General features: G+C 42.3%; 4 protein-coding genes, 1 long non-coding RNA gene and 1 other non-coding gene across 16 annotated transcripts in view; 3 read left to right on the forward strand and 3 right to left on the reverse strand.

Moving 5' to 3' along the window:
* Window positions 1-30849: 30849 nt before the first annotated feature.
* Window positions 30850-94178, reverse strand: clip3 (CAP-GLY domain containing linker protein 3). Of its 3 annotated transcripts, none has more exons than XM_072549512.1 (14): window positions 94083-94178; window positions 73547-73712; window positions 72316-72455; window positions 60120-60213; window positions 58813-58974; window positions 57442-57560; window positions 56069-56305; window positions 54279-54414; window positions 52624-52752; window positions 48549-48683; window positions 46166-46289; window positions 45631-45695; window positions 44925-44997; window positions 30850-38246 (listed from the first exon to the last, which is right to left on the reverse strand). In XM_072549512.1, exons 2-14 carry the CDS (start codon window positions 73698-73700, stop codon window positions 38192-38194), a joined length of 1623 nt encoding a protein of 540 aa, XP_072405613.1. In that variant the 5' UTR covers window positions 73701-73712; window positions 94083-94178; the 3' UTR covers window positions 30850-38191. The 3 variants fall into 3 exon arrangements, with proteins under 3 accessions (XP_072405613.1, XP_072405612.1, XP_072405611.1); XM_072549511.1 differs by lacking the exon at window positions 94083-94178 and adding an exon at window positions 88287-88415; XM_072549510.1 differs by lacking the exon at window positions 94083-94178 and adding an exon at window positions 79467-79571.
* Window positions 93720-93848, reverse strand: LOC140454695 (U6atac minor spliceosomal RNA). The gene has a single exon (XR_011952742.1). It is a non-coding gene; the product is annotated as a U6atac minor spliceosomal RNA (small nuclear RNA).
* A 3975-nt stretch (window positions 94179-98153) lies between the features above and the next one.
* Window positions 98154-120568, forward strand: eif3k (eukaryotic translation initiation factor 3, subunit K). Its single transcript, XM_072549513.1, has 8 exons — window positions 98154-98331; window positions 104941-105039; window positions 105785-105905; window positions 107458-107532; window positions 110742-110808; window positions 111120-111197; window positions 119712-119837; window positions 120459-120568. Exons 1-8 carry the CDS (start codon window positions 98273-98275, stop codon window positions 120485-120487), a joined length of 654 nt encoding a protein of 217 aa, XP_072405614.1. The 5' UTR covers window positions 98154-98272; the 3' UTR covers window positions 120488-120568.
* Window positions 120569-129417: 8849 nt separating this feature from the next.
* On the forward strand, window positions 129418-189745 carry LOC140454621 (calpain-3-like). 4 transcript variants are annotated; one of them, XM_072549514.1, is made up of 20 exons: window positions 129420-129823; window positions 135155-135224; window positions 137144-137262; window positions 137496-137629; window positions 138481-138649; window positions 140118-140189; window positions 144644-144729; window positions 146449-146520; window positions 147165-147331; window positions 148542-148714; window positions 149308-149516; window positions 154351-154390; window positions 155456-155533; window positions 155875-155935; window positions 156596-156660; window positions 158209-158277; window positions 159345-159423; window positions 160195-160311; window positions 175276-175334; window positions 176499-178810. In XM_072549514.1, the coding sequence occupies exons 1-20, from the start codon at window positions 129578-129580 to the stop codon at window positions 176523-176525; spliced, it is 2112 nt and encodes a 703-aa protein (XP_072405615.1). In that variant the 5' UTR covers window positions 129420-129577; the 3' UTR covers window positions 176526-178810. The 4 variants fall into 4 exon arrangements, with proteins under 4 accessions (XP_072405616.1, XP_072405617.1, XP_072405615.1 ...); XM_072549517.1 differs by having other exon boundaries at window positions 129667-129823; window positions 135155-135243; XM_072549515.1 differs by lacking the exons at window positions 175276-175334; window positions 176499-178810 and adding an exon at window positions 189669-189745 and having other exon boundaries at window positions 129418-129823.
* Window positions 189746-224500: 34755 nt separating this feature from the next.
* On the reverse strand, window positions 224501-235505 carry LOC140454624 (uncharacterized). Of its 2 annotated transcripts, none has more exons than XR_011952727.1 (3): window positions 235383-235505; window positions 233274-233368; window positions 224501-228770 (listed from the first exon to the last, which is right to left on the reverse strand). It is a non-coding gene; the product is annotated as an uncharacterized lncRNA (long non-coding RNA). The 2 variants fall into 2 exon arrangements; XR_011952726.1 differs by lacking the exon at window positions 235383-235505 and adding an exon at window positions 234413-234498.
* LOC140454623 (alpha-actinin-1-like) overlaps window positions 234677-267429 on the forward strand; it is a 108182-nt gene continuing 75429 nt past the window's right edge. For 2 of the 5 annotated variants that reach the window (XM_072549518.1, XM_072549519.1), the window contains exon 1: window positions 234680-235183. In XM_072549518.1, the coding sequence (XP_072405619.1) occupies window positions 235058-235183 (126 nt within the window). In that variant the 5' untranslated portion in view covers window positions 234680-235057. Of the gene's footprint in view, window positions 235184-267429 lie in introns of all 5 variants that reach the window. The other 3 variants (XM_072549522.1, XM_072549521.1, XM_072549523.1) reach the window with 3 other exon arrangements.

Raw genomic sequence — 267429 nt, forward strand, 5'->3', positions numbered from 1 at the left:
TGTGCTTTTCCAACACCACATTTTTCGACTCTGATCTCCAGCATTTGCAGTCCTCACTTTCTCCAAACCTACTGTTTAACTTGGTTTCAACTTGGTTTGGTAGATTTGTATTTAATTTTCACACGTAGTTAACATGGTGGGTTCATCTCTGAAACTTATCACACGAGGCTGCAGATAGATTTTTAATAACCACATAAGTTTATTACGTAAAAGAAGAAACAAACAAACAAAGCTATATATATGAAGACAGAAAGATCTTAAATATTAAAACAAAGTGCTGAATTTTACCAAACAAAACTGGCTAAATGTCAAATTTAGGGAATTTCATGGAGGGTTTCTCTCTGTGAGTACAGTGGGTTATTTCATGCAATCCTCCACTCTCACCTCATTATGGATGCACTATACCTCTCTGCCTCTGTATTCCTGCCATTTTGTGCTGACCAGTGGCAGAAACATTCATCATTGCTGGGACATTCCAGCATTTCTGACACTGATGCCATATTTAAAGCCCAGCTGTGTACCAAGTCAACCACTGCCAGCCATGAATAGCCCCTTGCAGCAAATATAGTGAAGGGAAACTAAAACACAGCTTCTGAGGGCACGATTGTGGCATAAGTAACACTTAATTGGAAATAGAAGCTCACATTCATAAACATATTGCTACTTTGTATCACCACTTGTCTGATCAATTGTGATTGTAACTGCACCTACAAGAATGGAGCTGCATAGACTATATTAAAAAAAAACTGAGTTATAAATTATCAACTATTATAAATTAACATAAAAATGCATCTTGTTCATTAATGTCCTTTAGGAAAGGAAATCTGTTGTCCTTACCTGGATCTGGCCCTACATGTAACTCCAAATCCACAGCAAAAGTAGTTGACTCTTAACTTCCCTCTGAAACAGCCCTAGTAAGCAATTCAGTTCTGCTTTGAATTGAAACGATATGCAAAGTATGAGGAAAAGGCAGGGGAATGGTACTAAACTAAATACAGAAATTGCTGGAAAAACGCAGCAGGTTTGGTAGCATCTGTGGTGAGAAAGCAGAGATAACATTTCGGGTCCAGTGACCCTTCTTCAGAATTGCTCCAAACCAGTTCTACATTCAACCCTCCACGTAGAATCGTGCAGCATGGAAACAGACCTTTTGGTTCAGCTCAGATGCACCAACCAGACATCCCAATTTGATCTCGTCCCATTTGCCAGCATTTGGCCCATAACCCTCTAAACCCTCCCTATTAAATGTTGTAATTGTACCAGCCTCCACCACTTCCTCTGGCAGCTCGTTCCATTCATGCACCGTCCTCTCTGTGAAAATGTTACCCTTCAGGTCCCTTTTAAATCTTTCCCTGCTCACCTTAAATCTATGCCGTCTAGTTTTTAGACTCTCCCCATCCTAAGAAAAATACCTTGGCTATTCATTTTATCCGTGCCCCTCAGATTTTATAAACCTCCATAAGGTCACCCCTCAGCTCCAGTGAACAATACCTTAGCCTATTCAGCCTCTCCCTACAATTCAAACCCTCAAGTGCCAGAAACATCCTTGTAAATATTTTCTGCATCTTCTCAAGTTTAACAATATCCTTCCTGTAAAAAGGCAACCAGAATTGTACGCAGTATTCTAAAAGTGGCTTCACCAATGTCCTGTACAGCCACAACATGGCATCCCAACTGCTGTCCTTAATGTTCTGACTGATGAAAGCGAGGGTGTCAAATGCTTTCTTCACCACCCTGACTACCCGTGACTCCACTTTCAAGTATTTGTGCACCTGCACCCCTAGGTCTCTTTGTTCGGCAACACTCCCCAGGGACTGTATAAGTCCTGCTTTGGTTTGCCTTACCAAAATGCAACACCTCACATTATCTAAATTAAACACCATCTGAGTAATGAATAACTCTGCATCCTAACTCCCACCATATTTTGTTTATCTATCTCCCCGTGCTCTCCATTTACATTTAGTCAATGTTACGCCAGGCTTTTCTAACCTTAGACAAGCTGATTTCTCCATATCTGCACCTCATTGATTTTAAGGTTCTTAACCAAACCTTCAAACTTGCCTTCCTTCCCACCCACACCACCCATCCACCTGCCATTTCCATTCAGCCCTACAATTGCCACTCCACTAATTACTTTTTATTCATTCATAGACTTTGGGAATCATTGAGGGCAGTTAAGAATCAACTACATTGCTGTGAGTCTGGAGTCACGTGTAGGCCAAACCAGGTAAGGACAACAGATTTCCTTTCAAAAAGGACTTTAATGAACCAGATTGGCTTTTATGACAAAATTGCACTGAAAAAGGGTCACTGGAGCCGAAACATTATCTCTGCTTTTCTCTCCACAGATGTTGCCAGACTTGTTGTGTTTCTTCAGCTATTTCTGTTTTCATTTCTGATTTCCAGCATCGACAGTTCTTTGTTTTTTTGGGGGGGTGGTTGGGTGGATTATAATAATCATTAGTAGTTATGTGGGTGTCATTAGGCTAAACATTTTTTTAAAATCTAGATTTATTTTTGTTGAATTTAGTTTTCACCACCAGCCACAATGAGATTCAAACTTTTTTTATACAGAGAGTAGTTTGTGTGTGGAACGAACTTTGCAGGTATAGTTACAATATTTAAAAAACATTTGGATAAATACGTGAATAATGAATGTTTGGAGGGATATGGGTCAAATGCAGAAGAGACTAGTTTAATTTGAGATTATGGTCAGTATGGACTGAAGGGTCTGTTCCATGCTGTGTGACTCTATGACTCTTATGTGCCCAGGGCATTAGCCTGGAGTGTGGATAACTACACCACTTACACCACTGCCTCTCCCAGTTCTGGGATCTGACGCATTCCCGATTATAGTCTCTTCATCACTGTGGTAGTGGCATAAACTGCCAAAACCTTCAGCTCGGGAACTGTATATTTGCATCTCTTCCTCTCTTTCCTCCTTAAATACACTACTTAAAATTTATCACTTTTACCAAGCTTTTGGTTTTCTGGCCTACTAACTCCTTCTAACAGTATCAAAATTTGTTACTTAATAGTCTGTAAAGTACCTTGGGGCAGAGTAATTATGTTAAAGGTGCTTTGTAATCAAAAAATGATAATGTTGTTGTCTTTGTTCTTGAAATTATTGAGTAACTGGGAATGGTAGAAGGAGGGAATACATGTGATGAGAGTACAGGGCAGTAAGGAGCATGTCCAATTTCACATCAATTAAAAATTATTGGAAAGTCAGGTTCAAACCCCTAAAGTTCATTCAAACAAAAGTAACAAACCAGTTGTCATATAAAACTTTAGAACCAAACTCAAGTTCTAACTCATAATTCAAACAATTATTGCAGACATGAAACTAGCTCTGTACTTGTTCACGACACTTCCTCCAGTAACCTTATGCACTGTTGCACCAGAAAAACAGTCCATTAAATATTACCATTTTGTTTATGGAGCTTTTGCCAACAGATTTATTACCTGACCAAGTTCAGTCAGAGTTCAGTTGTTAAATAAGTTAGAATTTTTAAACATGAAACACTAGCTGCCATTGTAAAAAGTAATAGTTGCCTAAATGTAAGTTATATCCTTTGTTGTTAATGGTGGGTTTCTAATGGTTATAGTTCCAGACTAACTGTGATGGATGGTCAATAAATTTTGAGGACCCAAACAAGAATCTATGTTTTGTCAAATCACAATATGAGAGCATTATTTAGGGAGCAATAAAACCAGCTGGTTACCCATTGCTGAAAATACACAAATTGGACAAGTTTAGAATTAAGTGTGCTGACATATATAGTCAAATAACCTTTTGCCATTTATAGTCAAATTATCTCACTGCTGAATCCCAAACATGAAAAATGGCTTCTTGGGGAAAGTCATAGAGATGTACAGCACAGAAACAAACCTTTCCATCCAACTCTCCATGCTGACCAGATGTCCAAACTAAATCTTGTACAATTTGCCAGCATTTGGCCTTTATATCTCTAAAGCCTTCCTATTCACAGTTTAAAAATAAGGGGTAGGCCATTTAGAACAGAGTTGAGGAGAAACTTCTTCAACCAGAGAGTGGTGGATATATTGAATGCTGTGCCCCAGAGGCCAAGTCTCTGGATACTTTCAAGAAAGAGATGGATAGAGTTCTTAAAGATAGTGGATTGAAGGGTTATGGAGATAAGACAGGAAAGGATACTGATTGAGGATGATCAGCCATGATCATGATGAAAGGTGGTGCTGGCTCAAAGAGCTGAATGGCCTACTCCTGCACCTATTGTCTGTTGTCTATTTTCTATTGTCACATATCCAACCATATGCCTTTTAATTGTTGTAATATACCAGCCTCCACCACTTTCTCTGGCAGTTCATTCCATACACACACCACCCTCTGCATGAAAAAAGCTGTCCTTTAGGTCTCTTTAAATTTTTCTCCTCTCATCTTAAACCTATGCCCTCTAGTTTTTGACTCCCCTACCCTGGAGAAAAGACTTTGATAGCTTCTCTATTCATGCTCCTCCTTATAAACTTATATAAGTCACCCCTCAGTCTCCAATGCTCCCGGGAAAATAGCAAAAGCCTTTACAGCCTCTCCTTATAGCTCAAATTCTGCAACCCTGGCAGCTTTGTAAATCTTTTCTGGACTCTTTCAAGTTTCAGGACATCTTTCTTATAATGGGGAGACCAGAATTGAATGCAATATTCCAGAAGTGGCCTCACAAATGTCCTGATTAGTCACAGCGTGATCTGCCAACTCACATAGTCAATGCACCGACCAATAAAGGCGAGTCACTTTGCAGCTACAGCCTCCAGTAGCTGCATATCCAAAATCTTTCAATAGAATGTGATTCTAACTAAAGTTGTGAAAGTAGGACACAGGTTCAAACTAGTAGGTTAATTGTTAACATATAGAATCCACTCATAGATAAAGTAGGGAAAGCAGTGATCATAAAGTTAGTTAAAAATGAATTGATAATTGTACTGGAGGATTCTTGATCTTCAGCCAGCCACTTCAGGAGAATTTAGAAGCTCCAAAATAAAACAAAAATAGTGAGATTTTGAATGTTGAGGGATACCCCTCCATATGAAGGCTTTTAGCACACTTGACTTCATTGCTCAGACCTTTGAGTATAGGAGTTGGAATGTCATGTTGAAATTGTACAGGACATTGGCAAGACATCTTCTGGGGTATTGTGTGCAGTTCTGGTTGCCCTGATATAGGAAGGATATTATTAAACTGGAGAGGGTTCAGAAAAGATTTACCAGGATGTTGCTGGGAATGGAGGGTTTATGTTATATGGAACTTTTTCACTGAAGCATAGGAGATTGATGAGTGACCTTATAGAGATTTATAAAATCATGAGGGTCATAAATAAAGGGAATAGCAAGAATTTTTTTTCCTAGGGTGGGGGAAAGGATCTTTTTCCTAGGGTGGGGGAAAGGATCTTTTTCCTAGGGTGGGGGAAAGGATCTTTTTCCTAGGGTGGGGGAGTTCAAAATTAGGGAGCATATTTTTAAGGTGAGGAGAATGTTTTGGAAAGGAAATGAGAGGCAACTTTTGTCATAGAGAGTGGTTTGTGTGTGGAATGAACTGTAAAGGAAGTGGTGGATAAAGGTACAGTCACAACATTTAAAAGACATTTGGATGAGACATCAATAGGGAAGGTTTGAAGGGACATAGGTTAAATGCAGACAAGTGGGAACAGTTTAGTTTGGGAAATTGGTTGCTGTGGTCTACTTCGACTGAATGACTCAATGACTCTATACTCACTTTTTGAAGATTGATATGAAGTTCATTATGATCCATATACATTTTGCTGAACCATTCAGTGTCTGTATGTAACTGTTCTATAATTCCATGTTCTGCTGAAACTAATAAAGTTTCTATAATTTTCAAATTTCACATACTGCTACAATTTAGACATTTTAAATACTCCTTTCTTTTTCAAACCATTTGACTATACAGTTTCTGCAAAGTTACTTTTAAACTTCAGTCAACATCTCCTTCTTCTTAGTAATATACCTCAGCTCTAAAAGTAAGGTATGATTATGGCAGTTTACGTCCTGAAAGTTCCATAAATATTTATATTGCATCTTCAAATTATACGATGGTATAAAATATTACAGACTAAAGCAATCAATCCATTAGGATTTTAAGTACAGTGGCTGTGAATGATTCTAATGGTGTACTGGAATTAGCAGTTTTCCTCAGAAAGTTTCAGTTCTTTTATTCATTCATAAGACGTGAGCTTTGTTGGCTGACCAGTATTTATTGCCTGTCCCTAGTTGCCCTTGGAAGGTGGTGGTGAGCTGCCTTCTTGAACTGCTGTAGTCCAAGCACTGTGGGTTGACCCACAATGCCTTTGGGGAGGGAATTCCAGGAGTTTGACTCACGAACAGTGAAAGAACAGCAATATATTTCCAAGTCAGGACGATGAGTGGCTTGGAGGGGAACTGCAGATGGTGGTGTTTCCATGTATCTGCTGTCCTAGTCCTGTTAGATGGAAGTGGTCGTTGGCTTGGAAGGTGCTGCCTGAGGATCTTTGGTGAATTATGCAGTGTGTCTTGTAGATGGTACACTCTGTTGCTACTGAATGACGGTGGGGGAGGGAGTGGATGTTTGTGGGTGTGGTGCCAATCAAGTGGGGGCTGCTTTGATCTGGATAGTGTCAAGCTTCTTGAATGTTGTTGGGGCTGCATCCATCCAGGCAAGTGGGGAGTATTCCATCACACTCTTGACATAGTGCCTTGTAACTTGAAATATGTGACCTAAATACTTATAAAGCTCTTTAAATTGAACAATTATCAGAAAATAAAAACCATTAAATCCATAATTACTTTGAAGAAGGTGTTGTCAAGCAATTGTAATCAAAGCAATGAAAGCATGTTTACATATTACAAAAGTATCTCACAAATTCCCTAAAGGAAGATTGCAATATTATGACAAAGAAAGATGAGATACTGAAGAAAAGTGTTTGGAATTTTAGCAGGTTTTGTACCTCAGTGGCAGGATCACCTTGGAATCTCCAAGAATAGATGATTATTTTTCAGGATGCTGCTGAAAACGTTCCAGGAGTAAAAAATAACTTTGGGGAACTTTCAAAAATGTTTTTTTTCTTATAACTCTTTAATTTGTAAGTCATAAAATATAAAGATAACAGGGGTGAGAATTTAATGTGGAAGTAATGGTCCCACCTGCAGTATGGTGGTTTGGAGTGTGAGCCCAACCATCCTAGAATCTATGGCTAGACTTTACTCTCTCAGGCTGTTATTTGCCTGAGGTTATGGCATCAACTCTATGAGTGAGGATATCCACCTCTAGAACCTACCAGCTAATCCATTAGGGCCTCAATTGGCTCAAGAGAGGGAAGGCCACCCCTTAAATCCCCCACCTGGTCAAATTCCAGCAGAGGTGATAACCATGACACCCCACGACCCCACTCAAGTTTACATCCCTCCTCATCTCCAGCTCCCAGGCAGGGGGTGTAAAATGCTAACCAGGCTTTATTGACAGTCAAGTTTAATCCAATTGGGTAACAATGATCTTGGTTCCTTCCAACTGAAATGGGAAAGCCGTGCACCTTAAACATGAACCAATAGGAGGAGTGAGGTCCTTTGTGACATTATATCATATGACAAAACTTGCAAGAATTTGGACTGAATGGTCTTATTCTGTGCCATACTAGCTCTGGGAATACAGTCAGGCAGAGTTGGTAACAATACTGTATTCTACAATGTATAATCTAACAATCCATTTAAAATGATTATAACCAAGAAAATGTGTTTTAAGTGATAGTTTTAGCCCAAAAGTAAATTTTCATTTCATATGGGTTGCCACAGCAGTTAAACAAATGTAGGAAGCTGAGAGGACAAACTTTCTGTATTTATTATGGATTTTAAGGGGTGAACTCCATGTTCTCACTCAAAAAAGCAATACAATTTAGGACCCATTGAGCAATATGGCTAATGATTAACATGTGTTTAAACATGGAACTAGAGCAGAGGCTACAAGCTGCAGAATTACCACCTGATGAAGGAGTGGCGCTCCGAAAGCTAGTGCTTCCAATTAAACCTGTGGACTATAACCTGGTATTGTGTGATTTTTAACTTTGTACACCCCCCATCCTACACCGACATCTCCAAATCATGACTCTTCTTTGTGAAGTTCTATGAGACTTTAACACCATCTGAGAAGGCAGATTCATTCCACAAGGTGATGCGTATTACTAAGCTGCCTGGGTATTGCACTGAAGTTTCAGCTTACATTATGTCTTTAAGTTTCAACTGCTCTAAAGTCATGTCTTAACATCGTTGAATAGATTGATTAAAACTACCAACACTATGTATTCAGCCTCCACTCAAAACTTGAACCTGTGACCTTCTGACTCAAAAATGAAAAAGTGGCCATTGAGTCCAGATTACTTGCATGTTAGGGAAGATACTTTCTCATAATATTCGTGCAACATCACCTTCTGATTATTTGTAGGTGCCTTCTGCCAATTCAGCTCTGAACCTAAGACTTCTGGTTCCCAAATTTTCATTTCTCTTTTCCTATATATGCTGGAGGATAATTTTATATGTACAAGCAATCTCCTGCTACCTCATCCAAAGGAGCTTTTTATCCATTGTGAGAATAGTGAGTATTTGAATGGCAGTTCAAATTTATCAGCAGATCCAAACATGAACCTCACATCCACAGACTATCCTCATTTTCTGGTAGGAACAATGATCTGGTAGGAGACCTGGCTTATCCAAGCCCTCCTTATTCCACATTCTGCAATCTATTGAGCAATATGGCTAATGATTAAAATTTGTTTAAAATTGGAACTAGAGTAAAGGCCATAACCAGCAGGATTCTGTAATTGTTGGTCAGCTTCCATCCATTACCAAATAAGGAAGCAGTCTCAAAGTGAATCAATCAGATTTTCAAAATGCCACAACTCCTGCCAAGCTGAGTGGAATTAAATCAATACAGAGTGGGAATTCAACCTGCAGATCTGCACAGCAAGATTCATAAAAAAGTAATGAAATAACATGCAGATAATCTTTTTCTGCATTTCAATAAATTGGTTAAGATATAGTCGGAGGTCACTTTGTGCAACGGCATAAAATAGTTGAATGCAAATTGACAGCCCATTTTATCTTTCATGATTTTCATTTCCATTGATGGATAAATTCAGAGGAAATGTGAAACTGAATGCCAGTCGAAAGCAGGATGAATATCTGCTTATCATAATATTCAATGTAGAGGATAATACAAGTACTCTTCATCTTAGTTGAATGGAAACAGTCTACAGTGCCCTTATGCCTAGTCTAAGAATTGAACATTATCTCAAATTACGATCAACTTGTTTGTGATGTAAGGATAGGATATGGATTATATTACCCATGAAAACTAGCACATCGGGAATCAGCAGAGAACAAATTCACCAGAAAAGTATTGCAAACCAATGCAAACTAATAACGATAATTAGGCATTTAGAGAGAACACTGAAAACATCCTCTGTAACCTCCAATCCAATATGTCATAATCAATGGGTAATTATTTGTCATAACACACTACATTGCTCAATACATGGTTTAGGCTGCAGAGTTAAGTTCACTTATGAAAGCTTGCATACAGAAATTTTCCCACAAGCATTGGGAAAATTCTGAATTGCAACAGTGATTTCATGCTCACTTCTCTTGGTCTCATGTTGCCTTTTGAATTTTAATCTTTGATAATTAGAATTTAAGTGAAAAATGTCATTGAGATTGTATTGAAATTAAATGGTAGGGTCACCAGAAATGAATAATTTCCATTACTCGAGTCACAGGGTGGGGGCAGCAGGGGTCCAGAACGAAGGACTAGATTCATTACAAGTAAGAAGTTGATGTGAAGAACTACACTACACGTTAGTTTAAATGTGAAATTTGTTTCATCCCCAAACACCACCACCACCACCACCACCACTTCCCCCTCCACACCCCCCCCGTAACAACAACTGTTGAGACTGAAGATCAAAAAGGACCAACAGATTTTTGTTTGATAAAATTATTAAGGAATATGGAACTGAGACAAGTAAGTGGAGTTCAATTACAGATTAGCCAAGGGCAGGTTGGTCTAATACAGTTCCTGTGCCATTGTTGAGAGATACTGCATAAAAGCAGACACTGATCCACAGCATTTGAAAAGACTCGAGAAATATTCCTATCGGAAAGATGTGGTGAAACTTGAAAGGGTTCAGAAAAGACTTACAAGGATGTTGCCACCAGAGTTGGAGGATTTGAGCTATAGGGAGAGGCTGAACAAGTTGGGGCTGTGTTCCCTGGAACGTCGGAGGCGGAAGGGGTGACCTTATAGAGGTTTACAAAATTATGAGGGGCATGGATAAGGCAAATCGACAAAGTCTTTTCTCTGGGGTCGGGGAGTCCAGAACTAGAGGGCATAGGTTTAGGGTGAGTGGGGAAAGATATAAAAGAGACCTAAGGGGCAACTTTTTCACTCAGAGGGTGGTACGTGTATGGAATGAACTGCCAGAGGATGTGGTGGAGGCTGGTACAATTGCAACATTTAAGAGGCATTTGGATGGGTATATGAATAGGAAGGGTTTGGAGGGATATGGCCCATGTGCTGGCAGGTGGGACTAGATTGGGTTGGGATATCTGGGTCAGCATGGACGGGTTGGACCGAAGGGTTTGTTTCCATGCTGTACATCTCTATGACTCTATATGGGTTCAAAATTATGATGGATTACCATAGAACCAGAATTGCATAGAGCTCCAACTTGGTTGCTAACAAGAAGTCATAGACTTTAAGATAATTTAGTAAAAATACCAGGAGGAAAAATGAGGAAGATAAAATTTAGACAATGAGTTTTTGAAAATTAGAATGCCCTACCTGAAAAAGTAATGGTTGCAAATTCAGCAGGCACTTTCAGAAGTGAATTGGATAAATACTTGAAAAATTTTTTAAATTTGATAAATGAGCAGAAAAGTGGGACTATTGGATCAGCCTTTTAACTAGCCACTGCAATCAGGATGAGCCAAGTGGTCTCCTTCATTGTATGATTCTACAGTTTTCCTTTGGCCACTTTTCACATGGGCCCAGTTGGTGGCTGATCATTGATGTTTGGAAATTACTGGTAGTGCTCATTACCAGAGGGAGGAAGATAAAGGCATTATTTAGCACAGTGGTAAGTAATGATTATACCAATAAATTGATTGCAAGCTTTCCTGTTTGTCGTTTTCTCCTCATTTTCAGATGGCACTGATTCTTGCTGAAACACAGTGCTATGGGACTGCTGTTAGCTTCTGGTATCTCATCCAAGTGGCCATTCTTGGTGACTAAGCCAAAACAGTGAGTGTTGGCAGTGTTTTCAATCAGGAAAAAGATCACATACAATGTCTTTTCAGTACAGATTCACTTTCAACGCAGGGTGGCAAGGTGCTGCTGAATAGCAAATAGGAACGGTTAATTCTTTTCTTCTTCCACCTACAGAGGCATTGAAAACTAATATAGCTGAGCTTAATCCAAAGATCAAAGGTATGCCAGTGAACACAAACGGTCAACAGCTAATGTTCCGCAGAGCCAAAAATGAGTTGAACTTGATAGAGGATGACGGATTGACTCAGAAGGTACAAAAATAATCATGTCTTTTCAATACTTGATGAGACAAAAACTTTGGCCCAGCCATGCCTTGGAGTTTGTGGGACTGACAGAGATGGCACCAAGTATTCTGAGTGAGGAATTCCCATCAGTTTCAAGAAGAAGGCCTGACAGAAACAAGTTTCCCTCCAGCACTTAAATGGCCACCCACAACTGAGGTCTCCAGTTGGATGTGAGTCCTATATGATGAGAGCTGCCGACCAATTAGAAGCTGCCAGCTATTCATTTGCACCAGCACCATTAGGAATCTGAGACAAGGAAAGGAGGGGTTTTCAACAGGCCCTGCATTTCCTGATGGCTTCTCCCTGTGGGAGGCTCCTGCCATACCTGGAGCACAGGAAAGCAAAGTGACTCCTGTTAAATCCCCAAGGCACCAGCAAAGTGCTGTGGCTTCAGGGAAAAAGGGTGTCAATTGGCTCAGTAATTACATTAATGGACATCCTGCCATTGATGGCGAGGAATCCCACTCCTTTCACCCTCCACCTTCATTGGGGGAGATGCTGCATGAAATCTAGTCATAGGTTTCAAAGAGTCAACAGAGGATAGAAAACCATGAGCCATCCAAATCAACTTAGAGAACGTCCTCCTTAATTCTATCTGTCCTGCTTACTCCAATCCTCTAAGGTCATCTTGAAGGCCGCACTTTCTCAACTTTGTCCCGTATCTGATGTGCAGTGAGCCTCAGGTTAAACTCATCACCGCTGTCTGTCTCAAAAGAGAGAGCACGTCCTCTGAAGCTATAGTAACATACATTTGTGCTTCAAAACTGATGCAATACCTACCCCTTTGACCATTCTTTATACTCTCTTTCCTATTCCCTCTTTTCGATTTCCATGAATTGATTCCAGGCATTTGCACCATGCAAGGAACTACACAGATGCATATGGTGGTTATAACATGGGCACACATGGAAATATGTGGTTCCTATATTTCTTATCACAAGTTCACTGGCCTGCAAAGAGAAATACCAACTGAGATGAAATACACATGGGTCCTAGGCATACAGAATAGCTGAACCACAGGCAACAACAACAATGTGTGTTTATTTGGCACATTTATGTCGTAAAGTATCCCAAAGTCTTTCCTAAGAATGAAATCAAGCAATATTTGGCACTGAGTCACATAATGAGATATTGAGAAGGCTGACAAAAATCACAAAGAGGTAACTTTTAAGGAATGTATTAAAAGGAGGAGAGAGTGTTGGAGAGAGAGGCACTTTCAGATCTTAGGGCCCAGGCAGCTTATGTGTGGCTGTCAGTTGTGAAGTGATTAAAATAGAAAAACACAAGAAGCCAGAATTTGAGAGGTGCAGTATTTTCAGGGTTAGTTTTTCAGTTAAAGGAGGCTTCAGAGATTGCGCCAAGTGCAAGGTCATGGAAGGATTTGCAAACAGGAATAAGAATTTTAAAATTCAGGGTTTGCCAGACTGAGAACCAATGTGCATGCTAGCTGACGAGGGAGTGGTACTTGTTATAGTTTAGGACACAGGTAGCAGAGTATTGGATGAACTCATCTTTATGGAGAGTAGGAGAGTAGGAGATGGGAGGTCAGTCACCAATGTATTGGAATAGGAGACAGTGAGGTCTGTAGATGCTGGAGATCAGAGTTAAGAGTGTGTTGCTGGAAAAGCACAGCAGGTCAGGCAGCATGTGAAGAGCAGGAAAATTGACGTTTCGGGCCGGAGCACTTCATTGGCATGTGTTGGAATAGTCAAGTGACAAGGTAACAAGGGCATCAATAAAAGTTTCAGAAGGAGATGAGCTGAGGCAAGGGTAGAGTCAGATAATATTGTGGAAGTGCAAATGGAAGTAAGTAGTCTTGATGATGGTGCAAATATATGGTTATAAATTTATGTCAAAGTCAAATAGAACTTTTCTTTAGCAGACCATCAAGATCGAGGATGACTTGCCTCCACACTGGTTTTATGGGATCTGGGATAGCTGTAATATCCAAATTGCAAACTGTAGACTCTGCCTCATACAAGGCAAGTAATGTTTTAATTTCAAAAATATACATATTTCATAAAAATATCTTTATTTTATATATATATATATACACATTATCACTAAAATAGTTCTGTTCTGTACACTAGCCTATGATGTAAACTCTACCAAACAAACAAAGCAAGTAGTGCTTTAAGTGTTGGGTAATGTAGATGGGTTGTTTGGATTTTGTGATCTCCCTCAGGCACCTCAACTTCACCTCAGCACATTCCCATCAAAGTCTCTTTTTGTGGTCAATACCTTCTCTGTTTGATTGTGTGCAAAACTGCACATTTTCTCGTTCAACCTCAGACAGTGGCTAGCAGATTTTGATTACCAGCAAAGTAAATCACCTCCAGGCACCAGAATCCCCTTGACAGGATTACCTGATTGAATAATTAGTTTAGAAGCAGCATTATCTTGTGTGTATTCTGAATCACATTATGTGAGAGCTGTACAAACAACTACTTGGAATTTGACATGGAAGAACTCTTAAGAACTGCTTAAGTTACAAAGCCAAATCCTTTTAATAAAGTTATCCATCAATGCTTCACATAGTTAACAGTGACTCAGATACTTGTTTCCTGCTGATCTGTCCTTATACCATTAACTTCACATCCCATTGTTTGTGGTGTTCAGTTGCATTTAGTCATTCTTTTAACTGAGCTAGTGAACTCAATTAGAACAACTTGAAAAATTTCACAGGTGAGTTTTTAAACTCATTGTCTGCTCTGTTGCTACAGGAATACACCCTATTCACTTTGAATATTCTACAATTAATTCATATTGTCTAACAATTAAATTTTAGCGCTGTATTCCAACTTGGTTGCATTTATTTTGAGTCAAATTATTGTAGAGTCAAATTATTGTATTTATGCAAAGTAATTTCACATTTTCAATAACAGATTGGTTGACTTAAAAAGTACCCTTGGTTACAAATACACTGCCATATCTCGATAAATTTGAAAATCCTTGCAGAAACTGCTAACCGCTCTGATTTTGTTTGCTTTGGGGAATCTGTATCCACCCAAACAGGAGACATATGGTTTGTTGATCAAAATTGAGTTTTCTCAAAGATTTTCTGCTTTTTGCTGTTGATCCCAGCATGACTGAGAGCCCGATCTTTTCAGGCCATCAAATTCTTAATGGGGGCTTCAAGTGTCTTTCATGGAGGCCATCCAGAGTGAATGATTCACTTCTGTACTCCCAGGTGCATTCTAAGAATCTAACTAATTTCCAGTTATTAATTTTAAAAGAATAGAATAGAAAAGCAATTTATTGTCACAAGGTTTTTTTTCATAAAAATATATAGTGAAAAGATTTGTAAATCGACATACCATGGCACCTAAATTAATACAACTAATTAACTAATAGATGAAGTGGCTAATTAAGAAAAGGAACTGATTACATTTGCACAGTCTTCTGAAGTGTGTCTTGAGTGTGTCACTGGAGTGCATTGAGTGGTAATAGATTGTATAAACTTATCTTTCACCTGACCATAAACCTGACAGGATTCACAAGCTTTCTCCATCAACGCATCCTGTTTCGCCTACATTCTCCCTCTTCTATTGATGGTAATAATTCTAGTTAGAATAAAGTTCCTCAAAGATCAGCTGGCACCTTTTACCTCCCTTTAAAATAAAGGTAGGTAAATTATTTAAAGGTAAGAAAGATTTAAAGGTAAGGCACCTGAGGGAAAACGTTTTCACGCAGAGGGTGGTGTGTGTGTGGAATGAGCTGCTAGAGGAGGTTGGTACGATTACAACATTTAAAAAGCATCTGGATGGGTATATGAACAGGAAGGGTTTAGAGGGAGATGGGCCAAATACTGGCAAATGGGACTAGACTAATTTAGGACATCTGGTCAGGATGGACAAGTTAGATTGAAGGGTCTGTTTCCATACTGCACAGCTCTATGATTTTATGGCCATTTTTCATGTGAAGTCCATAAATTATTCAACTACGATGTGCTTCACAGTCTCTACATGATCCTCACCTATTCTCTACAAATGGTGTTTTTTTTTTCAAACCTGGTAATCTTCTTTCTCTAATTGATTCATTGCAACTGGCCATTCACCTCACTGGGTTGAGCTGTTGTAAGTGCTTCTTTCTCATTTTCATTAACTTCCTCAGTCAGTTATATTTTCCTTCCCTCCACCTCCTCAAATGCATTGTCTCCCTGGATAATAATTCCTATCAAAATGTTCAACCTCGTTGTAATAGTGACCAATATTTACATATCCATCATGTCATATCCACTATGATGTCAATTGCTGCAGAATAACTCAAAGGTGTATGTGAACACACTTCCCCAAGGGTTGAGAAATAGCAGTTGGAGTGGAATATTATGACTAACGCTCACTGTTAAGACCAGGGAACAGGTCAGGTTTACCATTGCTCTGACTGAGCTACCTAACTGATCATCAAACCACCCCTTAGCCCTACATTGAAGCCAGGGCCTTCATCAGACTCCTTAATACTCAAGCAGATAAGGCAGTATTAGCGAAGTGATAAACAGAGTTAATGGTTCAGTGTGATGACCTTTCATCACAATTGAATATCCCTTTTGTTTTTAATTCATGTTTCTTGTCTCGCTAACATTTCAAACTTCAGTATGTTAAACTGAAGTGGGCATGTTTGCAGAATTGGAATGTCCTCAGAGCTAACTGAGCTATTCCTTGCTGGGCAACTGTGTTGGAGGAGATGCCACTATTTCCGGAGGGGGAGGTTTTGATCCTTAACAATCTGAAGAATAAGGAATTCAGTAGCTTGGCTGACCTGGAGGAAGTGAAAAAGGAACAGAATGCTGATGTTAATGGCAGCTCTGAACCCACAGTGTTTCACCCCATGCCAAACACATCCCCATTAAGTGATCTTCTGGGCCTAGGATCAGTTCATTTATTGAACCCAGCTCCCATGTATCCATCTTCAGGTGGTTTATTGTTGAGCATGTTCTCAAGTGTGAGCCCTGGGGTGATCTTGCAGATTGCCAGCACTGATGACAACTTTGGCAGTAATGGCACTCAAGAGTTGGGTGACTTCCTGAGAGTCTGGCCTGGAAAAACTGCCAACATTTCGTGAGCAAAGAAGTGAAGTACTTTACAATTGCACAATGCTTTTCATATGACTTTTTGACTGATCAAATGAGATGGATTCCATAGGAGATTTCAAAACAGAACTGGATATTTATTTGAAAGTGAAGATGTTAGAGGACCACAGAGATAGAGCTGGAGAGTGGGCCCAACTGGGTAGTTCTTTTAGAAGTTGGTACAGGAATGATGGGTCAAATCGCCTCCTTCTGTACTATAAAATACTGCAATTCTATGAAGTATAGGTGATGTTTCATGCACATTCTCTCTTCCTCTTTATTTTTAAAGATTACAAATACATTGTATTCAAGATGAGTACATTCATATAATGATCAAGTTACTGAACCAATAATCCAATAAATGTTCAATTTCCATCAATGCAGTTTAGAATTTGAAATAACTTGAAAAATTATGAAAGTAACGATTGGATATCAGTAGAAGAGGCCTATCTGACTACTGTAAAAGAACGACTGCAGGGACAATTTTATTTTAACAAGTGGACAACTTGAAAGGGAGTGCAAGAGCAAAGAGACCTGGGTGTACATGCACTTAAACCATTAAAGGTGGCAGGACAAATAGAGAGTGTGGTTCATAAAGTATCTCATATCCTAACCTTTATTAATCAAGGCAGAGAATACAAGGGCGAGTAGTTTATGTTGAACTTGTACGAAAGCTTCTGCTGCTGTGCTACATTCAGTTCTACATGCTGCACTTTAGGAAAGATGTGAAGGCATTGGAGAGAGTATTGAAAGATCCACAAGAACAACTCCAGGCATGTTTATTTTCAGTTATGAAGAAATTGTAAGTCTCCTTGTAGAAAGCTCAGATCTGAGAGATGGATTCAAATTTGTGAGGGATCTGGCAGAGAAGATAGAAAGATATTGTTCCTATTTGATGGGCTCAAGAACAAGAAGGCACAGATTTAAAATTATTGATTTAGAAAGCTAAAGGAAGGTTGAGAAAAAACTTCTTCATTAAGCAAAATGCTTAAGGTCTAGAATGCACTGCCTGAATATGTGGTGAAGGCAGGTTCAAAAAATGTTTTCAAAAAGGGATGGCGTTTTGGGTTATAGGCAGTGGAATGGCTCCAAGTGAAATGCCCATTTGGAGAGTTCAGTGCAAATGCAAAGGGCCAAATGGCCTCCTACACTGTAACAATTCATTCTCAACATTAGAGTTCATCAAGGATAGAAACTTACCAGCCTTACGCAGTTTGGGCCTTTGTGATTTCAGTCCACATTTAGTTGACTCGACTACCTCTGAGGTCATAGAAGTCTACAGGGCGGGAGAAGACCCTTCAGCCTATTGTGTCTCTGCTGGTCGGGAACAACCACCTATTGTAATCACATTTTTCAGCCCTTGGCCCTGAGCCTTATTGGGCCTTGGCAGGACAAGTGACTTAACATTGACAAGTGACTCTGTTTAATGGCTTTCCCAGTCTTTCAGAACATTAGGCAATCAGCAAAAAGTGCTTGACAAGTGTCATTCCAGCCACAGAGAACTGTTGCTCATACCACTGTTTGAGGGTGTCAGCCTAGTTTAGTGCTTCACCCCCCCCCCCCCCCCCCAGCCCCCTGTTTCTGGGACCAGAAAATCAAGGGTTCAAATCTTATACTGGGACTTTAAACATGTAATTCAGTGCAGATTTGATCGAGAGCTGCATTGTATGATGTGTTGTCACTTGGATTGAGTCGCTAAACTGAGGCTCCGTCAACGTTTTTAGATGGACATAAAAGATTCCAGGGCGCTACTAAATGAAGGGGAGTGTTTTTCGATTTCTGCATTTTATTTCCTTTCCGATATATGGCCCTCAGCCACTAGAACAGATGAACCAGTGGTTACCAAATTAGTATTGCTATTTGCAAACAGCCTGTTTTTCTGAAGTACTTTATTGACGGTAAGGTATATGCCGATACAAAATCGAGTTCATCTCCCACCCTGACCCCTTTCAAAATTTACAACACACTAGAATAGGCAGCACATTACCCGTCAGTTTCCTTTGTTGAATTTTATCTGTTTATTGTTTGTCTATGCCAGTGACTGTCTCATAGAGTCAGTTTTAGCATTTTAATTGTCAATACATTGAGCCGGCGCATGGTTCTCATCAGAGGCAAAAAATAAAACCCCAAACTAAAGCTGCTGATGTGTTTCTGAGCTGGGCCGAGAGCAACCCGCACAAGTTTTCTGCAAAAACGGCCGAGCATCCTCCAGGTGTAAATGCACTCAGCAGCCTCCCGCTGCTCACGGCTCCATCTCACACCTTTTTCATTCGCGTTTCCTCTTCCCATCTGGACTCCCCAGTGAATCCCTTTTGTAAACTTTCGAAAAAAATCTCACATCCTGTTGTCTTGTGTCAGACGGATCTTAACACTTGTTACGAACCATTATTTCAGAGAGAGGGCGAGTGATTAGCGCGGTAGGGCATTCCATAATAATCCTCCCTTGTGTAGAGACCATATATCTTTCCAACTATAAAATGCTGTAAACTTTCTCTAAACCTACAATGATATTATCTCACTTCACCACACTGAGTTAAAAATCACTGTCGCCACGAATATGTATCCTTTTAAACCCTCATGCTGTTTGACCTCCTATAATTTCACTGGAAGCCTGGTGGAGAAATTAATATCACCAGCCTCGTAATTGAGCAGCCTGTGCAAACACTTTTTGGACATTATTTGGAAGCTGCCACAGTAGATGGAATTTAGTTAAAAACTCTGGGACTTTTTTTTAAAAAGCCAGGCATGATAACTGCTCCTGCTGCTTGTTGTAAAAACCCACCCTAAAATCCTTCACAGAAGGAAATCTGAGATTCCACAAGAAATCAAGTCGATTCTGAAATGATCTAAGTAGCCATTCAGCCCAAGAGCAATTAGGAATGGACCACAAATGCTGGCTTTGCTAGTTACACCCACGTTCCAGGAGTTCCAAATTAGCCTTCTCTTATAATCAGTGCATTACAAATCCTAGGCTAAATTAACAACTGGGGGTCAGTTGGTTATCACCACGTAAGGGCAGCACTGAGGCTCTGCTTAAAGAACCCCATCAGGTCCAAGTTGATATTGACTAACAGCTTATTGCAACAGCTTTGAGGGGTTGAATGGTCTACTTCTGCATCTGGCAAGTCTTTTTTATCTAGAAATATTATTTTAAAGTCAAATCATGACTGTCTCATGTGTTCCTAGTATTTCTGCTTAAATCCTGTTGCTACATCAGACCAGCAGACCCTATTAAGAGTGATTCAACAAGACAACTCAGCGCCTAAGTGGTCCGAATGTAATATCAAAAATGTCAGGAGCCACTGATTTCTTTAGTGCAAAAAAAACTTTATTCAGAACAAAAAAAAATCTATAGGTACAGACAAAAACCTTCTCATTCTGTTCTGTATAATCTTTCCAAAGATGAAAAATAAACACAAGTGATACATTGGAATTTTATATCCCACAGAGTTACTGTGCAGTTGCAAATAACAAGGGTATTTTTAATTCATGCAAGAAGGAAATATTTACTTATGAGGCAACAGGAGATCTGACAACTAAATGGAGTTCTGTTATAAGAAACACCTCAGACAGTGGCCTTTTTTCATTGCTCCTTGGCAACAGCCGGCCCACGCTTTAGTATATCCCTCAGCACATAGTTCTTGGAATGTGCCTTCAGCAACACTTGGTCAAGGTCACCTTCTTGCACGTGAAGACCAACAAGTTAAAGAGCATCTTTCACCAAATTAATGGTCCTCCAAGCAAAGATGATATTTGTCTCAGTGTGCATCCTGAGGAACAGCCTGTACAGCACAGAGTCCCATGTCATGGAACTGCTCAGGATGAACCTTGACCAAAACTACTGCATCTTTCTCGAGACCTTCTTTGCAAAGGCACAATGCAAAAGGAGCTGTGTGACAGTCTCTTCACTAGCACAACCACTTCTAGGGCAGCATGTGGTGGCAGAGAGAGTCTAGGTAGACATGAAGGATCTGATGGGCAGCACCTTTCTCACCACTAGCCAAGTGGTGTCTTGGTGCCTGTTGGAAAGTTCTAGCGATGAGGCATTCTGCCAAATGACTTTGACTGTCTGCTTGGGGAACCACATGACAGGATCAACCCTCTCTTTAACTTATGGATTTGTCTATTGTTCAGCACAATATACGTTATCTCCACCTGGTTAAGAAATCCTTTCGTATATTGTGAAATTCTATTTAACTGCAGTCCTCTCCCTTCTTCCCTCCCACCAAGTTAATACTATAAAACAAATATGAAAGCAAAGTTAAAAACTACTTTTTATGAAATGCAAAAACAATATACATTGAAAGAAATGGTACAATTTTCAAATGACTTTAAAAATTGCATGGAACCCTTTAGAAATATTTGTGGCATCCTGGTTGGTAAGGACTGACCACTGAATCACTGGGAGACGAATCACTGCACACTTCATGAACAACAAGTGCCTATGAAGTCATGTTTGATAGCTATTTCCAAAAGTATATGAAAACTGGTTGCAAAGAGAATACTACATACTCACCTGCATTGTTTGTGAAGGGTGTATGCCTGAAATGTTAACTCTCCTGCTCTTCAGATGCTGCCTGACCTGCTGTGCTTTTCCAATGTCACACTTTTCAACTCTGCTTTATTTGTAGCTTCAGAATCTGTGCAAAGCCCAAATGAATCGTTTTGTGTGTCTCTTAAGCTAAGTTCTACTTGTGCATAATTATCAAATATCTTAATCACATATTTCACAAGATGATTCAATACCTCAGCCCAACCATTGGTGAACATACATTTTGCCCTCTGAGGCCCTATGCTTCAGTTTAGAGTGTCCTCCCTAAATCTTTCTGCCTGACTCTCTCTCTCTCCTTTGAAATGCTCGTCAATGCTTAACACTGAAAAAACGTTTAGTCAGCTAAAACCACTTCTGTGTCAAATATTGCCAGACTACACCTTGGGAATTATTTCCATGACCGTGAAAACTGAAGTAAGAAAAGTATACATTTAATGCAGTCCCTTTTGACAATTTCAGGACTTACAGTCTATAAACTACGGCACAGAAACAGATCCTGCAGTCCAACTCATTTACGCTGCTCAGACATCCAAATCTGACCTAGTCCCATTTGACAGCATTTGGCCCATTTCACAAGATGATTCAATACCTCAGCCCAACCATTGGTGAACATACATTGAGCCCTCTGAGGCCCTATTGTCCCTCTAAACCCTTCCTATTCATATACCCATCCAGATGCCTTTTAAATATTGTAATTGTACCCACCTCCATCAGTTCCTCTGACAGCTTGTTCCATACATGCACCATCCTGTGTGAAAAAGTTACCCCTCAGGTCCTTTTTAAATCTTTTTCACCTTAAACCTATTGTCAACTGTCAAAAGTTTTGCTTTTGCAGAGCAGTCACTTTATAATGGAGAAATAAAGCAAACAAATAGTTACCAGTATAGGCCAGCACTGGTCTTGTTTTAACTAACTCCACAAGAATGAACAGAAGGGGCACAGGTGAAGTGGTGGAATATGTGTGTGGGTCCCAGAACTGCAAAACCTGGGATTGGGATCTGCAAAATAAGCTTGGCCACTCCCATTCTCCCTTTCCTTTGTAACTGTGGCCTGACTGTAAATAATTTTGATTTTGAGGGAGGGAGGGAAGAAAGAGTGTGCAAGAGGAGGTCTACCCAGCTTGAACGACGTGCCTCGAACAAATGAGCTGGCCTGGGACACGTTTGATGCTCAGGGCAGGGGGTTGGGGGCATAACTCTTTGGCTGCCGGTTCCCACTGCAATCCATACAGTCCTCCAGTCAATCACTGAAAGATTAAAATCAACTGTAATGGGTGTGGAGATTCACAAGGTTGTTATAGAATGGAAAAAAATAATGCAGAAGTCTGTACAAAAATGTCATGTTGCAGCAAACCAAGTGCCCTATCTACAAAATCAAAGTTTACATACTGTGTTTGAAACTTTCAAGAAAAGGTACCCGATCAAAGCTCAAAAGCTTATTCCTATGTTTTCTAATCTGTGACAGTATATACATGTTCTGAATAAGAGAGAATTTTGTAACAAATCAGGTCTTGTGGTTTGGAATGACTGTATTTATAGTTGTGCAGAAATGAAGATTTGATGTCCCTAACTGCTTTCAGATTAGGCGTCTTCTTCTTAAATACACAAGTTCTGTATGAACAATAGCCGATCACAGTTTGAAACGTCTGATCTGACTGATAAATATGAATACACAGGAGATCTGTCGGATAAGTGCCGGGGGATAGTCTGGGAGAACTAACCTTCAAGTGAAAGGAATATAAACACAGTGAGACATTTCACAATTTAGGATCACAAGGGAACAGTCTCATCTATGTTTGGAAGTGGACATTTGGAAGGACCGTGCACACCAGATTCTGATGTTTGCCAGTGATTTCAGTATTGACAGTATTCTGTCCAGCCAGGACACCAAATGTCCTGGTCAACTCCTCTGGCAGTGTTGCCCACTCCTACTCCATTCTGCGAATGGCTTTCTGCCCAGCTGGCACAATCTCGGTTATTCTGGACTTCACTCAGCTCCACGGCCAGTACCAACTGATGAAGACTTTTACTGTGGACACATGGAAAGGCAATCATGCTATTCAGACTGGGTCCATCAGCCCTCTCCACATTACTGTCTGAGACACACAGGTAACACAATGTGATTTGAACGGTTTAATATAGTAAACTTCATTTAATTTAGGAGGTACTGGCTTTAGATTTGGATCTGAAGTGTGGTAACAGATTTTGTGTGTTATTATGGGAGAGGAGAGTCAATCAAGGTCATTTTCATCAGAAGTACCTGGTTACAGATTTCCCCAAAATCAAAGACAGAGGGCAGATCCAAAATCATCTTTTTTCCACGTGGATGGGTTAGTTTCAATTATCCCAATTTTCTTCCCAACCTCTTACTAAGATTACACATACCTAACTGCAGCTCTTACTAAAGCAGCTTGCACTTGATACAGGATAAGACAGTGAATGTCAGCATTCTTCACAATTGTGTTGCCCTCCTGCAATGTTAAAGCATGTTGAGGTTTAATAATCAGAAAGAGGAGCTTCGGTCTTGATCAAGATTTTCTGAGGCAAATTACAGTGGCTTTGCCATGCTAACTGATGTCAGGGCAGATATTGAATCAGGGATTTACTTGGTCTGTTCCACACAGTACCTAATCAAGTGGATTTAAGGAGGAAATTTGCAAGTAATTCTCAGACTGTCAGACTTCCCTTTTCTTTAATTTCAAAAATATATTTTATTCATAAAAATATCTTTATGTACAGTCACTGAAGCAGTTTGGTCTGTTTTTTATTAAGCTAATGTACAAACGTTGGAGTTTGACTCTATCTAACTTGACAACTCAAAGACATTTCACAGTTCCCAGCTCCATTTTCTCATCTTAAATCAGAAGCTACTGTCAAGATTCAAACTGCAGTTCATGACCCAGTCTCATTTAATACACTTTTTCCAATGCTGCTTGTTTAATTTGCATCAAGGAAATAATCATTTGTCAGCTCCCAAATTTAAAAAATAATTAATCAGTGTTCATAAAACCCCTGCTTACAATCAGTAACATGTTCAAAACAGAAATTACTTGTGAAGTTCATTCAGTGTTATTATGTAACAAAACCCTTGGTAGCCCGTGTGTGCACAGCAAGATTCCATCAACCCTCAAGTGAAAAAAAAATCAGATACTCTGTTTTGGGTGCTGTTTGTTGAGGGAGAAAAGACACAGGGAACTCTCTCTCCTATTCTTTGCATGATGCTTTAATTCTCAGCAGACAAAACCAATTCTCTAGCCACCAACTCAAATCCTCTCACTGGCCAATGTTTGAAGCAGATGGTTTATTACCTGTTCTGAAAAAAGCCTTACATGGCTCAATGTTAAATTTTGCTTGATAACAATCCAGTAAAAATTCTTGGGACAGCTTACCAAATTAAAGATGTTATGTAAATGCAAGCGTTGTTGTGTAATGCCCCTGCCCCAGGTGTCTCAAGTCCTGCTGCTGTGCCACAGCTAGGGCTGCACTTGCTGAGTCAGGTTCAGAAGAGGAGACGGAGACACAGGACAGTCTTCACAGACAGACAGCTTCAGGAGTTGGAAAACCTCTTCAACAAGACCAGCTATCCGGACAGCAGCACCAGGGAGTCACTGGCCAGGAACAGCCACCTCTCCGAAGAAACAATCAAGGTACCAATCCTCCAGTTACAGGGTGGATAAACTACTGGGAAACAGCAATTGTAGTCAGTGTTTAAATGGTTGTGGATGGTCAAGTCAGTATTTACAACAGGCTAATTGGTTGCTGCCTGTTTTTGACTTCAGTGACCAATTTAAACACCTCCCCCCAACACCCTCCAAAGGTTTCTTAGAGCAGTAATTGGATCTCCTCTTCCAACTCCATTCCAATTTAGCCTCTTCTCCTCCCCCTTCCTCTCCCCCTTGAGGGTTTGCATTGCCCTGAATTGGCTTTTCACATAAATTAACCATTTTGAAAACAAAGTGATTTACTAGTAGTGGTTAAAAGGTGAATAAAGACCAAGGGTGGTTTGGTGATGGGAAAGAAAATGTTCACTTGCATGTAAGAGCTCATCTGGATTTAGAGAAAAGAAAGCAATTATTGCTACAGAAAGAAAAGAGCAGTGACTGGGGGCTCTTGCAGTGTAGTTCCCTTACCTCTGAGCCAGGGGGCCCACATTTAAGTCCTGTCTGTTGCAGAGTGTGTAATAACATCACTGAATAAGGTGATTAGAACATATTAAAGCAGTGGGATGTTGTCAGTATTTTCTAATCAAATCTGATCAGAGATGTTATCAAACACATCTAGAGCAGGTGGGACTTGAAAGCAGGCCTTCCTGGCTCAGAGGTTGGGACACTACCACAAGAGCCCCCTCATGATTGTTGTACACTAATATTCTAATTTCAGACAACATAAAATTTATTGACCATGAGAAAGGATTAATTTTACAAAGGTAAACTGAGTCAAACATAATTTTAATACATTATAATCTGGTTAGATAATTATCAGCCTAGTATCCAATGACTTTCATTGAACATGTATATTTGTAGATACTGGGGAAGGACATGATGGGATCATTCATGACAAATAGACAGGAGATACTGAAAGTACACGACAAATGGTAATTTTGTGGCAAATGCAGGAAATAGGCAAATCAGGAGCTGAGAGCTGAACAAGATAAGTAAGAGAATGGAAAAAGTAGAACCAGAGTATTACTTTTTTAAAGAGTAGTACAGGGCTGATAGGGGCTGATAGATGATTCAAATTAAAAAGTTAATTTAAGACAGACATCAGGAAACTGCTTTATGCACAAAATGATGTAATGGAAGAGGAAATTTTGGAATTGATTAATAAGAAACAATTATTTACATCAATGGGAGAAGCACATGTAAGGTGAGAATTGGTGAATTATTTCAATATGGGGGAATTTAAATGGGCTGAATGGCCTCCTGCACCTGTTACTGTCTTGATTCATGTGAAGATCCAGGTCATGGGTGCTCTGGTCCTGCAGTCTCAACCAACCAACCAAACAAACAACAAATGTATTAATTCCTGAAAGGTTTGGGTTTAGAGATTAATAAGGTAAAAACAATGACTGCAGATGCTGAAAATCAAATACTGGATTAGTGGTGCTGGAAGAGCACAGCAGTTCAGGCAGCATCCAACGAGCAGCGAAATCAACATTTCGGGCAAAAGGGCTTTTGCCCGAAACGTTGATTTTGCTGCTCGTTGGATGCTGCCTGAACTGCTGTGCCCTTCCAGCACCACTAATCCAGTTTAGAGATTAATATACTATTTCATGATAATCAAGATGTGAGCAGGTTTACAGTAAATTGTGCGACACCAGCTAAATGACCTGCTGAGTTGGATCTGTTGTTTGGAGAGGAGGTTGAGCCATCAACCAAATTTGCTAATCCAATAATGCAATGATATGTGTTCTTCAACACTGCCTGGTCAATTTACCTCACAGTTTAATGACTACATTCCCCATCCTGTCCTCTGCCATTGGCCCTATTGTTCCTGTAGTTATTTTAATTGACCTGTTCAGAAATGATGTTACACAAAATCAAGAGTGAGGAACTGGAACCTGGACGACCTAGCCTAGAGGTATAGATGCTACTACTGCACCACAAGATCCTTTTTCACATCCAAATGCAAGTAAAACCATGTTTTAGAAAATGGTGAAAAGCACCAAAAAGATAGCACTTTTACAGTGGATTGTAGAGAGAATTAGATTAGATTAGATTACATTCCCTACAGTGTGGAAGCAGGCCCTTCGGCCCAACCAGTCCACACCGACCTTTCGAAGAGTAACCCACCCAGACCCATTTCCCTCTGACTAATACACCTGACACAATTTAGCATGGCCAATTCACCTGACCTGCACATCTTTGGACTGTGGGAGGAAAAACTAGCATCTCAGTGAGAAATGATTCCTCCCCCAATCTTCCATTCTTGTTTTCAATTCCATGGCCTTACCCCTCCCTACCCCTGCAATTCCTCCAGCTCAGAAACGTTCTAAGGTTTCTGCACTTCTCTAATTCTGGCCTCTCCAACATCCCCAATTGGAATTGATCCACATTGGCTATAAGCCCTTGAATTCCTGCCCAAATCTCTCCAGTTCACGTTTCTTCTTTTAAATTAGCATTAAATCCTAACTCTTTGATTGTGTTTTGGTTGTCCACTGTTACCTTCCATATCTGGTTCTTGGGATACTCTGTGAGATGTCATATTATGTTAAAGATATGCTATATAAATACAAATTGTTATTGTTTGTGTCCTTATTTGTAACTCTCATCATATTTATATAGGTCTGGTTCAAAAACCGTCGGGCAAAGGTGAGGAAAGAAAAGATGTCTCTCTTGCAACAGCTGGACAGTTCGAGTGAGTGCAACAGCACAGAGACAGTGGAAGAATGCCCTAAACAGTTACTGCACAGCAACATCAATTCATGACAGCTGAGCACAGAGGGACTACTACAATACACATGCAGAAATACCCCTTTGTTCTCAATCTTATTTAAATCTTAGGGAAGCAAAATGTAAAAAGACTTTTGTATACAATCTATAAATGATCATGCAGAGGAACCATCTCTTGCCTCCACCATTTACTCCTAATTTTTCCCTAAAGTAACTTTGCATCAATGTGAAACTGCCCTATTGTTCTACTTTCATAGTTTAATTTGAAGTAGTCTTATCTATTTTGTACCTCATCCATATGGAGACCCACCTTAATCAACTTGTTTAAGATTCAAACTTTCCTTTGAGCAGATTCAGTTGAATTGTGTAGCACATATTTTTCTACTGCAAGAATAAAAGCAAAATAATTTTGGAGAATAATGGATTAATTTTCTTGAACCTAGAGAGCGAGTAAAACTATAAACTGTCCGGGAAAACCCAAGATCTTTCCAATCTTAGTCAACTAATCAAATGGTGTCTAAATTCTGGTCTTGGAACTCATGGCTGTATATTTATATACAAATACTTAATTTTATTGTCTTTGTTTGGTCATGGGTCCAATACGCAAGACTCTCTTTGTCACTATACTATTGAAGTTTTATTGATTGTTATGTTCCCCAGAAATTTTTTGTTAATGGTCCTCTCAATGAAATATTTTTAAGTGTCACGGTGGCTGTTTGTCCACCTCCTTGTGTATAATGTGAGAGGTTTAGTCTGTGATGGTCAGCCTTTGCAAGGACCAGGGGGCTACTGAAAGCACCACATAATGGCTGCTGTAGATTCAGAAAAGACTCTAACCTTAATATAAACCTTTCTGTAGAGCTCCATGGGAGCTGGAATTAGTTTGTAATCTATGCATTCTGGAATATGACATGGCAATAACAAGTTCTGAAGCTTCAATTTCATTTAACAACTGCTTTACTTTGCATTTGGTTGTATAACCTCACAAATCCAGTACCGATAGGTAATAAATTCCAGAGCAGAAATGGGAAATGTAATTTTTAAACATATTTCTACAGGAAAACTCTTCAATGAGTTATATAATGTCTACAAAGGCAGGAACATCTTGCATTCATTCCTTCTTTACATTTTCATGAACATCAGTGAATTTTGGCTTGAAAAAAAGTAGAAATTGTTTGAGAAACTCAGCAGGTCCGGCAGCATCTGTGGAGAGAAAGCAGTGTTAACATTTTGAGGCTAGTGTTCCAAAGAAAGGTCACTGGGCTCAAAACATTAACTGCTTTCTCTCCACAGATGCTGCCAGACCTGCAGAGTCTCTTCAGCAATTTCTGTTTTGTTTCAGATTTCCAGCATCTTGAATTTAGTCTTGAATAATCCATGCACTTTTCCTTCTCATTTCACTGGTGTTTTTTTCCTCTGTTGAAGGTGTCATCTATGGCTTCTCCCTCTAGTACTCACCAAATTGGTTGACGAGTATTCCAGATCACATTCTCAGCTTATCTGATTTCAGGAGCCATAATATTCTCTCCTGCTCCTACTACCAAACCTCCACAATTAAAATGTAAGAATTAACAGGTAGAAAGAAAGGTTAATTCTCCCTAGAGCCACAAAGACTAAGTGTTGAGGCCCTAAAATTACCTTGAGAACAGAAAACTTTACAAATGCTCATAGTATCTATAGCACCAGGAAGAATACAAAATATCAGGGCAAGACCCATCTGAACCATCCAGATCTGGTGCAATCTCTTCTCTCTGTAAACTCCTGGGACAGGAAGAACCAAATAAGAAAAAAACAAATGGCCAATTGGGAAAAACAAATCCTGTTGAATTCTTTCTTCATGAGACCACCGAGCTCTAGGAGAAAACAGTCATCACTGTTGGCTGTTCATAATCTTACGCAACGCCAAATGTCCTTCCAATCGCAGTTCTTAACGCAAATCCAATTCACATTGATGACTCTTTTCATTGGTGGTGGTTGGATGGTGCGGAGGGGGTGTATTACCCTAACTCCTTGCATCTCAACTTCCTCTTTTCTTATTTTGTATTGATAGATTTCCCCAGCTTCTCCAACTCAAATAACCCACCCACATGAACAAATTGTACTCCCTTCATTACCTCAATCACACTCTCAAAATCCATGGAGAGTTATTTCATCTTGGGCGACAGCCAGTCAATTGTTTACACTCCAGTGAGTTTATGCCCACCCCATTTACACACCTCTCTATTTATACTCTTTCCCTATTTTGTTTCTCATCAACTTCGAGTCAAGAATGTTGGGTAGACTGTAAAGGGAGATTGAATCCACATTGCACTGCCACCCAAAGAAATTTTATTCCCATGTTTCTCTAATGGAAAATAAACCAATAATTCTGATGATACGCTCTGAACATGGACATTGATATCACCCTACCCTGTTTTCTAAATGCAGCGTTAAATTCCTTCCTAAATATCTCCACGTCTCTCTCTCTTATTTTAAGATATTCCGTAAAATTTTTCACTTTGATCAATCTTATTAGACATCTATTCTACTAACTCCTTTTGTCATTCTGTGTCAAATTTTGTTTGAAGGTGTCCTCATGAAGCACCCTGGGATGTTATATCACATAAAAAGTGCAACATAAATGCAAGTTATTGTTAGTTTATTATCTTACTGATTTCACCACTCATCTCAAAGACCCATCTGATTTCTCTGCACTATCTTTGCGAAGTCAGTCTTAAACCTTTTGCGTATCTTGCATAACCCCTCACTACCTACCTCCCCATCTCAACCAAACAGGTGTTCTTCTCCTGCCTCTGGAAAATAACCCTGCATGGTTCACAAATACTAGGGATTACTGCCACCTAAATGTAAGTCTATTCTAGGAGTCTGTGTATTAATTACATCAAAACCTTTCCAAAGCTTGAGTCACAACACGAGCAGACAAAAGCAGCGAGAGCAAAATATAAGCCTAAAGTATACTTCCACTGATGGAAATTAGCTCAGGAGGCTTCAGGAGAGAAGACAAGCCTGGTGGAAAAGATTCAAACTGATTTAAATAACAAACTCCTTACTGGAGTTATTGGTAATTATTGTAAACTTAGCTATCAACCCACACATGATCTTCCATCAAAGCATTGGCAAGGAATTCAACGACCTAAAGATCAGGCCCTCTGTGAAGGTGGTGAGGAATTGGCATCTTGTATTACAAAGAGACACCATGGCCATTGATGGTAAAATGCACATAGAAATATGTTTATTTAAGCAACATCATAAATACATGCCCAGAGCAACAGATCATTCAGAAATACATGGTCTCCACAGAAAGAGAATATGCATCAGTTAGGCAGGAGCATGCAGTAACTCGCAGGACTGCGGACTTGAAGTTAAGACAAGAGAAGCAGAAAAACTCCAAGAAATAATAACGAGCAATGATATAAAAAGGGAAAATTTTGCTTTTTCGGTCCGCAAAAACAGCCATCCTTACCTACCTTCAAATGCCCATCTGGTTTGTACAGGCACCTTAATGCTTTATACACTGAAACTGCAAGAACACCGTTTAGAGAGAGAATTATAAAGCATACATCCCATAGAGCAGGGTAGTGGCTATTTGCTGTACTTGGTGATTCACCAAGTTACACAAGTCTGAACCTCCCAAGTTTGATTCCCAGCCTTGTATCCAGGGAGCTGATCTCAGCCAGGACAGTGTTTAACCCATTATAATTGGCTTCAGTTGTCCCCTTGGAATGAGAAACAAAGATTGGATAAAACACAGTCATGATCAGTACCTACTGACACCTCCTGAAGATGTGCATATATGAGCATTAGACCAAGGTTTCATGGATGCCTGGAATCTGTCAACTAACCCCCAGTTGGAGTAACTCAAGTAACTCATTGACTAGCTCTCATATGAAGGTACATAAGGGAAGGTCTCTGAATCATAGAATCTTACTGCACAGAAGACTGTTCAGCCCATCACACTTGTACTAGCACCTTGGAAGATGTATCTAATTAGTCCCACTCCTCCTTGAATATTTTTCCCATAGCCCTGAAAAACTTTCTCTTTCGAGTCAAAATTAGTGAACAAATAACAACCCTCTGTCTGGTCATTTTAATGTCTGCAGTGGACGGGCTAACTGACATGCTGCCAATTGGCAGCCATTTCTTCCCAAAATTGCAAAGATTTACATTTTTGTCAAGACTGAGCAGCATCACATCCGGGAGCACCTTTTGGAGACACCAACACTGCTACCTCTTAATGAGCAGATCCTAAAGTTGGGCAATTAGAAATTCCAGTGGGGACTTCAAAAACACAGTTCAGATAACATGAGCACATGTCACATTTACAAGGAAAAGTACATTCAGAATGGGGCCAATTTTCTGAAAACTTGGCAGGTTTGGAGTAGATCAGAAGTTGGGCAGAGTGTGAGCAAGATGGAGTGAGATTTACAATAGCAGGACAGGGACAGATGTGTAGACTAGGGATAGGTAATCAGCTGGTATTGAGGGGTAGCAAGACCAGGGACAAGATGTGATACAGAATGGTTTTGATTTATATAAATATCTTTGAATTGTGCAACACAATGGTGAGAACAAAATTAGCTTTCATTAAAATAGAAAAGCAACTGAATTTGTTAGCGATATTTCCAAACAACTCATTTAAAACCGCCTGATCAAAACATGTTCAAGCATCTTTGACCCATGCTATGAGCTCTGCTATAATCACACACAGCAAGACCTGGTCAAGACCAGGCTTGGGCTGACAGGTGACCTTCATGCCAAATAAGTGCCAGGCAATGTCCACCTCCAACAAGTCAGAATTATTCCCCCTGATTACTAATGGCATTACTGTCGTGAAATTCCTCACCATCAACATCCTGGGGTTTATCACTGACCAAAAACTGAATACTGTGGCTACAAGAGCAGATCAGATGTAGAATATTCTAGCCTCCTGACTCCCCCTTGCCTATTTACCACTAACAAGACACAAGTTAGAAACATGATTGAATACTCTCCACTTGCTAGAAATAAGTAAACATCCAAAACATTCAAAAAGCTCTACACAACCCTACACAAAGCAGCCTTTTGTGTACTATCTACAAGATGCATTGCAGTAATCCAGCAAGTTCCTTTACAGCACCTTCTAAACCTGTAAGTTTCCATCACCAAGAAGAGTAGATGGGTAATAGATGCATAGGAACACCACCCCCCTGCAAGGTCCCCTCCCAAGTTGCACACCATTCTGACTTGGGAATATATTGCTGTTCCTTCAATATTCTCCAATCCTGACAGCAGTGACTGCAGTAGCTCACCACCTCTTCCAGGACAATCAGGAATGGACAATAAATGCTGGCCTTGCCAATGATGCCTACATCATTTTTTGGGATGTGTCAGCTCTGTCTAGAGCACCTTCTCTATTTGTCACAGGGAAATCAGTTGTTGCTACAATACATGACCAGTCAGATACTTGAAAGTACTTTGATTATGCATTTACACTTCTAACCCTATCATTGGTGACCATGCCTTTAGTCATCTGGACCCGAAGCTCTGGAATTCTGTTTCTAAACTCACTCCCTCCCCCTTAAAATGGTCTTTAAAATTGACCTCTTTGACAAAGGTTGTGAGAATTCCTCCATATTGTAACTCAATATCAAATTTTATTTGCTGATATTCTGATAAAATACTTTTGAATATTTTTCATCCTTAAAGGTGCTATGTAAATGCAGAAGGTGTGTGTGTAGCAAAATAATTCTAATTGTAATTTAATAAATTTTCTCTAGGCTGAATTAATTTTGTAAGTTGCAAAAAGTCTGAACAAAAATTTAATTAATTAACCGACAGTTCATTATTGCACCCTTCACAACATGCATTGGTCAGAAGGGGAGGCCTGGTGGCTCAGTGGTTAGCACTGCTGCCTCACAGCGCCAGGGACTTGTGTTCCATTTCAGCCTCAGGCAACTGTCTGTGTGGAGTTTGCACATTCTCCCTGTGTCTGCATGGGTTTCCCCCAGGTACTCTGATTTCCTCCCACAATCCAAAGATGTGCAGGTTAGGTGAATTGGCCATGCTAAATTGCCCGTAGCTTTCAGGGATGTGTAGGTTAGGTGCATTAGTCAAGGGTAAATGTAGAGTAATGGGTAATGGGTTTGGGTGGGTTACTGTTTGGAGGGTCGGTGGAGACTTGTTGGGACAAAGGGCCTGTTTTCACACTGAAGAGATTCTATGATCTATTCTATACTATTAGACTCCCCCTGGTGGTTAGAGACAAGCAATACAACATTGAAGCTTAATGATAGGAAACTTGTGGTGTTTTATGAGTTAGGCAATTTGAGACTCAACATATAGTGTAAAGCTTGCACTAAACCGGTTTCTTTTGCTTCTGAACAGTGAAGGTTGGGACCAGGGCAGAATCTGGTCTTGCCACAGTGCCTTCATTGGTCAAACAGCCTTCCAGCTCATTGCCTAACTTTTCACAATAAAAATGGCTGCAGGGTTGCGTCTGAAGGGAGGAAACAGGGGACCGCATTTTTATAATGTAGAAAGAAAGACTTGCATTTCTATAGCACCTTTCACAACATAGATGGATGTTCCAAAATGTTTCACAGCCAATGAAGTGTACACAGTGATGTAATGTGGACAACCAGCCAATTAGCACCCAGGAAGCTCTACAATGACACCATGATAAATTATAATTAAAATCAGTGTTTGTGATTTAGCTAAGGTAATATCAGTTATAATTATAAAATACATTTCGAATTATTATGAAGAGGCAAGGTCATCTGTGAAAGTACATAGCTGGAGTAATTACAGACAGCACTGATCCCTTATTGGGCAGCCACATATGAACATAATCTAGATTAGACTGGTGCTGGAAAAGCACAACAGGTCAGACAGCATCCGAGGAGCAGGAAAATTGACGTTTCGGGCAAAAGCCCTTCATCAGCCCTTTCTACTCCAATCTTGACTCTGATCTCCAGCATCTGCAGTCCTCACTTTCGCCACACATGAACATAATATGTTTTAATACGGTTTGACTTCACTGAAGGGAACTTCGAGGGATTAGAATCATAGAAGCACAGGAGGAGGAGTCGGCCATTTAGCCCATTGAGCCGGTTCCACTCATTCAATAAAAAAGGCTGATCTTCTATCTCAACTCCATACTCCTGCTCTCTAGCCATACTCCTTGATGCCTTTAGTATCTAAAAATCTATCCATTTCTGTGTTTAACATACAGTAGTCAGTAATTTAGCCACCAACATTTTCTGTGCTGGAGAATTCTAAAAGTTCACCACTCTTGGTGAAATCATTCCTTGTATACAGTCCTAAATGGTTTACTCTATATCTCAAAAATGCAACCCCTTGCTCTAACACCCTCATCCACAGTCAGGCGAAACATCTTTCCTACATCTAGTCCATTCAGCCCTGCCTGAATTTTATACATTTCAAATGAAATCCATGGTTTTGTTATAAGTATTTGCAATAACTTTGACAGTGAAAGAGGGGGATGGCGAGGGGATAGCACAGGAAAGGGATAAGGGAAGCTCAGGTGGAAGAAGGGGATGGGAGCAGGCAAAGGAGAGGGAAAGGGAGATAATGCAATGAGGAGAGGGCTACAGTAAGAGGAGGGTGAAGTCAGAAGAGGGCAATAAGGGAAGGGACAGCTTATCATAAACATGAACACATTTCCAAGATCATTATTCTCAGGGGCAAGAGAAATTCCTTAAGATTTACATTAATTAACAATAGAATCAAGGGGATTAATAAAACACATGATTTTCTGCTTATTTCAGAGGAATAAATCCAGCAATCTTGTTACAAAAAACTTTTAGCACCAACCTCAATGCACTTATAGCACATTTATAAAACATCAGGAATTTCTAATGTTCCTCACTACACGTCTGTTCATGAGTTTGGTTTAATTCACCTTCCATCTTTTCACATTATTTTCTTTTCTTTAAAAAAAATCCAATCTTATAGCTGCCAAATTTACCATGACACACTCACTCTCTCACACATATTAATATAAGACTTTTTTTACACTGATTAGTACATTAAAGTAACAAGTCCAGAGAAAAGGTGGCTTGTGTTTCCAGCTTCCACTTCACATTTACAGCAGCTTTGCTCTTTAACTGCTAGATGACTGCTTTTTTGATACATTTAAAACTAAACATGGAGCAGAATAGAGGAGAGGATTATGACTGGGTGGGGGAGGCCCTTGCTTGGGGCCCTTACCTTCTCAGTGCTAATGATCAAAGCCGACTGAAATGTCAGAATCAAACTCTGATGTGGGAGGATTTCTGTTGGTGATCACTTCTTGTGATTCAGTGAAAACATTAAAATAAACCACAAGAGGCCTCTACAAAAAAAAATCACTAAACTTTAAATGAGGCCCTAGGCTTCAGTGCAACTGAAATGTCAATTTCTGGTTTCATAACGCAAGATTCCTGGATCTCAGTGACTATTTTTTTTAAGATTGCAGTCAGTCACTGGCACCCACAAATCAAAACCACCTTGCTGCAGGTGAAACATCTTTAAAAGGTTGTTTGACAGAAGCTCCCACATGACAAGGTTCTGTAATGATATGAATCAACCTTTAAAAAAAAAACACAATTGAAGACTTTAGGTGTCTGGTTTCCAATTTCCAAAATGTTCGGCTATCTGACCTGAAAATCTAAGTCAGATCTGGCTGCTAATGAGGCAACAGCCAGAAGCTACCTGTGTTCTCTCAGATCTTTTGATTTAAGTTTTCTGATAGAGGTTTTTTTGCTCACTGTTAGAATTATGGAAGACAAAACACCAGGTGTTTTCTGAAGTTGCATTTGTAGACTTTGATGTTCAGCGTGTTCTTGGTTAACCAGAAATCAGGACCCTGTCTTCACTTCTAAGCTGAAACCTGGTTATCCAACGGAGAACACTCTGCTCTCCAATGAATTTTTCCTGACAGACAGCAATCCCAAATCCAAGCAGAATGCTGCTTGGGTATGTGGACAGCCAAAGAAAGATTTCCTGCTCGACGATTTTCCCTTTTTCCCACACCTTCAATCAGTTATTTCCTATTGCTCCGATCAAGGTGAGGAATCCTTGTGCTGGGGATTGAGTAACTACCTCTGTGTTAGCAGCAAGTGCAGACAGGGTTGGGAGGACCATGGAGAAGATACAACATCCAGCTCCCTCTTTTCCAACCCTCACTGTATTGGCCATCCTCTGGCCTGTCTTCTAAAGTTTAGTACCAAGCCAGGAGCAGTTCTTGCTTGAGGTACTTCACCCTGAGACCCAAATTGAGACCAACAAGCCCATTTCATAGAGAGAGTGCTGGCTTCTGGTCAGTTGGAAGCTGAATGTGAGGGTGAAAGAGTTGGAAATAGAGGGATGAAATTCACCTTGAAGTAAAAGATAATCCCCTCCTCCCCCCATTGTAAAAGATGCTGCAAATCAAATCCTACGGAGAAGGCTGGAGAATACAAATGGGTTTAGGGATTGAAAAGATTAGTGCAAATTAAATTTAAATCATGTTGAAAACTGTTACAACATTCAACCTCAATATTAACACCACAGCGAAGCTTTCATCCAAATAGAAGATGGATAACTCCAAATGAAGTCTCCAATTAATCTTCATCCAATTTCAAATGATCAGAATGAAAGAAGAAATGAAATATTTCCCATCCCAGAATCTAGCAGTCCTTTGCACTCGGGTCTTGCCAAGATGGCTGTCCTCATTCATGCCTGCAGGAAATGATGGTGATGGTAGTGATGGTTGAAGGGGTGTGAGGGAAATTGGGGACTGTCAGTGGAGTTGGGGTTGGTGCAACATCACTCATTAATATTACGCAACACTTACCTAAAACGCCATATGGCAGAGTTCAGCTTGGACTAGCTTAAGTTGTGATGCCTCTGGTAGTTTAATGACATGTCCCCACTCAATGTTGAGGCTCACCTGTTAAACCAGACTTCAAGATATGGGGAGACGAGAAAGTGAGGAATGAATTATTGAAATCCTAAGCAGTGGTGCATATGTTAATTTTTCCTGAACTTTATTTTTGGTTTTTACTTCAACAGCATTTTATCTATTTATTCCCATCAGGCATTAACTGAAGCACTCAATAACTTATCCTTCCTGACCAGTCTCATGAAATCGCAAATACAATTTACATCCCTTAACACTCTAATATACAGCAAAGCAGTTGATAAACCAACATGACACATATTTCACTGCACAGGGAAGTTCTCATGTTCTCAGTATCATGGTTCAGGTCATAATTTTGACAGTAAACACACCTTTGGTTTTTACCAATCAAACAGACAGGAATCACAAACCATCTTTACGTTCATTTATATATAATTTTATATATATATATCTTTCAATCAGTATCAAAGGAAAGGTCATCTCATCTATTTAAACTACTGTGGAATGCAGGGATATTTAATTAAGGTACAAGGCACTAGAATCAACTATGACTGCATCTAGCTGAACTAGTATCTAAGATTGTGATTGGCAGTCTTTCTCCAAAGCACAAATAAAGAACCAAGTTGAGGAGGAAGAGTAGAGTCCGAGGAGGAGGGTGAGAAGGTTTTTTTTTTACGACTGCATTTCTGCTCTCAGCATCCAGGGGAACCAACAGCAGAACAGTAATCTGGAATGAGAAGAGACAAGAGAGGGAGGGGAGTTGAGATAAGGACATTCTGGAATATAAAGAGCAGCATGGATTCAGTAAGGGGTATTCAGACCCGAGACAAAACAGACGATGAGCTGAGTAAATCATCAGTCACCCATCCACCTTTTCCCAGTTGGTTGACATCGGTCTGAGAACAAATAATAAATTAGCAGCTTTATTTCTTTCTAAATTATTTCATCTTCAAGCATCTCAACTCTTTAAACTCACCAATTTCAAACTCCAGGTCTGAATTATAGTGCGTAAAAGCTAAGGTATAGAATTCCTCTTCCCAATATTTTTGTGTGTTTTATGCTGTCATTGAGAATGATAGAAATATTTCACAAAAAACAGGCAGAGATTGCAGCCTTAGGGACTTGCATTCACAGCTGCAAGATGCAGAATCCACACGGGTGGAGGTAAGAAATAATAAGAGCAGGAAAACACTGGTACTAAAGGTGCCCCAACATTAGCGACAGAGTAGGATAGAGAATAAACCAGGAGATGTAAAAAAGGACATGTAAAAAAAGGCAGGGCATTAATCATCGATGACTTTAATATTCACGTAGATTAGGAAAATCAGATTGCCAGATGTAGCCATTAGGAAGAATTTATTGTATATTTGGGGCAGATACCGAGAATAATATGTTGTAGATTTAACTAGGGATCAGGCTATTTCGGATCTGGTGATGTGCCAAACTCTAGTGTTGCAATGTCCTCTCCTTGTCTGATATCCTCTCCCCAGTCTCTCACTGCAAGCAGGCTACTGCTGCCAGACTTCAGCTGTGCCCAGGAGCAAAGACCGGTTCATCCAGGAGACTCCAAAGGGTGAAATGAAGGAAAAAAGTGGTGAGTCGGTGATTCTGAGAGCAGTTCAAATTGCAGCTTGAACAGCTTAAAGTTGTAGAGGCTGTTGAGGATAGTATCCCAATTTCACTAAGGAAGATGCTTTAACCTAGATTAGTAAGGGTCGTAGCGTGTGTGATATTCTCACCCTGTACTCTTTCCCAATCGTAACAAGGCACATTTTTTTCATTACCATGGCAATAACACTGAAATGGGGAGGAGGTGATAGTGTTAATGTCTCGAGTTTAAAAAAGTTGCCCGTGGGATGTGGGCATCACTGGCTAGGCCAGCATAATTGCCTATCCCCAAATCGGCTGGAGACCAAAAACTAGCCTTAATGGTGACCCTGAAACCATCCTCAATTGCTGTAAAAATCCATCTGGTTCACTAATGTCCTTTAGGGAAGGAAATCTGCCATCTTTACCCGGTCTGGCCTACATGTGACTCCAGACCCACATGTATCTCCTGACGTGGTCCCAGTGAGCCTCTCAGTCCAAGGGATGGACAATAAACATTGGCCTGACCAAAGTCCCCTACATCTCGCAGAAGAGAATAAATTGAAATCTGCTGAATGCTGATGACACATTGCTGAGGGAGTTGGAGACTGAAACTTAAATCCAGGCAAACCCAATAGTAACACACACATCTAGTTTGTTACAAAGTAAACATTCAAACACAAAGAACACATTGTGTGGAAATCCTCCCTATAAAATATTTTTTAAAATCTAGTGAATTAAAATGACAAAATGCACTTTCATTAACACACTGCTGTCAGAATCAAAGTATCTATGCAGAGATTATTTCATTAATTTGATTACCAATTCATAGATGGTTTAGTGAATACTTTAAAACCTGGTCAGTCTCCACAAGGCACTGGGTTCAGGAGTGAATTTAAGTCTTCAGATCTTTATTTTTTATATAATGCTATAATTTTAATATGTATTAGAATTAAGGCCAAAATTGGGAATTTAGGAAACGGGGGGCACAGTGGTTGGAGCTCAGACGTGGCACTCCAGCCTCTTCACATTTTGAGGGTATCATTAAAGCACAACTTCATGTGGCAACATCCGATGAAAACTTCCTACATCCACATTTTTTAATGGGAAAAGCTGAGACAAAAACATGTGAAGAATTTGTCAACTGGAAGTAATGTGCAAGTTGTAAGCGTGCAAAGAGACTAATAATTTTAAGATTTTCTAGAATAGTCTAGCATGGGTTTTTAATCCAGTTCCCTCACAAATAGAGACAGTACCCCCTTTCAAAACATTCCACGATCAGCTTTCTGCATTTTTCATAAATAACAATCAAAGCAGGGACTGAGAGAAAGAAGTTCTAACCCTGTGCTAAACATTTGATATTCAGATGGTTGCTGATGAGAAACATTTTCAATTAACCCTTTAAATTCTACATGATTTTTGTTTAAAAAAGTAAACACCAATAGTCTTTTATCATTTTATAATGACCTAATGGCAAATAACATCAGCCACAATATCAGGCAGCACGGTGGCTCAGTGGTTAGGACTGCTGCTTCACAGCACCAGGTACCTGGGTTCGATTCCAACCTCGGGCGACTGTCTGTGTGGAGTTTGCACATTCTCCCCGTGTCTGCATGGGTTTCCTCCCACAGTCCAAAGATGTGCCGGTTACGGTGAATTGGCCATAGTTTTAGATGCATCATTCAGAGGGAAATGGGTCTGGGTGGGTTACTCTTCGGAGGGTCTTTGTGGGCTTGTTGGGCTGAAGGGCCTGTTTCCACACTGTAGGGAATCTAATTTAATCACTATTGTGAAAACCTGCAAAGAGGAGTGGCCACCAGAAGACATTATTGTGAATCCTCAGGCCTTCAAAGCGTTAATTTATATCATCAGTCTCTGAACAAGAGAACAAATCATGTGAGGCAAAGAGAAACAACCATTGCAGGGAGCCCTGCAATGCTCCCAGGAACTTGCTTTATCTCACAGGACCTTGGGTTGTAGCTTTCACCTCATCGACATGGAGCTAATGATCCTCTGGGGCAGTGTCAGTGGAGGTTGACTGAACCTTGAGATTCTCTCCCCGATTTTCCCTCATTTTCCTGTTCACACTTATTGGCTGTCAAATTCGATCCTTGCCCTCTGTTTTCCTCACTCAAACTGGCCAACCTCCGCCAAGACCATGAGGGTGGTGACGAACTGGTGACCAACGTGAGGCATCACACTCAAACCCTGTTCTCACCAGACCTTCATAGGTGCAAATTAACCATTGGGCAATGGACAGGAGCAGGAATCCTTGCTGATTTCCCCCTTCACAGGCCCAGGACTGGGACACTCCACCTGACTGCTAACCTGGAGTCAACATCTTAAAGGTATAGTGTTGAAAACTGGGCGAAAAAGTGCAATAAACGATGTTTAAGACTCCTTTAGAGAACCATTAATCATGCCAAACCAGAATATTGGGGAAATCACTTAAAATGAAATTGTGAGATGTTTTAGTCTCTCTATAATGATTTCCCTAGGCACACTGAACAGTGACTTAGTGAGGGAACATCACACACTGATCTCTAAGATAATGAGTGTAGCCAGGAGGTTAGGGTGGCTGCTGTCTAAGAACGATACTGGAAAGAAGGAGAGACAAACAATTGTGGCAACTTCTAAACCTCCCTGTTATCAACAGGGATTGTCCATCCAACAGGTATCCCCATGGTCAACACCTCGCAGTCTGTTTTGGTGAATTGCTGACTTGAAATGACGTGTATAAATATCATAGAGAGGCGAGAAACCCACTTTATTTAGGTTCACACATTTCTGGCTGGCAACCAGAAACCAACTGAATTCAAATCAAACTATCCCTGTGGCTATACTCCCCTTCAAAATCCACTTGAGTTCCAAACCAGTTTGAACACAGACAAAGGCCAGTGACAGCTGCTACTTAAGAATTAATCAGCTGCAATGATTCACAGTGAGAGGTCAAATCTTGGAAAGACAAGAGATTGTTTCAAATCAAACTGCTGGGAATCAAACCTAAACTCAGTTCAAATTTTATGACAGCTTTGCTTTCGATATATATTTTTTAAAGTCACCTATCAAAATGGGTTAACGTAAAAAGCTAATGTTTCTCTTCTCATTTGGCAAGTTGCTTTCTCCACCTCAAGTATCTGCCCCAACCCCAACCCAATTCTCCAGTCTTTCTGGGCTGTTTTAGAAGATTTACAAAAAAATTATAAGGATGTTACCGAGACTGGAGGGCTTGAGTTATAAGGAGAGGCTGGATAGGTTGGGACTTCTTACCCTGGAGCGCTGGAGGCTGAGGGGTGACCTTATAGGGTTTATAGAATCACAAGGAGCATAGGAAAGGTAAATAACTAAGGTTTCCTCCCCCCAGAGTAGGGAAGTCCAAAGCCAGAGGGCATAGGTTTAGGGTGTGAGGGGAAAGATTTAAAAGGGACCTGAGGGGCACCTTTTTCACACAGGGGGTGGTGTGTGTATGGAATGAGCTGCCACAGGAAGTAGTAGAGGTGACAATTATAATATTTAAAAGACACTTGGACAGGTATATGGACAGAAAGGGTTTAGAGGGATATGGGCCAAAAGCAAGAAAATGGGACTAGTTCAGTTTAGGAAACCTGGCCGGCATTGACAAGTTGGGCCAAATGGCTTGTTTCCATGCTGTGTGACTCTAAGTTAGCTCTGCATTCCCCTAACCCAGATGCAACAGCAGTTTAAACATTAACTCAACTCTGTAACTTTCTATTACCTGAGGAACCTGCTGCATATGAAACTGTTACAGAATTGAACCTATTTGTTGTGTAATATGGAGAAGGTCTCTTTGTTATTTCAAACAGGTAGATGAAAAGCCCTCTGTCAGACAAGAGTAGACCTAACAATTCTGTAATTGATATTTTGAATGACCGATGTCATTAAAGATTAAATGTAATTGTTAAAAGCAAAAAAACTAAGATGATGTAAATCCAAAATACAACAGATGACATTTGGAACACATTTCATTTTGCTTCATGGTTTTTTTGTTGTTGTTGTTTTGTATTTTGATCAATTCTTCATGTCTCCAATTTCCATTTGGCCAGCTACCTTCCAGTCATTCACATCTCAACCCAACACATATTTTGTTTCATGACATTGACATCCCCTTCGGCACGTCTATCTTTCTTTCACCAGGACTAAAGGAAGGCCATCGACTCAAAATGCTGACTCGGTTAGTATTTTCACAATCACTATCAGACCTTTGAGTATTTCCAGAATTTTCTGTTGTTACTTGACGTAACTTTTATTGCCTGTCATTCACCAGTACAACGTACGTCCCTGAAATATACAAGCTGAAGATTCGACATCAAGTTCCGAGTCTCTGAGTTAATCCATCCAACGGGCTGCGGTTGATTATCTTTTGGCCTCAACACTGCAATAAGGCTGAAAATAAAAGGAGCTCCCCCCCCCCCACAAACACACACCCCCATGTTGACTGGGACTAGTGACACCTGATGGGGAAATGGGCATGGGTGGAGGTTGTTTAAGGGTAAGAATGAGCCTCTATGCTGAGTAACAGTGGCAGGAATACATACAATTTGTAACACCATTTCACAACCTTTTCCTCCTCATTTCCCTCTTGTGGGGCAATGGTTTAGTAGTATTATCGCTGGTCTATTAATCCAGAAATGTTCCAGCAAGGTAATGTTCTGGGGACCTGGGTTTAAATCCTGCCAAGGCAGATGGGGAATATTGAATTCAGTAAAAACAAAATCTGGAATTAGGAATCTAATGATGACTGTGAATTCATTATCAATAATCAGAAAAAAACCATCTGATTTTCTAATGCCCTTTAGGGAAGGAAAGTGCCATCCTTACCAAAGGGCCTGTACCTGTGCCATACTGTTCTATCTTCTAAGCCTCCTCCAACAGCACATTTCAAACCCACGACCTCAACTTCCCAAAAGGACAAGGGCAGCAGATATATGGGAACACCACCATCTGCAAGTTCCCCTTCAGGCCATTCACCACTCTGACTTGGAAACGTATTGCCGTTCCCTCAGTGTCACTGGGTCAAAATCTTAGAATTCCCTCAGTAACAGCACACCAAGGAACTGTTTGAGAAGACAGCTCACATTTAGGAGGGATGGGAATAAATGTTAGCCCAGCCAATGGCAGTCATGTCCTCTGAATGAGTAAAGAAATGTTAACTGATCTCAGCCATTGCAGAAGTGTCATTCTGTATCATGTGTTGCTGGAAAAGCGCAGCAGGTCAGGCAGCATCCAAGGAGCAGGAGAATCGACGTTTCGGGCATAAGCCCTTCTTCAGGATTCCTGAAGAAGGGCTTATGCCTGAAATATCGATTCTTCTGCTCCTTTGATGCTGCCTGACCTGCTGCGCTTTTCCAGCAACACATTTTTCAGCTCTGATCTCCAGCATCTGCTGTCCTCACTTTCTCCTCATTCTGTATCATCCCCACCACTTCCATCCCTGGGCTAGGCAAGGGAGAACATCCTGCATTTGCACTAGTCAGCCTGAATTTTGATTCCACATGAGCTTGTGTAATCACAAGGAGCTCATTCCACTGGTTGTTCAAAGTACCCCAAGTTCAGATCTGATGGGAGCAAGAATGTGGTTCAGAGGGGTGAAGACACAAGACATAACTTGAGAGATTTCAGGAAGGGGAAATGAGAGATAGACACATCTATTTTACTGAGAGATGTGTTCCTGTCTAACATTGGAATATTAGGTTGGAAGGTCAGGAAGGAGAAAAAGCAGAAGTACATTCTCTATTCTATCCCTTCTTATTTATAAGATGCATAAAGCATTCTTGAACAATGCAGGAAGACACATTACCTGGATATGGAGCTCTCTGATGTGATGTCTTTGGGAGTCCTCACAGCTGCTAAATTTCTCTTGGGTTGAGTCACTATAGAAACAAAAAAGGTGGAGATCGAGATCAAGCCACAGCTACCATATGCACATTGGAACTGATCCAAATCTCACTCCAAGTAGCCATCACCTGCAGTAACTGTTTTGAGTTTTACTCAAATACAGGACTGGGGGCAGTAGGTCAGCACGTTTCTCTGTTAGTCCTGGGATTTGGGCTCCAATTCATTCCACTCTCAGGAAATCAAAGTTGTTTTTCAAGTGACCATTAAGAATCTTTTACAATGTTTTAATGTGGTCAAACCAGTTTTCAGTGATGTGACTCCAAAAACATGAAACAGTGTAGAATCCAATCCACGTGACTAACAGTTTCAAACTCCCCACATCCTCTTTGCATTAAAATTCAGATTCACTGTGCAATCTCTCACCTGTTCCGGAGTATCCCAGAGCTGTCACAATCCTTCCCTTTCACAATCCACAAATTTCCATCCTCCAGTTTAACATTTGAAAGGTGCAGTGAAAAAACAGAGGACTGAGATGAACAGGATCACTCCTTCAGCAAGCCAGCACAGGAATGTTGGGCCAAATAACCTTCTCCTGAGCTCTACAGCTCTCTGCTTTTTAATAATAAACCAGTTCTTTTTAAAATTTGAGTGTTGTCATCTCAACTCACTTGTTACTTGGTGAATTTTTTTGCCAATGGTCCCATCACTTGGGGGTCCCTTAGGTCCACCAATCCTACAGCAGAGAAAGAAGAAAAAAAACTATTCATTTGATACACCTCCAAACAATGACATGTGCGGACAAAAGTCCTAATTTTCTGCAATTCCTGGTCTACATTTTGTTAGAATGGAGCAGTGAGAGTTGTGTGTCTGTTAGGTCTGACCACAATGGATATCATCTAATGGTGAAACAATAAAACTTTCAAGTACTTCTCTAATTGGTTACTAGCAGACTCTACAGTGATTCAGGAGGCACTAAGCCACAGGTGACACTGTCAAGATAGGACATCAGAAGAAGCCAACATTGTCTTAGGTTCTGTCAGGCAATATCTTTATGCTCAGGGTCAATGAAAGCCAATTTCTCAGCTGGAAAAAGAAACAAAAATATCCAACTCTGCAAGTAATCAAGGGCATTTCAAATTAGCCTGCAATGCATAGGCCCCATAAATCTTCAAACATACAAAATAATGACTAGTGAAAAGTTACCTCTGCACCCTGGAAGGAGGGGCAAACACGCCATACTTTGGAGAGCAGGTGTAATACCGGACACCAAACACTGAGCCATCGTGCTTCCCAGTCGCCTTGTCCAGCTCGATACCATACCAGTACCCTGCGAGGGAAATATTGACCCAGTATGAATAACCAATGGAGAAACAGGTAGCAGCTAACATTATTCAAAGGATCACTGTCTGTCTAAAGTCCCAGAGAGAAAAAAAAAACACAAATAAATCTTGGAAATGTGCTGGAAACACTGAGCAGGTCAAGAGAAAGGAATGTAGAGTTAAAACAGTTCAAGTCTCACAGCCTCTCAGCAGATGAAGAGGCTGCCAGAACTAACAGCTCTACCCTCTTAATCCTGGCTCCTTTATTCATAATACTTAAGGAATTTGCAATATCCAAGAACAGGACTAGACATTTAAAAAGTTGTAAATGCCAGTCATGAAGCAATCACAATTCACGGGTGGGTGGGGGCAATTGCTCTGTGGATTAACTCAAGTAATCCACTATCTCTTTAACAATATCCAAATCTTGTTCAAAATTTAACTCCCGGGACAAGGACTTCGCTGGTTGGGTCAGCACTTACTGCCCATCCCTAGGTGTCCTCGAGAAAGTGGTGTGGACTTTATTGCTGTGCCAGCTGGTAACCCAGCTCATTGCGATTTCACTTTTGGGCAGAGCCAGCTCGTCACGCTGTATCAACAGCTGCCCCTTGTGATCAAGGTTGCTGCCACCAACCTCTTTAAAGTTGAGGAAATTAGAGCACCTGCTTGGTCCATTATGACAGAGGAAAACCACTTCTTGGTCTGACTAGAGGGTCACTCACAGTTAACAGGACGTGGTTTACTGCATGTTAGCAACTAGTTACAAATTAATTTGAAGCAAGAGACATTGTTAGATATTTTGATAGACTTTGGGGGTCTCTTCTATTGCAGTGGCAGTGTCCCTATCTCTCAGACAGGAAGCTCAGACTCAAGTCGCTCCAGAGGCGTGTAGTACCATCTCTGAACAGGATGATTAGAAAATCTATAAGGGACGTTGAGGAGGATCAGAGGTTGGGAGTTAATTCTACAAGAACATAAGCTGTTCTGCCATCAAGACCACATGACAATATCATCATAGTGGATGGTGCTTATGACAATCCTCATTGGTAACCCTTTCAGACCCCTAGACAACAGTTCTGCACTGGACTAGTAATCCAAAGGGAGTACTAACACTCTGCAGATGTGGTTTAGAATCCACCAGTTTATGAATTCAAACTCAATTATTAAATAAAACTTCAATAAAAAGCTGGTATGAGTTACAGAGACATGAAGTTGTAAAATAGAATTGGTATATAAGACAAGAAACCTTATTCCATCTGTGTGCGTTGATTACCTCAACTCACATCCTAGATTTGTTTGGTGTTTTCAGAACAGACTAATCAGTCTCTCTGGGATGAGGACAGTCAGTGCTCTAAACCTTTCCTTGAGCACCAGCAACATTCCAAGACAAGACAGTTACATGAGCAAGTTCTGATGGTCAATATCTGGTAGGGACCATGACACAACAATGTAACATTAACTAATTCCTGGGTTAAAGGTCTTATCAGTTTTTATTCATTCACAGGATGTCATTGGTGACCCGGTATTTATTGCCAATCCCTAATTGCCCAGAGGGCCATTAAGAGTTGACCACATTGTTGTGGGCCTGGCATCACATGTAAGTCAGACCAGGTAAAGATGTTAGATTAGAGTATTAGTGAACCAGGTGGGTTTTCATGACAATCGACACCATTAGACTTGCTTTTTGCTGAATTCAAATGTCACAATCTGCCATGGTGGGATTCCTCAGAATATTAGCCTGGCATTCTGGATTACTAGCCCAGTGGTATTACCATCAGAACACTGCCTCCCCTAGGAAGAGTAAAGCATGAACAGGTTGGGACTTAAGCCATTGGAGTAAGTGAGATGTTCATAAGTGATCTTATTGAAACTTATAAAGATCCCGAAGGGACTGGACAGAGTGAAGGCTGTTTTTCTTATTAGGCAAACTAGAACAAGCACACAGTTTAAGAATAAAATGGAAGCCAGGCAAAATTAGAAATTTCTCTCAGAAAGACATGAGTCTGTGGGATTCACCAGCTGTGGAGGTGCTGTCATTGAATTGATTCAAGGCTGATTTAGACACATTTCTGATCAACAAAGGGAGGGAAGTCTTGTGGGGCACATACGGAAAGATGAGCTGACACCATATTCAGATCAACAATGGTCTTATTGAATGGTGGAACAGGCTTAAAGCACCAGATGCTCTACTTGTGCTTTTAAGTGCGATGTCCCCACGACTGAAAGCCCACAAGACACTCTGAATATCTCTTAATGACTTCACTCACCTGGAGCAAAGTCTGTTTTACCGTAATACCGAATTATTCCTGGTTTCTGACCCGCAACCAACACTTGGTCTCCAATCTCGATCTTCACACCTTCTCGATCAAGGCTTCCCACTGACAAGGACTTCCTTCTCAAGGCTGAGAAGAGAGAGGGAGAGGGATAAACTGGGGGTGATGGCAATGTAGATACCAGGCTGGGTGAGATCAATTATCTGTCATTATGATGGGGCCCAAATCTTTGGAACCAGAAATCTATGAAAAATATACCACAACAGCATTGACTAATAAAGAGACACTTACACAGCCAACCTTTCACATAATTAGCATCATAAGTTGCTGGAATAATTTTCAGTTGGTTGAAAGGCTTCGAATTGCTGAGTGAGTCGATGATGATTTTATTCAACTCCATGTCTTGACTAGGACTTAATGATTTAATTGACAGACATTAAGGAAATCATTGTTGGGCACTTAGAAAAACTGAAGGTAATCAATATGATGTAAAGCATATGATATATAGTAGTCTATTTTACAATGTGGATTTGAACTGATGAATTATTTTGGTCTGTGTGTATGAAGTGGTTAAATAATTAATTTGTTAGCTTTTCTAAAACTAGTTTTTGTAACAAATATGAGAGTAAGATGGCTCCTGGAGTGATAGTGGTAATTTGTTTGTATTGTGAGAGTTTTATGATCAGAGGAAGCAAACATTGACAAACATTAGCCTTCTTTTGGTTTCGAAAAATTGAGCCTTTTTGTGGAGGATAAATCCCCAGAGAGTGGACAGCCATTTTGTTTCAATTTGAATAAGTCCTAGCTGAGGTTACATATACAAAACAGTTTCTCCTAGAGAAAGGAATTAGTTTGAAACAGAAAATAGATTTCCACAGTGTTTGGGTTTTAGCTTGAGAGTTCTAGACCAGAACCCTGGAAGGGTCATTTGAAGCAGAGAAAATCTGAGCTCAACTGTATTAATGATCATGGAAGAGGTTATCAAACTCTTTAAGACCCAGAATTGAAAAATCTTCCAATTTGTGTTTTATGTAAATAGGTGGTTTATTCTAGCTTCATTTTTTTGTGAAGGAAACTTCCATTCAAAACCAAATCTGCTGCATTGCATGTTTATGTTTATGTTTTAGTGAAACACTGCCTTCAGTGAATAAAAACTAAAACTGAATATGATTAATCAAGACAGATTTCACTTTGGGATCTGACTTGTCCAGTGATAACATCAGCTGGGATCATAGCATAAGGAGAATTGGACGTCACCTTTCTGGGGCAGAGATGAATAGAGTTTTCCTTCTCTCAGAGGGGTGTGCAAGTTTGAAACTCTCTGCTTCACAGGCAGGGTCATTGCATATTTCTGACGTGGAAATAGACTGATCTCCTTGCTGAACATAAACCCATGTTTTCAGGGCAGAGATGGGAGTGGGGAATCCATAACACAAGCCAATCAGTCACCATCTTATTCAGTAGGCTTAAGGGGCAGAATGGCCGACTCCTGCTCCTAATTTTTTTTTTGTATGTAACGGAGTCTATATTCCCTTAATAAGTGAATGACAGTTGTAACAATTTCACACAAAGAATATTTGCTCAAACCTGTATGTTCAGATGGATTTAAATTTAGGCATGTATTAATGGAAAGTTATCACATATACTGTGCCTGTAAAGTGACAAAATCACACCACAGCACATGAACCCTTAATAAACATCAATGCTTTATAACTATTCGTACAGTTCCATTATATTGTACAGGCCGTGACACTAATTCATTTTATTTGGATTGAAAAGTGTGGCACTGGAAAAGCACAGTGGGTCAGGCAGCATCCGAGGAGCACAAGAGTCAACGTTTCAGGCATAAGCTTTTCATATTAATAAATTAACCTACATTACAGCAAAATATATCAAAATGGAGCTTCTATATGTGTGAACACTCCACTGGGTGTCTATTACTGCCCACTCATTGTAACTTCTCAATATACATTGGAAACTTTAAATGATGCTAGGCACTGCTGGTAAGGTCATGTTTCTTGCAACACATTCCCACTGGCTTTCACGAACCATGGTCACAAAATGTTTAAGCCCAAGTTGATCTGCAAGCGGTTAGCACTGCTGACTCATAGCGGCTAGGGTGTCGGGTTCGATTCCAACCTCAGCGACTGAGTGTGTGGAGTTTACACGTTCTCCCTGTGTCTGTGTGTGTTCCCTCCGGGTGCTCCGGTTTCCTCCCACAATCCAAAGATGTGCAGCTTAGGTGAATTGGTCGTGCTAAATTGTTCATCTTGTTCAGGGATGGGTGGGTTAGGTGCGTTAGTCAGGGGTAAATGTACGATAATAGGGTAGGAGAATAGGTCTGGTTGGGTTACTCTTTGGAGGGCTGGCGTGGACTTGTTGGGCCAAATGGCCTGTTTCCACAGTGTAGGGATTCTATGATAAAGTAACATGATTTATTGGAACTTGGCAAAGGATCAATTCTGGCCCAGTTATGTCTCAATGGATCACTGCACCCCCTTGAATGGACACTCCCTACGGAGTACTGGGAGAGTGCTGCATTGTCACAGGGGTTGTCCCTCAGCTGACTCCTTAATCTGAGGGCCAAAGGTACTAAACCAAGGAAACATTATAACAGAACAACCTCGATTATCCAAATAAGACAGGCGGGCAGTATTTTGTTCAGAAAAAACTCATTGTTCAGATAACTGATCTGATTGTAAACAAAGGAAGCACTTATGGGAGATCTTGTTCGGATAATTCGAAATTCGGATAATTCATGCATGGATAACTGAGGTTGTTCTGTACTTAGAATCCCTACAGTGGGGAAGCAGGCTATTCAGCCCATCGAGTCCACACTGACCCTCTGAAGAGCAATCCACCAATCCACCCTAACCTGCACATCTTTGGCCTGTGGGAGGAACCCGGAGCAAACCCACACAGGCATGGGGAGAATGTGCAAACTTCACACAAACAGTCACCCAAAGGTGAAATCGAACTGGGGTCCCTGGCACTGTGAGGCAGCAGTGCTAACCACTGAGCAGAAAGCTGACCTCTACCAGAGAATGATAATGTCACTGTGTTACAGTTATTCATTGGTGATTGCTTTAAATGAGGGTGATGGCTCCCCCAGCATTGAAAGAAGGGGGAGTTATCTGGGGTAGGGGGCCAAACTTCACAGCACAAAACCAGCAAATAATAGCAAAATACTGCAGATGCTGCAAGTCTGAAATAAAAGACAGAAAATACTGGAGAAACTCAGCAGGTTTGGCAGCATCTGTGGAGACAGAGTCCAGATATCAGAGTTCCAAAGTTGTCTCTATTTTTCTCAGCATTTACTATTTTCATTAGGCTAACTGGCCTTTCATCTCACTGCAATTTGTGGGATTCTCCTGAATATAAACTGATTAATGTGAATAACTACATAACACCAACCCCCCATCAGCCCCCAGCCCACACCCCTGGCTGCCCTGAAACCCCATCCAACACAGCCCCCCCACCCCCAACCAACTCTGCCCCCATCCCCACCAACCCCACTCCCTCCCCCACTTCTGGGGCAGCCGGACTGGACACAGAAGACTGCTGCTGCCTTTGGGGGGGGGGGGGGGGGCACGAGTCAAGCGCGCGCGTACACACACACACACACACACACACACACACACACACACACACACACACACACACACACAGCAACCTTTTGACAAGATCCACCTTTGCCCTGTACAGGCCAACGTTGGAGAGATTATCTGGGGAATCAGGGTTTAAAACCCCAAGGAAAGCATGGAGGGAGACACAGAGGGGGCAGGAGATCAGTCATTTAGAGACAGTGCCAGGGCTCCCATCAATGGTTGTTCTTGGCAGCATTTCAGTAAGCCGAGTTCATTTTTAATCATGTAAACAAAAGGTGCGATCAGGGTTGGAAACATCTCTTCGATGTAATGTTTCTATTGGGACCTTGAGATCTTCTCCAAATAATACAAGATTTGGATAATTGATATTCGGATAAATGAGGTTCCTCTGTATACACCGAGGGTGAAAGTTGTATATATATTCAATGAACAGCGGGAAATACAATTTGAGACACACACACCTTTTTTATCTTTCTTCATCTTCCCTGTCATTCGAGAGAAATCCATTCTGGGAGTTTTAGGTGTCGAGGTTACAGAAGACGGGGTCTGATCGGGAGCTTTACTGATTTTAGACACTGGAGAAAAATAACCTGGAAAACAAAGCACAATAACCAAGTTAGCCTGACATCAGGCATGGGAAACACATTAGAATCCATTATAAAAGATTTAACAGCAAAGTACTTGAAAATCAGTGACAGGATTGGATGCAGTCAGCTTGGATTTACAAAGGGGAAATCATGGTTCACCAATCTCATGGAATTTTTCAAGGATGTAACTAGTTAGGTTGTTAAGGGGGAGCCAATGGATGTGGTTATTTGAACTTTCCAAGGGCTTGCAATAAGGTCCCACATATGAGATTAGCGAGTGAAGTTAAGCATTCAGGGATTAGGGACAGTGTGCTGACATGGAGAGAGGACTGGCTGGCAAACAAGAAAACAAAGATTAGGAACGTGTCATTTTCTGAGAGCAGGCAGTGACTAGCAGGGTACCAGCAGAATGCACATTGCACAGACCCTAGCTATTCACAATCTACATTAATGACTGAGATTAGAGAACTAAATGTAATATCTCCAAGTTTGCAGCCAACATACAGTTGGATAGAAGAGTGAGCTATGGGGAGGATGCAGGGTTGCTTCAGTGTGATCTAGACAACTTGACTGAGTGGGCAAATACTTGGCAGGTAAAGTATAATGTATATAAATGTGAGGTTATCCATTTTGGTAGCAAAAGCAGGGAAGCAGATTGTAATCTGAATGGTGGCAGATTGGGAAAGGGAGAGGTGCAATAAGAACTGGGTGCCCTTACACATCAATCACTGACAGTAGGCATTGCAGGTACAGCAAGCAGTGAGCAAGGCAAATGGGATGCTGGCCTTCAAAGCAAGAGGATTCAATTACAGGCACAGGGTTGTCTTGTTGCTGTGTTATAGGGGCCATGGTGAGACCACATTTGGAGTATTATGTGCAATTTTGATCTCTTTATCTCAGGAAGGATATCCTGGCGATGGAGGGAGTGTGATGAAGACTTATTGCTGGGACAGCAGGACTGATGTACGAAGACAGACTGGATTGGTTAGGACTATATTCACTGGAGTTTAAAAGAATGAAGGAGGATCTCTTAGAAGGCTAAAACAACTAAAAGGCTGGATAGGCTGGACTTTTTTCACTGCAGCGTAAGAGGTTGAGAGGTGACTTACAGAAATTTATAAAATCATGAGTGGCACAGATAGGATTAATGATAGGTGTCTTTTTCCTAGGGTGGGGGATTTCAAGACAAGGAGGCACATTTTTAAGGTGAGAGGAGAGAGATTAGAAAAAGACATGTGGTGCACATTTTTTACACAGAGGATGGTTTACATTTAGAATGAACTTTCTGAGGAAGTGGTGGATAGGGGTACAATTACAACATTTAAAAAGACATTTAGATAAGTTCATGAATAGGGAAAGGTTTGGAGGGATATGGACCAGGAGCATGAAGGTGGGACTAGTTTAGTTTAGGATTATGTTTGGCATGGACCGGTCTGTTTGCAAAGAGTCTGTTTCCATGCTGTATGACTCTGACTCTAGGACCAATCCCTCGGCTACAGGACAACCTTAGTGAACAAGCTATCCCTCACCATGTTTCGGAGGGCAAATGAAATAGCTTATTCCTCCAACACTGCCATCATTCTTCCCTTCGGGCTCATCTAGCTCGACGCCAACCCACTGTCCACTGGCAAACTCAGTGGTGCCACAGAATCGCAACGTTCCAGCCTAGAACAAGTGGAGAAACAAATCAAAGGTTTCAGTCTCCAGGAGACACACAGCTTGAGGTGAGATGACAAATTCACCTTGGCCCAATCCAAAACCCTCTCCCTTTTTGAACAAAGAAGTTCTGTGATCAAACCCTACCCTAGAATTTGAGCGTGTGACCCAGACCACAATGTGTGGTACAGCTCTCACTGCAAGTTCAAAACTCCTCCCTTGACCAAAAACCCAGATTGACCAATCATTGGTCTTGAGGAATTTTGCTGGACTCAGAATAGTTTCTGTATTTATGGTGCACAGAAAAATGAACCACAAACATTTGCGAGGTACTTGGGGATGCTTTACAAGAGATGAGCCAAACCCAAGATCTCCTTAACTCTCCAAGCCTTTGCCAATTCATTCATCTTCGATATTTACTAACTAAACTGTTCCGAGATGCTATTATACATCTCTGATCAAATGCAACTTTCTTCATTCATGGAGGGAGGACATCACTGGCAATGTCAGCATTTATTACCCATCCCTAATTGCCCAGATGACAATTAAGAGTCAACCACCTTGCTGTGGGTCTGGAACCACATGTAGATGAGACCAGGTAAGGAACATTAGTGAACCAGCTGACTGTTTCCTGACAATCGACAATGGATTTGTGGTCATCAACTTACTCTTAATTCCAGATTTTTTTTTCATTGAGTTCTAATTCCACCATCTGCTGTAGCTGGATTCAAACCGAGCTCCCCAGAATGTTCCCTGGGTCTCTGGATTAACAGTCCAGCAATAATACCACTAGGCCATCACCTCCCCTGTTGAACATGGGGCTCCTAGTCCTGAGGTAGGAACAATATCTCTGCACCACATGAGACCATAATTCACTCTAATATACAATTACACATGGTTGGTTGACCTCTCCCCACTTTCTGGATAATGGGCCTAAGCTCCATACCTAGCTCTCTCAAGGTAAAAACCATTCTTTTGTCTACCAGACTGTTGAGAACCAGACCAGACCCCCTCAAAACACCTTAAGAAAGTAGCCTAGATTCTAACTCTTTTTATTCTTAATGCAAATATCAAGGACCTGTTTCAGATGTACTGGTCAAAATCCACGATGTTAAACAAAACACAATTTATTTAAACACTGCAGTTACAAAAAAAAACTAAAGAAAGAGGAATTTAGAATAACTTAAGTCTATTGGAAAACTTAACAGAATAGTAGATGCAGTAACTGTTACTAATTAACTGTTCCAATTCAGTAACATCCCATAAACACTCCTCTTAGAATAAAGGAAAATTCAGACAGACAGTCTCACATGAGGTTCTCCAATCCAGGAAGGAAAAACTTCCAAGAGAAAATTCAGAGAGAGAGTAGCAGCCAGGAGGCATTCATTGAAACTCCCAACACTGTTGACATTCCAGTAGTTTCTGATGTTACTGAAATAAACCAAAACCCAGAAACCCTGATGTGAGAGAGCTGGCCACACCCATTCAGTCTGCATTAAAAAAAATGCAAGGCCTCTCAAGCTGCCTGCTACCTCTCTTCAAAAGAGACCAGGACAATATGGCCTTTAAAGCCACAGCAACGTCACAAGACTTCCAATTTATAAAGCAGATGTTGGAGAGCTCATTACAATGAGCTTCGAACTCTGCAAAAGTATCTCCTTACCTTGTCCGTATCTACGATGACTCGGTCCCCGAGTTTGAGACCCAATGAGGTGAGCATCAGGTTCCCAGGGATGTTGTCATAGTTTGGTAGGGTGACCTTGGGAAGGTTACAGCTCAGAGGTACTGCATCGAGCAGCAGCTGCTTCAGTTCCTTGGCAACCATGGCAGCCTCAGCTTTGTCCAGCGTCATGTCCATCGGGTCTGGGACCACATCCGCAGGAACCTGTCCTTTCCGATTCTGTTCGGTTAGAAAAGAACGAGAAATCTAAACATTCAAATGAATAGAGACATAGGAGTGCAGTTCTTACTATTGTGAGGTCAACAAAGGCGAGGACCGGGAAAGCAACCCAAGCAAAAACATTACAACAGCCAAGGAGCACATTTTCCACCTTCATGGAATGTGGACATTGCTAGACCAACCTTTCCTGTTCATCCTCCTGATCTTGGGAAGGTGATAGTGACCCAGCACAGAATTCTTCCAATGGACGTGGTTGGATTTGAACTCATGTTAGTCAGGCCGTTAATTGTGAATTACTAGCCCAGTGACACTGAGCTATACTACAGTCTCTCTAGTTGATTTCAAGCGGCCTTTACATTGGATTTGCTGAGTGTGGCTGGTCAACATGCTGTACATAAAGCATGTTCACCCCAACCCTGCATCTCGTCCAGGGCTACGAGCCTCATGAACATGGTCATCAATAACATGTTTGATGGACAGTAGGGGAGGCTTCCCGGCTGGCCCATTACTACCAGCACAGCAATATCATCTCCTGGGAGATCCAAACCACCGTGGGCCTGCCCAGGGAGCTGGGCAAACACGCCCTCTCTGAGGGCAGAAAGGCAGTGAGCAGGTTGACCAGGTCCAAGTGAAACACCAAGTTGTACTGAAAATACAAGCAGTGGGTTTGGCTCTGTTCAAACTTAGCACAAACTGCAGGCTCATAGGAGATTTTGCAGACTGAGTTCTGAAGAAGGGTCACTGAAACATTAACTCTACTTCTCTCTCCACAGATGCTGCCAGACCCATTGAGTTTCTCCAGCAGTTTCTGCAGATTTACTCCTGCATACAAGGAGACTGTGAAATAACACAAATCCAGCATAACAAGCCAGGGGAACAACTGGGGGGGCAATGCAATGGGATTCGGGATTCTTTGGGTTAAAATAAAATGGGTGGTATAAAATTGTACTTGCCATAATCCATCAGCCATGGGCTGGATGGATGCCAGATAAGAGAATCTGAGGGGTATACTCACTTGAGGATTGGACAGTCAGTGAAGTGCAAGTCAGCAGTCCCCGGTCATTGTGTAACCCAGGGCCTTCAGGAAAGGAGGGAAGGAGGGAATGTCGGAGTTGAGCAAAGAGGTCTCCACTTACTCTGACCGCTGGATTAGCCCCATGCTCAAGGAGACACTTCACAGCTCCCAGGCACAGGTTAGAAGCTGCAATGTGCAGGGCTGTGCCGTGATTGAAGTCACTGCAGGTGGAGTTCAGCACTATGGAAACACAGGAGAGAACAAATATTTCAGCAAACAGACCTCAAGTCCAGTGATCACACTTTGCAAAAAAAGACAGGAAATTGGAAGTTCCTACTTTTAGAACATTGGTCACATCTCAAATGCAAGGAGCCATTAAGGAAATATTATAGCCCATATCACAGAGTCATACAACACCGAAACAGACCCTTCGGTCCAACTCGCCCATGCTGAACATAATCCCATGCTGAACATAATCCCAAACTAAACTAGTCCCACCTGCCTGTGCTTGGCCCATATCCTACCACACATTTCTTATTCACGAACTTATCCAAATGTCTTTTAAACATTGTAACTGTACCCACATCCACCACTTTCTCTGCCAGGTCATACTACACATGTACCACTCTCAGTATAAATAAATTGCCGCTCATTATTTGTCCTTTCTAAATCTTTCTCCTCTTACCTTAAAAATATTCCCCTTAGATTTGAAACCCCCTACCCTTGGAGAACACCTGCTATTCACCTCATCTACGCCACTCATGATTTTATAAACCTTGAGAGAGGTCACCCCTCAACCTCCAATACTCTATCCTCTCCATATAACTCAAGCCCTTCATTTCCAGCAACATTCTGGTAAATCTCTTTTGAACCTTCTCCAGTTAAATAATATATTTCCTATAACAGGGGACCAGTATCGGACACAGCATTCCAGAAGTGGCTTCACCAACGTCCTATACAATCACAACATGGCATCTCAACTCCTATACTTAGTGGTCTGAGCGATGAAGGCAAACATGCTAAATGTCTTCTTAACCACTCTGTCTATGTGTGAAGCAAACTTCAAAGAATTATGTACCTGAACCCCCTAAGTCTTTCTGTTCTATAATACTACCCAAGGCCCTGCTTTAAGTTGTACAGTAATTATATAATTCTCAAAAGAAATGTGCTAGAAACTAGGAGACAATGACAGGGTCTTTATTTGCCAAATGTGCTTTCAAAGAGCCAGTACAGACTTGGAGGGCTGAATAGCCTCCTTCTGCATGTCACATTTCTGTTATTCTACAAAAACAGAGTCTTAGCATTGGATTGACAAAGCGTTGAGGCTTTCGGTTTCAAACCCAATTAGTAACAACTAAACAACCATCACCCACAGAGTTTCCCGTGGTGTTTCAGTTCTCAGTAAGCAGAGAGAGGAAGATTGACACAGAATCCCAGGCCCGCAGTATCCTGAAGTCTGAAGCTGGTAGAGTGTTGGAAGCCCATCCCTTACCTTTAGATTTGTGAGCCTTCAGGAGGATCCGGGCTATCTCTGGGACATCAAAGTAGGCGGCGTAGTGAAGGGCATTCATGTTGGTCCAGCGACTGCGGAGTCCGACATCAGCTCCCAAAGAAATCAGCTGGTTGCACAGGCGCACAGCAGCCACAGGATCCCCTTGACACAGAAACAGAGACAGATCTTACCATCAACAGGCAGTATGGTGGCTCAATGGTTAGCACTGCTACCTCACAGTGCCAGGGACCTGGGTTCGATTCCACCCTTGGGCTACTCTCTGTGTGGGGTTTGCACATTCTCCCAGTATCTGCGTGGGTTTCCTCCAGGTGCTCCAGTTTCCTCCCATAATCCAAAGATGCACAGTTTAGGGTGGATTGGCCATGGTAAATTACCCCGTAGCGTGCAGGCTTGGTGGTTATCCATGGGAAATACAGGGTTACAAGGAGAGGATGGGGTGGGTCTGGGTGTGCTGCTCTTCGGAGGGTCAGTGTGAACTTGATGGGTCGAATGGCCTGCGTCCATACCGAAGGGATTCTATGATCAACAACTTTCATTTACATAGCACCTATAACAAAATAAAATATCCCAAGAAACTGCACACAGGAGTCAAACAAAATGTGGCATGTGAGAGAGGTATCTGGGCTGTCACTGAGGTAGATTTCAATTGAAGGAGAGGGAAGGGGGGGTAAGTGGAGGGGTTTTAAGAGGAGCTTCCAGAGTTTGGGGTCTCAGCACAGCCACCAATGGTGGAGTGATTACAATTAAGGGATGTTCAAGGGGCTGCAACTGGAGGAGCACAGAGATCCCAAGGCAAGCTGATCACGAGGATGAGAATTTAAAATTCAATTAAAATTGGACTAGGAGCCAATTTGGTGAGTGGACACAAAAAGAAGTTGTTTAAATGAAGACATGAGTTAGCACATTGGTAGCAGAGTTTTGGATGAGCTGGAATTTACAAGAGAATGATGCCACAGCAATTAGATTATCTTTAAGGGACTGCAACAGAACTTTTCATGAAAGTAGGACCTTTTGGATGTTTCATTGGATACACCTCAGTGCAACAACAAACCCCTTAAGGCTCTGCTTCATTAAGGAATTCATAATAAGTACACAAACTCCATATTTCACAGAACGACGCCTTCATTGTGTGTTTTTTGGGAGGGGCGTGTTGGTGTTGGGGGAGTGAAGTTCCTTTTTAACCTGCTATAGATGTCAGATTTGGGAACAAGATGGGTGCTGCGTTTCCCCATTTCCTTTCAGAGATCTCTGTGGACCCCCTACAGCTGTATAGTTCATCCACCTACCGACTCCGTGGGCTCCTGCCTTGCAGGCGTAGTGCAATAAAGTCATGTCGGTCAGTCCATCCCTATCGTTCACATGGCAACCTCGCTTGAGAATCTGGATCAACAGAAAGAGCAAGAAGAGACCTCAGAGTTACATAACAAACAAGAATCCCCTTCATCACCTAGTCGTGTTACGCCAATCTGCCTGACACACATTAGAAAGCAGGAAAGGTGAAAGGTTAAGAACAGGTTAAGGTACAGTAAAGTTGTTTCATTATCAATTAGCTAGGCCATCAAGTCAGAGACTCCAGTGCAGTTGTGAGCGAGTGCTACACTATCAGAGGTGCTGGCTTTCCTTTAAGATGTCTGCCCCTCTCAGGTGGAGATAAAGAGTAAAACATGGAACCCCTTTAAACAGCACATCTCTCCTCAGTGCCCTGAGCCAATACTGGTTTCTCAATCATCAACAGGAGTGGAAGGAGGCAATATAGCTTTGGCCTTCAATAATATCAGGGGTCAACTTTGACATTAGCTCCAGATAGAACAGTAATACAGCCAGCTGTTATGGAATCTTGCTGTGTGCAAATTGGCTGCTGCATTTTCTACATCATGGCAATGACTCCACTTCAAAAACCTTTAATTGACAGTTAAGTGCTTTGGCATTGTCATGAGACCATAAAAGGTGCTAAATAAAGGCAAGCTTTCTTTCCCTCTCCTAAGCTAGAGAGGGTTCAGAAGAGATTTACCAGGATGTTGCCGGAAATGGAAGGTTTGAGTTATTAAGAAAGGCTGGATAGGCTGGGACGTTTTTCACTGGAGTATAGGAGGTTGGAAGGTGACTTTACAGAGATTTCTAAAATCGTGAGGGGTATAGATAGAATTAATGGTAGTTGTCTTTTCTCTAGGATGAGGAATTTCAAGACCAGGGGCATATTTTTAAGGTGAGAGGAGAGAGATTTAACAAAGACAAGGGGCAAATTTTTTTACACAGAAGGGGTTTTGCATGTGAATGAACTTCCTGAGAAAGTGGTGGATGTGGGCACAGTTATAATGTTTAAAAGATGCTTAGGTAAGTACGCAAATAGGAAAGATTTGGAGGAATATGTGCCAGGAGTAGGTAGGTTGGAATATGTTTCGTTTGAAATTATGGTCAGCTTGGACTGGTTAAAGCGAAGGGTCTGTTTCTGTGCTGTATGACTCTATGATGATTCATTGCCAGCTGAGCAATACAGACCAGTATAGTCAGCATGTGCTGGGTCAGCACATCTCAGCTGCAGTAGGAGATAGGGCAATTCATTGTTCCGAGACTGAGAGGAATATCAGCTGGAATGGCATTAAGTGATGCATCAGACTCAGCAGCACATTACACACAACAAACACATACTGTTAGATACAATTCCCCCGCAGTCTCGTCAAGTGACAAGGGAAATTTGGAACTCCCTCCACCAAAACAAAACTGGTGTGAGGAAGGGAGTTAAATGAAAGTATCAAAACTGATAGATTTGTTTTATTAAAAAAAGGAGACTAGCGTTTACTGAACCAAGGCAGATAGATAAAGATAGAGGTCAGCCACAATTTCAAAGGGCTGAATAGCCACCTTCTGTTCCTATATTTCTCCAAAGATTAGTCTGTCTAGGGGGGGAAAAAACCTTAAGGAACAAACCTTGGACAATAGGAACTGTTAAAAAGTTGTCCCCCTGCCTTATTCCAGCTTTGAATACCTGAATATTTAACTATTCCTATTTGAACAAGCAGTTATAATCGCAGCTTTTATAGCAGGGACTAGTGCATCTGGTGTAAAATCAATCACTAACATACAGTCACGGTCCACTCTTACAGTGTTAACACTGACTGCACATTAAGAAAATATACTGCTCTGAAAAAAAATCAATGTTCCCCTGAGCATTCGTCCAACAATGCTCATCCTTTCAAAGCATCCCTTGACCCCAGTAATGCTTCATAAACAGGCTCTTTCACACGCTCGTATAACAAAATGGAGTTCTTTTATATGAGTTCTTTTATGGTCGAGACAGAAGGACGACAGTAATGCACAGGCTGGTGATCATGTTCCACTGTAGAAATCATTCTTGATGAAACTGGCAAGGGAAACAAAAACTGGTACATTTACAATCCACCTCCCCACACCGCTCAAAACGAGGCAACGCAGTTCACTGTACAAGGGGACTTTTATCGACAGGGCAGCCATTTTACACACAGCAAGATCCCACAAATAATATTGATAAACATGCAATGTTAAATTGCTCCTTTATGTAAAAAAAAGTAATGCTGGACAGGACATTGGAAAAATCACTCCCTCCCCTTTATCTTTAAGCCACTTGCAATGGGTCTACTAGAGAGAGAGAGGCAAGGACAATCCCAGGCTGCAATTAGAGCGCAACCCTTGGGCCCAGCTTTTCTGGGTGTGGAGATGGTGGGCAGACATTGGGTGTCTGAACCGAATCCGAGTTGTGCTCCTGTTTTCAGATGCTGAAGAGCAGAAGTTTGCAATTCTTGGAAGCCTCCCAATGGCTTCCAGGAGTGTGATGTGGAGGTGCTGGCATTGGACTGGGCTGGACCAAGTTAAAAATCACACAACCTGATGAAGGAGCAGCGCTCTGAAAACGTGTACTTTCCTGTTGGACTGTAACCGGCTGTTGTGTGATTTTTAACTTTTTCCAGGTGTGTGGCTGCTGAGTTTGCAGGAATCAGTGGGAGTGGACCAGGACTGAATCTAGAGCAAAGCAGGTTAAAAAGTGCCCCAGTCCTAGCTGATTCACAGAAGGAGACGACGGACCCCGATCTTCATTTCATAAAGAAGGATATTGTTCAACTTTCTCCACTGTTTCTAGTTTTAACAAGGACCAGACTTGAGGGATTACAGCCGTCAGGAATAACTAAACAGACTGAGTTTTTCTCTTATGAAGAAAGTGAAGATTTTCAAGAGACCTCATATAGGTATTAAAAATTTACAAATGTGTTGGACCAGAGAAGATGCAGAGAGAATAGGTTCCACTTCTGAAACCAGGACCTTCAAGTATAAAGCAGTAACAAATGGAGGTCAGGAGAAATTTATTTATTCAAAGAATGGTTAGACAAGAACTTGTTATCACAGAATGGACTTGAGGAAGAGAGCGAGATAGAAATATAGAAGACAGGACCAGAAACAGGCTAATTGATCCATCGAGACTGCTCTCCCATTCATCATGATCATGGTTGATCATCAAGCTCAATATCCTAATCCTTCCCTCCTCCCTCATATCCCTTGATCCCTTTAGCCACAAGAGATCTACCTCCCTCCTTCTTGAAAACAGAAATGTTTTGGGCTCAGCTACCTTCTGCAGCAGTGAATCCCACAAGCTCACCTCTCTCTGGGTGAAGTAAGTTTTTGTTATCTCAGTCCTAAAAGGTTTACCCCTTATCCTTAAGGTATGACCTCTAGATCTGGTCTCCCCCCACTATCGGGGAACATTCTTCCTGCATTTAACCTGTTTACTCCTCTTAGAATTTTATAGATTTCTGTAGGGTTTCGGCTCATTGTTCTAAAGTCTAGGGAATACAATCCTAAACATCAGCCCTGCCATCCTAGGAACCAGGCTAGTAAAGCTTCGCTGCACTCCCTCTATCGCCAGAGCATCCTTCCTCAGGTAAGGAAACCAAAACTGCACACAATGTTCCAGGTGAGGCTTTACCAATGCCCTGTATAATTATAGCAAGACACTCTTGTTCCTGTAGGTAAAAACAATGACTGCAGATGCTGGAAAGCAAATACTGGATTAGTGGTGCTGGAAGAGCACAGCAGTTCAGATTTCGTTGCTCGTTGGATGCTGCCTGAACTGCTGTGCTCTTCCAGCACCACTAATCCAGTACTCTTGTTCCTGTACCTGAATCCTCTCACAAGCAATGCCAATATATACAGTTTGCTTTCTCCACTGCCTGCTGCACCTGCCCTTTTACTCTCAGTGACTGGTGAACGGGCACATCCATGCCTCGTTGAACATTCCTCTCTCTCAAATTGCAGCTATTCAAATAATAATCCGCCCTCCTTTTTTTGCTGCCACCTCAGGTTTATCTACATTATACTGCATCTGCCATGCATTTGCCCACGCCTTCAGTCTGTCCAAACTACACTGCAACATCCCTGCATCCTCCACACAGATGGCCCATCCTCTGGCTTTACGTTATCTGCAAATGTTGGGATATTACATTTAGTTCCCTCATCTAAGTCTTTAACATATATTGTGAATAGTTGGAGTTTTGGTAGGATCCTTGTGAATCGCCTCTCATTCAGAAAAAGATCCATTTAGCGTCGTAGAGATGTACAGCACAGAAACAGATCCTTCGGTCCAACTCATCCATGCCAACCAGATATCCTAACCTAATTTACTCCCATTTGCCAGCACTTGGCCCATAGCCCTCTAAATCCTTCCTATTCATTTACCCATCCAGATGCCTTTTAAATGCTGTAATTGTACCAGCCTCCACCACTTCCTCTGGCAGCTCATTCCACACACGTACCACCCTCGCCATGAAAACGTTGCCCCTTAGGTCCCTTGTATATCTTTCCCCTCTCACCCAAAACCTATGTCCTCTAGTTCTGGACTTCCCCACCCCAGGCAAAAGCCTTGTCTATTTATCCTATCCATATCCCTCATGATTTTATAACCTCTATAAGGTCACCCCTCTTTTCTGTCTGCCAGCCAACTTTCTGTCCACCTCAACACATTAGCCCCAATCCCATGGGCTTTAATTTTGCTTTCAAAGGGAAGCTGAATGAGTACAAGAGTGAAAAGTGAACAGAAAGAGATGCTGAGGGGTTGAAATGAAGAAATTTGAGTATGGAATGTGATTCAAGTGGCATGTAAATACCAGCACAGATTGGGTGGGCTGAATGGCCTGTTTCTCTTGCAATTCTGCATTAAATCTTCAAAGGTTGAAGGATATCTAGCAAAGAATTTTCTCCCCACTCTCGCAGCACCCTCAATATAGGTGTCGAAGCACTGGAATCGAGCTTATTGCCCACAAGCTGTGGTGAGTCAGAGGTGAGTGGTCTCTCAACTGTGCCACATTGACACATGCTGTGCCCAAATGTAGACCCATTGACAGGGGTTTCTTTTCTCTACCCTGCCTCCCAAGTGGCTGTTCTTCACATCTGCCTCTAGATGGCAAGAGAAGGTAGACAGGAAATTGGACCATGCAAGAGGAAACCTTGCAGGTGAATGCTACCTCAATGTTCCCTGCAACAGGATTGACTGAATGGTGACTGATCAGTGGCTCACACTGGGATCTTACCAGCTCATGTGGCTCAGACCTACACCAGGTGGTGCATTTTGGTACTGAATCACATGCCGCTTTACCATGGCAGAATTAACCTCAACTGTCTAATCCAATGGATTAAAACCAAATTTAAAATGTAAATGTATTATCTCCTTTTTATATCACAGGTTCAGCCTCGGTTGGCATACAGCGTCCAATTCTCGACACCATGTGGTAGAACGGATGTTAGGATCTTGGCAAGAGTTCAGAAGTGATTGACTAGAATGGCACCAGTAATGTCGCAATGCACAGAGACTGGAGAAAGCGGGGTTGTTCTCCTTAGAGCAGAGACAATTAAAGGGAGATTTAACATGATGATGAAGGATATATTGATGGAAAACATAGAGAGAAACAGTTTGCAATCCCAGGACAGTCAGTAACCAGAGGTACACAGATTTAAGATAAATGTCCAAAGAACCAAATGACAGAGTTGAGATTTTGTTCTTTAGAAAGAGAGGTACTACGATTCTGTACCACAACTGCCTGATAGGGAGTAGAAGCAGTTTGAAAATAGCTTTCAAATAGGAATTGAGTAAATACTTCAAAGGTTAAAAAAAAAGGAGCTCGGGGAAAGATAGAGCAGATTTATTAATTGGACAGTTTGTTCAGAAAGCCTGCACAGGGATGCTGAGCTGAATGATCTTCTCTGTTCCAAAATCTTATGGTTTCCATGCCTTAGAATATCAATAATATGGGGAAACTGTTGATGATCAGCCATAATCTGTTTGAATGGCAGAAGCAGATTTGAGGGGCTGAATGGCCTACTACTGCAACAGTTTCCTATGATGGACCAAACAGCCTCCCACTGCACTGTGGAACCAAACGATGAGGAGGAATAAAAGAGGAAAAAAACATGACAATCATGTTCAACGGTTTTCCCAAATTGCATTTTCTTTGCTGATTTATTTCCTAAGCTAATGCATTAGACTTTTACTGCAGGGATTTGCTAATTCCAAGTCCTGACTGAACCATATGGGAGTCATATCAGAGACTCCAGATAGTAAATACCAATCTGACAATTAAATTATGAGGAAACCATGGGATTTATGTCTGGGTCACAGAACAGCAAGAGTGCAATAAGGTCTGTAATAAATCGGTCACAGGGAAATGGGATTCTCAGCTATTTCCAGCCAGATAATTTAACAGAGACAGCTAGAGTGTTGATCAAAGCTTTTAAATCAAATCAAAGTATTCTGCTTTAAATCTCTTCAGTTTTATTTATTTAACTTGCTTTTAGATTTTTTTTGTACATTTCAATGCAAGGGCCAGGGAAGGGGCAAATTATTTACCCTCAGGAGTGGAGCACACTGCTTGAATTTATTACCATGTTGTTACCATGACCAATTAGTAGTTTTACCACAGGTATTAACAAACGGACAGGATTTGGGAACAGCCATCAGCAGCCAAATCTCTGCACGAACAGGGCAGGTCCCCCCCACCCCTGGGGGGCACTTGTGAATCCGTTAGCTTTTCATTTTAGCAACAGCCCAACAAATTTCATGATTTATCAATTCTGTGTCAGCTTCCATATCAACCGGTTTTATTGAATTCAATCTCACAACTTTCTCCCTCGGGATCTGAGCTCATGACCTCTACCAGGACCCCTGCTGCGCTCAGCACCAGCATCGCTCACACTCAGTATGCAGCGATCTAGATCATACTTGGGGCAAAACAGGGAGGCCATTCAGCCCATCATACATATGCTGGCAACACGTCCTGGAGTCAGCTTGAAACTATGGGGAAATGATTCTGTACTTGTTATTTGCAGGACAAAGACAAAGAACCTGCTTGAGACTTTGCCCTTACAGGAGGAACCTCCCTCTCCCAATTTGTCCTAAGTCCTGACCCCAGAAGACAACACTATACTGGAACATTCAATTTTGTATTTCCTACATCAACTATTTCTGTCAACTCAGAGGCAGCTTACAAATTTACAGCAAACTGACAGAGAATTCTGCTTTGTTGCTCTCCCAGCCACTTACACAGTAATTACAGTACAAAAGCAGACCATTCATCCCATCCCCTCCTTAACGGTCATTATCCTTCCTATAAGCAGCATCTTAATCATAAGTATTTGCTCCTCTCTCCATAATCACTTCATTTTCTCTACCTTTTAATCATCTATTTGTTGATATAACCTGTATTTCACTCACCAACTCTGAGACTGCATGCTTCCTATTTTAGGAGCAAACAGCACTGGGTTGGGTCCAATACAGGATGGAGTAAACACCAGTCACCAATCCCCAATCACAAGTAAAACATACAGGAGCAGAAGAAGCACTTTGACCTTTTACCTGCCATTCAATAGATTCATGGCTGATCTGTGACCTACCTCTACATACCTGTTTCGGCCTAAATACCCTTCAGCAACAAAAACCTATCAATCTCAATTTTGAAGTTAATTGATCAAGCATCAGTTATCACTTGCAGAGGAGAACTACAAAGTTCCACCATCCTTTCAGTGCAGGAGGGTTTCCTGTAAGGTTTAGTTCTAATTTTTGGAGTCCATCCCCTCGATGTGGACCCCCCCACCCCCCACAGTCAGCAGAATTAATTCCTCTCTAGCTATCCTCTGTGTCTTTTAATATCTGTTAGTAAATCACCGATTGACCTTGTAAATGCAAGGGAACAGAACCCTAGATTAATCAATCTCTCCTTGCAATTCATCCCCTGGAATTTAGCATCATTCAGGTAAGTCTACACTGCACTCCCTCCATAAGACCATACGACACAGGAGTGGTAGTAAGGCCATTAGGCCCATCGAGTCCACTCCGCCATTTAATCATGGCTGATGGGCATTTTAACTCCACTTACCCACACTCTCCCCGTAGCCCTTAATTCCTTGCGAGATTAAGAATTTATCAATCTCTGTCTTGAAGACATTTAACGTCCCAACCTCTGCTGCACTCCATGGCAATGAATTCCACAGGCCCACCACTCTCTGGCTGAAGCAATGTCTCCTCATTTCCATTTTAACTTGAGCCCCTCTAATTTTAAGGCTGTGCGCACGGGTCCTAGTCTCTCCGCCTAACGGAAACAAATTCCCAGCGTCCATGACCTTCCATGAGAAAGCTCCTGCAATGCATCTGCATCCAGAGCCTGTGGTTTAGTGAGCTACTGATGGATTGAATGTTTCAGTGTGTTTAAGAGGTTCATCCATGGTTTAGTGTCTGTAAGATTGCTCATTACATTGACTGACTCAGTGCTGACGTTCTGCAAAGTCAGGACCTTACAGCTTGCTGCTGTGTGGCAGAAGGTTTTTTTTTTCAAAAACTCATTCATGGGATGTGGGCATCGTTGGCTAGGCCAGCACTTACCATCTGTCCTTATCTGCCCTTAAGTGAAGAGGCTCACTCAGCCATTTTCTGAGGGCTGGTAAAAGCATTGTTGTGGGTCTGGAGTCACACTGTGGGCCCAGACTGGGTAAGGATGACAGATTCTCTTCCTCTAAAGTGAACCAGATAGGTTTTTATGATAATGTAGTTTTTTAGTAACAAAACATACTGAATTTGAATTTCACCTTTTGCCATGGTGGAATTCGAACTGACAGCCTCAAAACATTAGCCTGGGGCTGATGTTGCTAGTGACATGACCAATCAGTTTCTGCTGGTATCCCGTCAAAGAATAAAACAAACAACAATCCTGATTGGTGAAACTATTAGAGGTTGGATTGCAACTCGTTCTGACAAGAAGCTGCTAAAACCCAAACATTAGGCAAATGACCTCTTTGAGGGGTACAGATGGATAGCAACAAGGATCAGTTCGACACACTCAGACTGGCGTTGGTCATCATTCTGCCAGTATCGGAAAGCAGCAGGACCACATCCAAACCAAGGCCCATTTTCAAATGAAAGGATGCTCAGCAGAGGCATTAACCCAGTCTCTCTCAAACTTTCCCCCATTGTGACCCCCACCTTGGCGATTGAAGATTTGAGGGAAGGCTCAAACATCAGGCACACGTTTGAACAACTTTCATTCAGCTAAAAATTTCAACAAGAGAAAAGAAAAGTTTTCAGGTTCAAGAAAGGGCAGGGAAATAAATAAGGTCGGCGAAGGAATAGATGTAAAGTCATAGGGAAGGGTTTGTAGGAGCTGTAGCTGAAAAACATGGACTTTGCAAAGGGCTTTTGCCAGTAGAGGTGATTGGATTTTGAGATGGGTTAATAAAACTCTCAATGTCATCCTGTAGCAGATTAAACGTTGAACACAAAGTGCAGCTCTCTCCCTGAATTACTGCTTCAGATATGTCCGTTAGCTGAATGGTTCATATTACAGCAAGCAGCACCACTTTAACCAAGTGGAAATAAATCATCGGGGACAGCAATATCGTATAAATCTAGACAGTCGGCTGGTTTGAAATCTGTCGTTTGTGTGCTACAAGAGATTAGATTCATGCTTCACCAGTCACTGTCATACATCTAGCATTACATTTCTCATATTGGGTACCATCATTAGACACATTCAGTTGAGGAAGTCCTTGGACTAAGTTTAGATGCCACCAATTTGTGAAGTACCGTCAATGTTGTTTGAGACAGACTCTGCATCAGCTAGGAGGACAGGCATACTAACACCAGTATCCTTGAAGCGGCCAATATCACCAGCATCAATGCTATGATCATCCGAAACTAACTCTGTTGGGCTGCCACGTGCTTGGAATACTGACTGCCAAAGAACATCCTCTTCACCCAGCTCAAGGAAGTCACTCAAATGAAAGGGGGCTTCCCACAAGAAATGCATCATAGATATCAATGCACAGGAGACCATCATTCAGAAGAAACTGACTTGGAGGAATCTCTGTCATTAAAGGGCACAATTATTTGAGAACACACCTTGGCAAGACTAAGCACAGAAAAGGAAAACAAGAAAGAAATGCCAACGATCTCAAGGACAAGGACAACTTCCACCTCCCAGGAGCATCTGCCCAGTGTGTGGTCAGAGAAGTGGCTCTAGGATTGGGGTCATCAGCCACACAAGGATCCACTGAACCCAGGGGCTACTGACACAAAATTACTGAGGTGGACAAACAGACTTGGCTGAGGGGTGACCTTATAGAGGTTTAAAAAAATTCATGAGGGGCATGAATAGGATAAATAGGCAAAGTCCTTTTTCTTGGGGTGCAGGAGTCCAGAATTAGAGGGCATAGGTTTAGGGTGAGAGGAAAAAGACATAAAAGAGACCTAAGGGGCAACTTTTTCACTCAGACGATGGTACATGTATGGAATGAGCTGCCAAAGGAAGTGGTGGAGGCTAGTACAATGGCAACATTTAAAAGGCATTTGGATGGGTATATGAATAGGAAGGGTTTAGAGGGATATGGGCCAGGTGCTGGCAGGTGGGACTAGATTGGGTTGAGATATCTGGTCAGCATGGAAGAGTTGGACTGAAGGTCTGTTTCCGTGCTGTACATCTTTATGACTCTATGTCTTGTTACTGAGTGATAGTCAATGACTATGTCTGTTCACAGAATCAGAACAGTCCAGTTCATTCAGCCCATTATACATGTGCCCAATGTATTTCCTACAAAGTTCATGAGCTTGTATATCCCCCTGAGCACCATTTTATCCCATCTCTGGGCAGTTTGTCCAGTAATACCTCACTCTTCTCATCCCAGAGATTCAAACCCTAGGACCTTGTGGGTCATAGTGTTGAATATTCCAGCAATGTCACCCCTTGAGAAACAGCTGTGCCTCATAAGACAAAGCTTCCACAGGCCTGAGGTCAGACAGTATCTGTCATGCTGGGCCCTAATGGGCAACCTACTCAGGATATATTCCCTCAGGACATTGCAGACACTGGTAGGTTTGAGTGAAGGAAGGCAGGAGAAAGCTTAGACAGAGAATAATCACTGCAGACAGAATAAATACAGAGTAGTAACAGGCCATTGTCATTTTGTATATCCACACAAAAGTGAACACCATCAAACTATTTCATCAAAAGTAAAACTCTTCCATAAACTCCTAAACGGGAACAAGTACTAAACTGGTTGAGAAACAAATTGGAGAAAGGTTACTCTTTGCAGAAATTCTCACATTACCTCTGTACGTTATTGTACCAAGCCTGTACATCCAAAAAACAAATGATGTCAGTGCACAACAGCCACTCATACACCAATGCTATTGTTTAAAAGCATACTGAAGACCACCCATAGGAATGACCTGGTGCTTGCCCTCCCGTGAAGAGCAGTTTAATTACTGAAAAGCTACTGTCCTCTTCATGAAATCTGCTTATTCCTTTCATGAGCACTGAGGCATTAAGAAACAATTAAAGAGATTGCATTGCCAGTCTCCCCTAATTTTAATGCAAGATCTAGATCTGAGGCTTTTGACCCCAACAGACCATTGTTTCAACGTCAGACTGAATTAAGAGTTCAGACTGAAGCTAATCACATCAATTACTTGAGATCACCGATTCATGATCTGTTCAATTAAAATTAAGCAATTTTCTTCAAGCAATTCATGGGATATGGGCTTCATTGGCTGGGCCAGCAGTTACTACCCATCCCTAATTGCACTTGAGAAGGTAGTGGTGAATGGCTGAGGTCCATGTGCTGTAGGTACATTCTTAATGGGAGCTCCAGGATTTTGACCGAGTGACATTGAAAGAACACCCAAGGTAATTCCAAGTCAGGATGGTGAGTGCTTTGCAAAGGAACTTGTAGGAAGTGGTATTCCCATGTTATCTGCTGGCCTTATCCTTCTGGATGAGAGCAGTCATAGATTTAGAAGGTAATTCCAAAGGTTTTGGTCACTGTATTAAGATTAAATGTACAGGAACCTGTTTTTAACATCAGGCATTTCCTTAGTTTTTAAATCTTTTTGGTTTACAATCTTCCCAAACAGTGTTTCTAATTGTGCGGCAGATTCAAATAAAGTCAGCTCCCAGAAGAACATACACACTGACTCACCTCACTTCCGATGACATCGATCCTATGCTGCACCTGGGGGACCCACTGTCTGATGATAGCGAAGAGCTCAGCAATGGTAGTCTGGGGGTCAAACAGGATTTCTTGGCAGGCCGGGTCATTTGGGTCAAAGAATGTAAAGGCTGCACAGAAACATATTTCAACCAATTACTGTGTTGTATTAACCTGTTGCCACGCATAGGTGAGCACCCAAAGATCCAGGACCACCTTCGGGATCTAGATCCCACAGACAACATCAACTGAAGCCCCTGCACATGGCAAGGAACGAGATAACTACATTTCCATTAACGATTTACACTTGTCTAGCATCTCCGCTGTAGGAAATGCCTCCAGAATTGAGTCTTGCTGAGAGAGTTATTGAGAGTATGATCCAAAAACAGCTTTAAAGAAGCCAAGTCAGGAAGATTTTGGAGAGGGTTTCCAGTAACTGGGCAGCTGTAACTGGTTGTTTTCAGGACGAGATAGGAGTTTGTGCTAGTGGAGCTCACGATATCAGCCAGGGGTCAATTATAGAAAACCAGCTCAGGAGATGGGGAGGACAAAAATCTGGGTGTTGCACGTCACTGGTGCTGAATGTGAGTTCATGGCATTGTAGAGAGTGAGCAGGAGTGGGAATGGACAGAATAGTGCATTAGAAGCAGAGTTCAGGATCATATGGAGCACAGCGGCTGAACCACAATCTTTACCGCTCAATCGTGCAAATGAGGGGAATAGTTTATGGAGTAATTTCCAAAGGGTTCAAGGCATTGCATGGTTCAAATGGAAGTGGTTATGCTCATCCTAAGTCTGATGGTCATAGCTTCTGCCAAAGCGGACATATTAAGTACTTGGAGCAGATAGCTTTACGCAGTGTGTAGGGAATCACCATGTATCTCCCAGCTAACAGTTCCACCCTACCAGAGGTCTGGGTGTAGTTCTGAAATAAAAGGGCATTATGTTGAGTTAAAATGAGGTAAGGCGTGAGGGGTTTGCGTCGACTGTAAATGGCCATTGTCCTGTTGTGGTGTCACTGTCCTTGACCAATTTGGAAGATGAGGCCACCAACAGAAAAGGTGATTGAGGTGTTTCTAAGAGGGTCATTGGCAGCTGTTTGGCCACACTAGAGTGCATGGGGTTAAAGAGTCAGACATTAGGACCCTTGGTGATGGGCGACTGTCACAGACCTGAGAGCTCAGCACCAGGTTCAACGCCAATTATAGCTCAAAGCAGTTACCATAATCCTTGGGCAGTGGTGCTGGGGCAGACGGGTGAACAACAGGTTTCTTGCGTCTCTCCAGCACCGGGCTCTGGAACTCTGCTGGCTGCTGCTCCTGGAGCTCTTTGTGCTCTTCCTCCGAAGCAACATCCGTCACATTTTCTTTTGTCATCTTCAACAGTTTCTGAAAAACATTCCAAAAGATTAATCACCGCCGAACAAAAAAAAAATCAACCATCAATTGTTTTTTTGGTGGGTATTTAATTACAAATACACGATGTGATAAACTATCCTCATCATCTCGTCCCTTATAACAATGAGGCCATGGGGAAAGTGATTGGTTCTCAGACTTTATGGGCACATCCAGGACCAGGGAAACATCTCAGAATAAGGGATTGCACATTTAAGGCAAACATGAGGGGAAATTTCTCCTTTCAGTGGGTAGGGAATCTATGGAATTCTTTATTGCAGAGGGCTGTAGAGGCTGGGTCATTAAACATATTCAAGGCTGAAGTAGGGGAAGCGATGGGTTAGCGGTATTATCAATTGTACTGTTAATCCAGCGACCCAGGTAACGTCTAGAGAACCTGGTTCAAATCCTGCCACAGCAGATGTTGGAATTTGAATTCAATAAACATCTAGAATTCAGAGTCTAATTATGATAGTTATCAATTATCATGAAAAACCCATCTGGTTCACTCCTGTCTCTTTTTCCCCCCCCTTTCCTTTAGGGAAAGAAATGGCCATCCTTGCCTCATCAGGCCTACATGTAACTCCTGACCTACAGCAGGTTGGGTCTTAACTGCCCTTTGGGAAATTAGGAGTAAGCGATAACTGCTGGCCTGGTCAGTGACATGCTCATCCTATGAATGAATAAATAAAAATAATGATTTTTTTTAATCAGTAAAAGCGTCAAGGGTTATGAGGGAAAGGCAAGAAAGTGGAGTTGAGGATAATCAGACCTGGTATGATCTCATTGAATGGCAGAGCAGATTTTGTGAGCTGATTGGATGAGAATGGGTGAACTCATCCAGTGGCACTGACTACTTGAGAGCTGCCTTTGACACAGTAACTTAAGGCTTTAATATATGTTCCAGTGCTCTGTTAGGTTACAGGCCCGATCAGGTGGCTTTATTCTCTAATTATTGGCTGTGTTGTAGATGAGAGTTGCATAAGAGTTAAACCATAATAATAATTAAAAAGCCAAATGCTAAGCACATTTCTCACCAATCTGGAGACTGCTTCCTAAATAGGGCAGGGCGAGGCAGAGTAGCAGCTGACTGAAGCATTTGTCTTTCACATCAGTGAGAAAGGACAAGTATTTATTAAGCATCTTTCACAACCTCAGCATGCTCCAAAGCTCCTCTAATTCTGGCTTCTTCCGTACCTTTTAATTTTAGTTGCTCTGTCATTGGCGGCTGTGCCTTCACACACCTGGGGACTGAGCTCAGAGATTCCCTCTCACTGTTCCTTCCACATGCTCTTAAAACCTTGGAGAAAGTGAGGACTGCAGACGCTGGGGATCAGAGGCGAGAGTGTGGTGCCGGAAAAGCACAGCAGATCAGGCGGCATCGAAGGAGGAGGCGAATCAACATTTTGGGCATAAATGTCAATTAAACGTGCCTAAAACGTCGATTCTCCTGCCCCTTGGATGTTGCCTGATCTGCTGTGCTTTTCTAGCTCTTAAAAGCCAGCTCTGTTTCCCAGGCTTTTGGTCACCTGCCCTAATCTTTCCTTTTGGAGCTTGGTAACTTATTTTTGATAAATTGCTCCTGTACAGCTCCTTGGGGCATGTTATCATGATAAAGGGGCCAATAAAATGCTGCCATGAAGGTTCTCAATCTTACCCTTTGCCTCAGGCATGGTGACCATCAGGCTAAACCTCAGCACCACTCCTCTCTGTCTCTCTCTCTGTCTGTCTCTCTGTCTCTCTCTCTCTCTCTCTCCTCTCTCTCTCTCTGTCTCTCTGTCTAATGAGACAGCAGTTGCGTGGTCCTTTGGGACTGTGGTGACTTTACTTTAATTACATATAAAGGTAATTGCCTTCAGTTATTGTTAAATACAGCCAATGTAGTCACTATTTATAAATGTAGGAAATACTAGGGTTCGATTGCAATGTAAACTGTAAGGACTAGAAATTTCCTCTCACTGCTGGTGTAACCCACCTCACCGGCTGCATTCAGATAGTACCAGTGGAAATAGAGGCTTCGAGATCCCTAGGATTTTCGGCTTAGTTCCAGGCCTATTGCATCCTAATTTGATACTAACCTGCAATACATGGGCAATCTCAGACAGAGAGTTAGCTGTGCATTGATGTAGTTACAGGATCATCCACTGAAATTGGAGAATGAAGTATTTCCAACAATTTTCTACCTTTGAGAACATCCTTAACCTTGTTAAATCTGGACTTCTCAAAGCTTTTGTTTTTACAGCTAATGATGTGCTTTTGAAGTCACTACTGTAATGCTGGAAGTGCAGCATCAAATTTATATACAGAGAGACCTCATAAAGAGCCATGTAAGGATGAATACATAAGCTGCTTTAGTGAATGTAACTGAAAGATAAATATTGACCCAAGACATTTGGAAGAATTCCCATGTTCTTCTGCACACTGGGACCACAGGATCTTGTACATTTGCCTGAGAAGACAGGCCTCAGTTCAATGTCTCATCAGAAAGTGCTGGAAAAACTCAGCAGGTCTGGGAGCATCTGTGGAGAGAGAACAGAGTTAACGCTTTGAGTCCAGCGACCCTTCTTCATTCCAAGTGCTGTTCAACATGGACGAGTATTGATTCATCAGCCGAGGGCAGGCAGAAAGTGATAATCAGCTGGAGGTTTCTTTACCCAGGTTTGACCTGATGCCAATGAAACTTCCCAAGACCTGGAGTCAATATACAGGACTTCCTGGGCAAATCCCTTCCTCCTGATTGTATACCACTGTTCTCCCATCACTCCCAGTAGGGCAGGATATACCCAGAGATGGTAATCATGTTGTCTGGGATATTGTGTGTAAAGGTATGATTCCGTGGACATGTCTGTATCAGACTGTTGCTTGATTAGTCTGCGAGATACCCCTCCCAATTTTGGTACTAGCCCCCAGATGTTGGCAAGGAGGAAGCTGCAGTATTGACAGGACTGTATTTATACATCTGCCAACGTGGGATTTGAATCTTGGTCTCCAGAACATTACCTCAGTCTCGAGATTACTAGCCCAGTGGACAATATCATTCTGTCACTACCTCCCCACTCAGCCTCTCCACTGTGTCAATACTAGCATTTTGAAAGAGCTATGCAATTTGTCCTCGTAAAATAACAACCTAAGGTGTTCCACAGCTACTTGCAATCAAACCTAAAACACAATTCTCAGAACTTCTGCTGGCAATTTCAAAACTCAGTAATGACAGATTCCAAAATTCCCAATACAGCAAAGGATCAGTTGACATATCTGTCCATTTGCAGGCATCTGAATTCTTAAGTATAAAATATTTGGATGTTCTAGATTACACCATTATTTAAGAAAACCTAGGTCTCAAAACGGTCTTTTGAGAACTTGGACCACCTCGACTCATTAATGGACATGATGGTGATAGAGCTATTGTTCTGTCTCTTGAAAATCCAGGCCAGTCTTTTTGATTTGAACAATGATGATATGCTTTTATCTGAAGTGGTGGCTGTACTTCGATTCAATGGTTGATCAGGTGCACACAGATTTTTTTTCCCATGCTTCAGAATTCTTTCTTCAAATCTGTATAGAAATTGTTGTGGTTCTGTTTGTCGAGCTGGGAATTTGTGTTGCAGACGTTTCGTCCCCTGTCTAGGGGACATCCTCAGTGCTTGGGAGCCTCCTGTGAAGCGCTTCTGTGATCTTTCCTCCAGCATTTATAGTGATTTGTACCTGCCACTTCCGGTTGTCAGTTCCAGCTGTCCGCTGCAGTGGCTGGTATATTGGGTCCGGGTCGATGTGCTTATTGATTGAATCTGTGGATGAGTGCCACGCCTCTAGGAATTCCCTGGCTGTTCTCTGTTTAGCTTGTCCTATAATAGTAGTGTTGTCCCAGTCAAACTCATGTTGCTTGTCATCTGTGTGTGTGGCTACTAAGGATAGCTGGTCGTGTCGTTTCGTGGCTAGTTGGTGTTCATGGATGCGGATCGTTAGCTGTCTTCCTGTTTGTCCTATGTAGTGTTTTGTGCAGTCCTTGCATGGGATTTTGTACACTATATTGGTTTTGCTCATGCTGGATATTGGGTCCTTTGTCCTTGTGAGTTGTTGTCTGAGAGTGGCTGTTGGTTTGTGTGCTGTTATGAGTCCTAGTGGTCGCAGTAGTCTGGCTGTCAGGTCAGAAATATTTCTGATGTATGGTAGTGTGGCTAGTCCTTTGGGTTGTGGCATGTCCTCGTTCTGTTGTCTTTCCCTTAGGCATCTGTTGATGAAATTGCGGGGGTATCTGTTTTTGGTGAATACATTGTATAGGTGTTCTTCTTCCCAGCTCGGCGAATAGAACCACAACAACGAGCACCCGAGCAACAAATCTTCTCCCAAACTTTGAATCTCTCTAGATATTCCTGCTTTCTTTTCCCACAAACAAAAAGAGAGTGAGAGATGGATGCTTTCTATTTGCAGGCCCTGGATGCTTTATTTTTCTCTCCTCCATTGCTGCCCCAACATTTAGGGCTTTTTTTTAAACACTGCAGTTCAATCAGAGGCTGTTGTCAGGCAGAATTACTTCAACTGAAAGGACTCTCAGTGCTGCTCAGTCTTGAATTCCCCCTCTAAACACTTCAAAAAAAAACACACAGTATCACAGAGCTCAAGAAATATGCAGCACATGATTTATTTTTTAAGTTGCAACACTCTTCTGGTATTTCACTCCAACTTCCATTTAAATATATAGTCCCAAAAAAGAAAAATACGTGGTCTATTACACTATGCAAAAATAACAGCTGCTTTTTCCTAACACAGCAATATGGTTTCTTATTGTTCAGTGAAGACAAATCTGCTGATCCTTTCTGGGGAAACATTTTTTCTGCTCCCCTCCCCCCTCCATTATTACTAATTCTTGGAAATAAATGAATTAAAATATTGATCAGCCAGCCAATTAAAGGGAGTGATTTCTGATACAAGGCTATTTTGACAGGTTATTAGGCAAATGTAAAAAGGACATTCTGCTGCTGAGTTACTGTTAGGAACCAGTCAATTACTGAGAGATGGGTTCCATCCTATAATTCATCACTGCAGCCACTGCCATAGCAATTAGAAACGAAGGTCAAACATAAAAAAATTCCCTGCTTCCTCTTTGGATTTGGATTTTTTTGTTTCTTCTTAAATGAGAAATGACAGAGACAGGTGAAATCCAACTGTTAGACACTGCGTGGGCTGAATTAAGAGGAGCCAAATTAGGAAGTCATGATTAGGAATGTGAGCTTATGTTTAAGCACTCTATTTCAGTGGGACTGAGGGAGGGAAGGATTGCGTAGCTCTGAGATTTCAACGCAGAATTAATTAGATGGTGAATAACTCTTCATTTTAGCATCGTAAAAGAAATAAAGGCGTACCTACAGTTGAGAAAAATAAAGAGGTGGGGGGAGGGGAACAAGGAAAGAAGGGGAGAGGTAATTCCGCAAAGTCTCCCCCATGGTTGTAATAAGAAAAGGGAGCTGAGGTATGTGACAGAAGGACAGACTTGAGGTTAACAAAGGATTGGTCACCCAGTCGGTCTGAAGCTAGAAACAATCAGAGCATGTCAATCAAACTCTGCTGGACTGGGGCCAGTTATTTTAGTGCAGCAGTGAAAAACAATATTGAATACTAAAATAAGGTTCACAACTCTCTGAGTAAAAATCACTCTCTTCATCTTGGTCCAAAGTGGCATTTCACTTATTTTTAAACTCCCACCTTCCCCAGGTCTAGACTCCCCTCCAATCAGAGGAAACATCTTACCTCCATTTATCTTATTAAGAATTTGGCAAATTTCAATGAGATTCTCTCTCAATCTTCGAAACTCTAGGGAACTTGGCCCCAACTTGCCCACTTGGACATCCTGAGAAGTCAAAAGGTGTGGTTCTGGAAAGTGTGACAAAAACATCTTTCTTGAGGTAAGGAGACCAACACAGAACACACCCTGCTAAATCCTCTTTTCCACCACCTGAGCAATGTATGCTTCCATAACGTGGAAGATTGATAGGACAGAAAATGGCCATTCGGCCCATTATTTCACCACAGCCAAGAAGGAGCTATCTGGTGTACTCCTACTTTGTAGGTCCCAGATGTAGCCCTGTGACGGCATTTCAAGTGGGTATACACACATTTTTAAAAAATGTGGTAAATGCACGTTTCTGCCTTTACCATCCTTTCAGACAAGAGTTCCAGAACCCCACGATCCTCTGGGTGAAACCATTTCTCCACAACTTCCCTTTTAACCTTTCTCCAAATTATTTTAAATCTAAATCCCTCTCTGCTAAAGAAAACAGGTTTTTCCTATCCAATCTATGTAGTATTATCACCATTTTATCCATCTCAATTAATTCCCCTCTCAGCCATTTTGGTCCTAACAAAACAACCCCAGCCAGTCCAATTTTTCCTCATGGCTAAAATTCTCCAGTCTTGGTATATCCTTGAATGTCCTTTTCACATTTGCCTAATAATCTGTAAAAATAGCCTTGTCTCAGAAATCACTCCCTTTAATTCTCCTCCTCTGTGCCCTCTCCAATACCTCTTTCTTATAAATTGGCAAGCAGACTATGTGCAGTTCTCTAGTTCTAGCCTAACACGTGGAGAAAGTGAAGACTGCAGATGCTGGAGATCAGAGTCGAGACTGTTGTGCTGGAAAACCACAGCTGGTCAGGCATCATCCGAGGAGCAGCAGAATTGACATTTTGGGCATAAGCCCTTCATCAAGAATAAGACTACGGGCCAAGGGGGCCGAGAGGTGGCGGGGGGGGAGACGGTAGCTGGGAAAGTGATGGGTAGATGAACATGGAGCTGAAAGTGATAAGTCAAAGAGGAGGGTGGAGCAGATCAGTAGGAAGGAGAATGGGCAGGTAGGACTGTTCAAAAGGGCGGTGCTGAGTTGGAAGGTTGGGACTGGGATAAGGTGAGGGAGAGGAAATGGAGAAACTGATGCAATCCTGTGTGGTTGGAGGGTCGTTCTTCCTCCAGGCGTCAGGTGGTTCAGGTTTGGTGATGGAGGAGGCCCAGGACATGCTTGTCCTTGGCAGAGTGGGAGGGGGAGTTAAAGTGTTCAGCCACAGGGCGGTAGGGTTGGTTAGTGCAGATGTCCCAGAAATGTTCTCTGAAACAATCCGCAAGTTGGCATCCTGTCTCTCCAGTGTACAGGAGACCACATCGGGTGCAATGGATGCAGTAGATGATATGTGTGGAAGCACAGGTAAATTTCTGTCAGATGTGGAAGGATCCTTTGGGGCCTTGGACGGAGGTGAGGCAGGAGGTGAGGTGTGGCTCAGGTTTTGCACTTCTCCCATGCGGTCGGAGGTGCCAAGTTTCACCGGTTTCCCCATTTCCCCATCTCTCCCCTCTCCTCACCTTACCCCAGTCTCAACCTTCCAACTTGGCACCGCCCTCTTGAACAGTCCTACCTGTCCATCTTCCTTCCCACCGATCTGTTCCACCCTCCTCTCTGAACTATCACTTTCAGCCCCACGTTCATCTAATTATCACATTCCCAGCTACCTTCCGCCCAGCCCCACCCCCTTCCCATTTATCTCTGAGCCCCCTTGGCCCACAAGACTCATTCCTGATGAAGGGGTCCTGCCTGAAACATCAATTATCCTGATCCTCGGATGCTGCCTGACCGGCTGCGCTTTTCTAGCCTAACCTGTGTCTGTAAACAGTGAACCTCTTGCCCTTAAGCTCCTGGGCTCAATTTTATGCGACACCTACAGGTAGGAATCCAAGCACTCCCTATCATTATTATAATTCTTCTATGATTCCATGTCAAGTACCCCATAAGACTCTGTTAATTATCCACAGAACTTCTTGCTATTCATTTCTTATCACCGCGTACAATAAGCAATTGTATCCTCCAAGTCAGGCCCTGTCTGAAAATTACCACATAAGGCCCTCTACATCACTCCCTGTCACTCTGTAAATGGCCCACATGATGTACCATCACTCACTCGCTCTCACTCTGTGAATTACTCCCATGGCACTCCATCAATCCTTCTATATCACTCTGAAATCACCCTCATAGCGGCCTGACAATTATTCTTTATACCAGTGTAAATTAAGCCCATGCTGTCCTACAAATCATTCCCTATTACTCTATATACTGACATGTAAATTGGGGTGCTGGGCCAATGGCTCTGATCAACCCCTCCCCGGCCCAGCTGCAATTTTACGAATCACAGAAGAGGCATCATGTGGGTACACACCCATGGCCCAGTTGAGGCTCCACAAACAGCAGGGGAGCCTTGCCTCACACTAAAGTGAGTCATTGCCTGGAACGTTAAAGTGGGGCAAGTGGGGTGAGGAGAGGCAGGTTTCTCCCTCACATTTACACTAGCGCGTGGGTCTCTGCCCCACCCCCCCGAGTTTATAATCCAGCCAAATGTCTCAGTCAATAAAATATTCCAGATGCTTTCTTGAACATTGCATCTAATAATCATGCCTCTGTCCCAAAGCCAAGGCCCAGATCCTCAAGACTATGTAATTTCCTTCTCTAATTCTCAGCAGCATCACAAGGACAATTAGAAATATGCTGCCAAAAGACTGAGTAACAGAGAGCTAGAATGTCCTTTCTCCTCTTAGACCTGGGACTGATGCCAGCTTGGTCAGACAGTGCCTTTGTGTGTGCTCCTGCGTCATGCTGTACATGTCACACTCGAAGTGAAATCAACTGGCAGCTTCGGTACCCTTTGGGCACAAGCGCCTGGAGAAAAGTTACCCTTTATTTAATTATATGCAAGGTCAGGTGCTCTCTTAGGACTATGGATTTATTCAGACTATTTTCAGCAACACGAGGAGAGTCAGATGAAATATAGATTCTCTTTTGTTCTTTTGCTATCCCTCCCCCATTTTACATTTTTAACTTTTCAGTTATCGAGTCATAAAGATGTATAGCATGGAAACAGACCCCATAGTGCAACTTGCCCATGCCAACCAGATACTCTAAATTAATTGAGTCCCATTTACCAACATTTGACCCATATCCCTCTGAACCCTTCTTATTCATATACCCATCCAGTTGCCTTTTAAATGTTGTAATTGTACCAGCCTCCACCACCTCCTCTGGCAGCTCATTCCACACATGCACCACACTCTGATGAAAGGCCACATAAAACCTAATATATTAACCCTGTCCCTCTCTCTGCAAACTTTGCCAGAATTTCTAATGGTTTCTGTACTTCTTCCTGTCCAGCATCTGCATTACTTTGTTTCTGGTCTAGAATTTGTCAGACTTGCAGACTAGATGGATAAACCATCTCATTTCCCCATCACTGTCATTTATCAATAGAAAATACAGTGTTTACTGTGGATAAGGACATGGAAGATATAGAACGTGGGGAAATAGATGGTGACATCTTGAAAATGTCCACATTACAGAGAAGGAGGTGATGGATGTCTTGAAATGCATAAAAGAGGATAAATCCCCAGGACATTTGTATCATCGACAGTCACAGGTGAGTGCCGGAAGACTGGGAGGTTGGCCAATGTGGTGCCACTGTTTAAGAAAGGAAAAGCCAGGGAACCATAGACTGGTGGGCCTGACACCAGTGGTGGGTTGGTTGTTGGAGGGAACCCTGAGGGACGGGATTTACATGTATTTGGAAAGGCAAGGACTGATTAGGGATAGTCAGTATGGCTTTGTTAATGGAAAATCTCGTCTCACAAACTTGATTGAATTTTTTGAAGAAGTAACAAAGAGGATTCATGAGGGTAGAGCAGTGGATGTGATCTAAATGGACTTCACTAAGGTGTTCGACAAGGTTCCTCATGGGAGACTGGTTAGCAAGGTTAGATCTCATGGAATACAGGGAGAACTAGCCATTTGGATACAGAATTGACTCAAAGATAAAAGACAGAGGGTGGTGGTGTAGTGGACAGCGAAGAAGATTACCTCGGAGTACAATAGGATCTTGATCAGATGGGCCAATGGGCTGAGGAGTGGCAGATGGAGTTTAATTTAGATAAATGCGTGATGCTGCATTTTAGGAAAGTAAGTTAGAGCAGGACTTGTACACATAATGGTAAGGTCCCAGGGAGAGTTGCTGAACAAAGAGACCTTGGAGTGCAGGTTCATATTTCCTCGAAAGTAGAGTCACGGGTAGATGGAATAGTGAAGGCGGCATTTGGTATGCTTTCCTTTATTGGCCTAACCAATGTTGAGTATGGTAGTTGGGAGGTCATATTGCAGCTGTACAGGACATTGGTTCAGCCACTTTTGGAATATTTAGTGCAATTCTGATCTCCTTCCTTTCAGAAGGATGTTGTGAAACTTGAAAGGGTTCAGAAAAGATTGACAAGGATGTTGCCAGGGTTGAAGGATTTGAGCTATAGGGAGAGGCTAAATAGGCTGGGGCTGTTTTCCCTGGAGCGTCGGAGGCTGAGGGTGCCTTATAGAGGTTTATAAAATCATGAGGGGCATGGATAGGATAAATAGACAAGGTCTTTTCCCTGGGATGGGGGAAGAGTCCAGAACTAGAGGACATATGTTTCGGGTGAGAGGAGAAAGATATAAAAGTGACCTGAGGGGCAACTTTTTCATACAGAGGGTGGTGTGTGTATGGAATGAGCTGCCAGAGGAAGTGGTGGAGGCTGGTACAATTGCAACATTTAAAAGGCACCTGGATGGGTATGTGAATAGGGAGGGTTTAGAAGGATATGGGCCAAGTGCTGGTAAATGGGACTAGATTAGGTTAGGATATCTGGTCAGCGTGGACAAGTTGGACCGAAGGGTCTGTTTCTGTGCTGTACAGCTCTATGACTCTATGGCATCCTTTCTTTTCATTCAACTCTTCATTTTATAAAAGCTATTCTCTAAACGAACTTGCAATTTTGACCTGTTCCCTCAAATACTCTCCTGGAGGCAACAATTCATTTGGTTTGTTACAGTGAGACATAGGTTCAAAGTTACAGGCTACACCATAAGAGTTTGAGCGATGAATACTGAGCCTATTTAAGTATTTGGGAGGAAGTACAAGTATTAACTAAACCAAAGTCAAAATATTGAGGGTACTAGAGATTGGAATTAAAGACAGAAATCACTGGAGAATATCAGCGGGTCTGGCAGCATCTTGGAAAGAGAAACAGAGCCAATGTTTCAAGTCCAATAGGAGTCTTCTTCAGAGATTCTGTACAAACGTCACTAAGAGTCATACAGAATGGAAACAGACCCTTTGGTCCGACCTGTCCATGCCAAATATAATCGCAAATTAAGCTAGTCCCATCTGCTTGTGCTCATGTCCCTCCAAACCTTTTCTATTCATGTACTAATCGAAATGTCTTTTAAACAGTGTAACTGTGCCCACATCCACACTTTCTCAGGAAGTTCATTCCATTCACGAACCACCCTCTGTGTAAAAAAAAAAGCACCTTGTGTCTTTTTAAAATCTCTCTCTCTCTCCTCTCACCTTAAAAATGTCAATCCGGTGAAGCCACCAAATGGGACTACTTGCATGCCAAACAGCATAAACAAATGACAGAGCTAAGAGATCCCACAATCAAAAGATCAGATCTTAGCTCTTAACAGACAGTAATCAGAACCAAATTTCCTGCTGATACTTGCTTCCTCTAGATAACATCTATCCCATTACACACCCTCCCCAATCTCCAGAAACCACCTGCAGCACTCATATAGCTACTCAGATGCAAACCAGCAAGGATCCTGGGATCTTCCTGAACTGTTCAGCTTCATATAAAACTCTGCACATGAAACTAAATTCCTTTCTTCATGAAAATTCTACAAGAAAATTCTTAATCAGGGTGGATAATGCGATTTGCAATTTCACAAAATTAATCTTAGCTCTTCTAATAGTAGCAATCTTACAGACTTCACTGTCAATAATGGTTCATTAAAAACAAACTTTTTCAAGTCAAACCACACACTGTCACCATTAGGATATTTTCTTTAAAAGCCACACTTTATATATTGTGTAATCTCCCTAACGTACAGACAGAAGCTTACAACAATGACATTGTCTGCAAACCATCCATCAATAAGTGACTAATCAAACTCAGCAAAGCCTCAAGCTGTGTCTACTTCCAGTAAGACATTAAAAGCCTTAAAAAGGAAGGAACCACCTTCAGTTTTTGTCGCCACATTTAACTAGAAAAATATGATAAATCTTGAGATAGAGTAAATTTACCAGAATAGTTCCGAGGATGAGGGTTAGGTTGGAGAAGCTACAGCCATTCTCCATGGAGCAAGGGAAGTGGGATATGAGAGATGTACAAGATTGTAACAGATTTAGATTAGGTAGTCCATTGCTTCCATTAGCTGACTGTACAAGGACTAGTGAACACACCTTTAAGGTTTTAGGCAAGAGATGCAGAGGAGGTGTAAGGAAGAACTTGTTTTACACATTGATCAAGAACAGAATCTCCTGCCTACATGGGGTTTGAACTGGAAACAATCAATGATTTCAAAAGGATGTTTAATGGGCATTTAAGGGAAATAACTTGTGGGATTAAAGAAACAGTAGTGAAAGGGCACTGACTGGATTTCTTTGCTAATATCAGCATGGACTCAAGGGGCTGAATGTACTCCTTCTCTGCCATTATAACTTTATAACACTGCTTCATATGAGCAGCATAGTATATTCCATCTTAATATAAGAGTAATACATCGTACATTACAGGTTTAATACTCATGATATTATAAAACAGGACATCAACTGATTTGGCATCAGTGAAAGCCATGGGAGTCCTGGTAATATTAATACAATTTTTGAGCTGGTTCTGAGCCAAGGATTCACAGGAGGAAGGTGGGCTGACACCTGTTATTCTCCATATGGTGTGTTCCTGCTCTCAGCACATTCTCTGATGATAGAGCCAAGTGCAGGCAAAGCTTTTCCCCAAAGATTTAAGGGGAGAGGGAGAGTAAACTAAAGGTTCAGTGACCCTGATAGTTACTCGTGAACTTCAGAAAAATGAATCATTAAGAGGCAACTGTCAGGCTAGGTTCATCATCTTGGGGCATGCTGTGCTGCACTGGGGGAGATTTACTTACATCAAAAATTGGGAGGGAAGGCAGAAATAATTGAAAAACAATCTGACATTGGTGGATTTGTGCTGAATCTGCTGTTCAGACTGAGGCCAGGAATTAAATTTTGAGGGTTAGGAATGGAAGAGTTGGGAGATAGAGGGAAGAGGAGAGGGCAGAAGGAAGTGGCAAAAGAGAAAGAGGAATGAGTGGGGAGAAGCTAAGGGAGGAGACAAAAGGAGAAGAGTTGGGGGAAGAGGAGGAAGTGTGGAAGAGGGAAAAGTAATCTCTCTCTCTCCCACAAAAATTAAAAAGCATCACTAAGCTCTGAAATGTGTCCAGGTGCTGAAATAATTATGGGAATTTGAGAAAGTGTTCACCCTTACCAGGACCATAGTCTGGTAATTTTCAAGAGGAGTAAAGTTAACCCTTTCAGGCCCACAGCCTTCTAATGACTTGGCCAAAATGGACTATCCAAATTGACTGCTACACAGAGCTGCTCGTCAAATTCATTAATATTTCAAAAGGTTTCATTTGAAAATAAAAGCAATTGAAAGCATTCGGTTCAAATGTGGGGTGATTCCTCTGAAAATGCGTTGTTTATATAAACAACACAAAACACTGACTTTCAAGTCACCCAAATGTAACATTTAAAACTATTGTGTTCTTAGAATTTTTGTATTGTACCATTCACTGGATGTACAATGCATTCAGAGATCTTATTTTACATTCCAGATATTTACTATGCATACAAACCATGAGAAAGGAACCACTGTTACTTTAAAAGCAAGTGAATTTTCTGACGAATGTTAAACTTTTTCAGCAATTATTTAACTTATGAGAAATATTCTGTAGATGTTGGATCATTAGTCTGCATCGGGGGGGGGGGGGGATGGCGACAACAGAAATCAGCTCCAGTCGTGAGCCATGGGGTTGAGGTTTGTAATACGGCGTATCAAGCAGACGATTTGATCGTATGAAATGGTTATTTTAGAACGATCATTCCTAATTGACCAAGCCTTGGGAGACCAGATTATGAGCGATATAAACATGTTCTACAAGTCCATTCTATAATAATAATCAGAAACACCCTTAGGAAATAATATAATTCAGCATCGGTTACTGATCAGTATGTTTTGCTATGTTTTTGCCCTTTTTTTTGGTATTTTCGCTGCCCCCCCCCCAATTCGGCCGAGGATACCAAACAATAGAGAAGGGGAAAACATCAGCAGTCTTGCATTGATTGCAAACTGCGTCACTGAAATAGTACAAGACACACCGCGATCATGAGATACTGTGGACCCCCCCCTGGCCTGGAGAACTGGACGCTACTCGTTCACGTTCGTGAAACATGAAGCCTGGGAGGTAAACAACAATTGAAGGAACGGCTCCGGTCCCTGTCAAAATCAGCTGGAAGCGGCTCCGGGAAGCGCATCAGCCGCTGGGAGGGGAGGGGAGGGGAGGGGGGACGGGGACGCGATGCTGCGGTTGTTGCAATTTCACCGATGGCTCGGCACCGGGCCGGCTCGCCTCATTTCCGATTAATAATGAAAAAAAATAGAACACACGAGGAGATTTCAATCCTTGTCGTGCAATCCTACCGGAGTTGCTCAGCTCCGCCGCCTGCCTGGTGCTGATCCGAGCTGTTTGGGATCTCCAGTCATTCAGAAGGCAGCTGAGGATTGGGGCTGGACCCAGCCGCCTGCGTCACAGCAACTCCTCCTGGCCTCTGAGAATTGATCAGCCAGTGCTGCACCCGAAACTGCAAATTCTAGAAAACACTCTCATTCAGGTGGTGCTGACTGCATTGAGGACAAATGTTCAATACCTTGCACTCCCTGGACTGTGGCAATACCATTTTGACACACAACCCAGGCTCAAGTAGAAATTCACACAATAAACATGTTTGCAGATTGTGGATAAATTAACAGGTTTTCATCCATTTTGACTGATGCTTTCCCCTTACACTCACGAGGAAAACAATCTCGTTAACAGCATATTCCTAGAATAATAAATTTCTATCCATTAAATGTTAAATGTGGGAGCTCAAGTTTGCATTTCATCTCAAGAAGCTGCAGTCTCGGTTACTATTTGCAGTATATGGTACCCATAACTATCATCACTTACCCCCCACTCTCACCCCAAAAAAATGCCCTCGATGCCTCAGTTGTTGAAAGGGATCACCCCATCTCCTACCTCCTTCCCTTCTCTAAAGTCTTAAAAAGTGTGGTCACCCTCAAAATCATCGCATCATTTGTATGGCACTTTGATCTTTTGCTATAAATTTTGTGTCCTCTGATCCTGCCCCACTAGCTACTTGATGAAGGAGCAGTGCTTCGAAAGCTTGTACTTCCAAATAAACCTGTTGGACCATAACTTGCTGTTGTGTGATTTTTAACTTTGTACAAAATCTGGCTCATCTTTGCTGTCACTTCATGTTTGAACCATAAAATTGAGATTTCTGTACCATCGACTGCATTGAAACAACCTTAACCAGAGTGGCATCCATATGATTATGAGTAGGCTGTACTATCCTTCCTCAATTTGACTTTGACATGATGGACCACATTATCCACCACCTTTGCCTTTTCTCCACTGTCTCAGTTCGTCTCCACTTGATGCTAACTCTTATCTGTGCAGTGGTAGACAGAATAATTTACGTTTCTGTTTCCACCATAGCACTGTTACCGCTGGATTCCTAACAGGATCTGAATTTCACCTCCTCATATTTCTCATTGACATGCTACCCATCAAAGAAAGCACTCAAAAATACAAAGTCAGCTTTCACATGTACACTGATAACAACCAGTCAACCTCACTCCCCAACCTTCCAACTGCATTTCCTTTGTTTGGCTGTTTGTTTGATATTGGATGAGAAGAAATTTTCTCCAATGAAATGTGAAAACAGAAGCCATTGTCTTTCATCCTGACTACAAATTCTGCTCACCTGCCATTGATTCCATGGCTCTCGTTGGCAACTGTTTGAGGCTGACAGAATCACAGAACTGTTATAGTGAAGATCCATCATATCTGCTCAAGTTCTCCAAATGAGCATTATGAATAGCACTATTCTCCAACTCTTTCCCCCATAACTCCGCACATTATTTCTAGTTAAGTAATCATCTAATGTCCCTTTGAATGTCTCGATCAAACCTCCCCATAGAAACTTTACAGCACAGAAAAATACCACACTGCCCATTATGTGTGTGTTGGCCAAGCAATGGGCAGTGAGGTATTTGTAGCATTTGGTTCACCTTCCTGAAAGTTATGGGATTTCGGGTGCCTATCCAGACACCTTTCAAATAAGTTGAAGGGTTCAGGCTTTGAATTCCAGACCCTGACCACACTTTGGGTTAATAAAAAGGTGTTTACCCATCTCTCCTCTAACATTTAATTGTTAACTACTTTAAATCTAAGCCCCTTACTCATTGACCTTTCCAACAAAGGAAATTGATCCTTCCCAGCCACTCTATCAAAATCCCTCACAACCTTGAACACCCCAACAAAATCTGCCCCATGCCTTCTCTATACTGAGGAGAACAACCCCAGCCTACACAATTGTTCTTACAGCTGCATTTTTCCAGTCCTGTCCTGGCAACAGCCAGGTAAAACTCCTCTGTACCATCTGTGTACGAAGCACCCTTTCTCTATCGAAGGGACCTCCCTCAGAAGCATCACCTCAATTATTTTTTAAGATCTCACACCTGCTGAGAAACCAAGAGATCACTCCATTTTGCAACTGCCTCAGCCCATTTGCTCCTGAAATTCTCAAAGATTCTCCAGACTCAGCTATTCCCGTGCCCTTCTGATCAGTCTTCGATCATCTATCCTCCATTAATGTCAGTTTATCTAATGATCTGATGCCTGAAACTTGATTGGCCCCAAGTACTATTCACCCATCATCCATGTGCTTACTGACCTACTCTAGCCCTCAGGAGAAAGCGAGGACCGCAGATGCTGGAGATCAGAGTTGAATAGTGTGGCATTGGAAAAGCACAGCAGGTCAGGCAGCATCCAGGGAGCAGGTGAATCGATACTTCGGGCATAAGCCCTTCATCAAGAATGGGCCGATGAGGGCTTCCGCCAGAATGACATTCCTGATGACGGGCTTATGCCCGAAACATCGATTGTCATGCTCCTTGGTTGCTGCCTGACCTCCTGTGCTTTTCCAGCACCACACTTTTCTACTCTAGCCCTCAATCCAGCATTCTCCATGAATTTTAAATTTTCATTCATGAGTCCAAATCGTGTCCTAACTGTACTTTCCTTATCTACAATCCTCAGAGAACTTTCATTAGACCAATTCTAGCTTTTGTCCTACTCCAACCTTCTTTCTTCCACCCATTGGTGGTCAATACCTATCTTCGTCCTAAGCTCTTGAATTCTCTCCTTGAAGCTCACCACTTCACTTCTCAGTTAAGATCATCCTTAGAACTTGCCTTTAGATCACGCTTTTAGTCATCAGTCCTAATATCCCCTTGTGTGATTCAGTGTTACATTTTGTCAGCTAATGTTCTTGTGAAGCATCTTCAAATGTTTACTGAGTTGACACGATGTGAATGAAGGTTGTTGTTGTAAATAGAAGATAGTAAATTAACTGCAATAGGCCATAAATATGTAATAATTGATTATTTGACTGTGACAAACTAAATATGAAATAATTTATCCTCTAATTATAACAGTCTGTAAAAATTGAATAATGTATGAACCATAAGACTGTAAAGATGGACTAATTAATTAACGAACAGACTAAATGTGGAGTAACTCATTATCTGACAGTTACAAGTTGTAAATATAGACTAATCCATTATCTAAATGTAAAAGATTAAAATTTAGTATTGGTGAAAAAAGACATACTTTGGTGACAGTCATTCTCTGGTTCATTCCTCGTGTAATGCCTGAACTAATCAACTTCAACAATATTTCTCTGAGGCAACACCTGTACCAATTAGAGTCTACTTGCCAACCAACTGCACACTCTTCTCATACACCATAAAAAACTGTTCACTTTACATTGCTATTCTTGTGAATATCCTGATGAATACAAAATGAAAAACTTTAACAAAATATGTCTGTTTTCAGCAATACTCAAGTTCTGTATGACCAAAGATTAAACATTGAATTATTCTTACAAGACTGTAACTATGTGATAATTCAATAACTAACTGTAGCACAGTGTATATACATAGCCTGAAATGAATTTGTAACAGCTTACAGAGCAAAATTAAATGTAATATATTGATACCATAACTGACAGAACAGTAACCAAAATCTATAGCAATGTGGAAATAATATTTGTGCATCTCTTTGATACAAACAACTTTTAATAAAATGTAATGGATACCATGGAGTGCATAAAAAGGTTCTTTGATATTTTGGTCATTGTATTAAGACAGTGAGTATCAGCAAAAATGCTGTGAGTTTCTAAACTGGAAACGAATGGAGAGCTCTGTAATGAATATTAAATGATTGTGTTTGTCATTGTGAATAAAATGAGTGATTAATCAGCAGTTTATTACTTCTAAAAATGCCTTCCATATTTCCTTCAATATTATTTTGCAGATAGCAAGTGATCTGTTGGTATATAATGCCACCCTCCTCTACTTGAGAGATGGTCTCTGGTGAGAAACAAAAGGGAGATTTGATTGAAATTGTTGAAAATGTAGCTGCTGGCAAAAAAGGCTTAGAATGGCATCCTCGTTATGGGCAAATCTTCATTTTTTTCTGGAGTAGTGGTCTGCCTAAAAGGGCAGCTTCTCTGTTTGATTCTCCACAACTCACAGTCCAGTACTTTTCCCTTCAGTTGCTGGCGGGAATGTCCAATTTTCAACATCAAGAGCAATATGACTAGCAAGAAGAACAAATAAAATGGTTTTCCAGTGCCTTTCTCATGTGTTACTATTAAAGGAAACACAAGTCCTCTTCCCAAATTACCATCCACTTTAAGCAGACATTCTTTTTCAATGATTGAGATCTTTTATCTCCAACCTTAAATATTTGCTAAATTCACCACTGACCATGGTCTATGTCCCTGAGAATGGGACCCTTTCTAGGCCTGGATTGACTCACAACAAGGCAGGGATGGACGACGCCTGGAAATCTCAGATGAACTTGTTGCCCCAGTACTCAATGTGGAAACATGATGCTTTGCCACTTGGAAAAGGACACCAATTGTCCAAAACTTTATCAAAAGCATATTGTCCTGAAATGAGCAATATTTAGTTTTTGGGGCAGAAAGGAGTAGAAGAGATAAATATTAAAAATTAATTTTAAAAGACTTAATTAGTATTGCAATCAGGACCATGAAAATACTTGGAGAGAACCTGATTTGGACTTGGGTGGACGAAGTTAAAAATCACCCAACACCAGGTTAGTCCAACAGGTTTATTTGGAAGCACTAACTTTCAGAACGCTGCTCCTTCAAAGAAAACATGACGGAATTGCCAAGACTGAGCTGTATTGTGGACTGGATGTTGGCCTGTTAGGGAGATTGGAGGGGACTGAAAGAGATACATTCTAAGAAGTTCAAAGTTTGGGAGATTTGTAGCTCGGGTGCTTGTTGTTGTGGTTCTGTTCGCCGAGCTGGGAATTTGTCTTGCAAACGTTTCGTCCCCTGTCTAGGTGACATCCTCAGTGCTTTGGAGCCTCCTGTGAAGCGCTTCTGTGCTGTTTCCTCCGGCATTTATAGTGGCACTCATCCACAGACTCTATCAACAAACACATAGACCTGGACCCAATATACCGGCCACTACAGCGGACAGCTCGAACTGACAACCGGAAGTGGCAGAGACAGGCCACTATAAATGCCGGAGGAAACAGCATAGAAGCGCTTCACAGGAGGCTCCCAAGCACTGAGGATGTCACCTAGACAGGGGACGAAACATTTGCAAGACAAATTCCCAGCTTGGCAAACAGAACCACAACAACATTCTAAGAAGATTTAGTCCAGTTTAGTTTTCATAGACTGCCTCCCTATTGAGGCAAAAAGAATCTTGATTTGACAAAGGATCCAAAATCATTCAAGCAGAACCAAAGGAAAAACATGGTTAGATGCCACTAAGTAGATGGCAATGCCTTAACCATTTATGTGTTGTGTAAGGCCACTAGGACCCCTTCCATCCTTATCAAGGGGAGTGCTAACCTTCTCTCCTTTCATACAACACAATTGTAACAGGAATTAATACCTTATTTGTATCCCAAAATATCAAACCTTTTTCTGGTCAATGTGACTGTCCGACGCTTTCTGGCCTGTGCATCTTACTTGAATTCTACAATTATGGACATGCAAGTCACATTGCACTGAAATCTGGTAAAGACACATACAGTTTGATTATCTGACCAACGTTATGTAGTAAAAGCTGTATCATGCTAATACATACAAGATTTCAGCCAATTACCTTTCAATGCACATGTGCACCTCAAACAATCGCTCAAAACGTACACCATACAAAAGGGGAATCAATCCGGGCAAGAGTGCAGCCCAAATAAAAGGAAAAATACGTGATAGGGACTTAAATAGCAGAGTCCAGGGATGATTACAGACTTAATGGTTGGCCGTCATGTGACTTCCAAATCCACAGCCGACTGCGCATGCTCAACGTGGAGTGTCACTCCACATTTACTTGTATATAAAGGACAGTACATTGTAACATTAATATATTTCAAAATAAACCTAAAACTCAAATCGTTGTTTCATAATCATTATGTGTATCTGATATTTCCAGGATGCTGAAATAATAGAATTAATCAGCACAGAAGGAGGCCATTCAATCCATCATGTTCTTTGAAAGAGCCAGCAATTAGTAAAAACATTGGAAATGTAGCCACCACCTGAAGTTATACTCTTAAGCTGACATGCTAGCGATCAAATTGTGAATCATTGCCAATCATTATTAAGGAAGCGCTGGAAATTGGAGAGGTAGCAAAATGATATCTGATGTAATATGCCCATATTTTAAAAAGGGGGAGACACAGGCAAGTAAATAATATGGAAATATGGAAATTTAGGTAGAAGATCAGACTGAATGAAAGTGAAAGTTTGAGGACTGTTTGGCCCATTCCTGCTCCTAATTGCAAGTATTGTACTGGAAACATAAAGTTACAAATATATAATACACTTCACAAAATGAGCTAAACTGCAGAAAATAGTGTAACCAACCACTTTGGACCTAAAAGGTGTAGATTGGAATATCCTCTAAATGTTATTTATTTCATGGCATGTGAACATTTAGGCTGGGCCAGCATTTATTGTCTATCTGTAGTTGCTGTTGAAAAGGTGGTGATGGGCTGCCTTTTGGAAACACTGGAGTACGTCTGGTTTTGGTGCACCCACAATGCTATTAATTATGCTACTGTTTTAGGATTCTGAAATTTTCAGATACATGTAGCAATTAGAATGATTATAATTTATTACAATGATTGTAGTTTTAGGTATATTTAGGCAAATATGTAAATAGTACTATGCACAGTCCTGTACATGCAATTGAACAGGGTGTTGACACTACATGTTCAGGTGCTCCGCTGAAGGAATGGCAATATATTCCCAAGTCAGGATGGTGAATGAATTGGAGGGGAACTTCCAAATGCTGGTGGTCGTTAAGAGTCAATCATATTGCCTTGGATCTGGAGTCACATGAAGGCCAGAGCAGGTAATGATGGTATTAATGAGCCAGATTTTTTTTACAACCATTAAATTAACTTCACAGTAATCATTAGATTTTTAATTCTGCCACAGTGAGTTTCAAATCCAAGTTTCCAAAGCATTACCTTGGACCCTGGACTACTAATCCAGAAACAGTATCACCACACCATCACCGCTCCTTAAATAATACAAAGCTTGAATAAGTGGGGATACAATGGGACTTAAGGGTGTAGTTAAATAGATCATTAAAATATCATAAACATGTACAAAATATACACAGAATTGTGGGGTTTGTGCCCCTTTCCCCTGTAAATTGCTGTTTCTTGTATATGATTGTTCATGTTAATTAGGGAGACAGGCCGCCTACTTGCGGAACGTTTCAGAGAACACCTCTGGGACACCCGGACTAACCAACCCAACCACCCTGTAGCCCAACACTTCAACTCCCCCTCCCACTCCACCAAGGACATGCAGGTCCTTGGACTCCTCCATCGCCAGACCATGGCAACACGACGGTTGGAGGAAGAGCGCCTCATCTTCCGCCTGGGAACCCTCCAACCACAACGGATGAACTCAGATTTCTCCAGTTTCCTCATTTCCCCTCCCCCCACCTTGTCTCAGTCAAATCCCTTGAACTCAGCACCGCCTTCCGAACCTGCAATCTTCTTTCTGACCTCTCCACCCCCACCCCACTCCGGCCTATCACCCTCACCTTGACCTCCCTCCACCTATCACATTCCCAACGCCCCTCCCCCAAGTCCCTCCTCCCTACCTTTTATCTTAGCCTGCTGGACACACTTTCCTCATTCCTGAAGAAGAGCTGATGCCCGAAACGTCGACTCTCCTGTTCCTTGGATGCTGCCTGACCTGCTGCGCTTTTCCAGCAACACATTTTCGGCTCTGTTCATGTTAATTGTTTGTTTATATTTTGTACTGTTTAATAAAATAAAACAATTATAAACAGAATTGTCTATGGAATGCTGGAGGGTCAGAATACAAGGAGTTATTTTCACTTTGAAATTCAACTATACAAAGGTAGGCTTTGTCCTGTGCACACTTTAGGAAGTTATATTGGCCTTGAAGGCAGTGCCTCCACTTGTAGGTCTGCAATCTGTTCTAATACCCTGAGGTACTTACGTAAGGTATGATTTGCCTGAATAGCACACACTACTTATCACTGTAAATCGGTACATTGATAATAATAAATCAAATCAATGCCTAAATGAAAAGGAGCAATTATACCACCGACATTGTATTTAATAGATTTTAGAGGGTTGAGATGTTTGATTAAATTCTTCAAGATACCAAGGCAGAGAGAAACTATTTCCACAGGATAGGGAGTCTAAGCATTATGGAGTGAATATATTCCATCTGTGACTTCTTTGCCCACTCTCCTAGCTGCCCAAATCCTTCTGCAGCCTCTCCACTTCCTCAATACTACCTGTCCCTCCAACTTTTATTATTTTTTTCTATTTTCTTGTGGGATGTGAGTATTGCTGGTTCAGCCAATATTTATTGCCTGTCTCGAGTTGTCCTTGAGAAGGTGGTGGTGAACCACCTTCTTGTATTGCTGGTCCATGTTACAGACAGGAGAATGGGGTTGAGAATCATACCATGCCCCCCACCCCCTTCATCTGCAGCTCCTCTTGCACCTACCCCAAGAGTCCTGAAGAGGGGTTACACCCAAAAAATTGACTTCTCCACTGCCTGATGCTGCCTGGCTTGCTCTGTTCTTATAGGTAGACAGGCAGGAGGTTGGAAGAACACAGCAAGCCAGGCAGCATCAGGAGGTGGAGAAGTTAATGTTTTGGATGATTCGGAGATGCCGGTGTTGGACTGGGCTGTACAAAGTTAAAAATCATACAACACCAGGTTATAGTCCAACAGGTTTAATTGGAAGTACACTAGCTTTCGGAGCGACGCTCCTTCATTAGGTGATTGTGGAGGGCTCGATTGTAACACAGAATTTATAGCAAAAATTTGCAGTGTGATGTAACTGAAATTATACATTGAAGAATTGATTGTTAAGCCTTTCATCTGTTAGAATACAGTGATAGTTTCACTTCTTTCATGTGTAAATCACAAAACCCTTTTTTATTAAGTTGCATTCTCGGGTTAGCTGTTAACAATGGTGATAGCTAGACAATATGTTGAAGGTGTTAGCCCCCTGTGTTCTCTGTCTATGACCTGATGTTTAGATTGATTCTAATCTAAAAAGTGAGATAACAGAGTTTTACATAAATTCATGCAGTTTTTGAGCTCAGAGTTCTACATGAATGTATGCAGTTTTTGAGCAAAGTGCAATGTAACTCTGCAAGTACAAAAAGATTCACCACACAAAATATATGTGTGCATGTGGGTCTTTGTCTGTCTGTGTGTGTGTGTCTGTCTGGGGTGAGGGTTGTGAGTGTGAGAAAGTGTGTGTTTTTTGTCTCTAACCATGATGGAATGGTGGAACAGACTTGATGGGCCAATCTAACTGGCCTCAGTCTGCTGTGTATCTTATGGTTTATCTGTAGGTAGACAAAGAAAATGCTATTATGAAGGGAATTAACTTTAAGCATTGGAAAATAATTGCACTGCACAGATAAACAAGAGTAAGCATGATTTATCATCTGTCCAATAATTGCATGTTTAAAAAAAAATCGGTTCCTTCTTATGTGTCCGACAGACAGACTGGAGAATATCAAACATACGACACTCTGGGAGTTTGGCGAAATGCGCATGCGCCATATGCCGTCGTCGGCAGTGGTCCTGCGCATGCGCTGGTCCGGCGGGTGAGGGCCTCTGCGCATGCGCTGGTCCGGCGGGTGAGGGCCTCTGCGCATGCTCGGCGGTCGCTTTCCCCTTTGACCTGACGGGGCTGTTGGAGTCGCGTGTGTCGAGGGCATCGCCGCTTGTTCCAGGCTCGAAGGGGAGAGACAGAGAAAAACCGGAGCTGCAGGCATGAGCGCCATCGAGCAGATGAGGGCCAATGTGGGCAAGTTGCTGAAAGGCATCGACCGGTGAGAAAGGCAGAGCCCGGGGGGGGGGGCAGGCGGCGGGCCGCGGGCCCATAGCAACCTCTGGATTAGTGGTGCTGGAAGTTCAAGGAGCTCCTCGGACGCGGCCTGTCACTGCTGTGTTCTTCCAGCACCACTAATCCAGAATCTGCAGTCATTGTTTTTACCCCATAGCAACCTCTGTTCGGCTACCTGCAGCAACAATTGTCTGCATCGGTGTAGCGCCTGACACGACCTCGGCACAGCTCCCGCTTCCCCCTCAGCCGCTGACAACCAATGCGGTCCTCTCCTAGCGCGGGAAAGGCGGCCGGCTGTCGGTGCACAGCAATATCCCGCAGTCACCTGGGTAGGAAATGATTCCGTGTGGGCTGTCAGGACGCCAGGAGCAGTTTCTCTCCCACCTCCTCCCTTCTCTCTCCCACCTCCTCCCTTCTCTCTCCCACCTCCTCCCTTCTCTCTCCCACCTCCTCCCTTCTCTCTCCTTTCGAAACCGCCCTGACGAATCGGGGACCTCGCTTTCAGTATTTCGTTCAAAAGACACAGCATCCCTAACAGTACAGCACTCTCACCCCTCACCCCAATATGGTGACTTTTCTCTAGCCACCAAGGCCTGGAACATTAGGGTTAAGAGCAGAATATCCCATTCAGCCACTTAAAACCTCCTCTGCCATTCAATAAGCTCATGGGCTAATTCATCCAATAAAACCATGGCTGATCATTTTGTGTTCCAATCACAGTCTGATAGCCTTTGACTCATAGAACATAGAATGGGCCCTTTGCGCTGAACATGACACCAAGTTAGACTAATCTCTTGTCCATATCCCTCCATCCCTTACATGTTCATATGCTCATCTAAAAGTTCCTTAAAAGCTCCTATCATATCTGCCTCCGCCATCACCCCTAGCTGTGCGTTCCAGATTACTCCCACTGAGTTTTTATGAGGAAGTGACAATGAGAATGGATGAGGGCAGAGCAGTAGAAGTGATCTGTATGGATTTCCGTTAAGGCGTTTGACAAGGTTCCTCATAGTAGACTTGTTAGCCAGGTTCAATCATATGGAATACAGGGAGAACTAGCCTATTGGATACAGAACTGGTGTGAAGGCAGAAGACAGAGGGTGGTGGTGAAAGGTGGCTTTTCAGACTTAGGGCCTGTGACCACAAGGATTGGTGCTTGGTCCACTGCTTTTCATCATTTATATAAATGATTTGGATGTTAACATAGAAGGTATGATTATATGTTTGTAGATGACACCAAAATTGGAAGGTTACCTCAGAGTACAATGGGATCTTGATCAAATGGACCAATGGGCAGAGGAATGGCAGATGGAGTTTAATTTAGATAAATGCACGATGCTGCATTTTGGAAAAGCAAATCAGAGCAGGACTTATACACTTAATGGGAAAGTCCTGGGGAGTGTTGATGAACAAAGAGACCTTGGAGTGCAGGGTCATAGTTCTTTGAAATTGGAGCCACAAATAGAATAGTAAAGATGGTGTTTGGTATGCTTGCCTTTATTGGACAGTGACAGTGCATCAAGTATAGGAGTTGGGACGTCATGTTGCAACTGTATAGTCAGGCTGCTGTTGGAATACTGCATGCATGCAATTCTGGTATCCCTGCTATTGGAAAGGGTTCAGAAAAGATTTACAAGGATGTAGCCAGGGTTGGAGGGTTTGAGCTATAGGGAAAGACTGAATGGACTGTTTTCCCTGGACTGTCAGATGCTGAGGGGTGACTTTATCGAGGTTTATAAAATCATGAGGGGTGTGGTTAGGGTAACAGCAATGTCTTTTCCTTGGGGTGGGAGAGTCAAAAACTAGAGGGCATAGGTTTAAGGTGTGGGGGAAAAATTTAAAAGGGACCTAAGTGTTAAGTTCTTTTACTCTTGAGATTCTTACACACTTGATGCAGCTGCAAATGCCAACTTTTGTGAACAAGCAAAATTTATTAAGCACAATATAGTACAAGCTTTGGAGAAACCTTTAACACACCTCGCAGGGCTTATGGGGTCATAGCAAAAGCTTTCTCTCCTTTATACAAAAAGCTTTCCATCACAGTTAGTAATGTCCACAAGACAAGCCCCCAGCCATCCCCTCACAGTCACATGCCACTCGAGATACAATGCAGAGACCACCCCACCTCCATAAACAATGTAATGCAAATCATCCCTTAATGGTCAAATCTGTTGCAAATCATTTTTTGTAACTATAGGGGAGTAGTCAAATTCCACATGTAATGTTCTTATTGATTTCTGGATGAAAATGTAAATCATCCCTGAATGACAAGGAAATGGCCATGTAAACCTCCCACATTCCAGCTATAAGACAAAGACACACCACAGGACATTGAATTTCTTGCAGGTCAATGGATCAAATCAACTCTAATATTTCATAAAGGCCAACTTTTTCAAGCAGAGGTTGGTGAGTGTATGGATTGAGTTGCCAGAGGAAGTGGTAGAGGCAGGTACAATTATAACATTTAAAAGGCATCTGGATGTGTATATGAATAGGAAGGGTTTACAGGGATATGGGCCAAATACTGGCAAATGGAGCTAGACTTATTTGGAATGGCATCTGGTTGGCATGAACGAGTTAGACCGAAGGATCTGTTTCCGTGCTGGTTATATCTCTATGACATTGCCTTTGAACTTTGCCCCTCTCACCTTAAATACATGCCCCCTAGTATTAGACATTTCAACTCTGGGGGGGAAAAGATTCTGACCGTCAACCCTATCTTTGCATCTCATAATTTTATAGCCTTCTACCAAATCTCCCCTCAGCCGCTCCAGAGACACACCCTAAGTTTTTCTAGCCTCCTTTATAGCTCATACCCTCGAATCCAGGCAACATCCTGGTAAACCACTTCTGTGACCAGAATTGAATGTAATTCTGTAAATGTGGCCTAACCAAAATCTTATAAAGCTGCAACATGACATTTTGACTGTTGTACTAAATTCCCCAACCAATAAAAGTAATTTGCAACGTTTGTGAAGGTTTGTAGCTCAGGTTGAGGTTTAGGGTGTAGGTTTGCTCGCTGAGCTGTAGGTTTGATATCCAGACGTTTCATTACCTGGCTAGGTAACATAGAACATAGAACAATACAGCACAGAACAGGCCCTTCGGCCCACGATGTTGTGCCGAACTTCTATCCTAGATTAAGCACCCATCCATGTACCTATCCAAATGCCGCTTAAAGGTCGCCAATGAATCTGACTCTACCACTCCCTCGGGCAGCGCATTCCATGCCCCCACCACTCTCTGGGTAAAGAACCCACCCCTGACATCTCCCCTATACCTTCCACCCTTCACCTTAAATTTATGTCCCCTTGTAACACTCTGTTGTACCCGGGGAAAAAGTTTCTGACTGTCTACTCTATCTATTCCTCTGATCATCTTATAAACCTCGATCAAGTCACCCCTCATCCTTCGCCGTTCCAACGAGAAAAGGCCGAGAACTCTCAACCTATCCTCGTACGACCTACTCTCCATTCCAGGCAACATCCTGGTAAATCTTCTCTGCACCCTCTCCAAAGCTTCCACATCTTTCCTAAAGTGAGGCGACCAGAACTGCACACAGTACTCCAAATGTGGCCTAACCAAAGTCCTGTACAGCTGCAACATCACCTCACGACTCTTGAATTCAATCCCTCTGCTAATGAACGATAATACTCCATAGGCCTTCTTACAAACTCTATCCACCTGAGTGGCAACCTTCAAAGATCTATGTACATAGACCCCAAGATCCCTCTGTTCCTCCACCTGACCAAGAACCCTACCATTAACCCTGTATTCCGCATTCTTATTTGTTCTTCCAAAATGGACAACTTCACACTTGGCAGGGTTGAACTCCATCTGCCACTCCTCAGCCCAGCTCTGCATCATATCTAAGTCCCTCTGCAGCCGACAACAGCCCTCCTCACTGTCCACAACTCCACCTATCTCCACATCATCAGTGGCGACCTCCAAGTGAAGCGAAGCTGTTGTCTCCTGCTTTCTATTTATATCTTTCTCCTGGATGGGGTTCCTGGGGTTTGTGGTGATGTCATTTCCTGTACGTTTTCTGAGGGGTTGATAGATGGTATCTAGATCTATGTGTTTGTTTATGGCGTTGTGGTTGGAGTGCCAGGCCTCTAAGAATTCTCTGGCATGTCTTTGCTTAGCCTGTCCCAGGATAGCTCACATCAATCACATTACCAATGAAAACATTATGAAGCTAGTGGACCTGTGCCTCACCACCCAGTTCACCTTCAACAACATAATCTACAAACAAATCAACGGCACACCCATGGGATCTCCGCTATCAGGATTCATAGCAGAAGCAGTAATGCAAAGACTAGAACAAACAGCCCTACCAACCATCAAACCAAAAATCTAGGTCTGTTACGTAGATGACACCTTTGTCATCACAAAACGAAACAAGATAGAAGAGACATTTAAAATCATCAACAACACCCTCACAGGCATAAAGTTCACCAAGGAGGAAGAAACCGACAACAAACTCTCAATCCTGGACGTCACAGTCGAAAGAAAGGACAACGGAGAACTACAAACCTGCGTATACAGAAAACCGACAAACACTGACCAAATACTTAACTTACACCAGCAACCATCCCAACACACACGGACGAAGCTGTATCAGAACACTATTCCAACGAGACACCACACACTGCAGCACAGACTAACTTCAGAAAACAGAGGAGAACCACCTATACAACGTATTCAAGAAGAACGGATACTCAAAAAAATACAGTGCGCAGATTCCTCAGGAACAAACCACGACAAGCAGACCTGACACAGCCAGAAACCCTATCCACCTTACCAAAGAAGCTTCAGAAATGACAGCCAGACTAGTGAGACCCCTCGGAATCCTAGTAGTACACAAACCCACCAACACACTCAAACAAAAACTAACCAACTTAAAAGACCCAGTACAACCCATGGACAAAACCAATGTCATCTACAAAATTCCATGTAAGGACTGCCACAAACACTACGTAGGACAAACAGGAAGAAAGTTAGCCACCAGGATACATGAACACCAGCTAGCCACAAAAAGACACGACCCTCTCTCCCTTGTAGCCCTACACACGGATGAAAAAAACCCACCATTTTGACTGGGACAACACATCTATCCTGGAAGAGGCTAAGCAAAGAATTCCTAGAGGCCTGGCACTCCAACCACAACGCCATAAACAAACACATAGATCTCGATGCCATCTATCAACCCCTCAGAAAATGAACAGGAAATGACATCACCACAAACCCCAGGAACCCCATCTAGGACAAACATATAAATAGAAAGCAGGAGACAACAGCTTCGCTTCACTTGGAGGTTGCCACTGATGATGTTACCTAGCCAGGTAATGAAACGTCTGGATATCAAACCGACAGCTCAGCGAGCAAACCTACACCCCAATAAAAGTAAGCTGTTTGGCATCTTTACCACCCTATCTACTTGTGGGGCCACTTTCAAGGAGGTATGAATTTGAACCCCAACATCCCCCTATACATCCATGCTGTTCAGTGTCCTGCAATTAACTGTATACATTTCCTTAATGTTTGATCTCCCAGAGTGCAGCACCTCACACTTACACAAATTAAACTCCATCTGCCATTTCTCCATCCATATCTGCAACTGATCTGTATCTTACTGAATCATTTTTGACAACCTTCCACCCTATCCACAACTTTGCCGATCTTTGTACCATCTGCAAGCTTACTAACCCACCAATCTACATTTTCATCCAAGTCAATATTCTGCGTGGGTTTCCTTTGGATGTTCTGGTTTCCTCCCACAATCCAAGACGTGCTGGTCAGGTAAATTGCCCATAGTGTTAGGTGCATTAGTCATGGGTTAAAATAGGGTAGGGGAATGGGTCTGGGTGGATTCCACTTCGGAGGGTTGGTTTGGACTTGTTGGGCTGATGGGCCTCTTTCCACACTGTATGGAATCTAATCTAAAATAAAATCCACTATTTACAGACCTCCAGCCAGGAATGCACTTTTCCACCACGACCTTCTATCATCAGTGGGCAAGCCACTTCTGAATCCACGTGGCCAAGTCACTGTTGATCCCATGCATCTTGATATTCTGGATTAACCTAAAATGGGGGACTTTGCTGAAAGCACTACTAAAATCCATGTCGATAATATCCAGTGCTTTACCATCATTGATTACCTTCATCCCCTCCTCGAAAAATTCAATCAAGTTAGTGAAACATGACTTGCCCCACTTTCTCAGATGCGCATAAATCACATTCCTAAGAATTTTCTCCAGTAACTTCCCAACCACTAATGTGAGACTAACTATCTATATTTTCCTGGATTATCCCTATTTCCCCTCTTGAACAGAGCTAATGTCTTGAATCCAGTGACTGTTCATCAAAACCTTGTTTTATTCTCACCCTGAAGAAACTGTTCTCTGTTTCTCGCAATCTAACAGCTGCTTATACCTATTAATTGATTCAAGATTTTTCAGATTATTTTAGTCAATTTCAAGTTTACGAACTGCCATAGTGGGATTTTGCACCTGTTCTCAGGGTTATTAATTCAGGTCTTTGAATATTTGAGAGAAGAAGGCATCACCAATTGTATCCTCTTTCCTCCATAGGTATAACCCTGAGAATCTGTCAACATTGGAACGTTATGTGGAGACACAGGCCAGAGAGAACGCATATGATCTGGAAGCCAATCTGGCTGTTCTTAAACTGTATGTATACCTCTTTAGAATTCTCATTGACCTGAAATGTTAACAGTTTCTCACTCCATACATACCACCTGAACGTTTCCTGCATTTTCTGTTCTTATTCATCAGTTGGATTTTCTTTAACTTCAAGAAGCCTGAATATCTTCTCCCTTTCCACTTTTCACTTCTCCTTTCTTGGAGATACTGTTTTATTGTTGGGGGAGAACAGTTTCCAGCTTCAGAGTGCCAGCCACTATCTATCATTTCACTTGTTACTGATGTATGAATGTAGAGTTCTTGCACAGTAGTCTCTTTATGGGGATTAAACTCTTGCTAACAGGTTTATCTTATTCCTAACCTCAGGTTGCAGAAGTGAATTATGGTACCCTTCCTTGAAACCAGCTCAGTCAACATAGAATCTTGGGTTGGTTATAGCACAGATGGATATTATTTGGTTTTTCTGTCTATTCTGGCCCTCTGCTGGAGCAGTTCACCTAAATCTTATGTCTTTTCTCCAAACCCTCCCAATATTTTACTTTTCCCATAGCGCATGCCTTGCTTAAACCTCCCTCCAGCACCATCTCTCTTCATCTTCTGTTAGGTGATGCTTAGTTTGCAGTATTGGCCAGAGCTGAGATCAGTTTGGTTTTTCTGTTTCTCAATTAATGACTAGCTGAAAGGAAATGGGAAGAAAGGGACTTCCCCAAATTTAAAAGAATGTGCAGAAATGGCTCTCTCATTGATCTATTTACCTGTCTTTTCCTTGCAGGTATCAGTTCAATCCTGCCTTCTTCCAGACAACTGTCACTGCACAGATCTTGCTGAAAGCGCTGACGAATCTGCCACACACTGATTTTACACTATGTAAATGTATGATCGACCAGACACATGTATCCTTATAAGAGAGGCTGCTGCTTCAGCATGGGTTTGTTTACTAGCTTCTGCCTTCCATCAACAAATGGAGGCAACTAATATATCAGAGTGCTTGGTTTTTTTGTACTCCAGTAAAAGGGGAAAGTGAAGACTGAGAAAAATTGACTGAAACTATCTGGAACGAAGAATCCAATGATGACCATGAATCCATTGTCATTGTTGTAAAAGCCAATCTGTTTCACTAATGTCCTTTAAGCAAGGAAACTGCCATCTTTACCCAGACTGGCCTACATTTGACTCCGGATCCACATCAGTGTGGTTGATGCTTAACTGTCCTCCGATGGGCAATAAATGCTGGCTGAGCCAGCGATGCCCTCATCCTGAGAATGAATGGAAAAATAATTAGCATATTCCACGTTTACATCCCACTCTGTTGGAACTGTTTACCTCCCTCAGTTTTTAAGATCCAAATCTCATGTTGCTGTACTACAATGTCTTGATTTTTTTTTTCTCATTCATATTCATCCCTGATAAGATTATGGATTTAAAGGACCAGCACAGACTTAATGGGACAAACAGCCACATTCTACCAATGTGTACTACCACCTTCTGAAGGGCAGCTAGGGATGGACAATAAATAGTGGCCCAGCCAACAATGCCCCCTTCATACGAGTAAATAAAAATTCCATTTTATGCAGAGTTAAGTATCTACAGCTTTGTACGTCAGATCCAGTATTGACACAGTCTGCCTTCAAAGGAGCTCTGATTGTACCATTCTGTCCAGTTTTTGCTTGAAACGAGTTTTGCAACTTTTCTGGCTTCTGAAAAGTTGTACTGATTCTGATTCTTCTGAGTACAGTTGCTGAAGCTCCATGTGATCTTTATGCTGTCCTCCCTCACTGCTGTTGCCAGATTGGTTGCATTTTGAGATGTAGTCCCTGCCACTTATAAATGTGGGCACATCTGTGTAGTAATAGAATTTGCTCAATATGAGGTGGATAATGAAGCCATTACTATGATCCTTGTGGTCTCTGCTGCTGACTATAATAGCAAATTAGTCGAAAAGTGTGGCGCTGAAAAGCACAGCCGGTCAGGCAGCATCTGAGGAGCAGGAGAATCGACGTTTCGGGCATAAACCCTTCAGGAGTTCCTGATGATGTTTCTCCTGTTCAGATGCTGCCTGATGTGCTGTGCTTTTCCAGCACCACACTTTGTGATTCTGATCTCCAGCCCTCACTTTCTCCTATGATACCAAATGAGTCAAGATGCAATTCTCATTTCCTGTACTGGCCCAGAGAAATCAATCTGTTGGCAAAGTGAATGTCACAGATAGGGAAACTGCAAGTCTTCCTGGGTGGAATTAACAGGATGTGAAGAATTGCCATTAAATTGGATGCATGTGTCACTCTTGTGGGATTGTCAAATGGTTTGCTTTGTCTATCTGATCGAGGTAACTGTACGTTAAGTGGCAAAGATTGAATGTTTTTAAAAATAATCCTTGTTTTTTAAGCATGACACAAAGCCCTGCTGAAAGTTTGAGATTGATCTTCCTTAATGGAGCTTAAACAGCAGGAAGAACGCCCAATCCAGCAAATCCTGAATCTCGGTGATCTACTGGAGACCTGCCATTTCCAGGATTTCTGGGTGAGTAAAGTTCTCAGACTGTGTTATGTTATACTTGTGTCATGTTAGAGGCTCCCAATTAAAATATAACTAATTGCCTTGGATCTGTATGAATTAGAAGGCCATCTTTTTGATGTTAGATTTTGTTCAACTTGACCTCTGACATGGCAGCTTGGTGGCACAGCATTGTGATGCTTCAGTTCACTTAAACCTGGTATGACAACATAGATTTTTGCAACAGTATTTTCTTCTCTGTGCTCATTTTCTGACACTATCCTTATCGATATGTGGAGGATAAAAGGTTTCCTACGTTTGGAGGCTAGATTATTAGTGGCATTGTTAGTTAAGGACAGTATTACGGTTGCAGAAAGGACGTTTGAGGACTCATCTACTGAAGTAGTATGGGCTGAGCTCAGAAACCGGAAAGGAGAGCTCACCCTTTTGGGAGTTTCCTATAGGCCTCCGAATAGTTCCAGAAATGTAGAGGAAAGGATAGCAAAGATGATTCTGGATAGGAGCGATAGCGACAGGGTAGTCGTTATGGGGGAATTTAACTTTCCAAATATTGACTGGGAATACTATAGTTCAAGTACTTCAGATGGGTCAGTTTTTGTCCAGTGTGTGCAGGCGGGTTTCCTGACACAGTATGTAGACAGGCCAGCAAGGGGCAAGGGCACAATAGATCTGGTACTGGGTAATGAACCCGGCCAGGTGTTAGATTTGGAGGTGGATGAGCACTTTGGTGGTAGTGACCACATTTCAGTTATGCTTGCTTTAGCTATGGAAAGGGACAGGTATATACTGCAGGGCAAGAGTTATTGCTGGGGGAAAACAATTACGATGTGATTGGGCAAGATTTAGGATGCATAGGATAGGGAAGGAAACTGCAGGGGATGGGCTCATTTGAAATGTGCAGCTTATTCAAGGAACAGCTACTATGTGTCCTTGATCAGTATGTACCTGCGAGGCAGGGAGAAAGTTGTCGAGTGTGGAGTTGTGAAGGCTCAGTTAGGGTGCTCCCGAGGTACAAGGTAGTCAGGAAAGACCTAAAGAGAGAGCTAAAATGAGCGAGGAGGGGACACGAGAAGTTGGTGGCGGATAGGATCAGGGAAAACCTTAAGGCTTTCTATAGGTATATTAGGAATAAAAGAATGATGAGATTAGGGCCAATCAGGGACAGTAGTGGGAGGTTGTGTGTGGAGTCAGAGGAGATGGGGAGGTGCTAAATGAATATTTTTAGTCAGTGTTCATTCTAGAAAATGACCATGTTGTCAAGGAGAATACTTAGATACAGGCTACTAGACAAGATGGGATTGAATTTCACAATGAGGAGATATTAGGAATTCTGGCAAGTGTATAAATAGATAAATCCCATGAGCCGGATCAAATTTATCTTAGGATTCTCTGAGAAGCCAGGGAGGAGATTGCTGAGCCTTTGGCTTTGATCTTTATGTCATTGTCTACATGAATAGGGCCAGAAGACTAGAGGATAGCAAATATTGTTCCCTTGTTCAAGAAGAGGAGTAGAGACAACCCTGATAACTATAGACCAGTGAGCCTTCCTTTGATTGAGGGTAAAGTGTTGGAAAGTCAACACGGTTTTATGAAGGGTAGGTCGTGCTTCACAAACCTTATTGAGTTCTTTGAGAAGGTGACCAAACAGCGGTTGATGTGGTGTGTATGGATTTCAGTAAGGTGTTTGATAAGGTTCACATGGTAGGCTATTGCACAAAATACAGAGACATGGGATTAAGGGTGAGTTAGTGGTTTGGACCAGAAATTGGCTAGCTGAAAGAAGACAGAGGGTGATGGGAAATGTTCATCTTGGAATACAGATACTAGTGGTGTACTGCAAGGATCTGTTTTGGGTCCACTGCTGTTTGTCATTTTTATATAAACGACCAGGATGAAGGTGTAGAAGGATGGATTAGTAAACTTGCAGACAGACATTGAGGTTGGTACAGTTGTGGATAGTTCCGAAGGATGTTGTAGGTTATAGAGGGACATAAATAAGCTGCATTGCTGGGCTGAGAGGTGGAAAATGGAGTTTAATGTTGAAAAGTGTGAGGTGATTCACTTTGGACGGAGTAACATAAATGCAGAGTACTGGGCTTATGGTAAGAATCTTGGTAGGTAAGATTCTTGGTAGTGTAAATGAGCAGAGAGATCTGTGACTGATGTATAGAGACCTCTGAAAGTTGCCACCCAGGTTGATAGGGTTGTTAAGAAGGCATACGGTGTGTTAGCTTTTATTAGTAGAGGGACTGAGTTTCGCAACCATGAGATCATGCTGCAGCTGTACAAAACTCTGGTGCGGCCACACTTGGAATATTGCATGCAGTTCTGCTCACCACATGATAGGAAGGATGTGGAAGCTTTGGAAAGGGTTTCATAGGAGATTTACTAGGATGTTGTCTGGTTTGAAGGAGAGGTATTATGAGGAAAGGCTGAGAGACTTGAGCTGTTTTCGTTAGAGAGAAGAAGGTTGAGAGGTGACTTCATTGAGACATACAAGATAATCAGAGGATCAGATAGGGTGGACAGGGAGAGCCTTTTTCCTCAGATGGTGATGACTAGCACGAGAGGGTGTAGCTTTAAATTGAGGGGTGATAGATATAGGACAGATAGCAGAGGTATTTTCTTTACTCAGAATAGTAGGCACGTGGAATGCACTGCCTGCTACAGCAGTAGACTTGCCAACTTTAGGGCATTTAAATAATCATTGGATAGGCATATGGACAAAAATGGAATAGTGTCAGTTAAATGAGCTTCAGATTGGTTTCACAGGGTGATGCAATATCAAGGGCCGAAGGTCCTGTACTGTGCTGTAATGTTCAATGTTCTATTATAGCACATTCACTTGTGCCATTATCACACTGTCTAAGACAGAGACTGTCAAGTAGCAGGGTCCAAGAAAAGCTGGTATGTAATACACCAAGACTCTCAGCAGAGAGATTATAATTGCTGACATTGTTTGTCCCTCTATTATATTTCTGTTGAAGAACCATGAATCATTGAGCTTCAGTTTTGCGAATAACCTGGGCTGCTGTTGTGCTTTGAGAGGAGGGAGAAAGAGAAAATGTATGTCAGTGAAACCCATACTGCCTGACTGATTTGGAAAGATGGGCTACTGGAGATTAACCAGCCAGTGTGAGGTAGAAATGAGATAGCTCCCTCCACTCTGCTGTGGGAATAACATTTACTAAATTTCAATGTCCCTCTCTATCCAGCGTAACCTGGAAGAAAACTCTGAGCTGATTGATGGAATAACCAGCTTTGAAGACTCAGTGCGAAAATGTAAGTATAATCAGAAAACTGCATTGATTTTCCTGTAAATAGAGAACTGTGCAAGGGTTTGATAACTGTCATTTGTGAGATCTTAATAGAGAGAGAGTATTTTTGTTGGCAGAATTACACTATTTGTTACAATGCTGTTTTTGATGAATTTTATATAAAATAGCTATTGCTGTTTGACTAAATTGCCACTAGGACACTTTAGTTACACAATAAACACAACCAAGTATTTAAGGTAGAATCAGCTGTCTACGTGGGATTTTCAAACTGTACAGTCTGGGATTGCTCCTCACCTGTTGGAATTCTTCCCTCAGTTATCTGTCACGTCGTTGGAATCACATATCAAACAATTGAGAAGTGGCTGCTGGCCGAAATGTTGGGGGATCTGACAGGTAAGGATTAATGCTGACCATGAGATAAAAGCTCCTCTGAATTGTTACACAGGATTGGTTTCACTGAGGTGCAGTCATGAAACTGTGAGCAGGTAAATCTTTTTAGAATAAATTTAATGTAAATGAAATACATTGTTATGCAATCAGAAACAAGCATTCATCTGCACTGCTCTCTTAGTGTTAATATCAAAATCACTGTGTTGTCCTCTGTTAACTTATTCATTCCAAGGAGCTCAAAGTTCAACTTATTGAGGTCTACGGCACAGCAAGAGGCCTTTCTACCCGTTGGGTCTGTGCTGATCAAAAACAACTACCTAACTATTCTCATCCCAATATCATGGGACTTCTTTCTCAATTTTCTGTTCTTGATGCAATCTTGTAACAGGTTTTTTGTGAACAAAAAAAGGCTTGCTATTTGTAATCAATTCTTCATGACTTAGCCAATATTCACTTTTATAATAGTTTCAATTCTGACACTTTGCTTGTGTTTCTTTGTGCATCAAAGATTTTATGGACTGTCCTTTGTAGCTGTTGATCAAGACAGTGTGTAACTAAGCCAAACAAATTGAAAAGTCTCTGATGTGATTCCAGCTTTCTGTGATTGGATCTTACTGTAGTTAAGAGTGAGCGATGCCACTTAATCCACTCCTGAAACCACCACATCTCTGTCTTCCCTTAAAAGCCTTATCAAAGCTAACCTTTTCACCCTGTCAGTCACCTTTCCTTCATTCTTGTTCTCCTTTTCTCACTATTTAACATCTGATTCTTTTTACCTCTGTGGAGTGCTTTCAGATAATCTCCCTGCAGCTTATACAGCAGTATTTGATTATGATTGAGTGGCCCGTTCACACACTCATGAAGAGTAGCTGCTTAGATGAGCCACTTGAAGGTAACTGCATTTGAACCCTCAGGGTGGCTGTATTATCACCTTTGGGAGGGAAGTGGCTTTTCCAGTTGCAGTATTGGTATTAGGTTCATTTCCCAAAGTTTCACACACTAGATGCAATTCGCACACACCAACTTCTGCAGTTAAAGTTTATTAAAGCCTGTACAAGTTAGGTGACCCTTTGCAGGTGTGCAGAGTTGAGTCAAAAGAGGCCCCAATTAATTGATAATAGCAGTAGAATAGTAGTAAATGGCTGCCCAAATGATGTGTGGATTAAAATGAATATTCATCTAAATTCCTGTATTGATGTCACCTCCAATGATTTCCAGAATGCTCAGCTCCTTAGAGAGAGACAGTACAATTGAGCCCTTTAACATTGCATTAATGTCCAGACAGAGTACAATTTAATCTTTTAAATGAACACCCTTATTCTCCCATATGAGGAAACACCTCTCTATATCTACCCTGTCAAGACCTTTCAAGATTCTATTTGTTTCAGTCAAGTCACATCTTACTCTTTTAAACTCCCAGCAGATACAAGCCTAGCTTGTCCCACCCTTCCTCGTAAGACAGCCCGTTCATTCTAGGTATTAGTCAAGTAAACCTTCTCTGAACATCTTCTAATGCAATTACATCCTTTCATAAATAAGTTGACTTGTACTATACATACAGTACTCCGGATGCAACCTCACTGTTGCCATATATAACTAAAGCATAACCTCCATTTGAATTCAGCTTTCTTTACAATAAATGATAATATTCTATTAGCTTTTCTAATTACTTGCTTTGTGTGCAAGGGGGGGGTGGGGGGTGACCTTATAGAGGTTTATAAAATTATGAGGGGCATGGATAGGGTAAATAGGCAAAGTCTTTTCCCTGGGGTCAGGGAGTCCAGAACTAGAGGGCATAGGTTTAGGGTGAGAGGGGAAAGATAGAAAAGAGACTTAAGGGGCAACGTTTTCATGCAGAGGGTGGTACGTGTATGGAATAAGCTACCAGAGGAAGTGATGGAGGCTGGTATAACTGCAACATTTAAGAGGCATTTGGATGGGTATATGAATAGGAAGGGTTTGGAGGGATATGGGTTGGGTGCTGGCAGGTGGGACTAGATTGGGTTGGGATATCTAGTTGGCATGGACGGGTTGGACCAAAGGGTTTGTTTCCATGCTGTACATCTCTATGACTCTATGTTAACCTTTTGTAATTCATGTACCAGGACACCCAGACCCTCTGCATCTCAGAGCTCTGCAATCTTGCACCATTTAGATAATGTTTCATTTTAATTCTTCCTGCCAAAATGGACAATTGCACATTTTCCTATATTCAACTCTATTTTTTACATTTTTGCCCATTCACTTCACCTATCAATATATTTTTGTAGCCTGCGTCCTCTGCTCAACTACATGACCTGGTCTCGTCACCAAATTGGCAAACATATAACCTGTCTCTTCATCCAACATTTGAGGTCCCTGCACTGATCCCTGTTTTTATCAACTGTTTGGTATTGTAAGATTTGTAAGCTGCAGTTGAACACAATATTCTCAATCTTTAGCAATGATCAGTGGAATGCTTGTTAATTTCAAAAATATATTTTATTCATAAAATAATTTGATGGTCTGTACAGTTGGTCATGCCATACATACGTAAACATTTACATACAGAGATCAGAATTTATCATTTGTATATACAGGTCTGTATGTTTATCAATCATATGTACATTTATTTAGCTGAGGCGTCAGCAGAGCCCAAATGACTGCGTGGGCCCCCTGTTCTTCTTAGGCAGGCAGCTGTTACATGGTGGTCTTTCCCGACTGTGCCTTGGCGGCAGCTGCCCCAAGCTTCAGCGCATCCCTCAACACGTAGTCCTGGACCTTGGAATGTGCCAGTCTGCAACACTCAGTCGGGGTCAACTCCTTCAGCTGGAAGATCAACAGGTTTCGGACCGCCCAGAGAGCGTCCTTCACCGAGTTGATGATCCTCCAGGCACAGTTGATGTTCGTCTCGGTGTGCGTCCCGGGGAACAGACCGTACAGCAGGGAGTCCCGCGTCACGGCACTGCTAAGGACAACAAACACCACTGCATTCCTCTCCAGACTTCTTCTGCATAGGCACATTCCAGAAGGAGGTGTGTGACAGTCTCATCCCCCCCCCCCCCGCAGCCGCTTCGAGGGCAGCGTGCGGTGTGGCTGAGAGTCCGGGCGTGCATAAAGGATCTTACAGGCAGAGCCCTTCTCACCATCAGCCAAGCCATGTCTTGGTGCTTGTTGGAAAGTTCTGGCGATGAGGCATTCTGCCAAATGGCTTTGACAGTCTGCTCAGGGATCTGCTCGATAGGATCCGCCCTCTCCTTTTCCCGAAGGGTCTCAAGGACACTACATGCTGACCACTTCCTGATGGACTTGTGGTCAAAGGTGTTTTTCTTCATAAACTTCTCCATGAAGGACAGGTGATATGGAACGGTCCAACTACTCTGAGTGTTCCGCGGCAGCGAGGCCAGGCCCACGCTTCGCAACACCGGGGACAGGTAGAACCTCAGTACATAGTGACACTTGGTGTTTGCGTACTGGGGATCCATGCACAGCTTGATGCAGCCACACACAAAGGTGGCCATCAGGGTGAGAGTGGCATTGGGTGTGTTTTTTCCCCCATTGCCCAGATCTTTGTACAGCAAATCCCTTCGGTTCCGGTCCATCTTAGACCTCCATACAAATTGGAAGATGGCCTGGGTGACTGCAGCGGCACAGGTTCTGAGAATAGGCCAGACCTGTGCCACGTATAACAGCAATGACAGTGCCTCACACCTGATGACCAGGTTTTTTCCCGCGATGGAGAGCGACCATAGCTTCCATCTGCCCACTTTCTGCCTCACTTTGCTGATACGTTCCTCCTAAGACTTGGTGCATGCCCCACCCCCCAAACCAACCAAATACCCAGCACCTTCAGGTGGTTGGTCCTGACGGTGAAGGGGATCGAGGATTGGTCGGCCCAATTCCCGCAGAACATGGCCTCGCTCTTGCCTCGGTTTACCTTGGCCCCCGAGGCCCATTCAAACTGGTCGCATATGCACATGTGTCTGCGCACGGACAGCGGATCCGAGCAGAAAACGGCGAAGCCATCCATGTACAGGGAGGCCTTAATCTGCAGGCCCCTGCTGCCAGGAAAAGTCACCACTCTCAGGCTTGCGTCCTTCCTGATGGACTCGGCAAATGGCTCTATGCAGCACACAAACGAAGCAGGAGAGAGAGGGCAGCCCTGCCTGACTCCAGATCTTACAGTGAAGCTATCTGATTCCCAATCATTGATTGAGAATGCACTGACAATGTTGGTGTAGAGCAGTCTGATCCAATTGCAGATTCCCTCCCCCCAAAGCCCATTTTGGAGAGGACATCTCTCATATACCTGTGTGATATCCTGTCACAGGCTTTCTCCTGGTCCAGGCTGATCAGGCAGGTGTCCAACTCTCTGTCCTGCACGTAGTGATCGTATCCCTGAGGAGTGCGAGACACTCAGCGATCTTCCTGCATGGTACAGCACAGGTTTGGTCAGGGTGAATCACCAACCCCAGAGCAGACCTGACCCGGTTGGCAATTCCTTTGACAGAATTTTGTAATCCACATTCAACAGTGAGATTGGTCTCCAATTTTTGAGTTCCTCCCTCTCCCCCTTGCGTTTGTAGATGAGGGTGATGATGCCTTTCCTCATTGTACCTGCCCGAAGCATACTGACATACTCCTCCAGCAGGTCCTGGCCCATCAAGTCCCACAGAACAGAATAGAGTTCAACCGGTAAGCTGTCGCTTCCGGGAGTTTTATTCTTTTCGAAGGACTCGAGGGCCTTGGTCAGCTTGTCCAGAGATAGTGGCTGGTCTAGCCTCTCCCGTGTTCTGTTGTCTAAGACCTCCGTGATAGAGGACAGGAACGACTGGGAGGCCGCGCTGTCGGTCAGCTTTGCGTCATACAGACTGGCATAGAAGGATTTACTGATCCTCATGATGTCAGCCTGAGATGACGTTACCGAGCCATCTTCTTCCTTCAGGCTGCTGAGCACAGAGCTCTCTTTGTGCACGTTCTGGAAGAAGAAACATGAGCACGTCTCGTCCTGCTCCACTGAGCGGACCCTGGACCAGAAGATTATCCTGGAGGCCTCCGAGGCAAAGACCGAGGCTTGCTGGCCCTTCACCTCCTTGAGGTCCTCCGTGACATCGACCCCCATCGTCTGCAGCAGGAGCAGGTTCTGCATACTTTCCTGGAGCTGGGACAGTTTTCCCCGCCTCTCTCTCGCCTCCTGAACACCTTATTGATGAAGAACCTCTTGATGTTCCCTTTTACTGTTTCCCACCAGTCCGCTGGAGACTCAAAGAGGGGCTTCACGGTTCTCCAACCTGCGTAGTCCCTCTTGAGCTCCTCAAAGTTTCCCGGGGTCAACAGCTTTGTGTTCAGCTTCCACGTTCCCTTACCAGCCTGCTGCTCGTCCTTTAGGTGACAGTCGGCCAGCAGGAGGCTGAAGACATCCTGCAGCTTGGCATCTTTTACCGTGTCCATCAGGGCTCTGGACGTGGTGTCCAGTTTACTGTCCACCCACCCCACTGGATCGTCCATTTGCATTAATGATACAGTTGAAATCTCCGGCCAGAATGACTGGTCTGGACATAGCCAGCAACAGTGGAAGTTGCTGCAGGTCGGCCAACCGTTCACTCTTACCCACTGGGCCTTACACATTAATCAGTCTCAGGGGAGCATTCCTGTACATGACCTCGGTGACGAGGAGGTGCCCCGCCCACCACCTCCTTAACCTCAGAGATGGTGAAGTTGCCTCCTCGCAACAGGATACCCAGGCCACAGGCGCGGCTATCATTGCCCCCCGCCCAAACTGACTGCCCATGGGCCCACAAGCTCGACCATCTCCTGTAGCTGCTGAGGTGCGGTATCCCACACTGCTGCAGAAACAGGATGTTGGCTTTAACATTGGCCAGGAAGGCCATCATAGATACATATCGCGTAGCCGATTTGATGCTACGCACATTGATGCTGGCAATTCTTATCCCCATTTTAACAATTTACGAGGTTACCAGTGTCCATTTGCTGCTGGCCTTGCCCCTCTGGGGTAGCTGTGTGCATCCCCGTGGTAACAGCAAACTGCTGGACCCTCCCAGGGCTGAGGTAGCTGTCCGGCTCCACGCTGGAGTCATTTCCCCGCTCTGGTGTCTTCGGGTCGGGCCCAGGGTCCGCACCGTCTAGTTCTCCATCTGACAGCAGGGCTGTCACAGGACCGCTGCTCCCAGTTACCTGGAGCTGTGGGCCGGTGGGTACCTCCTGGTTCTCACCGGGTAGGGGGAGGCCTTTACCCATCCTCTCAGAGGGATTGTCTTTTCCTGTTTGGGTGGTGCTGCCCTCCTTTTTCCCCGCGGCGCTCTGTTTCTTCCTCTGGTGACGACTGTCCTTGCTCCTGTCCTCACCGTCGGAAGAGCTACCTGTATCCCTCTTTGCTTGGTGGCTTTGGGGGCCTGGTGAGGTTTCCTCTTCCTGCTTTTGACAGTAATCCAATCCTCTCCCTCCTTTGATCCCTCCTCTTCCATTTCCTCCGTCTGTCTTGAAGGAGCTTGGATCGGCTGCTGCACCTCCCCGCTGTCTGCCGCCTGCTCCGCTACAGCCTGCCCTTCCTTCTGGGTGCCTCCAGACACCGTTCCTATACTGTTTTATGGTACTTTGCTGGTCTTAGGCAGTCCATGGCTCGGATTGCCACCTCCGACCATCTGTGCGTAGGTGGCAGCCTTGGGCAGGCCTTGTACATGTGGCCCGCCTCTCCGCACAGATTACAGTTCTTGGCCTCCTTACATTCCTTGGTCGGGTGGCCTTCCTGCTTGCAGTTTCGGCAGATGGTCACCTTACAATTTGCTGCCATGTGGCCTGACCTCCCGCAGGTTCGGCACACTTTCGGCTGCCCTGCGTATGTCAGGTAACCTCTGCTTCCTCCGATGGCAAAGCTGGAGGGTGGGTGGAGGATGTTCCCACTGGCATCAACCCTCAGGGTTACCCTGACCTGTCGTTTGCTGGTCCAGACCCTGAAAGGATCGACCACATCGGTACTATCTCCGTCGACCTGGACGTATCTTCTCAGGAAGGTCAGGACATCTGCTGCTGGGACATGGGAGTTGTACATATGGATTATTACAACCCGACGACTCTGCGCACGAAGCACACACAACGGGACCGTCGACAAGATGGAGAACAGAGATTCCCCTTCCTTCTCCTTGGAGACCTTCAGGAGCTGCTCGCAATTCTTCACGCTCCTGAAGGTCACATCGAAATAGCCTGCCGCAAAGAAATCCTGCAGGGAGTACACGACCGCTTTTTTTTATTTCAAAAATATACTTTATTCATAAATGATTTGATGGTCTGTACATTGGATCATGCCATACATATGTCCATATTTACAAACACAGATTCGACTTTATCCTTGTCCTTTACAATCCTGTCCATTTTTTCAATCTTGTATATATACATATATTTGGCTGAGGCATCAGCAGAGCCCAAAAAAACGTCTGTATGGGCCCCCTGTTCTTCTTTCGGCAGGCCGATCTTACACGGTGGTCTTTCCCCACCGCGCCTTGGCGGCAGCTGCCCCAAGCTTCAGCGCGTCCCTCAACACGTAGTCTTGGACCTTGGAATGTGCCAGTCTGCAACACTCGGTCGGGGTCAACTCCTTCAGCTGGAAGATCAACAGGTTTCGGACCGCCCAGAGAGCGTCCTTCACCGAGTTGATGATCCTCCAGGCGCAGTTAATGTTCGTCTCGGTGTGAGTCCCAGGGAACAGGCCGTAGAGCACGGAGTCCCGCGTCACGGCGCTGCTCGGGACGAACCTCGACAAGCACCACTGCATTTCTCTCCAGACTTCCTCTGCATAGGCACATTCCTGCAGGGAGTACACGACCGCTGCTTTGAACCCGCAGCACTCCAGCAAAATCATCTTCACAAACACTGTCCGATCGACCGATGTGTGCTTCTCCACCTTCTTCACAGTCACCCTGACTGTGTTGCAAATGCCCTGGCCAGGGCTGCGAGCGGCTGCTGAGGCCATAGCTCTGAGGTTGGCTGGTCCCTGAATTGACGTTAGGCCGAAGCCAGCATAAAGATCCACCAAGAGCAGGTCCGCACAACCAAATGATCCTCCAACGTCCAATCATGATCCAGTGATGGTCTCCAGCAGCTCCGACAACTCTCAACACGATCCCCGTGGTTTCTCCACTGCCAGCACGGGTCCGCTGCGTCAAACCTGCAGCACTCGAGCAGAATCGCTTCCTCTGGTCCTCAGGAACTACACATATTCTGAGCTAAAAGGCCAAGAAGCTTGTTATGCTACTTAAATCAGTCAGTCAGCATGTTGGAAAATGCATAGAGGTGGATCTCCCTCTTTGTACAACAGTGTCTGACCTTCATTCAGCCCCTCCTATTTGGGTGCGGTCACATTTAGAGTCTGAATCCACAACTCATGGACACCACTTTGTCACTTCAAACCTGACCACATTTCGTAGGGTTGGAATGATACACACTTGTTGTCTAGTTTTAATTTGGTCTTTGGAAGTTAGATGATCTGCAGTGTCTCAATGTATGTAAATATATGTTTTTCAGATATGCAGCTACAAGTTTGGATGAGTAAGTATGGCTGGGTCGAGGCTGAACCAGAGAAAATCTTCATATGCAACCAAGAAGAAAGTATCAAGCCCAAAAACATTGTGGAAAAGATAGATTTTGACAGTGAGTTTTATTTTATATGTCACTGCAGGAACAACATGGTTAGACTGTAACTTTGTTTCTTGTGTTAATAATTTGATTCACTGCTTTTGTGATAGTGGCTATCTAAGATCCTGTTTCTAGTAACACCTCAATTACCCATTGTACAGAAGTGTATTGGGCCATGAGGAAGCTGTCCCTGTTTAACTGGAACTGATTTGCCCCCATCTGATAGTTGAACCCCAGGCCTGCCCCTGAATTGGAAGACTAGTGGTTACTGGATTAGTCTGTGGAGCAGGAAACAGAGCAGATTTTCCCTTGCTACCTCTACAGCGTGGGCATGATGCAGCCAGTTGTCCAGTGAAGCATGTATTGGGATGTTTTACTGTTAAGTGCACTATAGAAATATAAGTTTTTTTTTTAATCCCAATACTGCTTTGCCTGGGATCAACTAATTAGTGTTGTGCAAACAAAGTTACATATATTCCTCTCAGTCCTGTTATGTAAAGCCATGAAGCTCTGAAATATACAAATTGTTTTGATTTTCCCTACATAAAGTGGATCAATTCTTATAATTTGTTCATTTTTTTCTTTTCAAATTAAAATTGAGAATGTGGAACTGATTGTTTTTTCTTTTGTTTCCAGGTGTGGCTAGCATCATGGCATCCTCCTAGTGACACCCGCTGTTGTAGACTTGCAGGTGTTTTTTGACAAAATGCTCTCCATTATTCTTGTCAATAAAATTATTGAAATTACTTGAATTGTACGATCAGATTTAGTTGCTGAATGGGGAATTTGAAGCACAGATGCAGATATGTTCTTTCTTTGCTTGCCTTATTTGTTTCATAACCTGTAATGTTATTTTGAAAACTGCTTGTACCTCACCTATTTACAGTGGCTCGATCACTGCCCCCAAATCTTCAACTTCCTCTGCTCTAATCCCTGGAATTCTCTCCCTAAATTCTCAACTTCTCCCTCTTTTTTGGTAAAGGTCCCTAAAATATAGTTTTTTCAACAGGTAGATATCTTCTAGTGGGATCGCTGTTAAGATTTGTCAGAAAATATTGCTGTGAAATGTTTCATATGGCATTAATGGCATTTTATAAATGCCACTTATTACAGAACCACAATTGGATAAGCCATTGAAGTTTTTGTGCTTTTCTTCCGCCTACCAACATTCTTCTCTTAAATATTTCCATTTTTACTGTTTGGACGTATTAACCACCCATCACCAAGACAACAGTGAATGTCCGTGTTTTCTGAGCTTTCATTGCTTCCAAAATTCAGCTGGGAGAAAAAAAACAAAGAAAACAATTGAACTGAATTGAAGAAAACTCAAACTGAACTCCTAAAGCATTGAGGAGCAATTGGCAGGATTGTAGAGCTACCTATTTAGATTTCACTAAATTTCGAACAAGTTTTTGTACATCTGGCCAGAGAATTTTTGATCTAGGTAGTTTGGGATCTTTTTACATTAGAAGTGCATGATAAATCCACATTGTTATTGGGGGCAAATACAATTATATTCTACTGTTTCTGAACACATTCTCAGGAGCCTTCTTTAGAAAATGCCCAGGGGCTGATTCACTAAAGCATTCGGGAGCTCGTTCATTTGTAATTTTTTTACAACTTCACAAGTGTTCAGATAAGTGGGTTGAGTGGCAAATCGCATTGGTCAGAACTTATTGAATTTCCTAATCACCTGTCCCAATAATAGCTGACAATCAGGTTAAATCCGAAAACAAATTAGAAGCAGGAGCAGGTCATTCAAACCTTTGGCTGCCATGCCATTCAGTAAGATCATGGTTAAAGTGATTGTAGCCTCAAATCTGCTTTCCTGCCTACCTCTAATAACCTTTTACCCCCCTAGCTTACCAACAATCTACCTCAACTTTAAAAATATTCAACCAACGCTTAGTAGGGTTTTGTACTCTTCGTATCAGAGGTGGAAGAGCAGGGAGATTTTGAATGTTCCTGAATACGAATCGTTACAGACCGCACGGATTGGTTGGAGCAGCAGTTAGAGGCAATGAGGAGTTAACAGCAAGAGGGTGTGATGAATGGCAGTTCCAGGAAAGTGGAGACACTGCAGATATAGAAAGGTGGATGGTTGACTGCTAGGAATTGTAGGAGAAGTAGTCAGGTAGTACAGGAGTGTTCAGTGGCTATTGCCGTTTCAAACAGGTGTGCTGTTTTTGGATATTGTAGGTGAGGGATAGCCTCTCAGGGGAGTGTAGACTGACAGCCAGGTGTCTGGTACCGTGACTGGCTCTGCTGTAATGAGGGGTATGTTAGGTTCCACACTATTGATTGTATTAGGGAACTCTAATCAAGGACACAGGCAGAAACTTCTGCCATCAGGATGGTGTGATGCCTCCCTGATGCCAGTGTCAAGGATGTTTGAGAGTGTAGAATACTCTGAAAGGGGAGACTGACCAGCAGGAGGTCATTGTCGTTGGTACCAGCATGCACATCTGTAGGGAAACGTGATGAGGTTTTGCAGATAGAACATAGGAAACTAAGCAGGAGGTTAAAAAGTAGATCCTTGAGGGTTGTAATATCTGGACTACTACTGATGCCACCTGCTAATGAATGTAGGAATAGGAGGATAGAACAGATGAATGCGTGGCTGAGGAGCTGGTGCACTGGGCAAGGATTGACATTTTTGGACCATCTTCAAGGATGGACATGACCTAGTCAAGAATGACAGTGGTGGGCGTGGGAATCAAAGCAATAGTGAGAAAAGACTGAGGCTGGTATTGCAGGTAAGGGGAGCAAGTCAAATACTCAACCTAGACAAGAGCTTGGCAGAAAATATGGGAAGGTTGCCAAATTAAACTGCATTTCGTTCAATGCAAGAGACCTGGGAGGTAAGGCAGATGAACATAGGGTATGATTAAGAACATGGGAGTGGGATATCAGCTATTACAAAAACGTGGCTCGGAGTGGACAGGACTGGCAGGTTGATGTTTCAGGGTTTACATGCTGTATGAGGGATAGAATGGGAAGTAAGAGAGGAAGGGTAGTGACATTTTTGGTTAGGGAGAACATTGGGGGGGGTTATTCCTGGGAGATTGTCCAGTAAAGTTATGAGTAGAACTGAAAAATAAGAAAGGGATGATCACCCTGTTGAGAAGCAAATATGTGAGGAGATCACCAATACCTCTAAGAAAAATAGGGTTGTAATGGTAGGAATTTTGAATTTCCAGTTTAGACTGGGAATGTCATACAGTGTTTAGGGGCTTAGATAGGAAAGAATTTGTGTATACAAGAAAACTTTCTTATTTAATATGTGGATTTACTTACTAGAGAAGGAGCAATGCTTGACCTTTTAATGATGCGAAGGTGCCAGTGTTGAACTGGGGTGGACAAAGTTAAAAGTCACACAACACCAAGTTATAGTCCAACAGGTTTATTTGGAAGCACTAGCTTTCGGAGTGCTGCTCCTTCACCAGGTGGTTGTGGAAGAGGATCATAATACACAGAATTTATAGCAAAGGGTTACAGTGTCATGCAACTGAAATGAATGGAAGAGCCTTGGGAAAGGTTGATGGGCAGAGAGATCTGGGAGTGCAGGTCCATTGTACCCTGAAGGTTGCTGCACAGGTGGATAGAGTGGTCAAGAAGGCATATAGTATGCTTGCCTTTATTGGACAGGGTATTGAATATAAGAGCTGGCAAGTCATGTTAAAATTGTACAAGACATTGGTTCAGCCACATTTAGAATACTATGTACAGTTCTTGTCGCCATGTACATGTAGGGGTATGGGTGGGTTACGCTTCAGCGGGGCGGTGTGGACTTGTTGGGCTGAAGGGCCTGTTTCCACACTGTAAGTAATCTAATCTAATCTAATTACCAAAAGGATGTGAATGCTTTGGAGAGGGTGCAGAGAAGGTTTACAAGAATGTTGCCTGGTATGGAAGGTGCTAGCTATGAAGAGCGGTTGAGTAGGTTAGGTTTGATTTCATTAGAAAAAAGGAGATTGAGGGGGCACCTGATTGAGGTTTACAAAATCATGAAGGGTATAGACAGGGTGGATAGAGACAAGCTTTTTCCTAGGGTGAAGGATTCAATAACGAGAGCTAACGCTTTCAAGGTGAGAGGTGGAAAGTTTAAGGGGAATACACGTGGCAAGTACTTCACACAGAGGGTGGTGGGCATCTAGGACGCGTTGCCAGCAGAGGTGGTAGAGGCAGGCACGATAGATTCATTTAAGATGTGTCCAGACATAGGCACGAGTAGGTGGGGAGTAGAGGGATACAGACGCTTAGGAATTGGGCGACAGTTTGGATCGGCTCAGGCTTGGAGGGCCGAAGGGCCTGTTCCTGGGCTGTAAATTTTCTTTGTTTTATTATTTAATATATCATTTTAGTGCATGGGACTGTAATCCTTTGCTATAAATTCTCTATTATGATCCTCTTCCAAAGCTACCTGATGAGGGAGCAGTGCTCCAAAAGCTAGTGCTCCCAAATACTGTAAACCTGTTGGACTATAACTTTTGTTTAAGGCAGGGCAAGTGACTGGGTTGTCAGTGGGAGAGCACTTTGGGCAAGTAATCATAATTCTTTTTGTTTTAAAGTAATTATGGAAAAAGATAGAACTGATCAAAAAGTTTAAAGTTCTAAATTGGAGTAAGATCAATTTTAATGGTATTAGTTTGTAACTTTCAAATGCTGATTGGGGGAAGCTATTTGCAGGTGAAGGGATGGTTGGGAAGTGAGAGGACTTGAAGAATGATATAATTATAAGAGTCCAGAGACAGTATGTTCCTGTTAGTGTGAAGGGTAGGTGTATGTATACCGAGCACCACCTTCATACTGATGGCACCTTTGTGTGTTTCTGCATCAAGCAATACATAGACCCTCAGTACACAACCATCAAATACTAAAGTTCTACCAGTCCTTGCTGTTGCGAAGGATGGGTCTGGTGCCATGGAATGCTGCATGTAGTTGGACTGTTCAGTATCACCTGTCCTTTGTGGAAATATTTGCCATGAAAAGTACCTTTGACTACAACTCCATCGGGAGTGGTCAGCACATCGTGTCCTTGACACTGAAAAGGATGAGATGGATCCTGTCAGATGATTCCCTGAGCAGACTGTCAAGGTCATTTGACAGAATGCCCCATGACCAAAACATTTCAACATGTAGCTAGGCTGGTGTTGAGAAGGGCACTGCCTGTCAGATCATTCATGCACGTCTGGTCTCTCTGTACTACTGCATTCTGCCCTCGAAGCAGCTGTGCTGGTGAAGAGACTGTCATACGTCTCCTAATATGTGCCTTTGCAGGGAAAGTCTGAAGAAATTGGTTGATTGGTGCGGGTGTCCCGGAGATGTTCCCTAAAGCGCTCTGCTAGGAGGCGCCCAGTCTCCCCAATGTAGAGGAGACCGCAGCGGGAGCAACAGATACAATAAATGATATTAGTGGATGTGCAAGTAAAACTTTGATGGATGTGGAAGGCTCCTTTAGGGCCTTGGATAGAAGTGAGGGAGGAGGTGTGGGCGCAGACCGTTCCCTCTGCGACTACCTGGTCAGGTCCACGCCCCCAAACAACCCACCCTTCAATCCTGGCACTTTCCCCTGCCACCACAGGAACTGTAAAACCTGCGTCCACATCTCCGGGACACCCGCACCAATCAATCACACCGCCCCGTGGCCCAACGTTTCAACTCCCCCTCCCGCTCTGCCAAGGACATGGAGGTCCTGGGCATCCTTCACCGCCGCTCCCTCACCACCAGACGCCTGGAGGAAGAATGCCTCATCTTCCGCCTCGGAACACTTCAACCCCAGGGCATCAATGTGGACTTCAACAGTTTCCTCATTTCCCCTTCCCCCACCTCACCCTAGTTCTAAACTTCCAGCTCAGTAACTATCCCCATGACTTGTCCGGACTTGTCCTACCTGCCTATCTTCTTTTCCACCTATCCACTCCACCCTCTCCTCCTTGACCTATCACCTTCATCTCCTCCCCCACTCACCCATTGTACTCTATGCTACTCTCTCCACACCCCCACCCTCCTCTAGTTTATCTCTCCACGCTTCAGGCTCACTGCCTTTATTCCTGATGAAGGGCTTTTGCCCAAAAAGTCGATTTCAAAGCTACTTGGATGCTGCCTGAACTGCTGTGCTCTTCCAACATAAAGAGTTGACCGCGACAGAGTGTCGCAGACTGGTATGTTCCAACTAAGTGTTGAGGGATGCGTTAAAACTTGGTGCACCTGCCGCTAAGGCGCAGTGGGGAAAGACCACCACCTAAGGTCTTTCTGCTGAAGTATAACTGGTGTCCAATCAGTTGTCAGACCCTTCTTGGTGCCTTCAAGGACAATAACTAGTTTCCTGCATAAGTAGAAAGTGTCTTTGTTTTTGCAACTGTATAGAAGCTCCTGAGAAATGTCAAAATTCCAAATGTTTTATTTGTTTTTCTCTGTACAGACCTGATTCAGAACATCTGTGTGTAATTATAGATGATTATGAGTAAAGTAGATTTGGAAATAATAAAAAAAACTGATGGAAAGAGGAACCAAAGGAGAAGTTATGTTTATATCATGCCTTTCACATCCCTTGTATGCCTCCCTGCAAATTCACTTAGATAATCATTGTGATGTTTACAAATATGAAACCACTTTGTATACCAGAGCAGTTGACAATGGTGAAAATCGCCCAAGTTTGTCCTCTTCACAAAAAGCAGAAACAAATCCAACCCAGTCTACTGCCCTCTTAGTCTACTCTTGATCATCAGTAGAGTGATGGAAGGTGTCATCGACATTGCTATTAAACAGCACCTGCACAGTGATGCCTAGTCTGGGTTCTGCCAGTGGCACTCAGCTCCTGACCTCATAACAGGCCTGGTTCAAACATGGACAGAAGAGTTAAATTCCAGATGGGACAGTGATAAGCCCTTGACATCAAGGCCATGTTTGACTAAGTATGACATCAAAGAGCCCTAGCAAAAGTGGAATAAATGGAAATTGGGGCAAACTCTCCCTGATTGGAATCATACGTGGCACAAAGGAAGATGGTTATGGTTGTTGGAGGTTGATCATCTCAACTCCAGCACGTCTCTGCAGGAGTTCCTCAAGTTAGTGCTTCTAGGCCCAACAATCTTCAGCTGCTTCATCAATGATATTCTCCACCGTGTCCCCCCCCCCAATCCTAAGTTGTTCAGTGATAATTGTACAACGTTCGGCATCATTTGTGACTCCTGAGAAACTGAAGTAGTCCATGATCAAATGCAACAGGGTCTGGACAATATCCAGGCTTGAGTTGACAAGTGGCAAGTATTATCGATGCCAGGTAATGGGCATCTCCAATAAGAGATAATCAAAACACTGCCTCTTGACATTCAATGGTGTCACTGAATCCACCTCTATTAACATCCTAGGGGGTTACCATTGACAAGAAATTCAACTGGATGTGACTGGTGCCACATTAACAAGCATCTACTCCCTTTTCCATTGAAGATCAGTAGCAGCAGTGTGTGCTATCACTGCAGGAAATCACGAAAGATTCTTAGACAGAGCCTTACAACTACTCCCATGTAAAAGGACAAGCACAGAAGAGACATGGGAACACCATCACCTGAAAGTTTCACTCGAAGACACTCACCATCCTGATTTGGAAGTGTTATCACCTTTCCTCCACTTTTGATGACTCAAAATCCTGGAATTCCCTCCCCAATGACATTGTGGATGTCCCAACATCACAGGGACTGCTATGATTTAAGAAGTCAGTTCACCACAAGGACAACTAAGGACAGGAATTAATGTTCCAGCAAGTGACACCCATGTCCCACAAGTGAATAAAAGAATCAAGAATAATGGTCTGAGGAACCTGATTACATAAGTGATTACACAAACTAGGGTTTTATTCCCTGAAATAGGATCTGGGAAAGTGGGGTTGAGGCTACACACAGATCAGAAGCATGCTCGGTGGACCAAATGAACCTCATTTGTTTGTACCAATGTTGGAATTTATACCATTAATGGAGATTTGGTCGGTTTCCAAGACGTTGAAGGGAACAAATGATATGGATGGAAACTACTTGAGCTGGTTGAAGTCTAGGGCGCAGTCTAAAAATCAGAACCAGACCTTTCAGAGTAATATTAAGAAACATTTCTGCACACAATGCTAGAGGTCTGGAACTTTCATCCACAACTGGCATTTGATACTAAACTAATTCATGTTTCAATTATAAAAGTGATTGTTTTTTAACAATGAAAATATTAATTGAATAGGGTGTTGCAGTAGATAGATTGTGAGTTGCTAAATTGTAAACCTTTGAATCGTGGATCAGGTTTGAGGGGTTAAATGGCCTCCTGTGTTTTTATGACAAATAAATTGAAGGGAGAGGAATGGTATCTAAACTGAAAACAGCTCTGATAAAGAGTCATCTAGACTCAAAATGTTAGTTTGCTCTCTCTCCATGGATACTGTCTGACCAGCTGTGATCTCCAGTATTTGTTGTTTCCAGTACAGAGTCCAGCATCTGTAGTAATTTGCTCTGACCTGAATGATATCAAAAAGCTGATGAGAAGAAAATAAATGTAAACAATTTTTGAAAAATAGAACTCAATAATGAATATTCAGGCACAAAAACAGAAATTGCTGAAGAAACTCAGCAGAACTGGCAGCATCTGTGGAGAAAGAAATAGAGTTAATGTATCAACTGGATTTGAAATGTTAACTCTCTCTTTCCACAGATGCTGCCAGACCTGCTGAGTTTCTCCAGCAATTTCTGTTTTTGTTTCTGGTTTCCAGAATCTGTAGTTCTTTGTTTTATTTGCGATGAATATTCAGGTAGCTGTAGCGCTTCATCCTTAGTCTTGGCTTTAAATTGGATTCTGGCCTGTGCCAATGTCATGATATGACTATTGAGTTAATGTAGAGGGTGACATAGATGGAGGGTGTTGAATTAATACTGGAATTTTCTTCATCTGTTCACAGGATGTGAACATCATTGGCTGGGCAGCATTTATTGTCCATCCTTAATTGGCCAAAGGGCAGCTAAGAGTCAACTGCATTGGGTGTGAGTCTGGATTCACATTTAAGCCAGACCAGGTAACGATAAGATGGCAGTTTCCTTCCCAAAAGGACATGAGTGAACTGGATGGGGTTTTTCCCAGCAATGGATTCATGATCACCAATGGACTCCCTTTTTTGTTCAAAATTGTATTCAAATTCCACCGTCAGCTGTGTTGGGATTAAAACTCAGGTGCCCGGAATATTACCTGAGTCTCGGGATTAATAGCCCAGTGATAATACCACTAAGCCATTGCCTCCCTATTTGCACCGCCTGAAGTTGGAAGAAATTCAATAACAGCTCTCAGAAGGGAATTTGATGAATTCTCAGATTTAAAAAAAAAATCCAAGTCTGCAAGGAAAACGGGATTGGGCGGACGTGGTGGGCAGAGCGAAGAGTAATTCTGGTTAGCTCCGTTAAAGGGCCAGTACAGAAACGGCGGGCTGAATAGCCTCCTGCGTTGTATCTTTCCAAGACTCGACGTGATCTTTGAGTCGTGAGGCTCCCTTAGTTGGTCAGGTTGCAAATATTGGTGTGATTCTTAACCAATTAGTTCCCAACAGGCGCCAACCTTTGGCCATGCAGCTCTGGGCTTTCACTGAAGTTGCCCCACCCTAACAATGACGCTAGTTACTGGATTTCTGTAGAACTCAGTTGCAGGCGGAACTGCAGATCAACTTTTGGAGCGATTCCACCCCGTGTCCGGTTCCCCCTGTATCCTGCTCCTCGGCTCCTTCCTGCACCATGTACCGGATGCCTTGGAGCGGAGGGGGGCACACTCCCGGTTTCTACGACAGCAGTTCGGTATTGCGGAGGAATTCCCTCTTGTACCCCACCCCCGGAACCGCTGCAGCACCAGCCTCCCAGACGCTCCCAGGGCCAGGCGGCCTGTTTGAAGACCAGCAATTCCCTGCAGCCAACTCCTCTCTCCATGGCCCGGCAGGGGTCTCGCAGTATAACATTGTCATTACACGGTGGATGAGGCCACGGGTAAGCTCAGGCGGTGTGGGACTACTCAATGGTCACTTCAGGCTGCCAAAGCTGAGCCCTTTTAATTGCGAATTCGCTGCAATTGGCTTATGGATCAGTTTGGGCAAAGCGACACTTTTGACTTATAGAATTACGAAATGGGGGATTTGCATAGGCTTAGTGGTGATTGGGCAAAGATTTTGCAATTGTGATCAAACTATAAAAAGCAGAAATGCACATTTGAGTCGTTTGAGCGCTGTAATTTAGGACAACGTAATGAAAGTTGCGGGCATATTTATCTCGTAGATGTGCGGGTAGGTTAGCCACAGAATAGAATTCCTACAGTGGGGGAACAGGCCGTTTAGCCCAACAAGTGCACACTTACTGTCTGAAGAACATCCCATCCAGACTCCCCTACCCTATCCCTGTAATCCTGCATTTCCCTTGGCTAATTAACCTCCGCATCACCTTACACATCTTGGGCACCATGAGCAATAAGAGCATGGCCAATCCACCTAATCTGCATATCTTTGGACTGTGAGAGGGAAACCTGAGCACCTGGAGGAAACCCACGCAGGCAAGGGGAGAATGTGCAAACTCCACACAGACAACTGACCAAGGCTGGAATCAATGAGGAGAAAGTGAGGACTGCAGATGCTGGAGATCAGAGCTGAAAATATGTTGCTGGAAAAGCGCAGCAGGTCAGGCAGTATCCAAGGAGCAGGTGAACAGACATTTCGGGCACGAGCTCATGCCCAAAACGTCGATTCTCCTGCTCCTTGGATGCTGCCTGACCTGCTGCGCTTTTCCAGCAACACATTTTCAGCCCTAAGGCTGGACTCAAGCCTGGGCCCCTGATGTTGTGAGGCAGCCGTGCTAACGCAAGCTACTGAGCCATGCAATTAAGACAATATACAGCACTAGAGGATATTTCTTACATACTGGGTTTTGTGGAGAGACCTAGTGGTCTACTCCTGTATCTGATTCCTACATTCACATCCGTGTGATCTCCGTCTTAAGCAGAAATTGCTTCATGGTGGTGGAATTTCCTCATCCGGATCCAGTGGTATTGAGTCTAGTGAAACCCGAACTGATCTGACATCCATACAGCTTTGTCTATTAGATTAAACTGGGAATATTTGGGACCATGGTAATCATACCAATGCTCTTGTAATCTCAGTTGCTCTTTCCTAATGCTGAGGTGGATTCTCTTTTTCCTAGTCACTGAATTAGTATCAGTTGGACACAGCATTTCATTAATAGTATCTGCACTTTCAAATTCAGTTTCAATGATTGCGAATAAAACCAGGGAGAGACAGTTTTAAAAAAAGTTAGTAAACTAATAAAAGCTTTATAGACAATGAGTGAAGGGGAAGATGTCCTTCGCAACTAAGCTGCAGATGCAAACTCCCATGAATATTAAGGTTGCCAACCCTTCAGGAATGAGCAGAGGGTGGTAGGTATATGGAACGTGCTGCCTGTGAGGGTGGGGGAGGCAGGTACTCTTATGACATTTAAGAAGAGCCCTTAAAATGCCAGGACAGAGTAGACTCTGGGCCAAGTGCAGGTAAATGGGATTAGTGTCGTTTGGTGTTTGTTGGTTGGTATTGATCGTGAGCCAAAGGGCTGGTTTCTGTGCTTTATGACTATGTCTCTAAGTTGGGTGGGCTGTGAAATAGCTACTTATTACCAATTTTTGAGAAGATTTGTAGCTCAGGTTGATGATAAGTACGTAAGTTAGCTTGCTGAGCTTGAAGGTTTGTTTTCAGATGTTTCATCCCCATACTAGGTAACATTATTAGTGAGAGCCTCCGGTGAGGCGCTGGTGATATGTTCCGCGTCTCTATTTATTGATCTTGGCTTCTTGAGGTGATTGATATCATTTCTGGTTCTTCTTTCCAAGGGAAGGTAGATAGGATCTAAATCGATGTGTTTATTGATGAAGTTCTGGTTAGAATGCCGTGTCTCTAAGAATTCTCGTGCATGTCTTTGTTTCACCTGTCCTAGTGATAGTGGGTCTATGGGATCACCAATTTCGGGGCTTGTAGCAGCAGCATTAATGCATGGACTTGAACAAACTGCCCTGTCATCTATCAACCCAAACTTTGGGTCCTCTACGTAGATGACACCTTTGTCATCACAAAATTGAACAACTTAGAGGAAACATACAACACCATCAACAATGTCCTGACAGGCATCAAATTCACAAAAGAGGAGAACGACAACACCCTCCTATTCCTAGACGTTGAACGTACGGTTAACGGAGAGCTTCAAACCTGCGTCTACAGGAAAGTAACAAACACAGACCAGATACTTAACTATAGAAGCAATCATCCCAACACCCACAAACAGAGCTGCATCAAGACATTATTTCAATGACCTACATCATACTGCAGCACCCAAGAACTACAAAACCAGAAGAAAAATATCGATACAATGTTTTCAAGAAAAATGGGTACCCAATAAACACAATCCGCCGATTCCTCAGAAACAAACCCAAACAAGCAGACACTATGCGACCAAAAATTATAGCTGAAAAATGTGTTGCTGGAAAAGTGCAGCAGGTCAGGCAGCATCAAAGGAGCAGGAGAATCAACGGTTCGGGTATAAGCCCTTCTTCAGGAATCAGGAATTATAGCCACATCAACTTGCATCAAAGACATATCAGAAATGACTTGCAGACTACACAAGTACCCTTGGCATCATGGTAGCCCACAAGCCTATCAACACACTTAAACTGCAACTAATGAACCTAAAGGATCCATTAGATACTATCAGCAAAACTAATGTAATTTACAAGATACCATGCAAGAACTGTAAAAAACCACTACGTCGGACGAACTATCAGGAAACTTGTCACCAGGATGCATGAACACCAACTGGCCACCAAAAGACATAACCCACTATCACTAGTTTCTGTACATACAGACAAAGAAGGACACCACTTTGACTGGGACAACACACACATCCTAGGACGGGCGAAACAAAGACCTGCACGACAACTCTTAGAGACATGGCATTCTAACCAGAACTCTATCAATAAACACATCGATTTAGTTCCTATCTACCTTCCCTTGGGGGAGAAAAAGAACCGGAAATGACATCACCCACCTTAAGAAACCAAGACTTATGAATAGAGAGGTGGAACATACCACCAGTGCTTCACCAAAGACTCTCACTGATGATGTTACCTAGTATGGTGACGAAACGTTTGAAAACAAGCCTTCAAGCTCAGGTTTTTAAGTGAGCTAACTTAAATATGTAGCTACTTATTCTTTATGATCTGGAATCTCTAGGAATTGTAGAGTAACCTCCTGTATGCTGCAAAGAGCATTCCTTCAGGAAGATCATTGACTCTTTAAGATAAAGAGCTATTAACACTTCCAGATGTCAGTTCTAAAGCTATTGGATATTGGGTCAAATGCTGTTTAGTAGAGTCAAGAATCATCGGCTTGGGGAATAAAGAAAGTCAGTTTATGAACTGCTGTGGGAATGCAGTGCCTCATGTGAATCAACATATAGCGTATCCAATTGCAGAAGTGTCATGATGAAACCTTCCAGGAATATGTTCAGCCACAATTCTATAATGAGTAACTCAGCTCCTGTTTCCCCAAAGCCTATCCATCATTTACAAGGCATAGGTCAGGAGTGTGATACAATACTCTACGTTTGCCTGGATGGTTGCAGCTCAAGCAACATTGAGGCTTTGACACCACCCAAGACAAAGCAGCCCTATTGATCAAGTGAAATCCAGTCACAATGACATTCACCGTTTCCACCAGTGGACAGGGACAGCAATGTGTGCCACCATCAACAACACTATCTATAAGATACACGACAGAAATTCACTAATGCTCATCTACAAACACTTTCCAAACCTATATCTTCTATCACCCAGAAAAAGCAGCAGATACGTGGAACACTGCCTCTTGCAAATTCCCTACCGAGCCACACACCATCCTGACTTGGAACTATTTTCCTCTATAGTTCCTGGGCCAGAATTCCGAAGCTCCCAGCCTAACAACACTGTGGGTGTCCTTACATGCGAAGGACTGCAGCTGTTTAGGAAAATAGAAAATGCCCTTTCCCAGGGCATTTAGGGGTGGGCAATAAATGTTGGCCAGTCAGCAGTGCCCACATCCCATGAATAAAGAAAATAAATGTTGGCGGTCTTAATATGTGTAAAGATGATTGGTATCAAAGGATCAGATCTGTCTCATGCAAAGGATTAAATTTATTCGAATTAACTAGTTTTCGGCCATCACCTATAGTGGAAAAATGATGTTCACACCGATGCATTTGCTATCCACAAAGTCTGAATAATTTGAGACCTGATGTGTCAAGTGTGCTTTGGGGGGAACATGTGATTTTGAACCTATGGTTTCCAAAATACTGTGCCACTGGGGCCTGGAGTGGGATGGCATTATATGGAGTAATGCAAAAAGTTGTCTAGGACTGAACAGGGGAGTGGGGGCATTTGAATTAGCAGAAATTTGTAAAGGGCTGGGACCCACTTATGCTTTTGGGCTATGAAAGGTGCCCAGTAATATTCTAAGTTGCTCTGCTGTATAAATGGAGACTGAAAATACTAACAAATACAATTCTTGCAGAAGCAAATTACAACACCTCATAGACAAGCCATTCTGCCAGCTCCTACTTGCGGAACATTTCAGAGAACACCTCTGGGACACCCGGACCAACCAACCCAACCACTCCGTGGCTCAACACTTCAACTCCCCCTCCCACTCCACCAAGGACATGCAGGTCCTTGGACTCCTCCATCGCCAGACCATAGCTACACGACAGCTGGAGGAAGAATGCCTCATCTTCCGCCTAGGAACCCTCCAACCACGAGGGATGAACTCCGATTTCTCCAGTTTCCTCATTTCCCCTCACCCCCCCCCTTGTCTCAGTCCCAACCCTCGAATTCAGCACCATCTTCCTAACCTGCAATCTTCTTCCTGACCTCTCCGCCCCCACCCCCACACCGGCCTATCACCCTCACCTTAACCTCCTTCCACCTATCGCATTTCCAACTCCCCTCCCCAAAGTCCCTTCTCCCTACCTTTTATCTTAGCCTGCTTGGCACACTTTCCTCATTCCTGAAGAAGGGCTTATGCCAGAAACATCGATTCTCCTGCTCCTTGGATGCTGCCTGACCTGCTGCGCTTTTCCAGCAACACATTTTCAATTCTGCCAGTTAAGCAAATCAAAATGTTCTGTTAAAAGTTGAATTTTACAAGGTCAAACCCGTCAGAAGGGAAATTGTTAAAGTCCTCCTTTGACATGAAATGGTAAATCGCAGCCATAAATTGCTTCAATAATCTTGTGCTGATGTGTTACTTTCGACAGGAAATTTGTGCTAATCCTCAGTTCATTGTTGATGGAGCCACCAGAACAGACATCTGCCAGGGAGCTTTGGGTGAGAAACAATGAACCGGGTAAAACTTTAATATGTTTCATTATCTGCGGTTATACACTGGGGAGTTTTTTGCAAGGTTTATGAAGGTTTGTAGCTCAGGTTGAGGTTTAGGGTGTAGGTTTGCTCGCTGAGCTGTAGGTTTGATATCCAGATGTTTCATTACCTGGCTAGGTAACATCATCAGTGGTGACCTCCAAGTGAAGCGAAGCTGTTGTCTCCTGCTTTCTATTTATATGTTTGCCCTGGATGGGGTTCCTGGGGTTTGTGGTGATGTCTGGCACTCCAACCACAACGCCATAAACAAACACATAGATCTAGATACCATCTATCAACCCCTCAGAAAATGAACAGGAAATGACATCACCACAAACCCCAGGAACCCCATCCAGGACAAACATATAAATAGAAAGCAGGAGACAACAGCTTCGCTTCACTTGGAGGTCACCATTGATGATGTTACCTAGCCAGGTAATGAAACGTCTGGATATCAAACCTACAGCTCAGCGAGCAAACCTACACTCTAAACATTGGGGAGTGTTTCATACACTGGTATCGGTTATATTGAATTAGGCAGTAAAAGGCTTTCAGATATTTACAAAGCTTTTATTATAAATCTGTAGTACAGCAGAGACATCAGTTTCCGTCTTCTCCTACTTGACCCTTTTGCTGTCCATAAACTGACAGCCCACTGGGGAAGAACTCTGCCTTTTTATTAAGAAAGTCAATTCACCACCAATTAAACCAAACACCTCATTGGGAGCAGAGTCACAATAACAAAATTAAACTGGTGGTGAAGCAAACGAGGGAATTTAATCAGAGTAATGCTGGAGGGGGGTATAATGTACTCCAGCCCCTGCGGTGCCCACCTGTAAGAACCCAGCTCCTTTTAGTTTGGAAAACCCACCATCATATCACTCAATTAAGCAAGCAATAACTAAGAACATAACTTTTGGAGATTTTCTAATCAGCTTGTTTGGAGATGTTTTTACACACGTCTGTGGGGCAGATGAGGCTTAAATCCATATCTCCAAACTAGACGTGACCTGACGATGGAGCAGCGTTCCGATTTCAAATAAACCTGTTGGACTATAATCTGGTATCATGCAACTTCTGACTTAGTCCATACCCGTCTAACACCAGCACCTCGACATCCTAGCCTAGAGGGAGGGACACTACCACTGCACCATAAGATCCTCAAAGCACTCTTCTCTTATCCAATAAGCCTATCCTGCTCTAAGTCAACTCTGCAATTGATCAGTTTGAGCCCTGTGGCTCTTGCAGCATAGTGGTAGTGTCCCTACCTCTGAGTCAAGAGACCCAACTTCACATTTCTACCTGCCCCAGAAACTGCTGAGCAAAGTGATTAAAAATACCTTGAGCACATTGTTGTGTTTTGTGCCTTTTAGGTTTGCAGAGATTATACCAGTTTTCTAAAAGAAAAGTCTGAGCTTTCAAAGGTAACTGCACTTCTAAGTCTGACAGAGAGTCGGTGTTTAGAGACTGAGCCTTAGGAAAACTGTTCATATGATGCCATAAATTGGATAACAATCCTTATTCCTCCAAAGAGAAATGTAGCAATATTTAACTCTTGGAGTATCTCTCCCAAACCTTCTGGCAGCAGTGGATGAGGAGGCCCTGACTTGGAATTTCCATCCACACTGAGGCTAGCTGACAGCAGACAGGCAGCAGTTTAGCGATGTTGAGGACTGAGGCCAAGTGTAGTATCTTGGCTCTGCCCTGGTTAGCCCTCCACAGAAGATCAGTCAAAGCTGAAACATCTTTGTTGTACATGGATCAGTAACACTCTATATAATGGATTTACTCACTGAGACACTAGCAACATCCAAATCAGTACTCTCTCTGGAATGGATAAAGTCCCTCTCCTTCCTCAGTGATTAACACTTTCCTGTTCTTCTTAGGTGACTGTTGGTTCCTGTCAGTCATCGCTTGCCTCAGTCTCAATAAGCATGTGATGGATCAGGTTATACCCCCTGACCAGGGCTTCGGGGAAGGTTACACAGGCTGTTTCCGCTTTAAGGTATGTCTCATCTGTCCAGTGTCTCTAACATGCCAGTGTTAAATGTAAATATTCTGTCTGACAGACGAAACTGGGTACTACCTTGTGCAGTGTGAAATATTCCCAACATCAAGCCTGAAGGTTGTAGGTTCAAGTCCTATTAAGAGGGCTGACACTCTGAGTGCAGCCTCTGTAACAGAGAGGTCACTGCTGCTGACATTCCTAATACTTTATCCGTCTCCTTGTTTTCCAAGTTCTGGCAGTATGGGCAGTGGGTTGAAGTTGTGGTGGATGATCAATTACCCACTATTAACAATAAGTTGGCGTTCCTTTATTCCAAAGACAACAATGAGTTCTGGAGCCCACTCCTGGAGAAAGCCTATGCCAAGTAAGTGTGTTCTGAGAGTTGTACAGTTCATGTATTGGGTATTATTGCAGCCAAATGGAAGGTAGCTCAGCTCATGGTGCAAAAGATTGTTCCTAGGATGTGTTATATGAGCAGTCCTTATAGCTGACCACCTTGTTGTATGATGATATTTGTACTATTGCATACTGAACCATCCTCTTTCCTGGTGAGCATCTACATGATTTTGTGTGGTGGAGAAAACCATTTGCGTATCGAAGGAGAAAAGACTCATTTACTACTGAAGATGTAGTTTATGATATGTTAATAAGTACAAGTTACACAGATTTACAGACATTGTTAAAGAAACTGAGCAGGATCTGAATAGTTGGTTTTATTCTTTTGGAATCTTAAAGCTGTTCCCTGACAATTCTGTATGCCAACATGCTTTATACACTCCTCAGTATTAATGCTTTCAGACTGTTGCACCTTTATATAAAGATGAGGGGATTATCCTTTGGGGAAGGATTAAATAGATTAGGTCTATATTCCTTAGAGTTTAGAAGAATGAGACACAGTCTCATTGAAACATAAAATTCTGTCAGGGATTGGTGGATTAGGTGCTGAGACACTAAATTCTCTTGGCTGGGGAACCTAGTACTGCGGACACTGGTCTCAGAATAAGGGGTTAACCTCTTACACTGAAGTGACTTAGATAGTATGAAGTAGCTGCCATCTATGGTTCTGTTCCCTGGGAAGAGTCTGTGCTTTCAGGAAAATTGGCAAAAAGGCTTGAGACAAGGGAAATAAGTCGGTGGGGGGAGGAAACTTTCAAGAACCTTGTGTGTTCTAAGATGACCTTGTTTAATGAGCTCTTTCTTTATCTGGTCTGACAGGATGAAGGGCTCCTATGAGTCTCTCTACATTGGCTACCCCTTAGAAGCAATGGTTGATCTCACTGGAGGAGCTCCTGAATCATTTCAGATCAGTGAGATGCCAAAAGATCTTTGGAAATTCCTGAGAAAGCTGCTAGAGAAAGGCTCAATAATTTGCTGTGCTAAACCGGTAATGGGTTAATCTGTTTCAGGTGGAGTTCATAAAATAATGGGAGAGCTGTTCACTCACCTTCTCACAAATCTACGTTGACTCCAAGACCCACTTGTAATTTTAATTGCACCTCTGTGAAACACCTTGGGAATTTTTTTTTGCATTATAAAAACACTAAATATGTGTGTGCCCTTGTAATCTCCAAATCCTGTAACCATAGGAAAAGTGGTAGGCCATTCAGCCCCTCGAGCCTGTTCTACCATTTAATGATCTCAGGCCTGCCTGCATGTACCTGCCTTTGGCCCATATCCCTTAAATACCTTTGCTTTACAAAAATTTCAGATTGAAAACTAACAACTGATCAGGCATCAACTGCCACTTGTGGAAGAGAGTTCCAAACTTCTACCACCTTTTGTGTGTGAAAGTGCTTCCTAATAACTCCCCTAAACAGCCTGCTCCTAATTCTCAGACTATTCCCCCTTGTTCTAGAATCTCCAACCAGTGGAAATGGCTTATCTTTATCTACGTTGTCTTTTCCTGTTATTATCTTTAAAACTCCATTCTTAACTTTCTAAGTTCTAGAGACAACAGACCTAATTTGGATAATCTCCCCATATAATTTAACCTCTGAAGTACAGGTATCATTCTTGTAAACCTGCATTGTACTCCCTCCAAGGCCAATCTATCCTTCCTAAGGTGTGATGTCTAGTTGTGCTGTCATTACTCCAAGTGTGGTCTAACCCTGCCATTAGAGGCCATGTTGTTGGCCTAACTTGGCCTCACACTCCCCAAACCACTGCCAACTTTGTCTCTTTCTTGGACATTCCTCTGGTCAGCCCTCCTAACAACGTTCTCCTTTAAACTGATGACATTGTATTATACGTTTCTCTGATTGTAACTTTTTGTACATTTAAGATGTTTTATAAATGTTCCAGCAAGAGGCTCAGAATCTGAACGTTAATAAGAGGGAATGGGTTTTTTTTAGTGTTACGGTGAGAGGGAGTGGGGTATATTTGATCATTGCAATGAGAGGATGTGGGTATATTTTGGATTGCTCAGTGAGAGGGAGTGGGGAATATCCTCTTAATGTTTCAGTCAAACCTAAAACCTAATGACAAGGAAGCAATGATATGCCAGAAGTATGGCCCTTCAAAATGTGTAGGAATTTGGAGATATTACTTTTGTAAAATCAAGATTTGGAGATGCCGGTGTTGGACTGGGGTGCACAAAGTTAAAAATCACACAATGCCAGGTTATAGTCCAACAGGTTTAATTAGAAGCACACTAGCTTTTGGAGCGAGGCTCCTTCATCAGGTGAAGGAGCGTCGCTCCGAAAGCTAGTGTGCTTCCAATTAACCCTGTTGGACTATAACCTGGTGTTGTGTGATTTTTAACTTTTTAAAATCAAAGTTACTATGAATGACTTCGATCAATAACAGTGATGAGACAGAGTTTTGTATCCTAATGGGTCATATTGTCTGTGCAGGGGCCAGTCGGTGTATTAAATGAACAAGGCATCGTGACTGGGCATGCGTATTCAGTGACTGGTGTAGACCAGGTAAGGTACTACTGTAATCTGAATGCAACCCTTCTACAGTTCACATCTTGTTCATGAGCTGTGTGAGTCCTTGTGATTTCTGTGGTTGAAGGAGTGTCATAGAGATGTACAGCACAGAAACAGACCCTTCGGTCCAACCATGCCGGCCAGATATCCCAACCCAATCTAGTCCCACCTTCCAGCACCTGGCTCATATCCCTCCAAACCCTTCCCATTCATATACCCATCCAGATGCCTTTTAAGTGTTGCAATTGTACTAGCCTCCACCACATCCTCTGGCAGCTCATTCCACACATGCACCACCTTCTGCGTGAAAAAGTTGCCGCTTAGGTCTCTTTTATATCTTTCCCCTCTCACCCTAAACCTATGCCCTCTAGTTCTGGACTCACCTACCCCAGTGTTCCAGGGTGATGCTCTTCAGCTCTTTGGAGGGCTGAGGAAACTCTCCCTGCTGTAGTTTCACTTTTTTGTGTTACTGTCGGTGAGCAGATTGGTCAAGACCAATAACAGGGCAGTGGCTGACCCACTGTGCTGTTATGTGACACTGGGAAGAACTTAATTATGCACCTTTCTGATGTTTCTCTACTTTCCAAGGAGATCACCATTTGGCCTGTTGTACCTCTGCTGGCTGCTTGGAAACAATCCCAAATGTTACCACCCTTTCTCCATAGCCTTGTAGTCTACTTCCCTTCGAGTATGTATCCAGAATCCTTCAGAAAGATAATATGAGAATCTGCTTCTGCCTGCCTATTGGGCAGTACATCCCAGACCAAGGTAATTCAGTGAACTTAAAAAAGAAACTTTTCTCTGCATCTTCTCTTGCTTTTCTGCCAGTTCTCTTAATTCTCTGTCCTCTGGTTACTGTCCCTTCAGGGAGTGGAAACAGTTCTCTCTTACTTATCCTGTAAGAACACTTTCATGAGTTTGAACACCTCGATCGCAATTCCCTTAACCTTTCCTGTTTTAGGAAGAACAATCCTGAGAATGGGGAGATTCAAGATGGCGGCAGTCTGCTGTGTTGGGGTCTGTGTCATACCCCAGGCAAGGTGGGCATTCACCCACCCCCCCAGTTAACCACCCCTGAGGAAAGTTTGTAACGTAAAATGGGTAGAATACCGAGAGCCCTTTTAAATTAAGATTTGACAGATCTGGAGCTAAAAGGAAGATGTCCAAGGGAAAGGGCACAAAGGCAGCAGGTAGGGCACTCCCCTATTATGTCAGGTATACCTGCAGCCATTACTTCAACTCCTGTGATGGTGCCTTATGTTCAGCGTGAAAAAAATCAAGGGAGTGTTGGAACCAATTACGGTCATGCTGACAAAACATGAGCAGGAGATCCGAACTTTGGATCAGCATGTGGAAATGGTGAAGCAGAGGACCGCAACATCAGAGGCCGTGACGGAGAGCTCCAAGGGGCGGGTCCAAACCTTGAAAGGTCAGGGGTCGGGACCCTCAGGAACAAGTAGACAACCTCGAAAATTGAGGTCAGAGAAACAAATCTATGTATCTAGGGCTTCCCAGAGTGCGAAGAAGGTGAAAACGTTGCTGATTTGCTCTCGAGGTGGCTTCAGGAATTGCTGGGGCTGGAGATTGAGTCGGGCCAGGAGAGGGTGGAGCAGGCTTACCGGATCACAATGCCCAGGTCCCTGCTGGCCCAGTGCACCCACCCAGTCCTAGCTCAACTCCAGCATTACAAGGAAAAGCAAAGTTAAAAATCACACCACACCAGGTTATAGTCCAACAGGTTTAATTGGAAGCACTAGCTTTCGGAACGACGCTCCTTCATCAGGTGGTAATGATGAAGAAGTGACGCTCTGAAAGCTGGTGCTTCCAATTAAACCGGTTGGACTGTAACCTGGTGTTGTGTGATTTTTAACTCTGTACGCCCCAGTCCTACACCGGCATCTCCAAAGGAAAAACAACTAATAGTAGAAACAGCCAGAAGACTGGGAGGAGATCCACAGGCTTTGGCTTACAAAGGTTCGAAGATAATGTTTTTTTCATGACTTTTCTGGGGCCATAATTAAGAAAAGGAAGAGCTTTGATGATGTAAAGAAAAGATTAAGAGATTTAAACATGCAGTATTCTCTGAGCTACCTGGCAGAGCTACGTTTCAATTGTGAGGGAACTGTATACAACTTCGACTCGGTGGAAAGAATTTTTGAACTCACTGAAATGCTGGACTTTGGCTGAGGGGGAAGGAGGAAAAGATGCGAGCAGACAATGGCATAATATAATATATTTTATCTTCCTTTCTTCATTCTTTGCCCTTTTGGGGTCTCGGGCTTTATAGGCTTGGTGTTGCTTTGCTGTAAAATCCGTAATGTTTTATATCTGTTTGGTGGTTATTAGTTATTCTATTGTTCTGTTTTGCTGTGTGACTGGTGGTTACTCCTTTGATGTAAAGATGTGTGGAGTTGAGATTCAGACGGGGAGGGGGAAGGGCATCCATTGTTAACTTGCAGGAGTGTAAATAATATGTTTTTTTTCCCCCATTGCTTGGGACTGGGGCGCAGCGTTAACTGGAAGGTGTTAGGATGATTGTGAGGTTGGGAGTGAATGCCCCCAATGGGCAAGGGGGGAGATCTCTGGAGATTTGTGTTTTTTGTGTTTGTTTATTCAAGTTAAGAGTGGAGGTTAGTTTTTTAGTTCTAGTAGTTTTGGTAGTGTTGGTAGGAATAGTCTTTAGATTTGATAAAGTTTGTTTTTTCTCCACTTGTCGCACATTGAATGAGCTTCTTCCTCTTGGGAGACTGTGGGCTGTAGTATGCGGTCATGGCTAGAGACCTGTTCAGGTGATGTACCTGGAATGTAAAGGGAAGCCATTCCCTCATTAAAAGGAAGTCAGAAAAATGGATTATCCAATAAGGACCTTTTCCGATACTTCCAGATAAGGGACTATATACAGAGGAAGACTACACTCCTGGCCCAATGTTATAAATCAGATGTGGAGAAAAGGTTACTCCGAAGTACGGGGACTCTTTCACTTAGTACTTCATATCATTTATAGAAAGGCCGTGCTCTGGGGGCTATGGAAGAATTCTGTAAGACGTGGAACCGAGAGCTGGGACAGGACATTTCACCGGGGATATGGGAACATATCTGGGGGAATGTAAGGAAAATTTCAGTATGTAACAGAGCACAGGCTATGCAATTGAAGATCTTACACAGGGCTCATATGGCACGAAAAAGACTAGCTAAGTTTAAGAGAGGAGGGTCACCAGAATGTCCCAAATGTACAATTAATATACGTACTCCCATACATTGTTATTGGTCATGTTGCAAGATCCAAAGATATTGGAGTGCTATAGTAAGGGAGTTAAAGGACATTCTGGGGACTGAAATTAACATGGATCCAGTAATTCTTCTTTTGGGGCTGCCAAACTTGCCCTGTCTGGGAGAACATGGAAAGAGACTGTGTAATATCCTTGCCCATTGCGCAAGGAAGAACATTTTACTAAACTGGACATCAGAAAAACCACCAGGACTTATGGGGTGGCATAAGCTGGTGATGAAGCATCTCCCCCAAGATTACCTCACAAATATGGTGCACCACAAAACGGAAGAGTTTTATAGGACATCGTGGCCCTTTTTAAATTATATTGAAACTAATATTGTCAGCAATATTAGTCAGGGCCATGGTATAGCCGTGGGAACCTTTCTTGGCACCTGTGGGGCCCTGGGAGGAAGGGACTGGAAGGAAAATAATATGGGTACTCCCAGGGATGGGAGCATCAGTGGAGGTGTGATGAATAAGACACAATAAAGTAGTAAGACATTATATAACTATGTAACTTGTAATTTAAGCTGGTATTTATTCAATATGTTTGTAGCTTAGTTTTAGTTAAGTAGATAGGTTTGTTTTGGTAGAATAGTGGGTTGTATAGTAACAATGGTACTATGATATGGCCTTCCTCTTGGTACTTTTTTTTCCTGTTTTGATGTTTTTTTTGCCTTATATATAAATGTTTTGTAAAAGGTTTAAAAGAGCTTTTCAATAAAAATATTTATTTTTTAAAAAAGTAAGTATGAGACGACTGTATCTTGAAGAATACTGGGCAATTTATTGTTAACATTACTATAATATAAATATTCCGATATTATTTCTAATTTTCTGTGCTTTTGTACTTTTACAACCTTTGCTTTTTTTTGGAAAAGAGTGAAAAATTTTTTCAATAAATATATACATTAAGAAAAGAACAGTCCCAGCTTTTTCAGTCTCTCCACATCAGCTGCAATTTTTAATTTCTAGTACTGTTTTGATAAATCTCCTCTGCACTCTCTCCAAGGCATTGAACTGCTTCATAAATGTTAATGTTTTTGTTTCTAGTAACTACACTCAGTGATTCTTCTCTGACTGTTGCATTTTATCAATTCTTAATAACTTTGCTGCCCGTTGGTGTTATTAGGTATTTCCTGACTCAATCATTGCTCGTCCTTTCCTTTTTTCACAGGTTCAGGTGAAGACCAATAGAATAGAGTTGGTGCGAGTTCGCAATCCATGGGGAAGAGTCGAGTGGAACGGGGCTTGGAGTGATGGGTAAGGACAAGGGTCTGGGGCCATTTCTGGGCCATTTAGATGTCAGTTTTAATCTTCAAATATCATAATACCTCGTGCTTTTTCTTTTAATTTGATAATAATTGGCAAAGTTTAGTGGAAACCTTTAAAAGCCAACAAACAGGTCACACACTTAAAGCAGCAATAAGAATAAAATTCTGGTCTGAAAGGCTGATGAATCAGTGGAATTCTTTACTGCAAGGGCTATCAAGGCTGGCTCTTTAACATTTTTCAAAGGCTGAGCTGGACTGATTTTTAATCAGTAACAGAATCCAGGGTTAATGGGATAAGGCAGGAAAGCAGAGTTGAGCCGTGATCCCATTGAATTATGGAGAGAACTTGATGGGCTGAATGGCCTACATCTGCTCCCACGTCTTATGGTCTTTTGTAGTTGGAGGGTCATTGATATGTGTACTGCAAGACAGAACTCTCTCACAGAGTGATCTGATTGTGGTCTGTTTGAATTGAACACTGAGTTATTGTTACAGGTGAAACATTCTTCGTATGCAATATCCTGCAAAGGACAGTCAAAATGAATGCAGGTAGAACCTGTGCCTAGAGTTTGCCTTTTAATGTGTCAAAGGAACACCCCGTTGGAGAGGCTTAATTCAGTATGCCAGCCATGTATTAGTTCGGCTTTATAATGAGTCAGTATGACATGCCCATAAGTTGCTGGATTTAAGAGAGGGGCAATTCACTTATTTGAGACTCCATACCCTCTGTGGAAATCTTGTCATTGCTGAGAACACAGCCATGCCTTCAATTATCGCTTTAACCTTCACTACAACACTCTGACATCTCTGCCATTTCTCTAATTCTGACCCCTTGAGCACCCCAGATTTCCATTGCTGTGCCATGGTAACTGTCTGGGCCCTAGTCTCTCTTTCTTTTCCTTTAAGATGCTCCTTAAAATCCACCTTGAGGTATTTCCTAATATTTTCATATCTGGCTCAGTGTCAAATGATTTGCCTTGATTAACTCCTGTGAAACTCCTCAATGCGTTCCACTTTATAAAATATGTTTTTTAACTGCAAGCACATCTGTCCAAAATCCAAGGAAGGTAATAACAGGATGAATGGAGTGTTTGACTTATGGGGAGAGGCTGGGACTTTTTACAGTGGAACATGGGAGGTTGAGAGATGACCTGACAGACATTTATAAAATCATGGAGGGCATTAGGAAATGGCAGGTGTCTTTTCCCTAAGGTGGGGGATTTCAAGACTTAGGGCTATATTTTTATGGTGAGAGGAGAAAGAGAAGACATGGATGGTTTTTACACTGAACGGTTCGTGTGTGGAATGAACTTCCAGAGGAAGTGGTGGATGTGGGTACAGTTACAATGTTTAAAGGACATTGAGATAAGTATGTGAATAAGAAAGTTTGGAGGGATATGGGCCAGGAGCAGGCAGGTGGGACTAGTTTAGTTTGAGATTATGGTCGGCATATACTGGTTGGACCGAAGGTCTGTTTCTGTGCTGTATAACTATGACTGTTGCTGGAAGGAGAATGTCTTGAGGATGTTGGGAACATCATCTTGTCTCTCTGTCAACACTGCTGTTACTTGCTATATTGCAGGTCACTGGACAACACTTATTGGCATTCTGGAATGTTCCATACTAATGACATGCCTGGTTCAGTGCCATTGTACTCGGGGTCATATCTTGAGTGCGATGTTAATACAACTGTCTTTTTTTTTTGCAGGTCTGCAGAGTGGAGCCAAGTCACTGACACAAACTGTAGGCAGATGGTACACCTGGAAGATGGAGAGTTTTGGTAAGTGACTGATCGATTGTACATTTCAGACTCTCCATTAGTCACTGACTTATACTGACTCCAACTTCCCACTGGGACAAAGTCATCACCTTTAACCTCAAATGCCCTCACAGCCTCAAACTGCCTCCCTCCATCTTGGTGAAAGAGCAGATGGAGCCTTGGGATTAATGTCTCATTCTTGTGACCATGCTTTTGGTTACCTAAAGACTAAGCTCTGGAATCCCTTCTCTAATCCTTTCCATCTCTTTCTGTTGCAATCTCTCAGTCTCTTTCTCTGTATCTCTCTCTCCCCTTCTCCTTTAAAGACCCTCCTTAAAATTAAGCTTTTGGTCATCTGCCCAACATTGCCTCATATAGATTGCTGATGATTTTATCTTGTAGGACTCCACTCAGACATGGATCATTTTATTGCATTCAAGGTGCTACATAGCTGTTGTAGAGGGGCAGAAGTGCTGTGTTCCCTCCAAATTAGACAGGGAGTATTTCTCCAGCTGAGGGTTTAAGATTTTGGAATGGGATCTGGATCCAAAGCTTGCTGACCCATTGAACCACCGCTGACACCAACATTCATGACTGTGTAGATGCAAGCTGTTGTTTCTGTGCTATTTGCTCACTAGTCCGATTATTTTCCTTGCTTGAATCAGGATGTCCATTGAGGACTTCAAGAAGAACTTTGGGAATGTGGAGATTTGCCACTTGAGTCTGTCCCAGCTGTCCAACCCGGATGGGAAGCTGAAACCTTGGGTGCAGATGGTGTATGAGGGGCGCTGGATTCGGGGATTCTCAGCTGGAGGCAACTTGTATTACAAAGGTAGGACACAACTGAGCTGCAGCAACCGCTTCCCTCCATCCACGCTCCATTCCAATGTGTCTGCTCAGTGACTCGTTCTGTGGTGCAGTTATAAGGATGCTTGCTGTATTTGTATTCATTCATTTGTGGGATGTGGGTGTCGCTGGCTGGCCAGCATTTATTGCTCGTCCCTAGTTGCCTCTTGAGACGGTGGTGGTGAGCTGCCTTGAACCCCCACAGTCCACTTGCTTTGGGTTGACTCACAATGCCCCTGAGGGAGGGAATTCCAGAATTTTGACCCAGTGACACTGAAGGAATGGCGATATATTTCCATGTCAGGATTTTGAGTGGCTTGGAGGAGAATTTCTGCTTCTATTACTATGAAACTATGAAGCTTGAAGGTGGTGGTGTTACCATATAACTGCTGCCCTTGTCCTTGGAAGGTGCTGTCAGTGGAACTTTGATGAAGTTCTGCAAAGTGTTTGTCCAAATACTTCTCTCCATACGTTGAGTGAACATTTCAGAATATTTGACTCAAAGGGGCACCCGAACATGTGTGTTTTTCCACCCTCTCTGAACTTGCACTCATCTGAAACTTGGCTGCTTCTATCCTAACTCGCACCGAGTCACACCCACACAGATCTCCTTTGGCTACCAAATCCATATTTAAACTGTCATCCCCTGTGTTCAAATTTCCCTGTGACCTCTTTTACTCTGAAACTTTCTCCAACCCTACAATCCTCCAGTCTCAATACAATTTTCCAATTCTGGCCTCTTGCAGATTCCTAATTTCCTTCAGTCCAAAATTGGATGTCCCGTGCATCCAGCTGTCCAGGGTTTAAACTCCTGAATTCAGTTCTTCTTTCCCATCTCCCTTCCATTTTTATAATGTTTGTCTAAACTCTCCTCATTGATCAAGCTTTTGGTTCTGTGGGCAAAAATCTCCTTCTGTGGCTTAGTGTCAAATTTTGTTTGATGGCTGTCCCTTTAAAGTGCTGACTTTATGATGTGTGCCCATTATTATTAAATCACAACACAGAGAATGGCGAATCCTAATGCCTCTTAACCCAATGGCAAAAAAGTTGCCTTTGAGTTAGTGAGCAAGGGTTGTGCCCCAACGGCGAGAGGATGGGGAACTGTTTGTGTGCCCAGGTATTTCCGATGACCCAAGTCCCAAGCTGAGTGGTGCAGAACGTTATTCTGTTATTCCTTTTTGGTTTACTGCTTTCAGATAAGTACTACTGGATGAACCCACAGTTCAAACTCGCCCTCTTTGAAGAAGATGATGATCCTGATGATCCTGAGGTGACCTGCACATTCCTGGTGGCCTTGATGCAGAAACACAGGCGCCGGATGAGGCTTACAGGAGTTAACTTCCTGTATATTGGCTTTGATATCTTTAAGGTGAGGGTGCTCTGTGGAATCCCAATTCTTTTCTGCCATCAACCTCACTCTTTCTCCCTCTCTGTGTGTCTCTCTATCTCTTTCTCTCCCTCTCACTCCTTCCTCCCTCTCTGTCTTTCCTTATCTCACCACACCCCCTTTCTCCTTCCTTTCTCTCTCTCTCTTTCTCTCTCACACACACCCACTCTATCTCTCCCTCCCCTTTGTCCCTCTCCCTCTGTCTGTCACCCCCTTCCTCTCTTTCTCTCCTTCATTTGTCTCCCTCTTCTTCCTCTCTCTCCTTGCCCCATGCTCTCTCTCTTTCTCCTTCTTCTATCTCTCTCTCTCTCTCCTTCCTCTCATTCTTTTTCTCCTTCTTCCCTCTCTTATTTTCCTTCCTCTGTCTCTGTCTCTCTCTTCTTCCCCATTTCTTCCTCTCTCTCTCTCTTTCTCCTTCCTTTCTCTTTCTCCCTCCTTTCTCTCTCTCTCTCTGTCTATTTCTCCTTCCTCTCACTCTCTCTCTTTCCTTTCTCCCTTTCTCCTTCCTCTCTCTCTTTCTCCCTCCTTTAAATTAGTAATTATAGCTCCTACTGTGCATATGTCCAATTTCACAGGGAAACCCCACAAAAGCTTTCTTGACTCATGAAGATTTACAGGAAGAGCCACCAGTGCTCTCTGTAAAGGAGCACAAAAACAGCACTGAGGTCACAATGCGAGGCAGTTTGCCACCAGGCCACTATGTGATCATCCCATCGACTGCCAATCCCAATGAAGAGGGAGAATTCCTCTTGCGAGTCTTCACTGAGAAGGGTAACACGGCTGTGTAAGCACAAGTTTCTTTATCCAAGAATTAAAACAGCCAGGGAGGATGAGACATTTTGTTTTAGGCAATGATGTGCTGTGATCTGGACTTAATCAGAATTTTTTACAAGGTGAACTGGGTATGAACTTGAAAGAGGAGAAATTTGCCAGGTTGTGTAAGGAAAGAACAGGAGAGTGTGGTTAAGTGGTCATTGATGTTAGCTGACCTTGGATCCGGAGGTGCCAGGTGTCTGAGGTTCCGTCATGAATCTTCATGTGACAGCAAATGGCAATTTTCACAGGGACGCACGAGGAAGAATCACAAGATAGTGGGGCCTGGAATGTAGGACTCTGGTGTTTCTCGGTCTTACATTAAGTAGTTGGGACTCCACATGGGAGTTCATTTGAAGAGCCAGTTTAAGAACAATGGGCCAATTAATTCCCTTCTGAACGGAAAGATTCTATAAACTGACATTATAACAAAGGAGAAAGTTATGGGATAGGTTTATGTTGTTTCAAAGGCCTGATATCTGGATTTTACATCCACTGGGCATTCGTAGAATCATAGAATCCCTGCAGTGTGGAAGCAGGCCATTTGGCCCATCGAGTCCACATTGACCCTGCAAAGTACATCCCACCCAGGCTCACCCCCCAACCCTAACTCTGTAAACTTGCATTTCTCATGTTTAACCCACCAGACACTATGGGGCAAGTTAACATGGCCAATTCACCCTAACCTCTACATCCTTGGACACTATGGACAATTAAGCATGGCCAGTTCACCCTAATTTGCACATCTTTAGACTGAGGCATCTTTCTTTGGGAGGTCAATCTCTTTCACCAAGGGAGGATGTTTGGTTGAAGTGAGGGTGACGTTTGCTTGCTGTATGAACCTGCGTATAGAGTCCTTTAGTATACAGTTGCTGAGTAGGAGATTCTCCAGCTCATCCTGCCTATGTAAGCACACTGGGAGGACCTGCAGATTGACAGTTACCCTGTGACATCTTCTATAGACATCAGATCCTGAGTGCAGGATTTGAACCCTGTGCATCTGGCCCAGAGGCAAAGACCACTGCACCACAAGACATCCTAGGTCTCTGAGTTAACATTTTGGGAAAAGGCCATTTCAGGGACCAAGTCCAAAAACTAGCTTTCTCTCACCAATTTCCTCCCCCTCTTGTAATCATCGACTCCATCACAAAAGAGCAGCTCCATTGCTGGTAGCTGTGCTCCAGTAGCTAAAAGTCTCAAATTCACTCTGATGGTTAGTGGTAGCAGTTTGAATGTGGTGAATCTCTGTGTGTTATACCTGTGTGGTGTCTCTCCAGCTGAGCTGTGGAAGAAATTCTGCCTGGTTTCCTCGTGCACTCAAATTCAGAGCTGCTGAGGCCATTTGTAGCTGCCCTTGGTTACTCACTTAGTGCTGAGCAGGGATTTAACCTGGGACACTGGCTTCTGTTTAGATCAGAGATGGTGGTTTTACTGCCATGACATCGAGGAACCTGAGATTTAGCCTCTGACATGTTGTTTATTAGACCATAAGACATAGGATCAGAAATTACAGGGTGACACGGTGGCTCAATGGTTGGCACTGTTGCCTCACTGCGCCAGGGAACCAGGCTCGATTCCTGCCTTGGGTAACTGTCTGTTGCAGTTTGCACATTCTCCCCGTGTTTGTGTGGGTTTCCTCTGGGTCCTCCAGTTTCCTCCCACAATACAAAGATTTGCAGGTCAGGTGAATTGGTCATGCTAAATTGTCCATAATTTTAGGTGCGTTAGTTAGGAATAAATATAGGGTAGGGGAATAGGTCTGGGTGGGTTACTCTTGGGAGGGTCAGTGTGGACTTGTTGGGCCAAAATGGCCTGTTTCCACGCTAAAGGGAATCTAATAAAGTTAGGCTATTCAATCATGGCTGATACCCCATTCTCCCACTTTCTCCTCATAACCCTTGTTTCCCTTGATAATCAAGAACCTATCTACTTCCATCTTAAATATACTCAGTGACCCAGCTTCCACATCCTTCTGTGGCATTGAATTCCAGAGATTCCCCACCCTCTGGCTGAAGATGTTTCTTCTTATCTCCAGTCTAAAAGGTCTTCCCTTTACTCCATGTCAATGTCCTTGGGTTCTCGTCTCTCCTACCAATGGAAGCACCTTCTCAACATCCACTCTGTCCAGACCATTCAGTATTCTGTATTTTCAGTTAGTTTCCCCCCCCCAACTGCGTTCCTTCTAAACTCCATCGGGTCTAAACCCAGAGTCCTCAAACATTCCTTATACATTAAGCTTTTCATTCCTGGGACCATTCTCGTGAACCTCCCCTGAATACACTCCAGAGCCAGTACATCTTCCTGAGATATGGGGTCCAAAACTGTGCATAATACTCCAAATGTGGTCTGACCGAGCTTTACAGAGCCTCAGAAGTACATGACTGTTTTTATATTAAAATCCTCTCAAACTAAATGCCATCCTTGCACTTGCCTTCCTAACTACTGACTCAACCGACAAGTTTACTTTGAGAGAATCCTGGACTAGAACTCCCAAGTCTGTTTGTGCTTCAGATTTCTGAATTTTCTCCCCATTTAGAAAATAGTCCTTGCCTCTATTCTTCCAAATGAAGTGCACTACCTCACACTTTCCCATGTTATACTCCATCTGCCACTTCTTTGCCCACTGTCTTCATGTGTCCAAATCCTTCTGCAACCTCCCCCCCTCCTCAGTGCTACCTGTCCCTCGACCCCTCTTTATATCATCTGCAAACGTAGCCAGAATGCCCTCAGTTCCTTCATCTTGATCGTTAATGTGTAATGTAAAAAGTTGTGGTCCCAACACTGAGCCTTGCTGAACACCACTTGTCATCGGCTGCCATCCTGAGAAGGATCTTTTTTATCCCCACACTCTACTTTCTGCCATTCAGCCCAGCTTCTATCCATGCTAGCACCTTGCCTCTGACACCACGGGCCCTTATCTTATTCAACAGCCTCCTGTGCGATACCTTGTCCAAGGCCTTCTTGAAATCCAGGTAGATAACATCCATTGACTCTCCTTGGTCTAACCTGCTTGTTACTTCCTCAAAGAATTCTCGCAGATTTGTCACTTATGACCTCCCCTTGATGAAACCGTGCTGACTTTGCCCTATTTTACTATATACTTCCAAGTATTTGGAAATCTCATCCTTCACAATGGATTCCAGGATCTTAACCATGACCAAGGTTAGGCTAATCGGTCTGTAATTTTCCATCTTTTGTGTTACTCCCTTTTAAAACAGGGGTGCCATGTTAGCGATTTTCCAGTTCTCTGGGACCCTCCCTGATTCTAGCGATTCTTGAAAGATCCTGTAAGTTGATAAGGTTGTTAAGAAGGCGTATAGTGTGTTGGCTTTCATTAACAGAGGATTGAGTTTAAGAGCTGCAAGGTTGTGCTGCAGCTCTATAAAGCCCTGGTTAGACCACAGTTGGAATATTGTGTTCAATTCTGGTCGCCTCAATATAGGAAAGATGTGGAAGCTTCAGAGAGATGCAGAGGAGATTTAATAGGATGCTGCCTGGACTGGAGGGCATGTCTTATGAAAAAAAAGGTTGCGGGAGCTAGGGCTTTTCTCATTGGAGTGAAGAAGGATGAGAAGTGACTTGATGGAGATGTACATGATGAAACTTTTGCCCAGGGCGGAAAAAGCTATCATGAGGGGACACACTTTTGAGAGGTTTAGGGGAGATGTCAGAGGATAGGTTCTTTACTCAGAGTGGTGGGTGCGTGGAATGCACTGCCAGCAGTGGGAGTAGAGTCAGAGACATTAGGGATAGGCATGTGGATGATAGTAAAATTAAGGGTATGTAGGTTAGTATGATCTTAGAGTAGGATAATAGGTCAGCACAACTTAGAGGGCTGAAGGGCCTGTACTGTGCTGTACTGTTCTATGCTCTATGTATCACCACTAACACCTCTGCTATCTCTTCAGCTATCTCCCTTAGAACTCTGGGGTGTAGTCCATCTGGTCCATGTGATTTATCCACCTTTAAGCCAGTAAGTCTTTCTAGCACCTCCTTGTTGATGGCCACTCTACTCAGCTCTGCCACCTCACTCTCTTGAATTTTTGGGATATTACTCATGTCCTTCACTGTGAAGACTGACGCAAAGCAATTATTTAGTTCCTCAGCCATTTCCTTGTTCCCATTACTATCTCTCCAGCGTCATTTTCCAGCGGCCCAGTGTCCACTTTTGCCCTCTATATATCTAAAGAAACTCCTGCAGTCTTCTTTTATATTACTGGCCATCTTACCCTCCTATTTAATCTTCTCCCTTCTTATTTCTCTTTTTGTTGCCCTCCGTTAGTCTTTGTAAGCTTCCCAATACTCTGATTTCCCACTTCCCTTCGCCACATTAGATGCTTTCTCTTTTGCTTTTATTGCTGTACCCCTCACAGGAGATTCGGTCAGGAAAATGGTTAGGCTGAGTTAATGGGTCATGCAGAATCATATTAAAAGCCCAAATGCTGGGCCACTCTTTACCAGATTTTAGTTTAGCAAAATAAAAAGTCCTTCCTTAGTCCCCTATCAGTCAGATCCTGCTCTGTTTATTAAAGCAGCCTCTCATTGCTGATGGGGCCACCAGACACTAACATGACTAACTCACTCAAACAGATCAAGGCAGGTAATACACAGAGTGCTGCCAGTGCAGGGTGGGAATCCATTGAAAGCAGAGATAACGAACATTATTTGGTAAAGTACCTGCCATGTATCATGGAGCATGTATCTTTGAAACTCTGATCTATAGGCAGTGAAGTGAAGTGTGCCCATATTATTCTCAGGTAGTTTATTCTCAGGTACCTAGTTTAATTAATGCGTCTGTCTTCCAGGCCTGCAGAGAGAAACACCTTACCTATGGAGAATCCTCAGGCAAGTACAGACATGAGTCTGTCTGTCTGTCTGTCTGTGTGTGTGTGTGTGTGTGTGTGTGTGTGTGTCTCTATGTGCATGGTTGTATGTACATGTGTATATTGTCCAACATTACCAGAGGTGGTAGTGAGCAGTTTTCTTCAACGGTTGCAGTCTGTGTGGTCTAGGTATACTGTGCTGTTAGGGAGGGAATCTTAGAATTTTGACCCAGTGATCATGAAGGATGGTGTGCTAGATTCGGAGAGGAACTTACAGATGATAGTGTTCCCTGTGCTCAACCTCCCAGGTGGTACAAGTAAAGGGAATGGAAAGAAGTTTTGGGCGGCACGGTGGCACAGTGGTTAGCACTGCTGCCTCACAGCGCCAGAGACCCGGGTTCAATTCCCGCCTCAGGCGACTGACTGTGTGGAGTTTGCACGTTCTCCCCATGTCTGCGTGGGTTTCCTCCGGGTGCTCCGGTTTCCTCCCACAGTCCAAAGATGTGCAGGTCAGGTGAATTGACCATCCTAAATTGCCCGTAGTGTAGGTAAGAGGTAGATGTAGGGGTATGGGTGGGTTGCGCTTCGGCGGGGCGGTGTGGACTTGTTGGGCCGAAGGGCCTGTTTCCACACTGTAAGTAATCTAATCTAATCTAATCTACTGTTGAATGAGGTTTGGCAAGTTGCTGCAGTGCATCTTACAGCACAGAAGGTGCACACTGTGGCTTGGCTATGGTTACGATAGTTATTAGCCATCAGCCATCTCTTGATAGTTCAGCTGATAAGAGCTGAGAAATGCCGTAGCATACATGGCTACAAGCCAAGTACTGGAAAATGGGACAAGAATTGATAGATATTTGATGACACGATGGGCCAACGAGCCTCTTTACATGCTGTAAAATGCTCTGATTCTATAAGTAGAATAAGTAGGCACTGTTCATCCAGTGTCTTTGACTTTAACTGATCTCTTACAATAAACTGGTAGTAATCCAAACAAATTCTGTCTTTTAGTGGATGGGACCTGATGAAAATGCATATTTTGAGTACCGAGCTGTAATTACTGACTTTGCACACATTTTATCTTCAGCGTCTGCCAAACCTTGCACCCTGTCCACTTCCCTCTGCTGGAGAATCCAAGGAACTGTTTGACAGGATGTGTGGACCGGTGAGCTTGTATTTATTCCTCCCTCCTGTTTCCTTGTGTTCTCTCACAAGGATGTCGACCTCTTTCTGGGATACTTATGATCACAGGTTAATCAGTTGGTTGGGGCATCACACATATTTCTTTCCCAAGGAGGCCATTCGGTTGGCTGGGGCAATTGTGGAAATGGAAATGGTGTCATGAAACCTTCAGAACTCTGCACAGACTGATTTGACCACCTTCAGAAGTGATATAAGTAAAACAAAATGCACTATTCTGCTATTTGTGTTCCCTCCTAATATTGAGACTGGGAGGTGGGCTAGTTTGACCAGTTTTGTCCCACTGAGAGCTGATTGTTCTTGCAGGATGAAGCTATTTCAGCATTGGAGCTACAGAAACTACTGATAGAAATCCTACAGAAATCCGGTAAACACATTCTCATTCTTAGAATGCATTTTTAAAATAATTCCAACAGTCCACCTCTCAGATTCCACCATGATTGTGAGGCGCTGAAAGAGTTAGATGTCAAGGACCGTTTGCTAAGATATTTTCTAATCAACCTGTTCAGAAGTGATATTACACACCTCCTGGAGCAGGTCAGACTTGAACCCATGTCTCCTGGCTCAGAGGTAGGGACACTACCATTGCAAGACAGAAGTCTTGGGTCTGTTTGCATAAACTGGACCTAATTCCTTAGAATATTAGAAGGCAATCTAATTGAGATATTCAAGATCCTTTAAAGAGCTGTCCGTTTCTCTCTGCCTAGTTTATTTCCTCTGAGAGCGGGTTCAGAACGGGAACATAAGCTTAAAATTCAGGTTGATGTTAGTCTGTCTGAAGATGTGTTTTCTATCATAGAAATCTGGATCTCCCCTTACCAGCTTAGGAATTTCCTCCCTTAATACCTGCACTTCTCTCTTTGTTTAAGACGGTCTTTAATACCAACCCATGTCACTTTCCTAAATATCTCCTTATGTAGCTCAATGTCAAACTTAGTTTTACAACACTCTTGTGAAGCAACTTGCAATGTTTTATAATGTTAAAGATGCTATATGAATAAAATTTTTTGATAATTTCTCATTCTAGGTCTTAATGAAAAATGGGATGGGTTTGGTCTGGATGCCTGCAAGAGCCTCATTTCGCTGACAGATGTATCCTGCTGTAGAGTGTAGGGCCATGTGAACATGTAAATTAGGAGCAGGAGTGGGCCATTCAGTCCCTCAAGCCTGCTCTACCTTTCAATACAATCATTGCTTATCTGATTACTCCATCTTCCAGCCTATCCTCGATAACCTTTCACCCCCTCACTTTCCACTTGCTTATCAAAAAAGAATCCATTTTTGCCTTAGGAAGTATTCGGAGTCTACTTCCCCTGTTTGGAGGCAGAGAGTTCCAAAGACTCATGACCCTCTGTGAGTTAAAAGGTTCCCCCTTATCTCTGTGTCACACCGATTCGTTACTTTCAAATAATGACATCAGTTGTCGGTGGTTAATTCTTTTGTCTGCACTGTTGCTTTTCTAGTTTCTCTTCTTCAGCCTCAGATTTGATTCCTCAGGAGGAGCTTAAGGGGCCATTCCTTGGAGTGAAGCTTGATATTTCACTCACGCATGTTAATGCTGATAGTGACATGGTCACTGTAACTAGGTTGGGTGTTTGCTGCAATTCACTCATGACTACAACTGACATTGATCATATCCACACAGACATTTACCAGCAAGGGGCGCTAAACAGAAGCCAGCAGCAGGCACAAAATGCTAGTTGACTTGATTTGTTTTCACAACTCCAGCCAATTCTAATGCCTGAACAAACATGCAAAACCTATTTTTAAAAAGATTTTTTTTGGGGTACAAGACTTTCAACAGTACAAAGGAAGACAGGAGCACAGAGCAGGTGTGCATATCAAGCAAGTTCAGACTCTAAATGAGAGGGAGAGAGAGAAAAAAAACATGTCCCTACAGAGCTAACTCTGGGTATGGTGACAAGGCTGTTACAATTGTGTAATTATCCAGATGGATTATTACAGCTTGAGATGTCAGGAGACATTTATGGCTACATGACCTGGAGCTTTCAAGTAATAGGATGTTCTCACCTCCACACTTGCTCACGTGACAAGGTTGGAATTTAAACTGAGCTGTTTGGACTTGTAACTAGAGACAGACATTTACTGAGGCAGACATGGTTACCCACTTAATTTGGCATCCTGTTCCTGTACTGCAACATCCTGTGTGTATTTTTGTGAGCTGCTTTTGTTTTGTTTTTATTATATCTATGATCCAGAATAAAATCTTTGGCATTCAAAACTTTTTAGAAGAATTTCCTGACCTTCGGCTGAGGACACAAAAGAACTTTCTTAGGCTGAAAGCCTGAATTTCCTCAGTAATGTCTGTAGTTCTGCTGCCATCAGTGAATTCCATGTAGTTCATGGGAAATTAACAGTGATGAGAGATGGCCCTCAGTGACCAGCTGTAGAGGTGCAGGGGTCTGAGATCTGGGATTCTGTCCCCCAAGAGAACGGATAAGATATAAACACATGTGAGACAGAGAGAAAGCAAACAGCACTTTAAGAAAACAAAAATATACAAACTTCATTGTATATCGATGAACATAGACATTTATTATCAATTCCAGTGATCAAATCTTTTGATTTGTAATTTAATTCTATTTATTTAATAATTCCTTAACTTGGGATAAACTCAAGAGACATGGATTTGGAAAAATGGGATTCACAGAATTCAGTAATCTCTGGAGTAAAATCTGCCAATGGACGGTGAGTATTGGGAAAGAACGTTTTACTTTGTGCTTTGGCAGAGCAGAGTTTAATGTCTGTACACATGAACACCAGTGAAACCAGGTGGAAGTACTGGGACTGGTCGCCAGCAACACTTGAGCTGTGTACTGTGGGGGAGGAGACCAAATCTGGTCTGTATTGTTCTGAAGTTGTCCTACTTGGAGCAGTGAAGGATACCATGGAATTTAAAAGGTGTTTAAAAATATTAAAATGCCTTATAAAATTTTTAAATAGTTTCTTCCTGTTTACTCTACAGAAGGCAAGTAATCAGAAGACACAATTTAGAAGGTGCTAAGCTGCCTGATGTCTAAGTTGTGATTTTAAATTCTTTTTGCAACATGACAAGCTGAGGGAATTGTGCCATGGTTAATCAGAATTGCTTAACTTGAGCTCAGACATGCCTGTGTTTGTCCTGTACATATGTAGATACCAGGTGCTGTAATAAAAGTTCACGGAGTTCTTCAATACGATGTGACCTACACCTCATCCTTCCATATGAGAGCCAACATAAATATTACAGTATGATAGTGATTGATCATCAGTTCATCAGCCACCACCTTGTGTCAAGTTGTGTTTTAATTAGATTAAATTCCCTGCAGTATGGAAACAGGCCATTTGGCCTAACAAGTCCACACTGACCCTTTGAAGAGTAACCCACCCAGACCTATTCCCCTACCCTAGATTTACCCCTGACTAATGCGCCTAACACTATTGGCAATTTAGCATGGCCAGTTCACCTGACCTGCACATCTTTGGATTGTGGGAGGAAACCTACGCAGACATGGGGAGAATGTGCAAACTCCACACGGACAGTCAACCGAGGTGGGAATCGAACACGGGACCCTGGTGCTGTGAGGTAGCAGTGCTAACCACTGAGTGACTGTGCCACCCATAATAATGTCATCATTTGCAAAATGCAGAAAAGTATAATAATTAATGCAAATTCTGAAAGAAACACTACTAACCAATTTTATCATTCAAACAAATTGTGATATAAAGTTGACCAGTTTTGCAGCAAATAATCTTTTTCACTTCATTTTCTTCAGCGAGTCTTCAATCAGTTCGATAAGGATGGATCAGGGACCATGAACAGCCAGGAAATGTTCAGCGCCTTGCAAGCAGCAGGTGGGGTTATAGAGCTAACTTCAGCCCTGCAAATCAATAGTGACCAGGAGGAGGCTTAATGCTGGTGGTAGGGAACAGCACGACAGCTCAGTTGTTAACTTACTCCTCGACAATTGGCCATTTACTTACCAATGAAAGTATATTTTTGATATTAAAAAAAAGAATTCTTTACCATACTCTGATTACCAAACAGGGAATGAATTAACCAGTATGCTGGTGTGACAGGCTGATTTGAGGAATGAGGGGGACAAGTTTGTTCTTGATCAAAAAACCTGCATCCCTCACATGAGATAAGTTCTTAGCTGTCGTATCGACAAGCAGTCCCCAGTGGGAGATGAATGTCAGAGGAATTTGGGGGCCTGCTGCAGTCCACTGAGTTGAGTTCTTGTCTATCAAGCTTTTAAACCTCTGGGTAATTCAGCATGATCTGATCTGCTTTGATAATACTTTGGCCAATACCTTGTCTCCTGGTTTAATTATTTCTCCCTTTTTGGATAAAACATAGTTGGCCACTAACAAGTTCCTTCTGACAAACCCTATCTGTTGAATGGCAGCAAGAGTGATCCTTGCTAAACAATATTAGGCGAAGCCAGGGGCCCTATGCAGCAGGGTCTCTGTATGAAGCTCTGTGCTGTTGTGGAGAGACAACATTTCTGAGAAGAATCGCCTGTACAGCCGAAGAGGTGGGCTGATTAGACTCTGCAAATGGGGAGGATATTGGTGGATTTGTGGTTTTGCATTCGTCAAATGAATGAATAACTTTACCCCTAGGATTCCAGGTGGATGAGTTCTTGATGCAGCTGATCGGACTGAGGTACACAGACCCTGATCTGACCTTCAGTTATGTGACATTCATTTGCTGTCTGACAAAGCTGGACACAATGATCCGTGAGTAACTTGTACCTTTTTCTTGTATATGAGCAAGCTGCAAAGCCCAGTCTCTGGTTGGGGGAATTTAACTAGGGGAAGACAGCCACAATTGAGTATCATTGTCAGTCGCTGAGATCCTAGAGTAAGATTTGAACCCACAAAGCTCGTGACTTAAGGAGCTGACTTAGCTGCAACTCAGTTTAAAGAGACTATTTTGAAGGATTGGTGTTGAAAATACTTTGATTTATGTTCTCCTTGTTTCAGTGCAATGTCTGAAAATACTTTGAATAATGACTTTTATGATGCAATGATTCTTCACTTGCACATCACTTTGGGTTGAGTCTTCAGTCCAGTATTGATGGAGTGCTGCAGTGTCACAAGACCTATCATTTATCCCTGATTGGCCTTTTGGGTGAATGTAAAATATCCTCTGGCCACTCCACTAATTTGCAGAAGAGAAGGAAGTTCTGTCTTGTGTCATGTCCAATGTTTATTGCTCAACGAATACCACCAGTTCATCTGGTCATTATCACATGGCTGTTTGTGGGACTTGGCAGTGTGCAGTCTTCTGGTGAAAAGGCAGTGGAGTAGGGTTTCTGAGCCTAGGGCTTGTCCGCTCTCTCTGCTTTTGTTTTTCTTTTTTCTTGTTTTCTTTCTTTTACTTTACTTACCCAGCGTAGTCTGGTGGCAGTCAGTAAATAGACACAGTGCAGTCTGGTGGCAGTCAGTAAATAGGCCCAGCGTGGACTGGTGACAGTCAGGAAATAGACCCAGCAGAGTCTGCTGGCAGTCTGTAAATAAACCCAGCGCAGTCTGCTGGCAGTCAGTAAATAGGCCCAGTGCAGTCTGGTAGCGGTCAGTAAATAGACCCAGTGTGAACTGGGTGTGGTCAGTATATAGACCCAGTGCAGTCTGGTGGCAGTCAGTAACTAGGCCCAGTGTGTTCTGGTGGCGGGCAGTAAATAGGCCCAGCGCGGTCTCAAGGCGGTCAGTAAATAGGCCCAGCGCGGTCTCAAGGCGGTCAGTAAATAGGTCCAACGCAGTCTGGTGGTGGACTGTAAATATGTCCAGTCCAGGCTTGTGACAGGTCAGTAAATAGGCCCAGCATGGATTCATGGCGATTAGTACATAGGTCCAGCACGGGCTCATGGCGATCAGTAAATAGTCCTAGCACGAACTGGTGGCGGTCAGTAAATAGACCCAGCGCAGTCTGGTGGCAGTCAGTAAATAGGCCCAGTCGTTCTGGTGGCGGTCAGTAAATAGACCCAGCGCAGTCTGGTGGCAGTCAGTAAATAGGCCCAGTCGTTCTGGTGGCGGTCAGTAAATAGACCCAGCGCAGTCTGGTGGCAGTCAGTAAATAGGCCCAGTCGTTCTGGTGGCGGTCAGTAAATAGACCTAGCACAGTCTGGTGGCGGTCAGTAAATAGGCCCAATGTGGGCGCATGGCAGCCAGTAAATAGACCCAGTGCAGTCTGGTGGCGGTCAGTAAATAGGCCCAGCACAGTCTAGTGGCGGTCAGTAAATAGACCTAGCACAGTCTGGTGGCGGTCAGTAAATAGACCTAGCACAGTCTGGTGGCGGTCAGTAAATAGACCTAGCACAGTCTGGTGGCGGTCAGTAAATAGGCCCAGTGCAGGTGCATGGCAGCCAGTAATAGACCCAGTGCAGTCTCATGGCAGTCAGTAAATAGGCCCAGCGCGGACTGGTGACGGTCAGTAAATAGACCCAGCATGGACTGGTGGCAGGCAGTAAATAGTCCCAGCGCAGTCTGGTGGCGATTAGTAAATAGACCTAGCCCAGTCTGATGGCAATCAGTACGTAGGCCCAGCACAGTCTGGTGGCAGTCAGTAAATATGTCCACTGTAGGCTTGTGGCGGTCAGTAAATAGGCCCAGAGCAGGCTTGTGGCAGTCAGTAAATAGGCCCAGCACAGACTTGTGGTGATCAGTAAATAGGCCCAGAACAGACTCGTGGTGATCAATACATAGGCCGAGCATGGGCTCATGGCGGTCAGTACATAGGTCCAGCGCGGACTGGTGGCAGTCAGTAAATAGTCCCAGCGCAGTCTGGTGGCGGTCAGTAAATAGTCCCAGCGCAGTCTGGTGGCGATTAGTAAATAGACCTAGCGCAGTCTGATGGTGGTCAGTAAATAGGCCCAGCGCAGTCTGGTGGCGGTCAGTAAATAGGCCCAACGTGGACTCATGGCGGTCTAAATAGGCCAGCGCAGACTCCTGGCGGTCAGTAAATAGGCCCAACGCAGTCTGGTGGCGGTCTGTAAATAGGCCCAATGCAGGCTTGTGACGGTCAGTAAATAGGCCCAGCACAGGCTCATGGCGATCAGTACAAAGGCCCAGCACAGGCTCATGGCAATCAGTACATAGGCCCAGCACAGGCTCATGGTGATCAATACATAGGCCCAGCACAGGCTCATGGCGATCAGTACATAGGCCCAGCACAGGCTCATGGTGATCAATACATAGGCCCAGCACAGGCTCATGGCGATCAGTACAAAGGCCCAGCATGGACTCATGGCGATCAGTACATAGGTCCAGCACAGACTTGTGGTGATCAGTAAATAGGCCCAACGCAGTCTGGTGGCGGTCTGTAAATAGGCCCAACGCAGTCTGGTGGCGGTCTGTAAATAGGCCCAATGCAGGCTTGTGACTGTCTGTAAATAGGCCCAGCACAGACTCGTGGTGATCAGTAAATAGGCCCAGCACAGGCTCATGGTGATCAATACATAGGCCCAGCACAGGCTCATGGCAATCAGTACATAGGTCCAGCGCGGATCCGTGGCAGTCAGTAAATAGGCCCAGCGTGGCCTGGTGGCAGTAAATAGGCCCAGCGTGGCCTGGTGGCAGTCAGTAATTAGGCCCAGCGTGGACGGGTGGCGGTCAGTAAATAGGCCCAGCGCAGACTAGAGGCGGTCAGTAAATAGGCCCAGCGTGGCCTGATGGCAGTCAGTAATTAGGCCCAGCGCAAACTAGAGGCGGTCAGTAAATAGGCCCAGCGTGGCCTGATGGCAGTCAGTAATTAGGCCCAGCGCAAACTAGAGGCGGTCAGTAAATAGGCCCAGCGTGGACTGGTGACAGTCGGCAAATAGGCCCAGCATGGACTCATGGCTGTCAGTAAATAGGCCCAGCATGGACCCATGGTGCTCGTTAAATAGGCCCAGTACGGACTCATGGCAGTCAGTAAATAGGCCCAGCGTGGCCTGGTGGCAGTAAATAGGCCCAGCGTGGCCTGATGGCAGTCAGTAATTAGGCCCAGCGCAAACTAGAGGCGGTCAGTAAGTAGACCCAGCGTGGACTGGTGACAGTCGGCAAATAGGCCCAGCATGGACTCATGGCTGTCAGTAAATAGGCCCAGCATGGACCCATGGTGCTCGGTAAATAGGCCCAGTACGGACTCATGGCAGTCAGTAAATAGGCCCAGCACAGACTCGTGGTGATCACTACATAGGCCCAGCACAGGCTCATGGCGGTCAGTAAATAGGCCCAGCGCAGACTGGTGGCGGTCAGTAAATAGGCCCAGCGTGGATGCATGGCAGTCTAAATAGGCCCAGCGCAGACTCATGGCGGTCAGTAAGTAGGCCCAGCGCAGTCTGGTGGCAGTCAGTAAATATGTCCAGTGTGGGCTTGTGACGGTCAGTAAATAGGCCCAGCACAGACTCATGGCGATCAGTACAAAGGCCCAGCATGGACTCATGGCGATTAGTACAAAGGCCCAGCATGGATTTATGGCGATCAGTACATAGGTCCAGCACAGACTCGTGGTGATCAGTACATAGGCCCAGCACAGGCTCATGGCGATCAGTACATAGGCCCAGCACAGGCTCATGGCGATCAGTAAATAGACCCAGCATGGACTCATGGCTGTCAGTAAATAGGCCCAGCGCAGTCTAGTGGTGGTCAGTAAATATGTCCAGTGTGGGCTTGTGACGGTCAGTAAATAGGCCCAATGCGGGCTTGTGGCGGTCAGTAAATAGGCCCAGCCCAGACTCGTGGTGATCAGTACATAGGCCCAGCACGGGCTCATGGCGATCAGTAAATAGGCCCAGCATGGACCCATGGCAGTCAGTAAATAGGTCCAGCGCAGTCTGGTGGCGGTCAGTAAATAGACCCAGCGCAGTCTGGTGGCGGTCAGTAAATAGACCCAGCGCAGTCTGGTGGCGGTCAGTAAATAGGCCCAGCGCAGACTGGTGGCGGTCAGTAAATAGGCCCAGCCCAGACTCGTGGTGATCAGTACATAGGCCCAGCACAGGCTCATGGCGGTCAGTAAATAGGCCCAGCGCAGTCTAGTGGTGGTCAGTAAATAGGCCCAGCGCAGTCTGGTGGCGGTCAGTAAATATGTCCAGTGTGGGCTTGTGGCGGTCAGTAAATAGGCCCAGCCCAGACTTGTGGTGATCAGTAAATAGGCCCAGCCCAGACTCGTGGTGATCAGTAAATAGGCCCAGCCCAGACTTGTGGCGGTCAGTAAATAGGCCCAGCCCAGACTCGTGGTGATCAGTACATAGGCCCAGCACGGGCTCATGGCGATCAGTAGATAGGTCCAGTGCGGATCTGTGGCAGTCAGTAAATAGGCCCAGTGTGGCCTGGTGGCATTCAGTAAATAGGCCTAGCGCAGACTGGTGGTGGTCAGTAAATAGGCCCAGCGCAGACTGGTGGCAGTCAGGAAATAGGCCCAGCGTGGACTGGTGGTGGTCAGTAAATAGGCCCAGCGCAGACTGGTGGCAGTCAGGAAATAGGCCCAGCGTGGACTGGTGGTGGTCAGTAAATAGGTCTAGCGTGGATCCGTGGCAGTCAACAACTAGGCCCAGCGTGGACTCATGGCGGTCAGTAAATAGGCCCAGCGCAGACTCATGGTGATCAGTACATAGGCCCAGCACAGTCTGGTGGCGGTCCAATGCATTTTGATGGCGGTCAGTAAATAGTCCTAGCACAGTCTGGTGGTGGTTAGTAAATAGGCCCAGCTCAGACTGGTGGCGGTCAGTAAATATGTCCAGCGTGGACCCATGGCAGTCAGTAAATAGGCCCAGTGCAACTCTTGATGGTCTGTACATAGACCCAGCATGGACACATGGCAGCAGCATCAGAGAGAGCTTGGGTGCATTGATGACAAGGTCCTCGCGCCTACTCATGGCTGCTGCGGGAGAGGCAAGTTTGGGTTCCTGACGGCATTGGCAGGTGGACCTGAAGTAGACTCATGGTAGCCGCAGAGTCGAGTTTGGGCTGGTGTGGTACCTGGCATCAGTGGCATCTGCATTGGCAAAGTACAGCAAGGTTCATAGTGGCCAGGGTGTCAGTGGAGGTGAGATGGCCCCAGACAATGGGTGACTGATTTCAGTGATGGCGGCACAGTGAAGTGACTCGTGCCTGGCCATCAGGCCCATGGTCCCTGGTGGAGCCCTTAAAAAGAAGGAGCGTAAAGTTGAACCATTTTTCTTTACTCTTCTGCGTTTACATTCTACATTTTGGTTTATTTCTCTGTGTTTTAATGTGGCGCCAGAGAGTGGTGACAGTATACAACACTCTTTACTGTATTATATAACAAAATACACGTGACAATAAATAAATCAAATTAATTTGCCAGGTTTCTCCATGCCAGCAGGGACTGCACTTCAAAAAGTACCTCATTGGCTGTAAAATGCTTCAGGGTGTCCTGAGATCATGTCAATCTCTGTGGAAATGTACATCTCTCTTCCTTAACTCTCACCTCTTTGCAATCCGTTGCAAACTCTTTAATATCTCCCTAAAACCCTGGAAGAAGCGAGTCGGTCTTTAATTTAATTTCTCACCGAAGAAGTGTGACCCCCTCACCTAGCTTCTCATGCAATCTCTGACTTGCAAATGCTGTCGTTGGACACTAAGAAAATGTCAGAAAGCCGAATGCTTTAGAAAAGAGACTAAGAAAGAAAAGCTGCAAATGGCGGAAATGCAAAATCATATCAGAAAATACTGGAAATACTCAGCAAGTGAATCAGCATTGAAAAGAGATAAGATGAATTAGTGCCTTGGGTGGAACCACTGATGTATAATCTCGCTCAGACCATCCACCTATCAGATGGTGACTGACTTACTTTGCATTTCCAGCAATTTTCTGGTGTGTATCCTGAATGGTTTGAAAGCATTCTGTATGAGAGTGGCTTGGTGGAATGTACTAGGTCAAAACTATGTCTTCTAGTTCCAATACTTGCTGAGGATTCTTAGTCTTGAGCACATCATTCTGTGGCCTGGGGAATAGCAGGAAGCAGTTGCCGAACTTTCAACCTAATTGGTGTTTACAATTATAAATGGGATAGAAAAGGAAATCTCTCTTCAGTTGATGTGATATGAATATCGTGTGTAAATCTGATCATATTGTAAGACAACCAGTGAACTCTAGAGAACATTATTTGATGTAAAGAAATACTGAATTTTTATAGCACCTTTCACAATCACTGGATATCCCAAAGGTGTTACAGCCAATTAATTATTTTTTTAAAGTGTTATGCTTGTTGTGGTGTTTGAGACAGCAGTGTGATGATGCACCAAATAATCTGTTTTTTTCTGATGTTGATTAAGGGATAAATATTGGCCAGGATACAGGGAACATTTCCTTACTGTGCTCTGAGGCAGTGCCTCATGATGCTTTACATCCATCCGAGCAGACAGATGGGGTCTCAATTCAGCAACTCCTCTGAAAGACAACACTCTCTGATAGCATAATATTTAGAGTCATAGAGTCATAGAGATGTAAAGCATGGAAACAGGCCCGTCGGTCCAACCCGTCCATGCAGACCAGATATCCCAACCCAATCTAGTCCCATCTGCCAGCACCCGGCCCATATCCCTCCAAACCCTTCCTATTCATAACCCATCCAAATGCCTTTTAAATGTTGCAATTGTACCAGCCTCCACCACTTCCTCTGGCAGCTCATTCCATACACATACCACCCTCTGCACGAAAAAGTTGCCCCTTAGGTCTGTTTTATATCTTTCCCCTCTCAACCTAAACCTATGCCCTCTAGTTCTGGACTCCCCAACACCAGGGAACAGACTTTGTCTATGTATCCTATCCATGTCCCTCATAATTTTGTAAACCTCTATAATGTCACCCCTCAGCCTCCGACACTCCAAGGAAAACAGCCCCAGCCTATTCAGCCTCTCCCTGTAGCTCACATCCTCCAACCCTGGCAACATCCTTGTAAATCTTTTCTGAACCCTTTCAAGTTTCACAACATCTTTCCGATCGGAAGGAGACCAGAATTGCATGCAATATTCCAACAGTGGCCTAACCAATGTCCTGTACAGCCGCAACATGGCCTCCCAACTCCTGTACTCAATACTCTGACCAATAAAAGAAAGCATACCAATCGCCTTCTTCACTAACCTAGCTACCTGCGACTCCACTTTCAAGGAGCTATGAACCTGCACTCCAAGGTCTCTTTGTTCAGCAACACTCCTTAGGACCTTACCGTTAAGTGTATAAGTCCTGCTAAGATTTGCTTTCCCAAAATGCAGCACCTCGCATTTATCTGAATTAAACTCCCGTCTGCCACTTCTCAGCCCATTGGCCCATTTGGTCCAGAATTGGGGAACATCTCCAGGACACCCGCACCAATCAACCACACCGCCCTGTGGCCCAACATTTCAACTCCCCCTCCCACTCTGCCGAGAACATGGAGGTCCTGGGCCTCCTTCACCGCCACTCCCTCACCACCAGACGCCTGGAGGAAGAACGCCTCATCTTCCACCTCAGAACACTTCAACCCCAGGGCATCAATGTGGACTTCAACAGTTTCCTCATTTCCCCTTCCTCCACCTCACCCTAGTTCCAAATTCCAGCTCAGCACTGTTCCCAAGACTTGCCCTACCTGCCTATCTTCTTTTCCACCTATCCACTCCACCCTCCTCCCTGACCTATCACCTTCATCCCCTCCCCCACTCACCTATCGTACTCTATGCTACTTTCTCCCCACCCCCACCCTCCTCTAGCTTATCTCTCCACCCTTCAGGCTCTCTGCCTTTATTGATGAAGGCCTTTTGCCTGAAACGTCGATTTTACTGCTCCTCGGATGCTGCCTGAACTGCTGTGCTCTTCCAGCACCACTAATCCAAAATTTGGTTTCCAGCATCTGCAGTCATTGTTTTTACCTCGTAATCTGAGGTAACCCTCTTCCCTGTCCGCTACACCTCCAATTTTGGTGTCATCTGCAAACTTACTAACTGTACCTCTTATGCTCGCATCCAAATCATTTATGTAAATGACAAAAAGTAGAGGACCCAGCACCAATCCTTGTGGCACTCACTGGTCACAGCCTCCAGTCTGAAAAACAACCCTCCACCACCACCCTCTGTCTTCTACCTTTGAGCCAGTTCTGTATCCAAATGGTTAGTTCTCCCTGTATTCCGTGAGATCTAACCTTGCTAATCAGTCTCCCTTGTCGAACGCCTTACTGAAGTCCATATAGATCACATCTACTGCTCTGCCCTCATCAATCTTCTTTGTTACTTCTTCAAAAAACTCAATCAAATTTGTGAGACATGATTTCCCACGCACAAAGCCATGTTGACTATCCCGAATCAGTCCTTGCCTTTCCAAATACATGTACATCCCTGTCCCTCAGGATTCCCTCCAACAACTTGCCCACCGCCGAGGTCAGGCTCACCGGTCTATAGTTCCCTGACTTGTCTTTACCGCCCTTCTTAAACAGTGGCACCACTTTTGCCAACCTCCAGTCTTCCGGCACCTCACCTGTGACTATCGATGATACAAATATCTCAGCAAGAGGCCCAGTAATCACTTCTCTAGCTTCCCACAGAGTTCTAGGGTACACCTGATCAGGTCCTGGGGATTTATCCACTTTTAACCGTTTCAAGATATCCAGCATGTCCTCCTCTGTAATCTGGACATTTTGCAAGCTGTCACCATCTATTTCCCTACAGTCTATATCTTCCATATCCTTTTCCATAGTAAGTGCTGATGCAAAATATTCATTTAGTATCTCCCCCATTTTCTGTGGCTCCACACAAAGGCCGTCTTGCTGATCTTTGAGGGGCCCTATTCTCTCCCTTGTTACCCTTTTGTCCTTAATATATTTGTAAAAACCCTTTGGATTCTCTTTAATTCTATTTGCCAAAGCTATCTCATGTCCCCGTTTTGCCCTCCTGATTTCCCTCTTAAGTATACTCCCACTTTCTTTATATTCTTCTAAGGATTCATTCGATCTATCCTGTCTATACCTGACATATGCTTCCTTCTTTTTCTTAACCAAACCTTCAATTTCTTTTGTCATCCAGCATTCCCTATACCTACCAGCCTTCCCTTTCACCCTGACAGGAATATACTTTCTCTGGATTCTTGTTGTCTCATTTCTGAAGGCTTCCCATTTTCCAGCCATCCCTTTACCTGCGAACATCTGCCTCCAATCAGCTTTTGAATGTTCTTGCTTAATACTGTCAAATTTGGCCTTTCTCCAATTTAGAACTTCAATTTTTAGATCTGATCTATCTTTTTTTCATCTCTGCAGAGCTGCACTGAAGTGTTAGCTTTGAGTTTTGTGCTCAAGCTGTATTTGTCATATAAATGGAGTGGCAACATACAGGCCAGAATCCTGCAGTGAGTAATTCACCTCCTGACTCTCCAAGGTCTGTCCAAGGAGTGTGATGGAATATTCCCCACTTGCTTGGATGACTACAACTCCAAAAACACTCAATAAGCTTGACACCATCCAAGATAAAGCAGCCTCGCTTGAATGACACCACATCCACAAGTATCCACTACACCACCGCCACTCAGTAGCAGCAGTGTGTACCATCTAAAAGTTCCCCAGCAGACATTCACCAAAGACCCTTAGACAGCACCTTCCAAACCCACAACCACTTCTATTTAGGGCAAAGGCAGCAGATACATGAGAACACCACCATGTGCGACTTCCCCTCCAAGCCTCTCACTGTCCTGACTTGGAAATATATCGCTGTTCTTTCACTTTTGCTCAGTCAAATTCATAGAGCTCATGCCCTCAACAGTATTGTGGGTCTACTTTCATCACATGGACTGCAGCAGTTCAGCAGGGCAGCTCATCACCACCTTGTCAAGAGACAACTAAGAATGGCCAATAAATGCTGGTCAGGCCAGTGACACCAAAATCCCCATGAGAGGATAATAAAAAAAGCCTTGCAGTGTGACTTGAACCAGGAGCTTTTTGATTCAGAAATATGTGCTACCTACTGAGCCAAGGCTGACATACAGGGCTCTGCATCTTGTCTGAATTTTGATATAGACTTCAAGGTAAGCTGAATTTATGGATTAGGCAGATGAGTGTTATCAGGTCTCAATCAACATCTGATCAGGACAGAGAATATTGTTTCAATACTCCTAAGTTGTTAATGCCATTTATGAAGCTCCATTTTTTCTTCTCCAGTGTTGTTCTGCATAGTTATGGTGGACCAAGGAGTCTGTTTCTGTGCTGTGTGGCTCTATGTCTCTCAGGGCTTATGATGAGATTATAGTTGAGTCCATTAGATTAGATTAGATTCCCTACAATTGTGAAACAGGCCCTTTGGCCCAACAGGTCCACACCGACCCTCCGAAGAATAACCCACCTAGACCCACTTCCCTACCCTATATTTACCCCTGACTATTGCACCTCACACTATGGGCAATTGAGCACGGTCAATCCACCTTACCTGCGTGGAAACCCACGCAGACATGAGGAGAATGTGCAAACTCCACACAGACAGTCACCCAATGTGGGAATCGAACCCAGGTCCCTGGTGCTGTGAGGTAGCAGTGTTAACTGCTGAGCCACCATGCCACCTATTAAGAAAGGCTCGGAATAAAGTTGTTTCTCAGCTCTTGATTAATGAACCAATTTTTTTTTTAAACAATTCAGCAATTTAATGTTTATTTTTCTGATGCTAGCCAGAAAATGTATTGAATAAAAACAAAATATTCTGGATGTCAGAAATTTGAAATAACAAAGTGCTGGAGAAACACAGCATGTCTGGCAGCATCCATGGAGAGAGAGAGAGAGAGAGAGAGAGAGAGAGTATGATTCTTCTGAACTGACTTATTTGTTTTTGCAATTTTGACCCAATGGAATTTGAACTTGACTTCTAAGTTGTTAACCCAGCTTCATAACCACTGGACTGTTGTGCTGTGCATTTGGCTCAGTTCCACAGGTAGGCATGTGCTGAGAAACAATCAGTGAGGATCCAATCCTCCACCCTTTCATTACTCATGCATTATTATCTCAGGGAAGAAATCTGTAGAAGGAGTGTTACAACTTGTTTATGGTCCTGTCTTTTTTTAAAGGTGTGTTTTCACCAAAGTTTAAATTCCATTTCAAAGGGTGTGACCTGGGCAGGGTCCTGAGCTTCTGACATGACAACAGGATCACTACATTTATATATTTTCTGCCTCCAGCCCTCAATCTCCATTGCATTGAAAACTTGTGAATATTTTTGTGTGGGCTAGAAAAAGATATGTACATTTCTATAGCATGTTTCAAGATGATCTTTTATAGCCAGTTAAGTTTTTTTTTGAAGTGTATTTACTGTTGTAGGAGACATAGTAACCAACTTGGGCACACTAAACTCTCACAATCAAGCCTGAGCTCAATGACCAAGTAATCTGTTCCAGTTATAGACCTTTTTGGCACTAAAGATGGAGGATATTTGTCCCATTTAGTTCATACAAGGTCCCTGTGGACCAATTCAGTTAGTCCCATTCCCTCACTTGATCCCTGTAGCCCAGACAACTTATTTTCTTCAAGAGTCCATCCAAATCCGTTTTGAAATCATTGAATGTTTCAGCTTTCAACTCTCCATGTCCAGAGTATCCTAGCTCATTCCACTCACTGCATAAAAAGATTTTTCCTCATATTTTCCCTGTATCTCTTGCCCAGAATCTTAAATCTGGTCTACAATCCGTTCATGGAAAGAGCTCTAATCCTGTCACAATCTTGTACACTCCAACCAAATCTCTTTCTCCACATAGAACAATCCCAGTTTTTCAAGTCTAACTCTGTACCAGAAACCTTACCATCCCTGGAACCATTCTGCTATTTCCCTCTGCAGCCTCTTGATGATACTCAAATCTTTCTTAAAATGTGGTGGTGGCTGGAGTAATAAATATTGACCAGGACACTGAGGAAAGCTTCTGTGGTCTTTCAAAACATGCTGAGTGATTTTTCTACATCCATCTGAAAGGAAAGAAAGGGGTCTTGATTCAGCTGGAAAACAATATTGCTAAAGAAAATGCAGTGTGCTTTTGGTACAGGTTTGTGAATGTTGATTAATTTTTTTCTCTGCTCCGAAGCCATGCTATTTCATATTAATCTAACATTACATCACTCTTCAGTAATTAAGGCTCTTTGATCCTAAATGAACAACAATTTAATACGAATGATCATCAGTCAGACAAAAGGTACCGTGAACACGCCTAGAGAGGCCACAGACTGGTCAGATCGGATGCTACACATAGTTCTCCACCCTGCCAATACTGGTTCTGTTGCATAGAAAGAATGTTTATTTTAAATGACAGTGTAGGGTCAAGGCCTTCAGTGAAGGATACTATCAAGGTTAGGAAGTGAAGAGGAGATAAAGTAAATGAAGTTGATTACAATGTTGCCATCTGAGATTTAAAAGCACAAATGGTTGCATGGTCTTAAGAAGGAGTTAGCTAGGGAGTAGGTGACAAAGTCAACAAGATATGCATAGTGCTCTTAACACAATAAAATCTGCAAGGTTACTTCACAGGAGCATTGTAAAACAACATGACACTGAGCCACATAAGGAGATACTAGGTCAGACATCCAAAAGCTCAGCTAGGTGGAAGTGGGTACTGCAGATGCTAGAGATTAGAGTTGGATTAAAGTGGTGCTGGAAAAGCACAGCACGTCAGGCAGCATCTGAGAAGCAGGAAAATCGACGTTTCAGGCAAAAGCCCTTCAAAAGGCAAAAGCCCTTCCTGTTGAAGGGCTTTCGATTTTCACTTTTCCAGCACCACTCTAATCCTGATCCAAAAGCTCAGTTCTAAAGGTAGGTTTTCAGTAGGAAATTGAGATAGAGAGGTGTCAGGAATGGAATTCCAGAGCTTGGGACTCCGGTATCCGAAGGCAGTTGAGAAAAAGGCATGCAGGACGTAACTAGAGATGATCAATATGAGATAATCATCAAGAAATCCAATTGGAAATTTTAGAAATAACTTTTTTACCCAAAGAATGGTGAGAATGCGGAACTGATGACCACAAGAATGTGCTTGAAGCAAATAGTACAGATGTATTTTAAGAGGAAGCTAACAAAGCATATAAGGGAGAAAAGATGGAGGGTTGTGATACATTGATTACATCGTTGCCATTTGAGTTTTAAAAGCACAAATAGTTGCATGATCTTAGGAAGGAGTTAGTTAAGGAGTAGGTGACAAAGGCAACAAGATATGCATAGTGCTCTTAACACAATAAAATCTGTAAGGTTATTTCATAGGAGCATTATAAAACAATATGACACTGAGCCACATAAGGAGATACTAGGACAGACATCCAAAAGCTCAGACCTGGAGGTCGATGAGGAAAGATGAGAAGAGGCTTGAGTGAAGCTTAAACACTGACATGGATTGTTTGGGCTGAGTGGACAGTATCATAAATCCTCCATAATCCAGTGGAACATACAAAATGGAATAAGTAGGCCACTTTGGCCCCTGAGCCTGCTCTGCCATTCAGTAAGATCATGGCTAATCTGTTTACTCCAGATTGCTATACTTTCCTGACCCAGACCAGAACCCCCATTTCAAATCCAGGATCAAAATGAGAAGCAGTTGCATGGGAATATCTTGGAAAGTTGTGGGGCTGGAAGAAATTAGATTTAATGAGGGACAAGGCAATGAACGATTTGAAAACCAGGATGAGACTTTTAAAATTGAGATGTGGCTTGACCAGGAACGCCTAAGTCAGCAAACACAGAAGTGTTAGTGAACAGAGCTTGGTGTTAGTTAAGAGATGAGCAGCCAAGCATTAGGTGACGTTAAATTTACAGAGAGTAGAATATCATATGGAATGTTTTACAGTTATACCAGGCCTTGGTAAGACCTCATCTGGAATACTGTGTACAGCGTGGATCATCTTATTAAAGAAATGGTGCAGATGTGTTGGAAGCAGTTCAGAGTAGGTTTGCTAGACTAATACCTGGAATGGGTTGGTTGTCTTATGAAGAAAAGTTGGAACAGACTCTACTTGTATCAGCTGGAGTTTAGATGAGTGAGAGATGACTTGATTGAGATGTATAAGATCCTGAGGGAACTTGACATGATAGATGTGGAGAGGATGTTTCCTCTTGTGGGAGTACCTAGAATCACTGTTTAAAGGTACAGGCTTGCTCATTTAAGTCAGAGATGAGGTTTTTTTTCCTCAGAGGGTCACAAGTCTTCAGGAGTCTCTTAATCAAAAGTTTCTGGAAACAGAGTTAGTTTTAGCACAGAGCAAAGCAAGGGGTGAAAGCTTATTGGGAGGTCAGGTTAGATGGCAGTGCGGATTAATCAGATCAACCACAATGTTATTGAATAGCAGGGCAAGTTCAAGGTACCAAGTGACCTACTCCTATTTTGTATGTTCCATAGGATATATGGCACAGTCGTTTTGGTCCAACCAGTCCATGCCAGTGTTTATGCTGTACTCAAACCTCCTCCCATCTTGCCTCATCAACATTTATTCTAACGCTTTATTCCCTTTTCCCTTATATGTTACTTTAGCTGCCCCTAAATGCAACTGCACTATTTGCTTCAACCATGCTCTTCTGGTCCCAAGATCCACATTCTTACCACTCTTAAATTCCTATTGAATGTTTTGGTGACTAAATCATATTGATGTGTCTAGTTGTGTTCTTCCCCACAATTGAAAACATCGCACATACATTCCAAGACCCTTTAAGTAATTGCAAATATTCTTTTAAATCTCAAATCAATTGTGAACATCGGTTAAAGATTTTTTTTAAATTCCATTCTAGGATCATTCAAAACTATGGACAAGTTTGGAACAGGAGTGATTAATATCACCTATAAAGAGGTAAACAAGGAGACTTATTCACCAGTAACTTTAAGATGCACTTTTTGAAGATTGAATTCTTGAGCAAAATGTAGATATAATTTCTCACTGCCAATAACAACATATTGGCTTGAGCCCTGATGGTCTTCCCTCTGCTCACCATGGTCTGACTTCCTCCTCATTTGCTTTCCCAAATCAAGTTACACCAACTGCACTTGAATGCCCTTGCTCCAGTGAAATGCAACCCAACAACACAGGCGACTGACTGTGTGGAGTTTGCACGTTCTCCCCGTGTCTGCATGGGTTTCCTCCGGGTGCTCCGGTTTCCTCCCACAGTCCAAAGATGTGCAGGTCAGGTGAATTGGCCATGCTAAATTGCCCATAGTGTTAGGTAAGGGGTAAATGTAGATGTAGGGGTATGGGTGGGTTACGCTTCGGCGGGGCGGTGTGGACTTGTTGGGCCGAAGGGCCTGTTTCCACACTGTAAGTAATCTAATCTAAAAAAAACTTGTGATTTATTTAAGCTTGAAGCTGGTTTGCATTTCACTGGAGCAAAGGCTTTGGTGATACCTAACCTGGATTTTGCTGACAGGAGAGACATGTTGCTGAGGTTTATGTCTTGTATCTCTTCAGGACAAATGCAAGAGTGCAAAAGTTCAAAATATCACATCAGTTTCTACTATAGGAGAAAAGGGTGCTGATTGGTTGGCAAGTTGACTTGGATTGGTTGAAGCATTATAATGAGGAAAGTAATGTAGAACTATCAGCTCCTAAACTCCAGGTTAAGTCAAAAAAGGTACAAGGCTTGAGCAAAAAACCTATTTTGTTTTCGGAGATTGGGTCCTTGCCAATGAATGCATGATGTTTATAGCAAGTATAAATGAGTACATGGCAAAACACTCCTGAAACATGTTTCTCTTCAACAAGATTCAGATCAAAACTAGCCAATTTACTCTATGCAATTAAACTTGCATATCATTTGTTACAGTGTCATTTTTGACTGATTATATTCCCAAGACATTTCTTGTAAGGTTTCACTAAATTATAGATGCAAATATTGTTCTTGATGTAACTTTTCTTGCAATGAGTTGTTAGCATTGCTGTCATTGTATGCACTAATATAGAATTATCATTTCCCAATCTAGTTTCCTTTAAATACACTTTTTTCTGTTCTTTTCCCTCTAGTGGCTCCAGATGACCATGTACAGCTAGGATTTTACAAACTATATAGTCATTCAGCTGGAAAAGGAGCTCTCACTCAAGATGGTTCAGAATAGCTTTGGCTCTTGAGAGTCTGGTGGCAACCATTCAGACTCAGACTCCCTGGTTATAACATCAAATCGATGGCAAATCCTCCATGAATCCATTGTTGATTGTTAGAAAATCCATCTGTTTCCCAGTGTCCTTTTAGGGAAGGAAACTGCCACCTGACATGTGACTCCAGACCCACAGCAATATAGTTGCCTCTTAATTATACTCTGGCAATTAGAGATGGATAATAAATGCTAGCCTAGCCAGCGACGTCCTCATCACATGAATGAATAAAAAAAAATCCTCATTGATTTCTGATGTGTTATTGTAGATAGCTCACTGAGACACTTAACACAAGAAATTCCAGCACTGTCAGGAGCACTCAAAAGTCATTGACTCATCTTTTCCCTGTATTGATGACTCAATCCTTGAAATGTTTTCTCAGAACTCCAACTTGCTGCCAGTTGACAATATGTTGCATTTATACAGATAATTGATCAGTTAACTGGAAGTTAGTGATAGAGTCATAGACATGTACAGCACGGAAACAGACCCTTCAGTCCAACTCGTCCATGCTGACCAGATATCCCAACCCAATCTAGTCCCACCTGCCAGCACCCAGCCCATATCCCTCTAAACCCTTCCTATCCATATACCCATCCAAATGCCTTATAAATATTGCAATTGTACTAGCCTCCACTGCTTCCTCTGGCAGCTCATTCCATGTAGTTCTGGATTCCCCCACCCCAGAGAAAAGACTTTGTCTATTTATCCTATCCATGCCCCTCATAATTTTATAAACCTCTATGAGGTCACCCCTCAGCCTCTGATGCTCCAGGGAAAACAGCCCCAGCCTGTTAGTTAAGACAGCGAGTTGCATAGTCTTTCTCATCTAAGTCTGAAAATGTGAATTTAACTAACATTTCAGAGACTTGAGCAGAAACTCCAGACTGACATTCCCAGTCCATTAAGCTGCAATGTCAAAAGTGCTGTTTTAAGGATGGGACGTTAAGTAGATGGCCTAAGTCTTTCATAGCAAAGAACAGGGAAGTGCTTGCTGGTATTCTTACTAATATTTATACCTCAACCATCATCACCATTAGAAAACATTACTTGGTCGTTATTACATTGTTGCACAAATTGATAGACTGTCGTACTTCCTGCTTAACAGTGACTGCATTTCAAAAAGTATCTCACTAGTTACAAAACACTTTGCGAAATCTTAGGTTGTGAAAGGTACAACATAAACGCAAATCTTTCTTACTTTTAATTCCTTTTCTTGCACAATTTCTAACCTTAGAAATGTACTGCACTACTGTGTTTGCTATTCACTTCAGTCTCTCAGTTAAGGGTGAACCAGTAGGGAGATGACAGGGTAGCAATAATTTCACTAGGCTAGTAATCTATAGTCGCTTAGGGAGGAGACAAAAGCAGAAAACAGATCATCAGAACTGATGAAGGTTCACTAGACCTGAAGCGCTAACTCGCTTTCTCTCCACAGATGTTGCCAGACCTGCTGAATTTCTCAAGCAATTTCTGTTTTTGTTTCCGATCTCCTACATTTGCAGTTTTTTATTTTACTTTTGTGCTCTGGGGACATGGTTTCAGGTTTAAATTTGTTTAACAAATCGGTGATTAAAAGCTTGTGTCAGTAATGGTAAAAATGGAACTGTTGTCGATCATCATGGAAACCCATCTGATTCACTGATGTTCTTCAGGGGGAAAATCTGCCATCCTTAATGTGGTAATTTTTAATTGCCTTCAAATGGTGGAGGAAGCAGCGCAGTTCAAGGATAATTAGGGATGGGTGACAAATGATGGTCTTGCTAGCAACATCCACGTCCCTTTTTTTTTAAAATCCCAAAGTCTATAATAAAAATAAAAAGCTACACTTTTGATGTTCCAATGAAAGACCATCTCAACCTGAATTGTTAACTCAATTTCTCTGCACAGATGTTGCCAGACCAGACCGACTGAGTATTTCAGCAACCAAAGTAGAGTATTTTGTTTTTGTACTTTCCTATATGTGTTATTTTCCACATAGCCAATGACTGCTTACAATTTTAGTGGGTTAAAAATGGCAGCAATTTAAAGTAAAAACCACAGGAAATTAACCAATTCTCACCTCGCAGTTTTAAGAGTTTAAATATAAAACCTGTAGCTCATTTGGAATTGTTCATTTGTTTGATTTTTTTTGCACACTGTAATGCACTGTAATTATAACACATACTATATAATAAAAAATTGCATTTAAAGAAATTGATTTTGTTTATTTTTATTTTTTAAAAAAACATCTACTTATTTCAACATTCACCTTTTTAAAAACAGGAAGTTGACTTCACTGGAGTTTATTGTCTAACCCCCACTCCTTCTGAAATAGTTTTTTTCTTTTTAAAAAAAATTAACCTATTCAAAGGCTCCTCTGGAGTAGGTGGGACTTGAACCCAGGACTCCTCACTCAGAGGTAGGGACACTACTACTGAACCACAAGGGCCCTTTATATTGTGTTGTCTTCATGTGCATTTAAGAGTCATAGAGATGTACAGCAGAGAAACAGATCCCTCAGTCCAAATCATTCATGCCAACCAGATGTCCTAAATTAATCTAGTCCCATTTGCCAGCACTTGGCCCATATCGATCAAAACCCTTCCTATTCATTTACCCATCCAGATGCCTTTTAAATGTTGTAATTGTACCAGCCTCCACCACATCCTCTGGCAGCTCATTCCATACATGCACCACCCTTTGCATGAAAAAGTTGCCCATTAGGTCCCTTTTAAATCTTTCCCCTCTCACCCTAAACGTATGCCTTGTAGTTCTGGACTCCCCCCACTCTCATGATTTTATAAACCTCTATAAGGTCACCCCTCCGCCTCCAATGCTCCAAGGAGAACGGTCCCAGCTTATTCAGCTTCTCCCTATAGCTCAAACCCTCCAACCTTGGCAACATCCTTGTAAATCTTTTCTGAACCCTTTCAAGTTTCTCAACATTCTATAGGTGAGTGACATCTGCTTGGCTGAATAATCAGTGCACGCACTATGGACTGAACTGAATTTTTAAATGATGTTTCTGTAATTCCAAGAGAGGGTTAAAAATTAGCCTGAGTTAGGAAGTTATGAGTTGCAGTTGATAATCCTATAACACTTTGATTGAGGGACTGTTGCACGCAGTGGTGCTACCTTTGGATGCAACATTAAACTGAAATTCAGTCAGCCTTTTCAGCTGAATGAAAAAGATTACTCCTGGAAGAAGTCTAAGGGTGTTCTTCCAGTGACCTGCTGAATATTTATCCCTCAATCTTTATCAGAACAATATATCTGATCACTTACCTCATTGCTGTTAATGAGAACTTGCTGTATGCCAATTGAGTGCTGTAATGCCCACCCCCTCCCCCCCCCCCCCCCCGCCAAAAAGTGACTGTATTCCAAAAAATAATTGACTATGAAATGCGTTTGGATGTAGTGAGAATTGAGATGCAAGTTTCTTCTTCACTTGACCTCTTGGTGAAACCTCCATTAATAAGCAATCTCCTTAGCAACCCCTCCAGTAATTTTGTATAGAGTTGTCTCTGGCTGACTTGTCTGGCTACATTTTACATTCTCATTTGACACAGCAGGCAAAAGGTCAATAATTCCATTCTGGTTGGAATTAGATTGTGAAATGTCAACATTAATAACTATAATTTATAGCTGGTCTACATGTTATGGAGATTATCTATCAAGTAGCTGAGTCTTACAGTGAATGATGATAATCTAGACTGACTACTACGGTTCAGACATTAAGCCTGGCCTTTTCAGATACATGTAAAGTATATAGCATTATCACAGATGTCCTGCAGTGTGGAAGCAAGCCATTCAGCCCATCGAGCCCACACTGAACCTCTGAAAAGTATCCCACCCACATCCCATCCCTCTGTGCCCTGGAAGAGAAGCCATTCTCATTTGCAACTGATCCCTTTCAGGAAGAATCTGCAGGTGAGGGACAGTGAGTAGCTAGGGACTGGAAATGCACTGGCTGGAAGTGTGGTTGATTAGTTCATTTGAGGCTTTTAAGGGACATTATTTGGATAAAAATATCATGCAAAGTTATGGAGACAAAGTAAGAGATTGGCATTGGGTGATGATGCTCATTTGAAGAGTCAGTGCAGACATGATGGGCCAAATGGCATCCTTTTGCACCACAATACATCTGGGATTCTGAGACATGAGGACAGAATGAGGCTTGGCCACTACAGTGATTGAAATAAGGTCAGTCAGCTGGACCTCAGAGTATGAGTTTCCTGATTGGAGCTGTTAATTCTGGTCCAATCAGGGAGCCCTGGCTGGCAGAAAAAAGGGGTTAGTACTGCTGTTAGGCTGTAGTGTTGGGGTAAAAATAAGAAACAAAAACAAAAAAATAAACAGGAGGGTCAGACAGTAAAAAAAATTTAAGAAAAGGGTAAGTGTCAGTGCTCCTGACACTCTGGTACCTGACCCTGTATGAGGCAGTACTATGGTTAAGGACTGTTCATGTGTAAGTATAGGGTGACTTGGTGATGAGATATTGGCCTCTGAGGAATCATTTCAGCCATGATGTGCACCATGGTAAACAGCTTGTTTGTAGATTTGTTCAAGTCCATGTTTGAGGGTGAGGGTTTGGAGGGCTACTGAGGAATTATAATCTTGTGTAAATCAGAAATGGAAGATAAATGAAGAAAAAGCAGAGTGTAGAAAAGATAGATATATAACCAAAATAGTGGTGTTTATTAAGCACCTTCTTGAACTCAGGTCATTGCAAAACATTTTTCAGCCAATTAAGTATTTTTGAAGAGTAGTCACTGTTGTAATGTAGGAAACTTAACAGCCAATTTGTGCACAGCAAGATCTCACAAACACAATGTGATGAAGATAAGATAGCATGCTTTTGGTAATGGGGGAGTAAACACTGGCTAGGACACCAGGCAGAACTCACTTTTCTCTTCTAAGAAACATTTGTGTTAGTTCTTTTATGTCAGCTGAGAGAACAGACTAAATCTTGGTTTAAGATCTCAACATAAGCACAGCACTTCCCTTGGCCCTGAAGTGAGGCTTGAGATGCCATCTGACCCGGGTGAGAGAGTACTGGAAGTGACGCAGTAACAATAACAACGTCAACAACTTACATCTATACAGTGCCTATTCATGTAATAAAACACAAAGCTTCTTCATAGCAGAATCATAAAGGTTACCATCGAGCAGAAAGTGTCATAAGGGTGACTAGTAGTTTGGTTAAAAGAGATAGGTTTTAAGTAGTATCTTAAAGGAGGAGAAAGGTGGATAAAGATTTTCAGAATTTATGGTGTAGGCAAGTAAAGATCTGGTGCCAATAGTAAAACAGTTAAATGCTCAAGAGGCCAGACTTACTTGACTGTAGAGAATAATGAGGATTGAGGGGCTGACATGGGTTAGAAAAAGGAAAGGGGTGAGTCCACCAGGGATTCGTAAACAGGAAGTAAAAGTTTAAAATTAAGCCATTGCTTGACTGGAAGCAAATGCAGATCTGAGAGCACAGGAGTGTAAATTAGCACATGGGCAGCAATGTTTTGGATGTCCTTAAGTCTATGAATGGTAGAATGTGGGAAGCCATCCAGAAGTGGATTAGAACAGTCAAATATCAAGATGAGTCAATCAAGTGTAGAGCTGGATAAAGCACAGCAGATCAAGCAGCACCAGAGGTGCAGGAGAGTCAACATTTCATGTTGGGACCGGAGTCCTGATGAAAGGTCCCAACCTGAAATGTTGACTCTCCTGCTCCTCTGATGCTGCTTGACCTGCTGTGCCTTTTCCAGCTCCACACTTTATCAGTTTCTGACTTTCCAGCATCTGCAGTCCTCACTATCTCCAATCTCAAAACAACAAAGGCACGAATGAAAGTTTTAGCAGCAAGCAAGCTGAGGTAGTACACAGTCAGGAAATGTTATAGATGTGGAAAAGATAGTGTTAGTAATGGCAACAGCTGTATGTTGAGAATCTTGCTTTGGTATCAAGTGTAACAGCAACCTGCAAACAGTGCGGTTCAATCTCAGTTGCCAGGGAGATGGTCTGAGACTAGCCTAGCAACTGAATGCAAATTACACGAAGATAAATTGTGAAAATGAATTCAATAAATCAAGCAGTGTCACATTAGTTTAAGGTAAAACAACAACAGCACCTAGACTTTTGAAAAAAGTTCAGCTCATTCATTGATGTCCTTGGAGAAGGGAATCCCCACAACCAGCTGCTCTGGACCTCCATATGACTCCAGCTCTATTCTATGTGATTCTAATGTCATCTGATGTGTCCTAATAAGCCAGTCAGTTGTAAAACTAAAAATAAAATTGCCACAAAGCAAGAAGAGTTACCACAATCCCAATGCGAATGCGATGTGTGTTGGCCAGCTTCACTTGTAGCCCAAGAACAATTTAAAAATTGTGCGTGGATTATTTTTATATAGTCTATTTAATTCAGCAAAACTACACGAAGGAGTGTCATTCGAATTTACGATCCCCAATACTTGATTACATCTCTGTGTGCTTAAGCAGCAATATGTTGAATGAGTACACTGAAACCTTAACAATTAATGACAAGTCTCACGGGCTACATCTGTCACTCATAAATATTCCATAATGCCCACTGTGTCAACACTTGCGTGTTAGTCAGGAGTATTTTAAGATGTTTTAGTCCTTTACTGACATACTGCTCTTATTTCTCTTCAAATTGTCTGCTCTACATCTGAACAAGCCTTGTCTCAGGGTGAAACCTAGTTATACATTCTGGCTGCAGCAATCTTCTTTTGTGCTCATTGACAACATGCAGGGTAAAAATCATTGTATCCATTTCTGGCTGAATTTGGGTGCTAAATTTTAGCACCATCATAGTCACAGCAAACAGTGTTCAGGCATTGTAGATGGAGGAATGTTAGCAGGCAACTTGAAGGGCTAATTAAGGAGCTTAATAACTATTTTTTGAGTCGAGAGTGTGATGCTGGAAAAGCACAGCAGGTCAGGCAGTATCCGAGGAGCAGGAGAATCAACGTTTCGGGCATAAGCCCTTCATCAGGAATGAGGCTTGTTGGTCGGGAACTGAAAGATAAATGGGAGGGGGGGAGGTAGCTGAGAAAGCGATAGGTGGATAAAGGTGAGGGAGGAGGTGATAGGTCAGAGGCAGTGCCGAGTTCGAGGCTTGGAACTGGGATAATGTGGTGGGAGGGGAAATGAGGAAGCTATTGAAATCCACATTTATCCCATGTGGTTGCAGGGTCCCAAGGTGTTCTTCCTCCAGGCGTCTGGTGGTAGCAGTTTGGCAGGGAAGGAGGCCCAGGACCTGCAAGTCCTTGACAGAGTGGGAGGGGGAAGTGTTCAGCCACGGGGCAGTGGGGTTGGTGAGTGCGGGTGTCCCAGAGATGTTCTCTGAAATGATCCGCAAGGAGGCGACCTGTCTCCCCCGTGCAACGGATGCAATGGGTGACATTGGTAGAGGTACAGGTAAATTTCTGACGGATGTGGAAGGATCCCTTGGGGTCTTGGACGGAGGTGAGGGGAATGTTTTGCACTTCCTGCGGTGGCAGGGAAAGGTGCCAGGAGTGGTGTGTGGGCTGATGAGGGGTTGGACCTGATGAAGGAGTCATAGAGGGAATGGTCTTTCCAGAACACTGATTGGGGTTGGGAGGGAAATATGTCTTTGGGGTGGTGGGGTCCGTTTGGAGGTGGAGGAAGTGACAGAGGATGCTGCGATGTATGCGGAGGGTGGTGGGGTGGAAGGTAAGGGCTGGGTGTACTATCCTTGTTGTGTTGGGAGGGGTGGGGTTCAAGGGCAGTGGTGCGTGAAGTGGAGGCGATGCGCTAGAGGGCATCTTCAACTACGTGGGAAGGGAAGTTGCGATTGTGGACGAAGGAGGCCATCTGGGACTTTTTGAGGTGGAATTAGTCATCCTGGGAACAGATGCGGCGAAGGCGGAGGAATTAGGAATAATGGATGGCATTTTTACAGGAGGCAGGGTGGAAGGAGGTGTAGTCTAGGTAGCTGTGGGAGTCGGTGGGCTTGTAGTAGATATCTGTGGTGAGTCGGTTGCCAAAGACGGTGATGGAGAGGTCCAAGAAGGGGAGGGAGGTGACCATGATGGTCCAGGTGAATTTGCAGTTGGGGTGGAAGGTATTGGTAAAGTTCATGAACAGTTCATCAACTTTACCAACACCTTCCACCCCGACCTCAAATTCACCTGGACCATCTCGCACACCTCCCTCCCCTTCCTGGACCTCTCCATCATCATCTCTGGCGACCGGCTAACCACCCTCGAACCCCACCCCTCCCAACGCAACAAGGACACTACCCCCCCTGCCCCTGGTCCTCACCTTCCACCCCACCAACCTCTGCATACATCGCAGCATTCTCCGCCACTTCCACCACCACCAAACGGAGCCCACCACCAAAGATATATTTCCCTCCCTACCCCTATCAGCATTCCAGAAAGACCATTCCCTCTGTGACTCCCTCAGCAGGTCCACATTCCACACTAGCCCACACACCACTCCTGGAACCTTTCCCTGCCACCAAAGGAAGTGCAAAACCTGCGCCCACACCACTCTTCTCACCTCTGTACGACGCTCTATGGGATCCTTCCACATCCGTCAGAAATTTACCTGTACCTCTACCCAGTGCAGTCTCCTCTACATCAGGTCATTTCAGAGAACATCTCTGGGACACCTGCACCCACAAACCCCACCTTCCTGTGGCTGAACACTTCAACTCCCCTTCCCACTCTGTCAAGGACATGCACGTCCTGGACCGCCTCCACCGCCAAACCCTTACCACCTGACACCTGTAGGAACAACGCCTCATACTCCGTCTTGGGATCCTGCAACCACATGGGATAAATGTGGATTTCAACAGCTTCCTCATTTTCCCTCCCCCCACATTATCCCAGTACCAAGCCTCCAACTTGGCACCGTCCTCCGGACCTGTCCATCACTCCCCCCTCTGACCTATCACCTTCTCCCTCACCTTCATCCACCTATCGTCTTCTCAGCTACCTTCCCCCCACCCCTAGCCCCCTCCCATTTATCTCTCAGCCCCGACCCACAAGCCTCATTCCAGATTAATGGCTTATGCCAGAAACATTGATTCTCTTGCATCTCAGATACTACCAGACCTGCTGTGCTTTATCCAGCAACATACTCTCGACTCTGATCTCCAGCATCTGCAGACCTCACTTTCTCCTAACTGTTTTTAGACCCAATCCAATGATTAGTTTGTCCTGAATGCAATACTTACCTGACTTTGTTGCATTCCAGATCATCTGGTCCACTTGAAGGAAACATTGCAAAAATGTTAATGGATGTAAAGTGTTGCAGTTTAACCTATTATCTTTAAAGGGATACCATTGTAATCTAGAATATGTTTGCTAAAATGCCAGTAGAAGCAGAATCAATAGTGACTTTCAAAAGAAAATTAGTTAAGTAGTTGAAAATGAAAAAAATATGCAGTACTATATGGTAAGAAGTGGCAAGTCAGACTAATTGATAGTTCTTACAGAGAGCTGATACAGGTATGGCCTCTTTCTCCAAAACAAACACAGAAAAATGCTGGAGAAACACAGCAAGCCTGGCAGCATCTGTGAAGAGAGAAGCAGAGTTAATGCTTCAAGTCTTGTATGACTTTTTTTGTTTGTTTTAGATTTTCAGCATCTGCAGTATTTTGCTTTTATGAGTGGCCTCTTTCTCTCCTGTATGATCCTACTGTGGGATTCAATGGGAAGTGGAGTGCTGTCCCCAGTCTCACTAAAGCAGCAAGGAGCTACTCAATCAGATGATGACCCCCTCTTCTCCCACCACCATGATGACTGGCACGAGATCTCAGAAGCTGTGAATGGTGCACATATTCTGCTAGTGGTAAATTGATTGAGGTCGGTAGACTAGAGGTTGCAGTCCTGTTGGTGTGAGCTTAATGTTGATTGCTCCTTAATTTGAGAATAATTGTGTTTTTGTGGGTCAATCACAAGGGGACACTGTACTTATTGTCTGGTTCACACCTGAACTTTCCAGTGGGTCATTGTAACCGGATTATTTTTCCTCCTTCATGGCCTATAAGTGCTAAAGTCCATCATAGCACTTTTGTTGCCAAACACTGTACCTGACAGTGGCACAATCTGGGACATAATTGTAAAGGCTTCTCCCTGGTCATTCAAGTAAATTTGAAAGATTCCATTATCACTATTTTGAACAACAGCGGGTATCCTCCCCATTACCCTGGGTTGACATTTATCTCTCGCCAACATCAGTAGAAAACAAAGTAAGTGGCCATTAGCAAATTGTCCATTTGGATATGGACACAAATAAGCTAATGGTTTCCTTCTGCGCTGTACAAAAATACCTGTGATTTTGTTTTGGGAACTTGCTTTCTACAATGGCTGCAACAAGCTTTGGTATAGCCTGATGACATAAAATATGCAATGTACAATAAACGCTAGTCCATTCTTTTTTCAGTGTGGGCAGGTCTAAAGTGGAATCCTGATATTATCCCAGATGAGGCAGAAAAGCTATAGAATGAAATCACTGAGCTGGTGCTCACTATGCTGAATCCAGTTCAATTGGAGAACAGGAACCAGATGGAATGAATTGGCCAGTTCTGAAATGCCTTCTCCTACTGAGCAAGGCTTCAGGCCAAGAGAACATCCTTTATGATTCTATTTTAATAAGGATATTTCAATTGATGTGTGGAAATTGGGAACAGTCCTACATAAAGTATAATTTCCTTTGCCAGAAAAAGAAATGGATGCTTATTGAATCACAGGTCGGTGAAGATTCTACAGCCAGGCAAATTGAATGCAGACACCAGGGGGTCCACAGGTGAAGAGGCAGTACACTACATGAATCACCCATACCTTTCAATTAGATTACTGACCTCTAATTATTCCCAGATGTCCAGCATCCATACATAAATCATGTGATAGTTTTGAGAAGATTTGTAGCTCAGGTTAAAGTTCTGGATGTAAGTTTGCTTGCTGAGCTGGGAGGTTCATTTTCAGATGTTTCGTCACCATACTAGGTAACATCATCAGTGAGCCTCCAGTGAAATACTTGTGTCAGTGACCTGCTTTCTATTTGTGTTTAGGTTTCTTTGGATTGGTGATGTCATTTCCTGTTCTTTGTCTCAGAGGGTGGTAAATAGGGTCCAAGTCAATGTGTTTGTTGATAGAGTTTGGTTGGAATCCCATGCTTCCAGGAATTCCCTTGCGTGTCCGTTTGGCTTGTCCTAGGATGGATGTTTTGTTCCAGTCGGAGTGGTGTCCTTCCTCATCTGTATGTAAGGATACTAGTGAGAGTGGATCATGTCTTTTTGTGGCTAGTTGATGTTCAAATATCCTGGTGGTTAGTTTTCTGCTTATTTGTCCAATGTACTGTTTGTTACAATTCTTGCAAGGTATTTTGTAAATGGCATTAGTTTTGCTTGTTGTCTGTGTGGGTCTTTCAAGTTAATTAGCTGCTGTTTTAGTGTGTTGGTGGGTTTATGGGCTACCATGATGCCAAGAGGTCTGAGTAGTGTGACAGTCATTTCCAAGATGTCTTTGATGTAGGGGAGAGTGGCTAGGGTTTCTGGATGCGTTTTGTCTCCTTGTTTGGGTTTGTTGCTGAGAAATTGGCAGATTATGTTTGTTGTGTACCCATTCTTTTTGAATACGTTGTATAGGTGATTTTCCTCTGCTCTTTGTAGTTCCTCTGTGCTGCAGTGTGTGGTATCTTGGTGAAATAATGTTCTAATGCAGCTTCATTTATGGGTGTTGGGATGATTGCTTCTGTAGTTCAGTATTTGGTCCGTATGTGTTGTTTTCCTGTAGATGCTGGTTTGAAGTTCCCCATGTTCACTCTACTGTGACATCTAGGAATGGCAGTTTGTTGTTGTTCTCCTCCTGTTTAGTGAATTTTATGCCAGTAAGGGTATTATTGATGGTAATGACGGTTTCCTCTAATTTGTTTCATTTAGTGATGACATGTAGCGGACCCAAAGTTTGGGTTGGTTAGTCGGCAGAGCTATTTGTTCAAGTCTCTGCATTACTGCCTCTGCTAAGAATCCTGATATCAAAGATCCCATGGGTGTTCCATTGGTTTGTCTGTAGGTTTTGTTGTTGAAAGTGAAGTGAGTGGTAAGGCATAGGTCCACTAGCTTGATGATGTTGTCCTTGCTAATGAAGTTGGTGGTGTTTGGTGTATGTGTCTTTGGTTCTTCTAATAGTGTAGTCAGCGTTTTCTTGACCTGGTTGATGTTGATGGATATAAACTGGGCTGTTACATCAAAGTAGACCATTATTTCATCCTCTTCTATCTTGATGTCTTTGATCGTGTTCAGGAATCCTTGGGTGGAGTGGATGGAGTGGCGTGAGTCTTCTACTAAAGTGTTTTTCGTCTTTGGTGTAGCTCCTTGCCTAATCTGTATGTGCTCTGGTTTCCTCCCACAGTCCAAAGATGTGTAGATTAGGTGGATGGTCCTGATGAAGGGTTCTGTCTAAAACGGACACTCTCCTGCTCCTCAGATGTTGTCTGACCTGCTGTGCTATTCCAGAGCCACACTTGAGTTCAACTCTGACTCTCCCAGATCTGTAATCCTCACTATCTCCAGGTTAGATGGATGGGCCATGCTAAATTATCTGTAGTGTCCAGGGATGTGTAGGCTAGGTTGATCATCCATAGGAAATGCAGGATTACGGGGAGTAGGGGGCTAATGTGAATCATATGCTCTGCCGAGTGTATGGACTCTCAATGGACTGAATGGCCTCCTTCTGCACTGTAGGGATTCTATGATTGTTCATTACTGAATTCCGCTGATGGGTGTAGAGACAGTACAACTGTAACTTGAAAGTAAACAGAATCTTCACAACATCTTTCTACTTCACCAGCCGTGAATTACTCTCTTTTCTAGTATAAAAATACCACATCACTGATTCAAGAGTGAACTGGTAAAAGAGAAAAACTAGCAGAATCTATTTGAAAGAAAGACATCTGTAGTATACAATCCCTCCCAACTTGAGAAGAAGATAAAACAATCCTTGTGTTTTGTTTGCATGATTTACAGCAGGGGCTGAACAGTGATGATAATTCAATGTTTTGAACACAGGAAATTTCATCATTCTGTAACCTTTACATCAGAAGTAAGAAGCCACAACTACTCAAGTGTTACCACTGAAAAGAAATCATTAATGTCAGAGGCAGTCCTTTCTCCTGATGGTAAATTATTCTTTTCTTTCTTCTTTGGCCTTTTTAAATGAAATAAAATGTTGTTTGATTTTCCTGCTTGCTTGAGAAATGTACTTATTTATTTGTAAAAGATCATATTTTACCTGCAAAAGTTTGTCAGCTGAGTTGGTTGCACTTCTTTCTCTGCACCAGGCCTAGGGATCAAACTCCCACCCAGTACTGAAGGAGTACTACACTGTCTGAATTGCCATCCTTTAGCTGACACCATAAACAAGGGCCCTGGTCTCTTTTCAGTACTGTAAGCAATAAACATAAATACATTTCAAAAATAATTCCTTTGCTGTGAACCATGTGGGACACCTTGAAGACATGAAGGCTACAGTACAAATGCAAGGTTTTTTTAAAGTCCAGGATCCATTCAAGAGGTTTGCACAAAGCATGCAACAGGAACCTCCAATGTCCATTTGACAGGAGTCTTAAATATTTATCTAACAGAAGGCCTCATAACAAGGGTGGGTGAAATCATTTACTTTGTTTCAGCAGCCACACCTTCCTCCATGGTCAAGAACAGCAGGTGACATAGGTGTCTGCCAAACCTGTGCAGCAGCAACACACACCTTAAAATCAGTCAGAAACTCCCATGATGTTTCATTCTATGTACTGAAATAATAACTCTTTGTGTTTTATGATGTCACATTACTCTGAATATTTAGCTTAGTATTGCAGTGATGTGTGGGAGAACTGTTAAAAGTTGACTCATGGACTCCATGATGCAAACTTGCTAAATTGATAGGCAGGAAAAGAACAGTCTATTTAGCTGCATCACACCATGATGACTTCATTAGAATGACTAACATTCCCTATCCAGTATTCCACTCCCCAATGCCACTCCACAGCCAAGTCATTTCCTATATACAACTTATATACACAAAAGAGAACCTTATAACAGAATGTACTTCTCTTGGCTAAACACTATTTTTTAAAAAGTTGCCTTTTTGCTTTTACCATGCAGAAATCCAGTGAACCCTGGGTGTCTAGGAATATTCAGGACTGAATAAAAAGAAAAAGAAATGATTTGGAGATGCTGGTGTTGGACTGGGGTGTACAATGTTAAAAATCACACAAGGCCAAGTTATAGTCTAACAGGTTTAAATTGGAAGCACTAGCTTTTGGAGCGCTGCTCCTTCATCAGATGGTTGTAGACGACCTGTCCACAACCACCTGATGAAGGTTCAGCCCTCGAAAGTTAGTGCTTCCAATTTAAACCTGTTAGACTATAACCTGGTGTTGTGTGATTTTTAATTTAAAGAAAAAGAAAGGCTTTTAATGGATACAAGGGAAGCAAATCAACGGAGGTCCTTGGCTGAAAGCAATTAGGAGAGCAAAAAGAAAAAAACACTGGTGGGTAAGATTACAGAGAATCCCCAAGATAAGTATATTAAGGGGAAGGAGTCCATTAGGGACCAAGAAGGTAATCTGTGCATGGAGCCAGAGGACATTGGTAGGGTGTTAAGTATATACTTCATTCCTGTCCTCACTTTGGAGAAGCAGAGTATAGGTACAGAATTCAGGAAGTGGGACTCTGAGTGTCTTGACAATTTGACATAGGGAGTGAAAAGGTATTACAAGCTTTGATTGGGTTAGAAATGGACAAATCCTTATGTTTGGATAAGTTGGATCCCAAATTGCTGTGGAAGTCAAGGAACAAATTAGAGAGGCCATGACCCAACTGGTTAATTCCTCTTTGGCCACAGGAGAGGTGCCAGAGGACTGGAGGTCAGCTTATGTGGTTCCACCTATCAAGAAGACTGGTAAAGATAAACCAGGGAATTACATTACAGTGAGTCTCGCATCAAATGGTAGGGCAAGAAAATCTTGAAGGAGAGAATTAATCACTACTTGGAGAGGCAAGATTTGACCAGGGATAGTCAGCATGGTTGCATCAAAGGGAGGTCATGTCTAATAAGTTTGACTAAAGTTTCTAAGGAAGTGACCAAGTTTGTAGATTTCGATAATGCATTAGATGTAGTTTACATAGACTCTGGCAAAGCCTTTGACAAGGTTCCACATGGGAGGCTGATATAGGTAAAAGCACATGGATCCAGGGTAACTTGGCAAGTTGGATCAAAGATTAGCTAAGTGATAGAAAGTGACTGGAGGTTAGTGCCCAGTGACACGCCATAGGGATCAGTCTTGGGTCCATATTGTTTTGGATGTATAAACATATATATTGCAGTTGTTGTGGGAATGATCGCTAAGCTGGGAATTTGGGTTGCAGATGTTTTGTCCCCTTTCAAGGGATATTCTCAGTGCTATGGAGCCTCTTCTGAAGCACTGCTGTGCTGTGTTGGTTAGAATTTATTTGGTTTTGTTCCCGCTGCTTCTGGTTACCGGTTCTGGTTGTTTGTTGTAGTGGACAGTATATTGGGTCTAGGTCAATGTGTTTATTGATGAAAGTCTGTGCGCATGAGTACCAAACTTCTAGCAATTCTCTGGTTGTCCTCTGTTTTGCTTGAGCTATTATTGTTGTGCTTTCCCAGTCAAAGTTGTGGTCCTTGTCATCTGTGTGTATAGATACTAAGGATAACTGGTTGTGGCGTTTTGTGGCTCATTGATGTTCATAAGTACAGATGGCTGGTTGTCTGCCTGTTTGTCCGATATAGTGTTTCAAGTAGTCTCTGTATGGAATCTTGTTCACCACTTTTATCCTGCACATGACGAGTATTGAGTCTTTTGTTCTGGTGAGTAATTGTGGGAGTGTGGCTGTTGGTTTATGTGCTGGTTGGAGGAATTTGGCTGTCAGTTCCAAGATGGAATAATGAAGAATGGTTGGGTGATTGACAGTGAGGAAGAATGTCTTAGCTCACAGGAAAATAGATGGTTTGGTCAGATTGACAAACCAGTGGAAGATGGAATTTAATCCTGATAAGTGCGTGGTGATGAACTTTGGAAGAAGTAACAAGATCAGGGAGTACTCAATGTACAGCAGGACACTAGGAAGCTCAGAGGAACTGGTGGATTTTGGGATATTTGTCCACAGATTCCTGAAGGTGGCTGGACAGATTAGTAGGGTAGTTAAAAAGACAAACAGGACTTTTATCAGTTGTGGCATTGATTATAAGCTAAGTAGGAGCTGTACAAAAATTAAGTGAGAGCACAGCTGGAGTACTGTAAGCAGTTCTGGTCACCACACTGTGGGAAGGAAGTGATTGCACTGTGGGAATGCAAGGGCGATTCACTAGAGTGTTGTCTTGAATGGAGCAGGTTAGCTATGAAGAGAGGCTGGTTAAGCACAGGTTATTTTCTTTGGAGCAAAGAGAGCTGACAGGCATATAAGATTATGAGGGGAATGGAAAAGGTAGATAGAAAGCAGCCAGTTGAAGGGTCAATAACAAAGGGGCATAATGTTAAGGTGAAAGGCGAAATTTAGAGGGGATTTGCGGAAAAACATTTTTCATCCAGACTGTGGTAGGAATCTGGAATGTGCTGCCTGGAAGAGTAGTTTAGGTAGGAAACCTCACAACTGTTAAAAATTACTTGGGTGAGCACTTGATATGTCATAACATTCAAGGTTATGGGTCAAGGGCTAGAAAGTGGGACTAGTTTTTGTTACTGCAGTCTTAATGGGCTGAAGGGCCTCTTTTGTATTGTATGATTCTATGATATTTTTGAATGTGGCAAGTTGACCTGGAACTTGTTACCTAGATGGGTGGATGGAAGCAGAGAATGATCAATGATTTCAGAACGAAATTGTATGGGCATGTGAGGGAAATAAACTTGCAGAACTATGTGATAGAGCTGGATTGCTGTCCAGCATGGACCTGATGACCACATTACCTTTTTCAGCAGTCTAATGACCCTAGGAAGTGGTGGACTAGTAATCCAGAGGCTCAGTTTAAAGCTCTGGAGACATGGATTCAAATCCAACCATGGCAGCTTGTACAATTTACAACTAAATTAATAAATATGGAATGAATCTCAGTAATGATGACCATTAAACTGTTGTCAATTGTTGTGTACATCTGTGTCCTAGTGTCCTTTAGGGAAGGACATCTGCCACCCTACCCCAACTGGCCTATGTGTGACTCCGGACCCACAGCAATATGGTTATCTATTGCCTGCCCTCTGAAGGGTCTTTCAAGCCACTCAAGGACATTTAGGGAGGGGTAATAAAATGTCATGCAAGGCATCAGTTTCCTATGTGCTGAAATAGTCATACTTGATAAACCATCCTAGACTTTAATTACTGTTACATGTTCAACTTGAGTGGAAGATCATGGTTGAGGTATGCAGGGTTGACTAGACTGATTAGGAATGACTGATTTAACCCTAATTCACATGGCAGACTGAGATTATTTGAAGGACTACTGATCTGGCTGAGAACTGAAAGTGAACCTTCAGTGAGATATCTGCTGTGGGAACTAAATGCAGCTTACTTTTTAAGATATTAATTTGAAGCTATCAAATTACAGTGCTTGCAAAAGTACTTGAGGAAAGTTTTGAAAAAATACATACTGAATAGATTTTTAATTGAACAGTGAAGCAGAAATAATCCAATGCACTTATTAGGGAGGACATTTCTCAGTTGAGGGTTTTGTCAGACAAGCTGCCAGTGATGGAGTGAGGAAAATCAGGGAAGCCCAATATAAGCCAGAGTCTCCACCATTTTGGAATTCAGTTTACAAACTGCCAACGTATAAACCTTTCTGAATGTTATATCAGTTGGGTGCTTCATCCCTTGAATTGAGAATAGATCTTTTGTCACACCCTGCATGGGGATGTTTATTGACAACGCCTGCAAAACAGAACAGCAATAGCACTAATCACTGTCAGTATTCACATTGTGTCTCTGTGTTGTCAGGGGTGGAATTTCTTTAAGCTTGTGGAGAAGCTGACATAGGCTCCATGACAGTTCACAGCACTGTCCCAGGTTTATTTGTGCTACTTAATTTAGTACAAGTTTATTGGCTAAAGTGGGGATCCTAGGGCTTTATGTCCTCAGACTGGCTTCATTGTGCCTCAGGAAGGTTACTGCCTGGCACTGTGGCCTACTAGTCTCTTTTTATTTCAAATAATCTTTGCTGTAATCATCAAGGTCCTTTATTTGACCCAAATGCCAACATTACACATTATTGCTGCTGTCATAGGCCCTCATTAGCACTAAGCGTAATGAGCTTCATTCTGCTACTAGTGTGACTTAAAACATTTGCAATAAACAACAGTTGTTGAAATAGGGAAGTTTTCCTTTTCCCAGCATTAACATCTCTCTCCTTCACGAGTTTTAAGATAATTTGAGAAGCCAGGCTACTCAGACCCCTTGGCATCATGGTAGCCCACAAACTCACCAACACAATAAAACAGCAGCTAATGAACTTGAAAGACCCTACACAAAAAACAAGCAAAACTAAATGTCATTTACAAAATACCTTGCAAGAATAGTAACAAACAGGCAGAAAACTAGCCACCAGGTTACATGAATATCAACTAGCCACAAAAAGACATGACCCACTCCCACAAGTATCTTTACATACAGATGAGGAAGGACACCACTTCGACTGGGACAACACATCCATTCTAGGACAAACCAAACAGAGACACGCACAAGAATTCCTAGAAGCATGACATTCCAACTGGAAGTCTATTAACAAACACAATGGCTTGGATTCCATTTACCATCACTGAGAAAAAGAACAGGAAATGACATCACCACAGAAAATTACATCAGCAACCCAAGGAAACCTAAACACATAAATAAAAGGCAGGCCAAACCACCAGTGCTTCATCCGGAGGCTCACTGATGATATTACCTAGTATGGTGATGCAATGTCTGGAAACGAACCTTTCAGCTCAGCGAGCAAACTCACACCAAAATCTCTCTTCTTCATTTAATGTTTTGGTGACTATTGTCCACCTCCTCCTGGAATGTTCCTTCATGAAGTCAGATTGGAACAAGATGTAATAGCTTTCATTTAGGTCCATTCCTGAAGCAGCTTCATTATGCAGGATGCAGTGCTGTATGGCCTATTACCAGGAAAGCACAGTGTTATGAAGGTGTAGGTGTGTACTGTACCATTAAGAGAGAATGAAAGCTGGCAAGAACTGACTCAAAGCACAGAGTGTGCTGAACAATCAAAACATTAAAATTCAAATTCGATTGGAGTTTGGTATCTTGGGGCATAATTTAAACTGATTGGCCAAATTCAAATTTGTTGTGTACCATGGCAACACAGCTCCAGCTATTTGTTTCACAACCAAATGTTAATTATTAAATTGTTCAGCAGAGTCTGTGCTTTGAGTCAGTCCTTGCCAGCTTTTATTCTCTCTTAAAGGCACAGTATACATCCACACCTTCATAACAACAGAGATAAACATCAAATGTATTTGCAGGGCCTTCAACTAGGTGAAAGATGCTCATTGAATATCTATTGGTAGTGAAATGTTGCAGACTGGAATATTATATAGTTCAGAACTTTGAGCTGAGGGATGCAATAAAATTTCAGGCAGCTGATGCAAAGATTCAAAGGAGAAATGCCACTGTCTGAGGCACCATAGTATATCTACAGGCCAGTTAGCTTCACATCTTTCAGAGGAAACACGTTAGAAACTATAATTAAATAAATAATAGCAGGAAACTTCAACATATTCAAGATAATCAGGCTGAGTTAACACAGTTTTGTGAAAGGAAACTCATGCTTGGCCGGTCAATTGAATTTCTTTGAAGTGATAATGTGCTGTGGATAAAGGTGAACTGGTGGATTTACAGTACTTAGATTTGCAAAGGCATTTGATAATAGGTGCATCAAGGGTCATTCTGGAAAATGAAAGATCGTAGAGTAGGAGGTAGTATCATGGCATAGATAGAAGAATGCCTGTGTTGGAGAATTGCCCAATTTTTAAAAAGCTCATATGCATACCTTGTGAAATTGACATGTTTGCTTATTTCACGATATCATGGGCAGTAGTCAACGACTACTCAGCACAGAATGACTGGTCCACACTGATGAGTCATAACCTCTCCACCCAACTACAGGCATTTGCAGTTTATAAAGGGTTACAAGACAATACAGTTCTAATTGCAGCTGATAGTTTAATAGTATTGACAGAGGGCTAACAATACTTTGGGTATGACAGTACTGAACACATAAACAAAGTTAACAGAGGATAACTGATCTAAGAACATTGAATAAATAATTGGCAGCATCCTGTCCATAATGGCTCATAGGGCTGAGGTCATCCATATTGAGTAGTTTGGTGACATCTTGTCTGCGGGGGTATTATATCAGCTGAGCTCCCATGGAAGTGAGCCTTTGGGGCTTCTGGGGGTGCAGTGTCATTGTGAATGAGAGAATCCCGTTAGCAGGTCGTTTAGATAATGTGTTTCCTCCAATTAGGTAATGTCTCATTTGTAGTTCATATCTGGATATAGCTAATTTGAATCCTCAATGGCATTATGGGTATGCCCTCTTTTAGCTAGGGACAAAATGGCTTCTGTGAGCAAAATGGTCTGTAAGCAAAATGGTTTCCCCTTCTCCCACAGCCTGGCTAACAAGAAACAGAGAGTAGGCATAAATAGGCCTATTTCAGATTGGCATCTCAACTGCTTATAATTTATATAAATAGGAGAAGTGATGGAAGATATAGTTGCCAAATTTCCTGAAAACACAAAGATAGACAGGCAAGAAAATTGTGAAGAGGGCATAAGGAGGCTACAAAAAATATTATAGCAACATTAAGTGAGTGGACAAAGATATGGCAAATGAAGTACAATGTAAGAAAATGTGAAATTGTGCATTTTGGCAGAAAGAATAAAAAGGAAGCAAATTAAATTCACTAAGTTTGGTAACAGTTGCACAGTCTTAGGTGCAGAGGAATGTGGGTGTCTGAGTGCATAAATCTAAAAAGGTTAGTTTGCTGGTACAGCAAGCAATTAAGGAAGGTGATAGAATGTTATCATTTATTGTGAGGGAAATTCATAAGATCATAAGATATAGTAGCCGAATTAGGTCATTCAGCCCGTTGAGCCTGTTCTACCATTCAATCATGGCTGATATGTTTCTCAACTGCATTCTCTTTCCATCTCTCCATAACCTTTGATCCCCTTACTAATCAAGAACCTATCTATCTGTCTGTCTTAAAGTCACTCAATGACTTGGTCTCCATAGCCTTCTGCAGTAACAAGTTCTTTCTAATTGAAGAAATTCCTCCTCATCTCAGTTCTAAAGGGATCTTCCTTCACTCTGAGGCTGTGCTTTGGCTCCTATTCTCTCCTATTAGTGGAGACACCTTCTCCAAATCCACTCTATCTAGACCTCTCAGGATTCTGTAAGTTTTGAACAGATCCCACCTCCCCCCATTCTTCTAAACTTCGAGTACAGACCCAGAGTCCTCAATCACTTCTCCTATGACAAAACCTTTGTTCCTGCATTATTCTTGTGAACCTCCTCTGGACCCTTCAAAGGACAGCACATCCTTCCTCATACATGGGGCACAAATTTGCTCACAATATTCCAGATGCAGCTTGAGCAGAGCCTTATAGAGATTATGCTTCAGTTATTTGCATGGGTTTTCTGCAGGTGATCCGGTTTCCTCCCACAGTCCAACAATGTGTAGATTTGGTGAATTGGTCATGCTAAATTCTCATTATGTTCAGGGATGTGTAGGTTAATTTCATTAGCCATGGGAAATGCAGAGTAATAGGTAGGGGAATGAGTCTGGTTGAGTTATTCTTCAGAGTGTCGCTGTGGATTTGTTGGGCTAAATGGCCTGTTTCTACACTGTAGGGATTCTATGAAATTCTATACAGGGCTCTAGGTCAGGCCGCATCTTGAGTATTGTGCACAGTATAGGTCACTTTATTTACAGAAGGCAGTTTCAGAAAAGATTAACCTGACAAGATTTGGAATGGGGTGGTGGTGGTGGTGGTGGTGGGTGTGTTTTGAGGAAAGGTTACAAAGTCTAGGATAGTGTCCATTAGAATTTAGAGTAAGAGATGCTTGATTGAAACGTGCAAGATCCTGAGGGACCTTGATTGTGCAGAGGATATTCCCTTTTATGTGAGAATCTAGAACATGCTTAAAAATCATGGATTTCCCATTTAAGACAGAGATATGGTGAATTTTGTTTCTTTTGTGGGTTGAGACTCTTTGGAACTCTCTTTCTGAAAAGATGTTGGATGCACAGTCATAGAGATGTAAAGCATGGAAACAGACTCTTTGGTCCAACTCATCCATGCTGACCAGATATCCCAACCTAATCTAGTCCCACATGCCAGCACCCGGCCCATATCCCGACAAACCATTCCTAGTCATATACCCATCCAAATGCCTTTTAAATGTTGCAATTATACTATCCTTCACTACTTCTCTGGCACTCATTCCACACATGCACCACCCTCTGTGTGAAAAGGTTGCCCCTTAGGTCTCTCTTATGTCTTTCCCTTCTCACCCTAAACCTATGCCCTCTGGTTCTGGACTCCCCAACCCCAGGAAAAGACCTTGTCTATTTACTCTATCCATGCCCCTCATGATTTTATAAATCTCTATAAGGTCACCCCTCAGCCTCAGATGCTCCAGGGAAAACAGCCTTAACCTATTCAGCCTCTCTCTATAGGCTCAGATCCTCCAACCCTGGCAACATCTTCGTAAATCTTTTCTGAATCCTTTCAAGTTCCACAACATCCTTCCAATAGGAAGGAGACCAGAATTGCACGCAATATTCCAAAAGTGGGCTAACTAATGTCTTTGCACACTTTTAAGACTGAAGGAAGCAAAGGTTGAAACATCATTGGGGAAGATGGGAATATGGGTTTGAGGTTACAAACAGATTATTGAATGATGGACCAGTCTTGAGGGGTTGAATGGGCTACCTCTTTTTTATTAATTCATATATGCAAGTTTGTAAGAAGTATATCAAGGGGCTGTTGACCAGTCCATGAAATGTTTTACATGGAAAAATAAATTTTATATTTTAAATATAACCTGAATTGGTAAACGTAGCAAGGAACGTCATGTGCTGTATTGAAAGAAACTGATTCACTTTTTAAAAATAAGATTTCCTGACCCTATGAAAAATACTGTTTAAATGCCAGTCTTTGAGTTCCACACTGGATGGATGTGGGAGTTGTTGCTCAGAGGGGTGAAAATGCATGACTGAATGATCCCAGTGGACTCTGGATGGAGTGAACATGTATGACTGAAGGATTTTTTTCTCTTCTCTAGAATCTCCTACATTCTGACAAACATCTCTGTTTTTGAACAGTCAAAAGTAGTATGGAATGTATCTGTATGTTTCAATCTGCAGGAAGCTTTGTTTACATTACAAATACTTCAACAAGCATCCGGAATTCTGATTTCTGTGTTTTTGGCAGGGTTACAGTACAACAGTACAGCAGCCAGAAACTTTTAAAAAAATTGTTACAGAGGCTGAGGAAAACACATTAACTGAACTGAAGTTTTAGGAATTAAGGTTCTGACCTCAGCTTGATTGGCTGGGTGCTGGAGATGAGAATTTAAATTGAGGCCCATTTAAAGAATAGCCTTTTTTTGGTGCTATGACAAAGTGTGTCCTCACCCAACAATTCCCTTAAAACAAAAAGTTTAAAGTGTTGTTTGTTTCACCAGCCTGTGATAACACTGTGAAAAATGGCTACCATGTTTGTCTGTATACTAGCACACATTGCATTAGTATTTTGATACAATTCAATAACGTGATAAAACAAAACTTCACAATTATTAAACCTAATATTTTCCACCTCAAATGTATCTTTTTATTTTGTGTAGTGTAAACTGTAACTTCAATCTCTCCTGAAAAATAAGTGTACCATTGTAAAGCACATCAAGTACTCTGTTTCACCTTCGTTGGAGATTAGTATGTTTCAAGATATGGGTGATGCTGGTAGAGCTACAATTTATATGGATCAATTCTAGCTGTGTATGCTGGTTGGCCTTTGCAGTGGTGAGAAGCTAAGTGCTAAGTCATTTCACTGACTGCTGAAATTAACTACACCATTTCTCACAGAGATCTGACCAAGCAGAAGCAATAGTTTCTTCTCACTGAAGGACTTCAAGAATTAGGGATTGTAATGACTATGGGCAGCTTTCATGATCATTTTTTATGATGCATTTAAAAAAAAAATCTGTAAAAGAACTAGAAGCAAGAGGAATAGATGGATGTGCTGACTGGGTGAGACAAAGTGGGAGGAGACTTGCATGGGGCAGAAACATCAGCCTAGATCACTTATACTGAAAGGTTTGTTTCTGTTCTGTTTAATTCCGTGTAACTATGTGTCAAGATGAAATTTGAATTGTTGCTTCTGCTTTTCTTGTGTGTTAATTAATTACCTCAGCACTACGCTAAATAATTACACTATTAAAAATGGGTTAATGTGAAATCTTTGAAGTGTGAAAAAAAGCACGCATTTTACTGTGTTATTGTAACACAATGGGGAATTAACTGTGTTACAGTGGAGAGCTGACCTTGTGTTGCTTTGATTGCAAAAAAAAACAATTTTAGTGAAAATTTAGTCACATTTATTCTCCTACTGCAAATCCTAGTTTTATTTTGTGACTTTCTCCTAGCATTTTGTTTTTAGTTGAACCTCTGGCTAAAGCCCATTAAGACTCAAGAACTTCAGGCAATGAAGGAAGCAAATCTTTCCAATACTTTTCTCATCATCAACATTCTATTGTCTGAAAATGAATTCATGGCCTCCACTGTAAAGGTTAGAAGTAGAGGAATATAAACAGCTAGGTGGAGAGACCAGAGCATTAAGATTAGCTCTGAATTGCTCTAGTATAAACCCGGCAGAGACACCGATGGGCTGAATGGCTGTTCTGCAGTGTTAACAATGCTACTTTGTTTTTCTTAATTGGTGATTTTCTGCATAATTATAGGCTTATTAAAACAAATCTGTATTATTCATGAGTCAAACATAGATGTAAAATTACAGAGGGCAGCAAGTGGGAAGTGTGCTCTGGTAAGTTGTTCCTATGCCTGGCACAGATAATAATTGTCCTAAATATGAAGTAAACATTTCAGACTGTAGTTAGAAGCCAGTGCACACATGCAGAATGTCTTGGGTTGAACACTTAAGAGATCCAGCAACAACTGCCACAATTCTTCACTTTATTAATGTTCAAGCACTATGCCTTCCCATTTCCTGCTCCACAACCTCAAACCCAACCGCCACCCCAATGTGCAGACAATGTTACAACAGGCGGATATAACTCAGTTAAAAAGTCGACAATGACTGGAGAATTGTCAGCCTTTTTACAGGAGGCTGTTGGAACTTGCTTCAGCAACACAAGAATTTGCCCATTGCTTTCTGCGCCTTGTGAAGGAAGGCCCCACCCTACTCTCCTACAGTCTGGTGCTGCAACTTTGTGCCACAGACCACAAGCATTAAGTAAACAGTATGGGAAATTCAATGCAGGAGAGAGGAAAATAGACACTAAACTTCAGCAAAATATTTTTCATTTCTCAAATAATTTGGCTTCTGTAAGCAATAGCAAGGAGCAGTGATGTGAAGAAATAGTGTTGAATGTGTGAATATAGTGCCTCACATGCTGAATATAAATGGTAGTTTCTCATGAAATTACAGAAGTTCAAAACAAAAAAAGAGGAATATTGAAAACAGGAAATGCCTTTTAAAATTTGTTTTTGAAGGTCAAGTTCCTTTTACCCACTGTAATGTGACATGCGAGCCAGGACTGCAACTTTGGGAACTGACTGGCTGGCTTCTGTTTACACAGTTTCTAGATTTGAATTGTAAGTTGCACTGGCACTTGGTTTCTCTGCATTACTCTAAATCAGAAATTGGATGGAAAAATGACAAATCCTGGGGTCAGACAAATGAAACAATTTGGTCTCCTTACCCAAGAAAGGATACGTGTGCCTTAGAAACCAAGGAAATTCATCAGATTGATTCTGTAATGAATGGATTTCCAAGGACCAAAGGTTGTGTAGGCAAAAACCTATACTTCATAGAGTTTGGCAGGATCAGATGCGGTATAACTGAAACAATTTAAAGGAGTTGGACAGGGTAATGCAGATGTTTTCCCTGAGTGTGGAGTCACACTTGCACAGGGTCATGGATTCAGAATAAGGCTTCAGCCATTCAGACTGAGATTAGGAGAAATGTCTTGATTCAAAAGACTGCCAACCTTTGGAATTTTCTGTCCCCAGGGAGCTGAGCCATTGAGTATATTTCATCCAGAGTTTGATGAAGTTCTAGGTACTAAAGAACTCAAGGTATGTGAGAATAATGAGGAAAAGTGTAGATAACATAGAAGATTGGTCATGATCTTATTCAATGGCATAGCAGGTTTGAGATGCCATAGCATCTAATTTAGCTCCTATTTCGTATGTTCTCAAAGGCCCAGTCTCACCAAAGAGGAAGGTGAAATGTTCACAATCAGCAACATGCTTAGGACATGCAATCACACTATCTTATTTTTCCAGGACGTAACAGCCAAAATGAGATCATTCTTATTCTATAGAGTCATAGAGCTGTACAGCATAGAAACAGACCCTTTGGTCCAACTTGTCCATGCCGACCAGATATCCTAAATTAATCTTGTCCCATTTGTCAGTATTTGACACATATCCCTCTCCTTCCTATTCATATACCCATCCAGATACCCTATTAATGTTGTAATTGTATCAGCCTCCACCACTTCCTCTGGCAGCTCATTGCATACGCGCACCACCTTCTGCGCGAAAAGGTTGCCCCTTAAGTCCCTTTAAATCTTTTCCCTATCACCTGAGACCTATGCCCTCTAGTTTTGGACTCCCCCACCCCAGGGAAAAGACAATCTCCCCATCCATGCCCTACATGATTTTATAAACTTCTATAATGTCACCCCTCAGCCTCCAATACTCCAGTGAAAATAACCCTACCCTATTCAGCCTCTCCTTCTCACTCAACCATCCAACTCTGTAACATCCTTGTAAATCTTTTCTTAACTCTTTCAAGTTTCACAAAATCCTTTCCTTTGCTAGAGACCAGAATTGCATGCAGTATTGCAAAAGTGGCCTAACCAATGTCCTGTACAGCCGCAACATGACCTCCCCAACTCCAACATTCAATGCACTGACTAATAAAGGAAATCATACTTAACACCTTCTTGACTATCTTGTCTAAATGGGACTCCACTTTCAAGGAACTATGAACCTGAACTCCAAGGTCCCTTTTTCAGCAACAGTCTCCAGGACCTTACTATTAAGTGTATAAGTCCTGCCCTGATTTGCTTTTCCAAAATGCAGCACCTCACATTTATCTAATTCAAACTCCATCTACACACTTCAGCCCATTGGCCCACCTAATTAAAGTCCTGTTGTACTCTGAGGTAACCTTCTTCATCGTCCAGTACACCTCCAATTTTGGTGTCATCACAAACTTACTACCATACCTCCTATGTTCACATTCAAATCATTTACAGAAGAACCTCGATTATCCGAACGAGATGGGCGGGCACTGTTTTGTTTGGATAATTGATCATTCGGTTATTTGATTAAATGACTTTCTTCTGGGGCTTGGAGTTTTCTGTTAAGTCTGCTCCCCATTCAGGAGACGAGCCCCTGCCAACCACCCCCCAGTCCAACACCGCCCCTCCCCCCCCCCCACCCCACCCCCCGACCCCGTCCAACCCCACCCCCTCTCCGGGGCAGCCGAACTGGACACCAACAAGACTGCTGCTGCTGCCGCCTTTGTGGGGTAAGTCTCCAAATAGCATGTGCACACACACACACAAAACTTTTTACTGCAACTTTTTGACAGGTTCCACCTCTGCCCTGTACAGGACAATGTTGGAGAGATTATCTGGGGAAGGGGGGTTTAGATACACCAGGGAAAGAATGGGGAGAGAGAGAGAGAAAGAGAGAGAGGGTGGGAGGTCAGTCATTTGGAGACAGTGCCTGTTTAATCACTGTAAACAAGACGTGATCGGAAACACATCTTTCATGTAATGTTTCTATTGGGACCTCGAGATCTCCTTCGGATAATCCGATATTCAGATAATTGATATTCAGATAATCGAGGTTCCTCTATGTATAAATAAGGAAAAGCAGTGGACTGGGCACCAATCCTTGTGGCGCACCGCTGGTCACAGGCCTCCAGTCTGAAAAGCAACTCTCCTCCACAAAGTTTTAAAGATTACTTTTCTATTGTTCCTTCTCCCCAACCTCAGACTGAAAAGAGGCAGCCATTCAGCTCATTGTGCTTGCTCTGTTTAATGCATATATTGTTTTTATTTGAAACTTACTGTTGAATCTGTTTTTGCCACTCATTCAAGTAGTGAATTCCCACTGATGACAACTTGATGTGTACAAACATGCCTCCTCATTTCCCTTCTGATTCTTTTGCTAGTTATTTTAAACCTGTTTCCTCTGATTATCAATCCTTCTGCTAATGGGAACACTTTCCACTTATTTATTGTATTGGTAATGCAGCTGTTACAAAACAAACTGTAATCGATATTATATGATTGGTATTTCAGGTGTTAACCAGCAAAATTCAGATATCCAAGCAACTCAGATAATTATTATATCATTATGTGTCTTTGGGTATTATAGTAAGGCATTCCTGTCTCAACTTGACAAAATATTCAGGTGATACAGTAATTGCAGCTTTAAAGTTAAATTAAGGTTATATTGCAAAACCCGACATTTTCACAGTCAAAGTGAATAACTAATGTATAGAACTACCTTTACTGTACATTTTTGTCCTTTTCTACATCTTTGCTGTTGAAGACAGTCATGCCATCTTGGCTACAGTTTTTTTTGTCACCAGCAACTCTCTTGTATCGCATCCGAGAAGTTATCCTTCATTTGTGACCTTGACAATCAAACTCGATGGATCATCGCTACAAAGTGTAATCCTATCAAATAATATCTGCTCAAGGATCACAGAGGTGTGGAAAAAAGAGTAAGACATTCTGTGTTTTGAGTCTGTTCCATCATTCAATTAGATCATGGTAGATTATATCTCATCTCTGTTCACAAGCTTTTGCTTCATATCATTTGATTAAAAAGTATCTTACCTTACAAAAATCCATTTGTTTGAAAACATAATATTAGCAGCTTCTGGCTCAGAAAGTGTTTTAGATTATCACTATCCTTTGTGTGAAAATGTGCTTCCTGACTTCACTTCTGGATCCTCATTTTAGTGAGGTTTGTCTCAGTATTCTAGATCCCTCATGTGAAGTAATAGTTTCCCTGTATCTGCCCTATATTATCCTTTTATCATTTTAAACAGCTTGATTAACCTTCTCAATTCAAGTTCATCAAGCTTGTTCTCATAATTTAACATTTTTGACATCCTTCTCTTGAATCCATGTAGTACCATCAAAAAGATCAGTTCCTGAGGCTTGGTGTCCAAGCTGAATACAGGACAAAAGAATTAGAAGCAGTCCCTTTGCACCTGTCCCAACAGTCAATGAGATCATGGATAATCTTCTTTTAGGATTAAGAATGGTTTGTTTCTGCCCAGTTTAATGATTTCCGAGATGGCTGATAAGTCCGAGTCATGATCGATACACTCCGTTACATACAGGGCATGTAGTGCTTGAAGGATTGGGTGGATGGGTCCCTTACAAGTTCAACCTTGAATATATTCAATTACTCTGTCCCAGCAGCTCTCTGAAGTAGAGAATTCCAAAGATTAATGATCCTCCAAGAAGAGGACGGTAGAGTGGCTCAGTGGTTAGCACTGCTACCTCACAGCACCAGGGACCCAGGTTCAATTCCAGCCTTGGGTGACTGTCTGTGTGGAGTTTGCACATTCTCCCCATGTCTGTGTGGGTTTCCTCTGGGTGCTCTGGTTTCCTCCCACAGTCCAAAGATGTGCAGGTCAGGTGAATTGGCCATTCTAAATTGTCCATGGTATTAGATGCTTTAGTCAGAGGGAAATGGGTCTGGGTGGGTTTCTCTTTGGATGGACTTGTTGGGCTGTATGGAATCTAATTTAAAAGAAATTCCTCCACATCTCCATGTTAAGTAGAAAAGCTGTCATTTTGAAACAATGTCTCTGAATTCTATATTTCCTCAGGAAGGAAAATATTCCCTCATCATCCATCTATCCTTGTCTACCCCTTCAGACTCATGTTTCAACAAGATTACTTCCCATTCTTCTAAACCCCAAGAAATATCAGCCCAAATTTTCCTCATATGACAACAGCTTCATCCCAGAATGAACTCAGTAAACCTTGTCTGAATTGTTTCCAACTAAATTCTCTCCTTGAAAATGAGAAAGAAAGGTACTTCTGTAGGTATGATCTTGTTAGCACCCTGTACAAAGGTAATAAGACTTCCTCCTTTTATACTCCATGTTCATTTCAACATTTCCATTTGCCTCCCTAATTTCTTCTAGACTTGCAGTTGTAGCCCCAGCACTGGTTACAGTGGCACCCCAGTGGTTACAGTAATCAACCTTAAAATTACCCATTTATTCCAACTTCATTTTCTGTTAGGTAACCAATTGTCTGTCCAAGCTAACATCATACCTCCAACACTATATTCTCTTATGCAGCAACATTCAAGTGGAGTGATGAAATCCTCTAGTCATAATCAATTTATTCTGGACCAAGGAAGTCAGCAAGCTATGACTGGTAACATTTATGGAACAAGCAGTTCCAAGAGTTGTTAGGTAGCAACACTCAATTCTGCGTAGTGCTAGGAAAGGGACTTATAGCAAAGATTTTAATTAACCACTTGGAACAGTTCAGGGTCATAGAGTCACAGAGATGTACAGCACAGAAACAGACCTTTCGGTCCAATTCGTCCATGCCAATCAGATATCTCAACCTAACCTACCTGCCAGCACCTGGCCCATATCCCTGCAAACCCTTCCTAATCATATACCTATCCAGATGCCTTTTAAATGTTGCAATTGTAATAGTCTCCACTACTCCCTCTGGCAGCCCATTCCACAACACGCACCACCCTCTGTGTGAAAAGGTTGCCCCTTAGGTCTCTTTTATATCTTTTCCCTCTCACCCTAAACCTTAATTTGCAGATGCCGGTGTTGGACTGGCGTGTACAAAGTTAAAAATCACACAACACCAGGTTATAGTCCAACAGGTTTAATTGGAAGCAATTACCTGATGAAGGAGCAGTGGTCCGACAGCTAGTGTGCTTCCAATTAAACCTGTTGGACTATAACCTGGTGTTGTGTGATTTTTAACCCTAAACTTTGTCTTCTAGTTCTGGACTCCCATACCCCAGTGAAAAGACCTTTTCTATTTATCCTATCCATGCCCCTCATGATTTTATAAACCCCTTAGCTTCCAATGATCCAGGGAAAACAGCCCCAGCCTATCCAGCCTCTCCCTATAGCTGAAGTCCTCCAACCCTGGCAACATCCTTGTAAATCTTTTCTGAATCCTTTCAAGTTTCACAACCTGCTTCCGATAGGAAGGGGACCAGAACTGCACGCAATATTCCAAAAGTGGCCTAACCAAAGCCCTGTACAGCCGCAACATGACCTCCCAACTCCTGTACTCAATACTCTGATCAACAAAGGAAAGCAAAACAAATGCCTTCTTCACTATCCTATCTACCTGCGACTCTACCTTCAAGGAGCTATGAACCTGCACTCCGAGGTATGTTTGTTCAACAACACTCCCCAGGACCTTACCATTTAGTATATAAGTCCTGCTGAGATTTGCTTTCCCAAAACGCAGCACCTTGCATTTAGCTAAATTAAACTCTATCTGCCACTCCTCAGCCCATTGGCCCACCTGATCAAGATCCCATTGTCATCTGAGGTAACCTTCTTTGCTGTCCATTACATCTCCAATTTTGGTGTATTCTGAAAATTTACTAACTATACCTCTTAGGCTCACATTCAAATCATTTATATAAATTATAAAAAGTAGTGGACCCAGCACCGATCCTTGTGGCACTCCACTGGTCACAGGCCTCCAGTCTGAAAAACAAACCTCCACCACCACCCTCTGTCTTCTACCTTTGAGCCAGTTCTGTATCCAAATGGCTAGTTCTCCCTGTATTCCATGAGACCTAATCTTGCTCACCAGTCTCCCATGGGGAATCTTGTCAAATGTCTTACCTGAAGTCCATATAGATCCCGTCCACCGCTCTGCCCTCATCAATCCTCTTTGTTACTTCTTCAAAACAAAACTCAATCAAGTTTGTGAGACATGATTTCCCATGCATAAAGCAATGTTGACTATCCTATTCAGTCCTTGCCTTTCCAAATACACGTACATCCTGTCCCTCAAGATTCCCTCCAACAACTTGCCCACCACTGATGTCAGGCTCACCGGTCTATAGTTCCCTGGCTTTCCCTTACCACCTATCTTAAATAATAGTACCATGTTAGCCAACCTCCAGTCTCCTGGCACCTCACCTGTGACTATCAATGATACAAACATCTCAGCAAGAGGCCCAGCAATCACTTCCCTAGCTTCCCACAGAGTTCTAGGGTACACCTGATCAGGTCCTAGGGATTTATCCACCTTTATGCATTTCAAGATATCCAGCACTACCTTCTCTGTATTATGGACATTTTTCAAGATGCCACCATCTATTTTCCTATATTCTATATCTTCCATGTCCTTCTCCACAGTAAACACTGATGCAAAATAGTATCTTCCCCATCTCCTGGGGGTTCACACAAAGGCTGCCGATCTGATCTTTGAGGGGCCCTATTGTCTCCCTTAACCAAAAGTTACCCTTTTGTCCTTAATGTATTTGTAAAAACCCTTTGGATTCTCCTTAACCCTATTTGCCAAAGCTATACCGTGTCGCCGTTTTGCCCTCCTGATTTCCTTCTTAAGTATACTCCTACTGCCTTTATAGTCTTCTAAGGATTCACTCGTACTCTCCTGTCTATACCTGACATATACTTCTTTCTTTTTCTTTCTTTTTCTTCACCAAAATCTCAATTTCTTTAGTCATCCATCATTCCTTATATCTACCAGTCTTTCCTTTCACCCTAACAGGAATATACTGTCTCTGGAATTTCTTTATCTCAGTTCTGAAGGCTTCCCATTTCTTAACCATCCCTTTTTGTGTGAACATCTGCCCCCAATTTTAAAGTTCTTGCCTAATACCATCAAATCAGCCTTCCTCCAATTTAGAATTTCAACTTTTAGATCTGGTCTATCCTTTTCCATCACTATTTTAAAACTAACAGAATTATGGTTGCTGGTTGCTGGTTGCTCCCCACTGACTCCTCAGTCACCTGCCCTGCCTTATTTCCCAAGAGTAGGTCAAGTTTTGCACCTTCTCTAGTAGGTAAATCCACATACTGAATCAGAAAATTGGCAGTCTCTGTCTATGTTTGGAAAGTTAAAATGTTCTACCATAACCACTCTATTATTCATACAGATAACTGAAATCTCCTTACAAATTTGTTTCTCAATTTCCTGCTGACTATTATGGGGTCTATCATACAATCCCAATAAGGTGATCATCACTTTTGTATTTCTCAGTTCTACCCAAATAACTTCCCTAGATGTAGTTCCGGAAATATCCTCCCTCTGTACAGTTTGTAATGCTATCCCTTATCAAAAACGCCATTCTCCTTCCTCTCTTGCATCCCTTTCTGTCCTTCCTGTAGCATTTGTAGCCTGAAACATTAAGCTCCCAGTCCTGTCCATCCCTGAGCCACATTTCTGTAATTTCTATGATATCCCAGTCCCATGTTCCTAACCAAGCCCTGAGTTCATCTGCCTTCCCTGTTAGGCCTCTTGCATTGAAATCAATGCAGTTTAATTTAATCAGTCCCATCTTGCTCTTTTTGTCCCTGACTATTTGGCTCACTTCTTTTTCTCAACTGTACCAGTCTCAGACTTATCTCTTTCCTCACTATCTCCCTGGGTCCCACCAGCCACCCTCTCTCCGCACCTTACTAGTTTAGATCCTCCCAAGCAGCTCCAGCAAATCTCCCTGCTGGTATATTAGTCCCCTTCCAATTCAGGTGCAATAAGTCCTTCTTGTACAAGTCACTTCTACCCCAGAAGAGATTCAAATGATCCAAAAATGTGAATCCTTCTCCCATTAACTAGCTCCTCACCCATGCATTCATCTGCTCTATCCTCCTATTTCTACCCTCACTAGGTCGTAGCACCAGGAGTAATCCATATATCACTACTCTCGAGGATCTTTTAAATTCCAGCCTAACTCTCTCTATTCCCCCTTCAGAATCTTATCCTATTCCCTTCCTATGTCATTGGTTCCAATGTGTACAATGACCTCCTGCTGGTCCCTCCCCCCCTCGAGAACATTCTGCACTATCTTTGAGATATCCTTGATCCTGACACCAGGGAGACAACACACCATTCTGATTTTTTGCTGTTGGTCACAGAAATGTCTGTCTGTGCCTCAGACTAGAGAGTCACCTAATACAATCGACCTCTTGAAACCTGACATACCCATCATTGCATTAGAGCCAGTCTTGATACCAGAAACTTGGCCATTCGTACTACATTTCCCTGAGAATCCATTACCCCTACATTTTCCAAAACAGCATACTTGTTTGAAATGGGAATAGCCACAGAAGACTACTGCCTACCTCTCTTACCTTTCCTGGAGTTAACCCATCTATGTGACTATATCTGTGACTTTTCTCCCTTCTTATTACTGCCATCCATCACAGCCTTGCTCTTGCAAATTCTTCATTGCCTCTAACTGTCATTTCAACCAATCCATTTCATCTAATAGAATTTACAACCAACGGCATTTATTGCAGATATAATCCTCAGTAACACAAACTCTCCCTAAACTCTCACATCTGACAGGAAGAGCATATCCTTCTACTAGAGTCACTGGTAGATAGGATAGTGAAGGTGGCATTTGGTATGCTTTCCTTTATTGATCAAGGTATGAGTACAAGAGTTGGGAGATCATGCTGCAGCTGTACAGGACACTGGTTTGGCCACATTTGGAATATTGCGTGCAATTCTGCTCTCCTTCCTATCGGAAAGATGTTGTGAAACTTGAAAGGGTTCAGAAAAGATTTACAAGGATATTGCCAGGATTGGAGGATTTGAGTTATAGGGAGAGGTTGAATAAGCTGGGGCTGTTTTCCCTGGAGCGTCGGAGGCTGAGGGATGACCTTATAGAGATTTATAAAACCATGAAGGGTGTGGACAGGATGAATAGACAAGGTCTCTTCCCTGGGATGGGGGAGTCCAGAACTAGAGAGCATAGGTTTAGGGTAAGAGTGGAAAGATATAAAAGAGACGTAAGGGGCAACCTTTTCACACAGAGGGTGGTACATGCATGGAATGAGCTGCCAGAGGAAGCAGTGGAGGTTAGTATGATTGCAACATTTAAAAGGCATCTGGATGGGTATGTGAATAGGAAGGGTTTGGAGGGATATGGGCCAGATGCTGGCAGTGGGACAAGATTGGGTTAGGATATCTGGTCGGCATGGACGAGTTGGACTGAGGAGTCTGTTTCCATGCTGTACATCTCTATAAGTCTATGTGAAGAGAGTGAATGAGTGAATATATATATATATAATATATAGATTGGTTAGGCTACTTTTGGAATATTGCGTGCAATTCTGGTCTCCTTCCTATCAGAAGGAAGTTGTGAAACTTGAAAGGGTTCAGAAAAGATTTATAAGGATGTTGCCAGGGTTGGAGGATTTGAGCTATAGGGAAAGGTTGAATGAGCTGGGGCTGTTTTTCCTGGAGCGTCGGAGGCTGAGGGTTGACCTTATAGAGGTTTATAAAATCATGAGGGGCTTGATAGGATAAATAGACAAGGCCTTTTTCCTGAGGTGGGGGAGTCCAGAACTACAGGGCATTGGTTTAGGGTGAGAGGGGAAAGATATAAAAGAGATCTAAGGGACAGCATTTTCATTCATATATGGAATGGACTGAAAGAGGAATTGGTGGAGGCTAGTAAAATTATAGCATTTAAAAGGCACCTAGATGGGTATATGAATAGGAAGGGGTTGGAGAGGTATGAGCTGGGTGCTAGCAAGTGGGACTAGATTGGGTTGGGATATCTGGTAAGCATGAACAAGTTGGACCGAAGGGTCTTTTTCTGTGCTATACTTCTCTATGACTCTATAAGGGCTATTTTTGCTTCTTCCAATCTACAGACACAGAAAATAGCACTATCCTATTCCTCTACAAATACTGCTCCCAGCTAACTTAATATTTATGGCTTACATTTTAAAGTTTAATCAAGAGACATCTGTGAATAAAACATATAATCAAGAAAGAAACCACTCTACTCACTATTGTAGATTTACAGCAAGGCTATACTTAAAACTATTCACTTATCTGTTTCTGTACTGTGACCTCTCCCAAAAAGGTTCCTCCAGGATCAGTTGTGAATTTCACTGTTTGTTAAGTTTTCCTCAATGTACTCTGATGTCCAGCGATACATTAATTCGACAGCAAAGGCAGTAACTGTGCAGATTCACTGCTGTATCAGTTAGCAGTGAGGGTTTCTTTCTTTCTCTCTCTCTCTCTCTCTCTCCCCTACACTGGCCTGACCACATGCTGCCTATTGTCTGACCCTCTGTCTTTTAAAAGTGCTATTGTTTTGACTTCTTTTTTTCCAAAGTTCCAAAACAATGCAACAGCATATAAAACAGTAACTGCTGTTCCTGAAATTCGAAGCAATCACCTCCAACACCTAAAATACCACAAAAAAGGAGCAGTCTGTTACAGCCAGAAATTATTCCTGTCCTCCATCTTGGATTACCCTGAATCCTCTCATTAGAGAGTACAGAAATTATAGACAGGGACTGAAAGTCAGAGAATTGTGAGACACACAGTCTCCATGTTAGAAGTGATGATTTATTTAGCTGCATCCCAGGAAAGGCAATTGAACTACATGGATTCTGAGTAGAAGTCTCAGTAGAAGAAGCCAACAGCAATTGGATATCTGTGTGCTATTAGAACTCAGGACAAGTTATATGAGTTATTTGGCTATTAGGTGCTGCAGCCAGGGGTTAGAAAAACTCATGAAACTTGTGGCAATTCACAGGTCCACCTGTGCTGTTTGGGAGGTTGGAGAAAGACACATGGAAAGATTTACCTTCATGAAACTGGCTGTTGGTTAAAAGCTGGAGTTGGTTTGACCTTTCAGTGATCTGTTCACGTGGTGACTCAAAGATCACAGGGAAGAGCTAGAATATTGCTTTTACTCCATTTTCCCTCAGGAAAGGAACAACAAAGAAAATCTGGGGCTGAATCTTATGTAATTTTGTCTAAGTCCAAGTTGCTTTTGTTTTCTGGAGGATTTTTATTTGCCTCATGAGTGTTATCATATATTGCCAAACTCACATTGTTAATCAGCTGCCTTGCTCCAACGGCGTATCTCACATCTAAATTCTGCACCATTTTACCACATGCTGTTCCCAGAACAACTCTTCACACAACAGATATCTCAAAACTCACCAGCATTCCATGCACTGGCACCATCTTTAAAAGCCTGTTGTGCACGCAGGCAAACACCTTCAGTCCAGAGCTGCCTAAATGATTTCTGAAATTTGCCCTGGACATGCCAGATAGGGGTAAGTTCGTGCAGGCAAAGTCTTGGAGGTCCTGCAGGACAGGGTGATGCCAACACAGGACTCTGTCCCAGGACCAGCAGTGGAAGCCAAGGTGCCAGACCATGCTAGCCTTGTCCCAGGTTAAAGCATCCTCAGTCATCTGGAGGAATGCCAAATATTGTAGGAAGAAACTCAATGACCTTCTCCACTCTGCCAGAATAAGTTCCAACGTCTTCTCTCTAATACTTCACACTCACTGTATTTCTGCTCTGTAACCAACTCATACCAGAGCACATGCTCTACCATTCTTGCCACTGCTCACAACATCTTCTCTACTCACCCTCAGCCATCCGACCCTTCAACACACTAATAGTGTACATTCACTGCCTACTCACTCATTCAGGATACCTCCCCTCCTGCACAATGTCCACCCACTTTCATCTCCTGTAATACCTGCTTCTCTCCCATACCATAAGGAAAACAACTCAATAGGGCAGAAAGACTCAGGACAGGTGGTGTGCTGCCTTTTATCCAGCTTTTTTGCCCTTTTAAGGAGAGCATGTTCCCATTGATCTGCTACATTTGTTCTTCTAGGTAGTGGAGGTTGTGGGTTTGGAAAGTGCTGTCAACGTTGAGTTGTTGCAGTGCATCTTCTAGATGGTGTATGCTGCTGCCACATATTACACATATTAACCCAAAGCAAAACCAAATTAAATACAGTAGCGCCTCGACTTACGAACTTAATCTGTTCTGGGACCCGGTTCGCGAATTGAAAAGTTCGTGAACTGAATCAATTTTCCCATTGTTCGGATATTCAAAGTGCGCATAGCAAAGCAGAACAATTACAATGAAACCACGGGCTTTTTGCGTTTGTACCTTCGTTCGTACCTTGAATTTCGTACGTACATTGAAGCAAAGTTTTACATACAATCCTGTTCGTAAACCGATTTGTTCGTGAACGGGGTCGTTCGTATGTCGAGGTGCTACTGTATAACTAATTTACTAAGGACAGAGACTGGAAAACTTGTTTTCTTTTTATCTGGTTCTCAGCTTTAGCAAATATAGCAAGTTTATGCTGTGTTCCCTCAGGTAGAGTCAAACAGGCAGCATGGAATTGAACAAAACTAATGAAAATAGTGAGAGAATTTGAATTTACATTCCCTACAAGGCTACTTAAACATTAGAGGTTGCTTGTCAAATGGTACAAAATATCATGGACAAGGTTATCTAGGTCCACTGTTGTTTGTCATTATATAAACGAATTGGATGAGAATATAGACATGGTTAATAAGCTTGCTGATGACACCAAAATTGGTAGTATAGTTGACAGTGAAGAAGATGATCTAAGATTACAAAGAGATCTCGATCAATTTGGCAATGGGCTGAGGAGTGGCAGATGGAGTTTAAATCTTGGTAAAACAAGGGTAGGATTTATGCCGTTAATGGTAGGGCCTGGGTAGTGTTGTCAAACAGAGAGATGTAGGACTCCATGTGTTTAGTTCTTTGAAAATTGCACCATAGGTAGAATGGCTGGTAAAGAAGATGTTTAGATGCTTGCCTTCATTGCTCAGACCATTAAATATAGGACGTCATGTTGATGTTGTACAGGATGTTGATGAGGAGAAAGTGAAGACTTCAGATGCTGGAGGACAGAGTCAAAAAGTGTGGCACTGGAAAAGCATAGCCGGTCAGGCAGCATCTGAGAAGCAGGAAAGTCGACGTTTTGAGCAGGAATTCCTGATGAAGAGCTTATGCTCAAAACGTCGACTCTCCTGCTTCTTGGATACTGCTTGACTGGCTGTGCTTTTCCAGTGCCACACATTTTGACCCAGAATATTGATGAGGCCTGTTTTGGAGTACTGTGTACAGTCCTGGTTGTCCTACTACAGGAAGGATATTATTAAATTGGAGACAGTTCAGAAAAGATTTACCAGGATGTTGCTGGGACTGGAGGGCTTGAGTTATAAGGGACGGCTGGATAGGCCTGGACTTTTTTCACTGGAGTGCAGGAGGTTGAGAGGTGACCTTATAGAGGTTTATGAAATCATGAGGAGCATAAATCAGGGGAATAGCAATTGTCATTTCCCTAGGATGGGTGATTCAAAACTAGGGGGCATTTTGTAAGGTGAGAGAAGAAAAATTTAAAAAGGACTGGAGGGGCAACTTTTCACACAAAGGGTGATTTGTATGTGGAATGAACTACCAGAGCAAGTGGTAGATGCAGATACAGTTACAACTTTCAAAAGACATTTGGATAGATACATGAATAGGAAAGCTTTAGAGGTTAAAGTAGGCAAGTGTGACGTGTTGGACCAAAGGGCTTGTTTCCGTGCTGTATAATTCTCACTAATGAGAAAGGATTCAGCAAACATCTCTCATCAAGGTAGAGGCTTCAAATGGGAACTTAGCTAGTTATAAATGGATTTTACTATTAGAGACATAGAACAGTACAGCACAGTACAGTACAGTCCCTTTGGCCCTTGATATTGTGCCAATCTTATATACTACTCTAAAATGAGAATAACCTACATACCTTTCATTGTACTAACTTCCATGTACCCATCCAAGAGTCGCTTAAATGGCCCTAATGTATCTGACTCTACCACTCCATGCACCCCACCACTCTCTCAGTAAAGAACCTACCTCTGACATCTCACCTAAACCTTCCTCCAATTACCTGAGAATTATGCTGCCTTGTGATAGATATTTCAGCCCCAGGAAAAAAATCTCTGGCTATCCATTCTATTTATGCCTCTCAACATCCTGTACACCACTATCAAGTCACCTCTCAACCTTCTTCACTCCATTGAAAAAAATCCTAGCTCCCTCAACCTTTCTTCATAAGACATACCCTCCAGTACAGGCAGCATCCTGGTAAATCTCCTCTGCATCCCCTCTAAAACTTCCACATTTTTCCTATAATGAGACGACGAGAGCTGAACACAATATTTCGAGTGTGATCTAACTAGAGCTCTACAGATCTGCAGCATAACCTCGCTGCTCTTAAACTCAATCCTCCTGCGAATGAAAACCAACACACCATAAGCCTTCTTAACAATCTTATCAACCTGGACAGCAACTTCGAGGGATCTATGGACATGGACCTCAACATTCCTCCGTTCCTGGAAAAGCACAACAGGCTAGGCAGCATCAGAGGAGCAGGAGAATCGACTTTCTCCAAGTTGATCCCTCTGTTCCTCCACACTGTCAAGAATACTGCCTTTAATCCAGTATTCTGCATTCAAATTCGACCTTCCAAAGTGAACAACTTCACACTTTTCCAGGTTGAACTCCATCTGCCACTTCTCAGCCCATTTCTGGATCTGTCAATGTCCCATTGCCAATTACAACAGCCTTCCACACTATCCACAACTCCACCAACCTTTGTGTCATCAGCAAATTTACTAACCCTGTCTCCCCAGTATAGTGGAGGACAGGCCGCCTACTTGTGGAACATTTCAGAGAACACCTCTGGGACACCCGGACCAACCAACCCAACCACCCCGTGGCTCAACACTTCAACTCCCCCTCCCACTCCACCAAGGACATGCAGTTCCTTGGACTCCTCCATCGCCAGACCATAGCAACAAGACAGCTGGAGGAAGAGCGCCTCATCTTCCGCCTAGGAACCCTCCAACCACAAGGGATGAACTCAGATTTCTCCAGTTTCCTCATTTCCCCTCCCCCGACCTTGTCTCAGTCCCAACCCTCAAACTCAACACCACCTTCCTAACCTGCAATTTTCTTCCTGACCTCTCCGCCCCCACCCCCACACCGGCCTATCACCCTCACCTTAACCTCCTTCCACCTATCGCATTTCCAACGCCTCTCCCCCAAGTCCCTCCTCCCTACCTTTTATCTTAGCCTGCTTGGCACACTTTCCTCATTCCTGAAGAAGGGCTCATGCCCGAAACGTCGATTCTCCTGCTCCTTGGATGCTGCCTGACCTGCTGCGCTTTTCCAGTAACACATTTTCAGCTCTGATCTCCAGCATCTGCAGTCTTCACTTTCTCCTATCTCAAACTATGATTTTCCAAGTAATCATAAATCCTGTCTCTCAGAATCTTCTCCAATACTTTGCCAACCACTGACGTAAGACTGACTGGTCTGTAATTTCCGGGATTATCTCTATTCCCTTTCTTGAACAAGGAAATAACATTTGCCACCCTACAATCATCTGGCACTATTCTGGTGGACAGTGAGGACGTAAAGATCATCGGTAATGGTGCAGCAATCTCTTCCCTCACTTCCTGTAATAACCTAGGGTATATCCCGTCGGACCCAAGGGATTTATCTATTGTTATGCTTTTCAAAATCTTCAGCATATCCTCCTTCCTAACATCAATCTGTTTTAGCATATCAGTCTGTTTCATACTGTCCTCAGAAATGTCAAAGTCCCTCTCAGTAATGAAGACTGAAACAAAGTACTCATTAAGGACCTCCCCTACCTCCTCTGATTCCAGGCACAAATTCCCACCAGTGTCTGTGATTGACCCTACCCTCACTATGGTCATCCTCTTGTTCCTCACATAAGTGTAGAACGCCTTAGGGTTTTCCTTAATCTTACTCCCTAAAAGCTTTTTCATGCCCCTTCTAGTTCTCCTACGTCCATTCTTCAGTTCCTTCCTGGATACATTATAACCCTTTAAAGACCTGTCTGATCCTTACTGCCTCAACCTTAAGTAAGCTTCCTTCTTCCTCTTGACTAGATGTTCCACAGCCCTTGTCACCCAAGATGCTTTCAACCTACCATCCCTTCCTTGCCTCAGTGGGACAAACCTGTCCAGCAGTATCAGCAAGTGCTCCCTAAACAACCTCCACATTTCTGACGTACATTTCCCTGAGAACCTCTGTTCCGAATTTAGGCATCCCAGTTCCTGCTGAATAGCATTGTAATTCCCCTTCCCCTAATTAAATACTTTCCCATACCATCTGCTCCTATCCTTCTCCATGCGTGTGGTAAAGGTCATGGAGTTGTGAGCACTATCACTGAAATGCTCTCCCACCGAGAGATCTGACACCTGGCATGGTTCGTTATCAAGCACTAAATCAAATATGGCCTCCCCCTCTAGTTGACCTATCTACATATTGCGTCAGGAACCCTTCCTGGACACACCTAACAAAAACTGCTCCATCCAAACAATTTTAACTAAGACTGAGACAGGAAGGAAGCTTGTGTGGTAGCAAGTTCTAAATAACAATGATTAAATGAGAAAACATGGCCATAGTTCACATACCAGGTTCACAGAGTGATACAAGTGTACCTTCTTATGTAGCATTAATCAGCTAGATAACAATCTCAAAGTATTTTGCAAGATGAACATTTAATGGGAAGTGAGGAAATTGGAGAAGAGGAAGAAGATTAAAGACACAGTCAAAAGTGTTCGGGTTTTACGAGCTCTTGAAAGCAAGTAGAAAACTATGAAATGGGCTCATAAGAGATACAAGAGATACCATTCCTGATGAAGGGCTTTGGCCTGAAATGTCGATTCTTCTGCTCCTCAAATGCTGCCTGACCTGTGTGCTTTTCCAGCGCCACACTTTCGACTCTAATCTCCAGCATCTGCAGTCCTCACTTTTGCCTCACAAGAGATACAATTGAGAAATATAAATGCAAAACTTGTATCTTCAGGAAGCACAAACCATAGACTGAGAGTTAAAAATGAGCATACACTTATTCTTGGGTTCAGTGGTCGCTGAACTCCCATCTTTGAATGGGTTTCATGCTATTGACTGCCTGGGCATTGATCAGGGGACCAAACAGCATGTACTGATAACTAAATGATGCTGCCACCCTACTCCTCTTAAAGGCCATCCATCGCTCTTAAAGGGGAGCAGCACTCATTGAAAGGTTGACTGTACTGACACTGGCTACACATAAGAGCTGCACAATGAAGCACCAGCAAAGAGGCAAGGACTCTTAGGCTCACAGATGCAGCTTGATAGGAGAGAGAGGTGATGCTTCTGTAGGAGGCACTAACCTCACAGCAGATGAAGGGATGGGAGCAGGTGGTCAGGGAGGATTAATAGATCTATTGAATTGAATTCATTGTCACATGTACCGAGACACAGTGAAAGGCTTTGTCTTGCGAGCAATACAGGCAGATCACAGCGTTAAGTAGCACAGATAAGTAAATAATAGGTAAACAGCAGCAAAAACGAAAACACAGGTACAGGAGAATGTTAAGAGTTTGTGAGTCCATTCAGTATTCTAACAACAGTAGGGTAGAAACTGTTTTGAAACTAGTTGATGCGTGTGTTCAGGCTTCTGTACCTTTTCCCCAATGGTAAAGGTTGTAGAAAAACATTGCCAGGGTGGGATGGATCTTTGAGAACGCTGGCCACCTTTCCTTGACAGCAGACCTGGTAGATGGATTCTATAGATGGGAGTTTGGCCTTTGTGATTGTCCAGGCCGAATTCTCCAGTCTCTGTAACCGCCTCTGAACTTGAATGGTATACCAGGTAGTGATACATCCAGACAAAATGCTCTTGTTGGCACACCTATGCAAGCTGGCAAGGGTATTTACCGTCATGCCAAATTTCCTCAGCTGCCTGAGGAAGTGGAGATGTTGTTGGGCCTTTATAACCAGTGCATCCACATGAAGGATCCAAGAAAGCTTGTTGTGGATGATCACTCCCAGGAGCTTGACACTCTCCACTTGTTCCACCTCTGTGCTGTTAATGAGTAGGGGGGGGCAAGAGTAACATCCCGCCGAAAATCAATAATGAGTTCCTTGGTTTTGCGGTCATTGAGAGCTAGGTTGTCCTCAGTGCACCATTTTTCCAGGTCTTCCAGGTCTGTTCATCACCGTCTGAGATTCGACCGACTGTCCCTAAATACCTGACACTAGTGACACTAGTGGTTCCCAGGTCATACGTGGGTGGTCAAGATCAATGATAGTATCTTCAAAGAACAGCTTTTACGTACACTCATGCAACCTCTCAAGCTGTTCAATCAACTACACCACCATCATTCACCCATTAACAGTTGTAAATCAAAACAAAAAGCCATTATTTCAGTGTCAACAATGGCAGGAAGTGCTAAGTAGTAATTTAACTACTTCTCAACACTGCTCAGTCAATTCCCTGTTCCATTCCAATGTTCACACTTGCATTCCTAGCAGGGGCCACCGAATAGCTATCAGGAGCATGTATTCTATTCTCTGACCTAGGGCCAAATGCAACACTTTTCTGTTGCCCTGCCTAAGATCAATTGAACAGTAATTGATACTGGGATTTTTCTACTCTGTAGATGTGTTAGGCATTGACACAGTTAAACTGTAGGCAAGAATGTTCTGCTACCAAAGAAACACCTGCAGGCACAAAAGACACTTCAACTACAAGAAGAGCTAATGATCATGTGAATGCGACCTTTGAAGTTGAAAGGAAGAGAATAACGCAGAGAAAAATTCTATAGAGTTGGACAATGAGCCAAGGAAATGTTGGCTAACAAATAGAGAACAAATTCATAGTTATAGGAGACAGCTCAAACTCCCCAGAATTGCTATTGCGAACATATGAAACATTTCCTCACACTAGGACTATTACTGGTCTTCACACCAAAAAGATCTCTGTGTGAAAATCATACATTTTCTATTATGTTAGTTAATTTTATTGCTTTGCATTTGAGATGTTGACTTAAATAAATTGTGATGGAAAGGAAGCAAAACTACACTAATGTTTTACAAATGCTAAATATGGAAACACAGTGCATGCAGCAAAACTGTAATCACTCACTGCATTACTGCAATTGTGAAGTTATTTATACTCCCAAATCTGGTGTTCAGAGCACATATTTCTGTTACGCCATTTCAAAGTATGAAAGGCATTCAGACGATTAAAATTAATCATTTCCTGTTTGTTTACTCTGACCTTGCAATTAAGCATCTGTTTTCAATGATTAACCTCGAGCAAGTCTCAGTTACCAAAGAAGCCCTTGCGTGCAGTAGAGATGCTCCTACCTGAGAGCCAAGCACCCAGGTTCAAGTCTCATTTGCTCCAGAGGTGTGTAATAACATCTCTGAACAGATTGGTTAGGAAAATATCTATAAGCAGTATGTGAGCATTCGTTTTAAAGAGGCAGGTCAGGATAATCACACCTCTAATAAAAGTAAAATACTGCAGATACTGGAAATCTGAAACAAGCACAGAAAGTACTGGAGGAAATCTGACAGTAGAGAGAGAAACAGAATTAACATTTTGAGTTTGCTATGATTCTTCTTCAGAAGAACAACATCTCTACTTTGGCAGCTCCAGCCATCACACTATCACAGGCAATGAATGTAGATTACTGTGCTGACAGTGACATGCACCAACAAGTGTGAGAATGCTAAAGGTAGAATTAAGTTTTCAGTCAAATTCAAATCCAGATTATAACCCAATGAATATGCAGTCTTGCAGACATTGGATAAAGTGGGATAGAATTTGCTGTGAATTGATGCTTTAGGTGAGGCAGTTAGAACTACTGGATATTAGATTATTGAGTTGATATCTTAAGAGCAAGAATGGAAAATGGGTGATTTATTGGTGATGCTTAATTGTTTAATATAATACCATGAGTGATTTGGTGATGGGAAAAAAATGTTTTGTAAAAAATGTAAAAAAGAGAGAAAAGACAGGAGTGGAGAATTTGTGAAATACAAATACAGTGAATTCAATAAGAAATTTAAGCAGTTAATTTGCATAAACTACCAACCTGCAATTCCCAAGTCAATTTGATGAATTCACTAAGATCACCAGCAGGCAAGATATGGTTGTTATTGGATCCCACTAATCAATAACTTTGACAAATCCAGCAAATTTCATTTGAATTTCTGCCAATCTAAGAGACTCATGCATCGAGAGCTGAAGGTATTAGCACACCATAAAACACAAGGCAAAAGCAGCTGCAGTTAACTTTAAATCGCTGTGGGCTATCACTGCATCAGAAATGCTTCTCAAAGTCTGTGAAATGAAGATGTGTTGATTACACTGTGATTAAAAGCAGAACCCTCTGCTACTCTACATACTTAAATTGTTACACTACATACTTAAATTGTTACACTCTAACATGAAACAATGATCAGCTGTGGTACTAGTGCCAACTGATCTTATATTACAGTTGCTTTGGTGCTCATCTCAAATTGCTTTACTATACTTCAATCTCCAGCTCAGACTTTTCTATTTTGCACAATGCACAATTTGATGTAAAAACTCAATGAGCCAAAATTACTATCGACCTTCACCCGCTCACCAAATAATTACATTTGAACAACATTTCATGTCTTCTGCATGTCACAAATTGCTTTGCAAACAATCAATTAATTTTGAGTGTACTAATTGTTTTGTGACATCTTGGGGCACAGAGGTATTGTCTCTTACTTTAGGCCAGAAGCTCAACAAAGTAATGACCATGGTGTGTGTGTTGATAACCAAACAGTTGATTATCAGCCTGTACATCCTTCCAATACATCAAGTGACAGGGGTAAAAGGAGGAGTTACTTGGTCAGCTATTCTGCAGAAAGCTATGACCATCATTGTAGTATCTTATCAAGAATAATCATGGACCAATGTAAATCCAATGAAAGTCGGTAATCACTAACACCATCTTAGGACATGGTACCTGAAGGTGGTGAAAATTGTTTTGCAACAATCTGTGCCCAGCAAAGTCATACCAAGAGCAATGAGATGAATGAAAAGTTATTTTATTTCTAATAGTGTAAAGATGGAGTGTTGTTTTTTCTGTATTTTTAATTGTGGACTGCAATGGAAAAATAATTATTTTAAAGCTAAGGACTGCTGAAGGATTACTGCATGTTGTGAAAGCAAGTAATCTTAACACTCATTGTAAACTCCAATCCTGTGAACAGAAACTACAGAGCTTTTCCAGTTTTCCTTGTGTCTATAACATCCATGCTTTTTTCTTCCTTTCCGTGTGCAAATGTGTGTAAGGAGAGTTTATAAATGGATTAGAGTTTTAACTAGTAGATTTATACATTGACTGTGTAACTGTACCTAGAGTCTGCTTATTTGTAATAAATAGTCATTTTTGTTAAGTACAGAAACCTTGTCCATGTTTTCTGTCACCCTGAGTCTGGCAACTTCTGCATAGTTGTAAAAAATCTTTAACTTTTGTGATGAGGATGCTGGGAATAGCAGGGCTTGATATCCAGTTCACTATCTGTTGTTGTGGTCCAGAAGCTAAATGGTGAATGATGAAACCAGAACCAGTTTTGGAATATGTTTATTCACAGAATGAAACATTACAAATATACATCTCCTAACTCTACTCTTGTATCAGGAAATGTAGAACTATTTTTTGATCAACCTATTCAGTGATGTTATTACACACCTCTGGAAATGGTAGGGCTTGAACCTAGATGACATGGCTCACAGGTAGGGACACCATCACTGAGCTCTCTGTAAGTGAATGTATATATGTGCTCAAAGCTCCCACCTGTATGTGCTTAACTTCAATTGATACAACTAACATGTAGGCAGAAGTGGGACTGCAGATGCTGGAGATTACAGTCAAGATTAGAGTGGTGCTGGAAAAGCACAGCAGGTCAGGCAGCATCAGAGAAGCAGGAAAATCGACGTTTGGGCAAAAGCCCTTCATCAGCAACTAACATGTAGATGAGGATGAAAATTAGCCATGTCCCCAGATTTCTTTGTTCTTCTTCAATGAAGATGCAAATTAATTTTATTTTGCTTTAAATGAAACTGGCATATTAGGCCTGATTTAATATTTGATCTAAAATACAAGTTATAGAGGGATTTGAAGATGATGATAAGTAGCTCAAACTTAATATTGTATGTTGAGGAACAGGTAGGCAGTATGAGAAAATGAGGATGGGAGTGAAAAGCAAAGAGAACTCAGTGTGCAACATAATAAGTGCTGTTTCAACAAACAGTCACAGCAAAGATATGAAATGTCATGTTTTAACTACGTCTCTTATTATATTGACTAAAAATTAAGTTATATGGTGGCTGAAAATCTGAGATGGAAACAAACTGCTGGAGAACAACAGTAGGTCCTGCAGCAAATGTGGTGAGAGAAACAAAATTCATTTTTAATGTTTAATATGATTTCTTCATCTGCTGATTATCTCTAGAATTCTCTTTTTATTCCTTTTTTTTCCTTGACTGTTTCTCCCATTTAACAGACAGGCTGAGAGATGGGACCCTTTTAACAGTGGCTTGGCTAGGAACTCTGACCATACCTAGTGTAGTGTCAACTAAATCTAGCTCAGGTTACAGGATAATTGTCAGTGAGTTTGTTTTTTAATATTAATGGCAACACAGCAAGTACCGTTTCTACCTCTGAGCCTGAAGCTGTAGTCAAGTCCCACTCCAAGACATGATACCACAAAAGGGGCATTCATGATGTGGCCAAATAGGTTGAGATCAACTTGTAAATCCTTCCAAAAAAATGCCAATATGGGATCTGTCTCCTTGCCCTACCTATGCAGGAGATCAATTCTGTGGGAAGGATTTGCTATTGAGCAGTGAATTGAAGAGTACTACTAATTTTTAGGTAAGGTAGGCCCTAAAGGAGCCTTCCACATCCATCAAAGTTTCACCTGCACATCCACTAATATCATTTATTGTATCCGTTGCTCCCGATGTGGTCTCCTCTACATTGGGGAGACTGGGCGCCTCCTAGCAGAGCGATTTAGGGAACATCTCCGAGACACCCGCACCAATCAACCAAACCGCCCCGTGGCCCAACATTTCAACTCCCCCTCCCACTCTGCCGAGGACATGGAGGTCCTGGGCCTCCTTCACCGCCGCTCCCTCACCATCAGACGCCTGGAGGAAGAACGCCTCATCTTCTGCCTCGGAACACTTCAACCCCAGGGCATCAATGTGGACTTCAACAGCTTCCTCATTTCCCCTTCCCCCACCTCATCCTAGTTTCAAACTTCCAGCTCAGTTACTGTCTCCTTGACATGTCCGACCTGCCTATCTTCTTTTCCACCTATCCGCTCCACCCTCTCCTCCTTGACCTATCACCTTCATCTCCTCCCCAACTCACCCATTGTACTCTATGCTACTCTCTCACCACTCCCACCCTCCTCTAGCTTATCTCTCCATGCTTCAGGCTCACTGCCTTTATTCCTGATGAAGGGCTTTTGCCCGAAACGTCGATTTCGCTGCTCGTTGGATGCTGCCTGAACTGCTGTGCTCTTCCAGCACCACTAATCCAGTATTTATTTTTCAGCATCTGCAGTCATTGTTTTTACCCTATTTGAGCCTTGCATCTATTACTATGTTACATACAGACTAATACATACAGTATCAGTGTTAGTTACTAAAGGAACCTGACTGTTAACATTATTAATATGAATCAAAGTACCTCTATATTGCTGGTTTTCTCCCTATGAATCCATTCCCCTGCGATTTGATTTTTTGGTTTTTTTTAGCTTCGTCAACTGACATATCTCCTCCTGGTTCTCAGAACTTCTAGTTATTGTCAAGAACTTACAAAGATAATCAATTGCAGTAGACATGAATTTTATAAGGTAAGCACATTAATATTTGTAGGTATTGTGATTGCATATCACCTGACCAGCTGTCACATGATCAGGTGACCTGTTATCCGGCCACCTGAAATACCTCAACAAAGTTGGCAAATCTATGCATGACCACATGTAATCTAAAAGGTACTTTTAAACTTGTAAATGTCATATGAGAAAAGCAGAATGGACTGCAAAAGAAACTGGATGATTCTAAACATTGGAGCTTGACTGTTTATAATCTGAACCTTTAATCATAACCTGATGGTAAATTTAATAATAAACCTGACAGCAACATGATGATCCTGCCAAGATTTCTGCTAATGAATATTATAACAGACAGTCACAATAGTGGGATGTTTATCTAGACCAGATATTATAAGCAGGTCATTATTATAAATGTAGAACTATTTCAATTTACATAAAAAGAATGTGCATCTGTCCTGGTGGCTCTCTATTTTGTATATTCCTTGGGTTGAGTCTGCCATGCATTTGGGTATTGTCCAGACAACTCAGTCTGTAATGAGCTATTCAGAAACCTCAGTACAAAAGAGACAGCAAAAAGACGACAGCTAAGGGGGAGGAAAGAACAAAATTCCTGAAATAACAGTCAATTTATTTCCCCCAATGACAGTATTCCAGCATGAGACATAATGTTTTCAATGACTTTGCAAACCATGATTTTGCACTGCCAGAGATGAATCACATACTCAAACAAATCCTTGTTACACAGTGAACAGATTATCAGGAGTATAATCCAATTCTTTTCTTTACTCTTTCCAAATTTCAAATATGCCAATCTGCTTTTGCTGTGATTTACTGACCCCAAGATCAGTTTGAATTGGGCCATAGATGTTCACTAATCTGCAGACTGAATCTAAGTGGCAGTTTTACTTAATTTGAAGATTCAACAGTCTTTGTCAATTTGTCCAGAGTTCATGGGTAATCTAAACTCTCTTGCTGTCTGTGCACTTTGCATCACTCCACCTGCCTTTAAACAATAATTGGATCTTTGTAAGTCTGGATGCTAGGACTTCAGCAAACTATCTTCTTTCTTCAGGCTGATCACAGAGCTCTCACTGAGTATATTTTGGAAGAAGATACACATACATGTCTCATCCTGCTTCACAGATTAAATAATAATCCAAGGAAAGGGGAAGTCATAAAACAAATCCTACAGGCTTTTGAAAACCAAGCTTGGCATTATCCAATGTAACACAATAAATTTTCCTAAGACACTTCATAGAAGCACTGTAAAGCAAAGGTGGACCTGAGCAATGTAAGCTGATATGAGGTCAGATGATGAAAAGCTTGGTCAGAAGAGTAATTAGTACAGAGTTTTAAAGAAGGAAAGAGAGGTAGAGCAACAGATGGGTAAACTAAATTTGGTGTAAGTAAGCAGGATTTACTTATGGAGGGCAGGAAGATCAGCCAGGACTGAAAACTGAGATTGAGAGGTATTAAAAGTACGTATGAGGATAACCTAGGTTGATAAATAACAATGGAGAAAGTGAGAACTTCAGATGCTGGAGGTCAGAGTCAAAGAGTGTGGTGGTGGAAAAGCACAGCCGATCAGGCAGCATCCGAGGAGTAGGAGAGTGGACGTTTCGGGCATAAGCCCTTCATCAAGAATAAGGCTTGTGGGCCAAGGGAGCTGAGAAATAAATGGGAAGCCGAGAGGGCTGGGAGAAAAGTAGCTGGGAATGCGATAGATAGATGAAGGTAGGGGTGAAAGTGATAGGTCAGAGAGGAGGGTGGAACAGATCAGTGGGAAGGAAGATGGACAGGTAGGACCGTTCAAGAAGGCAGTGCTGAGTTGGAAGGTTAGGACTGAGATAAGGTGTGGGGAGGGGAAGTGGGGAGGGGAAGTGGAGAAACTGGTGAAATCTACCTTCCCCCCAGCTCCACCCCCTCCCATTTATTTCTCAGCCTCCTTGGTCCACAAGCCTCATTCCTGATGAAGGCCTCATGCCCGAAACATCGACTCCCCTGTTCTATGGATGCTGCCTGACTGGCTGTGCTTTTCCAGCACCACACTCTTCGACACTGAAAAATAACAATCAGTAACATGCAGATATTATTCAGAACCATGCTGGAGATTGTTCTATCATATTTCATTTAAACCATAGCTAATCTTTACCACAACTCCATTAAATAAGCCTTGATTTTTAACTTAACACCTCTCAAACTCATTCTTGAAAATTTAAATTGACCCAGTCCCCACAGCCTTTTGGGGGAAGAGTTTAGGTTTTCTAGTTTAGAGTCAGAGGTAGCAGATCTACAAGGAGGTAGCAGAAATGAGATTACAGCTTTGGGGAAGAATTATCATACTTTCTTCTTTGGAAAGACTTAAGACATTTTAAAGGGATGGATAGGTTAGATGTGAAACATTTCCACTGCTGAGGGAATCCCAAACTAGAACCCCTAAGTACAAGATACATAATAACAAAACCAGAAAAAAAGGGATGTATGTAAAGAGCATAAAATGCAGTACGACAGGAATTTTTGAGAGAAATAGCTTTGACACTTTCAAAAGGAACTGAAAGAAAAGGAATAGAGAAATTTTTAAAAGCTGAAATGAGTAAGTTAGCTTAGGAAGGGATTTTTGAAAAGTTCACTTATGGGATGAAGGCATCACTGGCTGAGCCAGCATTTATTGAACAATCTCTTATTGCCCATGAGAAGGTGATGGTGAGCTGCCTTCTTGAACTGCTGCAGCAAAGTATTTGAGGAGGTAACTTAAGGTTGTAGACAGGAAAATGGCTATGGATGTTGTTTATATGAACCTCCAGAAGCAATGGTTGAGACTGTTAACTGAGGGAGAAGCCCAGAGGATTGACAGCAAATTACTGACATGATTAGGAAATTGGTTGAATGGCAGGTGACAGAAAGTAGGGATAATGGGTAAGTTCTCAAATTGGCAGGATGTGACCAATGGTGTCCCACAAGGATCTATGATAGGGCATCAATTACTCACATTATCCATTAATGACTTGAATAAAAGCATAGAAAGTCATATATCCAAATATGTGGAGACACAAAGTGAGGTAGCATTGTAGACATGTATTGAATAAAATTACAAAAGGAATATTGTACATGTAAACTGTGGCAGATGGAGTTCAATGTAAACAAGGGTGAGGTTATCAATTTTGAATTGATAATGGATAGATTAAGCTATTTTCTACATGGTATTAAATTAAATACAATGGAAATCCAAAGAGATTAGGGCTTCTGGTACATAATATTTAAAATTCCACAAATATGCAGAAAATAATCAGGGTTACCTAGAGGACTGGAGTATAAGGATTCAGAAGATATACTACAACTATAGAACATCCTGTTTAGATCCTACTTGGACTACTGAGAGCAGATCCCGGCACCATATCTCAGGAAGGATCAATTGGGCTTGGAGCGAGCACAAACGTAGGTTTACAAGAATGAAATCCGGATTTCACTGGTTATGAGGAGTAATTATACAAATTGGGCCTGTTTTCTCTAGAATTTAAAAGATTAAGGGATGATTTGATTGAAGTCTTCAAGATATTACAAGGAAAAGACAGACAGCTAAAGATAAACTATTTCCACCAGTTGGGGGCTAAAATTGGGGCAGAATTTAAAAATTAGGGCCAGACTGTTCAGGAGAGATGTTTGGAAGCACTTTAGAATTTGGTTTTGATCTCTCTTCCACAAATGACAGTTGATGCTATCTAAGTTATTAGTTTTAAATCAGAGATAGATAATTTTTTTGTTAACAATGGTGTATGGGCAGCACAGTGGCACAATGGGTGGCATGGTGGCACAGTGGTTAGCACTGCTGCCTCACAGCGCCAGAGACCCGGGTTCATATTCCTGCCTCAAGCAACTGTCTGTGTGGAGTTTGCACATTCTCCCCGTGTCTGCATGGGTTTCCTCCGGGTGCTCCGGTTTCCTCCCACAGTCCAAAAATGTGCAGGTCAGGTGAATTGGCCATGCTAAATTGCCCGTAGTGTTAGGTGAAGGGGTAAATGTAGGGGAATGGGTCTGGGTGGGTTGCTCTTCGGAGGGTTGGTGTGGACTTGTTGGGCTGAAGGGCCTGTTTCTACACTGTAAATAATCTAATCTAAGGGGTATAGGCCAAAGGCAGATATATTGAGCTAGGTCACTGATCAGCCATGATATTATTGAATGGCAGAGCAGGCTCAAGGGGCTGAATGGCCTACTTTACTCCTATGTTCCTAAGTCCTTGTCCTGTAGGTAGACTCACAATCCCGTTACGGAGGGCATACTTAACCTAAAGGTTCCAGAGGAGATTTACTAGACTGGTACCAAGTTTGAGGAACTCCGAGTATATGAAGAACACTGAAGAGATGGCGATATATTTCAAGTCAGAATGGTCAGTGATTTGGAGGGGAACCTGCAGGTGATGGTGTTTCCATGTCTCTGCTGAACTTGCCCTTTGAGATGGAAATGGTTGAGGATTTAGAAGGTTCTATAGAACATACTTGTAACAACAGGATAGTTAGGCCAAATAGTCTGTTTCTGACTTGAATTATTCATAATTCTATATAATTACACAGTGTGTACAATTTATGAAATGCACTACAACAAGTCTGGAATTAGCACATTCTCCCTGTATCAGCGTGGGTTTCCTCGAGTGCTCCAGTTTCCCCCCACAATTCAAAGATGCGCAGGTTAAGTGAACTAGCTGTGCTAAATTGCCTATAGTGTTCAGGGGTGTGTACGTTAGGTGCATTAGTCAGGGGAAATGTAAAGTAATAGGGTAGGAAATGGGTCTGGGTGGGATACTCTTTGGAAGATTGGTGTGGATTTGTTGGGCCACATGGCCTGTTTCCACACTGTAGGGATTCTATGATGTCCCCAAGGCTCCTTCCACTGCCTCTTCCAAGCCAGTGATCTGTACTATCTAGAAGGACAGTGACAAAGACAGATAGGAACACTACCCTCTACAAATTCTTCTCCAAATCACATATTATCCTAATTTGGAAATCTATTGTCATTCCTTTATCATCGCTGTTCAAAGTCCTGGAATCAAATCAAAATTACACCACCACCTTCTCCAGGGTGAAAATAGGATGGGCGATAAACACTGGCCTTGCCAGTGATGCCCATATCCTATGATTAAACGTTTTAAAAGTCCCAGATACCCCAGTTTTCATACACTCGGTGTCCATCAAACCTGGTACTAGTATTGTAAATCACCTCTGAAACCTTTAGGTCTTGACATTCTCAGTGTGCAGACACAATAGTCTAAAACTTAATTTTCAAAGTTTTAATGGTAACTTTCATGAGTTTATATTTTAATGTTCCTATTTATAAAACCAAGGATGTCATGGAAAAGAAACAACTTTATGAACTTGTCCTGTTACTTTCAAAGTTATCTTGGTTTGTTCCAGTTGCAAAGTAACAACTTATTTTCATTTCTGATAAGACAAACCACTCAAGCCACTGATCTCACTCATCAGCATGGAGGCAAAGGTTGGAAGACACATTGTTTGGAAAAGCTGATGTTGTTCTCCTTGGAGAGGAGGTGGCTGAGACAGTTTGATAGAATGTTCAAAATCATAGAATCATAGAGATGTACAGCACGGAAACAGATACTTCAGTCCAACTCGTCCACACCGACCACTTATCCTAAACTATTCCTGATGAAGGGCTTTTGCCCGAAACGTTGATTTCGCTGCTCGTTGGATGCTGCCTGAACTGCTGTGCTCTTCCAGCACCACTAATCCAGTATTTGATTTTCAGCATCTGCAGTCATTGTTTTTAACTTATCCTAAACTAATCTAGTGCCATTTGCTAGCACTTGGCCCATACCCTTCTAAACTCTACCTATTCATATCATGAAGGATTTTGACAGAGTAGATTTTAAGAAACTGTTCCTGGTGGTAGAAGGATTGACAACCAGAGGACACCAACTTAACATGATTGGCAAAGAAGTAAAATTAGCAAGGAGTAAAACCTTTTTAGGTAGTGAGTGGCAATTGTGTGAAACATACTGTCTGAGAGTTACAGTGGCAAATTCATTCAAAAGAGTACGGGTAATTATCTGAAGAGGAAAAAGTTGCTGGGGTTGCTCATTTTGGAAGAGAGAACAAAACAGAATATTCTTTAAATGAAGAAAAACTGCAGAAAACTGTAACAGAGAGGAATTGGGGGTACTATTACATGAAATACAGAAAGCTAGCACACAAAGGGGCAGCAGCATAGGAAGGGTAGTAGAAGGCTGGCCTTCATTTCAAGAGGTTTAGAGTATAAAAATAGGGAAGCCTTGCTGCAACTGTATAAGGCGCTGGTGTGATCACATCTAGAGTACTGTAAGTTTTGGTCACCTTATGTAAGGAAGGGTATCATTTCATGGGGCAAGTTTAAAGATGGTGCACTTGGATGATCCCTGATGTGGGGGGGGATTGTCTAATAAGCAAAGGCTAAACAGGTTGGGATTCTACTTCTTGGAATTTAGAATGAGAGCTAATCTATTTGAAACATATAGCATCCTTAAAGGGCTTGACAGGAGAAATGTTGAGAATGTTTCCCTCGTGGGCTACTTGCCTCCACACAGCTGCTCGCCTTGAAATAGGCATCAAGATCATGATATTCTTGTGGTATTATCACTAGAATACTGATGCAGACACTCAGGAAATGTTCTGGGGATAAAACAAAACATCGTGGTGAAGAAGACCTGACAGAAAAACAGAAATTGCTGAAGAAACTCAGGTCTGGCAGCATCAATTGAGAGAAAGCAAGGCTAATGTTTCAAGACGCTTCTTCAGAGTCTCTGCTAATGTCATGGGGAATGGGGTTCAAATCCCACCATGATAGATGGTGGTATTTGAATTCAATACAAAAAAACTGGAATTGGTGTCTAATGATGACCATGAAATTTGCCAATTGTCAGAAAAAAAACTTGCTTCACCAATGCCCTTGAGGGAAGATAGTTACCCATCTTACTCAGTCTGGAATGGTGGACTTGTCATATGAAGAGTGGTTGAGGATTCCTCGTCTGTACTTCATTGAGTTTAGGACAAGGACAGACAGTCTTATCGAATGTTCAGAATACTGAATAGAGTGGACACGAAGAAGATATTTCCACTTGTAGGAGGGATTAGGACCCGAATGAAAGGAACTTTAAGAGTGGGAAGATGAGGAATTTCTTTAGCCAGACAGTGATGAATCTGTGAAACTCATTGACAAAGAAACGCTGCAAAGGCCATTAGTTGATTGCCTTTAAGACTGAGATAGATAGGAACTTGATTGGTAAGGGGATCAAGGGTTAGGCGGAAAAGCCAGTAGAACGAGATTTAGAAACATATCAGCCAAGATTGAATGGTGGAGCAGACTCAATGGGCCAAATGGCCTAATTCTGCTCCTATATGTTATGATCGACATGTGACTCCAGGACCACAGGCGGGTGATACTTCAGAACAGGGTGATTAAAGGTATCACTGTACCCGAAATTTTAACACTGCTCCCTCTCCACAGATGCTGCTGGAAGCACAAATTTTTATTTTGCTTAAATCAAACTGTTAGCATCTAAGAAACGGGTGGGATTTGAACCTAGATCAGAAGGTTGTCACTGGACTCTCTAAACGTTAACTGTTATTTCCCCAACCCCGCCTCTCCACACCTGCCAAGTCTCCTCCAGCGATTTCTATTCGTTAGGGGCACCTTTAGACGCGTTTAACTCTTACCTGCCCTCGGGGGCAACAAGGGGAGGGACGGGCCAGAAACGGTCGACGCCTACAACGAAAAAATCCCGCCCATGGCCTTGAGGTGGGAGAAATGCGCAGGCGCGGAATTGCAGTTGTGGGTTTCGGCCGGGAGGGTGGGGAAGAGTGCGAGGCGGAGAACAGTTAAGCGCAGGCGCGTTGGCGTCGAGGTGCCCCGCCCCAGCCGCGACCGTTTTCTTTTGAGTTTGAGGGCGAGCTGCGCGCGCTTGCGCGAGCGAGCGAGACGGCGGAAGTGGGGGGGGGGAAGGCACAAGAAGCGGAGCGCGAGGGCAGACAGACGGAGAGCGAGCGGCCGCTGGAGAAGGATCGCGTCTCGGACCCTCTCGTCGCGCAATAACCGAACTCCGGGGCAAAGAGGAGAGAGAAAAAAAAGAAAATAAGCTTCCAGTCGAAGCTCGCTGTGCTTGCCCACCCTCTTTCTCCGTGCGTGTTTGCATCGGCATTTGTCGAGACGACGGCCGATCGTGATTGAAACCGCGCCGCTCTCTGGTGACTTTTTCTCCTCCCGGTTTGCCACACCTGGTGGAGCCTTGCATTGATTTTCTGCTTCTTTCCCTCCCCTCCTTCCCCCCCCACCCCTTTCAAACTCTATTGCTCGCACCGGACATGGTCGACTATCACGAAGCCAACTCGCAGTTGCAGCAGTCCAACCATGGGGACTACATGCAGCCCGAGGAGGATTGGGACCGCGACCTGTTGCTGGACCCAGCCTGGGAGCGACAGCAACGGAAGGTGAGTGGCTACTCTCCCTCTTTTCCTAAAAGGGCAGCATTCCACCCGGGCACATCCTTAAATTAATTTGGCAAGGCACTTGGTTAGGCGGAGGAGGAAAGGTGGAGGCCGTGGGGAGACATCACTTCCACGTGCAATGCATTTGGATTGCACAAGGCCTTCCAGCTTTGTGGGGGAAATGTTTATTTCCCTTTCTTACTTTGCTTTCCCCTCCTCCCCGTCTTTTCAAAGCGCAAAACTGATTTGTGCGGTCAACGGCGTTTTCTTGTAAACGTCACCAGCTTCTTTCTGCAGCACACTGCCTTGAATTACTCGAGCTCTGTTAATTCTAGGTGTGTGTACGCACGTACTGTAGGTATGTGACACGCCTGTTAACCTGGTGGTCTGAAATTATGGATCACTCCTGTTGTGGCTGCGCTGTTCTGTTGGCAAAAATTAATCTGGAATTTTGAAAACTGTCTCTAATTCAGTTTGTGGCTCTTTTTATCTTTGAACCTAAAAACTTCAATTTTGATTTCTGAACTTGAACATTAAATGTAATATAGTTACAGATGCATGGCACAGAAGCAGGCCCTTTAGTTCAACTTGGTCATGTTGACCAGATCCCAAATTAGTGTAGTCCCATTTAACAACATTTGGCCCAAATCATTCTAAACCCTTCCTTTTAGTATACCCATTCAGATGCCTTTTTAAATGTTGTAATTGTACCTGCTTCCATCACTTCCTCTGGCAACTTGTTCCACACATGCACCACCCTTTGAGAAAAAGTTACCCCTTAGATCCTTTCTAATTCTTTCTTCTCTCACCATTAACTCATGTTTTGGACTACCCTACCATGGGGAAAATGCCATGACTGTTCACCCTATCCATGTCCCTCATAATTTTTATGCGGTCACCCTTCGGTCTCTGTTCCAAGGAATATAGCCGTAGCCTCTACCTCAAAACCTTCAACCCTGGCAACATCCTTGTGAATCTTTTCTGAGCACTTCCAAGTTTCACAACATCCTTTCTATAGCAGGGAGACCAGGTTTGAGCCCAGTATTCTAAAAGTAACCTAACCAATGTCCTGTACATCAGCAGCATGCCTTCCCAACTCCTATACTCAATGCACTGACAAATAAAGGATAGCATGCTAAACACCACCTTCACTATCTTATCTATCTGTGATTCCACTTTCAAGGAACTGTGAACCTGCACTTCAAGGTCTCTCTGTTCAGCAATACTCCGCAGACCTTATCATTAAGTGGACAAGTCTGGCCCTACCAAAATGAAGCACCCGTATGCTGGAAGGAAGCAACTATATTCTGCACTGTTTATACTTTTAAAACGTGTGCATTTTCTTCTGTATTTCAATGTTGCGAGGAGTTTGAAAGTGGGCTGCATGAAGGTAACTTTGCAGTCCTGAATGTGATGAAAGCCATGTTACTAATTGTATCCATCCAAAATTTTGAAGGCATGGAGTGGCTATTTTTTTAAATTGTAAGTTTGTTTGTAAACTGTTTTGATTTTAAAATATCATATCTCAGCTTCCATTTTTAAAATTCTCACTCTTTGCAGTGAGATTTTCCAAAGTGTTTTGCAGTAGTAGTATAAACACATTTGATATTGAGCCACTTCAGTTGATTTTAAAGCAGATGGCCTGAAGCTTGACTAAAAGTAGTTTTAAGGAGTCCTGTGGTGAAGATGGGGTCTGAAGGTGACTCTGAAGCTCAAGACTGAGGCTAAGAAGGCATGACTGCCATTAGTTTGATTTTAAAATCTGAAGTAGTGTGTGTGCTGGAAGCACACAGCAGGTCAGGCAGTGGGAGAGTTGACTTTTCAGGCAAAAGCTCCTCATCAGGAATTCCTGATAAAGAGCTTTTGTCCGAAACGTTGACTGTCCCACTCCTCGTATGCTGTCTGACCTGTGGTTTTTAAAGCACCCCACATACTTGACTCTGATTTTAACTTTGTACACTCCAGGCCAACACTGGCACCTCAATCATGACGAGCCTGAATAGACTTTGCCCTGATCTGATTGACATTTGGCAGTATAAACTGATCAGTATTATTCCAGCAAATTGACTATTTCAGCTTCTGTTCCTGTTATTTTGCAAGGTGGTGATGTCTACGTTTTTTTTAAAACAGTGCCATTCAATTTTTTTGTGTGGACAACTATGTAAGTAGGACAAGTCATCTGTTTTTGTCATTCTTTAGAATTCTGAGTCTTGGTTTTCAGACCAACTTAGAGGTTCTTACTCTATTTTAAGTCAAAGGTTAAGCTAAAGTTTGTATTGCTGGTTGAACTAACATTTGAACAGTTGAAACTTGGCAACTTCAAAAATTGAAAATATGCTTTTTTATTGATTGGAATTGCAGTCTGAAGTTTCAAGCCATCTTTTAATGTAGACTCTTCTAATCCTTCTGCTTACAACTGAGCACCAGCTTGCTGTCTTTTCGCAAACCTTACAATTGACCTGATGGTGAACTTCCAATTATACTGTAGTCATGATTTAGGAGAATTTTATGATAAAATTAAATGCAAAAAATCAAAATCTGGGAATGGGCACTGCCAATCTATTAGCAAGGAGGGCAGTTTACTGCTGTTCTGACAATAAGCCGAATTCTGCCCTGCCTTTTGCAGATTTTGGTGTTTATTTTCAGCAGTTTCTTTAATTCCATTACTACTTTCTCTGATCAGTTCTCTTTTGTGGAGATGGTATTGCTGTTTGTTTCTGGCATCCTGTAAAGGCAGTACCTGGTGCATGTTCCTCGTACGAATTAGTGTGTATAAAAACCTTTACTTTCAGTGAGGCTTTAAAGCTTCAAATAAATTTATGAACTAATCCTGAAAATGTCATTGTCCACAGTTTGAATTTCTAGTCGGCTAACATGAAGTTTTTAACCTTCTTGTTTGTACTGATGTCTTTTCTGAGACTTTACTTCCACAAAGTTTTTTTTGTAAGTTTCCCTTGAAGTGGACGTGATCATTGTGCTAATGCTAGTTATTTAAAAGTTGCTGATCTAGACAATTTTTTTGAGCTAACTAATCTGAAATTTGAACCTTGTTACAGTAGGCTTGGATGGATTTGGAGTCTTGTTTCTAAATGAGTAGCGACCTGCACAGAACCAGTTGAGGATTTACCACATCCCCAGAGATGAAAGACCCTCTGATCTTGTAGGTACATGATAGTGTAGTCCAACTGGAATGTATACAAAAACTAAAGTGTAGACATTGGTACTCTATTATCTCTATAGCCATTTTTTGGAAGATTAGATCAACTTGGATTGAGTACATATTGCATAATTTTATTGGAAAACCATTGGAAAACATTCTTAAGAATAATAGCATGTTAGTCTCTCTAAATTTAGTATGTAGGGATCTGACATCTGAAGGCAGTGACTTACTACCACCTTTAATGTTATGCATAGTTGCTACTCATTCGCAAACCTTAGATTTAACCGGTTGTGTTTAAGAAACTGAGTAAGGCTCAATACTTATCAAGCAATTTAAGACTTTATATATTTCATGTTCATTAATGTAACTGGCTTCAGCAAAGCATGGCATTAACACACTGCAGTATTGGATCATGTTGAAACTGAAGTGTACGGAAGTGAGATGAGCAATTATATTCCGAAATGTTGAAGGTTGGTTTTTGTGGTTACTTAAGTACTTGCACTCAATACACTTAGGAACAGAGTCAGTGAGTTCTTTTAACTGTTGAACAAACCTGTACAGTATTGATCAGTGTAGAATTTCCTCAGCCGTAAGTGAGTTATTGTGTAATGAGAAGTAAAATTGGCAGTCTGGTTGTGTGCAGCCCATTGTGCAACCACAATAAGAGTGATGTAACTATTTGAGTCTAGGGTTCTGAATTCTAAACAAAAGAAACAATGATAGTGGGGCACAAGTTTGCTGTGATAAATTGGGGAACGTTAACTAGGGATGACAGTGGAAAGGCAATAGCAAACATTCAGAGTGCATAGGTGAATTGCAGCAATTGTTGATTTCTGTCTGATACAACCTTAATCAGAAATGTTGCCAGGACATGGCTTAAAGGGAAATTGATGTGTTAGGAGGAGGCATACAAATTAGGAAAAGCAGCAAATTCTGAGCCATTGGAACAGTTTAGAATTCAGAAAAAGAGGAGGAAGGGATTGATTTTTTGAGACAGAAAATAGAGTACAAGATTAAGTTTGTGGGTACCATAAACCAATTCTTAAAGTCACTAATCTCCTTCAAGGAAGGAAATCTGACATCCTTACCTGGTCTGGCTTACATGTGACTCCAGATGCACAGCAATATGGCTGACTCTCAACTGCCATCTGAAATGGCCTGTAAGCCACTCGTTTGTATAAATGACTACAAAATCTCAAAGAAATGAAACCAGATGGACCATCTGGTGTCAACCCAGGCACTGGATGAGACCTGCAGAAACAGGATGTAGCAACAAATTACTGCAGAAACTGGAATCTCACTGCAAACTGGAATCTAACTTGCAGAGAGTAAGTTAACTTGCTCTCTGCAACTCCAAAGAGCAAATGGATTTCAATGTGGAAAAGTGTGAAGTGATTCACTCTGGGAGGAGTAATGGGAATACAGAGTACTGGGCTAATGGTAAGATTCTTGGTAGTGTGGGTGAGCAGAGAGATCAGAGTCCATGGACATATGTCCCTGAAAGTTGCCACCCAGGTTGATGGGGTTGTTAAAAAGGCATACGGTGTGTTCGCTTTTAATGATAGGGGGATTGAGTTTGGGAGCCATGAGGTCATGTTGAAACTGTACAAACCTAATATGGTCACAATTGGAGTATTGCATACGGTTCTGGTCACCACATTACAGGGAGAATGTGGAAGCATTGGAAAGGGTGCAGAAAAGATTTACCAGAATGTTGCCTGATATGGCGGGATGGTATTAAGAGGAAAGGCTGAGGGGCCTGAGGCTATTTTTGTTAGGAGGAGGAGGTTGAGAGGTGACCTAGAGACATACAGGATGATCAGAAGAGTCGATAGGGTGAACAGTGAGAGCCTTTCACCTCTGGCTAGCATGAGGATGTGATCTTTAATTGAGAGGTGATAGATATAAGTCAGATGTCAGAGGTTCTTTACTCAGGGTGTGGAATGCCCTGTCTGCAACAGTAGATAGTTGCCAACGTAAAGGGCATTTAAATGGCCATTGTATAAACATATGGATGAAATTAGAATCGTGATTCGGTTAGATGGGCTTCAGATTAGTTTCACAGGTCAGCGAAAGATCATGGGCCAAATGACCTGTACTGCGGTATAATGATCTATGTTAACGTTTAGAATCTTGATGACTCCTCATCGCTGAGGCTAGGAATACTGCAGCCTAGCTCACATCCTGACTCCCCATAGCCTGACCACCATCTACAAGGCACGTTTTGGGATGTGATGGAATACTCTCTCCTCCCCTTCCCCCCTTTTTGGATGTGTGAAGTTCCAATACCACTCAAGCTTGCTATCATCCAAGACAAAGCAGCCTGCTTGATTGGTACCCCATTCTGCTCCCTCTACCATCGACAGTCAGAAGCAACAGTGTGCCATCCACACAATCCAATGCACAACCCAGTCCTTCGCATCTTCCAAACTCAAACACTTCGTCTAGAAGGACGAAGGCTGCAGATGGATGGGATTGCCACTTGCAAATTTCCCTCCAAGCCGTGCACCACCCTGACTTGGAAATATATCCCCGTTCTTTGTGTCACTGGGTCAAGATTCTGAAATTCTGTTTCAAAGGGCATTTAAGCCAAGCTGCAGCATATGGGTTGCAAGGATTCAAGAAGGCAATTCATCATTGTCTGGAGGGCAGTTTGGGACAGGCAATAACTGCTAGCCAGGCTGTGAAACTTGCTGTGAATGAACGTTTAAATTTTCTTTCTGGTATATACAGAGCAACCTCTGTTATCTGAATGTCAGTTGTCTGAATTTCAGATAATTGATATTCGGATTATCCAAAGGAGATCTCAGGGTCCCAGTAGAAACATTTATATAAGAGATATTTCCAACGCTGATCACGTCTTTTATTTACAATGATTAAACAAACTCTGCTCACTGAACTGCTGTCAAGAACAATCAGGGCGGGTGTGAAGGAAATCTGGAATAGGGAAATGAAGTTGGCGATATTGATTGGATTGAAGACTGATTAAATACCCAGACCCTGATAAACTACATAACAAAGTACTTAAAGAAGTGACCCTAGAAATAGAGAATGCAGTAGTAGTCATCTGGATTCTTGGTACCCTCTAATTCACTTACCTCTAACTTTCAAAATGGTTAGCTTTTAAAAAGTGTCAGGATCTGACACAGTCAACATAAATTTATGATAGAAAGCATACTAACAGAGTGCATAGTACGGCACCTGCCCTGTCCAGGACCATAAGAAACCACAGAAGGTTGTGTGCACAGCCTAGACCATCACGGAAGCCAATCTTCCAACCGTGGACTCTGTTTACATTTTGCCTTACAGTGGAAAGGCTGCCAACATTATCAAAGATCCACTACCTCCCTAGTAATGGTGTCCTATGATCTCTTCTGTCAGGCAGAAAATGCAGAACCTTGAATATGCACCGACAGGTTTGAGAACAGCTTTTTCCCTGCTATTATTAGACTAATGAATGGACCTCTCTAACTTCAGATAATGTTGATCTTGCTCTGTGCAGTGTAATCTATATGCCTTACTCTCTCAGCACTCTGTTCTTATAATCTTCTGTCTGTACTGCTTGAAAACAAAGCTTTTCACTGTAGTTGGATACACTTGACTGCAATAAACCAGACTTCATCCTTTACCAATCAACTAAAATTCTGAGGAAGTAATTAGATTTTGAGGGGAAGCCAATGGATGTAGTTTATTTGGATTTTCAAAAGGTTCTCCAGAAGTCCCCGTAATTGTGTAAAACTAAAGCATGTGATTGGTAGAAATCAAGCTGGCAAACAAAATCAAAGTAGGAATAAATACCCCATATCTTTAGACTGTGACTCCAGGTTCTGGACTCCCTTGCCATTGGGTGCATCCTGCATGCATCAACCTTGTCCAGTCCTGTTAGAATTTTATAGGTTTTCATGAGATCCTCCTCCACATCCCTTCTAAACTCCAGCAAGTACAATCTTAGCTGCCCTAACCAATTCAACTTATTCACTCCAGAGCGGTGAGCCCACATTATTTTCTGTCAGAGAAAGCTGTCGAGGGTGAAACATTGTATGACTCCCAAGAAGGAGTTGCATATCGCACTTTGGCCTAAACACAAAAGATATGGGGTTAATATAGAAGCAGTCTCATGCAATTCATGATCAGGCATGTTTGTGAATGGCAGAGCAGGCTCAAATGGCTGACTAGCCTATTTCTCTTTTCTGCATTTCTCTGAAAAGCAAAGTTGCAACTGGTGGTTTAGAAGGTGTATGTTGCGGTTTGCTGTGCAGTCTGCCATACCAGATTTTTTAAAAAATGGATATCTGAGGCTTTAGCTAATAGTACCACGAGCTAACTTCCACATCCTGGGGCCTGCCAGTTGGCCTCCAATCTGTAACTAAAATTGAGATTTATTGTGTTGCAAATCTTAGTGATACTATTATAATAAAAACAAAATGTAAGAAATAGTACGTGTGGCAGCATTTCTGGAATGAGAAGTCTTGTTACTATTAAAAGTTGAATTTTATTTTGGATCATAGTTGAAGATCGGGGAATGCTGAAGAAACTTTTTAGACTGGACATAAGCATGCTCGCATATTCTCAGCACCTGCGATAACTGTTATTTTAGCAAAGTGATTGCATGATTGGCTTTTAATTTCAAGTATGTATCTTATCCATTATGACTTGAAATTTTGGCAATCATGGCTATTGTATCATTAGTGAGTTTGCAGATGACACCAAACTTGGAGATGATGTGGACAAAGAAGATTGCCTCAGATTATAATGGGATCCTGATCAGGTGGGCCAATGGGATGAAAAGTGGCAAATGGATTTTAATTCCACTAAATACAAGGTGCTACATTTTGGGAAAGCAAATCTTAGGACTTATACACTTAATGGTAAGTTTCTAGGGAGTGTTGCTGAACAGAGACCTTGGTGTGCAAGTTCATAGCTCCTTGAAAGTGGAGTCGCAGGTAGATAGGTGTTTGGTATGCTTTCCTTTATTGGTCAGAGTATTGAGTACAGGAGTTGGGAGGTCATGTTGCAGCTGTACAGGACATTGATTAGGCCAGTTTTGGAATACTGTGTGCAATTCTGGTCTCTTTCCTATTGGAAAGATGTGAAACTTGAAAGGGTTCAGAAAAGATTTACTATGATGTAGCCAGGTTTGGAGGGTTTGAATTATAGGGAAAGGTTGAATAGCCTTTGGCTGTTTTCCCTGGACCTTCAGAAGCTGAGGGGTGACCTTAGAGTTATAAAATTGAGGGGCATGGATACAATAAATAGACCAGGTCTTTTCCCTGGGGTGGGCTGAATCCAGAACTCGAGGACATAGGTCTCATATCTTTCCCCTCTCACCCTGAACCTAAGAGGCAACGTTTTCCACGCAGAGTGTGGTGCATGTATGGAATGAGCTGCCAGAGGAAGTGGTGGAGGCTGGTGCAATTGCAGCATTTAAAAGGCATCTGAATTGGTATATGAATAGGAAAGGTTTGGAGGGATATGGACCAGGTGCTGGTAAGTGGGACTAGATTAGGTTGGGATATCTGCTTGGCCTGAAAAGTCTGTTTCTATGCTGTACATCTGACTCTACAGCACAAGAATAGGCCCTTTGGCTCCTCATAAGGTAAAAACAATAACTGCAGATGCTGGAAACCAAATACTGGATTAGTGGTGCTGGAAGAGCACAGCAGTTCAGGCAGTATCCAACGTTTCGGGCAGGGCTTTTGCCCGAAATGTCGATTTTCGCTGCTCGTTGGATGCTGCCTGAACTGCTGTGCTCTTCCAGCACCGCTAATCCACCTTTGGCTCCTCATGTCCATGCCAATCATGATGCCATTCTAAACGAATTACATCTACTTACATGTGGTCTGTATCCCCCTTTTCCCTATGTGTTCGTGTGCCTGTCTAAATGCCTCTTTAATGCAGCCATTTGCTAGTCACTGCCTACTAGATGAACAGATCTTGCATTTTGTAGTATAAGCCTTATTAGAGTACACTGTTTAAACTTTACTGCATGAGCTTTCTTCATAGTTAGGCCAGTGAGTTGGGAAACTGTAAAGCCAGCCTATTTAGTCAAACAATGTTTGACTAGCTCGCAACTTTAAAGTAGGAAGTTTTATTGTCATCAGTGATTATTTTATTAATAGAAACTGTATGGTCCAGAATAGCAGATTTTAATATTTTCCTCTTGAATTTATTATTTGCTGTCACTGCTAGGCCTACCATACTGAAGATTAGGGTCATACTTCAAATCTAAAATATTAGAGGAATGCAGGGGACATTTTAGCATCTCCCCTGAGACCCAGTCTGCAATGACAAGTAGCAAGAGTTTACCGAGAACTGACCTTATCAAAATACTATAAACAGTGTAGGTCTTTCACAATTAACATTTTTTTGTCTGTCATTTAATGTCAGTTTTATATTGAGACATGAAAACCAGTTGCTTCTGGGACTAAGTTTGGTAGGTACGAGCGTACCAATTGGGAGCAGAAGTCGGGCCTTTCAAACCTCCTCGTCCCCTTCTTTGCGCCCCCCTCCCCCCAACTTTCTTACCTGTTTTGAATTGATTGAATGCACTTTCTTAGGAATCTCACTGTAGGAATTAAGACTTCATTGATACTTTTTTGTAGTAGGTGTAGAAAATGATTTTTTAAAGTACACCAGATGATCGCGTTTCCCATGCATTTTATCTGCACAACTATTGCTATTGTATTCCCACTACCTAAAGTCTTTGGAATGTTTATGCGCAGAACAACTGAAAAACTAACATTCTTTGCAAACTGATTAGTACTCTATTATTAAATTGGTATATTAAAAATGCACCCATATTGTAAGGATATATAGTTGCAGCAACTCAACTGTGTAACACAAACAATCCTCAATGAGCTTGTGGCATGGGTGCCTAATTTCTTGTTTTTGTCTCCTATGTTCTTTTGTAATTCCTAGCTGCCTCACTTATTGTTTTTAAAATGAAAAACAAAGTTATTGTATGGAATTGCTGCATTCAAAATGCTGCACTGAAGGGGTAACTCAAAACAAAGACTTAACCGCCTAATTCCAGCATTCCCTTTCTGTTTTGATTCCAGGGTTTTTTTTTCCCCTGTTAGTTTATTACCAACATTGGAAGTAACTGTGTTCTTAAAAAGGATATGACAAGCATTTAAGAAACTTAATATGGTTTGTAAACTATTATGGAGGCAAATCTGGAGGTTAAATTCAAAATTGGTGCATTCAGAATTTGATTCCAAGAATAGGGAATTGTAGATATCTGGTTGGCATGGACGGGTTGGACCGAAGGGTCTGTTTCCATGCTGTACATCTCTGACTGTCATTATGCACATCTAGAGCAGGTGAGACTTGTACCCCAGCCTCCCAAATGTAGAAATTCTATCTCTGCACCATAAGGGCTTTGGAACTATTTTTGCAACTGGCTTTCTGGTATTTTTCACTTGCTCACTGATCTTTATCGTTAGCACCTTCTTCAGCTTTTAAGTATTCATTTGTGTTTAATAGATGAACTGTTTTATTAAGGCAGTTGGTTGTTTCCTACTTTTATCTCATGGGGTTACATGGAAAAGCTTAAATGAGAGCAACAACAATCTGAAAACTCAGGCCAGGCATCTGTAGAGGCAATCATTGCTAATGTTTCACCCTTGACTGACTTGACTTGAGGTAAACTGTTTTCCTCTCCTCAAATGTTTTTTCAGGGATGAAATATGATTTTACATGTACTGTTAATGAGTTTGAATTTTGAAGGAGAAAGTGAGGACTGCAGATGCTGGAGATCAGAGCTGAAAAATGTGTCGCTGGAGAAGCGCAGCAGGTCAGGCAGCATCCAAGGAGCAGAAGAATCGACGTTTCGGGCATAAGCCCTCCTTCAGGAATGTGGAGGGTGTGCCAAGCAGGCTAAGATAAAAGGTAGGGAGGAGGGACTTAGGGGAGAGGCGTTGAAAATGCAATAGGTGGAAGGAGGTTAAGGTGAGGGTGATAGGCCGGAGAGGGAGTGGGGGTGGAGAGGTCGGGAAGAAGATTGCAGGTCAAGAAGATGGTGCTGAGTCAGAGGGTTGGGACTGAGATAAGGTGGGGGGGAGGGGAAATGAGGAAGCTGGAGAAATCTGCATTCATCCCTAATTCCCAACCCTCTGACTCAGCACCGCCTTCTTGATCTGCAATCCTCTTCCCGACCCCTCTGGCCTATCACCCTCACCTTAACCTCCTTTCACCTATCGCATTCCCAATGCCTGTCCCCCAAGACCCTCCTCCCTACCTTTTTATCTTAGCCTGCTTTTCACACCCTCCTCATTCCTGAAGAAGGGCTTATGCCCGAAATGTCAATTCTCCTCGGATGCTGCCTGACCTGCTGCACTCTTCCAGCAATACATTTTTCAGCTCTGTTAGTGTGAAGTGGTTTAATTAACTAGGTAAGCATTTCATTTTTAACCAGCATGTTTTACAGGAGGTGACTAAACTATCCTCTGGGATTAATGGAAGCTTATATGGATGGATCTTGATGGGTGAGGGGAACAAAAGCAAAGCCTTTAGCTTTCAGAAGCTAGATGAGTAGGTTTGTTTTTTAGTCAATTTGAAATAGACCTGACTGGAGTCCGATGAAAGAATTTCTCCTAGGAAAGAGTTGGTTTAGAGCAATTGAGGGGATACGCCAGCTTTGGTGTGAGGTTTTCAGGTTACAGAAACATCCAGACTAGAAGTGTTTGGTTAGAAGTCTGCATTAGTTTCTCAACTGAGGAAGATTTGTTAGTCAAAACTTTGCAGTTCTCAGGACCAAACTCAGGAGTAGTTAAGTAGACATACAGGTTTGAGAACCAAAGGAAAATCTGAATTTTGATTCGCTGAAGTGTTGAGGAGTAGATGTCAAATATTAGTGTTAGGCTTAAACTATTTATATGTAGATAGCCTAGTTTGTATATCTTTCATTTGCATATTTTCTGAATGCTGAAAGTCAAATTTGTAGCCTGGCACGTTTAAATTTCTGTAAAAATCCACCATGTTAAATTTAATTTGGCTTGGGTTTTTCAAATTCAGTGATCTGATTTGTTCAATAGTAACATCAGTTGGGATCATCTTCATCTGTAGTTCATTGCTTTATCTTTATTCAAAGCTTGTGTATTGCTTTTTAAAGCAGGTCTCTACAAGTACTACATGCTGAAGTGTTTAGAAACTGCTCATCTTGAACTGCTTGTTCATCGGCAGTTGGTTGAAGGGTGGATATTGCCCAAGACACAGCCTTTCATCTGAAGGTGTACTATAGGGAAGACATTTTCAGGTTTTATTGGTGTATCTCAAAGGTTCCAATCCGATTTAAGCAGCCCCTCAATTCTGCACTGAATCGTTCGTTTGGATTATGTGCTCAGTGCTCCTGTGTAGGCAATGCTTTGACCTGTCATATGTACTTTTTTTTACATATTTACTGTCAATTTGCGTTTGTTATTCATTGGCGTTCTTCGTCTTTATATTGGATTATGTCGGATACGGAACAAGTGTCACAATACTTTTAGCCATTCAAATTCATTTGTTTTCAGTTGCTTTTGAGAGATATCATTGATCTCTGGTCTGTATCTCCCCACATATATCTGCAGTCAGCCATTCGTAGTCAAGTGATTGTCTGTATTCTAAAATCTGGAATTCCCTCCCATTAAACAACTGTCTTCATCTGCAAAGATCCTTCTTTTAAATGCAATCCTGAGCCAAGCTTTTAATCAGTCTTGCTAATTTGCTTCCATCCTTTATTGACACTCCTTTTTAAGAGTCTTGGAATGTTAGAAAACCTCACTAAATGTAACTTTATTGACCGTTTATATTAAGGAAATACAGGTCTAATTTAAAATAAAACTTGTGTTCCATCAAGTAATAACTGTTCATTTGATCCAAAATTGAGCTGGTCATGATGTGAAAATTTCTTAAGTAAACTGTTATAATTTGCTTTACAATGTTATGTCATTCCATTATGAACATCATTACTGGCTATTTTTGCTCTTTCAAAATTCTGCTTATCCTGGTTAAACTACTTTAACAGATCACCATGTATTTAATTCTACTTTCAGGAATATAATTTAATCCTACGTCAGGAATATAGATATATAGTTATGTTACTTGGTTACTATTTCAGCCAAATTGTGAATGGAGTGCAATAAAATCTGTGAGCTGTTACAGAATGGAAAAATGTATCTATTGTGAAGTGCTAGCTGATTTATGAATGGACTTTTGGGAGGGTGATGCTGAAATGGTGCTTTAATCAACCTAAAAGAAAATGGGTGTCAGAATCAGCACCATTTTAGACTTTTTTATAGAAGATGAGATTTAGGAAGAATTCCAGAATAGCGAGTTTTGAGAAGATTTGTAGCTCAAGTTGAGGTTCTGGATGTAGGTTTGCTTGATGAACTGGAAGGTTCATCTCCAGCTGTTTCGTTACCCTACTAGGTAACATCTTCAGTGGGCCTCAGGCGAAGCAATGCTGAAAATTCCTGCTTTCTATTTATGTTTGAGTTTCTTTGGGTTGGTGATGTTATTTCCTGTGGTGAAGTCACTTCCGGTTCTTTTTCTCGGGGGGGTGATAGATGGAGTTCCACTCCTCCTGATTGTTGATACTGTTCCGGTTGGAATGCATGCTTCTAGGAATTCTCATTCGAGCATTAGTTTGGCTTGACCTAGGATGGATGTGTTTTCCCAGTCGAAGTGGTGTCCTTCCTCATCCGTATGTGGGATACTAGTGAGAGAGGGTCATGACTTTTTGTGGCTAGTTGGTGTTCATGTATGCTGATGGATAGCTTTCTGCCTGTTTGTTCGTCCTTGCCCGCTATTTTGTAAATGACATTAGTTTTGTTCATTGTCTGTATAGGGCATTTCAAGTTCATTCGCTGCTGTTTTAGTGGGTTTGCGGGCTACCATGATGTCAAGGGGTCTGAGTAATCTGGCAGTCACATCTGGAAATGAACCTTCCAGCTCAGCAAGCAAACCTACACCCAAAATTCCAGAATGTAGGTCAGATGGTATTTGTCAATAAATGGGATTGCGTTAAATTGAAAAGAAGTCCAGTATTGGAAGGCAAGAGCAACTACCTGTAGCAGGATGTTGGAAGAGGTGCTAGTAGTACGTTGAGTAAATTTGGAAAGGGAATTCCTAGAGAGTGGGAGCTGTGCTTCAAGGCATTTGACCGTGATGTGTTGGAGTGGCGCAGTGGCTCAGTACTTAGCACTGCAGTATCAGGTACCAGGGTTCGATTCCACCCTCTGGCAAGCATATGGAATTTACATGGATTTCACAGAATCCTAGTATCCCTACCTTGTAGAAATAAGCCATTAGGCTCAACAAGTTGACACTGATTCTCCAAAGAATAACCCACCCAGACCCATTTCCCTCTACATTTGCCCTGACTGATGCACCAAACCGACACATCCCTGAACACTATGGGCAATTTAGCATGGCCAATTCATCTAACTACACAACTTTGTCACCGTGGGTTTCCTCCCACAGTCCAATGTGCAAATTCCATAGAGTCACCAGAGGCTGGAATTGAACCCAGGTTGCTGGTGCTGTGAGGCAGCATCGCTAAACACTATGCCACTTCAGCCGGTTATCAAATGCCTTGAATCACAGTTCCCACTCTCTAGGAAGTCCCTAGGGCCACCGCTAGGACAAAGTGAGGAATGTAGATACTGGAGATCAGAGTTGAAAAGTGTCAGGAATATAGGGCTGATGAATGGCTTACGCCTGAAAAATTGATTCTCCTGCTCCTTGGATGCTGTCTGGCTTGCTGTGCTTTTCCAGTGGTGCACATTTGCAATTCTTTCCTCCTATAGTCCAAAGATACTGCTTTTCATCATTTTTATATAAATGATTTCAATGTGAATGTAGATGATAGTTAATTTGTGAATAACACCAAAATTTGGAGGTGTAATGGTCAGCAAAGAAGATTACATCAGAGTACAACAGGATCTTGATCACATGGAGTTTAATTTAGTTAACTGAGGTGCTGCGTTTTGGAAAAGCAAATCAGCATGTATACACTTTAATGGTGAGGTCCTGGGCGGTGTTGCTGAACTGAGATCTTGGAGTGCAGCTTCATAGTTCCTTCAAAGTAGAGTAACAGGATAGTGAAGAACGTGTTTGGTATGCTTTCCTTTATCGGTCAGTGCATTTGAGTATAGCAGTTCAGACGTCCTGGTGTGGCTGTATTGGACATTGGTTTAGGCTACTTTTGGAATTTTGCGTGTAATTCCAGTCTGTTACGAAACTTGAAAGGGTTCAGAAAAGATTTAAAGATGTTTTCAGGGTTGGAGGATTTGAGCAAGAGTCAGAGGCTGAATAGGCTGTTCTCCCTGGAGTGTCGGAGGCTGAAGGGTGACCATGGGGGAAGTCCAGAACTAGAGGGCATAGGTTTTGGGAGAGAGGGGAAAGATATGAGAGACCTAAGGGGCTACGTTTTCATAGAGGGTGGTACGTGTATGGAATGAGCTGCCAGAGGAAGTAGTGGAGGCTGGTACAATTGCAACATTTAAAGGCATGTGGATGGGTATATGAATAGGAAGGGTTGAGATGAATATGGACCAGGTGCTGGCAAATGGGATCAGATTAGGATATCTGGTCAGCATGGATGAGTCGGACTGACTGGTCTGTGTCATTTTCTACGTCTCTGACTCTGAGCAGGTTACCTGGATGATCTGTGCTAAATTGTCCATTGTATCCAGGCATGTGGAAGCTAGATGGAGCCATAGGGATAGGGTAGGGGGAAATGAATCTGGAAGGAATGGTCTTCAAAGGGTTCATCTGGAGTTGATGTGCTGAATGGCCTGCTTCCCCATTGTAGGGATTCTATAATTTTATTACTCCAAACTGGCTGTAAGAGGGTGGCCAGGATATTTAATGCAACTTTGGGAGTCTTACAGTTCTGTTAGGGACAGTAGAGGCAGATCTAAGACCCCTGGATAAAATCGACCTGCACTAGCGATGACTATCCAACAGGTCTGATTACAAGAAATTCCCTATATCGTGGAAGGTACAGTGTCCTACAAATCTAATGTGGAGAATTTGAACGAAAGTCTGACCCCCCTCAGTTAACATTCTTAAGCTTCCATAGTAGGACGAAAGTTTCTGGGACTGCCGTTACCCGGAGCAACTTAAATTCTTATCCAAAATAAATGGGTGTTGTCTTTGTAGGTAGGTCCCTTACAACTGGTTCAAACATTAAGTGACATCGAATTGATCCTGGATTAGTGGTACTGGAAGAGCACAGCAGTTCAGGCAACGTCCGAGGAGCAGTAAAATCGACGTTTCGGTCAAAAGCCCTTCATCAGGAACCCAAAATGTCGATTTTTTTTTTACTGCTCCTCGGATGCTGCATGAACTGCTGTGCTCTTCCAGCACCACTAATCTAGAATCTGGTTTCCAGCATCTGCAGTCATTGTTTTTACCTATCGAATTGATCCTGCTAATTTTCATTTCGGTAGAATACAGGCAGTTCCTGGTGGTGTTTGAGGGATGCTTTATTAAAAACACATGCAATTTGATATCCGCGGAAGCATATGGATAGCGACGTGTTTACTAAATTAGTATAATTTGCATATAAATTATGACTTGGAGCTGGTGTTGGACTGGGAAGGACAAAATTAAGAATCACACCACACCAGGTTATAGTTCAACAGGCTTATTTGCAAGCACGAGCTTTCGGAGTGCCGGCTAGTACTTTCAAATAAACTTGTTGGACTTATAAAGTGGTGTTGTGAATTTTAACTATTTAAATTAATTAGCGCCGCGCTTACGTCGCGTAACGTGTTTGAATGTATTTATATACTTCATTGGGCTAGGAGGATAGTTCTGAGGGGGTTACTTTCATTTTTTTCGCTGATCGTGAATTCCCGGCACTCTTTTATACGAAGAATTTGTATTTTAGACGCTTTTCTGTTCTGCAGCTGAAGTGGTTTTAAACTCGTTTTTCCAAAGATGAATGAAGTGGCAGGAAGTTACATCCGGCGATAAAATACAAAGAGAAAATGGCGCAGTTTAAATGTTTATGGTTGTGTCCAGAACAGAATGTGCGGTGAACAGCCAGAGTGATTATTGAACGCGTTAGCTTTGCGCAATTTTTTTTACTCCAGGGTTAGACAGCAATTCAGTCAATATTCCGTTCTAGTGTCCACCCTTCTGTGAGAATTTATTAACTTTATTGGTCGAAGTAAGATTTGTGGATTTAAATGAAGAAAATCAGAGGGTTTCTCTCTGCTCACTGAAGTTTCACTACTGGCCAAAGGTCAGAGTTTGACTAGGCTCAACAAAGCTGTCAACTTTATTTAAGTATACCGCTTGGTTATAATTTCCTCCAATACATTTAAGCTAGCAGTTAAACAAACTTGCACGCAAATTGTTTTTATTAGCCATACAGCTGCTGAAGATTTGATGTATTTTGAGTTATGAGAATCTTTTCACTTTTGAAAATGAAGTATCTTTATGGATCGGAAGTTATGGGATGCAGTCTAGAATGTTAAAGTAAGCATCTGCAGAGATCATGGATGCACTGGTAGCAATTTACAAAGTATAAAAATCACACCACACCAGGTTACAGTCCAACCTGATGGACTAAACTTGGTTTTGTAATTTTTAACTCTTGTCAACCTCAGTCCAACACTGTCACCTCCACATCATGGCTGCTAGCAATTCTTGGTGTATGGGAAAAGTTCCAGAGGATTTTTTAAATAAGACTTTCATTTTGGAAAGGAAGCTATAGCCCAGTTAGCTTAATGTGTATTGTTGAGAAAATGTTAGTCTGTTTTAAAGGATGTAAATAATAGCAGAATATTTAAAAGTACATAATATGGTCAAGCAAAGTCAGCATGGCTTCATGAAGGGGAAATCATGCCAGAAAATTTACTAGAAATTAATTAGAATTCTTTGAGAATGTAACAAGCAGGAATCAGACAGGGAAAATTGATGTAATATATTTGGTTTATCAGAATATTTGATAAGGATGTTAGGCTTCTTAAAGGCCCCATGGTGTTTGGTAGTATATTTTGGGATAAAGGTATTTTTGGGATTGCAACACATTATTTAAAATGTGTTATGTCTTTGAGGAAAGAATGTACCAAAGCCAAGATCGCAGATGATATCAAGTGGGAGAGCAAGTGGTGAATAGGGCTGAAGTGATGTGGCAGATGGGATGGTGTAGTGAGGTTATGCACATTTGCAGGAAGGACAGGAGAGTTGCATATTAAACGGAGAAAGACTGCAGAAAGTTATGGATCTGACTTGGGCGACCTCTTAGTGAATGTCTGAGCTAGCATCCAAGTTCAGTGGCTAATAGGCAAGGAAAATGAAGTGACCTTATTTTGAAAGGGATAGAATATAAAATTAAGGAAGTTTTGCTGAAACTCAAATTGTAATTATCATGGCCAGATGCATCTGCGACAAGTCAAGAGGACTAGGTCAAGACTTTTTTCTCTTCTGTTCCATCGCCTGCCGCAGACCCAGTTTAGTAGCTATGTCCTTTAGGACTCTGTCAGCTTCGTCAGTAGTGGTGCTTCTAAGCCACGCATTGTGATCAACATTTGAAGTGTATTTGCCACCAGTTTTCTCCCAAATGTTCAAATTATCAATTTGGAGAGTTGGAGGTGGTAATTGAGATGCTTCCTTGTCCATATTTGTCCTGATGCCACATGATTTCCTAGGGTCTAGAGTTAATATTGCAAATTCCTGAAACACTCCTACCCAACCACATGAAATAATGCCACCACTGTCAGTGGGATAGGGCATACCCAGGGTGGTATGGACATGGTCATACTTACAAACTTTGCAACGATGTGGGGTGTACAAAGTTAAAAAGCACACAATACCAGGTTATAGTCCCAACAGATTTATTTGGAAATCACTGAGTGCTGCTCCTTCAGGTTGATGAAGGAGCAGTGCTTCAAAAGCTAGTACTTCCAAATAAACCTTTTGGACTATAAACCTACTGTTGTGTGATTTTAAACTGTACCATGTCATGCTAGTTGTTTGACTAGTCTGTGAGGCTGTGCTTTTCATTTTGGCATAAGTCTGCAGATGTTGGTGAGAATGACTTTGTAGGGTCGACAAGCCTGTTTTTGCTGTTGGGTCAATGTCAGGCGGCCTGTCCAGTATTACTCTACTTAGATTTTGCAGTTATTCTAATGAGTGATTTGCTAGTCTATTACTGACAACCGTTTGAGTTGACCATATTGCTGTATGCCTAGTGTTGCATCACTTCCCACACCAGATATGGAAGGCAGATTTTTTTTTGGAAAGGTCAACTAGATGGTTCATTTCAGATAGATTTGTCAGATTTGATTGCCTCTATTCTTGAATGTGAATTCATAGATTATTTTCTGACTAGGAAGAAAATTCAGAAATCTGAAGTGCAAAGAGACTTGAGTCCTGGTCCAGGTTTCTTTTTAAGGTAAACTTGTGGGTTGAGTCGGTGGTTAGGAAGGCAAACACAATGTTGTCATTCATCTCAAGAGGACTAGAATTATAAAAGCTGCGATGTATTTGAGGCTTTATAAGGCTCTGTCAGACCACACTTAGTGTTGCCAGCAATTTTGGACCCCATCAAATGATGTATTGTCTGGAGTGGGTCGAGAGGAGTTTCATGAGAATTATCCCAGGAAGAAAGGTTTAACATGAACATTTGAGGACTCTGGGTTTATACTTGATGGAGTTTAGAAAGATGAGAGGGGATCTAATTTAAACATACAGCATACTGAATAGCCTGGACAGAGTGGATGTTGGGAACATCTTTCCAAAGGCAGGAGTGACGAGGAACCAAGGGCACAGCCTTAGAATAAAGAGAAGACCTTTTTAGAACTGATGTAAGGAGAAACCTCTTCAGCCCGAGTGTGATGAATCTGGAATTCATTGCCACAGAAGGCTGTGGAGGCCAGGTCACGTTCTTGATTGCCCCAGGGAGAATATGGGAAAATAGGTTTTTCAGCCCCATCAGCCATGATTGAATGGTGGAGTAAACTCGATCAGCCGAATGGCCTAATTTCTGCCCATGTCTTATGGTCTAAATGTTGTTATCTGCCATGATGTCATTTGAACGTGTCAAAGAATTAGTGTGAGGTTCTAGATTACTTATCCATTGACATGTCCCACTATGCAATTGTTTTTCTTGGGTGATTGGTATACAGATGTTCTCTGCCAGCTTTGCCTAATCAAATTTACAAAATTGCTAGTGTGATGAATAATCAGTTAACCTTTTTTGGGATATGAACATTGAGATGCTACAAAAACTCACTTATTGCTCTGAAATTACAACCTTCTGTTAAACATCTTAAGTACAGCAACTTCAAGTTGATACCCCCCAGGGTAAATACTGAAGTTCCTGTTGAACTCTGTTGTAGACCTTAAAGTACATGTTAGTCCCTCTGAAATTTCAATGCTGAGTTTATAAGATGGATAATGGATTGGTATTTGAAATAGGTTTCCAACACAGTATTTGAGATGAAAATGTGTGTCGATATTTTAAAAATCATCTGAGGAATGCAATCTATTCTAGTTTGTAGTGTAGTTGAAGGAAAGGATTCCTATCCTCATATATTTTCCACTTTTTTTGGTAGCTAATTAAATTTAGAACAATGAAGACTGAGGGTGCCTGACTCCAGGCTTCTACTGTCCATGTATTAGTTTGTCTCTGCCTAGAGTTTCCGGCTTGGCATCTACATGGATGAGACCCACGTACACTTGTTACCGTTTCTTTTGTGAACCATTCTGTCTGGTAGTCCCTTGACTGTGCTCAAGTTAGAGTAGCACTTTGCATTGAGCACTTTGATATAAGCTCTTGCTGATGAATTTGGCTGATGCCATGAGTCAATTAAGCTCTTATTTTTCAGAATATAGAGCTTATCATTTATACCTCATTTGGCACCATTGCTAGAATTTTAAGATTATGGTTCAAGTTGTGGCTAAAGGCTTCAGGCACTAAAATCTAGACTGAAACTCCTGTACCATACTAAAGTGAAATTTGTGACCTTCAGCTGCTGACCCAACAGCCTGTTTGCAAGGATTTAAAGATTTGATGACAATGTTGAAGTATGTGGGTGTTATCCGTATTATCTTGGTCAGTGTTTCTCTCCAATCAGCATTATTTAAAATCTAGTAATTGTTGCTATTTGTTGCAACTTGCTTCACACACTTTGCATTTGTGTTCCAACAGTAATTGCACTTCAAAAAGTACTTTATTGCCCCAAAGTACTTTTTTAAAGGATAGTCTGTGGCTCCTGAAGTAGGAGTAAGCTGTTTTGCCCCTCCACCCTGTTCTAGTTGAACTGAGTATGACCTCTGTTTTACTTTGCTGTCTACTGCCTTGGGAAAATAATGCCACACACTTATGATTCTCAAAGTTCTCTTATTTATAAGCTGTTACCCTTGCTGTAGTCGCTCTCTCGAAGGGTGCCATCTTTTTAGCATCTACCCTGTCACATGTCTCCCCTCCATCCTCCTCATCCTTAGATAAGATTACCTGTCATTCTTAACTCTAATGTATACAGGTCCAAGCTAGCCAACCTTTGTATAACGTGGTATCACCCCCTATGGTACATGTTTGTCTCTGAACTCTTAACATAATAATGGGTTGCATTAAATAAGAAACCAAAATGCTGCAGAGAACGCCACCAGATGTGGTTCACCAATTCCTTGTATAACTATAGTAGAACATCCTGTTTTTTTTCCTAGTAATAAACAACATTCCATTTGACTTTCTAACTATTTGCTTATACCCATATATTAAGCTTGCAATTGCCTGGTACACTAGTTAACATCGACAAATTCTCTGTACTAAAGTTCTGTACTGTTCCACTATAAAATGTTTTTAAAAATTCTGTCTGCCACAGTAGGCAAGTTAAACAAAAAAAAGTTGGAGAAACTCAGACTTTTCAGCATCTAATGGAGAGAAAGCAGAGTTCATGTTGGAGCAAATTGTGCAGATGCTAGAATCTGTACTGAAATCTGCTGGAAATCAGTGGGTCAGGCACCATCTATGGAGAGAGAAAGCTAGCTAACATTGTGTTGAGATGGCTCTTTCATGTTCTTATTCTGACCCTTTATCTGAGTCATTTTAGACTTGAAATGTTTGTTTGTGCGCTCTCTCCATGCATGCTACCTGATCCAGAGTTAATGTTTTTGGGTCTCGTGGTGATGGTGTGGTTTCTCTTTTTCTTTTTGCAGAGGTTTTAAGACAGGTACAGAGCTGTCTAGTTGGGATGCCAGGAAAGTAAACAGCTTGTGAGGCTGGAACAATAGAAGCAGTCTGGATGGGTGTGGCCAGCTCTCAGATCAGGATTTCTAGATTTTAGTTTTAGTTCTTATTTTTTTCTCTCTGCAACCAGAGACACACTTTCTAAAACTGCCTTTTTGCCAAAGCACTTGTTTAGGGGCTGTTAATACATTGAGATAGTTAATCCGTAATAGTTACTGTATCTATTCTGTTAAGTTTTCCAATTGAGCTATGTTGTTCTAAATTCCTGTTGTATTTTAACTATACTGTTTCAGTTGTTTTGATGAACATTGTGTAGACTAACTAGTGGCCATGCATCCAGAACATCTATAAAATAAGAAAAAGTTACGGACTAAGTCATCACCTTTTAACATTTTTGAGGATGTCTGGTTCATAATAATAGCCTCAAAATAAAGGGCTGCCAATTTAAGTCATGAGGAATTCCTCCTAGAGATTTTTTTTGGGAAGTCCATGCCACAGCAGTGGGGGCAGAGTCATTGTGTATAGTTTAAGGCTGAGAGAGGTTCTTGATCAAGGAATAAAGGGCTAATGGGCGTGAGTGAATAGCAAGGTCCTGGGGAATGTTGCTGAATAGAGACCTTGGAGTGCAGCTTTATAGTTCCTTGAAAGTGAAACCACAAATAGGATAGTGAGGAAGGCATTTGGTATGCTTTCAGAGCATCAAGTATAGGAGTTGGGAGATAATGTTATGTCTGTATAGGACATTGATTAGGCCACTTTTGGAATATTGTGCGCAATTCTGGTCTCATCCTATTGGAAGGATGTTGTGAAACTTGAAAGGGTTCAGAAAAGATTTGCAAGGATGTTGCTAGGGTTGGAGGGTTTGAACCATAGGGAAAGAGGCTGTTTTCCCTGGAGCATCAATGGCTGAGGGGTGACCTTCAGAGGCTTATGAAATTGTGGGCATGGAGAGGTTAAATAGACAAGGTCCCTTTTCCCTGGGTTAGGGGAGTCCAAAACTAGAGAGCATAGGTTTAGGGTGAGAGTGGAAAGATTTAAAAGGGACATAAGAGGTATCTTTTTCATGCAGATGGTGGTGCCTGTGTGGAATGAGCTGCCAGAGGAAATGGAGGAGGCTGGTGCAATTGCATCATTAGAAGTCATCTGAATAGGAAGTGTTCAGAGGAATATGGGCAAATGGGACTAGATTAGTTTAGGATATCTGCTTGGCATGGACAAGTTGAACCGCACAGTCTATTTCCATGCTGTACACATGAGTGGTCAAATCGTAGAGCAGATTCAAGGAGCCAAATGTACTGCTACTCTTCATTCTTGTAGAATGAAATGTGTGTATGATCAGTTTTAACTTGAAACCAAATTTTGGTATAATCAACTCAAGCTAGCTCAGATAGCAGAGGTACCATATGTCATCTGGTTGATTTGGATGTTCTTTTTATCTAGTAAACTTTATTTCTGCCAGCATAATTAAACATACAGATATTTACTAGCTTGGCTTTTGGATGTTTCAATTCACTCGCTTCCAAGACACGTACAGATCACTGAACTGACTTAGCAATGTGATTGTTCTAGACTCTGCACTTAAGTTTTCACATTTTGAACAAGTGGTGTTTTTGTCTATGGATTACATTAACTAGACAGCATTGTAGCTATCCAGCTACCACTAAGGCAATGATTATTTTGGACCAAAATATTGAACACATTTCACCTAGCTTCTAAATTTTAGATGAACTAAAAGCTATCTGTATGTCAAAATGGCTTTTTAATACATGGCATTTAGCATGAAAGCCAAGCTAAGTGTCTTTCTCTCAACTAGATAATCTACTAATTGAATTTCAATACTTGCTCCTTAAGGAACTTGATCTCTCAGATTCTGAGAGCGGTATATTGCACATCCCTCTTACTGAGTTCTATTCAGTTATTTTAATTAGTTAGCAAGTCTCTGTATAGTTTTCTTTGTTTCATTCTTATTTGGATTTTTGAGATAATCATCAGTTTTTTGTTACCTGTCCTTGTACACCTTTGATTTGTAGCTCCCAAATCTGCATTTTAATTTTGACAATTTTACAGGTCTAAAGGAATGTGGTTTAACAGCTTTGTTTAAAATCTCCCTTTTTTTTTTCGATATTGCTTAACAATTGTTTGATTTCTGTGCTATTGGATGCAGTTCACTTCAGGGATCTCCTTTTTCTTAAATGGTATCTTGAGAAATCTTTCTCTTCTGTCCCCTCCCAAGATACTGGCTATAGATTAACTAATAAAAGTAACTGCTTCCCGGGGACAGGGAATGTACACATTCATACTTTGAAACATATGTTAGCATCACATTTTTTTTAAATTCACTCAAGGAATGTGGTGGTTGCTGACTAGTCCAGAATTTATTGCCCATACCCTATTCCATCTTGAGAGCGTAGTAGTGAACTGCTGCCTTTGGACCATTACAGTCCATTTGATGTGAATATACCCACAAAGCCATTGGGGAGGATGTTTCAGGATTTTGAATGGCGATTATAACAAATTAGTGACATGGAGAGAAACTTGTAGTGATGTTCTCCTGTCTTTGTTGTCATTGTTCTTCTAGATGGTAGTGGTATAATTTTCATTAAGATTTTTGCAGTTGGTGTAAACTCCTATGGTCCAGCTTCTTTGTGGATTTGCTCATGGTTCAGTAAAAGTATTTCAGATGGAATTAGGTTTACGGAATAAGAGCTGTGAGAGCATAAAACAAGGCAAACTGGCTTCTGCTTGCCTTGACTGTCCAAGGGTTAAATTCTCTTCATGGAAATTCTCCCTGGAAACTATGTATTCATTTTTCAGATGATCTAGTGCTCTTTTTGAAAGTCTTGATTGAACTACCTTTACCACACCTTGCAGTGCATTCCAGATCTAACCAACATTGTGGGGAAAGGGGTCATCTTGTAATTGGCAAAAGGAGGAATGCAGATACATTTTAAAAAGTGTTCTTTTGATCCAGAGCCGTTTCCTCCATCTACTTTGTCCAGTTGTCTCGGATTTTTGAATGCCTCTGTTAAATCTCCTTTTTAACCTTCTCTTCAAAGAAAACATATGTCTTGTAACTGAAGTTCCTTATCCTTGGAACTGTTTTGTGATTTATTTTTCCTTCTGCAATTCTTCTGATATCTTGACACTTTCCTAAAGTGTGGTGCCCTGAATACTCCAGTTGAAGCTGAAAGTGTTTTAGCACTTCCTCCTCCTTGTATTCTGTCTTCAATAAAGCTGAGAATAATATGCTACAGTTGCGCTCAGCTTCTCCTGCCAAATTCAATGACATATGACTTAAGTCCCCCTCAACTGTACCTCCTTAAATTGACCCTTTTTCTATTGCTAAACTAATTGATAAGGAAAGCATGGAGGTACAAGTTTTCTTTGCATCTTTTCAGTGGACAGTTTTCAGTTTGTTCCTAACTTTTGCTGAAGCCGCATTCCTTTATGTGTGTAGCAAATGCACATTGTGGTCAAATTCCAGAAATAGTGGTATGATGAAGGAACACTGATTTACTGTTTGACATTCTACTTAGCTTGGTCTGGTAAGGTACCAAATAATGCATTTATATAGTTTTGCTGAGAAACCTAACCGGCACCAAGATGTCATTGCCAGGAATTTGTGAAATGTTATTTCCTCAATGTTCCAATGCAGCCTGTCACCTTTTGTCCAACATTTTTCTGAACTGTTGCCACTGAGACACAGCGGAGCTATTAGCAGGATTTCTCCACTAAATACTTTGGATTTTTCTGCCTTAATAGGAAATGTTTGCTGCTTAACTGGAGCTATTCCGTTAGTACACAGACCTCGTCAATAATTTGTCTTACAGGGTTAAAAAGCTTACACTAAATATCCAGACATTGACTTTCTCAGCTATCTCCCCTCCCCTTCCATTTATCTCTCAGCTGCCCAGTCCACAACCTCATTCCTGATTGAGGGGGTTATGCTGGAAACATAGATTCTCCTGCTCCCTCTGGTTCTGCCTGACCTATGTTTTTCCAGCACTACATACTCAACTATCATCTATTTAGTCTTTTCTGTTAATGGATGAAGACTGTGGAATAAGATTGTCATGTTCTAAAAGTTTAGGCTAAACGGAATTTGAAATGATCCCTGATAACCCTGAATCTTCAACATGACCAGGGCAGTCTTGGTGCAGTAGTCTGTTGTAATACTTGTAAGTTGCAAAAGTACTTGATAAGGAGGAAAGAGGTTTTCCATTATTCTTATGTAGGCAGGCAAACAAGCTGATTGTAGTTTGGACTCTTGCTCTAGATAACTGGAGCAAAATGGATTGTAGACACCTGTTTGAAAGTGTCATGCACCATTTTCTAGAAAAAAGGTAAAGTTATACATTCAGTTATCACTAATGGGCTGCCATCTGTGCACTTGGGTCAACATGCCTATTAATTTGAATGAAATAGCTGGTTTAGATTTAATTTCCAAATTTTGTATGCCAGTGGTTATAGTTAAGGAGGTAATAAATACATAACAATGTGAACTTAATGTATTATTGTATTGCACTTTTATCATCTAGCAGTATGTAATTAATTGCCTTTTGAGGACCAAAACATGGAACTGTCTTCCAAGTAAATTCAGGTGAATTACATTTGGCTGGAAGCATTGTCAATTAGATATAAGATGATTTAGTGTTTTGACAGTTGCTTTTGAAGTGCTTTAGGTGTGTATTGAAAAAAATGGATATTCTTAATTGAATTTTTTTCACTATTCAGATGCCACTAAGCTTAAATTGAACTATGAGACATCTATTCACACAGTGCAACTTTTTAACTACAAAAGCCTTAATACTTGGTTTTATTCCATTATGGCATAGTCTTTTAATGTTCAGAATATGATCAAGATCTCGTGTTTAAAGTGTGTAATGACTTCGAAGTAGACAGGGTTCTTCGGTTCTCAGAGCATAAAAATTCTACACTATAATTTTTTCTTTCTTTTTTTGTACAAGTGAAATGATTCAAAGAATCTGGTTGGTTCAGTACGCAAAGAATTTCAAACGGAGGGTAGTTCCTTCAGTGGAATGTTGAAAGTTCTTTGGCATATTTGGGGAGTAGTTCAAAGTACAGTTAAATGGGGAAACATGCCAGAAAACAATATTACAACCTGTACAGCAGGCTAGGTTGCCAAAGGATCTAGTTAGTGTTGTGTAGTTTGAATCTTGTCTAAAGTGGTAAGAAAAAACCCTCCATTGTGAATACTGAAGAAACACCACTGTTTTATGTATGCCAGTCTCTTAAACACTTGCTTGTCTTTTACAAATGTTGATGTTTCTAACCCTTTTCACCACCTTTTTAATAGGCTAATGGAAAAGAGAGAATAGTTAAAAACTGACTTCACCTGGTCAGGGCCTACAACTTTCAACTGGACATCTCTATGACTCTATTTTTCAATACCAGTAAAATCTTTAAAGATGGCTGAAGTTAGATTGTTAGTTTTGTGCAAGATCTGACTTATGAAGTTTGTTTCCAGTAATATTTTTGAAGATGTACAATGATTTCAATTAAATGAAACACTAATCACTAAAGCAAATAACTTTTTTCAACATGTGACATACCTGAATTAGGTCTGGAAAAAGAATTGAACTGTTTTGAAAATATATTACTTTTCATCACCAAGCATCAGGATTATGCACAGGTTATTAATTTTAGGGTAGAGTTCTGTGAACCTACCCAATGGTGTTGTATTTTAATGAGGGAATTTGGCTTACACCCGAACCTAACCACCTTATTTGCACATTTTTCACTTTTTAAAAAATATTTTCACCTCCCTTTTTATACTCAAACACACTCTCAATTTGTGGGTGTTCTTGGTGACATTTCACACAAGGTTTTCCCAGAATTTAGTTAATTGTTGGTTTTTGCAGACAAGAAAATCTGCATGTTTGGTCTCATACATGCTGATTTTTGTTGATGAATGTTGACTGCAAATATTAGGTTATTCAGAGTTGGTGCATATTTATGAGCTCTTTTCACTTAAACCGTTGCTGCCTGAGTTTTTTTTATGTGGACTGGCCTTTTTCTGTGGCTTGGGGACTAATGTGAGTTTTTTGTTTTGGAGGTCTTTTTTTTATTCACTCAGGATATGGCTGTTGCTGGCTTGGCCAGCATTTATTGTCTGTCCCAAGTTGCCCTTGAAGGTAGCTATCATCATGTGCTGCAGGTAGACTCAGTGCTATTGGAGAGCAAATTCCAGGATTTTGACCCAGTGAAATGAAGGACCAGCCATATTTTCAAGCCAAGGTGCTGAGTGGCTTGGAGGGCATGTTTATAGGTGGTTGTGTTCCCATGCATCTGCTATCTGCTGTCATAGTCATAGAGCTGTACAGCAGTGAAATAGAACCCTTCAGTCTAACTCCTCCATGCTGACCAGGTATCCTAAATAAATCTAGTTCCACTTTCCAACTTTTGGCCCATATCCTCCTCAACCATTTCTATTCACATGCCCATCCAGATGCATTTTTTAAATGTCATGGAGATGTCTGTAATGAGCTATGGTGGACAAAGTTTAAAAATCTCAACACGAGGTTATAGTCCTAGTTTATTTGGAAGTAGTGGCTTTCAGGGAGCTGTGATTGAAATGTTGTAATTGTACCAGCCTCCTCCACTTGTAGCAGCTCATTCCGCACATGCACCACACTTGGCATGAAAATGTTGCCTGTTGGGTCACTTTTTCGTAAATCTTTCCCTCACCTTAAACCTACGGCCTCCAGTTTTGGCTCCCTCGCTTCAGGGAAAAGACTTTTGTCTGTTTCCCCCTATCTGTGGCCCACATGCACTTTATAAACTTCCAGGGCAGTCAGTACATTTGGGTATAAGAGTTGGGAGGTCATGTTGTGGCTGTATAGGGTATTAAGGTCACTTTTGGCATACTGCATGCAATTGTGGTCACCCTGATCCAGAAAGGATGTTCTGAATTTGAGAGAATATTTGTAGCTTGGGTGCTCGTTGTTGTGGTTCTGTTCGCCGAGCTGGGAATTTGTTGCAGACGTTTCGTCCCCTGTCTAGGTAACATCCTTAGTGCTTGGGAGCCTCCTGTGAAGCGCTTCTGTGATGTTTCCTCTGGCATTTAGTGGTTTGTCTTTGCTGCTTCCGGTTGTCAGTTCCAGCTGTCAACTGCCGTGGCTGGTATATTGGGTCCAGGTCAATGTTTTTTGATAACACATCGCCCTGGACCCAATATACCGGCCACTGCAGCGGACAGCTGGAATTGACAACCGGAAGTAGCAGAGACAAACCACTAAATGCCGGAGGAAACATCACAGAAGCGTTTCTCAGGAGGCTCCAAGCACAGAGGATGTCACCTAGACAGGGGACGAAACGTCTGCAACACACATTCCCAGCTCGATGAACAGAACCACAACAGGATGTTCTGAAACTTGAAAGGCTTCAGAAAAGACTTGATGTTGCCAGGGTTTGAATTATAAGGAGAAGCTGAATACACTGTTGTCTTTAAGTGGTCATGGGATTGAAAGGTTCTATATATGAGACTAATCCAATTAGTTTATGATACATGAGGTCTTTTGCAGTGCACAAGTTGAAATGGCAGTGTGATATACTGCTAGGTGACATTTTTAAAACCAGTTGGCTGATTTGTTAGGAAGCCATGTTGGAGGAAGTGAGGACTGCAGATGCTGGAGATCTGAGTCGGAAGAGTGTGGTGCTGGAAAGGCGCAGCAGGTCAGACAGCATCCAAGGAGCAGGAGGGTCAATGTTTTGGGCATATTCCTTTAATCAGGGACGTTGCATAAAATGTAAGATTACACTAATTAAAATTCACTTGACGGTTGACATTAAATCTCTGTTTCAAACAGGATGTTTATCATTTCAGCTTTTCTCATTTATTGTCTCTGATTTTGGAATGAAATGAATGGAAAAAAATACAATAGTAATATTAGTAGAACCCAAGAGCATAGATAATAAACTATCATAATAGTTTCCCATTGTTGCTCTTGTCCTGTCACTCTTAGACTACTAATTTGTAACCTTTCCAGGAGAGCCTGTGCTCCTTGTGGATGTCTGAACCAGGTTTCCAGTTTCTGAAATCTCATACTCTTGATGATCAAAGGCAAAAGGAGCACTCATCTTAATTTGCTCAAGAGGGAGCTTGTTTCTTTGAGAAATTAAAGAGTAAAGCTGAATGTTTCAGAAATCTGGTAGCATACCAGTGTTTTTTAAAACCACTTGGTTCCTTTTTATTGAATCCACTGTTCTGAAGAACCTGGGAGGTTATGAAACTTGAAATATGCCAATTAATTAACAAATTAGGTAGCTGTGGAAGTTTTTTTCCTTGATCTCTGTGAATGTACTAAACAAAATGCAGATTACATTTGAAAAGTACATTTGTCACATGGAGAAGTTGCATTGTAACTTTCTAATGCACGGGTCATCACTGCACTAGATTGCAATTATTAATCTTGTGGATGGTCTTGAGTGACTGAACTATTTGAAAGTGGGATTCCTAGTGGGCGGCACGGTGGCACAGTGGTTCGCACTGTTGCCTCAGCGCCAGAGACCCAGGTTCAATTCCCACCTCAGGTGACTGACTGTGGGGAGTTTGCACATTCTCCTCATCTCTGCGTGGGTTTCCTCCAGATGCTCTGGTTTCCTCCCACAGCCCAAAAATGTGCAGGTTAGGTGAATTGGCCATGCTAAATTGCCCGTAGTGTTAGGTGAAGGGGTAAATATAGGGGAAATGGCTCTGGGTGGGTTGTGCTTCAGCGGGTCGGTGTAGACTTGAGGCCAAAGGGCCTGTTTCCCCACTCTATGTAATCTAATCTAACTGCTTTTTCACAGAATCACGCATATGCTAGAAGTGTAAGAACATTTTAGTGCTCCTTATTGCCTCTTGGTTGGAAAGAGTTGGGTTTAATCACTATTTTGTACTTGTACACGTATCACTAAATATTATACGTTTTCTGTTTTGAACTGTACAACCTGCTCTCCATTATGTAAGTATTGGCTTATGAAGTTTTGAGGAAAAGGTAACTTAATGAAATTTCTACTCAGTATGTCACTTAAACCATAATGAATATGAACAATCGTCCCTTGAACCTGCTATACCATTCAGTAGGATTGTGACTGATCTGACATTCCTCAGGTCTGCTTTCCTGCATTCTTCCTGTAATTTTTAATTCTCCTGCTGATCAAGAATGTAATTCAGCCTTAAATATATGCAAAGACTTTGCCTGCCTGTTTGCCTGCCTTCCTCCCCCTCCCAAATAAAACACACAGCTTTGTGACAAGGAGTTCCAAACAGTCTTGAAGAAATTCTTCCTCAACTAAGTCTTAAATTGATGCCCCTTTATTCTGAGACTATGCCCTCTGGTCCGAGACACTCCATTGAGGGGGGCATCATGTCAGCATTTACCTTGTCAAACCTTTTAAGAATCTTTGTTTCAATTAGGTCATTTCACTTCCCAACCTGTTTAGCCTTTTTCTCATTTAAGATAATCCCTCCATACCAAGGATCACCGTAGTGAACCTTCGCTGATCTGCCTCCAGTGAAATGATCAGTTTCCCTAAACTGAACCAAAACTGCTTTCAGTACTCCAAGTGAATACCTGGTATGGTTTCAGTAAGACGTCTCTACTTTTATACTCCTGCGCCTGTTTTAAGTACTCATCCGCCTTCCATTATCCCTCAGTCCCTTTTTTGTTTCCGCTTGCAACTTTTTTAAAGTAATACTGTTCTTTGAATTTGCTCACTTTGAAGGAGTAAACATTATATCTCACATTATCTCTCTCTCACTCTCTCTCCCCCTCTCTCTCCCCCCCTCTCTCTCCCCCTCTCTCTCTCCCCCTCTCTCTCTCTCCCCCTCTCTCTCTCCCCCTCTCTCTCTCCCCCTCTCTCTCTCCCCCTCTCTCTCTCCCCCTCTCTCTC

Source organism: Chiloscyllium punctatum, chromosome 29 (genome assembly GCF_047496795.1).
Source record: "Chiloscyllium punctatum isolate Juve2018m chromosome 29, sChiPun1.3, whole genome shotgun sequence".
In the NCBI taxonomy this organism is placed as follows: Eukaryota; Metazoa; Chordata; class Chondrichthyes; order Orectolobiformes; family Hemiscylliidae; genus Chiloscyllium; species Chiloscyllium punctatum.

What these genes read in the sequence shown, in the direction of transcription:
- clip3 (XM_072549510.1), bottom strand. An exon ending in ACCACTGCCCAAGGATTATG is followed by an intron (nt 72,456 to 73,546) that starts GTAACTGCTTTG and finishes GTTTCTGTGCAG; the next exon opens with CCTTTACATTCTTTGACCCA. An exon ending in GATGAAGAAAGATAAAAAAG is followed by an intron (nt 48,684 to 52,623) that starts GTGTGTGTGTCT and finishes CTCTCTTCTCAG; the next exon opens with CCTTGAGAAGGAAGTCCTTG.
- eif3k (XM_072549513.1), top strand. Translation starts at nt 98,273, where the DNA reads ATGAGCGCCATCGAGCAGATGAGGGCCAATGTGGGCAAGTTGCTGAAA. An exon ending in TTGCTGAAAGGCATCGACCG is followed by an intron (nt 98,332 to 104,940) that starts GTGAGAAAGGCA and finishes TTTCCTCCATAG; the next exon opens with GTATAACCCTGAGAATCTGT. An exon ending in GGAAAAGATAGATTTTGACA is followed by an intron (nt 119,838 to 120,458) that starts GTGAGTTTTATT and finishes TTTTGTTTCCAG; the next exon opens with GTGTGGCTAGCATCATGGCA.
- LOC140454621 (XM_072549514.1), top strand. Translation starts at nt 129,578, where the DNA reads ATGTACCGGATGCCTTGGAGCGGAGGGGGGCACACTCCCGGTTTCTAC. An exon ending in CAGGCTGTTTCCGCTTTAAG is followed by an intron (nt 137,263 to 137,495) that starts GTATGTCTCATC and finishes TTGTTTTCCAAG; the next exon opens with TTCTGGCAGTATGGGCAGTG. An exon ending in AACGGGGCTTGGAGTGATGG is followed by an intron (nt 144,730 to 146,448) that starts GTAAGGACAAGG and finishes TTTTTTTTGCAG; the next exon opens with GTCTGCAGAGTGGAGCCAAG.